General features: G+C 38.4%; 5 protein-coding genes across 8 annotated transcripts; 3 read left to right on the top strand and 2 right to left on the bottom strand.

The window, feature by feature from the left end:
* The first annotated feature begins 1,180 nt into the window (after positions 1–1,180).
* osbp2b (oxysterol binding protein 2b) lies at positions 1,181–116,435 on the top strand. 3 transcript variants are annotated; one of them, XM_055199040.2, is made up of 15 exons: positions 1,181–1,583; positions 15,826–16,034; positions 16,354–16,392; positions 53,150–53,400; positions 62,733–62,931; positions 63,045–63,165; positions 64,332–64,395; positions 103,458–103,610; positions 103,773–104,018; positions 107,369–107,489; positions 108,092–108,195; positions 109,722–109,817; positions 110,045–110,229; positions 112,513–112,733; positions 114,693–116,435. In XM_055199040.2, exons 1-15 carry the CDS (start codon positions 1,285–1,287, stop codon positions 114,833–114,835), a joined length of 2,451 nt encoding a protein of 816 aa, XP_055055015.1. In that variant the 5' UTR covers positions 1,181–1,284; the 3' UTR covers positions 114,836–116,435. The 3 variants fall into 3 exon arrangements, with proteins under 3 accessions (XP_055055015.1, XP_055055016.1, XP_055055017.1); XM_055199041.2 differs by lacking the exon at positions 16,354–16,392 and having other exon boundaries at positions 1,182–1,583; XM_055199042.2 differs by lacking the exons at positions 1,181–1,583; positions 15,826–16,034; positions 16,354–16,392 and adding an exon at positions 39,401–39,753.
* Positions 116,436–118,663: 2,228 nt separating this feature from the next.
* Positions 118,664–134,005, bottom strand: atp6v0a2b (ATPase H+ transporting V0 subunit a2b). Its single transcript, XM_073860224.1, has 20 exons — positions 133,340–134,005; positions 132,623–132,701; positions 131,900–131,997; positions 131,459–131,596; positions 130,547–130,644; positions 128,174–128,300; positions 127,921–128,003; positions 127,737–127,832; positions 127,447–127,657; positions 127,193–127,343; positions 126,871–127,010; positions 126,630–126,787; positions 124,119–124,209; positions 123,576–123,694; positions 123,270–123,480; positions 122,932–123,051; positions 122,729–122,848; positions 122,516–122,633; positions 122,125–122,296; positions 118,664–119,917 (listed from the first exon to the last, which is right to left on the bottom strand). Exons 1-20 carry the CDS (start codon positions 133,454–133,456, stop codon positions 119,815–119,817), a joined length of 2,550 nt encoding a protein of 849 aa, XP_073716325.1. The 5' UTR covers positions 133,457–134,005; the 3' UTR covers positions 118,664–119,814.
* A 325-nt stretch (positions 134,006–134,330) lies between these two features.
* trmt2a (tRNA methyltransferase 2 homolog A) lies at positions 134,331–141,789 on the top strand. 2 transcript variants are annotated; one of them, XM_055199044.2, is made up of 12 exons: positions 134,331–134,489; positions 134,647–135,281; positions 135,627–135,735; positions 135,953–136,134; positions 137,164–137,278; positions 137,630–137,745; positions 137,828–137,939; positions 139,747–139,869; positions 140,004–140,079; positions 140,160–140,276; positions 140,348–140,444; positions 140,568–141,789. In XM_055199044.2, the coding sequence occupies exons 2-12, from the start codon at positions 134,653–134,655 to the stop codon at positions 140,722–140,724; spliced, it is 1,833 nt and encodes a 610-aa protein (XP_055055019.2). In that variant the 5' UTR covers positions 134,331–134,489; positions 134,647–134,652; the 3' UTR covers positions 140,725–141,789. The 2 variants fall into 2 exon arrangements, with proteins under 2 accessions (XP_055055019.2, XP_055055020.2); XM_055199045.2 differs by lacking the exon at positions 140,348–140,444.
* Positions 141,790–141,791: 2 nt separating this feature from the next.
* Positions 141,792–150,566, bottom strand: dgcr8 (DGCR8 microprocessor complex subunit). Its single transcript, XM_073860225.1, has 14 exons — positions 150,410–150,566; positions 148,326–149,321; positions 147,872–148,034; positions 147,021–147,167; positions 146,216–146,527; positions 145,931–146,128; positions 145,747–145,848; positions 145,438–145,536; positions 145,092–145,174; positions 144,864–144,964; positions 144,657–144,763; positions 144,210–144,337; positions 143,987–144,100; positions 141,792–143,697 (listed from the first exon to the last, which is right to left on the bottom strand). The coding sequence occupies exons 2-14, from the start codon at positions 149,016–149,018 to the stop codon at positions 143,614–143,616; spliced, it is 2,331 nt and encodes a 776-aa protein (XP_073716326.1). The 5' UTR covers positions 149,019–149,321; positions 150,410–150,566; the 3' UTR covers positions 141,792–143,613.
* Positions 150,567–152,579: 2,013 nt separating this feature from the next.
* tia1l (cytotoxic granule-associated RNA binding protein 1, like) lies at positions 152,580–165,542 on the top strand. The gene is made up of 11 exons (XM_073861128.1): positions 152,580–152,802; positions 153,529–153,625; positions 153,958–154,056; positions 159,416–159,470; positions 159,589–159,676; positions 159,758–159,829; positions 159,960–160,072; positions 163,252–163,347; positions 163,484–163,568; positions 163,651–163,786; positions 163,887–165,542. The coding sequence occupies exons 1-11, from the start codon at positions 152,768–152,770 to the stop codon at positions 164,037–164,039; spliced, it is 1,029 nt and encodes a 342-aa protein (XP_073717229.1). The 5' UTR covers positions 152,580–152,767; the 3' UTR covers positions 164,040–165,542.
* The last annotated feature ends 122,816 nt before the right edge of the window (positions 165,543–288,358 follow it).

Raw genomic sequence — 288,358 nt, forward strand, 5'->3', positions numbered from 1 at the left:
CGTGTGTGCATTTTGAGACAAAACAAATGGCATTGATGTATTTTAAGATATTTCATTGAGAGTTGATTTCAGTTTGGACAGCAATACATTTATTTTAGTCTAGTACTAGTCTAATCCCTGTCTGGGAAACCGCCCCTTGGTGTGTACCAGGCATAAACCAGCTACACAATCAGAACTCGTTACGTATTTCTGAAGGAGGGACTTCATAGAAGACATCAGCTTTTTTTAGGACTGTAAAAACAGCGGTTTAGAGATAAGTAATTGTGTTTTTTTCACACGAAACATAACAACATGTTATATTGTGCACCGTAAACACAATTCAAGGTTCGAAAACGCAGGAAAAACTGAATATTTAAATGCTAATGAGCTACATCTCCTCACTTCGTTATACCACTGACAGTGAGTGCTTTTGGTTAAAAGTAAATCTGATTCCTGTAAATACTGTACAGTCCGGGACAAAAGTATTTTTAGCCGCATGAGCGCTAAAATGTGCCAACAAACACATTTAAAAAAGCTTTTGGGTAAAATTAACCAGTCAGCCAGTGGCCATGGGTGGAGCTTTATCAGTGTGATGTCACATTAACAAGAGAATCAGAACAGTATGTCTTATGCAACTGAGTTGAACCCTGTTAACATGTTAACATTTTGCATAATATTTTCCCTTTAAATACAGAAATAGCACAATTTATTAAATATTTACTCATGTTTTAATGAAGGATAATGCAAAAATATAATGTTAATGTATAATGTGATCCTTATAAAAATTATAAAAATATGACAGTAAAAAGACCAACCATTGTGATTTTACTAGAAAACTTTAATTATATGTTTTGCAATTGGTTATGTATTATAAAATGGTAACATATGCATAATAATTGTGCATAAGTATTCCTATTGGATCGATCCAATAGGCCTATATATATATATATATATAGTTTATCCATGTCTCTCTACTTTATCCATGTCTTTAGGCTAATAATTTACTGTAAAGCTGCTTCGCAATAATGCAAAATTGTAAAAAAAGACCTATAAATTGAATCTGTATTACCTGCCATTTACAGTAAATTACAGTGTAACAATAATAAACCAGTGTATAGTATGATGACCCCATGTAGTTAGAGTACAGTAGGTGCTCTCATCTCACGCCAGTGGTCGTCGCTCGCTGCTCTCCATCTCTCCGTTATCCAGGAGAGAAAGCGGGGGAGTGCGTTGTTTCTCTCTCCATCTACCACAGACTCTCCTCCTTCACCAGCCCGTTCATCTGAGTGCATCGGCGGTAAGTTTATGGGGAGAGTTGCCGCTCCCTGCAGCGGCCCCGGTAGGATCGTGTCCTTTCTCACCGCGGTTCCGTGCTTATCCTGTAAACAGCAGCGGCGTCGGCGGCGGCGACAGCAGCATCAGTCTGAACGGGAGAAGCGGAGGATGAGCGAGCAGGGCAAGAGTGTGGCGTCCACGCCAGCGAGCGGGACACCAGTCCCGGGCTCGGACACGTACAAAGGCTGGCTTTTTAAATGGACTAACTATATCAAAGGCTACCAGCGCAGATGGTTCGTGCTCAGCAATGGACTACTGTCCTATTACAGGTATTAGGCTTCGTCCCGAATAAATGCAGTCGTACATGTCAAGCAACTATTTTAAAATAATTTTAATTTCTGAATTGTATTTAACAGTTTTGCGCGAAAATTTGCTGTTTTCGTGTGTTTGTATGACCGAAGCGTGCAGAGATTTGGGATCTCGATACGGGCCATATAGCAAGTTGTCAAACGCACATACATGCGTACACTTTATCACTGCTTGTCTAGTGTTGACAGATGCTGTTACCTCTCAAAAACCTAACCTCATTTTACTTTACAAATTTTAGTGTTTTTTTTAAACCAGCTTCCTAAATGTAAGTTTGAACAGATTAACGCCAGTCTCACTCTGACATTATCAGTAAAATGACAGAAATGTGCTGTATTGGAATTAGCGCTTCAGCTAGCGGTTTTGCTAACGTCAACCGATGCTGTCATACGGCGATGCACTGTGACGCTCATGAGAGTCACTGCATTTTTATCATCTGACAACCGACTTTATGCGCGTGCACGTGGGCGTGTCTTTAAATTTTTGCTCAATTGATGATATTATATGTATCATGTTATTATAGTAATTATTTTGTGTGGTCTGTCTTGAGCTCCTGTCAGGTACAGATGTGTTAGCCAACGTTAGCTTAGCCACGAAACAATCCTGAACACAAACATTTACCATGGCAACCGTTGATAGAGTTAATACAGTAATCTGCAATTTGGTATCAAATACCATTAAACATATTTTTTAAATCGTGACAGAAAGTCTAAAAATCTCAAAAATGTTCAAAGGAGATCATATACATTTATAATAGTTTTTTACAGTAACAATAGTTGTCCTATTACACGAAGTTGCCAGAAACTGTGGTTACCATGGGAAATGGATACCAGTTAGTATTGTAACTACACAATGACAATACAAACAACCAATGAAATGTATATCTATATTCTGACTGACAAACAACACTTAAATCATTGTGTTGTTTATCTGTCAGGTGTTATATGACAGGGACCAAGATATCTAATGATATGTAGCCCATGTATGATGTAATACAGTAACTCTTTAAAAATTAAACCACCTTGACATGTGTCACCTGCGTGCTTGGCCACTAACACCTGTTGTTCAAGAGGCTCTTAAGCCAACAAAGGGAATCATGTTTCATCTTTCACTGTGCATCCAGAGGACAGGTGGATAACATGAGGTCCCTTAGAGAGACTTTTCTGTATTTGGTAAATTCTGTTTAATCGGTTTTGGTACTGATTGAAGCATTTAGGTGAACATTGGATACTTTATATATAAATATATATACAGTGGGGAAAATAAGTATTTCACACATCAGCATTTTTATCAGGAAGGGGATTTCTAAGTGGGCTATTGATACAAATTCTTTACCAGATGTAGCCATCAAGCCAAATATTGAATCCATACAAAGAAGTCAGAACATTTAAGTATACAAGTTGAGTCATAATAAATAAAGCGAAATGAAACAAGGAATAAGTATTGAACACATGAAGAGAACAAGGTGCTTCGTGATGGGTAAAAGCAAAGAATTCTCGCAAGACCTCTGTAATCTTATAATGCTTGGTTAAAGTTTGCGAAAGAGCATTTGGAGAAGCCTGTGGAATATTGGGAGACTATAGCATGGTCAGATGAAAGCAAAATTTAACTGTTTGGCAGTCATATTATTGAAGGCAGGATGAATGGAGAAATGTACCGGGACATTCTGTATAAAAATCTGCTGCCATCTACCAGTAAGCAATGAAGTGGCCAGGCAAATCACCTGACCTAAATCCTGTAAGGGGGTGAAAATGTGACCCCATCCATCCGTTGGCCCAATGGCGGAAACCAAAGGCATGGCGAAGGGTTATAGCGTGTTCTGTCTTTCCGGCGCTTTGCAGATGACGTTTTGGCGTTATTTAGTTATATTTATCTCTTATCTGACTCCAAAGACAAAGATTTAGTTTATATTATATTACAAATCGGATTGATTATTACTTTTAAAACTTACAGAATTTAGATGGATGTTTGTTTATTTATTCTGATAAAGCTCTGGTATTACACTCGTTCATTCGGTTCTCACAGTCGCACATGATCCTAGTACGGGCCTCATAATTAATATACTGGTCAACGGTCATAAGCGAATCAGTATTGGTCGCTGCCAGAGGTTGGACTATACGCTTAAGTGGCCGCTCTCTGCATGCTCAACTTTAAACATACTTTATTTAGTCCCCTTAGAGGTGACATTTAATTATTACAATAATTATTTCTAATCAAAATGAATGAGTAGAATAATATTGAAATAAACAGAATCAGATGTTGAGGCTGACCCTATTTAGAGTAATCAGAAATGTTACTCTTAACGGAAACACAGCTTCCACGCTTCTAAGTACACTTAAACTAACGCCAATTGCTATTCGTATCTCACAAATCCTCAGCTGATGTATTATTCACTATCTAACTGGGATTGGGCCGATCCTAGCCTGATTTCAGTCCTTACGGTAACTACGGATACAACGATATTACTTGCAGTGTCAACATTTACCGAGCAACACAGAATAAAATCAAACATAACAATTTATTAACCAGGTAGGAAAAACATAATTCAGAAGCCAATTTACATTCCAATTCAAATACGAAGAAACAAATATAATCAAATGAGAATAATGCATACCTGGCAAATGATGAATATCTGGTTACAGATTTCTCAAAGTAAAATAAAATACATGATGCTGTATCAAAGATACAGCATCATGGGGGTGAGTTTCCATGTACAGAAAAACCCCCATGAACTATTTTACATCATTCCCTTAAATATCCAGAGAGACAAAATAGGAATTTGGTACTGATTGGTTGTTGTAAAGCTCAGGGGTGTTGCCTAATATATATACAGTGGGTGATTGGTCAACATGTCTAAAGTAGGAGTTGTCTCCCAACATTAGGTTAAGTTTACAGATTAACATTGAATCCTGTTGTCATATTAATAAACCCAAATGTACCACTTGCATTAAAACACTTCATATAACACCAAACAAAACCAGTTTCACATTCTTTGTGCATGTAGCATTTCATATACAGTTTGCTTTGAGAGCCTGAGGAGAGGGGGACGAGAAAGTGTGGTAGGGTGGGACTCTTCTGTCGCACCCAATGGGGTAGATGTGAATTCTTTGAGAAAGGTTTCAAATGATAATTCAACAGGAATTAGGAAGCAGTTCCCTGTGGATTCAGCCATTTGCTGCTAGCTTTATAAATACCTTTTGTCAGGGTTTACAGGGCTTACAATCCCATAGAAAATCTATGGAGAGAACTGAAGATCAAAGTTTATAAAAGAGGCCCAAGGAACCTTCAAGATTGAATGACCATTTGTGTGGAAGAATGGACCAGAATCACTCCTGAGCAATGCAGACGACTGGTCTCTCCATACAAGAGGCATCTAAAAGCTGTAATCACCAAAAAAAGGCTTTTCTACAAAGTATTAAATAAGTGTGTTCAATACTTATTCCCTGTGTCATTTCACTTTATTTATTATGACTCAACTTGTATACTTGGATGTTCTGATTTCTTTGTATGGATTCAATGTTTGGCTTGATGGCTACATCTGGTGGGGGTTTTGTGTCGGTGGCCCACTTGGAAATCCCCTTACTGATAAAGTTGCTGATGTGTCAAATACTTATTTTCCGCGCTGTATATATATCATTTGTTTGGTATATGTTTATTGAGCAACAATGTTGTACAGTTCCCATTGGTGGTAATTTTGGGGGAATATCGCTTAACATAGGCCTTCAGATGCTCCTGAGTCCTGTCCAAAATACTTGCTCCATATCAAACTAAAAGTATTGCACATCTGCATTACAACAAGTTTGTGTTGGATCTTTTCACAGTCTGAAAGTAGGGTTTACTCAATACCAATTTTTAGTAACAGTCCAATCTAGTAACAGTCTAGTTTCTGTCAATCATCTAGCAATACATTTGTCTGCATGCCATTTTTTTTACCTACAGGTAGATATCTTGGACTTGTTCCAGAGAATTATGTCTACTAAAAAGGGATTAAAGGGTTGCAACCATTTAGTGTGCTTGCCTTTAGTGTTGTTAAATGCCACACTGTAAAAAAAATCTGTAGAAATTACAATGGTATTGCAGCTGGGTTGCCGGTAACTTACCGTAGATTTAAATTTATGTTTATTTACTGGCACGAGTTTGTTCAAAGTTGAATACATTTTAAATATCAACAAGTCTTTATCTTTACAGAACAAAACCATACAGTAACAGCCTCATGCAAAGCACTCTGGGAACCAGAAATCATCATCAAACTTTTTCAGTTTTTTGCTTCAGATTTTGTGCAGAATGTTTTGCTTGATGCCGCTTTTCTAGTTCCATTCTGTAAAGACAAAGACTTTTAAAGTTCATTTAACTTTAAACAAATTGTTGCCTGTAATAACATAAATTTAAATCTACGGTAAATTACCGGCAACCCAGCTACGGAATTTTTTTACAGTGCAGCATCTCTGGTTGTCCAAACTTTATTGTGAAACCAACAGTCTAGTCTTCATCAGATGGTCACGAGGGTCATCATGATAACATCCCAAAGTACACCAGGAGTCAAGCGTCTAATGAAATAAGAGCAAAGGCTCTTGTTAGAGCACTGAAGCAATGCAGGTCGCTCAGTATCTCTATGGGATAGCCCCTGTGGCAGTGCTGACTCCTCACGCAGTAGGCCAAAAGGTTTTCACCCGCTCTGGAGAGTCGGGGTGGAAAGCGACACTCTGCTCTTCTTTATTAATAGTCTATTATGGTGGAAGGTGATTGCAGTGGTGTAAGTCTATATCTGCTGTCATCTGAGAGCTCGGGCAGTGGTGTGCCCATAGCCAACACGAAGGAGTGTCTGGATAACATGTTGCGCTAATGTATGCATATACATATACATTGTCACACATTGTACATTGACAGTAGTAATTAGATTATGAATAATTTATTTATTATTCTTAGGAGTGACTTTGGAATGGTAACGGATTTTTAAATATAAATTGATAGATTTCTGGGCTATTATGTCTTTATATGCAGCACAGTTGAGAGTATAAGTTGGACTTGAGCCTGCATGCCCAGCATACTACCAACTGTGCCACACCCCCATACAGAAGATAGATTTATACTGTATTTTATGTCTTAAAATTGATTATTCCATTAGTGGTCAGTATATTGCAAGTCAACACTTGTACAAATCTATCAGCCAAATGTGCTTCATGCTGCTAAATGTGCACGATTACAACATCCTACGGCACTTAAATGCAGAGAACAGCAGCCTTTGAATCGCTGGGTGGCCCTGTATCAGCACTTTCGCTTTTTAGCTGATATCAGTCCAAACAGCAATTGGTCATTTTATGAGAAATTCTCACACTGGTCTTAAAACATGTAGGGCTATGCTGATAAATGAACATCAGTTTCAGAGTTTCTAAGTAATTGGTAAATTCCCATATTGCTTTAATGATAGCATGCCATGTACTCAAGCTGGCACAGACTTTACAAGTTTGTGCTAAACATGAGCGTGATTGTGAATGATTCCAGATATAATCAGATATATATCGGTATTTCTGAATGGCCTGAGGGCAGGATTAAGTGGATTTGAAGTGAAAGGGTTTGATGATCGTCCGATATGTGCCGAGAGCAATCCCAGTTTTGACGGAGGTGATGTTTAAGTGCTTTTGCATCTGGGCTCTTCACATATGCATCTCCACTTCATCCCAGCGACAGATGTTCCTCCTCCTCATCTTTTCCTTCACTGCTCTTTTTTTGCTCTGTGCAGTTGTATTACCAAGGGTTGATTTGGGGCTCGAGCCGAGCCTTGTGTTCGAGTTCCTTTCGAGGACTGCAAGCCAAGTTCATTTACCATTAATTATTAAGACTGAATGGGCAGGCGAACTTGTGAATTAGTACATTATTACAGGGAGAACCATCAATTGCAAAACTCACCCTTACGCAATATTGCTGTCACCTCACCATAACAGATGCCTGGAGTCTTTTTACAGGACGTGTTTTGCTGATATACTAGTTTTACAGAGAGCAATAGAGAGCACAACCCCCCTCCCCATACAGTTCTGCCATCATAACCCGTTAAAATGTAATGGGCTTAGTAAATGCAGTGTTTGCGGTCACGGTCACAGCCCCCATCACCCCCTCCCTGCTTCCTCGCTATGAGTCACACAGTACTGTCTTTTTGCCTACTCAAGCTGTAGTTGTCTAATGAAGATTAAACTTGCAAAATTGTCCAGATCTGATTGTAGGAATGCACAATGTAGCAATGACCACACTTAAACCAGTTTATTTAACATTTAAAATGTTCAGTATTAATGTATAATTTTGAGGTATGATGTTATAAACAGTTATTGATTTTTTTTTCATTGAAGCCATGTGATTTTGCATACAGTAGTTTATTTTTACTTGAAAAACTTGCGGTTCTTGTGTGTTTCATGACAGCAAAAATTACAGCTAGTTGCAAGACACAAAAGAACCGATGATATTTAACATTTATTAAAGTGAGACCATATTTTATTAAAGCAACACTTAAGAGTTTTTTTACCTTAAAATAACGTTTCCAAAAACGTTTCCACTCGAAACAGGGTAAACGTCACTTTCACAATCGCTTTGCAGCCCTCTATCGGCCAAAACCGCACTAATGAAGTTTCCAACCGTCGGGTCGCGGTCCTGTAGTTAGAGTGAAAACTACAAAAACTTGCTTTACTGCAGTAGGCTACATTATTTACGACAGTGGTAATAGACAATTCCGCTTCCAACCTGTAGGGGGAGCAAAGAGCAAAAACTCTTTAGTGTTGCTTTAATATTAATCCACTGGAGTCCTTTGGATTCTTTAAAGGGGAAATATCATGAAAATCTGACTTTTTCCATTTTAAAGTGCTATAATTGGGTCCCCAACCTAGAAAATGTCAAAAAGATTAACTTAGTAACTTAGTTTTGGTAAACCATTTTCTGCAAGTATGTGCAAAATTTGGCTCCCCTTGTGATGTCAGAAGAGGATAATACCGCCCCTTAATCTGCAATAACCAACCACGGCACTGCACTGCCATTTAGTGCAGAAATCAGCTCATTTGCATTTAAAGGGACACACCCAAAACAGCACATTTTTGCTCACACCTACAAAGTGGCAACCGTGTTATAATAAATGATCTATATGATATTTTGAACCGGAACTTCACATACGGGACACCAAAGATTTATTTGACATCTTAAAAAAGTCTTGGGGAAAAGTCCTCTTTAAGGGGCGTGTCCCAGACAGGGTTTAGATTAATTCAGGACTAGGCCTTGGTTATATTGGACATAGGGGCAGTTTCCCAGACAGGGATTAGACTAGTCCTAGACTAAAATAAATGTAAGAGCTGTTCAAACTGAAAACAACTTTCACTGACATATCTTAAAATACATCAGTGCCCTTTGTTTTGCCTTAAAATGCACACCAGTAATGTTTTTAGTCAGGCATGTTTGTTAAAACTAGTTATATTTCCTAATTAAACTAAGGCCTAATCCTGGCTTAACCTGATAAGGAACACTGTGCCATACACGGTACACCCCCTACATTGCACGTGAGGCTGCATTATGTCATTGTAACTTTGAAGCATTAAATCTTCAAAATATACGGTCATGCAGCACATCGTTGTAAAGCTTACACTCTAAAAAATTTGCTGTAATTTTGCAGCTGGTTGCCAGTAACTTACTGTAGAAGATAAAGTCAAAAAAATGTTTTATGTTCATTCAACTTTGAACAAAATGTTGCCAGTAAATAACATAAATGTAAAATCTACAGTAAGTTACTGGCAGCTAGTTGCCAGTAATACCCATTAATACTGTAATTTCTACAGACATTTTTTACAGTGTAGACTTTCGGGATTCCATTAAGCGCACACACAAAGCATAATATGATTTTTAGCAGTCATAAAACTGTAATCTAGTTGTTAGTTACCTGAACCGGGCGGCCCCGATTTAGGATATTTACTTACCTTCAAAATCTTCCCTTTATCCACTTCGGTGAAATTGTTCAAAACAAATTGTTCATAAATCCCCAAAAGTCTAAGGAAATGGAATACCCAAGCCTTTTAATCCAAAACGATTTGTTCATCTCACAATCTTGATGTTTCTGACCGAATTACAATATAAATAGTGTATACAATTAGTTCACTAACAGACATTCGTTCGAATCTCACTTTTCTTTCACGATTTATAATGAATATATTTGGATGTCACGTTTATTGTGCAACGTCTGAGGAACATATGCGCCCCCTTGTGGAATTTCAGCCGTTCCATAAGAGGCTACGCTAATCCCTGTCCGGGAAACCACCCCATAGTTTTACAAACATATCTTACAAAATTCAGTACTGGTGTACATCTTGAGACGAAACAATGACACTAATATAAGATATATTAGGGCAAGGTGTTATTAAGTTAAGGCAGCTCAAACATGCATTTTAGTTTGGGACTAGGATAAGCTTTGTCAGGGAAACCGCTCCTAAATGATGTATTTATGCGCCTTTTACAGCTTTGCCATGTTGGCTCTCATATGAAAAGATAACATTATGGCATTTTAATATATTTGATCAACTAAAGAAATGAAGTCATATATGACATGAGGATGAAAAATTCTGACAGAATTTTGATACTGAAAAATTATATTAAATATAATCAATAAATAATAATAAAAAACTCAAGCGGCTTATCAGCGTGTTTGGTGTGTAATGTCTTTGGTATCTATTTCTTTAACGTGTTCTATTCGAGGCTGTTTTTCATTCCCCTTGGTTGAAGTGACTCCAATAATGTGATATTTAGCCCCAGGAATGCACATTTTAGCAGATTAACTGTGCCAAAAATGCAAATTTTACCCCCCAGAATGTGTAATTCGTAGTAATTGGGCGGGTTTGCTGTGAAAATCTGGCAACCCTGGTCCTATTTCATGCCCTCTCAGATGACACTTGAGGTGCGATAACATTACATTAAGTCTCTCTCTCAGTTATATATCGGAGGTTAACCGAGGGCAGTAGGGCGTTTTGGAATGTCATATGAACCCTTGGGCCTGGTTTCACAGACAAGGCTTAGCTAAAGCCAAGACTAGGCCTTATTTAAATTAAGACGTTTAAGCATTTTTTATAAACGTATCTTTAGAATAACATGTTACTGGTGTGTATTTTAAGACAAATCAAGGGAACGGGCATATTTTAAGATCTGTACATGCAAGTTGTTTTTAGTGGAGATATCTCAAACATGTCTTTTAGTCTAGGACTAGCCTTAAGCCTTGTCTGAGAAACCAGACAAGGAGTTTAACTGGTAACTCACACTTGCATAATTTCTTAAGCTATTTTCTCCTTTGAATAGTCTCAGTTTGTGTGAACGCTAATATGTTGTGTGTGTTTGACTCTTGCAAATGAGAATATGTTTCTTGCATCAGTCAACATGTTTTCTCAAGAGAAGAATAAGTAAACCTATTCTAATTCTTAATGTGGTGCCATCTTTCTCTTTCTCAGCCCAGGGGCTGGATCTGTCCTGCTTTGAATGCGAGTGTGTCAGAACAATTTAAGAGTCGGGACTCGGGAGAATGAATGTGCTGTTACTTACAGTGACCATAAAGAGATTATCACACAGATTAATTGTTGATACACTTGGCATTGGAGGAATCACCCACATGTAAAACTATGTTGGCCATTCAGAATATGTGAATATTGCAATTATATGAAGGCCTTTTAATTAAAAGCTTTTTTAAATGATTTAGTTCATCACAACACCCTACTAAATCCGACCTCTTTATTTTAATCTTTTAATTTACTATCACACTTAAGTTTACTTTTTCTTCCCAGTCTGATGGTTTATGAACCTGTTTTCTTTTTAAATAAAATCTCTCGTATGATCTTCGTTTTTGTCCATGCCTCACTTTCCCATACCCTTATAGTACTGTCGCTCCACATCTTGGCTTCAGTTTCTCAGTTCTGACCCACTTGTAGTCATCCAGTGTGTTCCCTGTAGGTGGGTACAGTCTAATTTAAGATCCCTCCTGTTACCCCTTCATTCCTCCTTCATACCGCCCATGTTTTTCCTTTATCAGGCTGCTTGGCCGCTGAGAGATTTTGAGCATGAATTCTCAGCTCTAGAGAGCTTGTTTTATTGCAGGGATGGAGTGAATATGGTCATTGATGTTTGGTGTTTTTGTTGAATGTGTATCTGTCACTGTTCCTCCCCATCCAGGGCTCCAGATTGCCACCAAATGGTGGCATTTTGCCACCAAAATTTGAAAGTGGGTCACTGGACTTAAAGGCGGAGTCCACGATATTTGAAAAACGCGTTGGAAAAGGAGACGGGCCGACTACCAAAACACACTTATAGCCAATCAAATCAAATCAAATGCCGGGTTGGTATGTGTGGGGTGGGTCTATCAACAGAAGGTCCAGATTTTATTGGGGTAGGGGCGTGTTTGTTTAGGTGATTTCAAATATCAACATTGGCTATCAAACATCATGGACTCCGCCTTTAACATCCAGTCGCACATGTGCGACCAGTTAAATTGACCTTTTTGGTGATGTGACTGTGACACTGAATTTGAAACCGCACATTGTACTTTCTGCATTTATCATTAAAGTATTTATTAGTAATACAGTGGAAATTAGTAGAAATGTGAATATTTGGTTAGCATGTTAATTTACGGTGTGTGCCCCTAAATTTTCTGGTTGCGCCCCTAAAATTTTCAGTTGGGGGCCACTGTGCTCCTAATGAAAAAGTTTGTCTGGAGCCCTGCCATCCACATCAGCCTCCTGAAAGCCATGCAATTCACACTCACTGTAGAAGGATAGTGTCCTGTATCTGGGAAATAACTTAATTAATTCAACTCAAACTTGTTGTAATATTTTTAAGTTGAATAAACTCTAAATTGTAAGGCAGCACAAACACTTAATTTTTCAAGTTGAACCAACAAATCTTTTTTTACAGTGTATTCTACCTCCATATTTTTTACTTACAAAGCCGAATACTGTATTGGTTTTGGACAGTACATGCTACATAATGTATAAAATAAAATACAATAATAAATAAAAGAAATACATACGATAAGAAATATACACAAGGAATAATTGACGACGGGCAGTTGAATTATTATATGAAAATAATGCACAGCCAAGGTGCTAATGCATTTTAAAATTGGAATTGGCCTAATTGGAACATTTCTCAACCAATCAGAATAAAGCATTCATCAGCCCCCATGGTATAAATCAAAATAAACACCCAACAAGACAATAATCAATTTGTACTGCTCTGTATGTGTTTGTATGTACAGTATCTGTCTGCATGTACCAGTACAACTCTATATGGAAGATATACTATTTCTGTACGTCTGTGAGTGTCATAGAAGCCAATAGTTATGTAACACATTTAGATGTTAGGTTAGGGTGTGTGTAAAAATAAAATGTGGATTCCTTAGGAATCAACCCCATGACCTTGGTATGGTTACCCCCGGGCTCTGCTAGCTGATCTGCAGTATGTGGGAATTAATAAACATTAATGTCACACAAACACAGTCTGTATCTTTGTAAGAGATCTCTGTCTGGATGCGTCTCACAGTTTCTCTGAGAGGTCAGAGCTTGACATTCCATTACAGATACTGGAACAGATACTGGGTAACCAGAGCAGCAATACACATACAGTATATACAGCACACACACACACACACACACACACACACACACACACACACACACACACACACACACACACACACACACACACACAAACAGAGGGTTCTGATTCTCTGTCTTACACTCTAAAAAAACAAACAGTGCTATATAGCACCAAAATGGTTGATTTGAATCGTAACCATAGAAGAACCGTTTTTAGTGCCATATAGCACCGGTGAAGAACCGGTGAAGCACCTGTGTAGAACCATATAGGTGCCATATAGCACCACTATAGCACCACATTTGGTTCTACATAGCACTATATGGTTCTACACAGGTGCTTCACCGGTTCTTCACCGGTGCTATATGGCACTAAAAACGGTTCTTCTATGATTACGAGCAAAGAACCACTTTTGGTGCTATATAGCACCGTTTGTTTTTAGAGTGTACTTTCGACCCCACCTATTGGTTCTCCATCTATCTGTGCCTTAAAAGTTTCCTTTGAAAGGCAAATTCTGTTAATAAAATATATCACCTGGAAGTGATCTTTGAGCTTTATCATTTTACAGGCTAAGATTATATTTCTGTATTTCTCTGACTACTGTGCTGTGTTTTGTGAGGCTTTAGATCTTTTGTTAGCCTGTCTCAAAAGCTTACTGAAATTAGTGCTCCTTGGACCATTCAGGTCCTAAAATGTTTTACACTAAAAAGGACCATTCACTCATAACCAGACACTTTTACCTGTTATGACCAGCTGCTTTACACAGCTGCCAGCTTACATTAGAGTTAAGTGGGTTGACTTTATTCGCGATAATGATACCTTATTTGTAAGATATAATGAGGCAGGATAGACATTACAGTATAATTAACAAATGTAAAAGAGCTGTGATAAATAGTAATGCTGTGCAATGTCAATCATTCAGCTGATATAAAAAAAATGGAAAATACAAGTTTCCAAAACATTTCCTGTGGAATAAACCTTGATGAAAAAGTATATTACCTTTCACTTTAAAGTAACACTTTAAGGTGAAAAATCCACTTTTACAAGGTGTTTGGACATAAATTTGTGTTGGCAGTGTGTGAACACAACAACCCTACAATGAAAAAAGCCACCCTCTCCTTTATTTTAAAATCCCATTTAAACCGAAGCACTCTTATTAGACATACTGCTTTGATTCTTTTGTTAATGTGATGTCACACTGACAAGCCCCGCCCACAGCCACTGACTGACTGGTTAATTTTACCTAAATTAGCATGTTTAAGCACTAATGCGGCTAAAGATACTATTGTCTCAGATGCTATTCACATAAATCAAATATTTTTAACCGAAAGTGCTCACTATCTGTTGGTAAAGGAGTGAGGCCAGTAGCTCATTTGCATTTAAAGATACACACATGAAAACAGTGCTTTTGGCTCCCACTAGTGATGCGTGGTTTGATCCAAATTGAGCGGGTGCCTGGTCATCCGCGGTTACGAGTCATCCAAAAATATTTTTTATGATATTCGGGTCGCGGCCAGTCGGGTCGTTTGAAATATAGATGCCAAGTAGGTATTTTAAATAGTGCTGGGCAAAGATTAATCGCATATCTTTTTTTTTTTGCATAATATATGAGTGTGCGCTGTGTGTAATTATTATGTTTATATAAATACACACACATGTATGTATTTAAACATTTACATTTACATTACATTTATACTTTTATATATTCTATATTATATATTAACAATAAAAATGGATATATAAATAAATGTTTTAAAATGTATGTATGTGTGTGTGTGTGTGTGTGTGTGTGTGTGTGTGTGTGTGTGTGTGTGTGTGTGTGTGTGTGTGTGTTTAAATATACATAATGATTACACACAGTACAGACACATAATTAGTCAAAAATTCACTTTTATTTTGTATGCGATTAATCGCGATTAATCTTTGCCCAGCACTAAAAATAATTACTGTTTGTTGAAAACGTTGGTCAGGTGCGGGTTGTTTATATATTGACCCGCGCATTACTGGCTCCCACCCAAATAGGGTCATTTTGGACATGCTATAACAAATGATCCATGGGGTATTTTGAGCTGAAACGTCACCAACACATTCGGGGAACATCTGAGACTTATATTACATCTTGCAAAAATGGGCATAATATGTGTCCTTTAGGACAACAACCTATTGAAGAGACTGTATCTCTCTCTCTCTCTCTCTCTCTCTCTCTCTCTCTCTCTCTCTCTCTCTCTCTCTGTCTATCAGGGTTTACATCCCTCACTGTTCTATTTCTCTGGCTGTAACACTGGTTGGATTGTTTGATTGTTGTTGTTTGTGGTTGTTCTCAGCTGGCACACACAATGGTCATTTTAACCTCTATTCTCTGATCACACAGTATTGAGTTTTGTGTTATCATTAAACTCAAACACACTCACACATGCTCAGTCTTTCATCTATGTTGTGCCCCAGCATCAATCTGACCAGTCTATGTTAATATCTGTCTGTTAATCCGTTCGTTTCACATGTGACTGTCTATGTAAGATGGTTTTCTCCGTGTAATATGTCTGAGTTTTGATCATATGCTGCTGACATATCGTCTTATTTGTCCCCCATGTCCTTGTATGCTTACGGCAGGACGCAGGCAGAGATGGCGCACACGTGTCGCGGCACCATCAACCTCGCCACAGCGCACATCGACACAGAAGATGCCTGCAATATCGTGCTGAGCAGCGGGGGGCGCACTTACCATCTGAAAGCCAGCACTGAAGTGGAGAGGCAAAGATGGGTCACGGCACTGGAGCTGGCCAAAGCTAAAGCAATCCGAATGATGAACGATCAGTCCGGTAAGAGCAAAAAGATCTTCTAGTTTTAGTCTTTACCGGCCATTTACCTGGCATCGATTCAGCAGGTCACATCAAAGTCTCTTTTGAGCAAATCTACTCTTGGCAATGTCCCCAGCCAGCTATTTTCTATCCAGGCAATTGATATTAGTCAGGGTACATGTCATGTTTTATTTAACACAAGAAAATACATGGCAGGATTAAAGCAAGAGTAAGACCACCATGCATTTTGATTCGGCGTTCAAGAGCAACAAGATAAAGTGCTGCTTTTACAAAAATCAGCTGCAAATTTTTTTTCAATAGACCATTTCTGTGCTTTTAGAAAATGACCATGCAGCTCCTGCACACTGTTATCATTCTGGTAAGGTCATTGTATTTTTTCAGAGGCTTTGCATCAGGTATACTTGGTTGCCGTTTAGAGTAAATGGGGAATGATTGCATTTGCAATGGACTGATCTGGCAGAGAATACCTAAAAAGCGCTACAGAAATTAACTTAAATTGATTGTTGTTTAGTATCTGATGTGGGTCACTGCTTTGCTTCAAAAGATTAAATCTTTCCTTTTATTCTAAAGATGTCGGGGACTTTGATTTGTTAGCTGGTAGCTTTACTCTTTGGTTTGAATCAAAGCACAGACCTGTTCATGCTTTACATTAAATGAATGCTGGACAGCACCAGAAGAGATGGTATCATTGGGTATGTTGTCTGCATGAAGCATGATTTTATTGATTGATTAACTGATTTGCAGATTTGGGGATATACTCTGTGAAATGCTATGGCCTTCAGATGCATGTTTACATGGACTGCAAAGCTTAATATATAGAATCATCTTAATTCTGATGAAACATGAACTATCTGGACATGAACAATATGGATTGGGTATGGATTTTAAGTTGGCATGTGTGACAGTTAGCATTTTTAAGTCAAATCAGTTCCCTGAGTTTCAAATAGCTTTTTAGAGTAGAGGTTTTCAATTTATTAGTAAACTACTTAATGTTTTGTAGAACAAAGCAGGAAAGTCCATATACAAGTAACTTACCCACAAAGCGTTTTTTACTTATAAAATCGAAACTGCTATTTTTAAAACCCATTACAAATTCCAGAGGGAGCCAATGATGAATTAGCCTTTCCGGCTGTCCTTGGCATCATGACTGAACAGCAGTTCAGTATTAATTCATATAATTGCAGTCAATGTAAATGTAACCTATGCAGTTCTCTATTGCTGTTTGTGAAAGACAAATTCACACTAATGCTTGCATGTGTATATTTTACAAGTTACAACAAAAGACATATAAAATGAAAGAGTAACTACCCCTGGTCAGAGCCTGACTCCACCCACTGGCAATATTTAAAAAATGCAAGAAAAGTGGGCAGACCCCAACGGAGATAAAGGGAACGAACTGAGCTCGTACCAAGGGTGTGGTGAGATTGTAACAAGGGCGTGTAAGCTTGAACCTGCTTATGTCATGTCATACCGCTTACGTCGCGTAGTACCGCAACATCCAATAGGAAAATTCAACTGCAGTAGCCATCGTTCAACCTGAAGAGGGCAGCACTCACATGTTTTTACATCATATATTGTAGCATTGAAACACTTACCCAAATGTAAAAAGTTGCTCTTTAACTTTTTCACCGCCAGCATTTTTTAAAAAAGTTGCCAGCCAGCGCCAGCGTTTTTCATGATTTTCACAAAAGTTTAATGCCTTCCAGAAAATGTTCTTCTTCAAATATATAAACATACAATTTACCAAATGAAAGAACAGACCCTCTGCTTTCAAAAAAAAAAAAAAAAAAACGTTTCATCTACCTTCAGTAGTTCTTTTGTAATCAGCTATTGAATATGGGTAGGTTTCTGCAAAAACACCATATTTTGAGCAAAAAGCAGAGATAATTCCATTTTTGTGACAGACTTTTCATAGAGATCCCATTCAGAGCGATCTTTAAAACAAACACGGACATGCAGCAGCTTGCCATAGGGCAATACTTCCGGGTTTAAAAAGTTGCGGAATAATAGCGGTGGATAATAGCGGTATTGCGGAAAGACGGAAATACGCGTAATTGGCGGGGAAGCGTTTTCTCTTGATTGACGAGATATCTCGTCAATGGCGGGGAAAGAGTTAAGTGCAAATGAGCTATTGCTCTTTATTCCCTTACCAAATAGATTAAAATGGTTAAAATAGATCTGATTTAGCAAAGAAGCACAGAAAAAAATGGCAGACAACGTCCAACTCACTGAAGGCAGATACTATGGTAATACAAGACTGTCAGTCAGCTGCCATGGGCAGGGCTTTAGCAGTGTGACATCACATTGCTAAGAGAATGAAAACAGCATGTCTAATGAGACTGCTTTGATTAAATGGGGATTAAAAAGAAGGGGTGAGTAGATTTTTTTCATTGTAGGGTGGTTGTGTTCACACACACTGCCAACACACATTTTGTTCAAACCTTGTAAAAGTGGATTTTGTATAATTGGTGCCCTTTAAAGGCATAATATGCAGATTTTCACCACTCGAGGTCGCTATTACACAATAACAAAGGCAAAGCTTAATGTCGTTATAAAGTAGGGTTTAATGATGGGAGATGTTGTTTTTACCATCCAGAGACGTATGAGATCGATAATCATGTTGTTGGATGAGGTAATGAATTAATAATTTATTACCTGTATGTTTGATCACATTATTTTATGTCATCGTAATAATTTAACTGCGATGCAGCTGCATGTTTTATGATGTATATCGCCACTTCTGCATTTGTCCACTCGTGTTGCCTATAACTGGAAACTGAGGATAGTGTGGATATTTAGTCACTAAAAGGGCGACAATTACAAGGGAAACAAGGGACAAGCTATTATTTAAAACAATAATTTTTCTGGATTTACAAATCCTTGGGAACTTTTGGGCTAATGTAAGTACACAACTGCATTAAAGAGTCTGATTCACGTTTTTACATTTCCTTTAGTGTGTAAGTGTGTAATAGTACATGTTAACGATATGCAAAAGGTACAAACCCCAAAGTAAACGATGACGCGGGTTATCGTCTCCAACATAAATCTCTTTTCTTGGACTACAACAAACACACGGATTGTAGGCAACAGTTTACTTCCTGGAATTGGTGATGTTGACAAGACCGACATTATTCCTCCCGCTTTGGACTCACAGCCTGTAAGTTAACTCTTGTTAGCATTGCATTGTGGCGAATCTTTCAAACATGATAAGAAGCGTCACATTTCCTGCTGACGTCAGAGGTATTCAGGCCAATCACAGTGTACAGATTAGCTGGCCAATCAGGGACACAGAGCTTTTCAAGTCTGTGGGTTTCAGGAAGAGAGTGAAATCTGGAGGTACAAAAATGTACGGCATGTGGAAAATAATGTTTTTTTAACCATAAACCACGCAAACACATTGTATTATACCAAATACACAACATAACTTTGTTTTTAGCAATGAAATAGGTTCTCTTTAAATACACCACTCTTTGAAAGTGGTTTTGGATTTTATATTATAAAAATCCTACATATTTGTGAGTTGCTTTGGATAAAGTTTTCTGCCAAACACATGAATTTAAATTCTAAACAGAAGCATTTTCACTAGTGGACATTTGGACCTAACTGTATTTCTTTGCAACATGGAGAAAGCCTCTGCTTTTAATGGTTCACCACAAGGGGGCGAAAGAGATCATTTTGGCATGTGATTTGAGTTCTCATGAGAACCTAGCAAACACTCACATGACAACAGAGCTCTTTTTTATTTCTCTCTTTAATCTCTCTTGTATGTCAGAATCTTGTCTGTTGGCTGTGTTCCAGCCTCCTCTCTTCATTCCATTCCAGACACGGCCCACTCTCTCCTCACAACACCAAACAAACCACAGCTTTCTATTTCTGCACAGCTCTAGCTTTTTCCTATATTTGAGTATAATTGTGAATGACAATTTTACATCCGTGTGGAGAACACGGTGATGTTGATGCTGTTGTTTGGAAAATTCAACCCAGTCACATTTCTGTGTGCTTTCCCTTAAAGGCGGAGTCCATGATGTTTGAAAGCCAATGTTGATATTTGAAATCACCTAAACAAACACGCCCCTACCCCAATAGAATCTCGACCTTCTGTTGATAGACCCGCCCCACACATACGCAACCCGGCATTTTATTTGATTTGATTGGCTATAAGTGTGTTTTGGTAGACGGCCCGTCTAATTTTCCAAAGCGTTTTTCAAACATCGTGGACTCCGCCTTTAACATAAATCGACAGTAATGACCTATAACAAGTAACAAGTCCATTTAGGTACATTTACATTCTAGGACTATGCTAGGCAAAACTGACAAGGTGATGTCGACCTGAAATGTGATTTGAACCCTGCACCATGCACCTAACCTACCTAACCTTTACCCTAACTTCAATTAGAAGTGTACAAAATGTAAAAAAAAAATGAAGCATGAGGCTAAAACATCTTGGTTTTGCAAGTCAATTCAACCTACTTTTTAAAGTTTTGGCTAGTGAAAAGTTGACATAAAATAGTTTAATTTAAAAATATATGTTGATTTGACAAAAATTATGCATCTTTTTTACAGTGTATACTTTAAAGGGCCACTATTATGCAAAATCCACCTTCACAAGGTGTTTGGCCATAAATGTGTGTTGGCAATGTGCAATCACAACCACCCTAAAATGAATCCACACACTCTTTCTTTTATAATACCCATGAAAACAAAACATGCCGTTTTGATTCCGTTATCAATGTGAGGTCACACTGATAAAGCCACAGCCACTGACTGACAGACCTTCATTATCATAGTTTCTGCACTCAGCGAGTTGTATGCTGTCCGCCATATCTTAATAGTGAGATATTATTGTCTCAGACTGTATTCAGAAGAATCAGATTTATTTTAACTGAAAGCACTCACTTTTTTTGGTAAGGAAGTGAGGAGCAGTATAGTTCATTTGCATTTAACTCTTTAATTAACTCTTTCGCGTTTTTTAAGAGAAAACGCTTCCCCGCCAATGACGAGATTTTCCGTCTTTCCGCAATACGGCTATTATCCACCAGAGGGCGCACTTCCGCAACTTATACAACCCGGAAGTAGCGCCTCACGTGAAGGAGAAGGAACTCCGTGTATGTTTTAAAGATCGCTCTGCATCTGATCTCTATCAAAAGTCCTTCGCAAAAATGGAATTATCTCAGCTTTTTGCTCAAAATTAGGTGTTTTTGAAGAAACCTACCCATGTTTGAGAGGTGATTACAAGAGAACTAATGAAGGTAGGATGAAACGTTTTTTTTGTCTGAAAGCAGAGGGTCTGTTCTTTCAACTGATATATTGCTTGTTTAAATATTTAAAGAAGAACATTTTCTGGAAGGCATTAAACTTTTGTGAAAATCATGAAAAATGCTGGCGCTGGCTGGCAACTTTTTTTAAAAACGCTAAGAGAAAACATTTGCATAAAAAAGTGTTCCTGATGAATTTTTATGTTAATCTGCAATACCGCGATTAACCACACACTTAGCCAATTCATTAAAAAACTGAATCCAAAACGTTATTTACTAATTTTAAACTTTTTGTATGTTTTGATAATCGTTTTAAATCTGATCTCTAAAAAAATTCCTTCACAAAAATGCAATTATTTCAGCTTTTTGAAAAAAATTTTTTTTAAAGAAAAATACCAATATTTAGGAGTTTCTAAGCAGAGAAAAAATATAGATAGGATGAAACTTTTTTCCCATTTTGTTTGTTTATTGTTTGTTTGAAACCAGACGGTCTGTTCTTTCATTTGATATATTTGTAGGTTTATATATTTTTAGAAGAATTTTTTCCTGGAAGGCATTTTGTGAAAATTTCGTGAAAATCACAAAAAATGCTGCAGGGCAACTTTTCAAAAATGGCTGGCCGGGAATGAGTTAAATGTACCGACATGAAAACAACACGTTTTTGCTCCCACCAAAATAGGGGCATTTTGGACATGCTATAATAAATGATCTGTGGCGTATTTTGAGCTGACACTTAAAATGGGCATTATAGGGGCCCTTTAAAGTACCTACTTCTTGACCTTTAAAAATGTAAGCATGATAAGTGTATAATATATATGTGCATAGTATAAATACATTCGTAGACATACTACTACTGCCATGTTTGCGTTGACACGTATGTTAGTTCTAAAATGTACTTTTAACAACCACAATAATAATTTACTCATGCATTGCATTACAAATACAGTTTAACCACACGGAATATAATAGATACAAATGAGACATTTGTTGAAATACATTAATACTATGATACAATTAAGTAACAAAATATAGATTGTAGTGCTTAAATAATTGTTATATATAAATTTAGTGAGAAATATTCTTTAAAATCTTCATGGTCATTTATTGATTATTTTGGATTAGTTTATGCTCTATATTTTATCTCTGTTAACATAGTTTACCATGTTTAAATCCATTCCACAGAACACTGATCCCCTCACATGCATAGTGTGTCGCAGATGTCTGCAGAGTTGTTTGTTGATGCAGTTTAAACTGATAATACCGGGTGAGAAGTTACTACTTAACAGATAGTGACAGCCTTAGATGTTCAAAGAAATACTATTTTGTTCAAGAGTGCTTTGGTCTAGACAAGATTTGCCATGCAAAAATCAGGTTCTCTTCCACAGTCTTGGTTCTGTGTTAAGCTATGATGTAAGAGAGTGTTCTCTTAAAGGAAGTGAGAAAGAAGGAGAAGTGGGTCAGACTCTCAGCATTGATCTCAAGCTTTCATATCAGCACCTCCTTGAGCTTTAAAAGCCTCGCTCATAACTGCATCTATTTTTATACCAGCATTTTTATCTCCACCACCCACCTGTCTGTCTCATTCGTTCTTTCTCGTTCTCTTTTTCATTCTTTCTCTCTGTCTCTCTCTCTCTCCCCATCTCTCTTTTCCTCCACATCCCATTAGACACAGCTCGCTATCTTTGTTTGCACACAATCTGAGTCACTCCGACATCAGGTTGATCCCTGTGCTGTTTTGGCTGCTCGTCTGGATGTAGTAATGATCGAGCACCATCCTGCTGTTTCATTGAGATCCCGAAAAGCTGATGATTCTGATTATCCAGAGTCATGGCTTTGATTTACAGGAAACACATATTTATATTGTACGTTTATTACACTGTAAGTTGTTATAGACAAAGAATCTGTCAACTGGTGTATGGAGAATACACTCCCTGTTAATCCCACCATTTTATAGTGTCATTTCAGCACAAACCAGCAGGTGGCAGGCCATCCTTAATAGGTATAAAGTCCAGTATCCACAATACCAACAGTATGTCCAGATATTGTAGTTAATGGTTCTTGGTAAGTCAAGCATAATTCTTATTACTACTCATCACTAATACGTAACTCAAGTTATCCAGGTTTGACATGTTACTGAATTTACTATAAGTGACATCATCAAAATGTACAGCTTTGAGGCGAGTGCCCTGTTATTATGTTTCTAATAATACCTTGTTCTTGTGACACATAAAATTAAACTAAAATTGAAAGGGGGACCCAAGCCAAACATAAAGACAAGACTATTGACATGGGCTTGTGGATATAGAAACATGCATAAAATCACTTCATATCAAAATCAACTACTGCATATCATTGACCCAAAACTCCCTGTCATGGCCAGTTTTGCATGAGCAAGCAGCACTCACATTTTTCATAAAATGAAATAATCTTTTGGTATTGTGTAGTATTTCTAGAGCTGAGCTGGTTGAGCATTTCGTTAGCAATGCAAAGGTTGTACGTTATTCCCAGGGAACACAATACTGGTCAAAAAAGTGTGTCTTGTTGGATAAAAGCATTTGTCAGATGCATGCATTTACTTTGAATCAGATCTAAAATGAAACTGTCCATTTTCACTTCTATATCTCATTTGTTTCCTTCTGTTTTCATTATGAGCTTTTGTTACATTGTCGTTTAGAAAGTACCTTTTCACATTTATGAAGGTTTCCTACCCACACACGTGTTTCGGCTTCCTCTTTGGCATTTTGAGAAAGTGTAGCTAAATGATCAGTTCTGGCATTCACGCTCATTACCCAGCATTCCTCACTAACACAAATCACAAGGTGAGAATGAGGAGCCTTACGTTCCGGTCATCACTTCACACCCACGGCAGGGTGCCTGACGTGCACTTTCTCATTTAGCCTTTCATCTTGTGCTTGCTCTCTTTCTCAATATATATCTCTAGTCCTCTGTCCATGGTGCTGAAGTATGTTTGAGCGTAGTGTCATCAATTAAAGGTGCTATATGCAATTTTAATGGAATGCATTACTATTGCCTGGCAGGTATTGCTAAAATCTGCAAAATATTATGAAGTCAAACAAACACAATTCTGTTATTAGTAAATCAGAATGGTTTGCGGCCCTATCTGTCAGTTAATCTGAATTTTGCATGTTTTTAGGGCAGCCCATCTAAAAATAGCAAACAGCATTATAGGTTTGATCGGACGCACACGCATTGTCACGGTTATGTGCCTGGCTAGCCTGAAGTTAACTTCGGGTCTGTGTTTGTTTATCGGTCTGGCTACTGGCTAAACTGCCTTCTGATACAAATGCCTCATTGAAAATAAAAATGTTTCCTAAAGATGCAAGAAGGCGGTGAGCATGAATCACCACTGTGCGAAAAGAGGTTTGGCAGCCAGGCAAAAATAAACGTTAACATTGTTTTGATTGTCATTTTGCTAATTTCAAAGATCCTATGCAAGGTCAGTGTAATGCCAAATTCACCAGTCAGTGGTGCGTTTACCAAAAACATTGTTAGCCAACTACTGTCGTAAGTTTTGTCATTACTGACAAAGTTCAATGCAGTGTTTCCCACAGGATTTTGAGCGACTTGTTGCGGTGATGACCTCACACGCTAATTAGCATATATGTGACATCATCGAGTGTTGGCACCTGAAATATGTTTTACTTCTACTCTTTGATCTGTCACATTATATTGCATTTTACACAACTGAATGCTGTTTTTACATATTATCAGTTCTGTTGTCAGACATAAAATGAGTAGACTATAAAAAATTACTAAACACGACCCAGTAACACCTCGTGTTTAATACAACTGCTGCTAAAATCCTGATTTATAAACGCGACATCATCTGACAAAATTACCATACATTTACATTGAAGCCAGTGGTGTTCCTCTTCTCATCATTCATACACAAGTTTCCTAGGGATTCCCCAGGGTCTTAAAGCTTGTAGGACTGCGCACATGCGCAGTTTTCAAATGCAGCGCTTTTCTGTTTACAAACTTAAGACGTAAAATAAAATGTATATATATTTAGAATGACGGATATAGAATGTACTACATGAATGTAAAAGCATGATCAACGTAAGTCTACATATTATAATAACAAGGAACTATGCTTCAAATGACAGGTGAAGAGCTGTTGTTTTAACCGCACAAGTTTGCGATGCAGCTTGCGAATGTTCTTTTGAACTATGATTTTGTATGGGAAACACTGCAATGTTTGGCGTTTCCCATACATTGATTTACTCGTGATTCTACAAGTGATTTGATCACTTTATCCATGATTTATCATGATTTTATCACTTTATCCGTGACCATGTCACGGAATTCAGCTTTTTTCCGTGACGGGACCACATATGTCATTTCCTTGTCACTCCCACGGATTTCTCGTGTCATTTTATGTAAATGTGAGTTTTGTTGTCGCGTATAGCGCAGACAATTCGGTGCAAATTCCGAAATATGAAAGAATACACAGTAACTGTTACACAAAGTTACTACAAAACACATGCGCAGGCATACCGCATTATAGAGAGGGAGAAAATGTGTGTGTGTGGGAAACACTAATGCTAACCTTTCGTCAAGTCATGATAAACTCGATCAGCCACCTTCTCTGTCAGTAAAATCTGTGACTGTTGACATTTACGCAAAAAAGAAAGTATACAGAGGAACGGACATTGATAACACGCCACGTTTTTCACTGTTATGTGACAGAGAGAGGCGCGCGCTGCACGCAACATTAGAGAAAGGGAGGGGGAGAGGGGGCGCACTGGGCACTTGCAACAATGAATTAAGACGTTTTTAAACAGTAAAATGTAAATGGGAATCATGAAAAATCTATTCGTGGCGGCCAGTATTGATTCCGTGGCGGTGCGCCACGAGTAAATCAATGTATGGGAAACACTGCAATGATTTGGTGTTTCCCGAAACCAAAGTTCAAACGAACATTCGCAACCTGCATCGCAAACTTGTGCGGTTTGAATGACAGCTCTTCACCTGTTGTTAGAAGCGTAGTTCCTTGTTATTATAATATGTAGACTTACGTTGATCATGCTTTTGAACAAAATAAGCAAAAAACATGTAGTACATTCTATATCATTCTAAATATATAAAAATGTTATTTTACGTCTTTAAGTTTGTAAAGAGAATTAAAGCGCTGCATTTATAAACTGTGCATGTGCGCAGTTCTACGAGCTTAAAGACCCTGGGGAATCCCTGGGAGAGAGACCTTACGCATTAATTAAATATCTTGAAAATAAACAACAGATAACTAAATCACGAAAACAAAATCAATCTTCCGATGCAATTTATGTTATTTACAGCAAAAAAAAACAAAAAACGATTTGCACAGATTAATTAGTACTTTACCTCCCACGTGACATCCTCAACTATGTTGTTAAACCAACATGGTTCAAACGACGAATGTGCAACAAAGTTACTATGCTTTCGGGAAACATCGTGACAAGGTAGTTAGTTTCTCCAACTATGCATTGTACTATGTTGTTGGTTCAGCAGCGAGTTACGTCGTTGTTCGGGAAACGCACCCCTGGTTATTCAATCTGTACAGTACTGTTGCTCTACCTTCGTCTCTCATTAAAATGGTTTCCAAGCACTCTGTGTGCATATCCTTGGAGTTTTGGAGAGAGGGGCGTGTCTAATTCGCAGACGAAGTCTGGCAGAGATTCTAAAACTAGCATCGCTTACAGCACCTTTAAGAGGTGATGCTTTCAGACTAGTGTCCCTGATATACCTCTCTATCGCTCTATTTCTCTTATTTTCCAACCTGTCTGTCCTTTTCCACTGGGAAACACTCCTTCCCTCCCTCTCTTAATCCCTTTTTCCCTGTCACTCTTCCCTTTGTCTCTCTCTATCTCTCTCAGTAAAGCTCATTCATTTTATCTGAGTATAAACCAGAGCAGAGAACTGACAGAAGTGACCTCTTCTTTTATGAGGATGAGCTCATAGACGGGCTCTCTCTCTCTTTCTTTCTCTCTCTCTCTCTTTCTCTCTCTCTCTCTCTCTCTCTCTCTCTCTTTCTTTCGCTTGCTCTGGCTGAATGCTTTACTGAGGAGTGAATCTCTTCCCAGTGGATAAGAGGAGGAGAAGGTGGACTCTCTTTTGTATGTAAGTAATATCATAGCATTTGTCCAGAGGTTCAAGATTATCTGCTCTAATGTTTGGATTGATGTCTTGTGTTGTTGCGTGTATTCTGTTGTTAGAGGATTTATAAAAATACAGCTTGTGTTAGATGTATAAAGTATAAAGTGTGTATGCAGTTGTAGTTTTGTTATTAATATCAAATGTATTAGGTTATGAAATATAAGTTGTGTAAGTTTCTACGGTGCATCTGTGACCTTGTGCATGTTGTTTGTATATGGTTGTGTGTGTTATTTGTGGGGCGTGTGTTAGATGTCTCAGTGCTGTGACATGTCACAGTGTATGTTTTATATTCTCACACATACACTTCTGCTGACCTGATTTACTAACCCTTTCTCTCCCTCTTCTTCACACCTCCATCCATTTCTTCGCCTCATATCTTTTGCTCTTCCTTTTCTACCTTTGTTCATCGGGTATGGTGTGATTTGCATGTGGTTCGCGTGCGTGTGGTGGAGAGCGAGAGTAAACGTATGCAGGTCTTAATTTAAATTTTGTTTGTGTAGTTGGTTTCATCTACAGCGTAAATGGGTCGATTTATATTGTGGGTGCAATCAGGGGTCCTTATAAGATTTTTTTTAATAAACATACAAAATAATATCTCAGTTAAAACACAAAAAGGTTCTTACAAGGTCAGGTGTAGAGGTAGAGTTAAAAAAAATCCTCAGTATTAAAACAATAGAAATCAATGGAAAGTCACCATCATGTTGGAAAAACAAACATGTTTGTGTGTGTTTCAGCCCATAGGGAGACTTACAGTACAGTTGGGAGACTTGTATGCGTGGATACACACACCCTGGTTTCTACAACAGTCATGTTTGATTATCAGAATAATAGGAAAGGAAGAAAAAGAGGAGAGATGGAGGAATAGGTCAATGAAAGCATTCTGAATCCAGCTTTGCTGATGTTTACAATGTATGAATCTACTGGACATCTGCCCAGATGTCCAGTCATTCATGTGCAGACTAAAGTCTCCAAATTGGATTAGCATGCTTTCTTATGGGCATTGCATTTTGCTTGCTTTTTGTCAGCTTGCTTTTTATTTTTCCTCCTAAAAATAATTTTCTGCCACACACATTTTTCCTCTCTCTCTTCTTCATTCTCAGGGCATGTCTTTTATCCTCATTTATACATTCAGATTATTTCCTTCTTGTTGGACTTTTCACTTCTTAGTGTAGCAAGTCTTTTAAATGTTTTCACTTCCTGCCTGCTACAGCACGTTTTTTGCCATCTTATAGACGGTTACAGCAGTAACAATATAAACAACCAGCTTTCGTGGTCAACACGTAACTTCCGGTAAACTCTGTTAAGAAAAAATAACAACAAAGTACTATAAACGTAGTTTATTCATAAAACAAACAAACAAAAAAACCTATAGACTACCTAGGAAACAAAAACACTTGTTATTTTCGAGGAGGTATTTGTTGAAGAATTGAGTTTAGCAACTAGTCAGACCATTAAAAAAAACTAAAGTAAACCGGAAGTAAATTTTGGACCAGATGCGTATTGCGTCACCGCACGTGCGTCCGATGAAACGGTCTATAAGATCACAACAGATCACACTGTGCGACATGGATCTAATATATTTGTATGTAGCCTGTACGATAATGACACCTGTCTTTTCGTAGGCCAAGACGCAAGTTAGTAAACGTCATCAGGATGCATTAACAAACACAGCAAGGGGAATCGTGGATGCCACAGGAAGCTTGCATCTACATAAACGTATATGCCTTGCCTGTATAAACAGTAATTCTGAATATTTATTATGACTATTGCAATGTTAAGTTCAGCAGTGTCCTTACATTGAGTTTACGCAGTAAAACATATTTAACTTTTAGCTACACATCGTGTTGATCAATACGTCATTTCATGTTGCAGGATCATGCAAAATTTCACTGCCAGAAAGTAAATATTTGATCGCAAGACCATCGCAATCTATCTTTTATTCATGTCTGTTTTTCTTATTGTCTGTTTTTGTCCAGCGGTGTGCCACGTGCGTACACGTACCACACGTACTATTTCAACCTGATCTCGCGAAAATTCGTGTTATACAGTAGTCATGGAAAATTTCACTTTATCTGTAACCATGTCACGGAATTCAGCTTTTCCATATCACTCCCATGGATTTCTCGTGTAATTTTATATATTGTTTTCTCATTGTTTTTTTCCTATTTTCTTACCATTGTCGCTTGGGGTTAAGGTTGGAATCACTTTCTTTTACATTTTTAGAGATCCTAACACAAACCCCAACTCCAGGCGAGAATAGTTTTACAAGCAGAAGAAAGACATGTAGAAACCAATACATAAAAGTACATCCTAACATAAAAGTACATCCTAACCCAAACCCCAAATCTAATCCCAACCCCAAGCGACAATGATTTAAAAAAATAGAAAAAACAATGAGAAAACAATACATAAAATGACACAAGAAATCCGTGGGAGTGACACGGAAAAGACCTCCGTGGTCCCGTCACGGAAAAAAGCTGAATTCCGTGACATGGTCACGGATAAAGTGATCAAATTTTTTGTGACTAAAACATGGATTTCCATGAGATCATGTTGACTACACTGCAAAAAATGACTTTCTTACTTAGTATTTTTGTCTTGTTTTCACTACAAATATCAAAAAATTCTTAAATCAAGATGTATTTTTTTAATGAGCAAAATGACCTAGGAAAATAAGTCTAGTTTTTAGACAAAAACTATACAATTTCAGCAAAGTTGTGCTTAAACCAGCAAAATTATCTGCCAATGGAGTTTAAGAAAAAAGAAAACTTATTTTTAGATTTTTTCTCACCCCATTGGCAGATATTTTTGCTTGTTTTAAGTTAAAATTTACTTAAATTGTATAGTTTTTGTCTATAAACTAGACTTATTTTCTTAGGTCATTTTGCTCATCAAGAAAAAGCATCTTAATTTAAGAATTTTTAGATATTTCTACTGAAAAAAAGACAAAAATACTAAGAAAGTCATTTTTCTTGCAGTGTATTCTGATGACGACTCGAGCAATGTACAATTCAACATTTTGATTTGATGTTGTAATTACAAATTACTAGTCAGTAATTTGTAAATGGTGTATGGCTACCCCAAAATAGGTCTGAATGTCTTCCCATATGTCACCTGATGTCTTTTTTATATCTCCTGTATTTTGTCTTCGCTGTTTGTGTGATATACTTTCAATCCAGTGATGTTTATTTTCGCTTCACTTACTCGCTCCTCAGTTATTGCTTGTTTGGTTTAATTGGGCATATGCTCTCGCCACATGGTTGAGGAGTCAGAATAGCCATCCTCTTAAGGTCTCCGAACCCTTCACATCTTAAGGGCCGATCACACCACAGTTTTCGTTCCATTGACTTTTGTTCATGCAAAAGCATCAGACTGGAAACACAAGCTTGTGCGAAGATATTTTGCATTTCGCTGCATATCAAAGTTCAAGTCTGGTGAATTCGTATCATGTGGAGGAGATATGTGACCAGTAAAAAACCCATCACGGTGTGACCTTTCCTTCTCTACTGAAAAGCAAAGATGAACAAAGTGCTCCCCACCCATATTCACAGCAACGTCCATAAAATATTTGCAAGTCTAGTGTGACCACCCACTCGTTTCAAACTATGAAGATGAACTAGAAAACAGTCCAGAGCAGTATTCGAGTTTCACTAAAGCATCCATAAATACCCCCAAAATCTTTGCAGTTCTTTCTCACATTTTCTCTCACTTACACTCACACATAAATACTCACATAAACCAAGACGACTAGCACCAACTAGTATAGAAGCCATTTCTCTTTAAAACGCTCACTGGTGTGAAACATAGCAGGCTTGGAAAGAGAAAGTGAGAGACCAAGAGGGAGATAAGGGAGAGTCGAAAGTGCGTGTGTGCGTGTGAGAAAGACAAGCAGGCAGATGGACAGATCAGAGCGTTTTTACCCTCCCGGCCCTCGGGAACATATTCAGTGTCCACCATCTCAGCAAAACAACACTCAATCACGACCGCTGGCCTCATGTAAACCAGTAAACAATCTGTTTCGCTCATAAACAAGTGTAAACACCTTTTTCAGCCAACACAAAGACTGCTTTCTTAAATGATCAATGAAGATAGTGGAGGAAGAGAGAGATCAAGAGGAACAAGAGCATATGGCGTATTAATCGTTTATAGAAGGAAAGAGCTATGATATAAAACGGTGTCGCTGCGGTGGGTCACCTTGGACCGTATGGATATCCATTTGTGATAACAGCAGTGCACTAGAATATAATAGCCACAAAATCTCTAATATGTTGATTTAATGTCTCTATCTTGACTACTAATGTGTGTGCAAGTGACATTGGCATGTTTCTTTTTAGCTGAGGCAGATATAAATAATCAGCCTGATCCAAGCTACAGTAATTGGATTGCTGTCTCGTGCCTGCAATTGATGAACCATCATCTGCATTTGATTAACCGTCTCTGGACCCACTTAACATGCACAAGTACAACATATTTTTATACTCCCTGAATGTTATGATATTTCAGCACATAAAAGACGTCCAAGTGTTTTTGTTTTTTGATACATGTAGGCTTATTAAGTAGGGTGCTGTATGTACCAGTTGGGTCAATGGTGCTCTGTTCAAAGTATCCAGGAGCAGCCAACTGGATCACAGCCAGGCTCTTCAGGGGATAAGGGCAGGAGGAACTGACTGGTTGACATGCAGAATGAGACGACAGAAGATTTAAGTCGGTATCATTATCTTCTGGGACCCTCTGGTCAAATGAGTCTGCCGTAGCACCCTAATGCAGTTTCATTAGCTGAAATACTTTATAATAGGTACTCTATTCAGTGGTTTGATGATGTACATTTTTATGTAAACACGACCATAATGTATGTCGTCTTTATATAAAAGTACATAGCTAAGGGCAGCAGACTGTGTCTCTCATCTGATAATAAATCTTTGATGCCTTGTTTATCTCTCATTTGGTCTTACTAAGTAATGCTTGTTGAAGAATATTGACTCCTGAGACATTTAAGATATCTCTGTTTGTGTGTGTGATTCACTGTTTGTGTGTATATTGACATACAGCAGTAATTGCATGGGGGCGCTTGAGGATTTGCTCTGAAATGTTGTGGCAGGTTGTAATTGAGGAATGATAGTGTGTATGTGTGTGTTATTCGTCTGTAAGCAGAGGCCAATGGTTGTGTGCTGCAATCCTGCAGCTGATTGGCTGTCTGACTTGCTGATGAAGCTCATGTCACAAACTCAATGCGAAGAAATATAGAAAAAACTAGCGTTCCGATTTGCATACTTGCATAATTAAAATTAGTATGTCCCCAATAATAGTATGTTTAAAGCACGGTTAAGTAGGGAAATTGTGATGCAGCATGTGACCCCATAGAAATATTCTTTTTTCTGATCTTATGTTCTTATTCTGCACCTGGTGTTTCAGAATAGTCATCTCAGCGATAAAAAACCCAAACTGAATATGGGAAAAGTGATCAAAAGTATCTTCTTATATACACACATTAACATACACTCACCTAAAGGATTATTAGGAACACCATACTAATACTGTGTTTGACCCCCTTTCGCCTTCAGAACTCTAATTCTATGTGGCATTGATTCAACAAGGTGCTGAAAGCATTCTTTAGAAATGTTGGCCCATATTGATAGCATCTTGCAGCTCCCGTTCCACCACATCCCAAAGATGCTCTATTGGGTTGAGATATGGTGACTGTGGGGGCCTTTTTAGTTCATTGAACTCATTGTCATGTTCAAGAAACCAATTTGAAATGATTCGAGCTTTGTGACATGGTGCATTATCCTGTTGGAAGTAGCCATCAGAGAATGGGCACATGGTGGTCATAAAGGGATGGACATGGTCAGGAACAATGCTCAGGTAGGCCGTGGCATTTAAACGATGCCCAATTGGCCCTAAGGGGCCTAAAGTGTGCCAAGAAAACATCCCCCACACAATTACACCACCACCACCAGCCTGCACAGTGGTAACAAGGCATGATGGATTCATGTTTTCATTCTGTTTACACCAAATTCTGACTCTACCATCTGAATGTCTTAACAGAAATTGAGACTCATCAGACCAGGCAACATTTTTCCAGACTTCAACTGTCCAATTTTGGTGAGCTCGTGCAAATTGTAGCCTCTTTTTCCTATTTGTAGTGGAGATGAGTGGTACCCGGTGGGGTCTGCTGCTGTAGTAGGCCATTTGCCTAAAGGTTGTGCGTGTTGTGGCTTCACAAATGCTTTGACGCATACCTCGGTTGTAACGAGTGGTTATTTCAGTCAAAGTTGCTCTTCTATCAGCTTGAATCAGTCGGCCCATTCTCCTCTGACCTCTAGCATCAACAAAGCATTTTCGCCCACAGGACTGCCGCATACTGGATGTTTTACCCTTTTCACACCATTCTTTGTAAACCCTATAATGGTTGTGCGTGAAAATCCAAGAAACTGAGCAGATTGTGAAATACTCAGACCGGCTCGTCAAGCACCAACAACCATGGCACGCTCAAAATTGCCTAAATCATCTTTCTTTCCCATTCTGACATTCAGTTTGGAGTTCAGGAGATTGTCTTGACCAGGACCACAACCCTAAATGCATTGAAGCAACTGCCATGTGATTGGTTGTTTAGATAATTGCATTAATGAGAAATTGAACAGGTGTTCCTAATAATCCTTTAGGTGAGTGTATAAACCAACAAAACTAATTTAAAGCTTTCATAAGATTTTTTTCTATTTATTAGGGTTGAGAATTCCTATTTTATCTCAAATGATAAGCCCTATTATTAACACGCTCCTGCATTAGAAAGTTTTATTAAAAACACTTTCAGGTCAATGTGTGAGCCCTTTTTCGCAGAAAATAACACACTTACAGACAGTATTACATATAAGTTTCTTTCTGGAACACCTTTCACAGTGCACTTCTCTCCAGTTCTTTCAGTTAAATATAGAGTTGAATTTAAGATCTTTCTACTTACTTACAAGGCACTTTATAATCGTGCAAGTGTATCAAATTCTTCATGTTCAAAATCCTTCACATGCCCTCAGATCCTCGTCTTCAATTTTTCGACTACCATGGGTGCCAGATCTTTTAGTTACGCTGCCCCTCGCCTGTTGAACTACGCATGATATTCGAAAAAGCGATTGCCTGCCAACTTTTAAAACACATCTAAAACGTATATTTTTATTATGGCTATTTATAATATGTATTATTGTGTTTTTACTGCATTTGAACTGCACATGTGCATTGTTTGTTGTGTGCTTTGTTACGTGCATTGATTTTACTTGGCTTCTCTGTAATGTGACCTTGGGTGTTTTAAAAAGGCGACACCAAATAAAATGCATTATTATTATAACTAGCACTTTGACATTTTCTTTAACATAAAGTATTCATTATTATGTATTAATTATTATTATTAAGTATTTAGTTTTCTTTCAGTTTCTGTCAGTTAGTGTAATGGCAGGTAAACACGTGTACGTGTATGTGTACATTTTCATGCTCCTCACAATGTTTTCAGCTCTCCATTTGTGATTTTTTTAGGATACATCCACTCACCATTTCTTTTATTTATTATCAGTGTGCTACTCTTTGAGATATATGTGCTGTCCTCCAGTGGATTTAGCTGGGGTTTAAATATAGACTTCCTCTTTTAGCATGTTTCATATCTGTATTTCTTCAGGAGCTTGTTCAGATCACAATTTTCTACCAGTTTATGTCTTTCACGCTTTCTATATGACTTTGACTATTGCAGTAATATGTTAGGTCTGTTATCTATGGTTATAAAGGACATTTTTAGCTCAGTGAGAAGTAAGTTAAGTGGTGGCCATTAAACAAGTTTTTTTTTTTCATTTGCGTAGCTAAATGCATATGGGATAGAAGATATGGAGATCTAAAAAGATTTTTTGGCAAAATGTTTACATTTTGCTTAAGGGATAATTTCACTGAAATATTAAATTCTGCCATCATTTTCTTACCCTCAAGTTGTTCCAAACTTATACATTTCTTTTTTCTGCTGAATAAAAGAAAGATATTTTAATAACCAAACAGACCTGAGGCACTATTGACTTCCATAGTAGGAGAAAATAATACTGTGGAAGTGAATGGTGCCCCAGATTACTTTAAATTGCTGTATATCTGAATTGTGTTATGTTTGCAAGCTGATGTAATTTTTACGTTGATTTTTTTTACCTCAGTTCAACTGCTAAGGAACGCTGGCTGTTTTCCTAATTCAGCAAATCCCCTTATTTTGATGGAAACATCTGCATGTACGGTAGAGAGTGCAAAACTACTGCTGTCAGATCATGTAATAATTGTGTGAGGCCTGTCACTGGTGAGCCATCTGCCCTTTATTTTCTTCATCTGTTACACTCATTATTTCTGCCGCCAATTATCTGAGTAAATCACGGCCGCAATTGCTCTTCTGTATGGAGGAACTCAGTGCTGTTCCACAACTACAGTGTTAGGCAAAAGGTGATCAAGTCTCAGGATGTTGTAAGTAACTATTATTTGTTTCAAGATTTAAAATTGCTATAAAAGTGCAAGCAAAACAATTTCACACATCATGGATACAATCTGTAATTCAGATGTGAACTAAAGACAAGACGTTAGCCATCTTATGTTCGAAGTGTTGGTCAGGATTGCCTGCATTGTCCAAAGAACCACATTTTCCAGAGGGATAAAAACCCTGAAATCACCTACATTGTAGAGACCAGGAAAAACCTGACTAATATATGTAGTAAATAATTAAATAAGAGTCAAGCTGGTAATTTCTTTATTGCTCGGTAGCACAAAATGTAAATCCAGTCTGTTTGTTTCAGTGGCCTGACAAAGCTGTAAATAACAACGTTGGCTCAACCAATGAATTAGTGATGAATAAATTCTGTTTGTCTGACTCAGGCGTGCCACACACATCCTAATAGTGAAGCCAAAACATTTAGATCACCCCCTGTTGGCTGGCTGCAGTATATGTCATAAACCCCACCCTCCCCATGTAAACAAATGGGACGTGAGCCAAACCTAAAAATAAGATTACACTTAAAGGCGAGGTGCACTATTTTTGAGAAACGCTTGAAAGAGGGAGTCAGGCCAAGTACCAAAACACACTTATAGCCAATCAGCGGTAAGGGGCGTGTCTACTAACCGTCATCGTTGCCTGGGTTGCCTATGTGTCTGGGAGGGGGGGTCTATAAGGGGTGTATTTGTTTAGGTGATTTCAAATGTCAACATTGGCTTTCAGAGATCGTGCACCCCGCCTTTAAAAAAATATTTCCCATAGATGGTTTCTGTTATTTTAGATATTTCTTATAATACTGATGTACTAGTTATCATACTTTAGATGTACTTTAGTGTTTGTTTTAGTAATAAGTTTAGTGTTGTTAGTTAGTTATAAGATGCTATTAAAAAGGGCTGTGACAAACGAGACTTTGATACAGCGGCTCCACTACGTGGTCCCTACTGCGCAGACTCTGGCTCCCAAAAAGCTGAGCTTGGCTTTACTTTTCTACAATTAAAGTTTTTTGAGATACATTGTCAATCTTTCTTACAGTCTATGGTCTATTGGTGGATGGATGTCTTTAAAAAAGCCATCATTTATGCAATGATGTTGCACACATATAAAACACAAAAAGATTTCTACATTGGCTTGTGTTTGGATGAAACCCCACTATGATGGAAAATCAAACGTTTGTGTTAGCATGTATGTGGCATGTGCTGATATCCGTGTTCTTTGGTACATGTCAGTGTTGTTTAATACAACTGACACTGATGGATTCACACACGTACACATTAGTGAAAGTGACCTTGTGGAGCAGCAGCAGTAATATAGTAATACCAGCCCTGCTGTGGAGTGTGTGTGATTGTTACAGCACATCAGTGACCTTGTCCTGCTATAAATGTTCAGGGCACTGCAGCTAGCGGACACTGAGCTCTGCTGGTGCTTAACTGTATGAGGGCTCTCGACACTCATTAGTTGGACATTTTTAAATATAGGAGAATTTTTTTAGTAATGAACTGCCAAAATGTAGAGATGCTGTGCCAAAATTTGCTATTTGCATAAATACTTATACTTTTTGACAGTGTGTACTTAAAGCTTTGGGTAGAAACCAGTTTGGTGGTTTGATCCAATTACTTCCATACTGCCGAGTTTCAGAGGATTTTAATTGGATTTGCATTTACATTTAGACATTTAGCAGACAGTTTTATACAAAGTGACTTACAAGGATAGGAAACAATCAAGCAACTTGTCATACAAGAAGTGCTCATAGTGTTTGCAAGAAATGTTGTCTCAATATGGCTTATAGTACTGTGCAAAAGTCTTATGCTACGTTTACACCAACCGCGTTTGAGGCGTCAAAATCGCGTCTAACGTGCCTAGTTTGCCACTTGAACAGTTTGAATGCATTCACGCGTCTAGAGCGAAGTAGACGCGGGGAAAAACCAAACATTAGACGCGCGTCAGAGGCAAAATCTGCTTCTTGTGGGAGGGGCAAGTGCTATGCAGTTGTCTGTTTGCAAGATGGCTGTTGTTGATTGTGCATTTATTGAGAGAGTAACCAGTTTGTATTTGGTAACCTTACTATAGGGGGAAAATAAACGTCTTGGGTTGGTAAACATCACGTGACTCAAAAGTGAAATGTGTACAACTTACCAGGTTGCCCAATGTCCTCACTGACACTCTTCCAAGCAAGGTCCTTTTTATTCCTATTGCTATAGAAATAAGAACTTGTGTCATATACTCCTGGTGACTGCTCACGGACAATATCAAGCATTCCTTCAGGTTGAATGACTGACTCCGGGCGGGGCTGCCGCCACAGCAGCAAGCAGGCTCCTGATTGGTTAACGCGGCGTGAAATTCCGCCAAAGTTCAAATTTTTCAACTCAGATGTCAGCCGCAAATTTGCGTCAAACACAAAATCTACAAAAAGCACCATTCGCGCGAACTAGACGCGCGAGTGAGGCGGAATTGCGTCTTCCGCGCCAATAGCCTCATTCGCGCCGCGAGACCTACCTCCAGACACGCGTTAACGCGTCTTCACATTGACTTAACATTGAAATCACTTGCGCTTCACGCCTCTACCGCGGCTGGTGTAAACGCAGCATTAGGCCACCACCACCACCAGACTTTTTGTTTTAGAAGTTTTAATGTCCATTCATATTTATTTTTCAATTTCTTTTATTAAGATACAAACAGAAAATACAGGAAATATGTACAATTTTAAAAAAAAAATAATTTTTAAGACTAAATGTCTTCTTTAGGCATCGTCAGTGTTTAGTGTGACATCTCTTCTGCTCAGTGTTTTTGAGCAGTAAAGTAAAAGACTAATTTCTATAAAATTAGAAATTAGGATTTAATTTTATGTAGGTTTAAGAGATCCTGCAGTTTCCTGCTATTGCTCAAGTAGAAGGGAAGTTTACCCTAAAAACTTGATTTCACATTGCTAATCTTTGACATTATGCAAAACAAAACAATAAATCACAAATTGCTTATTTTCTTTGAAATAAATAACACCAGATTCTGTTCATGTTGACTTTAAACTTGGGTCACTCCAGATTTCCTGTAATAATTATAATGTAAGCCACTTTGGATAATATGAAAAGCTTTTGATATATGATTCTGATGATTCCTCCTGGTCTTCCCCTTTAATTCCCAGTATATCATTGTATGACGTGTTTGTAAAAGCAGAGCCAGAGGAGTGTATGTGTTCATCTGTCTATTCTAAGAAAGACAGCAATGTACTGCAGACTACAGTATCCCCCACCCTCCTTCACCACCACACTGCATTAAGCTGTGCACGAAGAGAGGAATGCCAATACGGTATTCTGCGGTCTCATAGTAAGCGTGTGCACTCTGAAGGTTAGGCAGGTTAGTGAAGATGTGAAATCAAGGCCGTTATACTTGTTCAGGCCCAGGAGAAGCATTTGCTCCTTTGAGGCATGCCAGGCAGCGTGTGTACGCGTGTACGCGCGGAACTCTGTGAGAACTCTCGACCGTTTCTCCCCACACTCATCCGGCTGATGTAGCAGTCCGGGCGTACTTCCTGCGCAGCGGCTGGTTGCGTCAGCGTGTGTGGAGGACAAGAGGAGCGGCGGGCCGTAGTGTTGTGGAATGAAGAGTGGAGCATGCTGGGAGCCGGTAAACGTGCGCTCCTTCTGCAGCGGGGGCTGTCTGAGCCGGTTCGGCCGCAGTCAGTGCTCTCAACCCGGAGGAAGAGAAGGAAGAGATGACACCTCCTCATCTATATCACACAATCCTGCCCCTCTTGCTCTGGTACGGGCCCCGACTCGCTCCTCTTCGTTCTGTCATCTCTTGAACCTCACCTGCCTCAGAGGTATTGTACTGGATGTCCATCTGACTCTCGCTGTGTGTTGCTTTGATTTCACTGCATGTCTGTTTCGCCTGGACTTCTCTACAGGAAGTGTGGGTCAGCACTTCCTGTCAGCTACATTTTCATTTGCAGAAGTTGATTGACGTGTATAGGCATGATGTGATGTACATGGTTTTCTTTTTTCTCTCTCTTTCTTCCCCTCTCTCTTTCTCTGAATTGTGTTTGTGCGCAAATTTATACTTTGTTGTTCCTAATAGTTATTTGCTCTTTAATAGTGGTGACATCATCAGTGGAAGTCATGTTTGGTGTTATTGTAGTGTTGTTCTTTGGGTTTTTATGTATTTGGTAATTTTGGCTATACTCAGTTGAGTTTGATCCATGTAGTGTATAAATTAGTTTTATATTATTTTGGTCATTACAAAACAAAGGGGAAGTAAAAAAAGTTAAATACTGTGAAATGTGTAATGTAAAAGTAAGTTTGATTAATGTCTTTGTTAGTGTTGTCGAAAATACCGGTATTTTGGTACCAAGTCAGTAGTGGTGCATGAAATTTTGGTACTAAGATAACACTTTAAAAAAGTATATGTATGAAAAAGTAATGCTGTACACCCTGCCTGAATGTTAAAGGGGCACTCCACATTTTTCGAAAATAGGCTCATTTTCCAGCTCCTCTAGAGTTGAACATTTAATTTTTACGGTTTTGGAATCAATTCAGTCGATCTCTGGGTCTGGCGTTACAACTTTTAGGATAGCTTAGCACAATCCATTGAATCTGATTGGAACATTAGCATCGCGCCTAAACAATTAACCAAAGAGTTTTGATATTTTACTATTTAAAACTTGACTCTTCTGCAGTTACATCGTGTACCAAGACCGATGGATAATTAAAAGTTGCGATTTTCTAGGCAGATATGGCTAGGAACTATACTCTCATTCTGGCGTAATAATCAAGTACTTTGCTGCTGTAACATGGCTGCAGGAGGTGCAATGATATTATGCAGTGCCCGAAAATTGTCCCGTGCTATTGGAGGATACTAAGGGGACTATTTTAAACTGCTGCGTAATATCATTGCGCCTCTTGCAGCTATGTTACGGCAGCAAAGTCCTTCATTATTGCGCCAGAATGAGAGTATAGTTCCTAGAAAATCGCAACTTTTAATTTTCCATTGGTCTTAGTAAACGATGTAACTACAGAAGAGTCAAGTTTTAAATAGGAAAAATATCGACACTGTTTGGTTATTTTTTTGAGCGATGCTAATGGTCTAATTAGATTCTATGGATTATGCTAAGCTATGCTAAAAGTGCTAGCCCATTTTCAAAAAAAGTGAAGTGTCCCTTTAACTGGAGGGCATAGTTTATTGGAGCCATATCCACTAACATTAACCTCAGAGTGTGTGTATGAAAGTGTGTGTTTATGAGCTCCTGTGTTCCAAAAGATGATGTATTTTAAATCAGTTGTGCAGGACATACTGTACTTTGGGTTAGACAACAGTGTTCTGCACAAGAACTTCTTTGTATTTGATTCAGTATATAGCGCTGCAGCATTTACAGGACTGCATAAACTAAACACAAACGCATACTTAGTTTGTAACAAGATTGTGGTTACTAAGAGCAATTTGCTCTGTATGGACAGCAAAGCTTTAATGTCAGATTTAGTTAGCTTAATGCTTTCTTTTTGAAGAGCCATGTTAACTGTGTTTTGAAGTTTTCAGTTGTATACATTGAGACACTTTGCTAGATGACGTAGGTGCACTTGATAATGAAGGAAGTGAGAGCAAGTCAGATGTAAGTTGTGGAACTAGTCACACTTTTATAAGTAGAAAACTCTTAAGTAGTTATTGCAGTTGTGATCAATGAAGGTCAGGTGGTTTTCAAGAATCCTGACCTGTTCATGCAGCCGCTGTGAAAGAGCTGGACTGAGATTGACAGATGAAGGTTTTGGCCAGGAGGAGCTCAGGGTTCATTGTAGAGAAAATAATATACATCATTAATGGCTCTGGTTGACGCATGAGTGGTTCAGTCACTCCACATACTGTTTGACTAAAGCTCACATAAGGGCCAGAGCAGCACTGTGGATCCCAGTGTCAAAATATACTATGATAATGTCAAATAGCAAAGAAAAAAACAACCCAAATACTGTAGATAGTATTGAATCTATTATATAAGTAGTTTGAGAAAAAAGACATTGATGTGATTTTGTCACTTTTAGCGAAGTGTTGGAAGTGTAAGTCATTTTCTGTACTGTAAAATGAGCAAATCATATAAGCGAATGATACAGAATAGAGGTCCATACTGTTGTGCACGCGTGCATTTGTGTGTGAGAGACACACAAACACACACAATATTCCTACTGCATATCATGACACTGTGCAGACATGCACGTTCACTTTTGCAAGAAGTAATTGTATGGTGAAGTTTATACAAGGTATCTTTGTGACTTAGGCTATATTCAGCTCTGTAATGTGTTTCTCAATGACATTGATGTTGGCAGAGTGAAAGTTGAGAGTTTTAAAGGGGACATATCATGAAAATCTGACTTTTTCCATGTTGAAGTGCTTTAATTGGGTCTCCTGTGCTTCTATCAACCCAGAAAACATGAAAAAGATCAACCCAGTAATTTAGTTTTGGTCATTCTCTGCAAGCATGTGAAAAATAGGTAATTGAAATTTGGCTCCCCTTGTGATGTCAGAAGGGGATAATACCGCTCCTTAATTTGCAGTATCCAACCACTGCACTGCCATTTAATGCACTGCCCTACAAAGGCAGAAGGCAGTAACTTCGTTTTTGGTTGAAAATTAGTTATTGAGTTTTTTGGGGACATTCAAGACCTCCTTTATCACGTGGGTAAGTATCTTGAATCAATTTTGTTGCTTTTTCGAGAAAATAAAAAACAAGAAGAAAATAACTGACAAAAGTCACTAAAAAGTCTCAAATTTAAAGTCATTTTTCTTAGTTCTACACTCTAGTGAGTTAAGGTCTTTTGCCTTTGTAGGGCAGTGCAGTGATCAGCTCATTTGCATTTTAAAGGACACACCCAAAATGGCACATTTTTGCTCACACCTACAAAGTAGCAATTTTAACATGCTATAATAAATTATCTATATGGTATTTTGAGCTAAAACTTCACATACACACTCTGGGGACACCAAATATTTATTTTACATAATAAAAGTCTTCTAAAATGTCCCCTTTAAGGTCGTTCACATTATGAATATTATATAACTATAAAAGAGAATAGGGGAGTTCACACCACAACTATAAAGATACATGGAACGATATCGTTGGAATCACTTCAGGAGCAATTTTTGTAATTGATGAACAATAAACTATTGACAGCCAATCAAATCTATTCAAATATGAAGTGCTTAAATGACAGACGACATTGTGGAGAAGCTCTTTGCTAAAGTGAAGTCCATAATATAAAGTTATATCTGAGGTATCCAGCGCTGTTTCAGTTGCAATAAAATTGACTGTATTGAATGTAGTTTTTTACAAACTTATCATCCAGTGGTGTAGACGCTATCTTATAGTTAACATTATGGTTATCATTAAAATGTGAACAACCCTTTAGTCAATATCTCTTAAATGTTTCAGAAAATAATAGAGGCCAGTTTTCTGGATTTATTTTAAGCTTTAATCATTTTTTATTAGTATTCATTACATTAGTGTCTTGTATGTTTATGGGGTGGTTTCCCAGGCAGGGATTAATTTAAAACAGAACTAGACCTTAGTTTCATTAGGAAATATAACTAGTTTTAACAAACATGCCTTAGTATAAACATTACTTGTCTGCATTTTGAGGCAAATCCAATGGCACTGATGTATTTTAAGATATGTCAGTGCAAGTTGTTTTCAGTTTGGAGAGCTCCTACATTTATTTTAGTCTAGGACTATAATCCCTGTTTAGGAACCACCCCTAAGTGTTATAGATCAATTAGCTATATAAAATGTTTTGCTGTATATACAACAATAAAGTAGTTTGATTAGATATAATATTAACATCCAGCTAGTAGTGCTAATTTAGAGTCATTCAGCGTTTGCAAACATTTTTAAATTGTACTTTTAAAAAGATTTCTTTGAGTCTTCCGCAACACTGTAAAAACACTAAATTTGAACATTATTAATAATAACTATTTAACATAATACTGCATTAGTCATCAGTTTGGGTTTTTGCTTGAGCACTTGAGCAGGAATTAGGTTTAATGGTTGATGAATGTAACACACTGAACAAAATGGGTCAGTTTCCCGGACAGGGTTTAGATTTATCCAGGACTAGCACTTGTTATATTAGGACATTTAAGTCATTTTTACAAACATACAAAAACTGTTATGCATCTTGAGACAAAACAATGGCACTTATAAAGATAGTGTATGTCAGTGCAAGATGTTTTTAAATTAAGGCAGCTCAAACATGCATAGTCTGGGACTAGGATGAAACCAATCCGGGAAACCACCCCAATATGTATTATAATAACATGATACATAACATTCTGTTTTACATTACATTTGCTTCTAGGGATTTAGCAGATGCTTTTATCCAAAGCAACTTACAAAGGTGAGGAAACAGCGAAGCGATTTTTCATATCTGAGGCAATAGGTGCCATATATCTTACAAAGTTTCAGCATTCCTTAAAGGTGCAGTGTGTAAAATTTAAAAGGATCTCTTGACAGAAATGCAATATGATATACATAACTATATTATCAGTGCTGTATAAAGACTTTAGATAATGAATTATGTGTTTTTTTTTACCTAAGAATAAGCTGTTTTATCTACATACACCACGGGTCCCTTTACATGAAAGTCGCCATTTTGTGCCGCCATGTTTCTACAGTAGCCCTAAACAGACAAACTGCTCTTTAGAGTGCGTTTAGTCACTACTGTACTTTGTCTTAAACAACAACATGTTTGTCCTGTGGCAGCTACGTAGCTTCTCTATACATTTCAGTGAACAGTGGACTGAGCCGTTGGTTGCAATTCACAATCTCACTGCTAGATGCCACTAAAATCTACACACTGCACCTTTAAGCACAGCTTGTTTAGGAAAAGTAAATAGATTAGTTTCTTATTATATATTATTAACCTCATATAAAAACATCTGCTCATTTGCTAAATGTTAAAATGTATTCAATTGTAATATATATAATTAGGAATATTTCCAGCATTTTTTTGTCTAATGAGTAAATGGAACCTGATTTACATTGATGTTTTACATTCAGAAGCGTATCTTATTAGTTTAAGTGAACATTCAAATTAATTCTGCAATACTGCAGTAAAAGTGATGGATTTTACAAGCTCAGTTCGTGTGTATAAAAATGTTTTAGAGCAGGCTTTTGACTATGTTTCAAGTGTCTCAAGTTGTCTGAGAACATCATTTAAGATCTGCCACTTGATTTGTGTCCATTTAGATATTGGTCTTTTAGAGAACTTGCTATCCGTCTGTACATAATTCAGTTTAATGACCAACGGTTCATGTTTTAGTGGTTTTCAGTCACTCTCTCTTTATCTATAATGGAGCTGGCACCATATTAAAGGGAGAGTTCACAAAAAAAATAACAATTCTGTCATTATTTACTCACCCTCATGTTTTTTACGAACCTGTATTTATTTCTTATTACATATTTAAATTTTCGGATGCATTATACCTAATAACAGATTTGCTTATTCTAGTTAGTCGCTTGTTTGGGTCTAGTCTTGCTGCTGGATACGTGTGTGTGTGTGTGTGTGTGTGTGTGTGTGTGTGTGTGTGTGTGTGTGTGTGTGTGTGTGTGTGTGTGTGTGTGTATGTATGTATGTATCCAGCAGCAATATATATATGTGTGTGTGTGTGTGACTTTTTTAGTGACACTCCAGCATCCAATTATGCAGGTCAGCATTCAAAACACAATATATGAGGAAAAGACTGAACTCTTCTTTCTGGCCATTGCAGTGCTATAATATAATCTAGCCCATAGCTGTATTATTATGTTTCATCTGCAGAATGTTCACCAGATATGGCAGTTTAGGTGTTGATGTTCTTCTGATAACTGAGCTTGCAAAGCTTTTTGAACAAAAATAGAAGACAGCTGGTGGAATTATGTTCATAGATATTTTAAATAATTGTAAATGTGTGCACAACCATAGGCACTTGGCGTGCTTTTTAAACTAGGAAATGCTTTTTTAGCCAATACAGTTTAATACACATTAATCAATCGGCTTAGAGAGACATTATTGTACTTTCTATGATAATGGAAATGCCTGTTTAGTGTTTAATATTCAGATATGCTTAAAGATTCTCTGCTCATTTTAAGAAATGTCTATTTTCAGCCACACAGTAGAAGCTGGCAGGGTTTAAATCCTCCTTCTTATATGGGATTCTTAGAAATCCTTTTTAATCTTTTGAGTTCTGTAATAGAAAACTTGAAAACCATTTCAAATCCTATGTGAATGTGCACAATTGCTGGGAATAACATCGGGACAATATATTTGAAATCATGTAACCAGATAATAAATGTATTAACTTCCTGTTTTAAAATGTAAATTTTATCGTTACATTTTTCTTTATGGTTTACTAGTATGCATATATCTGATCATTTAAAAGGGGTCATAAGGAAGGTTGTACCCAAAGATATTATGCAAAGTAAATGCATACTATAGCTGTATACTATAGATATAGGATATTACTCAATACCATTAAGTGGGTCTAAGGGGAAAACAGATTGGAGGTGCCAGATGCGTTTGTGTGTTTGATCTTAACATACACTGTCAGAAAAATGGTCAAAATAGGTACCACTGGGGCGGTACCCTTTCAAAAAGTACATCTTTGGACCTAAAGAGTTCCTCAGAGAGCTGTTTTTGTAGTAAAACTGTTTCTTGTGGCTATACATGTGTGCTCAGAGTTAAACCTTGCAGAGGGAAAGAAAGATGCTTGGAAAAAGAATAATAGTGTACGGTATACAGTGTAGTGAATACTGCCAACTATATTTTAAAAATAGCATGTGAAACAGCCTGCAATATGCTTCGCTGCACATTTTAACCCCTTCAGACCTGATTATTCAGGTGTTTAATCGGTGTGCCTTATTTTGATTTGTTGATCAGCATGTTTATTGGTTTGAACCTCAAAACATGTGATGTCCATTCCAGTGGACCAGTGTTGTTTTTGGCAGCACTTTTAGTTTTAGTCTTAGTCTTTTGGACGAAAATGCTTTTAGTTTTAGTCACTTTTTAGTCACTTATAAAATTGTTCGTTTTAGTCGTCGAAAACACAAAAAGGTTTTAGTCAAGTTTTAGTCGATGAAAACGCAAAAAGGTTTTAGTCAAGTTTAAGTCAATTTTAGTAAAAAAATAAAAAGTGTGGTGTATTTAATACTATTAAAATGTGCATTAAGGTTGGTAATGTCTGTGATCGTATTTTGTGTGTCGGGGTGAACTCGTTCCAAGAAAAATGGGTAGAGACAGCATTTGGTTGCAAGCGGCGACCAGTGAGCCCTAAAATGTAGTCGTCTTTAGTGAACTGTCTGCTGCATACATAAGTGCTCCCCTTTCTTATGGTGAAGGTAGGTCCTTCATCTTGCCGGATAGCCTGAATCCATTTCTGTCTAACGTCACCATCAACAGCGAATTAATGGAACAGATACGGCTTTTTACATTGCCTTGACTGTGGAGGAAGTAGATTTCCGCGACAATTGCGTATTTCCGGTCATAAATACGGAAGTTGTGAGAAAGGTCTATACCCTCATGTTGAGTTTGTGTGTTACGCTGAGACCTCACTTATAAAGTTGAGAAACGCGTGCCTTGCCTTACTTAAAACACCACAAAAAGTATTGGAAATGGGCTTAGGTTTGACAAGTAGATACATGTAAAACCTTAAGCCTACCATGAAATGTGTCACAAGCCGATTGTCGATTAAATTGAATGTATATGATATGTTAACCGCGTGACTTGTTAGTTACCTTTAAAAAATATTAGCGTGATGAGCCTTCAGGTGCCGCTTGAGGTTGGTGTTATTCTTCCCACCTAGTTTGTGGCCACATTTACCATCGTCTCCCAATATGCATTCTGTTTTTCTGTCTGATGGATTATACTGAAAGTATGTCCATAAATCACTTTGTCGTTTCCGTTTATTGGCGTCACCGCTACGGTCCTTCGAACTCGCCACAGCCGTAGGTGTGTGTTGTTGTTGTTGTTTGAAATCTGGTGCGCGTGCGCGGCATGGCAGCAGCCGGGTGGTGTGCGTGAGTGAGACTGTGTTGACCCAAAACAAGAATAGGAAGCGGCAGCATTGCTGATACTTTTTAGCTAAAAACAGACAGATTTCGCGCAAAATATGCAGAAATTACATGCATTGTGAACATCAGACTTATAATCATTTTCGTTCCGTCTCGTCAACGAAAACTTGAAAGCGTCTCGTCATGTTTTCCTCACCTTAGAGACATTTTTAGCTAGTCATCGTCGCGTTAGTGTCGAAAAAAATAGGTGCGTCAACGAAATCATTTCATTATCGTCATCGTTGACGAAAACAACAATGCAGTGGCCCAGGGTCTGAAGGGGTTAAATAGTAGTAGCTATGCTGTGTTGTCACATGACCTCATTTGCATGTTCAATTCAGTCAGCAATGTACATTAATTAAATGTTGCATTTATTTATTTCAAGCCATAATTATGTTAGGTTTTTTTTAGACTTTTTTAAATACAATTTTGGGTAAAAATACATTAAAGGTCCAGTGTTGGTTTTAGCAGCATCTAGTGGTAAGTTTACGAATTGCAACCAACAGCTTAGTCCACAGCTCACCCCTCAATTTCGAAACGCAGAGAGAAGCTACGGTAGGTCACACAGGACCAACCTGTCATCATCTGAAACAAAGTTGGTACGAAACGCGCTCTTTAATACAGCTTGTCCAATTAGGACTACTTTAGAAACATGGTCGCGACTTCCATGTAAGGGGACCCATAGATAAAAACGTCTCATTCTTAAGTAATAAAAGCAATACAGGTAAGGTCTTTATACACCACTGATAAAATAGTTATGTATAGTATATTGCATTTCTGGCAAGAGATCTTTCTAAAGTCCCACATTGCACCTTAACGTGCAGCAGTTGATTACTTGTGAGACAGGTTTTCCATGCATACTGAATAATTTGCATACTTTGCACAATATACATACCACATGTGGTGTAAACAATCCCACAGATTCCTCCGTCAGCAGTCACATGAGACACGGCAAACAGACGCATGATGTGTGAGATCAGCTAGTGTGCATGAGTCTGTGTACATACTGTAATAGTATGAGCGTTTGTGTTTGTGGCTGAGAACAGCTAACGTAAAGAGGGATGAGATGGTTCGATTGAGCGTTCAGTCCGTCTCAACCTTTCCAGGGTTTAGACCCCTGAGATTCATTCTGCAGTCAATAACTGTCTTCAGGTCAGTGGTTGATTAACACCCACCAGCAAACAAGTGAACGCTTGACAAAAAAAGCAAAAATATAAGCTGGTATTAACTTGGTGGTGTAAGAGTTAGGTTGATAATATTTGTCGTTTAATTTAGTAAAGATGGTATGTGTGAATTTTAGCGGCGTCTAGTGGTGAAATTACGAATTGCAACCAACACTCACCCCCTCAATTTCAAAATGCATATGGTAGCCACCACAATGGTAATACATTTAGGATTATCTCAACATGATCCTCTTATTGGAAAAATGCCCTTAGGTAACCCTATGCACACACACGCACGCTCGCATGCAGTGTGTTCTCCATCTGTGTGTGTTGTTGAGTCATGAGAAGGTTAATGTGTTCAGTCTCTGAACAGTTTGCTGACTGTGGCTCTGCTCTCTGCTGAGGAGGAACAAACACAGTCAAATCAATCTCACCCTTGCCATGCTCTGCTGATCTGAAGGAGGTTGCCATATCCTCTTCTCTCACACACACTGTGCCACATCTTTTTATTTGACTTTTCAGTAGAGGAGATCGCAAAAATGCATTTTATTCTGTCTAAAGCTGCATTCAGACTAGCAGCAACTAGCAGTAGCAGAGCGACGCAATCTTATTGACTTCAATGGAAGCTTGGTGACTTCCGGCGACATGAGCGACAGTGACCGCTGGTGACTGGCTGGGGCGCGTCCAATCGCATGACAAAGTTGAATAATTTTTAACTTTATGCAAATTATGAGCGACTTTCTGGAGCGAGTACCAATGAGAACAAAGCAGTGGAGTTCACGTCATCTGTCTCTCGTCAGTTACTGGAGTGGACATTACTCATTTGTTTATGACAACTAGATTTAGAAACACCTCTTTTGAAAGAAATGAGCGACACACAGCGACAAAGTCGCTATAATGTGAATGTACCTTCAGTAGGGGTACAGTGTATATTCATTACAGAAACGTGCCATTCTCAAATACATTATCTGTTATTTGTGCATAAAAGTCTTTGTGGATCTGTGAAGTCAATTACCATTTGTAATTTGTCCTGTCCACTGACAAAGGTGTTTGTACTGTAGGGTGGATGTGTAATTTTTGGTCAAATTGTTTTTCCTTGGCCAACAAGTTAAAGGGGGAGATAACCCTTGAGTTTAGATTTTTTTAATCTTAAGGACATTACGATGATAACTTAAATATTTACTGAGTAGGCCCATGTCAAAGATTGAAATGAAAGTGAAATGAAACTTGATGCTCCTAATCTCATAATGAGATTACAAGCAGGGTTTCACAGACATGTCCAATTTCCATTTATTTTGTTGGTGCAAAACATTTTCAAAAAAGAAATTACATTTTAAAGAAATTATTTTTAAAGCTCAGTAGTGTGTTTGTGTACACATCTGTCTCTGCTTGGAGTCTTCAAACTAACTGCTATCCTCGGATGAATTTAGTCAGACCAGACCATCTGCTTTCTCCCATTTGGCTTTATTAGAAAGTGCAGTTGTGTCTAAATGTCTTTGGTTTCTTCTCAGTAGATAATCTTGTACATCTCCCATAGCTGTGTGTGTGTGTGTGTGTGTGTGTGTGTTTTGCCACTGCGTGTGCATCAGTGTCTATGGTAACATTAACTGAGCGACTGCCTTTACAGCCTCAGTCACCTGTAAAATGAGCAGTAATTAAAGGCGCTCTAAGCGAATTGACGCGTTTTAGACCATAAAACATTTTTTGTTACATACAGCAAACATCTCCTCACTATCTGCTTGCTGCCTGTCCGCTGATCAAACTGTAAAAAAACGCGATCTCTGTAGACAGCTCAGGCTCGACAAACTGCAATATCAACATAGTGGCCAAACCTAGCACAACAAAAAATAACAAAGTGTTCCAGCCAATAAACGACAAGAAGGATTTGGGGGTGGGGGTTGGGCGCGTTCATGAAAGCATGGACGGGAGAGCGAGGGGGAGGCGTTAACTACGCTCCATTTGTTTGAAAACAGTTCAAACATCAACAGGAAGTGACGTCGCACATTATTCGCTTAGAGAGCCTTTAATGAAGGGAATTAGGAATAACTGCAGTCTCACACTCATTAAAAGCCAAAACCGATCATGTTTTTGGGATTTCTTTTACCTTTATTAAATGTAGTTTTGGGATGAAATTGTGTCATAAATATGTAAAAAACCCGGCACATCTGAGTTTAGTGTAGTTAGGACAGAAAGGAATTTTAAAGGTGAGGATTATAATTTCTGGTCTGCTAGTGTCACTAAACTAAAAATAAATAAAAATTCTGTCATCATTTTCTCATCCTCATGTTGTTCTGAACCTGTATGAATTTGTTTTATCTGATGAACACAAGATGATATTTTAAAGGGGACATATTATGAGATTTTTTTTTAAATGTAAACTAAATCTTTGATGTCCCCAGAGTGTGTAATTGAAGTTCTAGCTCAAAATACCACACAGATAATTAATTACAGCATGTTAAAATTGCCACTTTGTAGGCCTGAGCAAAAGTGTGCCGTTTTTGAGTGTGTCATTTAAAATGCAAATGAGCAGATGAAGTGCAAACACTGATCACAATGATGGTGGTTTGTTGCAATTGAAACTTAGTTGTGCTGTGAATTATTTTCTCTCCCGCTTTCTCTCTGTACTAAATGGCTGTGCCGTGATTGGATAGTGCAGATACTGTAAAGGGGGTGGTATTATCCTATTCTGACATCACAATAGGAGCCAAATTACAATGACCTATTTTTTCACATGCTTGCAGAAAATGGTTAACCAAAACTAAGTTACTGGGTTGATCTTTTTCACATTTTCTAGGTTGATAGAAATACTGGGGACCCAATTATAGCACTTAAACTTGGAAAAAGTCAGATTTTCATAATATGTCCCCTTTAATAAATGATGGTAAGCACACAGCTGACCCATTGACTTCCATAGTAGGAAAAACAAATACGATGGAATTTAATGGGTACCGTCAACTGTGTGCTTACCATCATTTATCAAAATATATTTTTCATCATTTATCACAAAACATACAAAATATTTGTTTTCCTACTATGGTTACAATCAGAGGTGTCCTTACCATCATTTATCAAAATATTTTCTTTTGTGGTCTCAGAAAAAAGAAATTTGTGAGACAATTATGTCAGAATTTTCATTTTTGGACGAACTATCCCTTCAAGTAACGAAAAATCCCATGCATGCATCTTATAGAAAAAAATGATCCTCCTTGCATTTATCAATTGGAGCAATCACTGTTGCCATGGAAATGAAAACTCCCACTTTTGTGAAGCATTGCAAATGACGTATTTAAATCAGTTTCTCTATACTCAAATTATCTGTTTTTATGGTACTGTGCAAAAGGCCACCATGCCAGAATTACATTTGTTGTTTTTGCAATCTTATAGTGATCATATATAATTATTTTTCAGTCTCTTTAATAGAATACATCCAGAAAATACAGAAAATGTATATATAGTATTAAAAACTGTATAAAAGTGTAAACTGATGTGTCGAGATTTTAGGGTAAACTCCCCTTCCACTTGAGCAATAGCAGGAAACTGCAGGATCTCTTAAACCTAAATAAAATTAAATCCTAATGTCTAATTTGAAAGAAATTAGTCTTTTTTACTTCATTCTGCTCAAAAACCCTCAAGATGTGTTTAGTGCCACAAGAGAAGTCACACTAAACACTGACGATGCCTAAAGAAGACATTTAGTCCTGTATTTTCTGTTTGTATCTTAATAAGAAAATAAATTTGGATGGACATTAAAACTTCTAAAACAACATGTCTGGTGGTGGTGGCCTAAGACTTTTGCACAGTACTGTATATTTCTGAATATTTTGCAATATCCTTTAAATAAACAGTTTTAGTAAACTGTGTATGTCCATAAGTGTGTTTGTGGTTATTTGTATTATGGGTAACTTTGTTGGTCTAAAATATTTTTTAAGGTTGTCTGCTCTGCTTCCATGTACCTCTCGTTTGATTTGATCTCTCTTTCTCTCTATGTGTAGATGACTCTGCAGACGAGGAGCCGACAACTCAGTCAGACAACAGTGAGATCCAGGGCACGCTGAAGACTCTGGCAAGTAAGTTGGATGACCTGAGCACTTGTAATGACCTGATAGCCAAGCACGGAGCGGCGCTGCAGCGGTCCCTGAGCGAACTTGAGGCCTTACGTGTGCCTCTGGAAGGGGGAGAGAAGATCAAGGCTGTTAATGAGAGAGCCACCCTCTTCCGGATTACCTCCAATGCTATGATCAATGTAAGTTCACGTGTGATTTTCTCTTTTCACATACACTTGTGTTCAAAAAAATAACAGTATACTAATAAAAGTGCAGAAATGTTATAAATAGGTTTTATTTCCTTATTTCAAATATATTGAAAACATTGCACAATCAATTCCAAATCAAAGCAATAATAGAAAAATTTACAAGTCTGTCTTGTTCTTTTAAGGGAAGCAAAGAAAATTAATATTAAGCTGTTCAAAAAAATAACAGTGTCAGCATTTTTTCTGTAGAGACTTTCTTAAGAGTTAACTTCACTTTTAAATTATTGAATTACTAGTATTTAATTGCATTATCATTGTTGTTGAAAACCGTTGCAAATCTGTGTCAAACAAGTCAACTAAATTCTTGCACCTAGAAAAATGTATTTCATCCCAGGATCCACAGTTCCTGTCAATTTTTAATTTTCGCTTCATTTTACTTAGAAATTCAGCAGCAGATATATTTTATAACAAACATTTGCTTCCATTCTTTCTTAATAACGAACAAAAAGGAGCTGTTTTTCACAGAATAAACTGATTTTCGAATTAAACTTCACACCGCTATTATTTTGATCACGTCACTTTCAATAAATGAGTCAATTATTTAAAACAAGTAGTGTGGATATCATTACTGGTAATGGGTATTTTGTTTTTCTATTACACTACTACATCTGTAAGTAAATAATGTCCAATGCAGAAATTTTACTACTACTAATAACAGTACAGTGGTTTATCATGTTACTGATGTTGCACTGCTATTTTTTGAACACAACTATACATGGATGTTAACTTAAAGGAAAACACCACCTGTTTCCATTGTTTTACTATGTTCTTATCTCAACTTAAACGAATTAATACATACCTATCTTTTTTCAATGTGTGTACTTAATCTTCTTTGTACAGCACATCGTGAATGTAGCCCCATTCATTCCTTATAGGATCCAAACAGGGATGAATTTAGAAGCCACCAAACACTTCCATGTTTTCCCTATTTAAAGACTGTTACATGAGTAGTTACACGAGTAAGTATGGTGGCACAAAATAAAACGTGTTTGGTGGCTTCTAAATTCATCCCTGTTTGGAGCCATAGGAATGAATGGGGCTAGGCTAAATGCTAACACACTCACGACGCACTGTACAAAGATTAAGTGCACACATTGAAAAAAATAGGTATGTATTAATTTGTCTAAGTTGAGGTAAGAACATAGTAAAATATTGAAAAATGGTGGTGGTTTCCTTTAAGTCACTATAGAGTAATTTGTCTGAACAAGTGAATTTAATGTCACTTCAATTCTGTATAGTGAATAGTTGCATTAAACCAATACACAAGTATATAACTGAGGTCTTTTATGTTTTTTATATCTCTCAACATCTCAAGTTACGAAATAGTTTGAACTTAATTAATATTTCACAAACTTTAAATTAAGAATATAACTTGTTGATTTGCTTGCGTGTTTGCAAACAGAGATGACGTTTTTTGTGGGCGGAGCCCAACTGGTGGCAGAAAAAGTGACAGGTCCGCAATAGCGGTGCAAAGTGTTTTAGCGTTAAACTGTGTTTATTATGGATCTGGTGTTCTGTAGAAGTCTGTTTCCCCTATATTTCTCTTAAGTGTAATGTTTCTTATAACGTTTTCACCAAGTTACATTTAATTTTTAAATAAATTAAAAGTTTAAATGGCTTGGCTACTGTATGTGTGCATGTATGTAATGTATATGTATTGTATTGTTCTTTATTGGTAAATCAATTATTTTTACAATATGAATCGCTGAAGTACTTTTAAGAGCAATACTATCATGTATTCTGTATAATATCATTTTTTAAATATTTCATCATTTTCCTGTTTTCAATTTCTTCCTTATATTTTTAGCCTACGTGTTTGTTCTAAAACGATTGTTTACATTTGTATAGGCCTGTTTATATAATTATTAACACTTTACATCGCGCGTGTGTGTGTTTGTGTGTTTGTGTGTGTGTGTTTGTGTGTGTGTGTGTGTTTGTGTGTGTGTGTGTGTGTGTGTGTGTGTGTGTGTGTGTGTGTGTGTGTGTGTGTGTGTGTGTGTGTGTGTGTGTGTGTGTGTGTGTGTGTGTGTGTGTGTGTGTGTGTGTGTGTGTGTGTGCGTGCAATGTTTATATATTTATTAGTAAACATCATAATTTAGAACAAACAGGAAGAAGACATAGGCCAAGATATAAGGTAAAAAGAAGTAATAGAAAATGAAAAAAAAAATGAAAACTTTAATAAATGTTAATATTATTGATATTATGAACACATTCAAATCTTTAATCCCTCTAGATAAATTATAAACGTAAAGTGATGAAAACGCTATAAGAGACACAAAGAGGGAACAGACTTAGACAAAACACCGGATATATTCTCAAAATATTTTCTATTCTAATTATTAAAAGATTTCCAAATGATTTCATCACTCCAGTCTGTCCGTTTAAGGGCTTATTGCAACCGTAAACACCTACGTTTATCTTCAAATGGTGTCTTCGACGATGGTATACTATAAAAATGAAGGTCATCTATTTTGGCATTCCTATTTTGACACTCAACAGCACAACAAGACATAGTGAGTTATATTGTTCGTTTAACTCGTGTCTAATTCATTTCCACTGTTTTTCTGCCACCACATTGCGCGTGTGACGTAACTGTGACGTCGACTCGCAAAAGGTCTATATATTTGTTTTTTCTTATAAGAGAAAGTATATGTTGAAGTTACTGAACTTGTGTATTGAATATCTGGATCAATATGAGTTTGTGTGTTTACCCATTTGGACAATGTTTTCATCCTTCCTTGATGTTATGATCAATATAAATAAGCAATAATCAGAAAGACTTGAGGGAAATAATTGTGTTTTATTGCTTGTGATTGAGATCACTAAGTACAAAGTGAAAACCGAACTTGTATCATCTCTCTTACCCAGTCATTCTTTATCATACATAGACATTTCCTCAACCTTTGCATGTTACCTTATCCTTGTCTGTGCCTGGGAGGATTTTAAATCTGATTGTTTCAGATCTCATGGTCATTGTGAGCCTAAAGTCAAAAAGTCGAAAGTTGTTGCTGTTTTTGGCTGGTAATCAATCAAGGTTAAACTACTGTAACATCCGCTTCCGTGATCGATAAAGCCCTATGTATAGCTCCTGGTTTTGTGGATGTCCTCTGTCTCTTATATTTGATTTCCTAAATCACATTTTGGACAGGTATCATTAGCCTCAGTGTCGAAAATCAATATTTGAAGCGATTTCGTTTTGTGTGTTCACATTTTAACTTTGGTAGACTTCACTGAGCTCATTAATCTGTCAAGCTCAGGTGAACTCTGCCATTTTCATGCTATTAATTGTTTGTGGCACTCAGAATTTTAACTAGGTGAAATGTACAGACTGTACCATCAATTCACTAATATTACCCTAAGTGTATTTCTTATGGCTCTTCTGAGGTTACAGGATCTGAAAAACATAAAACATAATTTAATATTCCCTTTCAAAACCATGAACCTTGTGAACTGTCAAATCCAGTGACTAGATCTGGATCTCTTGCCATTTTAATGTGTAACATTCATTTAAAACACGATCACGTTCTTCACTTCATCCTTTTTACTCGCTTAATCTATTTTAACTATAGGCTAATAGGTTGAATCTGAACTTTGTGAGATTAACATAAACCATTAGCCCTGGGACGGCAACCAGGATTTGTGTTTGAGTGATCTTACGCCCAGATCATCAGATTTGCATGCCGTGACGCTTATTCATTAGTCCGATCTCTGTTTAGCTGAATAAAAACACACAAAAAGTGCTGTATAGTCGTGTGGGGCCAGCTTATTAAAGTACCATTATACTGAGCCACTGCTCTAATGAGAGAAATACAAAGGAAGGCCATCCTGATCTGTTGCTGAAATATTTAATATTAAATGCATTGTCAAAAACTGTACATTTTCTTTCACTGGGGTGGTACCCTTAAAGGTTCATTTTTCACAATATCATACCCTAAGCACCTATTGTGTGCCTTTAAGAAACAAATTTGCACCAGTTAAATGTTACTGGTACAAAACATTTCACTGTTCCTTTAAAGGTACAAAATTGCTCCTTAAAGAAAAACACCACCGTTTTGTAAACTTTTACTATGTTCTTACCCCAACTTAGACTAATTAATACATACCTATCTTTTTTCAATCCGTGCACTTAATCTTTGTACAGCGCGTTGTGAATGTGTTAGCATTTAGCCTAGCCCCATTCATTCCTTAGGATCCAAACAGGGATGAATTTAGAAGCCACCAAACACTTTCATGTTTTCTCTATTTAAAGACTCTTACATGAGTAGTTACACGAGTAAGTATGGTGGCACAAAATAAAACGTGGTGATTTTTAAAGTGGATAAAAATGTAACTATATTGTATGGCTTCTAAATTTATCCCTGTTTGGATTCTAAGGAATGAATGGGGCTAGGCTAAATGGACACGCTGTACAACGATTAATTGCACGCATTGAGAAAAGAGAGGAATGTATTAATTAGTCTAAGTTGAGGTAAGAACATAGTAAAATATTGAAAAACTTTGGTGTTTTACTTTAAGGAACAGTTGTATTATGTTTAGTATAGCTTTAAAGGTACAAAACGGAACCTAATGACAGAAAAGGTAAAGTTTTGTACCTTTTTGTTTTGTACCTTTTTGTCTTAGGCAGTGTACACATACACATGCCTACTGTATATATAAAATACAGCGAGAGAATAGAGATGCTCTCTCTGTGATTAGGGTGGTTAGGGTAGTGATCTGTGATGTTTTCACTGAGGTCCTCTTTTTTTAAATTGATAGTTCACATGAAAATTAAAATTCTATTGTCATTTATTCACTTTCATGTGTTGAACAAAAAAGACAAAATTTTGATAAATTATGGTATAAGCACACAGTAACCATTAGTATTTGTTTTTCCCATTATGAAAGTCAGTGGGTAAGGTCAATTTTTATTTTAGGGTGAACTGCTTAATTTCTTTGATTTGCTGATGTCCTCCTAGGACTTTTTCCCTCTTGGCTAAAAAATTCAGGAGGTTTTTCTCCTAGGGGGTTTTGCAACCCTCTTCTATACTTTACATTATTAATACGCTCGCTTGTAAAGTTTATTCATAGCCGCTGTATTTTGCTACTTATATTGTTTGTCGATTTTTCTGTTTTCCCCTACTTCTATTAATGTAAAGCTGCTTTGAGACAATTACCAATTGTGAAAAGCGCTATATAAATAAAATTGAATTGAATTAAATGTAATAATGGCAACAGCCTAGTGTGGTGCACTAGATGTCATTATCCAAAAGCCAGTGCATTTATGAGAATTCTTGACTGATGTACAGCACTAAAGCTTTTAAGTGTGCATGTATGTTGTGTAGGTGTTTTGTGAATTTTGATTGTTTTACAAAATGCTACATAAAAAAGAGTTAATTAGTTAGAACTGATGCTAGTCATAAAAAAATGTAAACATTTCACTACAACAACCATAAATTAAATGAAGTGCATCTGTACCTGCCACATGTTGTTCTCAGCTTTGCATAAAGAATCACATGGCTCCCCTTCCCAACTATTTTAAATTTCCAGAGGTCACGAGCAGTCTGGGGCCCGTGGCCTCACTCAGCGAAAAAATGTGGAAGTGTTGCCAATGTTAAAAGAGCTATAGTTTCATGTACGTGTGAGGAAGCCGCAGTCACATGCCGAATGCAAGACTGAGGTCTCTCGTATCAAACCTTTCTTGTATCAAACCTCCAGGCTGTCAGTGCTGTGAAGAGTCCCGGTGAGTGCCGAGAATTTATTAACACAATGATAATCTATGAAAGCAGTATGTCAGGAGTGGATAGACTTTTGCAATTCCCTGCATATTTATGATCTGTGCATCTTCCAAAATAACCATTTACCATTAACAAATTGTAAAATTAATTTCAGCGAGTGAATAAAACGTTATTTTAACATTAATTCAAAGTTACAGTCTGATTGTATAAATGCAGTTCTGACCATTGCTGATGTGCAATGGGTCAATTTAAGTTCATTGGTGTGTAAGTTTATCGTTAAATCTGTTTTTTTCTTCAGAACTCCACGACAATGCATACAGTATGTGTAGTATCTTTGCATTAACCCTCAGAAACAAAATATCTATACATTGAGGGCCGGTTTCCCGGACAGGGTTTAGGTTAAGCCATGACTAGTCCTTAGATATATGATGACACATTTTTTACAAACATACCTTACAAGAAAACAATACCGGTGTGCATCTTAAGACAAAACAATGCCACTGATATATATCAGGGCAAGATGTTTTTAAAATATGGCAGCTTAAACATGCATTTTAGTCTGGGATATGCCCCATCCTGGAAACCACCTGAAATTACAATAAATTAGGTCTACAAGTCAATTAAAAGTGCAGTTTTACTGAAAAAAAAGTATTTTATAAAAATAATACTAGTAGATATTCATCTCAATTCTCCAAATCTCCAGCGAAATGTGGACACTCATTTTGTACCTATTGTGCAGCTTAGTTTTAAATCCAGCAGACAGTGGTCAGCATCTTTTCGACAGTAGGGAGATGGACAAAAACTGTATGGGAGATGAGAGAAAGAAAGCACAGTGTAAAGATTTGACTGACAGCCGGAGGCAGTGGCTTTGTAAAAGATGAAATTGGTTGTGACTTAATGATTCTGTGGCTGTAGTTTAGTCTCAGTCATTATCATGATCGATGAGCTCTGAGAAGAGGGATGCTATCAGACACTGAAGTACATTACAATGCATATTTTAAAGAAAGATACAATATGTTGTGCCGTAGGTTATTATGTGTGTCAAACATTGCTCTATATGTGGAGCAAAACTTGACATTTCTACGTTTTCAGGTTTTAAACCACTGGAAAAAGTTGTTTCTTCTTGACTGCAATGAGAATAAATGAAGACTAAATAGAGTTCAACTGTTCTGTTTTGCAAATCGTTAACTTGAGAAAGACTAGCAATCTCACATGTATAACGTTGACTCATTTAAGTCCCAAAAGAGCAACCTTTGTGTCCATCGGGTGCAATCACATGCTTAATCTTCTGTGTTGTGTTGTGTTTGTGATCTATAGTAACCTCTCCTCGTCTCTGTTGCTCAATATTATAAATCAAAGACTCAACCAAAAAAACATGACTCAGCCCATAGACAGACTGCAGGCTGATACATCCGTGTTGTCGTGTTTCTCAGCATGCAAAGGTCATCAATTCTCACTTCTGCTTTCAGTTTAAATGAGATGAAGCTACATGCTATCATGTATAGCAATGTGTGGCTTCCGTGGCTCAATATGTGTCACAATAAGCTAAAGACAGAAGACAAAAGACAGACAGAGTGAAACAGTAAGGAAGATGGAGGAAGGCATTTCCCTGACCTCTTCCTGTGTGGACGGTTTTCATCATGAGAGCAAGGAGAACAATAATGAGGAAACGGTTGAATGTGTGTGGGGTGCCTGCGGCAAGAGGAATGATAGGATCCCTGGAGAATTGGGAAGCGGGATTATTATGATGGAGGAGACAGTGAGGAGAAAGCATAAAGAGGATGATGTTAAGACAGAATCTACGGTTGTTATAAATTTATAATGATGAACGGATGATGCAAATCTTTAAATAAAAGTATAAATGCAGATACTTAAAGAAATGCAATCAGTTTGTCCATTTAAAGGGATAGTTCACCCAAAAATGAAAAATTATGTCATTAATGACTCATCCCCATGTTGTTCCAAACCTGTAAGCCCTCTGTTCATCTTTGGAAAGTTTTAAGATGTTTTAGATTTAGTGCGATAGCTTTCTGACCATCTATTGAATATATATATGTTTGGTATACTGTCCATGTCCAGAAAGGTAATAAAAACATCATCAAAGTAGTCCATGTGACGTCAGTGGGTCAGTTAGAATGCGTTGAAGCATCGAAAATACATTTTAGTCCAAAAATAACAAAAATTACGACTTTATTCAGCATTGTGTTCTCTTCCGCATCTGTTGCGAATGCGCATGCACAGTGACGCTGCTGATGTACGACACTGCTGACGTGTTATCCTCATGCTGCGTTCAGACCAGCCGCGGTAGAGGCGTCAAGCGTGAGTGATATCAATGTTAAGTCAATGTAAAGATGTGTTGATGCACATCTGAAGGTCTTGCGGTGCGAATATGGCGTTAAGCGCGGCGCGGTAGATGCAATTCCGCCTCATTCACACGTCTAGTTCACGCAAATTGAGCGTTGTCTCGGGAAACGTGCAAGTTGAAAATTTTGAACTTTGGCGGGAAAACGCGCCGAGTTAACCAATCAGGAGCTTGCTCTAATAGTGACTTGATTACAGGAAGTGAGCGGAGTCACAGAAGCCCCTGAAATGACGCGAATTTCCGTATGAATGTCTCAATGACTAGAATTTCACTCGCGGCTTTCATTAGCAAAATTCAAACGGCAAACTAGATGCAGTTGACACGAATTTGACGCCTTAAACGCGGCTGGTGTGAACCCACAGTCCGACATGTTTGCAAAGTTTATTTTCAAGCTTACAGCGTGCGTCTCCCTCAGACTGTAAACGAAGCTCAGACGCAAAAAAAAAAGCTTGGGCGCACCAGATAACACGTCAGCAGTGTCGTACATCAGCAGCAGCTTTCTGGACATGGACAGTATACCGTACATAGATTTTCAATGGAGGGTCAGAAAGCTCTCGGACTAAATATAAAACATCTTAAACTGTGTTTCCAAAGATGAACGGAGGTCTTATGAGTTTGGAACGACATGAGGGTGAGTCATTAATGACATTATTTTCATTTTTGGGTGAACTAACCCTTTAAGGCTACTATAGAAATATGGCAGAGCGAAATGGCGACTTCCATGTGAGGGGACCCGCAGTGTATGTAGATAAAAACCTCTAAGTTCTAAGATAATAAAAAATACAGTTCATTTTGTAAGGTCTTTATACACCACTGATAATATAGTTATGTATATTATATTGCATTTCTGTCAAGAAGATCCTTCTAAAAGTTACACAATGCACCTTTAAGGATTACTTGTCACAACAAAAATGGTTTCCTGCTGGTTCTGCAGTCATTCATCTATTAAGATGTGTAATTCCCAGCAGAATTCCATATAAATGATTCATTACCTGTAATGAATGGATTCGTTTTCCCCCCACACTAAGCCATTCCCCCAGACTATGATACAATGTTTAGATTAACCTCATGTGCCAGTTGATAAAATTACAGTCCTGGAGCCTCTAAGCAACCCCCCCCCCCACACACACACACACACATCTTTATGTTTGTTTTGTTGTTTACCTTGTGGCTTGTCTATCCCTGCGCAGGCGTGCCGAGATTTCCTGGACCTGGCAGAGAGCCACAGTCGCAGATGGCAGCGTGTACTTCAACATGAGCGAGAACAGCGCACCCACCTGGAGGAGACCATTGAGCAGCTAGCCAAGCAGCACAACAGCCTGGAACGAGCGTGGAGAGAGGCTCCCGCACACGCCGTTAACACGCCCGACACACCCACCACCGACACAGGTGAGATAATGAAGCTGGGCCACCCTTAATGACATCATCATTATTGATGATTTGACAGTACTGGCATCACTTGTGCATTTTAAACCATCATGACTGTTGTTATGTATGAGCAGGAGTGAGTGAAAGGCAGCGGAAAGAGGAGGCGAGTGATGATGAGGATACAGAGTATTTTGACGCCATGGAGGACTCACCTGCCTTTATCACAGTGACTGCCACAGACCCCTCCCAACACAGGTCAGCTCACATGGAGCATATTTTCAAAAAAAGTGGAGTGTCCCTTTAAAATAAAAATTGAAAGATTTTTTTCATTAAACATAATTTTATTTCGTATAATTTTCACTTACATAAAGCTACCCTATGCATTTTTTATGATAAATTTATTAGAAAATATTTTACTTTTTAATGATATTTTACGTTTTTCTTGATACAGTGTTGTTACGAATAGATTGAGGAATACTAAAACGGAGGTTTATTTTCAAAAAAATTTATAAAGGTTGGTGGATGATCCCGGGTCACTGTATGTGTTTAAGTGTTAAAACTGTATACTGGTATGTTTCCTAACTCATAAACTTGTATGTTTATGACAATGTGTAGTTAAAAATATACATTCACAAAATAATTTTGTATATACATTTTTATGTAAGCAACAGCATTAAATCCTTTTACAGATGATGTTATGGTTATTGTTACACTCTAAAAATGGCTGGGTTATTTTTAACCCATAATGGGTAAATATTGGATAGAAGTTATACATGCTGGTTAAAAATGACCCAATGTTGGGTTGTTGACTATAAAAAAAATCCTGAAGAAATTACAGTATTACTGGCAGCTGGTTGCCAGTCATTTACTGTAGATTTAAATTTATGTTATTTACTGGCAACAGTTTTTTCAATGCAAAGCATTCTGGAGAACAAAATCTAAAGAAAAAAACAGAAAATGGTTCATGAGGATTTGTAATGTTTCATTTAACTTTGAACAAACTGTTGCCAGTAAATAACAATTAAATCTACAGTAAGTTACTGGCAACCAGCTGCATAATGCAACCATGGGATATAATAACCCAGCAGTTGAGTTAAAACAACCCAGCATTGGGTCGATTTAAACCCAGCATTGTGTTCTGTTCAATATTTACCCAACATGTCTTAAACATAATCCAGCCATTTTAAGATTATAGTATGTAGTTTCAGGATGATCAGAATCCAAAGGAAATTGTACATTATTGCAATATCTCACAGTAGCTGTGCGGTGATCAAAATGAATTAGGGCAAAATTTCATTGTCGTTGTTAAACTGCTCTTGTTTATTGGTTAAGAGCACGCTTCACTAGCATCTGCAGGTACCGTTTTGTTTATTTTTCTGCATCATGCTTCATGCATCCTTCTCTTTTTCTTGTTGGTGCAGACGTTCTCAGAGTAATCTCAGTGGTGCTAGTGGAGGACCCAGTGAATGGAACCAGGAGGACAATGTGAGTTCTTATACATAAAACAAAAGCTTAAAACGAGGTCACATACAACATTCTGAGAACCACATTGACAGTCTAGGACAAGAGTAGGCAACGTCGGTCCTGGAGTGCCGATGTCCTGCAGAATTTAGCTCCAGCTCTCATCAAGCACACCTGAACAACCAATCAAAGTCTAAATAGTCACCTGAAAACCAAAGGTAGGCGAGATTTCATTAGGGTTGGAGCTAAAATCTGCAGGACATCGGCACTCCAGGACCCACGTTGCCTACTCTTGGTCTAGGATATGGGTCATTCTACAAAAAAGGTGGAAATGCTTGTCCCTTGCTTTTGCAGACCCCTTAATCATTTAATTTGACCCAATAATCCCATAATGATATATATTTAATAAATATAGACTGTCCTTAAAATGATGAGAGATTTCTTTTTTTCCCTTTTTTAAACTTTTTTTAAAATGTCTGGTCCTGAAAATTGCCCTGTCCCTTTGATCATACATGGAAGTTGAACTGTGTACTTATTATTTAAAACCATGTTTTTAATAAAACAAATCTAATTTACATGTACATTTAACCCTGTATGAATTTACTACAACACTGAAATGGTAAAAATACACTATTAATATGAATAATATCAAATAAATATTTGTCCCGCAAATTTATGTCATTGGTGTTATCCTACCCAAAGCACTTTTATTTTGAAACAATGCATTAGCTCTTTGAAGTTTTTCATGGGTCAAGAGGTCAGTGAAAGAAGCGCAGTGGAGGAAGGCAAAAGGTTTTTGAGATGTCTTACCTTATTTGTCTAAAATATCATAATATATCTAAGAATTTTGAGATAAGATTTTTTGGATGTCATCATTAGTGTTACTCTTTTTTTATAGACCCCTTCACGGTTCACGTCACAGGCTGTTCCCACTGCGCATGTCGGGGTCAGAAAAGTCATTACAGCTGATTGAGTTGCGTATTATTCGGTATCGTCAAAAATGCCTACTTACGTCGTGGGCTGTGAAAATCGCACGAGGTCTTCCGTTAAGTTTTCGCGATTCATGCAGAATCTCAAAAACAAAAAAATACAACATCTGCGTCTGCAAGCAATTAACGTGCAGACTGGAACAATGCAAAGATCAAAGAGGCTTGTGTTTGTAGTGCTCACTTCATTTGAGGTAAGTCATCATTTTTCAGCACTGTTAGATTAAATTATAAAGCCTAAATGGTATGAACAGTTCGACCCCGTGCTGCGCGCGCACCCGATAATCATTCAATGTTTACAAACCTTGAAGGGGTCTATAGCTGGGAGTGTTAAGATCTTTACATAAAAATACATTATACTGAATAACTATGTGATTGTTACATCTCTGATGAAATAGCACATGGCTAATGGCAGCCATTTTGTTAAAATGTTAATTTTTTCTGTAAATTGTCATTGGTGTTACCATCATTGGTGTTACCGTCATTAGTGTTACTTCTCTAATGAGTACTTCACTATTCCTTTAACTGACCAACATAAAAGCATAAAAACAAAACAAGATGGAATTTTTTTTGAAAGTTTATAAGTTTTATCATATTCACTATCTATTATTATATTCTAATTTTGTCATTGGTATTACATTGTGTCATTGGTCTTACATTGTGTCATTGGTGTTAAACCAAGTTTTGGTGTTATGAATGTATTTTCTTGTACTTTCTAGAAATATTTTGTTGTTGATATGGGATGTAAGACATTGTTGATATTTCAGTCTTTGCATCAAAGCCTTTTTGCTTGAATATTTTTTTTGTTGGTTTTAAAGAAAAAGGTCAAAGTGAGAATCAAATAATTTCATACAGTGCTGGGTAAAGATGAAGAATTTAATTAAACAAATATTAATAACTAGATGAGGTTAAAGTTTGTGAACAAACTTTATGTTGGCTTGAGAAAGCCTAGTCTGAGAGTAATAGATGGAGCTGCAGTTGGGGCAGTTAAGTTAGTTGGGGGAGATGGGTTAGTTGGGGCAGAATTGGGCAGTTGGGGCAGAATGGGGCAGAATGGGGCAGATGAGGCAGTTGGGGCATTTGAGGCATTTAGGGCAGTTTGGGCAGAATGGGGCATTTAGGGCAGATGGGGCATTTAGGGCAGAATGGGGCAGATGAGGCAGTTGGGGCCTTTGAGGCATTTAGGGCAGGTTGGGCAGAATAGGGCAGATGGGCCATTTAGGGCAGATGGGGCATTTAGGGCAGTTGGGGTATTTAGGGCAGTTGGGGCAGTTAGGGCATTTGGGCCAGAATGGGGCAGATGAGGCCTTTGGGGCATTTGCGGCATTTAGGGCAGTTGGGGCATTTAGGGCAGTTAGGGCATTTAGGGCAGAATGGGGCATTTAGGGAAGATGGGGCATTTAGGGCAGATGGGGCAGAATGGGGCAGTTGAGGCAGAATTGGGTAGTTGGGGCAGATGGGGCAGATGGGGCATTTAGGGCAGTTGGGGCAGAATTGGGTGTTTGGGGCAGATGGGGCAGATGGGGCATTTAGGGCAGATGAGGCATTTGGAGCAGAATTGGCCAGTGGGGGCAAATGGGGCAAAATGGGGCGGTTGGGGCATTTGAGGCATTTGGGGCAGAATGGGGCATTTAGGGCAGTTGGGACATATTTGTGTGTTTTTGTGTGAGTATGATTGGGTGTGTAATATTGTGTTTGTGGGTGTAATTTTGTGGTTGTGTGTCTGTGTGTGTGTAGTTGTGTGTGTGTGTGTGTGTGTGTGTGTGTGTGTGTGTGTGTCTGTGTGTGTGTGTGTCTGTGTTTTTGTGACAGTATGTTATAAATAATTTTGTGTTTGTGTGTGTAGTTGTGTGTCTGTGTGTAGTTGTGTGTCTGTGTGTAGTTGTATGTGGTTGTGTGTCTGTGTGGTTGTGTGTCTGTGTGTGTGTGTGTGTGTATGTGTGTAGTTGTGTTTGTCTGTGCTATTGAGTGAGTTTTGTGAGACAGAGATAGACTGAGAGAGGTTGAGAGATGATGTAATGTATTTGTATGAATGAGAGTTGACAGTTAGAATTTGAAAATAAACACTCAGCCTAAACATTCTATGAATGTAAGTCTATGGGACTTTTTTGGGATGTTTGATCGGACGGTTTAGGAGAACCGTAAGTCCGATCCCTTAGAAAAGATATAGCAACTCAAGTCAGATCAGACTGAAGGTCTGTGCAAAGTTTGGTGGCTGTAGCTTGAAAGCTCTAGGAGGAGTTAGAGTTAGAAATTTTAGTCTCAGAAGAAAAAGAAGAACTAGATATTTATGTTGGCTTGAGAAAGCCAACATACTGTTGTTGCACTTAAACTTATTATTATTCTTTTTCTTCTGAGACTAAAATTTCTAACTCCTACTCCTCCTAGAGCTTTTAAGCTACACACACCAAACTTTGTACAGACCTTCAGTCTGATCTGACTTGAGTTGCTATATCTTTTCTAAGCGATCGGACTTACGGTTCTCCTAAACCGTCCGATCAAACATCCCAAAAAAGTCCCATAGACTTTCATTCATAGAATGTTTAGGCTGAGTGTTTATTTTCAAATTCTAACTGTCGACTCACATTCATACAAATACATTACATCATCTCTCAACCTCTCTCAGTCTATCTCTGTCTCACAAAACTCACTCAATAGCACAGACAAACACAACTACACACATACATACACACAGACACACAACCACACAGACACGCAACTACACACAACTACACACAGACACACAACTACACACAGACACACAATTACACCACACAAACACAAAATTATATATAACATACTGTCACAAAAACAGACATGCACACACACACACACACACACACACACACACACACACACACACAGACACACACACACACACACACACACACACACACACACACACACACACACACACACACACACACACACAGACACAATCACACACAGACACACAACTACACACAGAGACACAACTACACACAGACACAAAACTACACACACAAACATCTATCTGCCCTAAATGCCCCAACTGCCCTAAATGCCCCATCTGCCCTAAATGCCCCATCTGCCCTAAATGCCCCAACTGCCCCATTCTGCCCAAACTGCCCTAAATGCCCCAACTGCCCTAAATGCCTCAAATGCCCCAACTGCCCCATTCTGCCCCAACTGCCCTAAATGCCCCATCTGACCTAAATGCCCCAACTGCCCCATTCTGCCCTAAATGCCCCAACTGCCCTAAATGCCTCAAATGCCCCAACTGCCTCATCTGCCCCATTCTGCCCCAACTGCCCTAAATGCCCCATCTGACCTAAATGCCCCAACTGCCCCATTCTGCCCTAAATGCCCCAACTGCCCTAAATGCCTCAAATGCCCCAACTGCCTCATCTGCCCCATTCTGCCCCAACTGCCCTAAATGCCCCAACTGCTCTAAATGCCCCAACTGCCCTAAATGCCCCATCTGCCCCAAGTGCCCCGTCTGCCCCAATTATCCAATTCTGCCCCAAATGCCCCAACTACCCTAAATGCCCCATCTGCCCCATTCTGCCCCAACTGCCCAATTCTGCCCCAACTAACCCATCTGCCCCAACTAACTTAACTGCCCCAACTGCAGCTCCAGCTATTACTCTCAGACTAGGCTTTCTCAAGCCAACATAAAGTTTGTTCACAAACTTTAACCTCATCTAGTAAAGTTTGAGGACAAACTTTATGTTGGCTTGAAAAAGCGTAGCTTGAACGTTTAAAACAGTTTGACAGAAGTTAATTTAGTAGGCTATCTTGTTGCAGTATGAAGGTAGCATGATTTAGCATGATTTAGCATGATGCTAACATGAGAAGCATGAAGCTAGCATGAAGCTAACATGATTAGCATGAAGCTAGCATGATTAGCATGAAGCTAGCATGATGTTAGCATGATTAGCATGAAGCTAGAATGATGCTAGCATGATTAGCATTAAGTTAGCATGATGCTAACACGATTAGCATGATGTTAACATGATTAGCATGAAGCTAGCATGATGTTAGCATGATTAGCATGAAGCTAGCATGATGTTAGCATGATTAGCATGAAGCTAGAATGATGCTAGCATGATTAGCATGAATTAGCATGATGCTAGCATGAATTAGCATGATGTTAACATGATTTTAGCATGAAGCTAGCATGATTTTAGCATGAAGCTAGCATGATGCTAGCATGATTAGCATGAAGCTAGCATGATGTTAGCATGATTAGCATGAAGCTAGCATGATGTTAGCATGATTAGCATGAAGCTAGCATGATGTTAGCATGATTAGCATGAAGCTAGCATGATGCTAACAAGATTATCATGAAGCTAGCATGAAGCTAACATGATTAGCATGAAGCTAACATGAAGTTAACATGATTTTAACATGATTAGCATGAAGTTAGCATGATGCTAGCATGATTAGCATGAAGATAGCATGATTTTAGCATGAAGCTAGCATGATTAACATGATGCTAGCATGATTAGCATTAAGCTAGCATGAGGCTAGCATGATTAGCATGAAGTTAGCATGAAGCTCGCATGATTAGCATGAAGCTAGCATGATTTAACGTGAAGCTAACATGATTAGCATAAAGCTAGCACTATTTAGCGTGCAGCTAACAAGATTTAACATGAAGTTAACATGATTTAGTATGAAGTTAGCAAGATTTATTATGAAATTAGCATAAAGCTAGCAGGAAACTAGCATGCAGCTAGTATGACTTAGCATGGAGCTAGCATGAAGCTAACATGACCCAAAGACCCAACCCCCATGTCTCTATGATGTTCAGATCCAGAGATATAAGGCTTTGTTTATTATGTTGCTAGGGTGTTCATATTTGGTTTCTAGGGGCGTGGCTTAATACCTCAATAAGAATCCTAAGAGACTGATTGGATGCCTGAGTAAAATGAGCCCACCCCCATGTCTCTATGACACTGTGGTGCAAAGATATCCATCTGGGCTTTTTATAATGGTAGTCTATGGGAGATGTTGCTAGGGTACCCAAAATTGTTGCTAGGGGCGTGGCTTAATAGCTCTGGGGCGATCCTAAGAGACTGATTGGATGCTTGAGTAAAATGAGCCCACCCCCATGTCTCTACGACACTCTAAAGTGAAGATATTCCATCTGGGGTGCTTTATTCCCTTTTATGGGCATGTTTCCTGCCCCATTATAAGTCAATGGGAAATTTTGGGGGCCTCTTACACCCCAGGGGTACAGCTGACACCCCATTGTGATGTATGTTCTTACAGAGCCTGTCAGCCTCCTTAAATGTGGTAAGCCACAAGTTTCTACAAGTTTCTCACTCGCAGCTATGACCCGTCAAAGTTTGTCTCAATGTTAAGTCAATGGAAATTTTGGGGTGTTCGAGCCCCCCGTTTAGGAATTTGGAAGGTCCCATCAGTTAGAAAAGATATAGCAACTCGAGTCAGATCAGACCGAAGGTCTGTCCAAAGTTTGATGGCTGTAGCTTGAAAGCTCTAGGACGAGTTAGAGTTAGAAATTTTAGTCTCAGAAGAAAAAGAATAATAATAACTAGATGAGGTTAAAGTTTGTGAACAAACTTTATGTTGGCTTGAGAAAGCCTAGTCTGAGAGTAATAGATGGAGCTGCAGTTGGGGCAGTTAAGTTAGTTGGGGCAGATGGGTTAGTTGGGGCAGAATTGGGCAGTTGGGGCAAAATGGGGCAGATGGGGCATTAGTGGCAGATGGGGCATTTAGGGTAGTTGGGGCATTTGGGGCAGAATTGGATAATTGGGGCATTTAGGGCAGTTGGGGCATTTAGAGCAGTTGGGGCATTTAGGGCAGTTGGGGCAGAATGGGGCAGATGAGGCAGTTGGGGCATTTGAGGCATTTAGGGCAGTTGGGGCATTTAGGGCAGTTTGGGCAGAATGGGGCAGATGAGGCATTTAGGGCATTTGGGGCAGATGAGGCATTTGGGGCAGAATTGGGTAGTTGGGGCAGACGGGGCATTTGGGGCAGATGGGGCATTTAGGGCAGTTGGGGCAGAATTGGGTGTTTGGGGCAAATGGGGCATTTAGGGTAGTTGGGGCATTTGGGGCAGAATTGAGTAGTTGGGGCATTTGGGGTAGATCGGGCATTTAGGGCAGTTTGGGCAGAATGGGGCAGATGAGGCATTTGGGGCAGAATGGGGCAGATGAGGCATTTGGGGCAGAATGGGGCAGTTGGGGCAGATGAGGCATTTGGGGCAGATGAGGCATTTGGAGCAGAATTGGCCAGTTGGGGCAAATGGGGCAAAATGGGGTGGTTGGGGCAGATGAGGCATTTGGGGCAGAATGGGGCATTTAGGGCAGTTGGGATATTTATGTTTGTGTTTGTGTGAGTATGATTGGGTGTGTAATATTGTGTTTGTGTGTAATATTGTGTTTGTGTGTGTAATTTTGTGGTTGTGTGTGTAATTTTGTGGTTGTGTGTGGTTGTGTGTCTGTGCGTGTCTGTCTGTCTGTGTGTGTGTGTGTGTCTGTGTTTTTGTGACAGTATGTTATATATAACTTTGTGTTGTGTGTCTGTGTGTGTGTGTGTGTGTGTGTGTGTGTGTGTGTGTGTGTGTGTGTGTGTGTGTGAGTCTCTGTTTTTGTGACAGTATGTTATATATAATTTTGTGTTTGTGTCTGTAATTGTGTGTCTGTGTGTAGTTGTGTGTCTATGTCTATTTGTGTGTGGTTGTGTGTCTGTGTGTGGTTGTGTGTGTGTGTGTGTGTGTGTGTGTGTGTGTGTGTGTGTGTGCATGTCTGTGTTTTTGTGACAGTATGTTATATATAATTTTGTGTTTGTGTGTGTATTTGTGTGTGTGTCTGTGTGTAGTTGTGTGTCTGTGTGTAGTTGTGTGTGTCTGTGTGTGTGTGTGTAGTTGAGTTTGTCTGTGCTATTGAGTGAGTTTTGTGAGACAGAGATAGACTGAGAGAGGTTGAGAGATGATGTAATGTATTTGTATGAGTGAGAGTTGACAGTTAGAATTTGAAAATAAACACTCAGCCTAAACATTCTATGAATGTAAGTCTATGGGACTTTTTTGGGACGTTTGATCGGACGGTTTAGGAGAACCGTAAGTCCGATCGCTTAGAAAAGATATAGCAACTCAAGTCAGATCAGACTGAAGGTCTGTACAAAGTTTGGTGTGTGTAGCTTAAAAGCTCTAGGAGGAGTAGGAGTTAGAAATTTTAGTCTCAGAAGAAAAAGAATAATAATAAGTTTAAGTGCAACAACAGTATGTTGGCTTTCTCAAGCCAACATAACTAGATGAGGTTAAAGTTTGTGAACAAACTTTATGTTGGCTTGAGAAAGCCTAGTCTGAGAGTAATAGATGGAGCTGCAGTTGGGGCAGATGGGTTAGTTGGGGCAGTTAGGGCATTGTGGGACAGATTTGGGCAGTTGAGGCAGATGGGGCATTTAGGGTAGTTGGGGCATTTGGGGCAGAATTGGGCAGTTGGGGCAGATGGGGCATTTAGGGCAGTTGGGGCATTGAGAGCAGATGGGGCATTTTGGGGCAGATGGGGCATTTTGGGGCAGTTGGGGCACTTAGGGCAGTTGGGGCATTTAGGGCAGTTGGGGCAGAATTGGGTGTTTGGGGCAGACGGGGCATTTTTGGGCAGATGGGGCATTTGGGACAAAATTGGGCATTTGGGGCAGAATGGGGCAGATTTGGGCAGTTGGGGCAGAATGGGGCAGATGGGGCATTTAGGCGAGTTACGGCATTTGGGGCAGTTGGGGCAGATGGGGCATTTAGGGCAGATGGGGCATTTAGAGCAGTTGGGGCATTTAGGGCAGTTGGGGCATTTAGGGCAGTTGGGGCATTTAGGGCAGTTGGGGCAGAATTGGGTGTTTGGGGCAGACGGGGCATTTTGGGGCAGATGGGGCATTTGGGGCAGATTTGGGCAGTTAGGGCAGATTTGGGCAGTTGTGGCAGATGGGGCATTTAGGCGAGTTAGGGCATTTGGGGCAGAATTGGGCAGTTGGGGCATTTAGGGCAGTTGGGGCATTTCAGTCAGATGGGGCATTTAGGGCAGTGTGGGCATTTAGTTTAATTGGGGCATTTCGGGCAGAATTGGGTTGTTTGGGGCAGACGGGGCATTTTGGGGCAGAATTGGGCAGTTGGGGCAGAATGGGGCATTTAGGGTAGTTAGGGCATTTGGAGCAGAATTGGGCAGTTGGGGAATAATGGGGCATATGGGGCATTTAGGGCAGATGGGGTATTTTGGGCAGTTGGGGCATTTTGGGCATGTGGGGCATTTTGGGCCTTTTGGGGATATTTGGGCAGTTGGGGCAGAATTGGGTGTTTGGGGCAGACGGGGCATTTTAGACCCAACCCCCATGTCTCTATGATGTTCAGATTCAGAGATATAAGGCTTTGTTTATTATGTTGCTAGGGTGTTCATATTTGGTTGCTAGGGGCGTGGCTTAATACCTCAATAAGAATCCTAAGAGACTGATTGGATGCCAGAGTAAAATGAGCCCACCCCCATGTCTCTACAACACTCTAAAGTGAAGATATTCCATCTGGGACGCTTTTATTCCCTTTTATGGGCATGTTTCCTGCCCCATTATAAGTCAATGGGAAAATTTGGGGGCCTCTTACACCCCAGGGGTACAGGTTACACCCCATTGTGAGGTATGTTCTTACAGAGCCTGTCAGCCTCCTTAAATGTGTTAAGCCACAAGTTTCTACACGTTTCTCACTCGCAGCTATGACCCGTCAAAGTTTGTCTCAATGTTAAGTCAATGGAAATTTTGGGGTGTTTGAGCGCCCCGTTTAGGAATTCGGAAGGTCCCATCAGTTAGAAAAGATATAGCAACTCAAGTCAGATCAGACTGAAGGTCTGTGCAAAGTTTGGTGGCTGTAGCTCAAAAGCTCTAGGAGGAGTTAGAGTTAGAAATTTTAGTCTCAGAAGAAAAAGAATAATAATAAGTTTAAGTGCAACAACAGTATGTTGGCTTTCTCAAGCCAACATAACTAGATATTAAAGTTTGAAGACAAACTTTATGTTGGCTTGAAAAAGCGTAGCTTGAACGTTTAAAACGGTTTGACAGAAGTTTAGTTTAGTATGCTATCTGGCTGGTAGAATGTTTAAGTATGAAGGTAGCATGATTTAGCATGATGCTAACATGATAAGCATGAAGCTAGCATGATGCTAGCATGATTAGCATGATGCTAGCATGACTAGCATGATTAGCATGAAGCTAGCATGAAGCTAGCATGATTAGCATGAAGCTAGCATGAAGCTAGCATGATTAGCATGAAGCTAGCATGATGTTTGCATGATTATCATGAAGCTAGCATGATGTTAGCATGATTAGCATGAAGCTACCATGATGCTAGCATGATTAGCATGAAGCTAGCATGATGCTAGCATGATTAGCATGATGTTAGCATGATTAGCATGAAGCTAGCATGATGATTAGCATGAAGCTAACATGATGCTAGCATGATTAGCATGAAGCTAGCATGATTAGCATGAAGCTAGCATGATGCTAGCATGATTAGCATGAAGCTAGCATGATGCTAGCATGATTAGCATGAAGCTAGCATGATTAGCATGAAGCTAGCATGATGCTAGCATAATTAACATGAAGCTAGCATGATGCTAGCATGATTAGCATGAAGCTAGCATGATGTTAGCATAATTAGCATGAAGCTAGCATGATGCTAGCATGATTAGCATGCAGCTAACATGATTCTAGCATGATTAGCATGAAGCTAACATGATTCTAGCATGATTAGCATGAAGCTAGGATGATTCTAACATGATTAGCATGAAGCTATCATGATTCTAGCATGATTAGCATGAAGCTACCATGATGTTAGCATGATTAGCATGAAGCTAGCATGATGCTAGCATGATTATCATGAAGCTAGCATGAGGCTAGCATGATTAGCATGAAGTAAACATGAGGTTAGCATGATTAGCGTGAAGCTTACATGATTTAACGTGAAGTTAGCATGATTAGCATGAAGCTAACACCATTTAGCGTGAAGCTAACAAGATTTAACATGAAGCTAACATGATTTAGCATGAAGTTAGCAAGATATATTATGAAATTAGCATAAAGCTAGCATGAAACTAGCATGAAGCTAGTATGACTTAGCATGAAGCTAGCATGAAGCTAACATGACCCAAAGACCCAACCCCCATGTCTCTATGATGTTCAGATCCAGAGATATAAGGCTTTGTTTGTTATGTTGCTAGGGTGCTCATATTTGGTTGCTAGGGGCGTGGCTTAATACCTCAATAAGAATTCGATTAAGACTGATTGGATGCCTGAGTAAAATGAGCCCACCCTTATGTCTCAATGACACTCTTGTGTAAAGATATCCATTTGGGCTTTTTATAATGGTAGTCTATGGGAGATGTTGCTAGGGTACCCAAAATTGTTGCTAGGGGCGTGGCTTAATAGCTCTGGGGTGATCCTAAGAGACTGATTGGATGACTGAGTAAAATGAGCCCACCCCCATGTCTCTACGACACTCTAAAGTGTAGATATTCCATCTGGGAAGTTTTTATTCCCTTATATGGGCATGTTTCCTGCCCCATTATAAGTCAATGGGAAATTTTGGGGGCCTCTTACACCCCAGGGGTACAGCTTACACCCCATTGTGATGTATGTTCTTACAGAGCCTGTCAGCCTCCTTAAATGTGGTAAGCCACAAGTTTCTTCAAGTTTCTCACTCACAGCTATGACCCGTCAAAGTTTGTTTCCATGTTAAGTCAATGGGAATTTTGGGGTGTTCGAGCCCCCCGTTTAGGAATTCGGAAGGTCCCATCAGTTAGAAAAGATATAGCACACTAAGTCAGACCAGTCTGAAGGTCTGTGGAAAATTTGGTGCATGTAGCTTGAAAGCTCTAGGACGAGTTAGTGTCAGAAATTTTGGAACAGAAAAAGAATAATAATAACTAGATATTAAAGTTTGAAGACAAACTTTATGTTGGCTTGAAAAAGCGTAGCTTGAACGTTTAAAATGGTTTGACAGAAGTTTAGTTTAGCAGGCTATCTTGCTGTTAGAATGTTTAAGTATGAAGGTAGCATGATTAGCATGAAGCTAGCCTGATGTTAGCATGATTAGCATGAAGCTAACATGATGCTAGCATGATTAGCATGAAGCTAGCATGATGCTAGCATGATTAGCATGAAGCTAGCATGATGCTAGCATGATTAGCATGAAGCTAGCATGATGCTAGCATGATTAGCATGATGCTAGCATGATTAGCATGATGCTAGCATGATGCTAGCATGATTAGCATGAAGCTAGCATGAAGCTAGCATGATTAGCATGAAGCTAACATGATGCTAGCATGATTAGCATGAAGCTAGCATGATGCTAGCATGATTAGCATGAAGCTAGCATGATGCTAGCATGATTAGCATGAAGCTAGCATGATGCTAACATGATTAGCATGAAGCTAGCATGATGCTAGCATGATTAGCATGAAGCTAGCATGATGCTAGCATGATTAGCATGAAGCTAGCATGATGCTAGCATGATTAGCATGAAGCTAGCATGATGCTAACATGATTAGCATGAAACTAGCATGATGCTAGCATGATTAGCATGAAGCTAGCATGATGCTAGCATGATTAGCATGAAGATACCATGATGCTAGCATGATTAGCATGAAGCTAGCATGATGCTAGCATGATTAGCATGAAGCTAGCATGAAGCTAGCATGATGCTAGCATGATAAGCATGAAGCTAGCATGATGCTAGCATGATTAGCATGAAGCTAACATGATGCTAGCATGATTAGCATGAAGCTAGCATGATGCTAGCATGATTAGCATGAAGCTAGCATGATGCTAGCATGATTAGCATGAAGCTAGCATGATGCTAGCATGATTAGCATGAAGCTAGCATGATGTTAATATGATTAGCATGAAGCTAGCATGATGTTAGCATGAAACTAGCATGATTCTAGCATGATTAGCATGAAGCTAGCATGATTCTAGCATGATTAGCATGAAGCTAGCATGATTCTAGCATGATTAGCATGAAGCTAGCAGGATGTTAGCATGATTAGCCTGAAGCTAGCATGAGGCTACCATGATTAGCATGAAGTAAGCATAAGGTTAGCATGATTAGCATGAAGCTAGCATGATTTAACGTGAAGCTAGCATGATTAGCATGATGCTAACATGATTAGCATGACGCTACCACTATTTGGCGTGCAGCTAACAAGATTTAACATGAAGCTAACATGATGCTAGCATGAAGTTAGCAAGATTTATTATGAAATTAGCATAAAGCTAGCATGATGCTAGCATGATTAGCATGAAGCTAGCATGATGCTAGCATGATTAGCATGAAGCTAGCATGATGCTAGCATGATTAGCATGAAGCTAGCATGATGTTAATATGATTAGCATGAAGCTAGCATGATGTTAGCATGAAACTAGCAGGATGCTAGCATGATTAGCATGAAGCTAGCATGATGTTAGCATGATTAGCATGAAGCTAACATGGTGTAAATATGATTAGCATGAAGCTAACATGATGTTAGCATGATTAGCATGATGTTAGCATGATTAGCATGAAGCTAGCATGGTGTAAATATGATTATCATGAAGCTAGCATGATGCTAGCATGAAGCTAGCATGATGCTAGCATGAAGCTAGCATGATGCTAGCATGATTAGCATGAAGCTAGCATGATGCTAGCATGATTAGCATGAAGCTAGCATGATGCTAGCATGATTAGCATGAAGCTAGCATGATGCTAGCATGATTAGCATGAAGCTAGCATGATGCTAGCATGATTAGCATGAAGCTAGCATGATGCTAGCATGATTAGCATGAAGCTAGCATGATGCTAGCATGATTAGCATGATGCTAGCATGATTAGCATGAAGCTAGCATGATGTTAGCATGATTAGCATGAAGCTAGCATGATGTTAGCATGAAGCTAGCATGATGCTAGCATGATTAGCATGAAGCTAGCATGATGCTAGCATGATTAGCATGAAGCTAGCATGGTGCTAGCATGATTAGCATGAAGCTAGCATGATGTTAGCATGATTAGCATGATGTTAGCATGATTAGCATGAAGCTAGCATGGTGTTAATATGATTAGCATGAAGCTAGCATGATGGTAGCATGATTAGCATGAAGCTAGCATGATGTTAGCATGATTAGCATGATGCTAGCATGATGCTAGCATGATTAGCATGAAGCTAGCATGATGTTAATATGATTAGCATGAAGCTAGCATGATGTTAGCATGAAACTAGCATGATTCTAGGATGATTAGCATGAAGCTAGCATGATTCTAGCATGATTAGCATGAAGCTAGCATGATTCTAGCATGATTAGCATGAAGCTAGCATGATGCTAGCATGATTAGCATGAAGCTAGCATGATGCTAGCATGATTAACATGAAGTAAACATAAGGTTAGCATGATTAGCATGAAGCTAGCATGATTTAACGTGAAGCTAGCATGATTAGCATGATGCTAACATGATTAGCATGACGCTAGCACTATTTGGCGTGCAGCTAACAAGATTTAACATGAAGCTAACATGATTTAGCATGAAGTTAGCAAGATTTTTTATGAAATTAGCATAAAGCTAGCATGAAACTAGCATGAAGCTAGTATGACTTAGAATGGAGCTAGCATGAAGCTAACATGACCCAAAGACCCAACCCCCATGTCTCTATGATGTTCAGACCAAGAGATATAAGGCTTTGTTTATTATGTTGCTAGGGTGCTCATATTTGGTTGCTAGGGGCGTGGCTTAATTCCTCAATAAGAATCCTATTAAGACTGATTGGATGCCTGAGTAAAATGAGCCCACCCCTATGTCTCTATGACACTCTGGTGTAAAGATATCCATCTGGGCTTTTTATAATGGTAGTCTATGGGAGATGTTGCTAGGGTACCCAAAATTGTTGCTAGGGGCGTGGCTAAATAGCTTTGGGGCAATCCTAAGAGACTGATTGGATGACTGAGTAAAATGAGCCCACCCCCATGTCTCTACGACACTCCAAAGTAAAGATATTCCATCTGGGACGCTTTTATTCCCTTATATGGGCATGTTTCCTGCCCCATTATAAGTCAATGGGAAATTTTGGGGGTCTCTTACACCCCAGGGGTACAGCTTACACCCCATTGTAATGTATGTTCTTACAGAGCCTGTCAGCCACCTTAAATGTGGTAAGCCACAAGTTTCTACAAGTTTCTCACTCACAGCTATGACCCGTCAAAGTTTGTCTCAATGTTAAGTCAATGGAAATTTTGGGGTGTTCAAGCCCCCCGTTTAGGAATTCGGAAGGTCCCATCAGTTAGAAAAGATATAGCACACTAAGTCAGACCAGTCTGAAGGTCTGTGGAAAATTTGGTGCATGTAGCTTGAAAGCTCTAGGACGAGTTAGTGTCAGAAATTTTGGGGGATAAGAAAGAATAATAATAATAATAATAAGTTTAAAAGCAATAACAATATGTTGGCTTTTTCAAAGCCAACATAATAAGTTTAATAGCAATAACAATATATTGGCTTTTTCAAAGCCAACATAATAAAATATAAGTTTAATAGCAATAACAATATATTGGCTTTTTCAAAGCCAACATAATAACTAGATATTAAAGTTTGAGGACAAACTTTATGTTGGCTTGAGAAAGCCTAGTCTGAGAGTAGAGTTTGACAACTTAGCATGAAGCTATCATGATTTAAGTTAAAGCTAGCATGATTTAACATGAAGCGAACATGATTTAGCATGAAGCTAGCATGATTTAGCATGAAGCTAGCATGATGCTAACATGATTAGCATGACATTAGCATGATGATAACATGATTAACATGAGGCTAGCATGATTAGCATAAAGCTTACATGATGCTAACATAATTAGCATGAAGCCAGCATGATGCTAGCATGATTAGCATGATGCTAGCATGATTAACATGAAGCTAGCATGATTAGCAGGAAGCTAGCATGATGTTAGCATGATTAGCATGAAGTTAGCATGATTAGCATGAAGCTAGCATGATGCTAGCATGATTAGCATGAAGTTAGCATGATTAGCATGAAGCTAGCATGATTGGCATGAAGCCAGCATGATGTTAGCATGATTAGCATGAAGCTAGCACGATACTAGCATGATTAACATGAAGCTAGCATGATGCTAGCATGATTAGCATGAAGCTAGCATGATGCTAGCATGATTAGCATGAAGCTAGCATGATTAGCATGAAGCTAGCATGATGCTAGCATGATTAGCATGAAGCTAGCATGATGCTAGCATGATTAGCATGAAGCTAGCATGATGCTAGCATGATTAGCATGAAGCTAGCATGATGCTAGCATGATTAGCATGAAGCTAGAATTATTAGCATGAAGCTAGCATAAAGCTAGCATGATGTTAGCATGATTAGCATGAAGCTAGCATGAAGCTAGCATGATTAGCAGGAAGCTAGAATGATTAGCATGAAGCTAGCACGATACTAGCATGATTAACATGAAGCTAGCATGATGCTAGCATGATTAGCATGAAGCTAACATGATGTTAGCATGATTAGCATGAAGCTAGCATGATTAGCATGAAGCTAGCATGATATTAGCATGAAGCTAGCATGATGCTAGCATGATTAGCATGAAGCTAGCATGATGCTAGCATGATTAGCATGAAGCTAGCATGAAGCTAGCATGAAGTTAGCATGAAGCTAGCATGAAGTTAGCATGATGCTAGCATGATTAACATGAAGCTAGAATGATTAGCATGAAGCTAGCATAAAGCTAGCATGATGTTAGCATGATTAGCATGAAGCTAGCATGATTAGCAGGAAGCTAGCATAAAGCTAACATTTATTGCGTTGCTAGGGTACTAAGTTTGGTTGCTAGGGAGAAAATTGGCATCCCATAATGATCACCCTTCAAGCCACAAGTAAACGGTTCAACCCCTGTGTCTCTACAATGTTCTGAAGCGGAGATATAAGGCTTTGTTTATTCCGTTGCTAGGGTACTAAGTTTGGTTGCTAGGGAGAATTGGCATCCCATAATGATCACACTTCAAGCCACAAGTAAAACGGTCCAACCCCCGTGTCTCTATGATGTTCTGATGCGGAGATATAAGGCTTTGTTTATTCCGTTGCTAGGGTACTAAGTTTGGTTGCTAGGGAGAAAATTGGCATCCCATAATGATTACACTTCAAGCCACAAGTAAAACGGTCCAACCCCCGTGTCTCTACGATGTTCAGATCCAGAGATATAAGGCTTTGTTTATTATGTTGCTAGGGTCTTCATATTTTGTTGCTAGGGGCGTGGCTTAATACCTCAATAAGAATCCTAAGAGACTGATTGGATGCCTGACTAAAATGAGCCCACCCCTATGTCTCTATGACACTCTGGTGCAAAGATATCCATCTGGGCTTTTTATAATGGTAGTCTATGGGAGATGTTGCTAGGGTACCCAAAATTGTTGCTAGGGGCGTGGCTTAATAGCTCTGGGGTGATCCTAAGAGACTGATTGGATGCTTGAGTAAAATGAGCCCACCCCCATGTCTCTAAGACACTCTAAAGTGAAGATATTCCATCTGGGACGCTTTTATTCCCTTTTATGGGCATGTTTCCTGCCCCATTATAAGTCAATGGGAAATTTTGGGGGCCTCTTACACCCCAGGGGTACAGCTTACACCCCATTGTGAGGTATGTTCTTAAACAGCCTGTCAGCCTCCTTAAATGTGATAAGCCACAAGTTTCTACAAGTTTCTCACTCGCAGCTATGACCCGTCAAAGTTTGTCTCAATGTTAAGTCAATGGAAATTTTGGGATGTTTGAGCGCCCCGTTTAGGAATTCGGAAGGTCCCATCAGTTAGAAAAGATATAGCAACTCGAGTCAGATCAGACCGAAGGTATGTCCAAAGTTTGATGGCTGTAGCTTGAAAGCTCTAGGACGAGTTAGAGTTAGAAATTTTAGTCTCAGAAGAAAAAGAATAATAATAATAACTAGATAGGTACATTTCCTGAAGAAAATGTGAAGTGGTGCTTGCCGTGGCAAAATTCTGGGGACAAAGTATGATTATACTCCAAGTCACGAGTCAAACGGTCCAACCCCCGTGTCTCTACGATGTTCTGATGTGGAGATATAAGGCTTTGTTTATTGAAGGTAGTATGATTACCATGAAGCTAGCATGATGTTAGCATAAATAATGTGAAGGTAGTATGATGTTAACATGATTAGCATGAAGCTAGCATAAAGCGAACATCATTAGCATGAAGCTAATATGATGTTAATATGATTAGCATGAAGTTAGCATGATGTTAGCATGATTATCAAGAAGTTGGCATGATGTTAGCATGATTAGCATGAAGTTAGCATGAGGTTAACATGAAGCTAACATGATGTTAACATGATTAGCATGAAGCTAGCATGAAGCTAACATGATTAGCATGAAGTTAGAATGAAGCTAGCATTAAGCTAGCATGATTAGCATGAAGCTAGCATGAAGCTAACATGATTAGCATGAAGCTAGCATGATTAGCATGAAGCTAGCATGATTAGCATGATGTTAGCATGATTAGCATGATGTTAGCATGATTAGCATGAAGTTAGCATGAAGCTAGCATGAAGCTAGCATGATTAGCATGAAGCTAGCATGATTAGCATGAAGCTAGCATGAAGCTAACATGATTAGCATGAGGCTAGCATGATTATCATGAGGCTAGCATGATTAGCATCAAGCTAACATGATGTTAGCATGATGTTAACATGATTAGCATGAAGCTAACATGATTAGCATGAAGTTAGCATGAAGCTAACATGATTAGCATGAAGCTAGCATGATTAGCATGAAGCTAGCATGATGTTAGCATGAAGCTAACATGATTAGCATGAAGCTAACATGATGTTAGCATGATTAGCATGATGTTAGCATGATTAGCATGATGATAACATGAAGCTAGCATGATGTTAGCATGAATTTAGCATGATGTTAACATGATGTTAGCATGATTAACATTATGTTAGCATGATTAGCATGAAGTTAGCATGATTAGCATGAAGTTAGCCTGATGTTAGCATGATTAGCATGATGTTAGCATGATTAGCATGAAGTTAGCATGATGTTAGAATGATTAGCATAAAGATAGCATGATGTTAGCATGATTGGCATGAAGCTAGCATGATGTTAGCATGATTAGCAAGAAGTTAACATGAAGTTAGCATGAAGCTAGCATGATTTAACGTGAAGTTAGCAAGATTTATTATGAAATTAGCATTAAGCTAGCATGAAACTAGCATGAAGCTAGTATGACTTAGCATTAAGCTAGCATGAAGCTAACATGACCCAAAGACCCAACCCCCATGTCTCTATGATGTTCGGATCCAGAGATATAAGCCTTTGTTTATTATGTTGCTAGGGTGCTCATATTTGGTTGTTAGGGGCGTGGCTTGGGAGTGGCCAACAATGTGGCCAGTTATTACACTCTGAGTCACAAGTAAAATGGTCCAACCCCCGTGTCTCTACGATGTTCTGATGCTGAGATATAAGGCTTTGTTTATTCGGTTGCTAGGGTGTTCATATTTGGTTGCTAGGGGCGTGGCTTGGGAGTGGCCAATGATGTGGCCAGTTATTACACTCCGAGTCACAAGTAAAACGGTCCAACCCCCGTGTCTCTACGATATTCTGATGTCGAGATATAACTGTTTAAATGTTATGTTGCTAGGGTGCTCAAAAGTGGTTGCTAGGGGCGTGGCATACTAACTCTTTACGGATGCTGAGAGACTGATTGGATACCTGAGTAAAATGAGCCCACCCCCATGTCTCTATGACACTGTGCTGCAAAGATATCCACCTGGGCATTTTATAATGGCAGTCTATGGGAGATGTTGCTAGGGTGCCCAAAACTGTTGCTAGGGTAACCTTACACCCCATCGTGGGGGACGTCCTGACAGAGTCTAGCACCCTCTTCAATTTTAGTAACCCACATGTTTCTACGAAATCCTCACTCGGACCTATGACCCGTCAAATTTTTTTCGCAATGTTAGTCTATGGGATTTTCACCCCATTGACTTTCCATTAGGGCACTTTTGGGGACCTCTTACACCCCAGGGGTACAACTTACACCCCAACGTGATGTATGTTCTTACAGAGCCTACCACCCTCTTCAAATGCTGTAACCCACATGTTTCTACAAAATCCTCGAGTGGAGCTATGACCTGCCAAAGTTCGACGCAATGTAAAGTCAATGGGACGTTTTCGGGAGGTTTTTCGCGCCCCTTTCGGAAATCCTGCACCCGATCGCTTATAAAAGTCATAGCACACCTCACCTCAATAATCCGGTCGATTTGAGCCCTCTTTCATGGCACTACGGCAAACCGTGCGAGACGAGTTACGCGCCAAAAAAGTGTCCAGAAAAAGAAGAATAATAATAACTAGATAGGTACATTTCCTGAAGAAAATGTGAGTGGTGCTTGCCGTGGCAAAATTCTGGGGACCATATATGATTATACTCCAAGCCAAAAGTAAAACGATCCAACTCCCGTGTCTCTACGATGTTCTGATGCAGAGATATAAGGCTTTGTTTACACTGTTGCTAGGGTACTGTATTTGGTTGCTAGGGGGAAAATTGGCATACACTGGTGATTACCCTCTGAGTCACGAGTCAAACGGTCCAATCCCCGTGTCTCTACGATGTTCTGATGCGGAGATATAAGGCTTTGTTTACTCTGTTGCTAGGGTACTGTATTTGGTTGCTAGGGAAAAAATTGGCATCCCATAATGATTACCCGCCGAGTCACGAGTCAAACGGTCCAACCCCTGTGTCTCTACGATGTTCTGATGCGGAGATATAAGGCTTTGTTTACTCTGTTGCTAGGGTACTGTATTTGGTTGCTAGGGAAAAAATGGCATCCCATAATGATTACACTCTGAGTCACGAGTCAAACGGTCCAACCCCCATGTCTCTACGATGTTCTGATGCGGAGATATAAGGCTTTGTTTACTCTGTTGCTAGGGTACTGTATTTGGTTGCTAGGGAAAAAAATTGGCATCCCATAATGATTACACTCTGTCACGAGTCAAACGGTCCAACCACCGTGTCTCTACGATGTTCTGATGCGGAGATATAAGGCTTTGTTTACTCTGTTGCTAGGGTACCGTATTTGGTTGCTAGGGGAAAAAATGGCATCCCATAATGATTACACTCTGAGTCACGAGTCAAACGGTCCAACCCCCGTGTCTCTACGATGTTCTGATGCGGAGGTAAAAGGCTTTGTTTACTCTGTTGCTAGGGTACTGTATTTGGTTGCTAGGGAAAAAATTGGCATACACTGGTGATTACCCTCTGAGTCACGAGTCAAACGGTCCAATCCCCGTGTCTCTACGATATTCTGATGCGGAGATATAAGGCTTTGTTTACTCTGTTGCTAGGGTACTGTATTTGGTTGCTAGGGAAAAAATTGGCATCCCATAATGATTACCCGCCGAGTCACGAGTCAAACGGTCCAACCCCTGTGTCTCTACGATGTTCTGATGCGGAGATATAAGGCTTTGTTTACTCTGTTGCTAGGGTACTGTATTTGGTTGCTAGGGAAAAATGGCATCCCATAATGATTACACTCTGAGTCACGAGTCAAACGGTCCAACCCCCATGTCTCTACGATGTTCTGATGCGGAGATATAAGGCTTTGTTTACTCTGTTGCTAGGGTACTGTATTTGGTTGCTAGGGAAAAAAATGGCATCCCATAATGATTACACTCTGAGTCACGAGTCAAACGGTCCAACCACCGTGTCTCTACGATGTTCTGATGCGGAGATATAAGGCTTTGTTTACTCTGTTGCTAGGGTACTGTATTTGGTTGCTAGGGAAAAAAATGGCATCCCATAATGATTACACTCTGAGTCACGAGTCAAACGGTCCAACCCCCGTGTCTCTACGATGTTCTGATGCGGAGATATAAGGCTTTGTTTACTCTGTTGCTAGGGTACTGTATTTGGTTGCTAGGGAAAAAATTGGCATCCCATAATGATTACACTCTGAGTCACGAGTCAAACGGTCCAACCCCCGTGTCTCTACGATGTTCGGATGCCGAGATATAACTGTTTGAATTTTATGTTGCTAGGGTGCTCAAAAGTGGTTGCTAGGGGCGTGGCTTAATATCTATGTAAGGATCCTGAGAGACTGATTGGATGCCTGAGTAAAATGAGCCCACCCCCATGTCTCTATGACACTGTGGTGCAAAGATATCCATCTGGGCATTTTATAATGGCAGTCTATGGAAGATGTTGCTAGGGTGCCCAAAATTGTTGCTAGGGGCGTGGCTTAATAGCTCTAGGATGATCCTGAGAGACTGATTGGATGCCCGAGTAAAATGAGCCCACCCACTTATCTCTACGACACTGTAAAGCAAAGATATCCCATCTGGAACTGTTTTATTCCCTTATATGGGCATGTTTCCTGCCCCATTATAAGTCAATGGGAATTTTTGGGTGCCTCTTACACCCCAGGGGTACAACTTACACCCCAATGTCATGTATGTTCTTACAGAGCCTACCACCCTCTTCAAACAATGTAACCCACATGTTTCTACAAAATCCTCGAGCAGAGCTATGACCCGTCAAAGTTCGGCGCAATGTTAAGTCAATGGGATTTTTTGGGTGGTTTTTCGCCCCCCTTTCGGAAACCCTGCACCTGATCGCTTATAAAAGTCATAGCACACCTCTCCTCAATAATCCGGTCGATTTGAGCCCTCTTTCATGGGACTACGGCAAACCGTGCGGGACGAGTTACGCGCCGAAAAAGTGTCCAGACATAAGAATAATAATTATAATAAGTATGGGGAATAGTAATAGTGATGCCTTGCATAAATGCAAGCACCACTAATAATATCTTTGAGCAATAGTAATAGTGATGCTTTGCATAAATGCAAGCACCACTAACTAGATAGAAAAGTTTGAAGACAAACTTTATGTTGGCTTGACAAAACCTGGCCTGAACGTTTAAAAAAGTTTTGGAGAAACTTAAAACAAGTTTAGTTTAGTAGTCTAACTTACGTAAACATGATTTAACAAAAACTTAGCATGTTAACATGATTTAGCACTAAGTTAGCATGATGTTAACATGAATAAACATGAGTAAACATGATGCTAACATGAATTAGCATGAAGCTAGCATGATGCTAACATGAATTAGCATAAAGCTAGCATGATGCTAACATGAATTAGCATGAAGCTAGCGTGATGCTAACATGAATTAGCATGAAGCTAGCGTGATGCTAACATGAATTAGCATGAAGCTAGCATGATGCTAACATGAATTAGCATGATGCTAACATGAATTAGCATGAAGCTAGCATGATGCTAACATGAATTAGCATAAAGCTAGCATGATGCTAACATGAATTAGCATGAAGCTAGCATGATGCTAACATGAATTAGCATGAAGCTAGCATGATGCTAACATGAATTAGCATGAAGCTAGCATGATGCTAACATGAATTAGCATGATGCTAACATGAATTAGCATGAAGCTAGCATGATGCTAACATGAATTAGCATGAAGCTAGCATGATGCTAACATGAATTAGCATGAAGCTAGCATGATGCTAACATGAATTAGCATGAAGCTAGCATGATGCTAACATGAATTAGCATGAAGCTAGCACAATGCCAACAAGAATTAGCATTAAGCTAGCACGACGCTAACATGAATTAGCATGAAGCTAGCATGAATTAGCATGAAGCTAGCATGATGCTAACATGAATTAGCATGAAGCTAGCATGATGTTAACATGAATTAGCATGAAGCTAGAATGATGCTAACATGAATTAGCATGAAGCTAGAATGGTGATAACATGAATTAGCACGAAGCTAGCATGATGATAACATGAATTAGCACGAAGCCAGCATGATGCTAACATGAATTAGCATGAAGCTAGCATGAAGCTAGCATGATTAAAACATGAAAAAGCATGAAGCCAGCATGATGCCAACATGAATTAGCATGAAGCTAGCATGATGCTAACATGAATTAGCATGAAGCTAGCATGATGCTAACATGAATTAGCATGAAGCTAGCATGATTATAACATGAATTAGCATGAAGCCAGCATGATGCCAACATGAATTAGCATGAAGATAGCATGATGCTAACATGAATTAGCATGAAGCCAGCATGATGTTAACATGAATAAGCATGAAGCTAGCATGATTTATTATGAAATTAGCATAAAGCTAGCATGAAACTAGCATGAAGCTAGTATGACTTAGCATGAAGCTAGCATAAGGCTAACATGACCAAAAGACCCAACCCCCATGCCTCTATGATGTTCGGATCCAGAGATATAAGGCTTTGTTTATTATGTTGCTAGGGTGCTCATATTTGGTTGCTAGGGGCGTGGCTTAATACCTCGATAAGAATCCTCAGAGACTGATTGGATGCCTGAGTAAAATGAGCCCACCCCCATGTCTCTGTGACACTGTGCTGCAAAGATATCCATCTGCGCAATTTATAATGGCAGTCTATGGAATAAGTTGCTAGGGTGCCCAAAAATGGTTGCTAGGGGCATGGCTTAATAGCTATGGGACGATCTTGAGAGACTGATTGGATGCCTGAGTAAAATGAGCCCACCCCCATGTCTCTGCGACACTCTAAAATGAAGATATTCCATCTGGGACGCTTTTATTCCCTTATATGGGCATGTTTCCTGCCCCATTATAAGTCAATGGGGAAATTTGGGTGCCTCTTACACCCCAGGGGTACAGCTTACACCCCAATGTGATGTATGTTCTTACACAGCCTACCAGCCTCTTCAACTGTGATAACCCACAAGTTTCTACAAATTTCTCGTTCGCAGCTATGACCCGTCAAAGTTGGTCGTAATGTTAAGTCAATGGAAAATTTGGGGTGTTTGAGCGCCCCGTTTAGGAATTCGGTAGGTCCCATCAGTTATAAAAGTCATAGCATAAATCTACGTACCAGTCTTAAAAGTTTTGTAAAGTTTTGTGGGTGTAGCTTGAAAGCTCTAGGAGGAGTTACTGTTAGAAAAAGTGTGGACCAGAAGAATAATAATAATAATAATAAGCTTAGATCGAAGAACAGTAAGTTGGCTTTCACAAGCCAACTTAATAATAAGTTTAAGTGCAACAACAGGATGTTGGCTTTCTCAAGCTAACATAACTAGATAGGTACATTTCCTGAAGAAAATGTGAAGTGGTGCTTGCCGTGGCAAATTTCGGGGAACAATATATAATTATACTCCTAGTCACGAGTCAAACGGTCGAACCCCCGTGTCTCTACCATGTTCTGATGCGGAGATATAAGGCTTTGTTTACTCTGTTGCTAGGGTACTGTATTTGGTTGCTAGGGAAAAAAATGCCATCCCATAATGATTACACTCTGAGTCACGAGTCAAACGGTCCAACCCCCGTGTCTCTACGATGTTCTGATGCGGAGATATAATGCTTTGTTTACTCTGTTGCTAGGGTACTGTATTTGGTTGCTAGGGAAAAAATGGCATCCCATAATGATTACACTCTGAGTCACGAGTCAAACGGTCCAACCCCCGTGTCTCTACGGTGTTCTGATGCGGAGATATAAGGCTTTGTTTACTCTGTTGCTAGGGTACTGTATTTGGTTGCTAGGGAAAAATTGGCATCCCATAATGATTACACGCCAAGTCATGAGTCAAACGGTCCAACCCCCGTGTCTCTACGATGTTCTGATGCCGAGATATAAGGCTTTGTTTACTCTGTTGCTAGGGTACTGTATTTGGTTGCTAGGGAAAAAATTGGCATCCCATAATGATTACACTCTGAGTCATGAGTCAAACGGTCCAACATCCGTGTCTCTACGATGTTCAGATGCCGAGATATAACTGTTTGAATTTTGTGTTGCTAGGTTGCTCAAAAGTGGTTGCTAGGGGCGTGGCTTATACCTATGTAAGTATCCTGAGAGACTGATTGGATGCCTGAGTAAAATGAGTCCACCCCCATGTCTCTATGACACTGTGGTGCAAAGATATCCATCTGGGCATTTTATAATGGCAGTCTATGGGAGATGTTGCTAGGGTGCCCAAAATTGTTGCTAGGGGCGTGGCTTAATAGCTCTGGGATGATCCTGAGAGACTGATTGGATGCCCGAGTAAAATGAGCCCACCCACTTATCTCTACGACTGTAAAGCAAAGATATCCATCTGGAACTGTTTTGTTCCCTTATATGGGCATGTTTCCTGCCCCATTATAAGTCAATGGGAATTTTCGGGTGCCTCTTACACCCCAGGGGTACAACTTACACCCCATTGTGATCTATGTTCTTACAGAGTCCACCCCCCTCTTCAAATGTTATAACCCACATGTTTCTACAAAATCCTCGAGCGGAGCTATGACCCGTCAAAGTTGGGCGCAATGTTAAGTCAATGGGATTTTTCGGGTGGTTTTTCGCCCCCCTTTCGGAAATCCTGCACCCGATCGCTTAAAAAAGTCATAGCAGACGTGTCCTCAACAAGCCGGTCGTTTTGAGCCCTGTTTCATTGGTCTACGACAAACCGTGCGGGACGAGTTACGCGCCGAAAAAGTGTCCAGATATAAGAATAAATAAATAAACTAGATATTAAAGTTTGAGGACAAACTTTATGTTGGCTTGAAAAAGTGTAGCCGGAACGTTTAAAACGGTTTGACAGAAGTTTAGTTTAGTAGGCTATCCGGCTGTTAGTATGTTTAAGTATGATGTTAGCATGATTAGCATGAAGCTAGCATGATTAGCATGAAGCTAGCATGATGCTAGCATGATTAGCACAAAGCTAGCATGAAGCTAACATGATTAGCATGAAGCTAACATTTATTCTGTTGCTAGGGTACTAAGTTTGGTTGCTAAGGAGAAAATTGGTATCCCATAATGATCACCCTTCAAGCCACAAGTAAAACGGTCCCACCCCTTGTCTCTATGATGTTCTAAAGCAGAGATAATAGGCTTTGTTTATTCCGTTGCTAGGGTACTAAGTTTGGTTGCTAAGGAGAAAATTGGCATCCCATAATGATCACCCTTCAAGCCACAAGTAAAACGGTCCAACCCCCGTGTCTCTATGATGTTCTGAAGCAGAGATATAAGGCTTTGTTTATTCCGTTGCTAGGGTACTAAGTTTGGTTGCTAAGGAGAAAATTGGCATCCCATAATGATCACCCTTCAAGCCACAAGTAAAACGGTCCAACCCCCGTGTCTCTAAGATGTTCTGAAGCGGAGATATAAGGCTTTGTTTATTCCGTTGCTAGGGTACTAAGTTTGGTTGCTAGGCAGAAAATTGGTATCCCATAATGATTAACCTTCAAGCCACAAGTAAAACGGTCCAACCCCCGTGTCTCTATGATGTTCTGAAGCAGAGATATAAGGCTTTGTTTATTCCGTTGCTAGGGTACTAAGTTTGGTTGCTAGGGAGAAAATTGGCATCCCATAATGATTAACCTTCAAGCCACAAGTAAAACGGTCCAACCCCCGTGTCTCTAAGATGTTCTGAAGCAGCGATATAAGGCTTTGTTTATTCCGTTGCTAGGGTACTAAGTTTGGTTGCTAAGGAGAAAATTGGCATCCCATAATGATCACCCTTCAAGCCACAAGTAAAATGGTCCAACCCCCGTGTCTCTATGATGTTCTGAAGCGGAGATATAAGGCTTTGTTTATTCTGTTGCTAGGGTACTAAGTTTGGTTGCTAGGCAGAAAATTGGCATCCCATAATGATCAACCTTCAAGCCACAAGTAAAACGGTCCAACCCCTGTGTCTCTATGATGTTCTGAAGCAGAGATATAAGGCTTTGTTTATTCCGTTGCTAGGGTACTAAGTTTGGTTGCTAGGGAAAAAATTGGCATCCCATAATGTTCAACGTTCAAGCCACAAGTAAAACGGTCCAACCCCTGTGTCTCTATGATGTTTTGAAGCAGAGATATAAGGCTTTGTTTATTCCGTTGCTAGGGTACTAAGTTTGGTTGCTAAGGAGAAAATTGGCATCCCATAATGATCACCCTTCAAGCCACAAGTAAAATGGTCCAGCCCCCGTGTCTCTATGATGTTCTGAAGCGGAGATATAAGGCTTTGTTTATTCTGTTGCTAGGGTACTAAGTTTGGTTGCTAGGCAGAAAATTGGCATCCCATAATGATCAACCTTCAAGCCACAAGTAAAACGGTCCAACCCCTGTGTCTCTAAGATGTTCTGAAGCAGAGATATAAGGCTTTGTTTATTCCGTTGCTAGGGTACTAAGTTTGGTTGCTAAGGAGAAAATTGGCATCCCATAATGATCACCCTTCAAGCCACAAGTAAAATGGTCCAGCCCCCGTGTCTCTATGATGTTCTGAAGCGGAGATATAAGGCTTTGTTTATTCTGTTGCTAGGGTACTAAGTTTGGTTGCTAGGCAGAAAATTGGCATCCCATAATGATCACCCTTCAAGCCACAAGTAAAACGGTCCAACCCCCGTGTCTCTATGATGTTCTGAAGCAGAGATATAAGGATTTGTTTGTTCTGTTGCTAGGGTGCTCATATTTGGTTGCTAGGGGCGTGGCTTAATAACTCTATAAGAATCCTAAGGGACTGATTGGATGCCTGAGTAAAATGAGCCCACCCCCATGTCTCTATGACAGTGTGATGCAAAGATATCCATCTGGGCATTTTATAATGGCAGTCTATGGGAGATGTTGCTAGGGTACCCAAAATTGTTGCTAGGGGCGTGGCTTAATAGCTTTGTAGAGATACTGGAAGACTGATTGGATGCCTGAGTAAAATGAGCCCACCCCCATGTCTCTACGACACTCCAGAATGAAGATATTCCATCTGGGACGTTTTTATTCCCTTATATGGGCGTGTTTCCTGCCCCATTATAAGTCAATGGGGAAATTTGGGTGCCTCTTACACCCCAGGGGTACAGCTTACACCCCATTGTGATGTATCTTCCTACACAGCCTGCCAGCCTCTTCAACTGTGATAAGCCACAAGTTTCTACAAATTTCTCGTTCGCAGCTATGACCCGTCAAAGTTGGTCGTAATGTTAAGTCAATGGAAATTTTGGGGTGTTTGAGCGCCCCGTTTAGGAATTCGGTAGGTCCCATCAGTTAGAAAAGTCATAGCATAAATCTACGTACCAGTCTTAAAAGTTTTGTAAAGTTTTGTGGGTGTAGCTTGAAAGCTCTAGGAGGAGTTACAGTCAGAAAAAGTGGGGATCAGAAGAAGAATAATAACTAGATAGGTACATTTCCTGAAGAAAATGTGAGTGGTGCTTGCCGTGGCAAATTTCTGGGTAACATATATGATTATACTCCAAGCCAAAAGTAAAACGATCCAACTCCCGTGCCTCTACGATGTTCTGATGCTGAGATATAAGGCTATGTTTATCTGGTTGCTAGGGTACTGTATTTGGTTGCTAGGGAAAAAATTGACATCCACTAGTGATTACCCTCCGAGTCACGAGTCAAACGGTCCAACCCCCGTGTCTGTACAATGTTCTGATGCGGAGATATAAGGCTTTGTTTACTCTGTTGCTAGGGTACTGTATTTGGTTGCTAGGGAAAAAATTGGCATCCACTAGTGATTACCCGCCGAGTCACAAGTCAAACTGGCCAACCCCCGTGTCTCTACGATGTTCTGATGTGGAGATATAAGGCTTTGTTTACTCTGTTGCTAGGGTAATGTATTTGGTTGCTAGGGAAAAAATTGGCATCCCATACTGAGTCCACTCCGAGTCACAAGTAAAACGGTCCTACCCCCCTGTCTGTACGATGTTCTGATGCGGAGATATAAGGCTTTGTTTACTCTGTTGCTAGGGTACTGTATTTGGTTGCTAGGGAAAAAATTGGCATCCACTAGTGATTAACCTCCGAGTCACGAGTCAAACGGTCCAACCCCCGTGTCTCTACGATGTTCTGATGCGGAGATATAAGGCTTTGTTTACTCTGTTGCTAGGGTACTGTATTTGGTTGCTAGGGAAAAAATCGGCATCCCATAATGATTACACTCCGAGTCACAAGTCAAACGGTCCAACCCCCGTGTCTCTACGATGTTCTGATGCGGAGATATAAGGCTTTGTTTACTCTGTTGCTAGGGTAATGTATTTGGTTGCTAGGGAAAAAATTGGCATCCCATAATGATTACACTCCGAGTCACAAGTCAAACGGTCCAACCCCCGTGTCTCTACGATGTTCTGGTGCGGAGATATAAGGCTTTGTTTATTCTGTTGCTAGGGTGCTCATTTTGGTTTCTAGGGGCGTGGCTTGGAAGTGACCAATGATGTGGCCACTGATTACACTCCGAGTAACAAGTAAAACGGTCCAACCCCCGTGTCTCTACGATGTTCTGATGCGGAGATATAAGGGTTTGTTTATTATGTTGCTAGGGTGCCCATTTTGGTTGCTAGGGGCGTGGCTTGGGAGTGACCAATGATGTGGCCACTGATTACACTCTGAGTCACAAGTAAAACGGTCCAACCCCCGTGTCTCTACGATATTCTGATGCCGAGATATAACTGTTTGAATTTTATGTTGCTAGGGTGCTCAAAAGTGGTTGCTAGGGGCGTGGCTTAATAGCTCTGATACTATCCTGATAGACTGATTGGATGTCTGAATAAAATGAGCCCACCCCCATGTCTCTACGACATTGTAAAGCGAAGATATCCCATCTGGAATGTTTTTATTTCCTTATATGGGCATGTTTCCTGCCCCATTATAAGTCAATGGGGCACATTTGGGTGCCTCCTACACCCCAGGGGTACAACTTACACCCCAATGTGATGTATGTTCTTACAGAGCCTACCAGCCTCTTCAAATAATGTAACCCACATGTTTCTACAAAATCCAAGAGCGGAGCTATGACCCGTCAAAGTTTGGCGCAATGTTAAGTCAATGGGATTTTTCGGGTGGTTTTTCGGCCCCCTTTCGAAAATCCTGCACCCGATCGCTTATAAAAGTCATAGCCACCATCTCCTCAATAATGCGGTTGATTTGAGCCCTCTTTCATGGGACTAAGCCAAACCGTGCGGGACGAGTTACGCGCCGAAAAAGTGTGCAGACATAAGAATAATAACTAGATAGAAAAGTTTGTTGACAAACTTTATGTTGGCTTGACAAAGCGTAGCCTGTACGTTTAAAAAGGTTTGACAGATGTATAGTTTAGTAGGCTATCTGGCTGTTAGTATGTTTAAGTATGAAGCTAGCCTGATTTAGCATGAAGCTAGCATGATTAGCCTGAAGCTAGCATGAAGCTAACATGGTTAACATGAAGCTAGCATCAAGTTAGCATGATTAGCATGAAGATAGCATGATGCTAACATGAAATAGCATGAAGCTAGCATGATGCTAACATGAATTAGCATGAAGCTAGCATGATGCTAACATGAATGAACATGAAGCTAGCATGGTGCTAACATGAATTAGCATGAAGCTAGCATGATGCTAACATGAATTAGCATGAAGCTAGCATGATGCTAACATGAATTAGCATGAAGCTAGCATGATGCTAACATGAATGAACATGAAGCTAGCATGGTGCTAACATGAATTAGCATGAAGCTAGCATGATGCTAACATGAATTAACATGAAGCTAGCATGATGCTAATATGAATTAGCATGATGCTAACATGAATTAGCTAGCATGATGCTAACATGAATTAGCATGAAGCTAGCATGATGCTAACATGAATTAGCATGAAGCTAGCATGATGCTAATATGAATTAGCATGATGCTAACATGAATTAGCATGAAGTTAGCATGAAGCTAGCATGATGCTAACATGAATTAGCATGAAGCTAGCATGATGCTAACATGAATTAGCATGAAGCTAGCATGATGCTAATATGAATTAACATGAATTAGCATGAAGCTAGCATGATGCTAACATGAATGAACATGAAGCTAGCATGGTGCTAACATGAATTAGCATGAAGCTAGCATGATGCTAACATGAATTAGCATGAAGCTAGCATGATGCTAACATGAATTAGCATGAAGCTAGCATGATGCTAACATGAATTAGCATGAAGCTAGCATGATGCTAACATGAATTAGCATGAAGCTAGCATGAAGCTAGCATGATGCTAACATGAATTAGCATGAAGCTAGCATGATGCTAAAATGAATTAGCATGAAGCTAGCATGATGCTAACATGAATTAGCATGAAGCTAGCATGATGCTAACATGAATTAGCATGAAGCTAGCATGATGCTAATATGAATTAGCATGATGCTAACATGAATTAGCATGAAGTTAGCATGAAGCTAGCATGATGCTAACATGAATTAGCATGAAGCTAGCATGATGCTAACATGAATTAGCATGAAGCTAGCATGATGCTAATATGAATTAACATGCAGTTAGCATGATGCTAATATGAATTAGCATGAAGCTAGCATGATGCTAACATGAATTAGCATGAAGCTAGCATGATGTAAACATTAATTAGCATGAAGCTAGCATGATGCTAACATGAATTAGCATGAAGCTAGCATGATGTTAACATGAATTAGCATGAAGCTAGCATGATGCTAACATGAAATAGCATGAAGCTAACATGATGCTAACATGAATTATCATGAAGCTAGCATGATGCTAACATGAATTAGCATGAAGCTAGCATGATGCTAACATGAATTAACATGAAGCTAGCGTGATGCTAACATGAATTAGCATGATGCTAACGTGAATTAGCATGAAGCTAGCATGATGCTAACATGAATTAGCATGATGCTAACGTGAATTAGCATGAAGCTAGCATGATGCTAACATGAATTAGCATGAAGTTAGCATGATGCTAACATGAATTAACATGAAGGTAGCGTGATGGTAACATGAATTAGCATGATGCTAACGTGAATTAGCATGAAGCTAGCATGATGCTAACATGAATTAGCATGATGCTAACGTGAATTAGCATGAAGCTAGCATGATGCTAACATGAATTAGCATGAAGTTAGCATGTTGCTAACATTAATTAGCATGAAGCTAACATGATGCTAACATGAATTAGCATGAAGCTAGCATGATGCTAACATAAATTAGCATGAAGCTAGCATGATGCTAACATGAATTAGCATGAAGTTAGCATGATGCTAACATGAATTTGCATGAAGCTAACATGATGCTAACATGAATAAGCATGAAGTTAGCATGATGCTAACATGAATTTGCATGAAGCTAACATGATGCTAACATGAATAAGCATGAAGTTAGCAAGATTTATTATGAAATTAGCATGAAGCTAGCATGAAACTAGCATGAAGCTAGTATGACTTAGCATGAAACTAGCATAAGGCTAACATGACCAAAAGACCCAACCCCCATGTCTCTATGATGTTCGGATCCAGAGATATAAGGCTTTGTTTATTATGTTGCTAGGGTGCTCATATTTGGTTGCTAGGGGCGTGGCTTAATACCTCAATAAGAATCCTTAGAGACTGATTGGATGCCTGAGTAAAATGAGCCCACCCCCATGTCTCTGTGACACTGTGCTGCAAAGATATCCATCTGGGCATTTTATAATGGCAGTCTATGGGAGATGTTGCTAGGGTACCCAAAAATGGTTGCTAGGGGCGTGGCTTAACAGCTATGAGACGATCCAGAGAGACTGATTGGATGCCTGAGTAAAATGAGCCCACCCCCATGTCTCTACGACACTCTAAAGTGAAGATATTCCATCTGGGACGCTTTTATTCCCTTATATGGGCACGTTCCTTGCCCCATTATAAGTCAATGGGGAAATTTGGGTGCCTCTTACACCCCAGGGGTGAGACTTACACCCCAATGTGATGTATGTTCTTACAGAGCCTGCCAGCCTCTTCAAATGTGGTAACCCACAAGTTTCTACAAATTTCTCGTTCGCAGCTATGACCCGTCAAAGTTGGTCGTAATGTTAAGTCAATGGAAATTTTGGGGTGTTTGAGCGCCCCGTTTAGGAATTCGGTAGGTCCCATCAGTTAGAAAAGTCATAGCATAAATCTACGTACCAGTCTTAAAAGTTTTGTAAAGTTTTGTGGGTGTAGCTTGAAAGCTCTAGGAGGAGTTACAGTTCGAAAAAGTGTGGACCAGAAGAATAATAATAACTAGATAGGTACATTTCCTGAAGAAAATGTGAAGTGGTGCTTGCCGTGGCAAATTTCTGGGGACAGTATATGATTATACTTCCAGTTACGAGTAAAACGATCCAACCCCCATGTCTCTACGATGTACTGATGCGGAGATATAAGGCTTTGTTTACTCTGTTGCTAGGGTACAGTATTTGGTTGCTAGGGAAAAAATTGGCATCCCATAATGATCACACTCTGAGTCACGAGTCAAACGGTCCAACCCCCGTGTCTCTACGATGTTCTGATGTGGAGATATAAGGCTTTGTTTACTCTGTTGCTAGGGTACTGTATTTGGTTGCTAGGGAAAAAATTGGCATCCCATAATGATTACACTCCGAGTCACGAGTCAAACGGTCCAACCCCCGTGTCTCTACGATGTTCTGATGCGGAGATATAAGGCTTTGTTTACTCTGTTGCTAGGGTACTGTATTTGGTTGCTAGGGAAAAAATTGGCATCCCATAATGATTACACGCCGAGTCACGAGTCAAACGGTCCAACCCCCGTGTCTCTACAATGTTCTGATGCCGAGATATAAGGCTTTGTTTACTCTGTTGCTAGGGTACTGTATTTGGTTGCTAGGGAAAAAATTGGCATCCCATAATGATTACACGCCGAGTCATTAGTCATACAGTCCAACCCCCGTGTCTCTACGACGTTCTGATGCGGAGATATAAGGCTTTGTTTACTCTGTTGCTAGGGTACTGTATTTGGTTGCTAGGGAAAAAATTGGCATCCCATAATGATTACACTCCGAGTCATTAGTCATACGGTCCAACCCCCGTGTCTCTACGACGTTCTGATGTGGAGATATAAGGCTTTGTTTACTCTGTTGCTAGGGTACTGTATTTGGTTGCTAGGGAAAAAATTGGCATCCCATAATGATTACACTCCGAGTCATTAGTCATACGGCCCAACCCCTGTGTCTCTACGACGTTCTGAAGCGGAGATATAAGGCTTTGTTTACTCTGTTGCTAGGGTACTGTATTTGGTTGCTAGGGAAAAAATTGGCATCCCATAATGATTACACTCTGAGTCACGAGTCAAACGGTCCAACCCCCGTGTCTCTACGATGTTCTGATGCGGAGATATAAGGCTTTGTTTACTCTGTTGCTAGGGTACTGTATTTGGTTGCTAGGGAAAAAATTGGCATCCCATAATGATTACACTCTGAGTCACGAGTCAAACGGTCCAACCCCCGTGTCTATACGATGTTCTGGTCCGGAGATATAAGCCTTTGTTTACTCTGTTGCTAGGGTACTGTATTTGGTTGCTAGGGAAAAAATTGGCATCCCATAATGATTACACTCCGAGTCACGAGTCAAACGGTCCAACCCCCGTGTCTCTACGATGTTCTGATGCGGATATATAACTGTTTGAATTTTATGTTGCTAGGGTGCTCAAAAATGGTTGCTAGGGGCGTGGCTTAATACCTATGTAAGGATCATGAGAGACTGATTGGATGCCTGAGTAAAATGAGCCCACCCCCATGTCTCTATGACACTGTGGTGCAAAGATATCCATCTGGGCATTTTATAATGGCAGTCTATGGGAGATGTTGCTAGGGTGCCCAAAATTGTTGCTAGGGGCGTGGCTTAATAGCTCTGGGATGATCCTGAGGGACTGATTGGATGCCCGAGTGAAATGAGCCCACCCACTTATCTCTACGACACTGTAAAGCAAAGATATCCCATCTGGAACTGTTTTATTCCCTTATATGGGCATGTTTCCTGCCCCATTATAAGTCAATGGGAATTTTCGGGTGCCTCTTACACCCCAGGGGTACAACTTACACCCCAATGTCATGTATGTTCTTACAGAGCCTACCACCCTCTTAAAATTTAGTAACCCACATGTTTCTACAAAATTCTCGAGCGGAGCTATGACCCGTCAAAGTTGGGCGCAATGTTAAGTCAATGGGATTTTTCGGGTGGTTTTTCGCCCCCCTTTCGGAAATCCTGCACCCGATCGCTTATAAAAGTCATAGCACACCTCTCCTCAATAAACCGGTCGATTTGAGCCCACTTTCATGGGACTACGGCAAACCGTGCGGGACGAGTTACGCGCCGAAAAAACGTGCAGACATAAGAATAAAATATAATAATAATAATATCCCTGAGGAATAGTAATAGTGATGCTTTGCATAAATGCAAGCACCACTAATAAGCTTAGATCGAAGAACAGTATGTTGGCTTTGTCAAGCCAACATAATAATAATATCCCTGAGCAATAATAATAGTGATGCCTTGCATAAATGCAAGCACCACTAATAAGATTAAGATGAATAACAGTATGTTGGCTTTTTCAAGCCAACATAATAATAATAAGTATGAGCAATAGTAATAGTGATGCCTTGCATAAATGCAAGCACCACTAACTAGATAGGTACATTTCCTGAAGAAAATGTGAAGTGGTGCTTGCCGTGGCAAAATTCTGGGTAACATATATGATTATACTCCAAGCCAAAAGTAAAACGATCCAACTCCCGTGTCTCTACGATGTTCTGATGCGGGGATATAAGGCTTTGTTTACTCTGTTGCTAGGGTACCGTATTTGGTTGCTAGGGGGAAAATTGCCATCCACTAGTGATAACCCTCCGAGTCACGAGTCAAACGGTCCAACCCCCGTGTCTCTACGATGTTCTGGTGCGGAGATATAAGGCTTTGTTTACTCTGTTGCTAGGGTACTGTATTTGGTTGCTAGGGAAAAAATGGCATCCACTAGTGATTACCCTCAGAGTCACGAGTCAAACGGTCCAATCCCCGTGTCTCTACGATGTTCTGATGCGGAGATATAAGGCTTTGTTTACTCTGTTGCTAGGGTACTGTATTTGGTTGCTAGGGAAAAAAATGGCATCCCATAATGATTACCCGCCGAGTCACGAGTCAAACGGTCCAACCCCCGTGTCTCTACGATGTTCTGATGCGGAGATATAAGGCTTTGTTTACTCTGTTGCTAGGGTACTGTATTTGGTTGCTAGGGAAAAAATTGGCATCCTATAATGATTACACTCCGAGTCACGAGTCAAACGGTCCAACCCCCATGTCTCTACGATGTTCTGATGCGGAGATATAAGGCTTTGTTTACTCTGTTGCTAGGGTACTGTATTTGGTTGCTAGGGAAAAAATGGGCATCCACTTGTGATTACACTTCGAGTCAGAAGTAAAATGGTCCAACCCCTGTGTCTCTATGATGTGCTGATGCGGAGATATAAGGCTTTGTTTACTCTGTTGCTAGGGTACTGTATTTGGTTGCTAGGGAAAAAATTGGCATCCCATAGTGATTACCCGCTGAGTCACGAGTCAAACGGTCCAACCCCCGTGTCTCTACGATGTTCTGATGCCGAGATATAACTGTTTGAATTTTATGTTGCTAGGGTGCTCAAAAGTGGTTGCTAGGGGCGTGGCTTAATACCTATGTAAGGATCCTGAGAGACTGATTGGATGCCTGAGTAAAATGAGCCCACCCCCATGTCTCTATGTCACTGTGCTGCAAAGATATCCATCTGGGTATTTTATAATGGCAGTCTATGGGAGATGTTGCTAGGGTGCCCAAAATTGTTGCTAGGGGCGTGGCTTAATAGCTCTGGGATGATCCTGAGAGACTGATTGGATGCCCAAGTAAAATGAGCCCACCCACTTATCTCTACGACACTGTAAAGCAAAGATATCCCATCTGGAACGGTTTTATTCCCTTATATGGGCGTGTTCCCTGCCCCATTATAAGTCAATGGGAAATTTCGGGGGCCTCTTACACCCCAGGGGTACAACTTACACCCCAATGTCATGTATGTTCTTACAGAGCCTACCACCCTCTTCAAATGTTATAACCCACAAGTTTCTACAAAATCCTCGAGCGGAGCTATGAGTTGTCAAAGTTGGGCCCAATGTTAAGTCAATGGGATTTTTCGGGTGGTTTTTCGCCCCCCTTTCGGAAACCCTGCACCCGATCGCTTATAAAAGATATAGCCACCATCTCCTCAATAAGCCGGTTGATTTGAGCTCTCTTTCATGGGTCTACGACAAACCGTGCGGGACGAGTTACGCGCCGAAATTTTGTCCAGAAATAAGAATAAAAATAATATCCCTGAGCAATAATAATAGTGATGCCTTGCATAAATGCAAGCACCACTAATAATAATAATAAGTTTAAGTGCAACAACAGTATGTTGGCTTTCTCAAGCCAACATAATAATCAATTATTTTTCTTGCTGTTATCATTCCTCTACTCAACCTTTAACTAAATACACAAGCTGTAATAAGAAATAATATTTAGTATCAACATTAATGTTGTTTAAATCACATGTAACATCAATGACAAATAAATGACTCATGGATTCTTTATTAAAATGTATTAAAAAGTTAAAAATAGATTAAGCTCCCTGCTTTGCAGATTCATAGATTTGACAAGTTAATTAATGCTATTAAGGAATTTTTTGGGTATGTTGAAAGAAGTTCATTTAACCAAATTTCCATCACCCAAATTCCCCCTTTTCTGTAGAATGACCCATATGGTAACAATGGTAAGCAAAATTGTCTTGCTTCCATTAAAGGACCCAAACCTGTGAAGTTCCTTCCAGCTTCAGTGCATACTTTCATTAAGGTGGAAGAACATGTCAAATTTCTCAAAATGTATCAAAGTCACCCAATTTGTTATTCTGATTTGATTTGTAGTTAAAAGATTAATTAAATAAAAAAAGAAATGAATCCTGCACATACATTTTCAGAGCCCACTGTATTTCATATGGTTCAGGGCCAGATATCTCAGCATGACTGTGAATGTTTCCTCTGGCTGTGTCTGTTCTTCTTCAGCGCACAGCTGTTGTGTTTGTTTCAGTTAACTGACTCTTAATTAACTGATATCTGCTCATCTCTTTTCATCTGTCGCTCTCTCTCCTTCTGAGACATACGGAGCATCAGTCATCTGTTTATGTGTTGCATTCCTCAAGGACGGTCGGCCTTTCGCAGGTCTTCTCTCAGCACAAACACATGACTAATTTTAGATGCCTCTCTCTCTCTCTTTCTCTCTCTCTCTCTCTCTTTCTCTCTCTCTCCCAGTGTTCTGTGAGCAGTAATGATTATTCTGGGAAACAGCTGCAACCTCACAGGAAGAGGCGGAGCTGCATCCCAGAGAAGCCCAACTATTCGCTCAATCTGTGGAGCATCATGAAGAATTGTATCGGCAAAGAGCTTTCAAAGATCCCAATGCCTGTGAGTCACACACACCTCTCTGAATCAGATCTTATGCAGTGTGCATTTATCACATACGCATTAATATATGCCGTTAATCCTATTATTCTTTAGTGCATACTTCTACTGTGTAGAAGAATGTGAATTGGGATGCATTTCTCTCTTTTCTGTGTGTGTGTGTAGGTGAACTTTAATGAGCCGCTGTCCATGCTACAACGTTTGACTGAGGATCTGGAGTACCACGAGCTGCTGGATAAAGCAGCACGCTGTGAGAACTCCCTGGAGCAGATGTGCCTTGTCGCAGCCTTCTCAGTCTCCTCCTACTCCACCACAGTACATCGAACAGCAAAGCCCTTCAACCCGCTGTTAGGAGAGACCTACGAACTGGACCGTCTGGAAGAATTCGGCTACCGTTCCCTGTGCGAACAGGTCAGAGTCAAAATACAATAATGCTAGCATTGCTATTAATAAAACACTGTACATCCGTTTTTAATAAATGGTGACTTTACAGTTTTTTCTGAATTGCTAAAACACATTTCTTCAAACCAGCTCTCATTTTCTCAAAACTTTAAACACAAATCCAAACTCCAATTTCCTTCCAAAGTTCACAGAAGCCCCGACTCTTTTAGCAAAATTGAACAATCCCTTCAAAACCACTTCAGCTGTACTCAAAATCAAACCAGCTTTCAGATCAAAGACACATTAGTCAATAATATAAACATTACATTTATTTTCACCAAAGTTTCACAAAATGCTTTCCAGGAAAAGTCTTTTCTATAAATTTATAAACATACAAATATATCAAATGAAAGAACAGACCCCCTGCTTTCAAACAAACAAAACAGGAAAAAGTTTCATTCTATCTTCATTTGTTCTCTTTTTATAACCTCTCAAATATAGGTGGGTGTCAGTGATGCGCGGGTTGATTCAAAATGAGCGGATGCCTGCAGTCACGACTTACGAATCATCCAAAATATTTTTTATGATAATCGGGTCGCGGTCGGTCAGGTCGTTCGAAATAAAGATGCCAATTAACTATTCTAAACAATTACTACTTTTAAAAATGCAGGCCAGGAAGCAGGTCGGGTACTATATATATACATATACATATACATATACATATGACGTCGTCTCTTAACATTTTTCACAGCGATCAGCTGTAAAATGTTTTATTCCTGCTCGATTTTCGTTGACTTTGAGTAAAATAATGGAAAGTTTTTCATAAGATCCCCTGGGGTCAATGTGTTAGCATGACAGAAACTTGATGCTGTAGGGAGAACAAGCAACCGGCTTGATGGCTTACGTTTCTTTTCCATCACAGAAAAACATCACAGGTTTATCAATGCTATTAAAGTATTATTTTGCTTTTGTTTGTTTGTTGATTACGAAGTACAAAGTAGATGAGGAAAACTAGGATTCCGTGTACTCAAACGCGCCGCCATTGTTTGTTTACATTGCGTGGAATGATGCGCTGTTATTTGTGGAGCGGATTTATTCCATTTTGTAGAAAAGAAGGAGTGGCGTTTATCGCATTTTGGGAAAAAAGGGAGAAAAGATGACAGAATAACACGGCGGATATTGGATTTTGCATAAAAATTAAGAATTTACTTTTAAATACTGTTGCAGGTTGTTTATACATTGACCTGCGCATCACTGGTGGGTGTCTTCAAAAATACAAAATTTTGATCAAAAAGCTGAAATAATTGCATTTTTGTGAAAGGAATTTTGTTACAGGTCAGATTCAGAACGAAGATCAAAACATGCACAGACTTTAAACTGTTGTTGAATTCATTTAAATTACAAATTAGATTACCGTAAAAACTCTTCAGGGAAGCTCTATTTTCTTACAGTTTTTCTGAATTGCTAAAACGCATTTTTCGAAAACCAGCACTTATTTTCTCAAAACCTTAAACACAAATCCAAATTGTCAAACTAAATTCACAGAACTCCTTACTCTTCTAGCAAAATCGAACAATTCCATTTCACCTGTACTCAAAACCAAACTAAGCTTTCAAGTCATACACACGTAAGTCTATAAACACCACAGAGCATCCATTAGACACTACCTTAAAAAATGGAAAACCCAACATCCAGGACATCTGCTTACAGAAAAATATATGTTTATTGTATTGTAACAATACACTGTTAAGGTATTGACAAATACTGTTAAAAATCTGTATTACTGTAATCAGAAGTTTAGTTCAGTAAATAGTGAACACTTTACTGTAAGTACTGCAAGTAATAGTTTTCAATGTGTAAGCAACATTTGTCCAACGGCAAAATATGCCAGTTGCATCATCTCTGGTGTCCTGCTCTTCCTCATACTTTTCCTCTGCCTCTCAGACTGTTTATAATCCATACAATTGGTAAAAAATACCATTAAATAAATGTGTGAACAATTTTGAGTTGTTGTTTTTACTGGATGACAACTGTGTTGTAGCTGTGTTCAACTTTTGCCTGCCTGTGTTAAAGGACAAGTTCGGTATTTTACACTTAAAGCCCTGTTTTCAGATTGTTTATGATGAAATAGAACGGTTTGTAGACTGAAATTTGGACATATGATGCTGGCCCGAGAATTTTCGGGTGTTTCTTGTATCACCTCCCACCTCTAGAATGGGTGTATAGGTGCACAGGAACAATCCTTCCTAAAATGCATTAAACTTTCATTTACAAAGACGTGAAACTCACCGAGTGGTCAGGGGTGTTCACTGATATGCTCACACAAAAATCACTGCAAAAGATGCTTTCCAACAGGTTTTATGGTAATTTTGTCCAACTCCATTGACTTGTATTAGATGTACTGTGAGGTACGGTATTACTCCGCGCCGGGACTTTTTTTGTATTCTTGCAATTGGCAAAGGTGGATTATCGCTACCACCTGGGCTGGAGTGTCTATAATTGAAGCTCTCAACGGAAGAATATACGGGTGTGAGGCGTTTGGAAAAATAGGTCCACAAGTTTACAACGAATGTTAAAACACCTGTTGGAAAGCATCTTTTGCACCGATCTTTGTGTGAGCATATCAGTGAACACCCCTGACCACTCGGTGAGTTTCACGTCTTTGTAAACGAAAGTTTAATGCATTTTAGGAAGGATTGTTCCTGTGCACCTATACACACATTGTAGAGGTGGGAGGTGAAACAACGATCAGCCGAAAATTCTCGGGGCAGCCGCATATGTCGAAATTTCAGTCAAAACCGTTCTTTTTCATCATAAACAATCTGAAAACAGCACTTTAAGTGTAAAATACCGAACTTGTCCTTTAAGCATTTTGCAAAACAGGTGCAATGTGGTGTGAAATGTGCAAAAAGAGTGCATGATTTAGTGCAAACAGTGTCTAACTACCTAAAGTTGTTTAAGGTTTTCCAAAAGAGGGAATGATTTGACAAATGGGAATTTGGTTTAAAGAATTGGATTTAGTGTTTTAGCAATTCAGAAAAACTGTATTAGAAATTATTTATGACTCTGCCTGTGAAAACCAGGCTAAAGTCCAAAAATGTAATTTTGAGATAACGAGCATCACAGTTTGATTTCACCTATTAATTTATTATGATTTCAATCGTTGACATAACTTACTCAGTTAATATTAAACATATTTAGTATTGCAAACATGTCACTTTCACTCATCATTACACATGCCTGTCACACAAGAGTACACCATTGTTTGTTTGGAGGGTAATGAATGGTTGAAGGTGACTGTGAGAATGAATTCAATTAAATTCCTGTGCAATGAAGAGACAGCACCCCCTAGTGTATTTTATACGGATTGTCTTTCTCAGGTCAGTCATCATCCGCCAGCAGCCGCTCATCATGTGATGTCACAGCGAGGCTGGACCCTGTGGCAGGAAATCACCATCGCTAGCAAGTTCCGTGGCAAATACCTCTCCATCATGCCTCTGGGTGAGTGTTCAGTAGCGGCCGGTGACTTCTTTTTTCGAGGGCGCTCGATGCGAAGTTCATCACAACATGTATGTAGCCCGTCATGTGTGTGGTTCCTCAAAATATGTGTTCTGCACCTCGAGAGATTTTGTGTGCATCACGTGTCTTGTTAAGATAGGTGCCTGCTGCAGATGCGTCTAAAGGGTTTATGATAAAAGAGACGCTCGGGTTAGCCAGATACTCGCATAATCTCATGCGTAATCTCTTAAGGGAGTGTCTTGCACGTATTTTGTGAACGTGAGCGTCTCTTTTATCATAAACAGTTTTGACGCGTGTGCAGCTTATTTTGACAAAACACGTGATGCACACAGGATTTCTCGATGCACAGAACACATATTTTGAAAAAAGGAACCACACACATGACACTCCGAACACTTATTTTGAATTAGCGCCCCTCGGATGAGCAGTCACGAGCTCAATAACTCAATAACTGTGAGTGCTATTGGCATGACAGATATGTGACCCTGTCTGTGAAAACCAAGCTAAAGTCATTATCAGTGATTCCACCATCCTCTTATTCAGAACATCAGACACACATAATAATGTTCTCTATGTCTAACCAGGTGCAATTCACTTGGAGTTTCACGCAAGTGGAAACCACTACGTGTGGCGAAAAGTCACCTCCACCGTACACAACATCATCGTGGGCAAACTGTGGATTGATCAGGTAGAATTTTAAGATATTATAAAACCACTTATTTATTAGAAAGATGTATGAATTATATTTTTTTGGTCCTTAAGTTTTTTAATTGACATTTTGTGTACAGGAAGCATCTGTTAATTTCAAATGACAGAGATCTGATGTACAGATTTTTATATTCTGTCATCATTTACTCACCCTCATGTTGTTCTAAACCTGCTTGAGTTTCTTTATTCTGTTGAACACAAAAGAAGATATTTTGATCATAGATGGTAAGCACACAGTAGACAGTAATAATAATAATAATAATATGTTTAATTTATATATATCCAAAGCTCATGGACGCTTCACAATAACAGTTAGGAGCAAACAATAAATACATACAGAAACAGACAATGGATAATTGCCCAGTCCAAGCGCACATTGACTTCCATAGTATTTGTTTTCCTACTATGAAAGTCAATAGGTACCGTCAGCTGTGTGCTTTACATAATTTATCAAAATATCTTCTTTTGTGTTCAACTGAATAAAGAAATTTAGAACAGCATGAACATTTTTGGGTGAACTATCCCTTTAAATGACTTTATTCTTTCAGGGTTCCCACGGGTCCTTGAAATCCTTGAAAGTTTGTGAATCTGGGGGGAAAATGTATGGCCCTGGGGAGTTTTTGAAAATATACATACAGTACATAGATACAGGTCATTGAAAGTGCTTGAATCTATTTTATGCAAAAAGTTTCCTGGAAAAACCCATATTATTCCCTGTGTAGTGTAGGATAATATTATAAAAATTCTAGACTTTTTAAGCACACGAGCTAAAATGTTCACTTTAAATGTTTATATCTTCTGTATGCGAATGTTGATTCATACCAAAATGCTTTTTTGCATAGTTGTGTTTGACAAATGAAAACGTCCCGTGTTACGTATGTAACTGTAGTTCCATTAGAAGGGAACGAGACGCTGCGTCTCCCTTGCCATACTTCCTGCGTCCCTGTAATGCCGTCTTTGGCAATATTTTAGATAGCGATATACTTCCTGGCTCCCGCGTCACCCTGTCTTTGTCGTTAAGCCTCACCATTGGTTGAATTGATATACACAATCAGACGCACTTACCCCTGGAGGCGTCCCCAAAGTGTCACCGCAGTGATGCAGCGCTAGTTCCCTCAAAAGGGAACTGTAACAATGTATCTTAAAAGGTAACACGATGTAAACTTGTCTCACTTGAAATGTGTCCCCAAATTTAGTCCTTGAATTTGACGGTATTGGACCTGGAAAGTCCTTGAAAGGTCCTTGAATTTGAAGTTAACTGGTGTGGGATCTCTGTTCTTTGTTTGTTGCAGAATAAACTACAGTATGCACAAGTATTACACATAGTCAAAAGTCTGGCTTACAAAAATAGATTTGATGTATAGAACGGAACTGCATCACATTATTAGCCCCCCCCCAAAAAAACAGCAAACATGACAAAAATGAACAGCGTTATAATCAGAGCTTTACTAAAAGCATAAAGGTTAAGACGTCCATGTTCTCACTTGTATCTCGCTGTTTTTTCAGTCAGGAGATATTGATATAGTCAACCACAGGACCAAAGCAACCTGTCAGCTGAAGTTTTCCCCCTATAGCTACTTCTCAAGGGAAGTCCCACGAAAGGTATGTTGAATACAGTCTCTCTTTCTGTCTCTCCATTGTGCCATTAAACCGACACAGCTAGTCTTCATGATTTCTGACTTGTGTGAGTTATTCTGAGAGGAAGGGTATTTTATGATGGATGAATCATCTTTTTGCCCTGTTCTGTCCTCTCTCTCTATGTCTTCATGCTTTTTGTAGTTCAACCCCAGAGCTTGTTATCCTTGTTCTCCTTGTTGTCAAACTGTAAGGTCACAGGCGTGGTGATGGACAGCGATGGCCAGGCCCACTACATCCTGTCAGGTACATGGGACGATAAGATGGAGAGTGCCAAGATTGTACAGAGCAGTAGAGGAAGTAGCAGCTCAGAGGGCAAGCAGAAGACTGTCTATCAAACACTTCCACCCAAACTACTGTGGAAGAAATACCCTCTACCGTAAGAGAAACCTTCAAATCCTCAAATATAACACACCTACTCACTCTCCAATACAACACACTCAACAGTGCTAAGATCTGTATTCTGCAACCTACATACATTTCCAAAATAATGGTACCAAAGCTGTCACTATGGCTGTACCCTTTGTATCTAAAGGGTGCATATTAGTACATCAGAGGTAAATATTTGTACAAATATATATCTGTCTATATTGTACATATTTGGACTTTTTTAAAAGATACCATACCAGTGACTGATGTACCATTTTCTTCTGAAAGTGTACATACCAAACAAATTAAACTTCTTACTGAATAAACTAACGAAAAAGCCACTGAATGACCAACCTACCTATCGACTTATGATTCCCTAATTAACTGAACTAATTACTTAACTACCTAAATCTATAAACTTAATTACCAATCTACTAAACTGAAGTAACCTACCTACCTATCAGACAAACAACCAGCCTAAAGATGAACTATTGAACTGCAGACCTACCTACACATCAGATAAAGTACCAGCCTATCCAGCGAACTACCGGCTGAAATAACTGCTGAACTGTTTGCCTACCTCCCATCTAGAAAAACAACTACCACCCAAACTACTATCTGAACTAACTATTCAACTGTGGATCTACTTACCTATTAGATAAAAAACTAGCCTACCAAACAAACTACCAGCTGAATTAACTGCAGAACTGCTTGCCTACCTATCATCTAGAAAACCAACAGATAAAACAAACTACTTACTGCCTGATCCTGCTGACTAAACTAACCAACCAACCTATCTGCTAACAATTCCCACTGCCAGCCTACCACCCAAACTACCATCTGAACTAACTATTCAACTGTGGGATTACTTACCTGTTAGATAAAATACTAGTCTACAAAACTAACTACTCGTTGAACCAACTGCTGAACTGCTAGGCTACTTACCATCTGGAAAAAACTAATAAACCAACCCTAAACTAATCAACCAACCCTAACTGACCAACCAACCTATCTACTAAAAGTTCCCACTAACAGCCTACCATACAAACTAGCATCTGAACTAACTATTGAACTGTGGACATACTTAACTTTTCGACAAAATACTAGCCTACCAAATTAGCTACCCGTTGAACTAACTGCTGACTGCTAGGCTACCAACCATCTAGAAACAACCAAACAAATAAAACAAACGACTTACTGCCTGATCCTGCTTACTGATTAAACTTACCAACCAACCAACTTTTACTGACCAACCAACCCATCTACCAACAGTTCCCACTACCAGCCTATAATAAAAACTACCACCTGAACTAACTATTGAACTAAGGACCTGCTTACTCATTAGACAAAATACTAGCCTACCAATCGAACTACCAGCTGAACTAACTGCTGAACTGCTTACCTACATACCATCTAGAAAAACCAACAGATGAAACAAACTACTTACTGCCTGATCTTGCTAACTCACTAAACTAACCAACCAACCAACCATAGGGTGGCCATTCGTGCCGGTTCCGCCGGGCGCGTCCGGGGCGTGTTTTCGGGTTCGTTCTCCGGAATTCGCGTTGTTCGCCCGCATACATCATTGAGGTTCTCACATTTCAGTTAAAATACATTAGAAAATTTAGATTTATTTCTTTTAAGACATACAATCATTGTAGTTTCATTCTTACCTTGAAATGTAACGGTTGCTTTTCTGAAATTAAACCCGAAATATTAAACCTTGATGACGTATGTGGTCGACCAACGTGACTTCCGGAGAACGAACCTGAAAACATGTTTGCGACGTGCCCGGCGCAACTGGCACGAATGGCCACCCTAACCAACCAACCTATCTGCTGACAATTCCCACTGCCAGCCTACCACCCAAACTACCATCTGAACTAACTATTTAACTGTTGACCTATTATACAAAATACTAGCCTACCAAACTGACTACCAGCCGAACAAACTGCTGAACTGCTTGCTTGCCTACCCTACCATCTTAAAAAAGAGATGAAATTAACTACTTACTAACTGACACAACCAACTGGCTAAACTAACCAACCAACCCTGACTGACTGACCAACCAACCTATCTATCTACTGACAATTCCCACTACCAGCCTACAACACAAACTACCAACTGAACAAACTACTGAATTGCTCCGCGACTATCAGATGAACTAACCATCTAGCAAACTACCTATCAATCAAATTAATTGTGACCACTAAGAGAAACAAACAATCAACCTACAGAACTATCAAACTATGATTGGTTTGTTCTTAAATATCTCTCTCTTTTATTTTCTAAGAGAGAACGCTGAGAACATGTACTATTTCTCCTCTCTGGCATTGACGCTGAATGAGGAAGAGGAGGATGTGTGCGTGACAGACAGCAGGCTAAGGCCGGACCAGCGACTGATGGAAGAAGGACGATGGGATGAGGCTAACGCGGAAAAACAGAGACTGGAAGAGAAGCAGAGAGCCACACGGAGGAGGAGAGAGGCAGAGGCTTCAGAGGCAATAGATGAAGGTAAGCAGAAAGCAAAGATTTAAAGGGTACCCTGATCATGAAAACTTGTGTAGCTTATCAGATTAACCCTGGCATCGCCTATACTGAAAAGCAGGGGTTTTATAACCTTTTTGTCAGCCGAACCCCCTTGACCTAATTTTTTTACCTAAGATTTGTGGTAAATATTGAAATAATTTAATAGCACATTTAAAATTTACTTCAAACACTTTATTTTTCATCTCTTTTTAAGTTTTTATCAATATTATTTTAGATTAGTAATAATTGTTATTACTTGTTAGGCCTTCATCTTGTCATTTTATTGATACAAAAAAAACCAACCCAATCGCAAGGCAAGTCTGTTATAGTCACAAAATATTTGATTAATTTATTCGTGTTCATGGACACGATTTTCCTTTTTTTTCCATGCCATTGAGCAGGAATGTCTTTTTCGTGCCACTCAGCATAGATTTCTATAAATAGTTTTTCGTGTGCGTGGCACAGCTTTCTTTTTCGTAGTCATTTTATATTTTGTTTTCTCATTGTTTTTTCCTATTTTTTCTTACCATTGTCACTTGGGGTTGGGGTTAGAACGACTTTCTGTTACATTTTAGACATCCTACCCCTAACCCCAAGCGAAAATAGTTTTAAAATCAAAAGAAAAACATGCAGAAACCAATACATAAAAGTACATCCTAACCCAAACCCCAAATCTAACCCCAACACCAAGCGACAATGATTTAAAAAATATGAAAAAACAATGAGAAAACAATACATAAAATGACATGAAAAAGAAAGTCGTGCCACGCACACGAAAAACCATTTATAGAAATTTGTGCTGAGTGGCACGAAAATAAGCGGAAAATCGTGTCCATGAACACAAATAAATTAATCAAATATTTTGTGACTATAATATAACTTGCCTTGAGATTGTGTTGCATAAAACGTATCTGCCCATTTTGCATACACTGCAAAAACTACTTTCTTACTTAGTATTTTTGTGTTGTTTTCAGTAAAATTTTTTAAATCAAGATGTATTTTCTTGATGAGTAAAATGACCTACGCAAATAAGTCTGGTTATTAAACAAAAAATATTAAATTTAAGCAAATTCATGCTTAAAACAACCAAAAAATCTGCCAATGGAATAAGAAAAATTTTCTTGAATTAAGTGTTTATGAAAAAAGGAAACTTATTTCAAGAAAATTGTTCTTATTCCATTGGCAGATTTTTTGCTTGTTTTAAGCATTAATTCGCTTAAATTTAATATTTTTTTGTCTAAAAACTAGACTTAATTTCCTAAGTCATTTTGTTCATCAAGAAAATACATCTTGATTTAAGTTAAATTTTTAGATAGTATTTTTGTCTTGTTTTCAGTAAAAATAAGTAAGAAAGTCATTTTTTGCAGTATAAGTTCTCGGTTTTTTGATACAGTGTTGTGTAATGGTCACCAGATTTTTTTGTTAATGTTTTATTTAAATCTTTTATTTTTAAAATATTTTTTTACATTTTATGATTTAGTTGAAATTAATTTTATTTTTATTAAAACACGAACCCCCCTGCAAATCTTTCACAAACCATCAGGGGTTCGCAAACCCCAGTTTAAAAACCACCGCTGTAAATGATCAACTAAAAAGTATAGATGTCATACATTGGATAAACTTTGAAGAAATCCTTTCACCTGTATGCCATCATCATTGCTGTGTGAAGTGTAATGGTTGCTCTCAAAAGGAAAATGAACCATGCTTTAAATACAGTAAAAGTGTACTAACCATGTTTTTTCACTATTTGTATAACAATAGTTTTACTACCAACATCCTTGTTAAACTTTGGTATTGTAGTTAGACAACATTTTTTGGTTATTGTAAGAAAACTCATAGTTCATTTTTAGGGTGTCTTTTATTTAGCATTTTCAACCCGATTGTCACATAAACAATAAGATAATGTACATGAAAATGACTCATTTAGTTTTGTTATGTTTTCAGGACAGGAATATGAAGGCTACAAGCCTCTGTGGTTCCAGCAGAGGACGGACGAAAGGACAGGAGAAACCATCTATGTTTATAAGGGAGGTTACTGGGAGGCCAAAGAAAGACAGGACTGGAGTCAGTGTCCTGAGATCTTTTGAATAAATGAATTCATGTACATGGACTCCTCTCAAAGCTCCTTGTATGGCCACAGAGGTCATAAAAACCTGCACTGTTTGAAACTCTCCGAGCGTGTGTTTTTGTGTGAGTGTGTTTGTGTGCAGCCCAGTGACATACTGTATATCTTCACCTGACTCTTAAACAGACTTGCACAGGAGAAGGGGAGAACGGGACAAGCGACTTGTCGTGTTCTCCCTGAAGTTCACCTCAAAGATGAGTAGCCAAGTGCCGCCCACTTTATCTTCCAAAGCAAAATCAGGTTCTTTTTATTCTGTACAGCCCCTTCACAAAATGCACTTTCCCTCCTTCCAGCATTACATGAGACTGTTTATAATGAGGTCATATCAAAGACGCTCGCCTCTTACCCCATCCTCTGCTGGCCTAGAAAACATAAAGAAACTCACGTACAAAAGACGAGGAGCCTGCTGCAACATTTGGATGATATAAACATGAATTTTCTGATTGTCCAGCTTCCATTACTTTAGTACATTAATACCATATTGGGCAAAGGAATTGTTGACGTTCACATATCCCAGGAGCATGATTGGACTTTTATTGGACACATATCTGAAGGCTCCTCACACCTTGCATCGGCAATGATGGCCGAAATTCATCTCATTTTAGACAAGCATCTACCTTTTTTGAAAAAAGCAATTTCTGTTGGATGATGCAGGCATGGTGTTATCACCTGACACAAACCTTCAAAAAAAGAGCCTTTAAATCCATGAAGGTTCAATTGTTACATCCGTGAATTAGCTGCTTCCTGCATTGGCTCAGTGGAGCCTCTCAGTGGTCATTTTTCATGTTACTGTGACTGCCGCAGTACAATTCATATCAATGCAATTAAAAATCCATTTTTGTACAATCGGGATACTGAATGATGATTGATCAACCAATAAAATGAAACATCTGCTTGACTCTCAGAGAGACCAAGTGTGATATAGAAAATACTGCTTTAGTAAGTAATGTGCTAGTGGGTAACGTTTGTATTTATTAGCAGTAGAGTGAATTAAAACATGCCCCACTAGTGTTCCTAATTAAAAGCAATGTGGTGCTGCTATAGAGAAGCACATTGTATATTCTCATTTGAATTGTTCCCTATAACACCAAAATGTTTTATAGCAGTCCTAAAAACATATTTTTCAGTTGTTGCTGTGCACTTTGAAACTCTGTAGATGCAATTCAAACATATTTCTTTAAATACGTTCAGAAACAAATTCTCATGAAGATGAAGTTTAAAAGTTGAAATGCCCCTGATATTCATCGACTCAGACCTCTTTGAATCACTGATTGTGCTATTTGCTTTTAAGAATGTAATTAGATTTGAGGTTTTATTTTGCTCTCTTGCCACTAGATGTATTTTGTGATGATAAATATCATATATTATTATAAAAACAAAGTAATGATTACATGTCATCCTAATACTTACTGTATTTTGGTCAAAATCTGGATTTTAACCAAAATGTTTATTGTAAATGCATCTTTTAATCAAAATAAGCCAGCAGGTCAAAAGTTATTTTTGACGAGCTGTCACTGTTTGCTTAAATGTAAATATTTTGTATTAAAACACACTGACTCGCATACTGGCATGTACTTTTTTATATACATATTGTCAGTAAACTTTGTTGATTTAATATTCTTAATTCAATTTTGTACTATGGATATATGTTTCAGTTAGGGTTTTTTAAGCTATCTGTTTCAGACAACCCAGTTTTTTTCAGTCTCATCCAGTTTGCAATTGCTACATATTTTTGGTAATACATGACTTAAAGATATATCTAAATATCTAAATAAGGTTTGATCAAATGCTTAAGACTCTTGCAGCTTGCCAATAATAAAAAGTTCGGTCTTGCTATTCAGTCATTCAAGTAGATAAGCTAACTTGACTTCTGATAGGCTGGATTATGAATTACTGTTAAAGAAAAACACCACCGTTTTTCAGTATTTTACTATGTTCTTACCTCAACTTAGACTAATTCATACACACCTATCTTTTATTAATTTGTGCACTTTTATTCTTTGTAAATGTGTTAGCATTTAGCCTAGCCCCATTCATTCCTTAGGATCCAAACAGGGATGAATTTAGAAATCACCAAACACTTCCATGTTTTCGTTATTTAAAGACTGTTACATGAGTAGTTACACGAGTAAGTATGGTGGCACAAAATAAAACTTTTGTTTGGATTCTAAGTAATGAATGGGGCTAGGCTAAACGCTAACACTTTCACAATGCGCACAAAGATTAAAAGTGCACGCGTTGAATAAAGATAGGTATGTATTAATTCATCTAAGTTGAGGTAAGAACATAGTAAAATATTGAAAATGGTGGTGTTTTCCTTTAACTTAATACAAACAACATAAATATTATATACTAAGTAAGGGATAATGTCTAGCTAGCAGGTTTTTATCGCAGAAGTGGGCCCTGACAGTGTGACAACTCTGAAGGGGCTTATTTTTCGTGAAAACAACTGTCTGCCTGTACATTATCCCACTTATTACACGGCTATTTACCTCATAAGTAATGTGAGGAACATAAAATATGGATTCGAAATATTTTATTAGCAATTTTTTAACGAATGCCAACCAATACCCCAAAAAAATATTTCTCTGGACAAAAGTATGTTTAAAATATATACTAAATACATGTAGAAAGTGAAGTTTCATTAAATATATTTTTGCATTTTAGAATATATTTAGTTTTTACCTTCATTTATCAACATATATTTCAAGATTTATTTCAAGGGCAACTTTTATTTTCCATATGGCAAAAATATATTTTCCTGGACAAAATATAAAAATTCATAAAGTAATTTTTTGCAGTTGCAAATACATTTAATTTTAACGTTTTTAAATCTATTATGTTTTTACAGGTTTGCAACATAAAGGTTTTTCTTACAATGCGACATGTATATAAATGCTTTAAAGCAACACTATGTAGTTTCCATGTAAAATGACTTACAGCTCCCCCATGTGGTTAAAAAGTGCAATAGTGCCTGGTATCGTACACTCTTCTGCAGGCAGGCGGAGGGGAGGGGCTGTGTGCTCTACCCTCCACCGCCACTTTCAGAGTGTGCTTGTAGCAGCTAGGAGGCTGCTCAGGTTGCAGCAACAGTACAATTTGTCCAGTTAAAAGTTGTTCTATCACTGAAATAATTTTAGAGACATTATTTAAAGGTAAAAAAAACTACATAGTGTTGCTTTAAATATACATTAAAAAATACAAAAAATGGCCAAAAATATATTTCAACAACTATATTTTTGGGCATTTTTTTTATAAATTTTGAAATACATTTAAAATTGTATTTAAAAATATATTTTTTTGTTATATGGGCGTTTATTTTCGGTTTTAAGACTTTTTAAATGTCACAAACACACAATTTAGTTTAATCACTTGTAAATATAGTGTCATATGTTATTAAAAGACATATTTATTTTTTGTGCAATATTAAACTGTACCTGTCAAAATGATTTGTAGCATCAAGTTACTGTGTTTTTAGTTATGAGCGGTTGTTATCTGGCAAGTGGGAATAACAAACCTGCAAATGCAGTGACTGGCCAATGAAAATTAAGCATTCCAACGAGCCGTGCAATAACTACTTATAAATTATCATCTTATAATAATTTGTTCACATTTATGCATTTGGCAGGTGTTTTTAATCCAAAGGGACTTACAAGCTACATGCTTTATCAGTATGAGGGACTTAAACCCATGACCTCTTGCACTGCTAACATTCGCTCTAGTGAGCTACAGGATTTCAAAATCATTTCAGAACTCCTCTAGAAACAAAAAATGATGCAAAGGCACTGAATACATGACAAAAATATTTATCTCGCAAAACGGACTGAAACCAAACATTACAAGGAGTTATTTAATCAAACAACTTTATAACTTCCTCCAGTTTGATCTGATATGTACTGTTAACTAAAAAGACCGTATCCAAAATTTGGAATGTATGATAACCCAAACAATGCAGACACTTTTGAAACAATACCAACCAACATGAGTACTGTTAATAAAAAACTGGAATAAATTCAGTGCCTCAAAATCCATACACCAAAACCTCACATTAAAGACAAGGATTAAATAAAAACAAGAGAGTAATTAACCAAATTTGTAACATATTAAATTTGATAAAACTATGGAGTTAAATGGTTTACAATTCTGCCCTCAGAATTTCCCCTAAAAGCAACGTTTCATTTGATCATTACATTAATCGTGTCTATCATTATTGACTGCAAATTTGAATACATTCAGCATCTTAGGCACTTGTTGGCTTTTCAGAAATATAACAAAGAGCTTTTTGTATGTCAAAAACAAATTTAAACTAGATCACCAGCCTTTAAAAAGCTCAATGATTAAATTAAATGATCAACATTAAGAACTGGCAGATTTAGGCTTACAACAGCAACATTATCTTTCTGAGCCTCACCTTGTTGCCATGTCTAAAAAAATACTATCAACAATAATTCAAATCTTTTGAGTACTAATAGGCTATGAACATAATTCAGGATCATGGTGAAAAACCTGGGATTTACATGACCGTTAATACTTTCAACAAAATATATATCTACATACATGTCTTGGGTTTAAGGCGTATTAAACTTTCTAATGGAATGTGTTGAGCTATGAAGAGACTTCTCATCTCTGCATAGCAAAACAGGTAATGGTAGAAAAATATATATGACCAAGAAGCACTTTTGTAGAACTTACATAACATTCAATAGACCCACCATTTATGGGTAACAATTTCAAAGTCTCTTTGTCTCGGTTGAGTTCCCAAATAATAACATTAAGAATCTGAAGTGGCTCAGTATGTAAATAAGTTCAGTCACCGTCCTTTAGTCGGATGTCACGAGTGTTTGGTTGTATCAATCTGGCCATAGTGCAACATCACTGTCTATGTTTAAATAAGCCGCATGATGAGTCTCACACCACTGCTGTTTTCTGTAATGTCACAGTTTATAAGAGTCCATCGTTTTCAAAGCTGCTGTGCAAGAGAGAGAAGGCAAACGGTGCAAACTTGACACCAGCACCACTGTAGAACTTATTCTGAAATTCCACCCTAAAAAAATACAGACAATGTTGGGTTAAAGGGGACATTTCACAAGACTTTTTTAATATTTCAAATAAATCTTTGGTGTCTCCAATGCGTGTATGTAAAGTTTTAGCTCAAAATATCATATAGATAATTTATTATAGCATGTTAAAATTGCCACTTTAAAGGTGTGAGCAAAAATGTGCTGTTTTGGGTGTGTCCTTTTAAATGCAAATGAGCTCATTTTTGCACTAAATGGCAGTGCCGTGGTTGGATAGTGCAGATTAAGGGGTGGGATTATCCCCTTGTGACATTACAGGGGAGCCACATTTCAATGATCTATTTTTACTTGCTTGCAGAGAATGGTTTACCAAAACTAAGTTACTTGGGTTAATCTTTTTCACATTTTCTAGGTTGATAGAAGCACTGCGGACCCAATTATAGCACTTAAACATGGAAAAGATCAGATTTTCATGATATGTCCCTTTTAAATCGTTTAAAGGGATACTCTAGCCGAATATCAAAATGACCCCATGTTAAATCACCTTCGAGCAATCCGAGATACACACGTCCATCATCCCCCAGACGAGCACATCTGGAGTTATTCTGGCAAACGTGCCTGCTCCTCCAAGCTTTATAATAGTAGAAAACAGGGTTCAGGAAATAACTACTGACTAGGTAAGCCACACGGCTCCAATGGGTTAATAAAGGTCTTCTGGGGTAATCGATGCAATTTTTAAGAAAAATATCCAGATTTAACATTTTGGAGTTCAAGATGGCGTCGTTATCGGAAGCTGGTTATTATAGTTTGTAAAGTTTAAAATATGGATATTTTCTTACAATAGACCTTTTTTAACCCCTTGGAGCCGTGTGGATTACTTCTGTAAAGGGTGGGTGCACTTTTTGGGCTTCAAAGTTATAAGTTGTTACCTGTTTTCTCCCCTTATAAGCTTGGAAAAGCAAGGACGTCTACCAAAATAACCTCAAATGTTTCTTCTGAAAGATGATGGACATATGCATCATCTCGAATTGCCTGAGGGCGAGTACATCATGCTGTAATTTTGATATTTGGCTGGAGTATCGCTTTAAGATATGAGAAACCATGTGACTAAAATAAGTTTCTAAAGCCACAAACTTCTGTTCCAACTTGAGTATTTTAGTTACATTTTCCAAGCATCTGTGCTTTATCAGTGTGTTTGTCTTGGGAAAAAAGGTACTTTACTTTATTAAAAAATGTTCACTGCATTCTAAAGAATAGAATTATACTTTGTATTCCTTTTATATGGCATATTAAAATTGATTTAATACCCAATTACATAAAAATTTAGTACTTTTAAATTTCTTGAGTAGAAGTACAAAAGTACTTTATAAAACGGCCCGTTCTGGTTCTTCATTGTGTCTTTGCTGCGTCTGTGTTGGTTGGGAACTGTTGCAGTAACACTTGATTTTGAGGAACTACTTTGTTTGACGGAAGAGTAATATTTGTACTAATATAATTACAACTTATTTGTGTTTTATTTCATGAAATCCTGTTATGCATATGAAGTAACCGTTTTATAAAAGCAATAAGCCCTGCGAAGCAGTGGTGTTACAGTGCATTTTATAACAGCTAAGGGGGTTTTAGGCACTCCCCTTAGCGTGGTGCCTAACAACACCCCTTAGCTGTTACAAAATGCACTGGTAACCCACTGCTTCTTGGGGCCTACTGCTTTATTTTACTTAAGTAAAAGTAAAAATGTACTAGATGTTTAATGTACTTAATAATAAATAATAAATGAAGAGTTTCGTTGCAAAACAAGATAACCACCGTTTTTTTAATTGTTCAGAAATCTTGTTTTTTGGTTGTGCATTCCAATTAATTTCAATTCAACTGCAGTTGGTTTGTTTTGATTTAAACCTTCATAACTTAAAAAATACAGCTAAGTAGCACCATAAAACAAAATAATAACATGATAACATAATAATAAACATGTTTTGACAAAAATGTTAAAAAAAGGATTTATCTCGTTTTGCAACGAAACTCTTCAAATATAAACCAAAAACTTGAAATTATGAAATGTAGTAGAGTAAAAATGATGATAATATGCTTTGGAATATCTGTTTTCCAAAGAAAAACACTGATAAAATAGAAATACTTGAAAATGTACTTTTATGTAGAAAGTAAAAATACTTAAGTAGTGTCCGCCTCTGCTGAATATTGATGTCTAAAATAAATTAAAAAGTGAGGTACTGACCAGTGGAGTCTGAGAGCATGAAGGAAGGCAGAAAGCCCCTCCATTATCAGCAGGATGGCTACAGTGAGGACAGCAAACACACCAAAAACAGGCACCAGAAACACGATGCCCACATCAGTATCCACACGCAGACCGACCCGCATCACCATCTCCCACAGCACTTCAGACAACTCTGAATCACAACACATAATCAACATTTCTGTTTCATTTTTAACCTCTAAATGTAGTTTTCTGAGGATTTCTAATTTGCTATGTTATGGTTTGGCATGTTAAATTATTAAAAAAAGCATTTTTTACAACTTTGTGTCTTTTCGAATGAACTGTCTGGTTAATATTTTTCAAGATTTATGAACCGTACGTAACAATAACTGAAGTGAGGGGTGTTACTCACGAGCATGTGCCAGGCTGAGAGCCCAGAGTCGCAGGTAGGATGCAGTGTTAGAGATGCAGCTCAAGCAGTACTCTATTGTGTGAATGGCCTGATGCATGAACACGTCACTAAAGTCTAACTGTGGAGTAAAGGACAACTTTGTAAGACTCGAAACCAACAGGTTTATGCAGCCGAAAGTGACATCCAATCAAATGCTTTTCTAGGTAGCCTCACCTCATCTGATTGGCCGTCAGAGCTGGTGGAATGGCTGTCCAGGCTACTGCCCTCCTCCATATCGTGAGTATGCAAGAGAGAGAGCTCTTCTTCACTACCCCTTCGTACTCGCTGATAACCCTACAGAGACAGAGAGTGACTATGAGCTTCAGCTACAGTGGAAAAAAAGGAGAACATAAATCCCTTAAAAAGCAGATCCTCACCCTGTACATGCCCAGACGTCCTTTGCCTTTGTGTAGCCAGTAGAGGTAGAGAGGTTTGCCCAGCAATAACACAGGCACGGATAACAGAGCTATGATCAATAGAAACACCTGAAGGCCACGCTGTGGCAGAGAAGAAAAGAGTTAAATGATGAATGCACATTGGCCACTATCAAAAGCTAGTTATTCTAGTTTATAAAGTTAGTACCACCTCTGGAAAACTTTTCTCTTTGCCTTGAAAATGTTGACACTTGTTATATCAGACACATTTTTTCTCATTCTAAGGTAAGAATTGATTTTTTTTTTTTTTAGAAAACTAATCCTAAAAGTCTGAGTCTCACCTGTCCTGTGTAGAGTGGCTGGCTGGAGTCGGCCTGCATGATGAACATGTTGATAAATTGGATGAGGATGCTGGGAGCTGTATGACTGTCCTCAACTGTAAAAACCAGCCACTTATAAACAATCATGAAGACCAGATACCCGAAGAGACAGAGAAGGAATAGAAGCTCGGGCAGAAACATCAAATAGATGTTAAACCTCCGCCTGAAGTGCCTGATAAAAATCAACATATCAAACATTACAAAAATCATCTAGTTTTAAAAAAACAACACGTTTTCTGTGAAAACACTCATTATAAAATATCTCACAAGTGATTGAAAACACCAAGGACGACTCCGAAAGTCATGTGAATTACTCCTAAAATCACAGACATCTTCATCTTATAGGAGTTCAGGAAGGTGAGCTTGTTCGACGCCAGGTTCCAGATCTACAGAAAGCACAAATATGAGCATTAAACCCCTTTTTCTCTTTTATGGTCATTGTGAAGAACATCTATACCAGTGGTTCTTAAACTTTTGGCGTGCCACCGTCCTTGTGTATGGTGCATACCTTCTTAACCCCCCCCCAGGGAAAATTTACAATAAAACTTAACATTTAAATTAAACAAAACATATTACATGATACAATGTGCTGTTATTAAGTAGCCTTTTTTCTGAGGTTTAATGATAAATAAAAAACATCATAAAAACTGACACATTCTTGCACCCTCCAGTTTGAGAACCACTGCTCTATACCATTACATTCTTATGGTGCACATACTCATGACTTGTGTTTATGGTGATGTAATTATACAGCAGTTAGATTTAATAACATAATAATAATAATAATAATAATATCTTTTAAAGACCTACCGGGTCAATTCCCAGAGGATAGGGCCCTTTAAACACTCCTGTGACCTTTGGATCCAGTGCAAGATACAAATTTCCACGGAGATCCTTCATACTAAAGATCAAGAGAATATAAAGATCACCTTACAAACAGCGCAAACACCACATTTCACTGTCAGAGACTAAAGGTGCGGTCCTACAGAATTTTCAATAGCATTATGACATGACATCGTCAGTTGTCTGATCTCATAAACTAGGAATGCACCGAATGTTCGGTGCATTCCTACAAAGTAACATGCTTAAATTTATGGACTTAATTGATTTTTACATTGTTCAATTAGGATATAAAGCAAATCGGGTTATTTTACCGGCAAATATTCAAAAATGATTCATAGAAAGGGATAGCTGTTACAATTTGAGAGGTTATGCCCATTTTGAAATACCTGCTTTTAGAACGACAAGGAAAAGTATGTGTGTGGTGCCAGACTCTGGAATACCCTGAGTGCCCAACTTAAGCAGTGCCCATCCATTCATCAATTCAAAGCGAAGTATAAACAAGTAATATTGTCTAAGTATAGGACGGAAGAATGGCCTTAGGGTGGAAGTGGAATACGCTATAGAGCTATTTATTTATGTTGTATTTCTGAGACTGGTAAACTAAAAAAGAGAATGTAAGTTAGTAAAGATAATATAATTAATCGATTATAGTTCAGAATAATTGTGGTTAAAAACACCTTGAATCTTTAACAATAAGGAACAAAAGATCAAATTAAAAGATTGGTGACTAATTGTTACAGGCAATGTGTTTTTTTTTTCTCTCTCTTTCTTGTACTTATTGAAGAGGTTTTTTTATATTTTCTTTCATGTCTTAATAGAAGGGTTGTGAGTAAATATTGTTGATTGTACAGTCACTGGAGCAGGATAGCATAAACATGTGACGACTGTCTTATTGGTTTAATAAATGTAATTGCGGCTCAATGGTATAAAAGGGGGTAGGTGTTAATAAGCTTAAGCTTCTACCTACCCCTTTTGAGCATCATTTCTATTTTTTTCTCTCCTTTTTCTTTCTTTCTTTTTTCCACTTACTTGTATTATAATGAAATTTGTTATTATGTTGATTTTTATGTAATTAGATGCTCAAATAAACTAAAAATGATGATGATGACGATATATATATTTAGTGTTCGGCCAAACAAGTGAAAAGGTCAAATAATTTTTTCCGAACAATGAGGTTTTTGATGACGCAATCGAATAGTAACCAGCGCAGAGTGAGTGACGCGCAAATGCAGCAAACATGTGGATAAAAGCATTTAAAAGTGTCAGAGAAAGACACGACCATGCAACGTATAAGGAAGACACGGCATCGGCGATCCTGGGTATTTGTCTGCTGAATGCACAGCGAACGAAAGACTTTAGCTCTTCATCTCATGTCATAGAACGAAGAGCGTTAGCAGTAAGTAATAAAAACTTCCTAAAACCAGTAAAGTCCTATCATGACAAACACGCTTATATTAAATAAAAATAAAAGAAATAAAACTATATTAACAAAGTTAACAATGTGTAACACCCTATAATGACTGCTGGAATGGCAAAATAAATTAATTGTTAAATAATAATATATAAAATGTAACTTGGTGAGATAGTGAGAAAATTGGCAAAATAACTTGAAACAATTTTAAAAGGAAAATTAAATTTTTTTTCAGTTGTTTGGTATTTTTCATTTTATTAGGCTTCGACCAAGAATTTTCCTTTCGGTGCATCCCTATAAGGGATGTATAACAATTAATCGGAATTAATATATAGCAGAATAAAAGTTTTTGTTTACATCATATATGTGTGTGAACTGTGTATAATAATTATGTATATATACACATATGCACAAATGCATGTATCATTTTAAGAAAACATATATATTAATATATTAAGTATTTATATTTATATATAATATAAATTATACATAAATATATACACATGTAAACATTTTTAAATATATACATGAATGTGTGTGCATTTATCTATACAAAGTTATATATGGAGCAAGGCTTTGAACCGGTTCACGGAATGGAAACAAAAACCAGAAACTTTTGATGTTTTGAAAGGAACAGAAACGAAACCAGAAACTTTCAAAAAACATATGTTCCGGAACAGAAACGTTTATTTAAAATAATGGTAACCGGTTAAAGGCGGAGTCCACGATGTTTGAAAAACGCTTTGGAAAAGGAGACGGGGCCGACTACCAAAACACACTTATAGCCAATCAAATCAAATGCCGGGTTGCGTATGTGTGGGGCGGGTCTATCAACAGAAGGTCCAGATTCTATTGGGGTAGGGGCGTGTTTGTTTAGGTGATTTCAAATATCAACATTGGCCTTCAAACATCATGGACTCCGCCTTTAATACATTTATTTTTTCATTATTTGACAAGATTTCTGGCCAATATGACTCACAGTATGACACACAATATATATATATTGTGTATAAGATTATTTTAAAGATTAGAATGCACACAGTACTGTCTATGCTGTAAACACTTACGTCCAATTTTTTTGATCAAACATGGGATTGACGCTCCATCCTGAGCCAAACAGGTTGAGCGATTTGGAGAAACAATCGTTGTATATTATTCCAGTGTAGATTGAAAATATGCCCATCATCAGGATGATATAACGACCCTCGAAAAACGTGTTCCAGATCTAAATAAATGATCAAACATAGTGGTTACTCAGATAGAATTAGACCAACTGACAGACATGTGTTAATAGCATTCTGCCTGTACCTCATTCCTGGTCTTCTTTAGTTTGCGGTCATTCTCATAGAGAACCATCCACAGCGCAAACAGTGCCATGATGACACCATGCCCGAGGTCTCCAAACATCACAGCAAACAGGAAGGGAAATGTGACAATTGTATATGGAGCTATGAAATGGCATGAAACAGAAAAATGCATCTTTTATTTCTATAAAGTTTGTCAACTTTGAAATAATGTGCACTGGAAAATCACTAAATATAAAAAGCATTTATGATATATGTTGAAAACATCTCACACAATGTTCCCTGGAAGTCATATTTTTTTCATAAATAAACCAGAGCTATCTCACCTGGGTTAACCTCTCTGTAGCTGCCTACGCCATAGGCGTCCACTATATTCTGGAAGCCTGAGGTGAACTTGTTGGTACGCATGAGGGTTGGTGGAGTGTCACTGCTCGGGATTCGATTGACAAAGGAGGGAACTGTGGTTCCACTATTCCTCTGAAGCATTCAAACAACAACCATCACAGTAAAATCAGAGCTCTGACATCAGCAAGCAATTTTAACCGTTTGGCCCACCAATCAGGTAAACAAGCAATCTTACCGATCCGACCTCTAGCGCCCTCCGGAGTGCAGGGAGATCATTGACAGGACACCACACCTCCGCTATGAGGCACTTGTTTGTGACATCAAAACTACAGAGATTGAGGATGTGGTATATGGCCTTCATTTTCTTAACCTGTATCACCCAAGTGTACACAGTCTCTGAGGCTTTGATCAACACCTGCCTCAGGTAATCCTCCGTCCGGTAAAGAACTGTGAAGACCACCGAAAACATTTCAACAACAATATCTGCAACTAAGTTAAACCTGCAAAACTTTGCTGTGTGGACTTACTGTGTGCAGGTCCTGAATGCGTGTACGCAGCCCCTCAACCACATCTGCCCTCTCCTCATTACTGTTAGGGTACGGGTACAGGTGACAGTGGTAGCTACAGAGACAGAAAACATATGACACTCAAAATAACACCACATTAGTACCTCCCAAACAGAAGTCTTTATATAGGAAATACAAGTTACCAGTCACATATCTTCTTAACCTTCTGTCCAATCTGATCTCCCCAATAGGAAATGAGAAACACCACACTTCTTGTTGGCTCGCCCTGACATAGCAAACACAGAATAGCAGTCAAATAACCATTACATACTTATGTAAAATTGCTATAACACAATATCTGATCTATTATTTTATAATATTTCTAAAGATTCATCATTCATTCACATACATAGAATATGTACGTTTTAAACAATATGAAAAGCAAATGTTTCTCACCGAATCTGGGTCTTCCAGGATCTCATCTACCTCAGAGTAGGTGAGTATGGTGTAGCCCTTACACACCCTCCAGAGCATTCGCTCAAACGCCTCGATTTTCACTCTCTGGATGAGCCCAGAAATGAACCTGTGGCGCAAAAAGGAGAGAAATGTGAGCACAACTTCTAATTCAGTGCTACATATGCAGTATGCAGAGGTTCATGCTAAGGTCACTTATTTATTAACACCTATATTCATGGCCTATCTTCAAGACAATTCATGAAAATGCTTTTTTTTCATTTATTAATGAAATCCCTATACAACCATGTAAATTATATTATCAGCATAACCATTAGGGTGGTCCTTTTTTCCACTTTTAAAAGTTCATGTTCTCACCCCACCAATATGTTTGTATATAATAATATTATTTTTTAAAGTTTAACACATTCGCGTATTATGTAATACTTTGTGCTAGCATGTATAATTGTTTAATAATACTTATGGCAGCAATGGATTTATTTGACCATGCCCCATGCAATTAAAACTTTGTTTTAGTTGTGATATGTCTTTGAAAGCAAGAAAGCTTCAGTGTGAATGAAGCACAATAGACAATATACACCGAGACAATGGCTTAAGCAACACGAAGCAAGTCCGCTTTATGGTTACTCGGATCAGAAGAGACTGAAATAACTGGAACAAACTTACACTCCAAGAAGCAAGTTTTATGTGTGTTGTGCGTTAAATGGTACAGTTTTGCACAAATATGAGATTTCGGAAATATTAAAAGGCTTTGAGCAACCTCTAGATTTTTTTACAGTGTGTTTTATTGATATCCTAACACATTAAGTTGAACATTAAAAAAATTGACCCATTATAAAGACCACCCTAATAAACAACCTGCTGCAGACTCCACAAATAATGTAACAAATAATGTTATTAACTTGTGTGATCTTTTTATGTAAATACTTGAATGATAGACCATGTTGGAGCAGTATTCTTATGTAATTACCTTGATTGTTAGTGGAAACTTCTTTAAAGACATACTATGCAGTTATTTTACCTTAATATAACAGCTTCAAAGTTATTTCGGTGGTAAACAAAGTCATAGTAAGGCAAATCATCCTCCTGTCGAAGCTCGGGGAGGACGCCGCTAGCAAAACCACCAATGCAAGCTTGAGAGAACCGCCCCTGACAAATCTCGCGAGAATCACGACTTGCTTTACGGCAACGACAGCACACACGTTAGGCTTGTTTGACTTCGTGCGGCGCTGCAAGAACCGACCGCCGGATGACGTCAAAGTACCGCGAGAATGATCCGAGACGGCACTTTGACGTCATCCGGCTGTCGGTTCTTGCAGCGCTGCATGAAGTCGATCAAGCCTATAACAACAACTGCACACGCGAATTTGAGACGTGAGGCTAAACGATTTAAAAGTTAAGAAAGCGCGTTCGGAAGAGAGTAGGACAAGAGAATCTGACCGCGTTAGGAACCGGACAAGAGTCCCACTCGGTCAGGTTTTTACTCGTTGGCGTGAGCTAAAAGACAGCACTGGATGCAACAGAGATGCTGATCTGGCAATCTTGTTGATGGACTAGTAAGAAACCTCTTATTTGTAAACTTGTTTGCGATCTATGCTGTATGTTGTTGCGCTTGCTTGTAGTATGTCATGCGATTATCATGACAACAATCAATATCTCACATAATTATCTGGACATAAATAAGCCTAGAGGTTGTAAATAGTGTAAACATGCACAATTTGCAAACTATTATGATAAATAGCAATAATCATGTATAGTGACATTATAACAACCAATGTTATGAAATAATGCAACGTACACAATTAACTTTGTCATGGCATTTTGTAATGTTTACTTGTGATTTAGCTGCAATCATGTAAAAACGTTATAAGCCAGCAAACGCGGTAGGCTACTTTATTATTATATGCACTCTACACTTGGAATAAACTTCCCTATTAACATCATCTGTAGTTTAGTAGACTATGCAGTAGCCTAATATTTGTATGAAATTGTGAAACATTACCTGGTGAAATATTCGGAGGTGTAATAGAGTGGGAAATTACGACAGTTGCAAGTATTCTCCAGTGAATCTAGGGGTTGCTGTTTGACAAAAACGCCGAAAATGCATAGAGCGGATTTAAATTCAAAAACAGCTTTGGCTTGTAAAGCCAGAAAAACAAATTGTGAAAGCATCTTTTCAGACATACAGGATGTCACATAGAACGTAAGGCTGACACTTTCGGTTTCTAATCTGACATCAGTTTAACTTTCTCAAGCAGTAGTTAAGGTGTAAATTAAAATTGTGTAAAGTGGGCCTTGATTTGTGCAATCAACAATTATAATAATGCCAGCATTCGGTTTCTAAACACAGCTCACCCCAGCTTGGCCCCAAGCCTCTGCATGCTTGTGTAGTCCATCATGGGCTCTTTCTCCAGAAAGGGGAACTCTTCATACTGGGCCTGCATTGGCTCTCTCTGCTCACAGACACAGACAGGATATTAGATAGATACATACTCACACGCACACAGTTCTGCATACATGTAAAGACCTGAAATATCAAGCAGTCAGTGAACATCAGGTGACTCACAATGCCCTACATTATCTTAGGCAAAAACATGGGCTATAATCACATGCAAACATTGGCAGCCACAGAGACAAACCCCAAAGTCCAGACAAGGAAAGCCTAGGATATATTTAGTATTGTTTGCTTAAAAAAATTGGTCACATAATAAATTATTGAAACATTGTAAATCCTTTTACCAATCAGATCTTAATACTTTCTATTTTTAATGATCAATTCAGGTGCTTATGGGAATGTTTTCAATCGATTTTTCAAAGCTTTTGTTTAGGTTTGTCTGACTAGTTGACTGATGATGACACTTTCAACTTTAAATTGACAATTTTTAATGATAAAAATGTAAAAAAAAGAGCAAATTTGCTTCAAAAAGGTGAATTTGGTAGTTGTTTGTATAACTGAACTATAGACAATTTCATCGGACGCACATGCGATGACGCGATTATGCGTCTGATCAGAATTTTACTTCCGGTTTATGTTTATTTAATGGTCTAACTAGTTGCTAAACTGAACTCTTGAACAAATACCTCGTGGAAAATAACAAATGTTTTGGTTTCCTATGTAATCTACATGTTGTTCATTTTGCTTGTTATATAAATAAACGTATATAACAATGCAATGCAAGTCACTTTGGACAAAAGCATCTGCTAGATGAATATACGTAAACATGGGCAGCAGCCAGACATGTGATAGAGAGTCAACCAGAGCCCCACCTTTGCACTACGGTGCACAAAGTTGTGTGTGACGCGCAGCATGTGCGTGTACTCCGTAAGCTCTAGAAGGTTCTTCTGGAGTTTCTCTTTGTTCTTGGTGACCTCACTGAGCTCCTGCTCCAGCCTCTGAAGTTTCTCCTAAACAAAGCAAAGAAGAATCTGTCATAAGTACATAATAAATGTTAAAGTATGTAATGATGATAGTGAGCGAGCGTAATGAGACTAAGGAAAGATCAAGCAAGGAATTTTGATGAAAAATGATTTGCAGCTCCTGAAGAAAATACTCATAATTGCAAAGAACTTCAATTTTGTAAATGAGATTGTTTAGGAGAAAATGTTAATATTTATCCTTTAAAAGCTAACTTTGTTAACGTTTAGAAGCACACCAGCATAAAAGACTTCGAAGGGCTAAACAAATGAACAGTGTTTAACTGAACTCACCATTATTGACATCACATGTTTGGGTAAAGGGGCAGCTGGGTTCACATCACCATCTGGTAGTGGAATGTCTTCTTTTTTAATTTCCCTTAAAAGATATCCTATTATGGGACAAAACAATTTAGTTTATTCATCCCATTAACTTTTTTATTTCTTATTTAAGTTTTATCAATGCTTTTTCTCCCTACTGATATAGATCCAAAGCTTTGCAAGATACGACATTGCAAGGTATCATTTTTCACACCTGACCTGAATATAAATAAAGGCTTTTGGGGAGTAGCCTACTTTAGCTTACACTGCCCAGCACATGTTCACAAATACCTGGAAGTGAAAGGATTGTCTTATTTTTGCATAACAAATTTCTTGGTAAAGATTCAATAGACAAGCATGGGCTTCGTATTAACCAAGTTAACTGGACAAAGATACTATTTGCTCTTCTCTTTTAGTAGTCTAAGAAGCTGATTATGGCATTAAAGTCCCCATTCATGCAGAGTAAACAAACACAGCCTTGTAAGGATTCAAATAAGTTTCACTTTCTGCCTCTTACAAGAGCCTTCCTATTATGCAAAACTGGCAATTGGAGTCTTATTTGAAAATACAGTGCCTTGTATTCAGATCTAAAGGTATTCAAATGTCACATACTTTACCATATCACACCACACATTGTACTGAAAATAATATGAATCAAAATATGATCCCAGAATAAACACAAAAAGGGCATTTTACCCAGAATTCTCTCCATCTCCTCGCATCTCTTGATCTCATTGACAAACTTGCGCTGGAACGAAGTTACACTTGGATTGAGCTGGGATAAAAAGAAAAACAGTTTGTTTTGTATGAACCGATGTATATTTATTTACACTATTTTGTAGATAAGGGACAAAATGATACATTTCAGTCATTCGTTTTATTTAAAAAAAAATTATAGATCTATTAGTAAACACTGACTTTAGATATTTTTGTTATATTATGTGCAAATGTTGACAGTTCAAAAATGGAAAAAATGACTTTTCCTGTTCTTTTTCCAAAGTTTTCATATCCCCTTGAATACCATGGATAAGAGCAAATACGGCTCGATGAGAGAAACATTTTTGACTTGTACAAAAAACATTTTTAGTTAGAGATCTGATGTTTAGTCCACACAAAATGACCATAAAGTTACAGCAAAGTGCTATGAACTATTAATCTTTTTTTTAACAAGGTCAACAGTGAAGTAGTATATATGGGAGCATATTATGAAACATAAAATAAAAAATTAAAAGATTGCATTAAAATAATTAACATTCATAATAAACAAAATGCTGCCTAGTAGCTCCCGAACTTAGATATTAAATGAGTGTGTCACATATGTCGAAACAACTTCATTATTTCCATATAGACAGTATATTTACTTAAACAAATACATCACTGAGACATTATTGATAACTATATACACCAACTTACGTCTCTAAACTCCACCAGTCCGAGTTCACCTAGTTCACGGATGCAGTCGTAAGCGGAACCGGACTGCAAGAACAGCTGGGCCAGACACATCTCTTCACCTCGAAACAACGAACCCATCTCGACAGGAACACGTCCTTTTCACACTAAAAGTATTGTTTACATTAGACACTGAAGGTAAAGAAGATAAAAAGCCAACAGGTGCGTTTTGTCTGGACGCTTGGACACCGATCCGGACCGGTGAATGATGGCACCAACCGCCTTATCAGTGACACGTATTCCTCTCCTCAGTCCCCATACAAAACACTGTCTATACGGTTAGTTATTCAAATCTCCAGTGATTTTGGCACGTCCATCTCAGGTAAAAGTTCCGACAGCTGAAGTCTGAAGTAAGACTTTTTCTTACGTTACAACTGGTGTTCACTTTAGCCCTGAGCTAAGTTACACACAGACACTGTCGACGGAGTATGGCCTCTCGATCATTGATCTGGACCCTGTGAAATATTTCCTTTCTGGTGTCTTTAAAAGACACTCGCGTAATGTTTAACAGTGGTTGTTAGTCATTCTTGCTTGTTTTTGTTTCCGTGTCTTCCGAACACCATCGGTATCCCAAACTTCAGTTCCGTCAGAGTAAAGACTCGCCGCTTACTTTCAACAGTTGAGCGACTCTTCAAAATAAAAGTCGCCACTTCAGCGCAATATATTAAATTGAAACCTGCGCTGACGTTTAATTAAATCTATAATTATAAATAGTAATTTTAGAGTGTACGTATATGTTTAAATTTGAAATATATTTAAAATATTTAGTTTTCGTAAACTAGCTCACAATCAAATTTTATTAAAATAGGATATGGCGCCGCAAGAACCGACAGGCAGATGACATCACAGTACCGCGAGAGCGATTCGACACCAGGCTTCTCCTTACGATTCCTTGAACTTTCTCGCGGTATTTTGACGTAATCCACCTTGCGGCGCCACATGAAGTCGAAAGAGCCTACTGACCGTATGTTGCGTTCCCATGTGATACGCTGCTTTTGACACGTGGTTATGTTTTAAAGATGGCAGATTGCATGTCTACATAAGTGCGGTATCCATACGATTCATAGTGATTGAAGAAGAACTCTGAATAGCACGTGAGCGATTCAACAAACAGGTTTGTTGATCAGACGGTCTGAACAAAATATCAACAGCTTTGCTTGCAATGTGCTTTGCATTTCACTGTCAGATTTATTCATTCACCCTGAGTGTTACATTAGTGTAAATATACTGAACAAAATAACTGTGAACAAACGTTCATTGGTGTATTGCAGTGCACCATGGCAGAAGTTGCTGTTGACAGTTCACCAGCTGATTCATTACCCAGCACAGAGAAGGAAACTGACCTGAAAGAAGGAGATCTAATGGAGGAGAAAAACCAAGAGGATCAACCAGAAGGAGCAGCAGGTGGTGACTCCAGCATGTATCGTTACATCAAAGGAGATCTCTTCACCTCTGAGATCTTTAAAGTTGAGATCCAAAACCTGCCCAAGTACATCGGCTTCAACGACCTGAAAAAGTTCCTCAACAAACACGGCATCAATCCTCACAAAATCAAGTTGCTTAACAAACAGATGTTCGCCTTTGTCACTTTTAAGAATCAGGAGGAAAGGGACAAAGCCATGAAGTTAGTGCATGGCATGCAGTGGAAGAATAAGGTGCTGAGCGTACGCTTGGCAAAGCCCAAAGCTGACCCCATCCTCAAGAAGAGAAAACAAGAAGAGGAGAGCGAGGCTGGGCAGCCGGGTGCCAAACGGGCTGCAGGTAGCCAGGAGGCAGAGGAGGGTGAGGAAGAGCCCCTTAGTGTTCAGATAGCCAATGCAGTGACACCGCTGTGGAACGTCCCATATGAGGAGCAGCTGAAGAGGAAAGATCAAGAAGTGGAGGCTATTCTGCAGAAACTGACCAGGTATCTAAAGCTAGCTGGCTAGGCTAGCAAGAAATAAGTCATCATGACAGATTTACAACACAATACAATACAATCTTTATTGTCAACAAAGGTTGGACATTTTTCTCTAACCAACAATACAAATTATACTTAGTATATACAACACAAATTGTTAATCACCAACAAACACCAAACAAATGACATCCGGATACTTTTGTAACTTTTACACTATTGATTATATATTACATAACCTTGCCCTAACCCTAACAATGCATCACAGTGTCCAGAGGTCTAACAACCATTATTTTAATCACTGAAAGTTTTCTTGCATATAATGTGTTTTATCCATTTTGCTTTTGTGCTTAGAGAAATTGGCAACAACAACAAGGCCATGCTGCCGTGGCTGTTTGTTCAAAAAGAGAAAAACAACAAAATGTGCTGCCCACTGGAGCCCATACGTCCATCACCTGTGCAGGTAACACCACTGTGTGCTAACGTGAAATACTTTACAGAATTTGGAGCACTCGCATTCATTTCTTAGATGTCATGGTGGTGATACCTTAGTACATTAGACTCCCATCATCTATATAACATAGTACATAAATATGGTAATCGTTGACTCTCATCACTGTGTAAAAGCAATGGTATGATTCAATGTCATTGTCCTGTGCTGGTGTCCCTCTGACTTACAGACTGAGTACAGGAATAAATGTGAGTTTGTGATCGGAGTTGGAGCTGATGGAGAAGATAAGACCGTGGGCTTTCGTTTGGGAAAGTACAAAGGAGGATCCTGTGCAGTAGTGAGTCCCTCAGAAACCACCCATGTATCTTCTGAAGCCAAGAGGATTGTCCAAGCCTTTCAGCAGTTTATAAGGTAAACTTGTTTTTATTTCAATTCCAAAAGTAACTACAGTTACATTTTAAAGGGGACATATCATGACTTTTTCAATGTTTAAGTGCTATAATTAGGTCCCCAGTGCTTCTATTAACCTAGAAAACAACCCAGTAACTTGGGGTGTTTTCACATCTGTAAAATTGGTCCGGACCAAAAGCAAAAAATGAAACATTGTAACTTTTTTAGCAGTTTTGGTTCCATTTCACACCACACTGATTGCTCTGATCCGCACCAGTTGAAACGAACCAAAATTCTGTCATGTGATAAGATCCACATCACTCATTGGCCACAAGTATTTGAACGTATTTCCTAAACTGCTTCTCGATTGGTCAAAATCAACGTGCGCGAAATTCCAACGGAACCCCCGGAAGTAAACAAAAAGAAGGATAATACAGCAGACACTATGGACAGACAGCTGCGCGCTGTAATTATATCTCCGTGGTTGTTATACATAGTTTGTATACAGTACTCTAGACAAACCGTTCATTTTCCGAATGAATCACAGATGCGGCTTGAAAACAACGGTTTAATGCAATTTCTCTCCCCGCACCTCCTCGCAACTCCAGGTATGTCCACGATTTGTCATTGTGCTAATATTGCTAATAGAAACTGTCAACAAACACTTCCTCTTCCGATAATTCACTGCGCAGCTGACTGGCAGCTGGTTTAGTCCAAAATGCGCAGTACTTTTGCAGTTAGGTCGGTTAGATCTCGGATCGTGTTCTCACCACAAACGAACCGCTCTAGAGGTTGTTTGAAAGCGTACCGAGACCAACTCTTCGAGGGACCAACTCATTTGCATTTAAAAGGAAACACCCAAAAATTGAAAATTTTTGCTCACACCAACAAAGTGGCAATTTTAACATGCTATAATAAATTATCTATATGGTATTTTGAGCTTAAACTTCACAATATGTACTCTGGGGACACTAAAGATTTATTTGACATCTTAAAAAAGTCTTGTGAAATGTCCCCTTTAAGAGCTTTTAGGGTTTTTGTTTTGAACAGGACTACCCCATATGCAGTATACAGTCCAGAGACTTACGAAGGCCACTGGAGGCAGTTGACTGTACGGACCTGCAGGACAAAGCAAACCATGGCCATGGTTTTCTTCAATCCACAGGTAATGTGAGGTTTATATTTGTGTGGGGGAACTTTTGATTGTTTTTATATTTTACATTTTTGTTTATATATAAAGAACAATTCCCGCACACTATCTGCTTGCTGAAAATTTTTTTTTAATGAAAGTTGCGTTGCAACGTTTCGATCAACTGATCTTCATCAGGCAACTGATGCCTGATGAAGATCAGGTGATTGAAACGTTGCAACGAAACTTTCATAAAAAAAATTTTTTCAGCAAGCAGATAGTGTGCAGGGATTGTTCTTTGTATATTTTGAGACTTTTTGTCGTCTTATCCTACGCACCTATCTATTGACTTCAGGTGTGCGACGCTAATTTTTGCTTATAACCTAGAAACTCCAAGAAGAGGAACTTACAGAGCTGAAAGCAAACCTGCGTCACTATTTCACAGAAGGGGAAGGGAAAGAAAGTGGCATCACATCCTTGTATTTTGTGAGAATGGGACAAAGGTTAGCCAATTAGGGAAAAAAACACTAGAATGAGTTAAGTGGGAATGATTTTAACACATCTAATGCAATCACATCAACCCAGGAAATCTGCGGGCACAGAGGACCTTCCTTGTGAGCATGTGACCGGCACCGAGTGGATTCATGAAGAGCTCCTTGGACTGAAGTTTCGCATATCACCTCATTCATTCTTTCAGGTGAGTCTTCTGATATGGTATAGACCAATTTAGAGTAGACGTCACAGTTACGTCACTGCAAGCTGCGCGCGCAATGCGGTTGCAGAAAAACAGTGGAAATGAATTAGACACGAGTGAAAAGAGCAAGATAACTCACTAGAAAATGTCCTGTTGTGCTCTTAATTGTCAGAATAAGAATGCCAAAAAAGATGGCTTTCATTTTTATAGAATACCATCGTCGAAGACATCATTTGAAGATAAACGTAGGTGTTTATGATTACAATAAGCCCTTAAACGGACAGAATGGAGCGAGGAAATCATCTGGAAATCTTTTAATAATTAGAATAGAAAATAAGTGGAGAAGATGTCCGGTGTTCTGTCGAAGTCTGTTCCCTCCATGTGTTTCTTATAGCGTTTTTATCACGTTACAATTATAATTTATTCAGAATAAATGTTTTTATACTGAAAAAGCAATAATATCACAATATTTTGTTAAATATTTCATATTTTTTCGTTTTCTATTATTTCTTTTTATTTCCTTATATCTTAGCTTATGTCTTCTTCCTGTTTGTTCTAAAATTATTATGTTTACATATTTAATAAATATATAAATATAGCACACACACCCACACATGATGTAAAGTGTTATTAATATATAAACAGGCCTTTTTAATGTATGTTTAAACATAATACATTTATAATAGTTTTAGAACAAACACGTAAGATAAATATAAAGAAGGAATAATAGAAAACAGGAAAATTATGAAATATTTAATAAACGCTATTATATATAATACATTATAGTATTGCTTTTATATGTACTTTAGCGATTCAGACTGTAAAAATTATTGATTTAGCAAAAAAGAAGAATACATATACATTACATACATGCATATCAGTAGCCAAGCCATTTAAACTTTTTATCTATGTAAAAAAATAAACGTAACGTGATTAAAACGCTATAAGAAACATGTATTAAAGGGAAACATATAGGAATCAGACTTCGACAGAACACCGGATCCATAAAAATCACGGTTTAATGCTAAAACACTTCACAACCCTACTGCGGAGCAGTCACTTTCTGCAACCAGTTTGGCTCCGCCCACAAAAAACGTCATCTCTGTTTGCAAACACGAAATTGGTCTATATGGCAGTAAACCGCTGATCTCCAAGTGTACACACAGGTCTGTTATATTAAAAGATGAAGTGTGTAGTTTATGCAGAACCAAACCGTGTTACAAAGCAATTGAAGAGCTCAGATACAAAAGGCTAAACGCAACCTCCACCAAAAATGAGATAATGATATTAACTGAATGCTCTCGGCATGTATTATACATTCATCAAATACTTTTGCTTTAAATACACTTAATATATGTTGAAATAAAAACAAGTTTACCTTATAAACTGCTGAAAGGCTTGGACAATCCTCTTGTTAATGGCCTCAGGCCATTCAGAATTTCCAGTTTGTTGACAAAATCCATTGAGTCTGATAAAAATGCTAATTTACAAGAAACATGTCAGATGCACTTAGAGGGTTTTGCATCTGAGCTCTTATTTCTTTCTTCTTCACGTCATTTCAGCATCTATGGGTAAATTCATGGCAAAAACCAGTTAATCCATATACAAGTCAATACATACACGTGGGGGAGGGGCAGTTTGTTATCTCCAATTAACTTAACTTGCATGTTTTTGGCCTGTGGGAAGAAACCTGAGTACCCTGAGTAAACCCATGCTGACACAGGGACATCTGATCTCTCCAGTTGTTTAAACATCCCACGATAGTGTTTTCCAAGTGTTCATAAATCTTTTCTTGTATTGATACTGGCAGACGAACACTCCTGCCGCTGAGGTTCTGTATTCTGCTGTGGGTGAATGGGCTCAGTTAGACCAGGACAGCATTGTTCTGGATGTGTGCTGTGGAACAGGAACCATCGGGATCTCTTTGGCAAAGGTGTGAGCCAAAAATAATTAACTGAATGTAAACAAACTCTGTGTACCTTGCATCCTTAGTATTAGTTTTTTCTATTACTACATTCTTGCGTCTTGAACTTTGTAAACTTCGGCACTTTTGTTTGTTATTAACAGAGAGTGAAGAAGGTGATTGGGATAGAGTTGTGTCAGGAGGCAGTGGAAGATGCTAAGGCTAACGCTGAAGCTAATGGTAAGTGTACCTAAATCGGTCTTATTACAATCTCAGCATGTACATAATCTCATACTGAAACATCAAATGTACGTTTACAGGCTTGACCAATGTGGAATTTCACTGTGGGAAAGCTGAGGATGTGTTCCCTACTATTCTTAATGCAGTTGTATCCCCCAATGTCACTGCAATCGTTGACCCTCCAAGAGCAGGCCTACGTAAGATTTTTTTCTAGTAATGATTTTGCAACTTTTATCGTTCCTTGGCCAAATTTTATTGCTTTTACCAGATTCCAAAGTTATTCTGGCGATCAGAAAAGCTGAGCATTTAAAGAGGCTCGTCTATGTTGCCTGCAACGCCAAAGCAGCTATGAACAATTTTATTGAGTAAGTGCATACTTTTCTGTTTAAAGTCGATATCAAGCAGCATTGATTTATAATACCGAACAACTTATCAATAGCTGCATGGATGTTTTAAAACCTTAATCTGAAAGTGTTTATTGCATTAAGTCTCTGCAGAGCGACTTCGAATCGTGTGCGAGGAAGTCCCTTTCGTCCAATGAGAGCTATGGCTGTGGACCTTTTTCCCCAAACCATGCACTGTGAGACCATCTTGTTGTTTGAAAGAGTGGACTACACCTCCAACACTGAAGACCCGAAGCTTTGATGTCTTTAATATCCACAATGCCAAGACGGCTACCCTCACACTATAAACATGAGTAACTAGACAGCAGACAACTCAAGGCCGAATCCGCACCAGAGCTGCTGGCTTTCTCCCGGAGTCGTCTGCTGTCTGGGTAGTAATTACTTTCGAACGTTAAATGGACAACACACTTTTTTTTGAAAATGTTCATTTCCAGCTCCCCTAGAGTTAAACATTGGATTTTTGCTGATTTGGAGTCCATTTAGCCGATCTCCGGGTATGGGGCTGGCACTTTTGGCATGGCTTGGCATGGTCCATTGAGTCTGATTGGACCATTGGCATCGCGCTGGGAAATGGCCAAGGAGTTTCGGTGTTTTTCCCATTTGGGACTTGGCTCTTCTGTGGTTGCATCGTGTGCCGGGACCGACAGGAAATTTGAAGTTGCGGTTTTCTGGGCAGATGTGGCTGGGACTGTGCTCTCGTTCTGGTGTGGCAATCGGGGACTTTGCTGCTGTGGCATGGCTGCAGGATGCACAATGATATTGCGCAGTGACTGAAAATAGTCCTCTGCTATTGAAAGTAAAGGAGACTATTTTTGGGCAGTGCATGGTATCACGGTGCCTGCTGCAGCCATGTTGCGGCGGCGGGGTCCTTGGTTGTTGCGCCAGAGTGGGAGTGTAGTTCCTGGTCATGTCTGCCTTGAAAATTGCGGCTAGATTTTATGTCGGTCTTGGTACGCGATGCAACTACAGAGGAGTCAAGTGTTGAATGGGAAAGGTGTTGAAACTCTTTGGTTGTTTTTTGGCGCGATGCTGGTGGTCTGGTCAGATTCAGTGGATTGTGCTGAGCTATGCTGGGGGTGCTGGCGCCGGGCCTGGAGGTCGGCTGAATGGATTCCAAAAAGATAAAGGCCAGATGTTTAACTCTAGGGGAGCTGAAAAATGAGCATATTTAAAAAAAAAGTGGAATGTCCCTTTAACTGTTAAATTTACTTTCATCCAATTTTAAGTCACACAATCAATATTTGTTTTTGTATATGTTTTTCCTCTTCTGCTTGCAATAAAACAATCCAGTAAAAACATCACACGATATCAGTTTCTGGTCATGAATTTATTTGCATAAACAAATCACTGTGTCTCAGCGATCATGTGTTACAGCATTACTTGAAGCTAAATCATCCAACATTATCCGGTCAACAATGACTACAAGCACACGTTTCTTCATAAAACTAATACACACTTGGCAATATTGACAGTACACGAGTCGTACACTCCAAACGTTTATAGGGAAAGCACGTTTTGTCAGAAAAGTAGTCTTGTGCTAATGGAAAACATTGCCTTCAGACATTCAGAAGCACAACAGCTAATATAACACAAATAAACACCATGACAGTGCACTGCAGTTTTGTTTAATCTCTGTCCCAAGAAAACCTCTTTTCCATATTGTTTGGGTGTTGGGAGTAAAAACAGAATTCAGATCGTATCTTAAGGCCAGACTACTTTCCCTCCCTCCACTTTAAGAGATACAGCGGTTTTCTTTTAACAGGGACCTTAGTGTAATCCAGCAGTTATTGCATCTTTATCCTTAATATTTTGTTCCATATATATATGCGCATTTATATATTTTTAATGAAAAGCTATGCAGCAGTATTCTATAAAATGCATAAGACTGTTAAAGCTTTGGTTCACACTGTTCTTCAAGCTATTGAATATTACGACACTGTTTTGTTCGAGGTATAAAGTTGCCATGGTTGCCTTCTGAAATAAACGTTGCCGAAATGATTTTATACACCAAAGTGATGAGCTGTGTATAAAAGGAGCTCACAATCACTTACCACCATGGCAAATACACAAACTATACAGAATCATTTAAGACAAACGCAAAAAGCACATGCTTAAAAGGCAAATATTCATGTACGAAAGCAAGCGTCACTCCACAATTACGCAACGTACTGAATCACAAAAATGTAGACTTGAAGGAAAGGCTTTTCCCTTTAAAACACGGTACCATTAATGAAAGCAGAGAAACTAAGGCAACACACCATTCTGTCCCTACTTAAGTTTAACAGCCGGTTTCTAATGCAAGAATTAAGATTATATCAAATCATAAATGTAACATAAAACAATACTAACACACTAGTAACGTCTTACCCTCAACTACAGTACCTCAAACACTTGTGCGTTTCTTCAACAAGCAGAACAACTAGTCAAGTTGACCATTGGTATGATTCACCCCTTAATATTTCATATAAGCAAATAGTGCATTACCTAAACAGCAGTTGGGAGAAAAGTCGGCACACTTAATGCTTCAGAAATACATTTCTGTCACGGTTAACCGAAGAAAAACACGCACCTAAAAACCTAATTTTCCAGATAAAAGATTGCATGCTCTTATAGCTAAGGAAAAACAGATTGACCATTTCTGCATGCCACAGAATCGGACAGAGTTACGATTTAAAACCGATGATTATCTTGTATTTTTGAAATATGTAGTAAATAAAAATTGCTGTTTTGTTTAAAAAGAGAGTAACAATTTTCTTTTTATTGACAACATCTAAAAGCCACAAACTTAAAAGCAACTGTAATACTTTAACATACATAATTACCGTTTACTTCGATTCACAGAGACATTTTTGCCATCAGCGAGTCGATTTATATTTGCACTTGCGGGTGCAGAAGTGCATTAGGAGGTATTTTCTAAAATGCTCATTCTGTCTTTTCATAGTCCACGTATGTCTGTTATGACACCCATAAGTTACGGACCGTAATTTGAATGGGAGCTCGAGAAATCTGATAAAATGTAAATAGTATTGCCAAAGAAATGCATAATTCGGTAATGGTACGTTGACCTTTTGTTAAAACCATTACCATTGGTCAGTGCTATCTATATCACGACATGTTGGGCGAGGGTTTGTTAGACGTCAACAGTGCACAGAGGTTCGCTGCCGGGTTGAGCAGACTCCATTATAGTCATCTTCGGCTTCTTTCTCGCTTCCTCCTGAAATTAAAAAAATACAGTATGTATAATGGGCCAAACACAAATGATTATGCCCTGGAAAATATTTTATATGCTTTTTAGCTTAAATCCATGTAGACATTGCAATGGTTTGTGAGCAACAATTAAATGAGGGAGCAAACCACTTAAATTAAATTATCACTGCATCCATGTACACAATGCATTAAAAACTGTGTGTATACAACAGCATGGAGCACTCATGAAAAGTAATAAACAAATTTAGATGCACATGGCCTTAACTATCTTGGAGGAAATAAGTTTGCATCTGTACCCTATCCCGAGCTAGTTTCATCATCTCCTCTCGTAGTTTGTTGAGGATGTGAAGGTTTGGCTTGTTCTTTTTGGCAAACTGCTGAAGCTCAATCACGCTCTTATCAGAGTTCTCCTAAAAATGAAAAAACATCCCAGTTGAAACAAGTTCAAGTTTGTCAACCACACAAGGAGAGAAAACTTTCAAACAGATCAATTAAAAAGACTTCTGATAGTGGGCTTACCTTTTTGACCATCTTATTGCTTTCTCTGCCATACATGCGCAGCAGCGAGCCCCAGTTCTTCACATGTGGATGAAGCATTTGAAGAATCTTCTGTGACGCCAACTGCTTCCCCACCCTCTTATTTTTACCTGCAGTCAACAACAGTAACATCATTGGCTATTTGGATGATCATATGCAAGAATTAATTTTATGAAGGATGGAAAAATCAGATGGCATGCCATTGGATGTACTACAGTAAGTTCCAATCAGACTGCCTGACTGCAAAACAGACTTGTGGAGTCAGGGAACATCGATTTTGGCAGAACAATTGGTTAAACTGGAAAGTAGATTACCAATTACCATTTAGATGAACAATTTCTGTACTATTATTTTGTCAAACCTGAAACACTAGTACTGATTTGGATAGTCAAAAGTCTGGCTCTGTAAAACAAGTTATTTGGTACTTACACCAGCCGCGAACAGTGTGTTTCCCACAAGTCATGACGTATTCACTCTTCTGGTTCTTTCCTGGGATCACTTCAAACTTGATGCTGGTGTCACCCATCCCATGGTTTCTATGGACCAGACAGGCAAAAGCTTTTAATTCGGACCCAATTAAAGAAGCCATAGATTGTGGTGCATTACATCAGAGGACAGACTCCGTTTTTAATGTACCTCTTAAGGCACTCATGAAGAATCTGATATGGTGAGAGTAAACCTGCTTTGTTGGTCAGCTCATACACCCTTGAATCTTCAATACTGATATGATTAAAATACTGGGGGACAAGAAAGATGATTAAGTAGTACCACCAAAAAAGTAGCTTGTAATCCAAACCAAGAGAAGATTTTTCTTTTTTTTCACGATCTAGTTGAACCAGATAATGCAAACAGGAAGAGACATACCTCTAGTTCATCCCCATCTACGGGCTTCTCTTCAGACGTCTGTTTCACAAAATCAGGAATAAGGATTTCCAGTGTTGCTCGAGCTGCATGGGAGAGTAAGTCAGTGTCAGTCAACCCATATTTTTACCACTCTTCGGTAAAACATCAAACAAGTCATGTAACATGAATGAAAAGGTTTTTATAAACATACACTGAAAGGAAACAGGGACCTCTGCTGGTCCCCTTATAGAGAAAAACTACTTCTACAGAACGTATTTAATCATATGAATTTGAAATAACATGAAGGTTACGGGGATGATGTAAATGATCTCTTAAAGACTAGAATGAAGCCTGAAGGAGATGGTACCAGCTTTATTCTTGGCAAGTTTTTTACTGCTTGCTGTTCCTGTGCCATATGTAACACCATCTATAATGACTGAAGCTCCGAAGGGTTCACTAGGGTTTTCTGGGTAAAAGAAAATATGGTTAATTTTAAAAATAACGTCAATGCTAAAAATACCAGATATTTTACATTGCAGATATTTAGATTTGCCATATTAACAAATAATACAATGGTGTCTAGTCAACAACTTCAAACATGGCTTATCCAGTCAGATTTATAAACATTTAAGATCTACTCCCAGTCTTATAATATACATAAAACTAAACAACTTACCACATTCAAAAAAGTTGTAAACTGGTCGCACCTTGAGCACTCTTTGCATATACTCATGTAAAATGCAAACCTCTGATTTCCCATTGGGGTTGATGACAAACTCTGAAAGTTGAACACAGCACAAAATACGTTACACCAAGGTTGACAATTTGATTCGTAAAGTGTATAATTTTCAAACAGGTACCTTTCTTTGTGGGCGCATCCTGCACAGACAGCGTGATGAGCTTCTGATTGGCCGGCAGGATGGGCCTCTCAGATTCGGCTTGCTTTCTCTTCATGTCCCTGTTGAACTGCCTGCGCTCGGCCCATGTGCGAAACTTCTTTACTGTCACTTGCTCAAAATCGAAGCACTTCTCTAGGTAGTTTCTGAACTCCTCAATTTCTGGGTTACACACAAAAAAAAACAACAGGATTCACTCATCATGCATTTAATGGAGTTTAGCAGCCGAACGTCATTCCCTCCTCTTACCAACAGACTCATCTTTGCAGACCTCCACCTTAGCTTTGACCTGGCCCAGAGCTCCCTGTGTAGTATCACTGGCTTGGCAGTCCTTCCCCGTTGAAGGCCCCTCATCTGGTTCTTCTGACGTTGCTATGCCTGTCGGCTCTTCGGTGGCAGTAGAGTCAGGCTCGTCGGCTCTTTCCAGCGAGGTGCTCTCTTCTCCCGATTTCACTGGAGACACCTCAGCGTTTGGAGTCACCTCTCCGTTGCGTTCCCTCTCCTCTTGTTCCTTCATTTTCTTGTAGTGCAAGCAGGGAATGCTACTGGTTGGTGGGTCATGTTTCCTAAAAAGTAGATAAGCAAAAAGGATGAAGTGCTTTTATTAACAAGCCAGAAAGATTATTTAAAGGTGCAGTGTGTAATTTTTAGAAGGATCTTTTGACAGAAATACAAAATAATATACAAAACTATATTATCAGGGGTGTATCAAGACCTTTCATAACGAACCATTATGTGTTTATTACCTTAGAACAAGACCTTTTTATCTACATACACGAGGGTCCCCTTACATGGAAGTCGCCATTTTGTGCTGCAATTTTTCTACAGAAACCCTTAAAGGACAATTTTTTACTAAGTTGTCTCCGACGATGACATGTTTGTCTGGTGGCGGCTACCATAGCTTCTCTATGCGTTTCAAAAGCGAGGGGTGAGCAGTGGACCAAGTCGTTGGTTGCAATTCGCAACCTCACAACTAGATGCCGCTAAAATTTACACACTGCACCTTTAAACTATCAAGTAGTAAAGTATCCAATGATAACTCCCATGGTTGAAAGTTTCCTAATGCTTCCTGTTCCGAGGAAGTAGGGTCTAGACCAGCTCACAACTCTGGTTTCCCTGTGAAGATATACTGGAATGCCGGAGTTATGGAATGTCATGATCCATCCATCAGGTAATGGCTCAGTGGGCGGGCGTCCACGACCTATGAAAAAGAAATCAGAGACAGAAAAGATTCATCATCAAGGGTCTTCATGTAGCCGAGTTAAAGATGCAATGTGGGACTTTTAGGAGGATCTCTCAACAGAAATGCAATATAATACACATAACTATATTATCAGGGGTGTATAAAGACTTTACATAATGACCTGTATTGTTTTCATTACCTTAGAACGAGCCATTTTTATGTACATACATCATGGGTCCCCTTACATGGAAGTCGCTGTCATGTTTCTACAGTAATCCTAAATGAACAAACTATTCTACAGAGCACGTTTCGTCCATACGTTGTCTTGTTTGACGTCATGTTTGTCCTGTGGCAGCTACCGTAGTTTCTTTGTGCGTTTTGAAATTGAAGTTGGTCACAATCTAGATGGCACTAAAAATACTACAGTGGACCTTTAAGGCAGTGGTTCTCAAACTGGGGGCCAGCGAGATGGTGCCAGGGTGCCCCAGTTTTATGACATTTTATAAAATGCATGAATTTTTCATAAATTCTGTGTAATTAAACCTAAAAAAAAATAAGGCTACTAACCAACAGAACTACTTTGTATACTTTATATGTTTTGTCTAATTAAAATGTTATGTTTTAGAACAAAATTGTCAAATTTTCTTTGGGGGAAAAAATATTTATTTTGAATAAATAGGCCCTTATGTTCTCTAATAAAAACAAATGCTTCTGTAACGTACTCTTAAGAACCGTCTTGATTTTGGTCATCATGGGCTGAACTCCTGCCTCGCCATCTGAATTGTGATCACTGTCTCCAGTGTACTTGTCTTCAGCCAGACGTCTTTTCTTGGGCATGGGCATGCCTTCCTCCAGAAGAGCATCTACATCATTGTCAAAGTCCTCCTGGAAAAGTATGTGGGTTAGTAATTGGTAGCAACTGGCACTTCAGATGAAGGTACACGGAGATGATGATTTGAATCAAGCTCACTTTGTGAGCCGTAATTCAAAGGTTCTTTAAATGGACCACCTCATTTCACTCCAGGTTTCCTCTTCGTGACAGAATGACCTGTGCTTTATTTGTAGTGAGTGATGTTATTGAATGGTGGACATGTATCTTTAAATAGCCTACAATGTCAATAGAAAGAGAACATGAGCTAAATAAAAGACCAGCAAGGTGATGCGTCACACTTTTACCTCATAGGAGTAATTCAGGTCCTCCTCACGCACTTGCTCGTGCTGAACAATCATCTCAGACATGAAACCACTCGGCTCTCCATCTTCAGCTTCCAAAAAGTTCTCGCTGAAGTCTTCCAAGTCGTCCAGCACAGCAAACTCGACCTTGTTCTCCTGCTCAGCCTCAATCTCTTCACTGTTTCTAGGTACAGTTAGAGCATTGTAGCTTGTGCCCGAGCTGCTCGGCACACCTCCCTGCTCTAAACAATAATCAAATTCACCATTCAGGTTCTCTAGGGTCTGATCTTCATCGCTAACCTGCCCCAACCCAGTGTACAACACCTTCCTGTCTTTGCTCTTACTGCTGTCAGTAAAACTGACACTGATTTTTACATCTTTAAGAAGTTTGAGATCAGGCAAGAACTTGGTGACTGGTGGAGCGTGTCGAGCGGTTCTAGGGCACGTGCCCATGGGGCCAGGATTATCTAATGAGCTACTAAAAGACAATGTACGCTTGTTGAGGAAGAGCTGTTCGTCCCTGTCCTCTGCTGGGGTGTGTTGGTGTCCATCACCACCAGAGCTAACGTCCATTTCCTCTGCGTCACTGGACGTTTGCAGGGGAGGTGGTGGAGGTGCGTTAAAGAAATCATTTTCTGCCAATACAGAGTCTGGTGGCTCCAATGGGAGGGGAGGTAAAATCTCATTCACATCCATAACTAATTTTTTATAAAAACTGTATTAAACACTATGAGAGAATGGGGCGAGTAAGGTAACTCTTAGGTTAAATAATCAGCAGCCCTAACACATGCATGAGTTCATTGCACAGCTCAAGACATCTATTTAATCGTATTCATGTACATGGTTGAATATGCTAAGCTGACTACATTGTTCTTTTCATTAATGTAGACAGCTTTTTAAATATCACTGTCTCAATTATTGGAAATCACAATGCATTCAGCTTAAACGTTGCCGACTCTAAGCACTGTCCATCCCGGGAAGCGAGATCTTCAGCCAGACCTGAAATAAAAAAAAGAAAGATTTAGACACTCATTTAAATACCAGGAGATCCTCATGTAATGAATCAAGGCCTGGTTTACAGACAAGGCTTAGCAAAGGAAAAGACTAGTTGAATTAAGATGTAAAGCATGAAAAAGACTTAACTGGTGTGTATCTGAAGACTTCAATGGCACTGGCATATTTTAAGATCTGTCAGCACAAGTTATTTTTAATTGAGACAGCTCAAATGTGTGTTTTAGTCTAGTACTAGCCTTAAGCCTTGTCTGTAAAACCACGAGTCCTAACCTTTCTAATTTAGTGGTGTGTTTCAGTAACTTTAAATCAATGTTAAAACCAGCCTGAGCTGGTTGGCTGCTCTTAGATGGTCTTCCAGCCTGGTTTCAGAGGGGTTTACCCATTTTTCGGCTGGTCAAGCTGGCCAGACAGGAAGACCAGCAGGGGGACCATCTTAAACCAGCTGACCAGTCTACCAGCTTAAGCAGGGGCAGCCAATATAATGGAGGACTTAACACTGACTAGTAATACATTTGCATGATTAATAACATTTAGTTCCTGCTAAACAAAAAAAATATTTCTTGAGATATTACAGTCAACCTAAATCCCTGCTAAATACAACTAAAACCACCTTAAACTGGTTGCCCAGCCAGGTCAACTGGTTTTGCAGTCTGGTTTAACAGGAGGTTTGGACACTTCTGGCACTGCCAGGCTGGAAAAACTCTCAAACCAGCCCAGGCCACCAAACCAGCTTAGGTTGGTTTTAGCGGTTTTCAGTAGGGATGAGCCTAACAGGCCGTTGCTAATTTTGCGGTTAGCATAACTTCGTAAAAATATGGTCACGTTCAAAGTGTTAAAAACGATTTTGTGTTTTACATAAATGTATGATCCTATTAAATTTGCAGTTTATGTTTTGTTGTTTGTGCAAAACTCAAACAATCAAACCCTAGATTATAGCCAGTCGGTGTTAGCCGTTAGAAGCTGTATTGTAACCAAACCTTTAAATTTGCCGTTTGTTAATCAGCTTAACGGCGCGTAATTTAACGTTAACGTTAGTAGTAAAAAAGCTGTGTGCACTGTTTCTTTTTACTCACCTAACTACACAACGCTTTCCTGAAGACCTCAATAATCACAAGACTTTTTATTTATTGGGTTCTGATGGCCGTCTGCTCTCTCCGCCGCCATCTTCAATGCACCAGCATCTCTGAACACGCCTCTTCAACCGGTGCCTACACACACGTGATTGGATCAAAACCCAAGGCTTGATCGACTTCATAGCGCTGCGCAGATCAATCAGCCTATGACATCAAATATCGCGAGAGCAAATAGAAAGCCCAGCTTTTGAATTACTCTCGCGGTACATATGCCAAACGGTCTGCGCAGCGCCTAATAAAGTGGAACACGCTTTAATATATGCATAATCGATTTTAACTCAAATTGTATGTTTAGTCAGTTCGATTTTACAAAAATATATTCGAAGACCTTTGTGATAATGAAGCCAATGGTGACATTTTATGTTGTCTATCATACTAGACGTTTCTTTCGTTTGTGTCTTTTATCACGGACAGTGTTACTGTTTTCCAGATTCACTTGAGGTCACTGTTGTAAATAGGATTAAAACTAATTATGTCTTATAAAGGTCATACAATTCATGTTTTTACTGAAAAATTCATATAATGAGATTGGTGATGCCTCAGAAAGAAGGTAAGGCATTTTATGTGTGCAGTAGTTTTTTTTTTATTATTGTCATTAACAATCATTGTATTGTATTGTATTTGTATTGTTTGTGATAGATGGAAAATGAGTTTACTCTCAGGTGTTCTAACTACTACTCAACTTTTCTGTCTAATATTCTAACTACCGGGTCATTCTACAGAAAAGGTGGAATTCGGGTGATGGAAATTTGCTTAAATGAACTTCTTTAATAGCATTATTAGCTTAATCTATTTTTAACTTTTTAATACATTCTAATAAAGAATCCATGAGTCATGTATTTGTCATTGGTGTTACCTGTGATTTAAACAACATTAATGTTGATACTAAATATTATTTCTTATTACAGCTTGTGTATTTAGTTAAAGGTTGAGTAGAGGAATGATAACAGCAAGAAAAATAATTGATTATTAATATTTGTTTAATTAAATTCTTCATCTTTACCCAGCACTGTATGAAATTATTTGATTCTCAGTTTGACTATTTCTTTAAAACCAACAAAAACAAAAATATTCAACAAAAAAGGCTTTGATGCAAAGACTGAAATATCAACAATGTCTTACATCCCATATCAACAACAAAATATGACTAGAAAGTACAAGAAAATACATTCATAACACCAAAACTTGGTTTAACACCAATGACACAATGTAACACCAATGACAACATTAGAATATAATAACAGATAATGAATATGATAAACTTAAAAAATGTTCAATCCTGTTTTGTTTTTATGCTTTTATGTTGATCAGTTAAAGGAATAGTACTTAGGAGGTACCCATTAGAGAAGTAACACTAATGACAGTAATATCAATGATGGTAACACCCATGACAATTTCCAGAAAAAAATAATATTTTAACAAAACGGCTGCCATTAGCCATGTGCTATTTCATCGGAGATGTAACAATCACATACTTATTCAGTATAATGTATTTTTATGTAAAGATCTTAACACTCCCAGCTATAAAAAAGAGTAACATTAATGACATCCAAAACATCTTATCTCAAAATTCTTAGATATATCATGATATTTTAGACAAATAAGGTAAGACATCTCAAAAACCTTTTGCCTTCCTCCACTGCACTTCTTTCAATGACCTCTTGACCCATGAAAAACTTCAAAGAGCTGATGCATTGTTTCAAAATAAAAGTGCTTTGGGTAGGGTAACACCAATGACATAAATTTGCGGGACAAATATTTATTTGATATTATTCATATTAAAAGTGTATTTTTACCATTTCAGTGTTGTGGTAAATTCATACAGGGTTAAAGGTAAATGTAAATTAGATTTGTTTTATAAAAACATGGTTTTAAATAATAAGTACACAGTTCAACTTCCATGTATGATCAACTCTCTCATCATTTTAAGGACAGTCTATATTTATTAAATATATATCATTATGGGATTATTGGGTCAAATTTGTGGGTGCTTAAATCGCAGTGCTAAAGGGCTACAGTACAGAAAGCATTTTTAAGCACCAAAAAACGTTCAACTAACAACAGAAGTGTTTATAATCTGACCCGAAAGAGGGCAGTCGCTTGTCTTTGTCTGAGCGGATCAGCAGCTGAAGAAGAACGCTTGCAACGCCATGCGATGACGTTTCATGAGTAACGTCAGAGGAAGTTATTCCAGTAAATTCGCGTTAACTAACAAGTTAAAATCTTACAGGCTTTATCAGTTCGAGCCTTAAAACAGACACATTTTTTTTATCGAAGTTTTGACATTATCTCACCAGCATGATGATGATGGACGAGGACCAGCCCAAGACATTGTAAGTGCAGCTGTAGTTTAGTCGGCCGCTTACCGAAACCAAACTCGTGTTTAAACACGCTTATTAAAGCGGCGCTGAGATCGCGTGCCCCACACTTCACATAATAAGATCAAGACCATAAGCCTGTTTATTATTGCTATTGTGAATTGAATATTGTGTGAAAGCTAAATGGACTTTCATCCTTACAGTCCTTGTAGCACAAGCCGGCTATACAAACGCCAAATGTCCGGACAAACATATGAGGCGAGCCCAGCAGACATAACACTGAAGAATGGCGCGTTTTTTTCTGAGCCTGATATAAATCTATCGAGATTAACCCGCGTCGATAGCTTATCTGTGTCTATTTGTAGTAATAACAGCGTGTAAGAGGCTCTAGTTTCTTAGCCATTTCCGTTTGTAACATTGGGTTGCCGTTACCCAAGAGGGCTAATGACTAGAAGGAAAGGCTAAATGTTTTTAAATTCTCAATGGGGCCTTTATTAAATTACCAACGGGGCCTTTATTAGTCTTTACTCTGGTTTTAGAGGTTAAATCAGAAAGATGTGTTCGCAGTGTGTGGTTATGCTCACAGATGAGCTGTTGGATCACGTTAGCTACTCGCTACCGTGCGCTGAAAACGTGGCAGAAACGAAACCCCGCGGAATGCGCTGTTGGCTTGAGAGATTGAGGGAAAACCCGACGCAATGCCAGTCGTTCACAGTTTCCCGTGTTCTTCCTTGATTTTAGGTATGTCGGGAACCTCTCCAGGGACGTAACGGAGGCCCTCATCCTGCAAGTGTTCTCCCAGATCGGTCCTTGCAAAAGCTGTAAAATGATCATTGATGTGAGTTTTGAAACTAATGAACACTTAACACACTTTTCATGTAGTGAAGGGAATTGCCATATTATCTTCCCATATTATCTTACATTTACGCATCAGGCAGATGCTTTAATCCAAAAAAGTTTAATCAATAGTTTTTATTTTATTAGTATCTGTGTTCTCTTGGATCTGGGATTGACTTTTGCACTGCAAACAAATTGCTCAACCAATTAAATACACTTTAAATGGCATTCATTTGGTACAAGTGCATACTTGTAGTGCATTTAAGCTATACATTTTTTTTTTATCAGTATGTCTTCCCTAAAATCGAACCCATGTCCCCTTGTGTTTTTCAGACGGCTGGCAATGACCCATACTGCTTTGTGGAGTTCTATGAGAACAGACACGCTGCTGCAGCTCTGGCTGCTATGAATGGCAGGAAGATTTTAGGAAAGGTAAGATGTACCTACACGCATGCTAAAAGCACATTTACACCTGGTATTAAGATGCGTTTTGGTCTATCAAATCACAAGTGGAAGAGCTCAAAACGTCTCACACCCAGTTTACACCTGTGTTTAGCATCGACAACTTCTGATTCGATCAACCAAAAAACATCCTAATACCAGGTGTAAACGGGGCTTAAAGGGATAGTTCAGTAAAAAATGAAATTTGCTTCATGATTTACTCAACCTCGAGACATCTGAGATAAATTGTGTACATCTGAAAGAGAAAGCAATACTGTTTACTGGCCCACACGGCTCTCATGGTGGCCCCGTGCCACCGGGCTGTCCTTTATGTTGAGCCCTGTTTATTATGGCAGAAAACCCAAAATAGTGCATCCATCCTTCACAGAAGTTATTCACACGGCTTTATAAACTATAATAACTACTTCCAGTAGTGACTAATGCGTATTTACCAGAGAGTAGCGTAGCCTATGATAAGTAAGAATGGACTCTCGCGAGAACCATGCGTCTTGGGTGGTTTTAGCTACAGATTGTGATAGCTTAGGGATGGGCGATATGGCCTAAAATCCATATTGCGTTATACATTGCAGCCTCTTGCGATAGCGATATGTATTGCGATATAATCATTTTAATAGACTCATTTCAGAACAGGTTATATAGACCCTTAGAAAAGCCATTCGTTATGGCCAGATTAGTCTTGTTACCTCTCTTAGCTGGAACTTTTGCCTGACACACTCTACAGCAAGGGTGTCCAGACTTTTTTGTGTGGTGATCTACTTTTAAAATGATAAAGCGACAAGATCTATCTGCTAAAAAACACAGTTAATTATTTTTATAACACTAAACACTTTAAATGCTTGTGAGGACTATACTGCATATATATACTGCATGTTTCACAATTACTAGACCATAATGCCAATTTCGCGCGTGGAGCAGCAGTTAACTTAAGTGCGATCTACCAGCATTGCCGTATTGGACACCCCTGCTCTACAGAGTATATTTTCCTGCTGGTTGTTGGACGGCTTAAATCCAAATAATAGATGTTGCATCAGTCTTTTTCACAAGTTCCTCTGTTTCGCTGACGCTTTCATCCATGTTGAGTCGGCTGCAGCTCGTGGCTCTAAAGTTCGCGGGTAGATTGCGTCATCAACACGCATTATCACGAGAGTGCAATAGATTTAAAATCTCTATCGTATGTCAATTTTGTATCGTTTATATTGCATATCTTTTATATTGCCCATCCCTATGATAACTTAATATTTTCTTGTCTTATATTGATATCTTCTTCCTTTTTAAAATCCTTGATTAAGACATCTTATTAGTGACTGGTGTTTTGTTTTGGTGTCGTCTCTGTGCCTCCCTCCACATTTGTCACTTTGCATCGTACGCTATGTCCTATGCTAACTGTAGCTTAAAACTCAAATTGTGTTAATCTAAAAGATAATGGACATATGTATCTCGGATGGTTGGGTTGAGGGTGAGTAATTCATGAGGTATTTTTTTATTATTTACCGGAATATCACTTTAAAGGAGTGGTCTACTGATTTTCAATGTTGAAGTATGTTATTGTCTTGACTAGGAATTGTTGGTACATCCCTCTGTCGTCTGTGTGCGTGCACGTAAGCGCTGGAGCGCGCTGCGACGCTTCGATAGCATTTAGCTTAGCCCCATTCATTCAATGGTATCAAACAGAGATAAAGTTAGAAGTGACCAAACACATCAACATTTTTCCTATTTAAGACGAGTAGTTATACGAGCAAGTTTGGTGGTACAAAATAAAACGTAGCGCTTTTCTGGGCGGATTTGGGAGAGGAACTATATTTTATGGCGTAATAGCACTTCGACTCGCCTGAAAAGTCCGCTTCTCTTCTCACTCTCATAATGGGAGCGAGAGGGTGTTACTGCGCCGAGTCGAAGTACTCCCAAAATTGCTATTACGCCATAAAATATAGTTCCTCTTTTAAATCCGCTTAGAAAAGTGCTACGTTTTATTTTGTACCACCAAACTTGCTCGTATAACTACTCGTCTTAAATAGGAATAACGTTGATGTGTTTGGTCACTTCTAATTTTATCTCTTAATGGTAGCATTGAATGAATGGGGCTAAGCTAAATGCTATCGAAGCATCGCAGCGCGCTCCAGCGCTTACGTGCACGCACACAGATGATAGAGGGATGTATCAACAGTTCTTAGTTAAGGTAATAACATATTTTAATATTGAAAATGAGTAGACTATTCCTTTAAGAGTTGAGTGGGTATGGTTTGAAGACTATAGGCCCTAAACATGCACATCTATTAAGGATTAGTCCATTTTCTTTAAAAAATCCAGATAATTTGCTTACCACCATGTGGTCTAGGATGTTGATGTCTTTCTTTGTTCAAGAAGAACTTAAGTTTTTTGATGAAAACATTCCAGGATTATTCTTATTTTGGTGGACCCCAACACTTAGCAGTTTTTATGCAGTTTAGGTTTGCCATTTCAAAGGACTCTAAATGATCCCAGGCGAGGCGTAGGGGTCTTGTCTAGCGAAATTATTGTCCTTTTTTTTGCAAGAAAAATAAAAAATATGCACTTTTAAACCACAACATCTCGTCTTCCTCTGGTTGTGTGACGCGCCAGTGTGACCTCACGTAATATTTCAAGAGGTCACGGATGACGTATGCGAAACCGTTCTGACGTTGTTGTATGTGGAATGATACTAATTAATGTCTTTGTGTCAGTTTATTGTTTGAAATGGTCCGCAAATGTGCGTTTCATATATGTAACACGTGACCTTTCTACGTCATTACGTGAGGTCGCCCTGGCATATCACACAGCTGGCAGAAGAAGAGAAGTACATATTTCTTTTTTTTTTCCCAAAAATGACAATCGTTTCGCTAGATAAGACCCTTATGCCTCGTTTGGGATCATCATCAAAACTGCAATTTTAAACTGCTTTAAAACTGTTAAGTATTGGGGTCCATTAAAATGAGAAAAATCCTGAAATGTGCTCCTCAAAAAACATAATTTCTTCTGGACTGAACAAAGAAAGACATCAACATTTTGGATGGCATGGTGGTGAGTAAATTATTTTTAAGAAAATGGACTAATCCTTTAAGATGTGACACTGAATAGGTTTTGGAATGGTAGTGTTGTTGTGCTTACAGGTAAGTTGCTCTTTAGCTGTACTTTTTTTTAAAGACATTCATCTCCTCAACCATTTGAAAAACCGTTTATTTATGGCATTAAATATTTTTGATCTTTTGGATCTTGCTATACAACTTGATGGTGGTAAACGCCAGAGTTTAATCCTAATCCCAAAACGGCTGCCTGTAATTGTAGTAATCCTGTACAGTAGTGTTTTGTTAATAAAGGTTTCTGTTTAATGTAGGTGAATTCCTCATTGTTTTGTTGTTGTGTTTCTCATTAAGAATAATAATGAACCCACCATTCAAGCAGCACTTGAAATGGAGAAAAGTCCCAAAATTGTCCTGATGCTTCGTCCAAAACGCGCTCCTAAAGCTTGGTACAGGTGTGCTTCCATTCGGACAACATGTCACAAGTACAAGCGCGCACCAGCTCACTTTAAGCACTTTATTTATTTAAGTGCATTGCTGCTTATTTCAAAGTGAAAGTTAAAGGCTCACGGCTGCACATGGATTTATAAGCGGTTCAACTCAAGTACCTCATAAAAAACTGCAGCTAACGCAAAAATGAAAGTAAAATGCGCATGGGCATTTATCTATTTACCCGCACCCAGTGATACCGGTATCACCAGCTTTGTCACGCGTCGATTAAATGGTGGATAAGTTTCATCACTGTTACAGCCCTATTGTACACCTTGATTAGCTGGTTAAGGTGTGTTTGATGATTGTCCCTGGAGGCACACCAACACTACACATTTTTCAACTCTTCCTATTTAAACACACTTGAATCCACTCATTAGCTCAGTAGAGATTTCAAGTTGGGAAATGATGGGGTCAGATGTGGGAGACATTCAAAACGTGCACAGTTTGTGTGCCTCCAGGGACAGGGTTGGAAAGGTGACATGAGGTCTTTTACAACAAACTGAATCAATGCTGACTTTTTATTCACTTTTGTGCAAAGGAATGCACTGTACACAAAGGGGGCTGCATGCTGAAAAAATTGAGAACCACTGAATTACGGTATATAATTAATATCTTGTCATTTTCTACAAAGTTAAATAAATGTTTATATGCAAGTCAAAGCCTCGTGTGATAAAAATTGTATAATGAAAAAGATGGGGTTTCCCTCCCTGTTTTAAAGTTTACAGCTGCACAACATGTGAGCTGGTTGGAAATCTTACATCTGAACTCTGTGAACATTTTTGTTGCAAAGTTGAGTCATATAAGACCGTACCAATATAAACAATATTGTCTAATCCTTTATCCCACTGGTAAAAAACACAGCTATAGACGGTTTTAGCAGTAACAACATAAACAAACGGCTTTCGTGGAACACACGCAACTTCCGGTAAACTTTGCTAAGAATCGATAACAACCCAAGTCCAACAAAAAGTAGTTTATTTCTGATAACAAGCTAAATAAACAACAAGTAGATTACCTTAGTTCATATTCATAGCTAAAGTGTTTAAAAACGACACTGAGCTAACGTTGCAGTGTAAAATGTGCACTATAATACACATAATATAATGTACAATGTTAATTGGCTGCCAAACCTCCCTTCACATAGTGGTGATTCATGATCGCCGTCTCCCCTCGTCTTTAGGAAACCAAAACATTGTTGAGGTATTTGTTCCAGAGTATATTTTAGCCACTAGTCAGACCATTAAACAAACAGAGACCGGAAGTAAAGTTTCGACCACTACCATACATGTGCGTCTGATGAAACTGTCTATTACCAAAACTCTATGTACCCCCCAGACCTAGTCACAAAGCATGTTAAAATGTGTTTGTGTAAAGGTAGATCTTTCTTATTGCCAGTCCTTCATCACGTACCTCTTTTCAATATCTAGCCTTGCTTTATCTTTGCCTAATGATTTGCCTGGCCAGGCCTTCAAGTTTAGAAAAGCCTTGCCGAAAACATATTTAGTGCAAATATTTTATCCTCAACAGGTATTGAAGGAGCATTTGTGGAGTAATACAAGTTGATATTGTCACTCTGTTGTAAGTCTTTTGCTATTTAGACTTTTTTTACTATGTAGAAAATAATTCCAGAATCTCATTTGTTTTCATATTCCCCTTTATCTCTTTGAACTGAAGGGTCACCATATTTGTTGTCAGATTATTGCTTCAGTGTTGGAGACTCATCATGTAATGCGGCTCAGGTCACTCTTTTGTATGATTATTTTTCTCACTCTGCCATGTCTCTGTATTGCTGTTTCTTACAGGACATGAAAGTTAACTGGGCTTCGACGCCAAGCAGTCAGAAGAAAGACACAAGCAGTAAGTGTCGTAAGAGGATGCAAACTAAAGTGTGTGCACTGGGTTTAACATGAACATTAACATTATTTCTGTGTGGTTTGGGATGCCTTTAATGTTTCCTCTTAAATTATTATTGTAGATCACTTCCACGTCTTTGTTGGTGACTTGAGTCCAGAAATCTCGACGGATGATGTCAGAGCGGCCTTTGCTCCATTTGGAAAGATATCGTAAGTGGCTTAATGTGCATTTTGAGTAGTATTAAAAACTCACTGCTGCTGTATTTTTATGGTATAATGTGTTTTGTACAGTGATGCTCGTGTGGTGAAGGATCTGGCCACCGGAAAATCTAAAGGATACGGCTTTATCTCCTTCATTAATAAATGGGTAAGATTTTGCATGTTGATTGTTTAAAAATGTATTTGGATACACAACGACATAAGCTGTGTAGCATAATAATCTGAATGTGCTTTGTTGTTATTAGTCACAGTGTAATGTGTTTTGTTGCCGCTGATGGGATGCTGAGGGTGCCATTCAGCAAATGGCTGGCCAGTGGCTGGGAGGCAGACAGATCAGAACAAACTGGGCCACAAGAAAGCCATCCGCTCCCAAACCAACCAATGAAGGTAAGTCAGTTTAACTGTGACTAGTGTTGTGTTTCTTTTATTAAGTAGGACAGCCTAAATGTTCTTCGGAAAATATTTGAAGAGTTTGTTTCCAAAACGCAATCAATCCATTTTGATTAATTTCGGTAAAAACGTGTTTTCTATAGAAAGTGACAAAATGAAAAACACTCTTTTCTGTTAAAAACGTTCACATAGCATCTTTAGGTTACAAAAACATAAAAAATTCAAATCCATAATTTCATTTTCAAAGATTTATTATAAAAACTGATTATTTTTTCCCCAAAATGCAATAAATCATGACAATTTTTTTCCCAAAATGTTGAATCTATTGAATCAATATATAAATGTGCATTCATCTTTGCCATGTTATATTCATTTAGTTGACTAGTGGTATACACTGATTAAAAAAACATTAATGGCATTAATCAAAACACTTACTTTGCATATTAATAACACTGTCATTGCTGCGGTTATATTTGGGGCATTGTCCCAATTTTTCTGTCTCCCCTCCCGAGTGCCTTTCGCGTAAATTATTCAATTTTGATGGCTTACATTTCTTCCCCGTCACAGAAAACCACCACAGGTTTATCAGTGCCATCAAAAGTCATATTTTTTTTTGTTTGTTTGTTGATCACGAAGTACAAGATGAGGAGAACTAGGCAGTGTTTCCCACAGGATTTTGAGATACTTGTGGCGGCGATGACGTCACACGCTAATTAGCATATACGTGACGTCATCACGTGTTTGCGTTTGACCGAGTGTTGGCACCTGAAATACGTTTCACTTCTACTCTTTGATCTTTCACGTTATATTGCATTTTAACACAACTGATTGCTATTTTTTTTTACATATCAGTTCTGTTGTCAGACATAAAATAAGTAGACTATTGCCCTATTCGGATGGGATTAGTTTTACTGTTGTAGATGGCGTAATGTAATTTTACCACAGGACGTCTGTAATATTGATGGTCAATTCGGACGGGATTAGAAATCTCAGTAAAACATTCAGAAGTGGGAGGGGTAACTCGATTGCCCAGCAGGTCACCTCTCTCGTCGTCATGTGCACGTTACCTTGCTTCCTAATATCAACATGACACAGACGAGAAAAACTCGAAACACTGTTTAATTTCAGTTTGGGGAGAATGTCAGTTTCAGGAACAGTTCTGTGGCTCTGAGAAGTGAATTTGACTTTTTAAAGTTTGTGTCGTGTTATTCAGGAACTGACTTGCCACTGACTTGTTTTTTCGCCTAGAACGCAAGTAAATGCTTAAGCGTGCCGCTTTTATATTTGAAAGAAACCCGCAAAATAACAGGAAATTACGAAATGTGTGTGTATATTTACAGCTGGTCTATAAATCACCATACATTTGAAGTCTTACTGCTGTTGCTCTTCTCATCAATGTCTTGTTATGAGCCCTTTTTCATTTTAATGTGAGTTTTATTGTCGCGTATAGTGCAGACAATTGGGTGCAAATTCAGAAATATGAGAGAATACGCGGGTGATTCTCACGAAAACTTGGTTTTAAAAATGTCAAGCATGAAAATGTAAAAATTGCTTAAATTTACTTTTTTTTCCCCACCAAACATTGAAAAACAAAGTCTGGAGTAAATGGGAACATTAATTAAAAAACTTTTACTTATCATTTAACACTTTTTCTAACATAATTTAAAAAATTAGTCCTAAAAAATCTCATTACCGCAACAGTCAGAAAACATCAACACTGACATATTTTCAAAATGACATGACAAACCTGAAAGAACATAATTTGGAGATTCTGCACATGCATTTAAAATCAAAGTATTATGCTTCTATTAATTAAATTAACATTTAATAAGCATCTGTTGCGGCAATGATAATCAAAATGTCGTGTAAGCATTCTGACAAGACAATATTTCAAATTAACTCTAAAAAATGAACTTACCTGGTAGCCATCTTGAAGTAACTGGTCCATGTGCTTGGTCACTCAAAATCAAACTTTATTAAAATTCTGTATGTGTGCTTAAACTGTTCTCAAAAAGTGTTGCGGAGGATGAGAACATCAGGCATGGACACATAATTTTCCTAATTTTTCTTCATTATTATTATACATGAATATTCAGTAAATATTTTTTCTGTCATCTAAAGTAGTCTAGCAAAACATCCATTTTTTTTTTCTTAATATTTTTGTGTTAATTTGATTAAATTACAAAATAACGCATGTTCAAACACAGCCGGACACATTGCGGTAATGAGAATTTCAGCAGAAAATTAGATAAAATTTACAATTATAAATTCTTATGTTGAAATCACACATTGTGCAAGGTAGAACACAGTATTGTGTTAATTCTGATGCTTTTTAATGTTACTATATTACACATTTTAAAGCTAAAATCATTAGTGCCGTGGTGTTTCAATGGTTTCGTGAGAATCACCCACACAGTAACTGTTACACAAAGTTACTACAAATCACGTGCGCATTCATACCGCGTCATAGAGAGGGAGAGAACGGGGGTGTGTGTGGGAAACACTAATGCTAACCTTTCGTCAAGTCATGATGAACTCGGCCGTCTTCTCTGTCAGTAAATCTGTGACTGTTGACGTTTACGCGAAAAGGAAAGTATACAGAGGAACGGATATTGAAATAACCGCCACCTTTTCACTGTTATGTGAGAGAGAGGGGCGCGCGCTGCATGCAACATTAGAGAAAGGGAGGGGGCGCGCTGGGTGCTTGCAACAATGAATTAAGACGTTTTTAAACCGTAAACTATAAATGTAAATGGGGATCTTGAAAAATCTATTTGTGGCGGCCAGTGTTGATTCCGTGGCGGTGCGCCACAAGTAAATCAATGTATGGGAAACACTGCTAGGATTCCGTGTATCAACGTGCCGCCATTGTTGTTTACAATGCGTGGAATGGTGCGCTATGATTTGTTGAGCGGATTTATTGCATTCTGCAGAAAAGGAGGAGTGGCGTTTATCGCGTTTTGGAACCAAACTCTTAATTTATTCATGTATTGCTTTGAAATTGCTTGTTTTTCCTTGTATCAGAGAAACAAACATTTTAAACAAACAGACTATGTAGAAAAATCCAAGCGGACATGTTTTCTGTGCCATCTATTGCTTATAAGGACAAAAAGCATGTTGTGATTATATTGCCAAGTCATAATTTCTACAAAAATTGTTACTTTGCTTTTGTACAGGTAGCAGCAAACACCTGTCCTATGAGGAGGTTCTGAACCAGTCGAGTCCTAGTAACTGCACTGTGTATTGTGGTGGGATTGCTTCTGGTCTTTCAGGTTTGTACAAATGTCCCATTTCATCCACAGTGACAAGAAATGCAATCTGAAAAGTCAATATTGTAATAACATTAGTAATGATGAATCTTATATGCAAGGTGTGACATTTTAAATGTGTTTTTCTTCTATGCTGTAGATCAGCTGATGAGACAGACTTTCTCCCCATTCGGGCAGATAATGGAGATCAGGGTTTTCCCAGAGAAAGGCTACTCATTTGTGAGGTGTGCTATTTTATTTGTCTGCACCCAGAACCATTCATCTATGTTTGGCCTTATTAAAAAAATGTCATGTTGCTTTTTCCAGGTTTGACACTCACGAGGGTGCTGCCCATGCCATCGTGTCTGTAAATGGCACCTGCATCGAGGGTCACATTGTGAAATGCTACTGGGGGAAAGAAACGGCTGACATGAGATCAATGCAACAGATGCAGATGGCCCAGGTACCCGTTTATTTAGGCACTGCTTATGTATCTCCTATGCCCTTTTGCATTTAACATGATGCCTCTAAACATACTAATTGTTTGTTTCTACCATCCACAGCAGAGTAAACCTACATATGCACCCCAGGCTTACGGACAGTGGGGCCAGTCATACGGCAACGGTCAGCAGATGGGTCAATATGTGCCCAACGGGTGGCAGATGCCCACTTATGGTGTCTACGGGCAGGCCTGGAATCAGCAGGGATATAAATAAGTACAAATGTGGCTGATTAATCCTTCAGTCCAATCATTAAACCCCGTTTCAGTGTGGCATCTGCCCAGTGGGACTCACTATTATAAACCAGTTTCAGGGGTTGTTGAAAGGGCTGCATTCAGCCCACTGTACATTATACTCAGACCATTAATCTGAAAGAAATCCTCTCGTCTTTTTTTTTGTTTGTTATTTTTAGGCCCCAGGACATTTCTTGCTGTTTTCTTTTATAAAGTACTGCATTTAGGGGACTTTAATTGTCTAGTTCTGAAACCGATTAAATGTATTTTTCGATGTGTTCAGCAGTCTCAGTTTAGCCGACACCTCAAAGTGTGTAGAAAGTAACATGCTGCACTCTTTGTATGGCGTTTTCTTCTGAAGCTGTTTTCTATTATTTTTCTTCTGTCAGTACGGCTATGCTTTACGTTTATTTTTACAAGAAAGGTTTCAGGAATTGAGACTTCGTGTTAATCGAATATAAAAGATATTTTATCTCATAACACCTAGTGATAAAAGGTATTCTTCATATATAGATAAGATTCTCCTGTGGCCTTGAAATATACCTGAGGTTTCAGGAACGTCTTTGTTCTTTTTGGACACGATTAATAAAGCTTTTAGCTAATTGTATTAACGCAAAGGTGCAGGAGAAACATACTTCCTTTTTGTTCAATTTAAATGTTCGCGTATTCATTTTGTAACATGGAATACTTGTTTATCTAAATTTTTAAGACTTCATTTCATGTTTTTACAAAATCATGTTTGCTCGAATCCGTTTAGGGTGTGCCTGCACAGACGGCCATGGGAGTGCTGTAGCATCTCTGTAAAGATTTTTGTAATTCTGTGTAAAATGAGGTTGTGAATTATTTCTTTAAATCTTGTAAATTCAGGGTTTGTTGAACATCTGTTGTGTAATGATGCATGGACATTCTGAGCTCTGTTCTTGTTACAATCTCTTGTAAACATAAAATGTAAGATTGTCATTAGTTACTGAGATGCGATTTTAATGTACCCCCATACTGCTTTCAATACACAAGAGTCACTGTTGATTTGACAAGCCAAAGACAAAAATGAAGCGAGATCTTGCATGCTTGCACCTTTCTGTATTGAGATGGTGATTGTAATGTCAATGTTTAGATTCATACTAGAAGTAATATGAAAAGGTGAAGTAATGTAAGATACTCCTGGATTACAGCCACATGCTCTCGATTTGCTCACATGCCCAAACTACTTCCCTGGATGTTTTTGTTCTCCACTTTCTTTTATTGTACACTTAAATCGAAAGTCATAAGCAACCATCTTTTTCATATCGTGTAAATTTATCAAAATAATTATTTAATGTCTTTGCTTCTGTTCTTTAGCTGGGATTTTCTTTATTTTTTAATTTGTAAAAAGTTGGAGAGATGTTTTTTTGACACCCCTGATTATATGCTTCCATCTAATGTTGTTTCACTTACTCTATTCCATGTGTAAAAACACTTAACCTATAAAAATGATTTGTTGTCTTGAGTGTTCGATAACATTTGTTTTGTAGTGTAGGTCTTTTACATTATGATTTAGGTTGTGATGAGACCTGTAGTTGCTAACATCTTAAATTATTTTACTAATACTGCTTGAATTGGTTATAAAATGGTAGGATGAAAAGTTTTAGCAAAATTTCTAAATTAAAGGGGCAACACATATTACCCATCTGTACACACATCAGGAAAAAGGATTTATTGTACGTGTGCGGGTTCTAACATATAATAATGTTGATTTGAGTTGTGTGTTGTAAGTTCACCAGCAATACTGGGCACTCAATCTATAATGTATTCAAAACTGTAGCTGTCAGGCAGTAATTTGTCTCTATTCTCTACGAGGGTGCAATTCAAGGGAAACTCGTAAATGTATTAATATTTGTAAATGAGCCACACAATTTTATATCAGAGTAATAAGGTCTATAGGGAGGGATAACATTTTAACGGCTTATTTAAAAAACGGATTGACAAAAAAAGACTGAAGAATCGACTTCGCCTTGAATGTTTTGGTTTACCATTTGACCCTAATAAATATCACATAACATAGATTTGTGCTTTCTGTCCCATTGCATATTCACAATATAGGAATATTTTGTGTATTACAATAAAAAAAAACTTTGTTCTTTTCTGTTATGTGGAAAAACAACTAAGTACACAATGTCCAAGCAGTTTGTTTGAAGATTGAGGGGGTGAAATGCACGTTTTTTTTTCATTAATCATTGTACAAATATTGTCTCAGTTCTTCTGGAATCACTCTATGTTGTAAGGATATATACAATCTAGAAATTCTAAAACTTCTAAGGGCGGTTTCCCGGACCAGGATTAGCTTAATCCAGGACTAGGCCTTAGTTTAATTAGGAAATATAACTAGTTTTAACAAACATGCCTTACTAAAAACATTACCTGTGTGCATTTTGAGGAAAAACAAAGGGCACTGATGTATTTTAAGATATGTAAGGGCAAGTTGTTTTCAGTTTGGAGAGCTCTTAAAAGTGTTTAAGTCTAGGACTAGTCTAATCCCTGTCCGGGAAACCGCCCCATAGTCTCTCAAATCCGCCAATACAGATCAACAGTTTTATGACATTATGCCCGTCAGATGATGTGAAGAAACCTAAAAAGGGCCGCTAGTTCGAAAACTGGTGACCTGTAAGCCTTCTAAATAATGATTACAAAATATTAGCAATGATTTTTTTATTAAAACATTTTTTATTTGTTCTGGACGATATTATGGATTACTGTCAGGTTTTATGAGAGGCAGACTTATCTTAATAAAATACATCTTATAATTTCAGACTTGTTCTTAAAATTCTAGGTAATTTTAGATTATCCTCCAAAATAGTATGCTGTAGTTTTGAGGGCAATTTCTGATAGTCAAACTTTTAGAAAAGTTTGGGCCTAAAGTTACTTTATGTGCATTTTTTAAAAAAAATCAGCTTTCTTTACCTGTAAGTTTAGTAATATAATATGGGGAGATTTCTGACTTCAAAAAGTCTCTCTTAGAAGTCTCTCTTTTCATAATTGCTACCCAGTAAATTTCAAACTTGCTAAGTTTAATAATAGTATTTCTCCTAAGTTCTCTTTCTGTCATCAGGCTGAAAAAACATGTTGTTGTTGTTTTGGGATTTGTGTTTATTGTAAAGTATTTTGGGTTGACTTATCAAATTGAATTAAAACAAAATCACCAAAATTCTATAAGAAAATCTACAAATGTACATGCATGTAAGACTCTTATATTGTACTTATAGTACATGTATGATTTCTCCCATTTCCAGCCCTGTATATCAGTACATAAAAGATTGTAGTAGGCTTTATTTCTATATGTAAGCCTCTCTGAGTTTGTCTTTTATTGTAAATGTTGTATTTGAAATGCATTAAAAGATTCCAAACTGTGAAGCAAAATATAGTGGGCTTTGTGCCCGGCTGCGCTGCTTCCTGGGCTTCAGCCGGCTCCTTGTTTCCTGTCTTCCATTGTTGGACGGGCTGATTAATCCAGGTGTGTCTGATTATTGTTGTTGTGACTACTGAGGTCGGGCACACCTGGATTGATCAGTTTGTCTAGTGGTGGCGGACGGGAAGCGGGGAGCTGGCTGGGGTTCAGGAGGTGGTGCAGCTGGGCATAAGGCCCATTGGCTGTTTTAAAAGAGGAGGAGACAAATGCTCTGCCAGTGAATAATATTGCATTGATGACAGTCACCTTAGAATTATACTGACACTTATGCCGAGTTCAGACTGTATGATTTTCAAATTAGTCGGGTCACCTGTGGTTTCACACTGCGTGATTATCAGGGGAAGCGTTCAGTCGCTGCTGTTTCACACTGCATGATCGATTGGCGACAGGGGTCTTCATACTGCATGACTTTACCGTAAGAAGAATCGCCGATAACTTTTTCCCGGTCCGCAAACTACGTCTCACAACCAAACGCACGCGAGAAGTGACGCAAAGGAAACAGCGCGAGGTCACGCGTGCAAGACCGGAGTTCTCACGTGAGACTGGGATTATTATTAAAAATAGTCACCCGCAAGAAGTTTACCATACAAATTGCATGTGCGCTCATTTGCAGCAGAAAGAAGAAGAAATAAAAATTATGAATGAGGAAATGTTTGGAGAGGCTCCTCCCCGAACTTCCAGCTGTCCTGTATGTTGCTCTCTCATTGGATGTAGGTCATCGCCGATGTTATTGTCAGTCAAAACACATTTCACACGGAATGATTTTGAATCGCCGACCGGTCCAGATATTTAGCATGCCAAATATCTCACGGGTGTCGGCGACTCGTCGGCGATCCTCTCAGAACGCGTCTTTTATAATTCACACTGTGTGATTGTCACTCGCGTGCACGAGCATCGATTTGCCTGCGATTTCGGCCATTTGTCTGCGATTTCGCAAAACCTGTCGGCGAGTCAAAATCAGGGCTAAAGTCGTGCAGTCTGAACTCGGCATTAGCGCCATATAAACATGTTGGCAATTGTTTATTCCGTGAACAAATGTACTAAGCTTGCTCTAATGTAACTAAAAATAAAGAGCAAACATTAAATATCACTGTATTTTATCACTTTAATTATACACAAAAAACATTGTATACCGTTCAGTTTGCTTCCGAGATGATTCCTTAATCGACACACTACTATTAAGTCGGGACCTTCCGTGTTTCCCACCTGTTTGCTTGTAAAACCAAGGCAAATACAATCATTCCGACATTACTTGAACGCATCACCAATAATTTTAATATGGCAACCCCCATGAGGACGACCTGTAACATGACTGACAGACTGGATTACTCATGTGAGTAATTTGGTTTCAAATATGCTTTTTCAAAGTATAACATTCTTTATCTGTAAATGATTTGATGAGAAAAACACTATGTGAGTCTTTCAATTAGCAAAATTAAGTTTAATAATGTTATGTATAACAAAAAAAAAATTGAGGACTGTTTGTAACCAAACTGTTCATGAGCCCCATTGATTTCCATAGTACGAAAAAATAATACTATGGAAGTTAATGGGGCTCATGAACGGTTTGATTATGAACAAAATATCTTTGCTTGTGTTCATCAGAACAAAGACATTTATACAGGTTTGTAACAACATGAGAGTGAGTAAATTATGATTTTTTTTGTTTTTGGGTGAACTATTCCTTTAACCTCAAACTATGGGTGCTAACCATATTGCCTAACTTATTATTAGGGAATACAGCAATTTAGTTTCTTTAAAGATCTTGAAAATTGTCAGTCATCTGAACATATAACAGTGATTTAGATCAGTTATACTTTGTTATGATGCTTTTTGGTTTCACAGTTTATCTTTGTGGTTCAGCATTTACTGGGTTCTGGCTAGAAGGGAAACAGCTACGGACAAATCTCACAAGATGTTGGGTTAGGGGTTTGGATTCAGATGAAAAACAGCGGTTCAGGCTAGACCCTAAATCTCATCAAACGGGTTAAGGGTTAGGTTTGTGGTTCGTATTAGGATGAAAACAGCCTCATCCGGCAAGATTCTTGCTGTAACTGTATACCTTCTAGCCACAAACCATTTACTGTCTCTCTTTGTCTTGTCACATATAGTTTCTCACATCGCACAGTGTCTCTTTAATGTTGCTGGTTGATTTTTGTTTACCAGAGAAGTTACTAATGTAAGACAGTGGCTGGCTTTTTACCTTCTTCGATTTCTCTTAAACGGAACCCCATTAAACTCCAAGATGCTTGTGCAAGCTGTTACTACCAAATGGTGCCACTAGATGGAGAACTTCTCCAACACTTCAAGAGTGTCCCAAACATGAACTTTTTTAGAATGCAAACACACAGAGAAGTGCATCATGGGAGAAAACCATCACAATCAGCATTTCCTCAGTTATGTTTAAGAGTACAGAACATATTGTGCAATAATAAACAATCTTCAGGATTTGAGCTATTAGTCTCTAATCTCAGTTTACAAATCGCTCTGAGCTACAAATGCCTCTCCTCTGTCAATCATATTTGAAAACGCCAAAGAAGACGCAATAACATTTCTGCTTTACAATGTAGTTAGTGAGATGATGAGAGACTGAGGTTTGTGCGTAGGAGAGAGAAATCAAGGTGTCTTTGCTTTGAAACTTCATTTGTCAGCGTGATAGTATTGTGTGTGTGTTGCTGAGAACAAGGTGTCTTTAGTGCAAGCCATCATTAGTCAGTGTGTCAGAGCAGTGGTGTGGAATAGAGGGCTGGACTGACAGGCTGATAAATGAGGGCAGCCTTTCTCTCAACAGCACTGCTGAAAACTGAGAGAGACGGAGAGAGAAATGTCAGCAGATGAGTTACTGAGCAGATCAAAACTGACATAAATCAAATCTGTTCATGACTTGCTTCGTCTTCTCTCTCTCCTTGTCTCTCTCTCTAACATCAGCTCTCATAACTCTCAATCAGTCATATCAGTCAAAATTGAGAAAACGGTTAGATAGCGCTTGCATGATATCTTGTACTATTCAAGTAAATAAGTTGTTTATGCAAAGCAGTCTGTGTAGTGCATATCTGTGATTGCTGAATGCTCAAAATATGTGTAATGTGCTTTCATTATTTACTTGTTTGTATAGGATTTTGTACCCACAATGCATGTCGATACCGATACAAATCATTATCATTATTATGCATAACACAAAGTGCTTTACAATCACACACCCCTTCATGGAAGCTCTCATATCGTATTAAAGGAAAACACCACCTTTTTTCAATATTTTACTATGTTCTTACCTCAACTTAAACAAATTATTACATACCCATCTTTTATCAATGCGTGCACTTAATCTTTGTACAGCGCGTCGTAAATGTGTTAGCATTTAACCAAGCCCCATTCATTCCTTAGGATCCAAACAGGGATGAATTTAGAAGCCACCAAACACTTCCATGTTTTCCCTATTTGAAGACTGTTACATGAGTAGTTACAGGAGTAAGTATGGTGGCACCAATTAAAATGTGACAATTTTTAAAGAGGATGAAAAATGAGAACTATATTGTATGGCGGAAGAGCACTTAGTTTGCAGCACTTCGAACTTGGCGCGCAGTAAGTGTAAGTGGCTGTATCATTTCTATTGTAAAGAATTGGACAAATATTAAAGATTTAAATGGATTTAAATGTTGTTTGGCTTAAGTAAGCAATTAAAGTGAAAGTAACAAAAGTGGGTCCGCTAGTGCCCCCTGCAGGCATTTGTTAGAATATATAATGCTGTTTTTATTACAAACCAGCTACATATTACTAATAATGTGTTTACTTGTTTTGAAACTTTATTTGAAGCAATTATTATTGCATCGTCATTATTATGTAATTTTAAAGATTATTGCTCACTTGCGTCTATTTTTTTACCAAAAAATATCTAAATAGGCCTACTTTATTTTCAATTAGCAAAATAATTGGGACAGTCCTAGATTAGTTAAAACATTTCAAAATAATGTGATTTCAGTTTCCCATTCATTTATTTTATCATTGAGGATTTCTTAAAAAATTTAAAAATCTCATATCATTCTCGTGAACCCAGTCTCGTGTCTCATCTCGTGGATTAAGTGTCTCGTCACACCCCTAGTATATTATATTGGATTTTTGTCAAGAAATGCTCCGAAAAGTTACACAGTGCACCTTTAAAAGATGTGACTTTGAACACAGGTAATGATTTAGCAGATCCAATAGGGTGATTCTCACGAAATCCAGTGTCCATTCTCACGAAATCCGTGTCCAGCATCAGAATTTTTGAAAAGCCCTTGAAGCCAATTTTTTTGCACATATAAGATTAAGGGCTGAAGTTACTATAACCAGTAATTTTTGTATGTAAAACATATTTCCTATAAAATTATTTACATTTTTTTAGATTATCATTATAAAAAATGATCATTACCGCAACATGATATTACATTAAATATATGCATTTACAAACTCATGTTTCGGTAATGAGAACTAAAAAGTTGTCTAGGTACTATGACAAACAAAATTTCAACTTTTATCTGTAGAGGAAAAATAAGAACTGCTTACCTGGTAGCCATCTTGAGTGTCACAGTCAATTATGTCCCTTCCAACAATTTTTTTTTTGAAAATGTTAGTTCCTTCAATGATTCAATGATTGAAAATTGTTGCGGAGGATGAGAAACATTTTCTTGGACACATTTATATTCCTTATTATTGTCTCTACATTTACCAATGATCACCAAATACCACATGTTTCTTTACTGTAAATGATTATGTAGTATTACATGCACTGAAGCTTTTTATTTTTTAATTATAAATATTTCCATGTCATGGACACGTTGTGGTAATGAAAATTTCCCCCTTAAATGTGGAAAAAAAACGAAATTGTTTTGTAGGATGTCATTTGAAATCATGTGGAAAATAGTACATGAAGAGATGTTTGTAACTGTTTCTTATTTTGATACTCTTACTTTGCATTTACTTTTTTTATCAAAATGTTTCATGAGACCTCATAAGTCTAATTTTGCGAGAATCACCCAAAAGCGAAAGGCAGCTCTTTCCACAATTTAGAACTGGTTTGAAAGAAGGCTCTGTCATCATTATGTGTGTAAGAATAAATGAAATATGATAGGGTGACCATACGTGCCATTTTCCCCAAACACGTCCGACCAGGATTTTGGGTGTGTCCTCTGGAAATCACATTTGTCGACCGCATACATCAGTGAAGTACTCACATTTTAGTTAAAAACCATATAAAATTAAGATTTATTGCTCTTAAGGCATACAATCATTGTAGTTTTATTCTTACTTTGAAATGTAACAGTTGCTTTTTTGAAATAGAACCTGAAATATTAAACCTCGATGACGTATGCGGTCGACCAATGCGATTTCCGGAGGACAGAGCCGAAATCCTGGCCAGCACGTGTCTGGGGAAAATGGCACGTATGGTCACCCTAACATATGAGTAAAATTAAAGAATAAAGAGAGAGGTAAATGAAGAGTCCACTCTGTCCATGTGGTTCCTCTCCATGTAGCTGTGTGTTTGAGGACTGTATCTGCACATGTGTGACAGCTCACAGCAGCGGCTGACACAAAATAAACACGTTACAGTAATTAACCTTGACAGGCTCAATGCGGCCGCCAGCAGCAACTTACTCCTAATGATACAATTAATTTATAATTAAGGCAAACTGTCTAACCAGAAACACAGAGAGAGAGAGAGAGAGAGAGAGAGAGAGAGAGAGAGAGAGAGAGAGAGAGAGAGAGAGAGAGGCTGAGATCTTTTTTGCTGGTAATTTGCCTGTTAAATCCATATGGTGACATCTACACATCAGTCAAGTTTTGGGATTTAATAACAAGTGTGATTGTCCTCTACAACAACAGACAGAAGTAAATCAAATAATTTCTGTATGGATGTAATTGAAGTGAAGCCTCTTCACTTTTCTTTTCCTGTATCCTGATTGGTAGAGCATTAGCAGCGCCAAAGTCATGGGTTTGCTCCAGGGAAACAGACATACTTGTAAAATATATACCTTGAATGCACTGTAAGCTGCTTTAGATGAAAGCGTCTGCTAAATGCATAATGCAAAAGTTGTTTGACGTTTTGTATCACTTTTTTTGTATCAGTTTTGTATCACTCTTCAAAAACAGAATAAAGTAATTGTAAAAGTAAAAGCCTCTCATGAGTCATGACACATTTAATGCTCGAACAAGTTAATGACTTAAAGGCAACAACCTGTCACCTGCAGTGCTGTCCATATGGCATATATCAATTTCAGAATTTTAGTGTTTTGTTTGTTTGTTTAACCTCTTGAGCTCTGGCCACGCCCTAGGACCCACCGGTGGGTCCGCGGGGAGGTCATAAAATTATTTTGTAAAAATCTATAAACTGTAAAGCACAAAACTAGTCATATATGGTATTTTTTGAAAGAGTAATTGCAAGTCCCATGATATTTGCTTTAATTTTACATAAAAGAAAATAATAAGGTCTAAATTCGTTCTTTCGCAACCACCACCCTTGCAAAAATCATATAAATAATGTTCATATTTCATATTTATAGCACACAAACTCACCAAACATATACAAATCACACATCAAATGAAAGCTCTCACTCTCAGGAATGTCACTGTGTACTTTATTTCACCGATCTTATACATTACAGTGACGTAACCAATAATAATTTTCAAAAGAATCACGAAAACTGAAATGACTTATGTAAACAAGCAAACGTATGCATCATATTTTTGCGAGTCTAACGCCTCCTTTCGATTAAAGCTAAATAACTTTTGCTTAGAAGATTCTATCAACAAAATTCTTTTTTCTCCTGTTTATTGCCACCTAGTGGAATCAAAAGAGATTGTCTAAAGCGACATAGACCAAACATGTCCTAAATTACAGATTCTTAAATAAAAACTTCATTAAAAAAATAATAAAAATCTGAGTTTTTGTCAGCGTTTATCACAGTATTACAATTCAGAGAGTTTTATGTCAAATGAAACCATTTGTATCAATTTATTCCAAAGTATGCGAGTAGGGCTCTCTTTTAAATTCTGGTATGCCTAATTCTGTAAAACATTCAAAATATGATGCAGAGCTGAAGAGGTTAATTATTTATTTCTTACTTAACGCAATTCCAGCATTAATGGCTAGATACTGTACATAAAAAGAAGACTGTATGTCTTCTTTAGGCATCAGTCAGTATTTTGTGTGACCTCTCTTGGCACTAAACACATCTTGAGCATTTTGGAGAGAAAGTCCTGAAGTCATTCGATTAGAATTAGGATTTAACTTAATTTAGGTTTAAGAGATCCTGCAGCTGCCTGCTATTGCTCAGGTGGAAGGAGAGTTTACCCTAAAAACTTGACACTTCAGCTTATACTTTTATACTGTTTTTAATACTACATATACATTTCCTGTATTTTCTGGTTGTATTGTAATAAAGAGTATGAGAAATAATTATATATGATCACTATACCATTGCAAAAACAACAAATCTAATGGTAGCATGGTGGCCTAAGACTTTTGCACAGTACTGTATATATGGCAAGAAGTGGTTAATCTAAGATTGGGAATGACAATTTAGCATCTCCAATTCACCTAACCTGCATGTTTTTTAAAAAGTGGGAGGAAACCAGAGTACCCGGACTAAACCCACACTGAGGCCTATTCTCAATCTTAAGGCTGCAGCCTCCGGAGGTCGCATATGCAAGCTGCATACGTCATCAAGCCTGATTTACTTATATACCTGATCATTACATTCGCAAGTCATAAGCATATTACAACAAATTACGATTAACTAAGAATAAGCGTCAACTTTATAATAGTCTTGATGACGTATGCAGCCTACATGCGATTTGAGAAACAGCCTGAGAACATGCAAACTCTTTTACACAAAAAGGCCACAGATGACACTCAAACCGATGATCTTGCTGTGAGGAAAAAGTGCGACCCATTGAAAACTTGGGCCAGTTATAGAATTAGTAACTGAATGTTCAAACCAAACTGTATTCAGCACTGTAATATTGTGAATATAGTCCTAACATTTACTATATTATTTACTAACACTAGATAACAGCAACAACCACATGAATCTGATCTATTTGTTTGTTTCATCCATGGACTTAAAGGGATAGTTCACCCAAAAATGAGAATTCTGTCATCATTAAAGGATTAGTCCATTTTCTTAAAAGAAAAATTCAGATAATTTACTCACCACCATGTCATCCAAAATGTTGATGTCTTTCTTTTTTCAGTTGAGAAGAAATTATGTTTTTTGAAGAAAACATTGCAGGATTTTTCTCATTTTAATGGACTTTAATAGAGCCCAACATTTAATACTTAACTCAACACTTAACAGTTTTTTTCAACAGAGTTTCATAGGTCTATAAACAATCCCAAACGAGGCATTAGGGTCTTATCTAGCGAAACAATTGTCATTTTTGACAAGAAAAATAAAAAATATGCTCTTTTAAACCACAACTTTTCGTCTAGGTCCGGTCCAGCGCGACGTAAATGCGTAGTGACGTAGGGAGGTCACGTGTTACAAATATAAAACGCACAATTGCGGACCATTGTAAACAATAAACTGACACAAAGACATTAATTAGTTGACATACAACAACGTCGGAACGGTCCTCTATCTCAACACTTGTAAACACTGGGGCCTCTGTGACCTCTTGACGTCATGACGTATTGCGTGGGTTCACGCTGACGTATCACGACCGGATCTTGACGAAGTTGTGGTTTAAAAGTGGATATTTTTTATTTTTCTTGTCAAAAATGACAATCGTTTCGCTAGATAAGACCCTTATGCCTCGTTTATTGTCCTTTGAAACTCCGTTGAAAAAAAAACGGTTAAGTGTTGAGTTAAGTATTAAGTGTTGGGCTCTATTAAAGTCCATTAAAATGAGAAAAATCCTGCAATGTTTTCCTCAACTGAACAAAGAAAGACATCAACATTTTGGATGACATGGTGGTGAGTAAATTATCTGGATTTTTCTTTTAAGAAAATGGAATATTCCTTTAACACATCCTCAACCTGTATGAATTATTTTTTTCTGATGAACACAAAAGAAGATATTTTAATAAATGATGGTAAACACACAGTAGATAGTGTCCATTGACCATAGTAGGAAAAATATATTTTGGAAGTATTGTGATAAATGATGAAGAAAATATTGTGATAAATGATGGAAAGCACAAAGTTGACAGTATAGCCATTAAATTCCATCATATTTTTTATTCCTACTATGGAAGTCAATGGACACTATCTACTGTGTGTTTACCATCATTTCTCAAAATATCTTCTTTTGTGTTCATCAGAAAAAAGAAATTCAAGCAGGTTTGGAGCACCGTGGGGATGGGTAAATGATGACAGAATTTTCATTTTAAAGTTAACTATCCCTTTAAGATCAAAAGTCATAGATATTTCACTAAATACAAAGACAGAGCTTATCTAGTTTTTTGTTTCTATATAATATAAGCCTACTTTCTGATAGCCAAGTTCTTCTCAATGCTCCAAAAATAGAGATCCCTCTGCTGGTGAAACATAACATTACATATTACTCGTGCATGGAGGTGCACTGTGGGGTATTTTTGTTTTTTGGACATGATTTTAAAAGCACTTTCCTTCACAAAAGTCCAGCTAGATATTTTCACCTCCCTATGTCCAGTACACATGAATTATGTATAAGCCAATTCAATCATATTGATCTTCACATGTTTTTTGTACATATAATATTTATTGTGTTTGTGTAGCACAACGGTTCATTAGTAGTCTTAAGAGAAGACGGTTGTTTTATCAGACCATATGGCCCTGTCTGTATAACACACACAATCCATCTGTAGGATGCAAGCTCAGTGCCTGTAAATCACACACACACATTCTGTCTGACAGACGCACGGTCAGCATCAGGTTAACACAAGGCTTCATTATCAGAGCACATGTGTTGTTTGTATAGCACTGGGTTTTCTGGATGTTAATGAATATGGAATGTGTGATATGACATGTGCGCGCATTCAAATTAGTGTATTATCATTTACAAAGACAATTGATTTCACTTCAAAAGCGCACCACATTTTGGCATACTTCGGAAATGTTTGCAGTCAACAGGATTTTAAATTAAATCAATGTATTTAACTTAAATATATAATTTTAATAGGCTTAAGTGATGTTGCATGGTCTTAGGTTTTTTATGGATTAATGCGTTACATAATCTAAGATAATAACCATTTTTACCTTTTTATTTATTTATTTATGTCCACCTCCTTTAAAAAGGAGTGAAGGTTTAACACAAAATGGTCTCGATAAGAAAGATAGAGTTTCGCCTGAAGTACCGCAGAGACAGATGTAGTCTAGCTTCTGGTTTTCTTTACCTTTTTAATACATTGAAGTTCACTTAGTCCCATTGCTCAAGAGCACTAGACAACAGGGATCATGAAGAGAGAGATAGATAGAGAGAGAGATGTCTGTATCTGTCAGCACGAGGGAAGCTAAGCTCCGACAGGTGTGTCAAGCAGTCAGTCACCTGTCATCACTACAGAGAAATGAAAGCGAGAAAGAGGACAGAGTCTGTCTGCCTATGAGCCTGACCCATTTACCCTTCTCTCTCCTACTGTCTATCTCTTTCTCTCTCACACACACACCTGTCTGCATACACTACCAATGGACTCAGGGTCCGCCTATTTAGGTCAAGGGCTGCCCGAGGCTATCCCAGAATTCCCACAGATGATGACACGGAATAACGTGTTGTGGTTAATCTTTCTTCCCCCTGTTCCGTCTTTTTCAACGCACTGATCAAAACATCGTTCTGTCGTCGTCACCTTGTCAGATAAAGCAAGACAAAATTAGAGGCTCTGGATGTCTTGTCAGACCTCGGCTCAGCTCTCTGACGCATGTGTTTATGTACTTTTTTTTGCTGTGGAAAATGAGATGTGCAAATGGAGCCAAATAAAAGCATCTTCTCTGACAGGCCTTTGTGGCTGAGCTCTCCCTCCAACACCACATCAGAGGATCTGCTGACAGTTTTATGGCTTCATAGAATGAGAGAGAGGGAGAAGGGGAATGATAGAGGGGTGGAAGTGAAAAGATGTGCCAAAAATTGATATAGGCAAGCTGGAGGAGACTTATGGCTGCGTCCACAACCGGAGAAAGCTGCCTTGCTACTTAGGAGTTGATGACTTAACAGAACATAAATAAATAAACTGGTTTTTAGACTGGATTTCAAAAGTACAAAAGTACCATAATGTCATAATGTTGAGGCTTGGAGATAATCAAGCAAACCTTGAAAGACCCTGGAGAATTGTAGATGTGTTTTCTACTTTTTTGGATTTAGTCCTAAACTTTGGGGCCAATCTGTATGTGATCTCCAAAAAGTAATTAAAAAACCTTTAAAACAGATATACATAAAAAATAAAAAGGACAAATTATTTGTGATTGTATTTAATATGACTACAAGGCTAATTTCTCCAGAGAAATAAAATCTTTACATTTATGCTTTTAGCAGACACTTTTATTCAAAGCGATCTTTATCGCTGTGTCCAAAATGACCTATTTCTGTACTATATAGGAGGAGATGCGAGTATGTCCGAATTTATAGAAAAATGGGAAAAGTGCCAGGATGACTAATTCCGGCAAGATTTTGAAGTATTCATTTGATGGACACTTTACTATCTCGTGAGCCCCAGGAAGATGGGTCACCCAAAAAAGAAAAAGGAGAAGCGTCACCAAACTCTCCGAAAAAAAGGTACAAAAGTTGTCATTGGGGCGGCCGCGGTACCTTTTCAAAAAGTATGGGCACAACCTAACGCTTTTTGGCTCAAATTAATAAAAAAAATGTTTTTGAGTTTGATTAATTATATTTTTACACAAGCAACACACACATCTCTGCTACAAATGACCATTTGAAGTTTGTTTCTACTTACAATTCTTGGACAATTACACCAAACGTGACAGAAGTGCAAACGTTACAACTTATCCCATATGTGGGATTATTATAACAGGCAGGAGGTTAGTTGTAACACTTGCTGAAAATTAAGTTTGCAGGCAAATATTTCAATACTATGTTGTCTATATACTTGAAGTGGATATTGTTTATATATCTGTCTATAATAGAAAGGTATCCACACTGTATTCATTCATCCAACCCTTTTCTAACAATAGTTCATTTATAAATGGATACAAATGTCTAAATATGTAAGAAAAATGGCACAATTATAACAAAACAAAAAAAAAACATTTTTATATGTAACCCAGTCTGTAAAAAGTTAGCTAGATAAGACCCTTATGCCTTGTTTGGGATCGTTTATAGTCCTTTGAAACTCCGTTGAAAAAAACTGTTACGTTTTGAGTTAAGTGTTAAGTGTTGGTGTCCATTAAAGTCTATTAAAATGAGAAAAATCCTGCAATGTTTTCATCAAAAAACATAATTTCTTCTGGACTGAACAAAGAAAGACATCAACATTTTGGATGACATGGTGGTGAGTAAATTATCTGGATTTTTCTTTTAAGAAAATGGAATATTCCTTTAAGTCTCAAAATCAAATTCTGAGATAATGAAAATCAAAGTCTGATTTTAGCCATTAATTTCATTATGATTTTAATCTTTGACATGACCTTATTCAATCAATATTAAAGATATGAACAAAAATAAATTTTGATACACAATTTTTAATAAGACAGGCACATTTATTTTGTTGGCAGCCAGCAATCATTCGTGTGTAGCATATTTAAAACAACAGCAAGAATTATGCTAACGTTAGCTGTTTTCATATCATTAGTGATGAGGGGTTAATTGTAACACAGCGTTACAACTAACCCAGTGGATGAAAGTATTTTGAGGCCTACCAAAAAAGTTGCTAAAAGCTGCAGACATATTTCAAAATTATCCAATGTTTTAGTCAACAAGACACTTATTAAAGGACAAGTTTGGTATTTAACACTTAAAGCCCTGTTTTAGATTGTTTATGATGAAATAGAACGGTTTTGACTGAAATTTGGACATATGATGCTGGCCCGAAAATTTTCGGGTGTTTGTTGAATCATCCCCACCTCTACAATGGCTGCATAGGTGCACAGGAACAATCCTTCCTAAAATGCATTAAACTTTCATTTACAAAGACGTGAGACTCACCGAGTGGTCAGGGGTGTTCACTGATATGCTCACACAAAAATCGCTGCAAAAGATGCTTTCCAACAGGTTTTAGCATTCGTTGTAAACTTGTGGACCTATTTTTCCAAACGCCTTACACTCGTACATTTTTCCGTTGAGAACTTGAATAATAGACACTCCAGCCCAGTTGGTGGCGATATTCCACCTTTTTGCAGAAAAATTCTCGGGCCAGCATCATATGTCGAAATTTCAGTCAAAACCCGTTCTATTTCATCATAAACAATCTGAAAACAGGGCTTTAAATGTAAAATACCGAACTTGTCCTTTAAGAAGACATAACATTGGTTTTGGTATGTAACACACCCAACTCAGAAACCCAAAAAAACATATGATGAAAAAATTTAATTACATGCCACCAAAACACTCGTTCATCAATAACTCTGGAAAAAACATTATACCTTTCCATGAATTCTATATTATATTACTATTTTTTTTACTAAATATACACTAAATTTATGTGCTACAAAAGATACGTTTTTATACATTTGAATCTATTTAAATAGTTTATTTAATATAAATAAAAAATTAAAAAGTCATGTTTTTTCCCTACAATTAAATTTGAAGTGATTTAGCATATATTAAACTACTTGCACTGAAAAAAATGATTAATTGAATTAAATAAATTTTTTTAAGGTAAGTGGTTGCAATCAATTTATTTAAGCTACATTTAAACAAAAGTTTTATATTTTATTTTACTTTACTAATCTTTTTTTTGTTTAAATGTAACTTAAATAAATTGATTGCAACCACTTACCTTAAAAAAATTTAGTAAATTCAATTAATCATTTTTTTCAGTGTGGAATCATTTTGACTTGCACTTTGGTCAATTTATTTGCACTACCCATATTCATACTATATAAAATGTACGATGAATAGGCACTTTATCTAATTTATTCCATACTATCATCTGTGATTTCTGATACAGGGCATATGTATTTCCTGGGATCAAACTGAGCTACAGGAACACTCAACACAAAGGTAAAAAAGGCCAAAATGTTGCTCTAACATACAACATTGCTTCTATCATTAGCCAACGGGGATAGAAAGAAAAGGATGAATCTGCCTTAAAAAAGCAACCAGATAAAGACATCATCAGTAGTAGATAGGATACAAACAGCGAATGCTCAGACACCATCTTTGTGAGAAGAAAGTCTTCTTCAGCCTTTGGACACAAGAGTCCCAGTGTCCGGCTTAACATAGTTTACAGTTAAAACAAGTTTGTAATCTTCTAACAACGTCTTGTGGGTTGTGTGGGAGTGTTTTTTTGTTGCGGCCGTGCGGTTGTCCCTGTTCCTCAGAGAGACTGCCACTCAGACTGATGTTCCTGGGTCTGACAGCACCCGCTTACACATGTCACTTGACATTACACACACACACATGCAGACACACACTTACACACACTGACTGCCAGCAGGATTGGGAGGGGTGCCCACATCCTGCTGGGAACCCATACATAGACTCGCACACATACTGCTCTCGCTGTCTCATGGAGCTTGTGTTTTCTTGAAAAAATGTCTTTAGAAAGCCTCGTGATGTGACGAAAATCACAACCTCTATTTAAGTTGTCTGACCATTGAATTTAAAGAGACAAAGAAACAAGCATGTGCTGAATTAGTGTTAAAACTCAGGTTTATATGCTGTCACCTGATGTAGATCACATGACCAACTGGATACCAGCAGTCAATCAAACTGGTATCAGTGACATCAGTGTTGTTGTTATGTGTATGCTGCATGTGTGCTTGATGGCGTGCTCAAATGTGCCAGTGGGTGGCAGGATGGCAGATGGAGATGATGGTGTGACTGTGAAAGTGTTTGTTTGAGGTGAGGAAGGCTAGCTTGTTAATTTGTGTTTGAAAATCCATGTGCGTGCGGGTGAGAGAGAGATGATGGGATTTATACCCGTGGGAAAGAAATCACCAATGGGATTTTTATGTCAGTTGGTTCTTCTACACAGTAAAAGTATAAATGGAGAGCAAATTAAGTGAGTTCCTCTTTCATTGTAGATCTTAAAAAAATAGGTGCTACAAAAGGTTCTTCGCAGAAATACCATAATACCATTTTGTTAGGTGTTATTAACTCTTTCCCTGCCAGTATTTTTTTTTTTAAAGTTGCCTGTGAGTGGCAGATTTTTGATGATTTTCACAAAAGTTTAAAGGGGACATATCGTGAAAATCTTAAAAGTGCTATAATTGGGTCACCAGTGCTTCTATCCACCTAGAAAATGTGAAAAAGATCAACCCAGTAACTTATTTTTGGTAAACATTCTCAGTGTTTGAGATCAGCTCATGTGCATTTAAAAGGACACATGGCACATTTTTGCTCACACTTACAAAGTGACAATTTTAACATGCTATAATAAATTATCTATATGATATTTTGAGCTAGAACCTCACATATGTACTCTGGGGACACCAAAGATTTATTTGACATCTTAAAAAAGTCTTGTGAAATGTCCCCTTTAATGCCTTCTTCAAATATAGGTTTCTGCAAAAATAAAACATTTTGAGATAATTGTGTTTTTGTGAAGGACTTTTGATAGAGATCAGATTCAGAGCGATCCTCAAAATACACACAGAGTTTAAAATGTTTGCGTTAAAGGTATAGTGGAAGATTTTCCAGAATTTTAGAAAAGAATTGCCCTCTCCACTTTTTGAAAAAATGCACATGCGCAATTGTCATACAATTCGTAGACACTTTTTCTCTTGCGACCCTCAGACATTTTGAAAAAATGGTTAGAACGGCGAGCTTCAATAAATGGCTGAAACCGTAGCTCACCAAACAAATACACCTGAAAGTGCACATGTGCAGAAAGCGAAAACTACTTAGGGACGACAAAGAGTATAGAAGCACAAGAGGAAAAACTCTCATTCGTTTTTGGCAACAGTCACTAGCGCTTCAGCAACGCGGCCGCCATTTTGGAATGAAAATTCTCACAGCCAATTCATTCTCAGCGAATCTCACAGGCAAATCAGAAGCGCAATAGTAAGTTTCTGAAATTAAAATGTTGTTCATTTGCTACACCTACACGAAATGCTGTATTGTCTTGTATGTATGTGTTGTGTTGTTGTTGTTATCAGTTGTATAATAGATACACATTTGAGGTAGTTTTTTCTTGCTTTATTATGTAATTCTATTTTATGCTACTTTACACATTTACTATTATTATTACTTACCAACTCCACTAGGTATGAAATATATTTTGTACATATTAATCCCTTATATTCCGCTACAAACATGATAATCTTATGCATGATGTATTGCTCTGTCTGTTAGCCTAAAACTGTGTTTTTTTTTACTTAATCCATTTCGAGCAATTCAGATGTAATGTGTGTATATGTGTATGTATATGGAGCCAAAATATTATGTGTGGATGAGTTTATGTCGGTATGTTTGTATGTAAAATTATCCTATATAAAAGTGTAAGACTTGTCTAAATATCTGAAAATAAGCTGTAAAAAGGGATTAATGATCACTGGTCTGATTGTATGTTATTCTGTGTTATCATCATTCAGTTTGAATTTGATCTTTTAATGTACAAAGTAGCTGATATTGCCATCCCTTCTAGTTGACTCCCGAGTCGCTTTCATTCCAAAATGGCGGATTTGTAGGGCTGCTGCTGGGCGCTGGTGTTGCAATGGAACGTTCTATTGAGTTTCTCCTCTTGTGCTTCTATACTCTTTCGGGACGAGCACGTATGAAGGCCTTATTTAAACATATCACCAGAATGATTGACAACTAGGAGGACCAATAGTCTTGATGATCCACCTGGAAAAAGAAAATCCACTATATATATCCTCCACTATACTTTTAAGGGAATACTTCCGGGTTTTATGAGTTGGGTAAGAGCATCACCTGGTGGATAATAGCGGAATACGGATTGGCGGAAAAACTTGGCATGGAATTGTTTTCTCTTAATTGAGGAGTTAACTCGTCAATGGCGGGGAAAGAGTTAAGTGTTAGAAAAATTCAGTCATGATTTACTCTCCCTCATGGTATTCTAAACTTTTATGAGTTTTTCTTATTCTGTTGAACTTAAAAGAAGATATTTTGATAAATTAAGTTAATCACACAGACCGCACCCATTGACTTGCATAGTATTTTTTCCTACTATGGAACTCAGTGGGTACTGTCAACTGTAGGGTTACATTAATTTATCAAAATATATTTTTTGATATTAAACAGAAGAAAGTTAAAACTTCCATGTAAGAGGATCCATAGTGTATGTTGATAAAAACGGCTTATTCTAAAGATATAAAAACAATACAGTTAATTATTTAAGGTCTTTATACACCACTGATAATATAGTTATGTATATTATATTTCATTTCTGTCAAGAGATTCTTCGAAAAGTTACACATTGCACCTTTGAAGGTCACGTTCTTTCTGATCCCATTTTTTAACCCTAGTTAGTATGTAATGTTGCTATAATAATCCTTGAAAAAAGATAAAGCTCAAAGATCACTGCCAGGCAATATATTTTCTTTAACAGAAATTGCCTTTTCAAAGCTTACAGCGAACGGTCGGTTTGGACTACAGGCCTCTACTTCCTACTTTAATGATGTCAGTAAAACAGTTTTTTTACTAAACTCCGCCCACAGGAATACGTCAGTCGCCAGCTAAGCTAAAGCCAGGCTAAGGTGCCATCGAATCACAACACACTAAACAAACTACACAATCAGAACTTGTTACATATTTCTGAAGGAGGGACTTCATAGAACAAGGAAGACACCAGCACGTTTTGAGAACAAGGAAAACAGCAGTATACAGATAAGTCAATTGTGTAAAAAATACAGCATATTTTTACATGTGAAACATGAACACGTTATATTGCGCACTGTAAAAACAATCAAAGCTTCAAAAACACAGAAAGAACAGACTTTTAAGAATGTGCAAAAGTCATTTATTTCAATATAAACTTGGATCACCTGTAAAAATAAAAAAATTAAAGACTAAGACAGCTTTATACTTGTATTGCATGACATCAAATTAAAAATACCTTATTTATTTCTATTTCTCCTACGCAAATTTTAATAAAAACATCAGAAACACAGTCAATACATAAATAACTACTGAGATCTCTAATACGTCTGCTGAGCCTTGAAAGAGCAATTACATTATCTTCTCATCTGTGCTATAAGTATGAGTGACATGGCTAGACATAAGTTGTCAGTGTGTTTGTTTAAGTGTGCACGGTCGGGTTAGGAAGGGCCGTCCGGTCTGAGATCAGTTAAGGAGTGTCAGAGAGTATCTTAAATGTGTGTTTACGTCTGGGCCTGTGGTCTGCGAACAGAATTCGGTCAATCATCAGCTCTGTCTGCCACAGGCCATGGCTCACACACATATCTGACTGAACAAAAGACCAAAACGGGAACAATTCAAGAAGGCAAAAGTGCAGTAAGGTTTAAGTAGAATGAGGGAACTGTTTGTGTTCAGGGTCCAAATTAACTTTGTCATAATGGTGAATGGAGAGTCACTATAACTATAATATACTGTGGGGCGGTTTCCCAGACAGGCTTTAGATTAATTCAGGACTGGGCCTTAGTTATATTGGGATATTTAAGTAGTTTTTACAATAAAGTCCTACACACGACAATATACGTGTGCATCTTAAGACAAAAATTGGCACTAATATATGTTAAGATATGTCAGTATAAGGTGTTTTTAAATTAAGGCATGCAGCTCAAAAATGCATTTTGGTCTGGGACTAGGATAAACCCTGTCTGGAAACCGCCCCGGTTAATTTAGATTACTTTGCTATTTTACATTTCATTTACATTTATATTTTGTAAGCTTTCTCTGACTTATGAACAAATATTTTACTGGCCTTAAAGGGACACTCCACTTTTTTGAAAATATGCAAATTTTCCAGTTCCCCTAGAGCTAAACATTTGATTTTTACCGTTTTGGAATCCATTATGCTGATCTCCGGGTCTGGCGGTACCACTTTTAGCATAGCTTAGCATAATCCATTGAATCTGATTAGACCATTAGCATCGTGCTAAAAAATAAACAAAGAGTTTCGATATTTTTCCTATTTAAAACTTGACTCTTCGGTAGTTTCATTGTGTACTAAGACCGACAGAAAATTAAAAGTTGCGATTTTCTAGGCAGATAGCTAGGAACTATAATCACATTCTGGCGTAATAATCAAGGACTTTGCTGCTGTAACATGGCTGCAGCAGGCGTAGTGATATTACGCACTGCCCGAAAATAGTCCCCTTGATTACTTTCAATAGCAGGGGACTATTTTCAGGCGCTGCGTAAAATTTTAGCGTTTGCTGCAGCCATGTTACGGCAGCAAAGTCCTTGGTTATAGTTCCTAGCCATAGAAAATAGTTCCTCTTCCTAGAAAATCGCAACTTTTGATTTTCCATCAGTCTTAGTACACAATGTAACTACAGAAGAGTCTATTTTAAAATAGGAAAAATATCAAAATTCTTTGGTTATTTTTAGCGCGATGCTAATGGTCTAATCAGATTCAATGGATTATGCTAAGCTATGCTAAAAGTGGTACCGCCAGACCCGGAAATCAGCTGAATGGATTACAAAACGGTAAAAATCTAATGTTTAACTCTAGGGGAGCTGGAAAATGAGCCTATTTTCAAAAAAAGTTCCCTTTAATATGTGTGTCCCTCTTATTTTATGGTGTATAATGCTTTTGAAAATGTTTAACAAAGTAAATCCAAATTCATTGCATAGTTATAGAAGCTGGCATGGCATGAAAGAAAGAAAGAAAGAAAGAAAGAAAGAAAGAAAGAAAGAAAGAAAGAAAGAAAGAAAGAAAGTAAAAAAGAAAGAAAGAAGAAAGATGCATGAGACATAGCTGATGTTTTTTTTGACAGTTTGTATGTCTTTGTTTCAAATCACACAAATCACTGACACGAGTAAAGGTTACAATTTCATACAATTTGACTAAAACCTTGTATTACGTTTCAGTCTGTAATAAAGTCCCTGTTCACTGGTGAGTAACTTTTATTCTTCTGCCAAAGCCAATTTTGGCCTCTGTGTGTATGTAATGAGAGAGAGAGACCAAGAACTGTGTGTATTTTATCCAAACACACATCTTCCCAAATCTCTGCAAATACTGTGAGGACGAGATGATATCAGAATAAAGGGGTTTGCTGAAAGCAGAAACATGTGATTGCAAAAAGAGAGAGAGAGAGAGAGCAGTCAACACAGACATCACCCATCACAAACACTCCCTCACCCCACAGCGGCCTGACAGACACAAAGAGAGGGAGGCAAAGACGAGAGCGAAGTGATAGACGTAGAGAGAGAATGAGTGAAAGAGACATCACCAGGGATCACTCCGTTGCATAGCGTGAAAAATGTGTGTCTTTTTGTCGGCGAAGGGCTGAGATTAGGCTGTAGCCCGTGGCCATAACAGTGCCGAGTGAGACGCAGGAGTATTCTCTTTAACTAATGAAGAGCTGTAGAGCGTGTGATTGTCTGTCTGACACTCTCAGATGAGTCTTCACTTGTTGGCATGGCTTTTAAACCATGTCTGAATGTCTTTGGAGAGCGTGTCAGTGTTTCAGCTATTAACGTCTTGGATAAAGCCTGTATGATTTCCCGCTTTGAACTTTTGAGTGGGGAGATGGGTTTTTGGGTGCTGAAGACACTTTTTGATTGACAGTTTTAGTTTGAAGGCCTTGAAAGGGGGAGAGGCGCGGAGGAGACAGTCTTTTACTGGCAACCTATCAAACTTATCTTTACCTTTGTGACAGGCGGAGTCTGGTTAGGGATTATGACTGTAGCATATGGCTGAGGACGTGAAAGTGGGCTGATCAGAGTGATTGACAGCTGTCACAGAAAGTACGACTCGTGCAGTACAATCAACCAATCAAATCCCTTTAAGGCAGTTTTTCTTAATTTTTTAAAATGCATTACTTTTTATAAATTCTGTTTGATCAAACCTCAGAAAAAATATAGCTACCAACTAACAGCACTACATTGTATAAGTTAAAGGGGACATATCACGAAAATCTGACTTTTTCCATGTTTAAGTGTTATAATTGGGTCCCCAGTGCTTCTATCAACCTAGAAAATGTGAATAGACGGTTTAATCGGACGCACGTGATTCACGTCTGGATCAGAACTTTACTTCCGGTTTCGTTTTTTTAATGGTCTGACTAGTTGCTAAACTGATCTCTTAAACAAATGCCTCGTCGAAAATAACAAATGTTTTGGTTTCCTAGGTAATCTATGTGTTGTTGTTTTTTTTTTGCTTGTTATATAAATAAACTATGTTTAAAGTACTTTGTTGTTATTTATTCTTAGCGGAGATTACCGGAAGTTACGTGCGGACCGCGACAGCCGCTTGTTTATGTTGTTACTGCTGAAACCGTCTATAAGAACAACCCAGTAACTAAGTTTTGGTAAACCATTTTCTGCAAGCATGTGATTTTGAGCTCATTGAAATTTGTCTCACCTTGTGATGCCAGAAGGGGATAATACCGCCCCTTAATCTGCACTATCCAACCACAGCACTGCTATTTACGGCAGAGATCCACTTATTTGTATTAAAAACGACTCGCCCAAAAATGGCACATTTTTGCTCACACCTACAAAGTGGCAATTTTATCATGCTATAATAAATTATCTGTGGGGTATTTTGAGCTAAACCAATATTTATTTGTCATCTTTAAAAATGTCCCCTTTAAGTTTTGCTTTATTTAAATTCTAAGTCTGAGATTATTTTAGGGTCACGAATTGATGCACCCTACACAAGGGGGGCGGCCATCTTAATAATGCCTCCATGCATTGTCCATTATTTTGTTAGTTAACCAGGGTATACAAGTACAGCTACTACCTACCTGTATTTGTAACATCTAATATAATCAATATAATATGCAATATAAGTGATATTTTGAAGTTGCTGTCACTGCGCCGGCACCCTTTCAAAAAGTACAACTTTGCACATAAGGTGTTCATATTAGCACCAAAGAGGTACATATTGGTACCAAAGAGTGCATAATAGTACCTCAGAGGTACAAATTGGTGCCAGATGTATATTTATCTGTACCTTAATGGTACATATTAAGCCTTTTTTAAGGGTACTGCTGTCCCAGTCACAGCTTGGGTCCATGTTTGACCATTTTTTCTGACAGCGTAAAAAAGAAAAATCACAGATGAGATCCCCTTAAACCCTACTGAAAAATCCAGCATAAGCTGGTGAGCTGGTTTTAGCTGGTCTCCAGCTTGGTTTTAGCTGGTTTTTCTGGTGTAGGAAGCTGGTTTTGCTGGTGTAGTAAGCTGGTCTAGCTGTGTTTTGGTCACTTTTTAAGCTGGTCTAGCTGGACTTAGCTGGACAGGCTGGAAGACCAGCTGGCCAACCGGCATGACCAGCTTTGTTAGGCTGGGAGGACCAGCGTAAACCACCTTAAACCAGCTAAAACCAGCTACCAGCTTATGCTGGTCTTAGCTGGATTTTTCAGTAGGAAAGGTCTACTGTTTACCGGCATTATGAATTGCAACCAACAGCTCAGTCCACAGCTCACCCCTCCCTTTCGAAACACATGGTGAAGCTACGATAGCCGCCACAGGACAAACATGTCATCATCTGAGACACCGTAGTGACAAAACGCGTTCTGTAGAACAGTATGTCTGTTTAGGGCAGGGTCCTTGAGAACCACTGTCCTGCAAAGTTTAGGCTGTTTCTCAATTCCAAGAACACAAAGAACGGACGTGCATTCTTGTGGAGATCAGTCTTGCCGGGCGACCTTGGAAGAATGAACTCAGAAGGTCGCGAGTACACAGAACGCACTTGTAAGAATTGATATGTGTCCGATCATCCTGTTGGTCACCTAACATCCCCAGATTCAACATTGCAACATTCATAAAGTGCCAAACATACCATTATCTGCATTATTATATACATTATTTTTTTATTATGACATTTTGTAATGGCAAATACGTAAATATTTCAGATAGCTTGTGAAGAAATAGGAAAATGTAATCTAAAATAAGAAACTCAATTTAGATTAGTTGTTCTATGCCACATAAAACATATATCTAAATATCAAATTAGCGTTTTTTTTTAAATGTATTTAATACTTAAAATGTTTACAAACAAACGTTTACTTTAACCAGCATTTCAATTTATATACATATACGGGCGGTTTCCCGGACAGGTATTAGACTAGTCCTAGACTAAAACATTTTTAAGAGCTGTCCAAACTGAAAACGACTTGAACTGACATATCTTAAAATACATCGGTGCCCTTTGTTTTGCCTTAAAATGCACACAGGTAATGTTTTTAGTAAAGCATGTTTGTTAAAACTAGTTATTTTTCCTAATTAAACCAAGGCCTAGTCCTGGATTAAGCTAATCCCTGTCCGGGAAACCGCCCCATATATATACAAGCATATCTGTGTTATTGAATTTAAGACAGCGTTAAAAACTTGTTGTGCATAGCACTTTCTTTCTCCGCCATTGTTTTGCCGCAATGACTTCTGGGGCGTAAAGTTATTTCAGCGAGCAAGTCTGCACTCAATGCATCCTCGATATCAAGAACACATCTGGATATTTTCATGCGTCCTCTGTACTTGGGTTCTTGAGAATTGGAATTGAACTTTGACAGTTAATGCTGACGTATAGCGAAAACACAAGGGCGTAAGATCGCCGAAAAATGCATATTGAGAAACAGCCTTAGTTCCAAAAACACACTTGAATGCCATTTCCAAGTAATCCTGCAGTCTTTGATAAGATTTTCAGGTGTGTTTGATGAGGGTTGCCGCTAAACTTTGCAGGACAGTGGCCCTCCAGGACCAGGAATGCTCACCCTTGGTTTAGGGCTACTGTAGAGCCATGGCAGTGCAAAATGGCGACTTCAACGTAAGGTGTACGTACGTTAAACAGTTCATTCTAAGGTAATAAAAACAATACAGTTCATTATGTAAGGTCTTTATGCACCACTGATAATATAGTTATGTTCATTATATTGCATTTCTGTCAAGAGATCCTTCTAAAAGTTACACAGTGCACCTTTAATATCTCAGTTATATTAAATGAAGGGTAAACCGAGACTTTTGCATGAAAAAGTTGATACATAAAACATAACTAGACCTCCATCAAATCTACTGAGCTATGCAAGTAAAACCATTAAACAATAACAGGCAGTTGACCTCTGGATATGCAGTACATTGATCATTTGTAAGATAATACTCTTTGTGTGGAAATAATGGTTATAATGCAGCACAGACATGTGGTATGTTGTGATGAGTGAATGTGTGTGTGATCTAATGTACAAGACATAATGCGTCCTCAGTGTCTCACTTTCAGTGTGTGTATGTGTGCAGCTTGTGTACATCTACCACCAGAAGAGATCAAACATACAGCTCAGCACCCAGCAGCTGCCAGATTCTGCCTTTTATCTCTTTCTCTGTCTGTCTGTCTCTCTCTCTCTTTCTCTTCCACACTTTCTGAATTAGCTGTCTTTGCTTCACTTACCATGAGCTCATGTCTCCACCCGAATCTGTCTTTCTCTGCTTTTTTTCTTCTCTGCTATCAATCTTTCTTTCCTTTCCACCACAGTCTCTCATCTGTTTCTCTGCCTCCATCCCTCATAACCCCCCCTTCATCCTACATCACAATTTATCTCTCCCCACTGTCTCTCCACTCACTCCCTCTCTTAATCTGCCTCTTTCTCTTCTCTCGCTCTTAATCTCTCTGCGTCCCATCCCTCTTCTCTCTCTCTCTCTCTCTCTCTCTGGTGTTAATGTGGGGGTGATTGAGGAGTGCTGGATGTGTGCTGTGACAGGGCTCATCTCTTGCAGTGATGCATGGTCCGCCCGCTCCTCCCCGTAGCCCCATTACACTCTGATTAATCGCCCCTGTTTAACTCAATAATTCATCCCTTAAAAAACAAAACCTCCAGTGGGAGCGAAGCCGAGAAGAGGGGGTTGAGCAGAAAACAGGGGGGAAAAAATCCGCCGCAGCACGAGAGACAGGAACGAGGGAGGTAGATGAATGTGTCCTTGTTCTTTTTTGTGATGAACTAGAACAAAATGATGGGTATTATGATGTCATAGAGGCATATTTCATTTGATAAGCTGACAATGGGAGGCAGATGTGATTTGTCATGCTCCGTATGCCGTAGAAAAGACCTTTCCAGTAAGTACGCGACTCAAGGTGAAGCGGTTTCTCAGTTAGGACGTTACTTTGTCCTTTCTTGCGGCTGGTGTTTCTTTTTCTTTTGTTCTCGGTGAAATCGCAACATGGCTTGTTGTTCATGTTTACCATGTTTCTCACCAACAATTTTTGCCTTCCACTGCTTAGTGCTGATAACCTTTTTCCCCAAAAGTGCTCAAAGGTAAAGCCAGAGTGATCAGATGAGGTCATGAGTTAAAGGCGGAAAGGGGCCCGGTGCCTTTCGCAGAATCCAGGCGAGGAAAGGTAAACACAGACAGGTTAGACATAAAAGACCCCATGAAGTTTTGTTTTGGCTTAGACGACTGATGTGTTTGACAGTTGCACTTGCTTGCAGCAACGTTATGACATGTCCAGCTCAGTCTACGATAAGAGATTTTATTTGCAAGGTGTTCAGAAATGTTAGTGTTGTTTCGCTAGAAAGACCGAATTTCAAGAATGTTTGTTTAATCACTTGCCTTCCAGTAAAAAGAGCTAATCGTCAAAAGACGATTTGGGGAGTTTGCACATGTGCAGTTTCTGACAGGTCTTCCTGCAGTAAGATCTGAAGGCGTTGCAAACAATGGTGCAGTAACTCCACTTCATAAAATAAACTTTAACCTAACTAACCTACGCTCATCCGGTTTAAATTAACAAAAAAAAATTTGCATATTTGACCCAGCCATGGGTTGAAACAACCCAGCAACATGTTAATTCAAACCCAACAGTTGGGTTTGTCTGTATTTTACCCAGCAATGGATTGAAACAATCTAGGATTTAAAAAAAAGCTGCGTGCACACCTACTAGCAACGGCAGAGCAACGTTATCTTATTAATTTCAACGAAAGTGACCTTTATGGAGCCCGAGTGATCTCAATAATAATTCACGTAAAAAACATGATGCACACACACACATAACCAAATTCACACGCATGAAACTTAATTAACGTGCACAAAAAAATAGTTTTTTAGACTTTCCTGGCAGCACGCTTCTCCAACGTGTGTCACTCGTATTCTTTAGCCAATCAGATGCAAGCTCACTAGTGATGGGTCGTTCGCGAACGAACCGCACTAAGAGGTGATTCTTTGTAGCGAACGAGCAGAACGAATCTTCAGACACAGGCAGGGGTGGGACCGTAAGAGCCGGCTCTTCTAAGGGAGCCGAGCCAGAAGAGCCGAATCTATGAAAAGAGCCGGACTGCCATCACTAAAATGTAGAGCCGGAGCTTGAGCCGAAAGAGCCGAATCTTTGGAAAGAGCCGAACTGCCCATCACTAAAGCTCATCATTCAACCAATCATAACCCGCCAAGAACGCAGCACTCAAGGAGCTCAGCTTTGCACACCTTTCGCACAATCTGGCTTAATTACAATGGAAATGTGTGTTATTTTAGCAATAATTTATGAAACAATATGAAATAAAGTAATAACTTAAAGCTCCCGTTATTTCTGTGTTTTTTAAGCTTTGATTGTGTTTATAGTGGGCAATATAACATGTGTTCATGTTTCACGTGTAAAAAAACGCGGTATTTTTCACACAATTTACTTATGTGTATAGCGTTGTTTTCACTGTCCTCAAACGGGATGATGTCTTCCTTGTCCTATGAAGTCCCTCCTTCAGAAATACGTAACGAGTTCTGATTGTGTAGTTTGTTTAGTGGGTTGTAATTCGATAGCAGCTTAACTTAGCAGAGCCGTTTGAACCAAAGCTGGTGACTGAAGTATTCCTGTGGGCGGAGTTTTGTCAACAAAATGTTTTACTGACGTCATTAAAGCAGGAAATAGAGGACTGTAGTCCAAACTGGCTGTCCGCTGTAGGCTTTGAAAGGCGAATTCTGTTAAAGGGGCCATGGCACAAGACTTTTTTAAGATGTCAAATAAATATTTGGTTTCCCCAGAGCATATTTGTGAAGTTTTAGCTCAAAATACACCACAGATAATTTATTATAGCATGTTAAAAAATGTGCCGTTTTGGGTGTGTCCTTTTAAATGCAAATGAGCTGATGAAATGCAGACACTGATCACAATGATGGTGGTTTGTTGCAATTGAAACTCAATTGTGCTGTGAATTATTTTCTCTCTCTCATTTTCTCTGCACTAAATGTCAGTGCTGTGATTGGATAGTGCAGATTAAGGGGCAGTATTATTATAATAAGAGCTCCTTATGACATCATAAGGAGAGCCAAATTTCAACGACCTATTTTCTCATGTGCTTGTAAAGAATGGTTTAACAAAACTAAGTTACTTGGTTGATCTTTTTCACATTTTCTAGGTTGATAGAAGCACTGGGGACTCAATCATAGCACTTAAACATGGAAATAGTCAGATTTTCGTGCCATGGCCCCTTTAAAGACAATATATCGCCTGGCAGTGAACTTTGAGCTTTATCATTTTACAGGTATTATTTATGCTATTATAGCAACATTACACACTAACTAGGGTTTAAAAATGGGATCAGGAAGAACGTGACCTTTAAGTTACTTAGAGTAAACTCATGAATTTTAAACATTTAAAACTTTTCATACACAGTTGTACATTTGTGAATTGTGTTTTTTGTTTGTGAAATGTATTTTATTATGTATTTTTATTTTGTGCATGTGAATCAGTTTTTGTGAATATTAGGTTTTATGCATGTGAATTGGCTATGCATGTGTGCATTGTTTTTTAATGTGAATTATTATTGAGATCGTTCTGGCTCCATAGACCTTTGGCAACAGGAAGTGTCCAGCGACACAACAAAGTTGAGAAAAGTTCAAAGTTATGCAAATGATGCAACTTTCGAGACAACTACCAATAGGAGTGAAGGAGTAGAGTTCACGTCATCTGTCTTTCGTCAGTTACTGAAAGAACAGTTACTCATTTGTTTATAACCCCACAGTGCAAGAAGGTCCCTGGTTTGAGCCTTGGCTAGGTCAGGTGGCCTTTCTATTCTCTCTGTGTCAGCGTGGGCTACTCCAGGTACACCGGTTCCCTCCCACTGGCCATAACATGCAAATTAGGTGAATTGGAGATACCAAATCGCCCCTCCCCCAACCTGTGTATGGATTAACTTGTGTATGGATTAACCAGTTTTCGCCATGAATATTGCCATAGATGCTGGAATGGTGTGAAAAATAAAGAAAGAATGCCTCCAAACACCGTTATTGAAAGAGACTTATTCAAAGTTTCTGGCGGTGTGCGTTTTCACCTGCTGCTGGCATATGTGTTCAATTGCTTCCAATGGAAGTGGTTTTCAAAAACGGCAGCAGCTGGCGGGATTTGTCCAGCGTTCAGCATTTTATCAGCACTTTTCAGTGTTGAAAAATGTTCAATGTCACTTTTCACTCAACTGTCCAATCACACGGAGGAGGGCGGGAAAAATATCGCAACAACCAACCGGTGCATCGACTGATAAACAAAACAGAAGTGTCATAGAAACAAAATCGCTTAGCGGAAACTGCCCTCAAATGTCATCCGCCTGGCATTTTCAGCTACGTTTAAACGCTTTGGTGTACATGCCCCCTAAGAGTGCATGAAACTGGAAATGATCGGCATCCTACCAGTTCGTTCATACAGCAATACATTTTGTTGCTCCCCAGTTGTGCCAGTTCTAGATTAATTCAAAACAAACAAATTTGTTTATTGATGTGCGTACAACATGGTGCCTAAAGCACAGCTGATTTATACCCACAGCGTTCCTAGGGTTTAAAATAAGCTTCTCTGATTCATTGGCACAGGTTTAATTTTCAAGTGAAACCTACGCCAGGAAGTCTAAGTTTGACAGTAAACAATGAGAGTAATGTGTATTCTGTCTGTCTGTGATGGTATCAGTCACACTTGTGCTGTTCGTCAGCTGATAACACTCAGACTCTGGCTCCTTCCTTTCACAGATAAACACGACCTCCGTATCAAATCAGGAGTGCATCTGAGTGACGTGCCGTATGTGTTTTTTGTGTATGTGTGAAGTTTAATGTGCGTTGAATTATTTTCTTTTGTATAGAGTACATGCAAAGCATTGTGGTCTAGCTGTGTTTATTTGGGCAGCATGGTTTTTAATTCAGCCTTTGCCATGTTGTGATCTCATTCCCTATTCGCTTCCTTGTCATTTCTATTACATCTGCTATAAATACAATGGAAAGAGGCCAAACATTAAACTAGGTATATATTCAAGTATAATACTAGCTTTTGAAAATGGTTAGTTATTATTCAGCAATGTATTTATTAAACTATATGCCACATATGTGAAATCCAGGCTTAAGTCTCATAATCTAATTATGAGATTAGGAGAATCAACGTTTGATTTCACTCTTTGATTTCAATCCTTGACATGACCTAACTCGGTCAATATAAAAGACATCAAGGTTATCATGTTCTTTACATTATGTATGATATAATGTGGAAGAAAAAAGACTTTCATACATGTCACATGACCTCATCATGTAGCATGTTAAATTCAGTGAGGAGTGTCTAGTTATTATCCCGGATTTATTTTGCATATTTATTTCAACTTTTGTGTTTCTTTGTAATTTCTTAACATTTGGCAGTCTGAATAATGAGTCAAGAAAGAGAAAGAAACTATTCATGGCAGCTATTTTGTTCCATTCATCCATTACACTAGAAATTTTAGATCAAGTTAAGCATACTACATTGTAACCGCAATACTTTTGACATCCAAGTATTCCACTTGTTAAAAACGCCGCATACCACCATACTTCAAAACCAGTACAAAAAGCACAGTAGTATTCTGTTCTGTAAGAGTTGTACGAAACACATCCTGATATTGTTCAGGGTTGGAGATTTTTCTCTCCTTTCTCGTTTTTTTTCTATCTGTACTTGTCACACTGAGTGGAGCTGTCATGGCATATATCAGGACTGCTACATGGCCTGGGGAAACACAGGGCAATTATGCTAATAAATAATAATAGGATTGGCTACATGACATCATGAGTGATGGGGCCTCTCAGAACTCATTTACATGACTTTGTGCAGCAATCATCGGCCCCACTAATGTAACGCTAAGCAAATGAGCCCTTTCTGAATATTGTGCAATTTATGGCAAGTCGACTGGCACGGATAGAGAGTCTATAAATCATGTTGAAACACATGCCCCCAATGACAGCTAAATCAACATAGAGTAATTGCTTTGAAATGTGCTGGAACAGTGCTGGCTGGACAGAGAGAGAGAGAGAGAGAAAGAGAGAGAGAGAGAGAGAGAGAGAGAGAGAGAGAGAGAGAGAGAAAGAAAGAAAGAAAGAAAGAAAGAAAGAAAGAAAGAGAAAGAGAAGCATGCTTTGAGTGAGCATGACCTCCCTGTGACACCTTAGATATACACTACAGATCTATTTTATGAAATTTTATTTTTGGGCATTTTGGGGGAACTTTATTACTTTATTGGTAGTACAAATAACAAATAGCTGTGACAGGAAAATAAAAAAAGAAGTGTCGATAACAGGAAATGACCTGAGCCGGACTCAAATCCTACTTGTCCAAACATTCACCCAAACAATACCAAGTTTTTAACCGAGGGGCAACCTTCCGATCTCTCTGATGAAGCCAATACAGAAGTGACTTAAACAGCAATTTATCGACTGGCCGCTAGAGGCTAGCTCCAAAAGAGAGTCAATTCCCATAGACCCCCATGTTCAGGGACGAATTGGCAATCTGTGCATTCTGGAAAAGTCTAGAACGGCAACCGAGGGCCGTCGCCCGGCTGTCTGCAAAAAAAGTCTAATAGCACAATATGAACAGCAAACACTAGGGCCACTAATACAATCACTTATATGCCGCTACGTGTAAAAAAAAACAAGGAAGAAGAGTCGGCCTACTAGGCCCTATCCCAAATGGCGCACTTCATGTGGACTTTCGGTCTCGTGGCCTTAAATTGCGCATGCTCGTGTCACGGCCGGGGCGGACCCAAGATAGCTAAAAGGGTCACGCCCCTCTCTAGTTTCCACCTCGAGAAGGTTCCCAAGACCACCCCAATGACCAGACAGACACGTGGATTACCATAAAACTGCAATTTTATTAAATAATTAAAACATAAGGGGAAAGGGGAAGGGCAGTTTAAAACAATCTTCTTCTTCTCGCCTCCAGGGCATACGTTGGGGCAGGGGTAGGAGGTTCTCACTACTGACACTGTTCGTTCCTCTTCGGGGCGTTACTGTAAGCACAGGTAGGTCACACACTACACAGGTAAGTTACTCACAAGACTTGGGCTTTTGGTTCCCTCCAGAGCATACGTTGAGGCAGAGGGAAGAGGTTCTCACTACTGACACTGTTCAGTCCCCTTCGGGGTGTTGCTGTAAGCTCACGTAGGTTACTCACAAGACTTGGGCCTTTGGTTCACTCCAAGGCATACGTGGAGACAGAGGTAAGGGGTTCTCAATACTGACACTGTTCGGTCCTCTTCGAGGCGTTGCTGTAAACACAGGTAGGTTACACACTACACAGGTAGGTTACTCACAAGACTTGGGCCTTTAGTTCACTCCTCCAGACAGCAGAACTTCACCACAACGGCCGCACACTGTATACCTTCACCCGTCTGCCAAAGCTTCGTAGGTGTCGTGGGGACTGCGGGGTCGGGCGACGCAAAGCCGAACGCTTCCCAAGCTCCCCCTCCTTGTCGATGACAGGGGATCTTCAGCTGGGGCGAACTCTCGACAAGGCTCCGCGCACACACAGGGTTCTTCTAGACAGACACAACTACGACCTCCCAATCCGTACGGTGTACTTTGGCCGTTACTCACTTCGATGTACAGTTGGATTGCACCGCTGCCTGCTTTCCGGGTTGACGTGCGCTCTAGCCACGCACAGGGGGGAATGGTTTTAGTTGTCTCCTCTCATATGGCTCGGGCCTCAACGTGCTATTACTTCTCACAATCTGCACGGGGCCAGGGCAGCTTCAGTTACTGCAAACACAGCACACACACAGCAAGCTTTAGTGAAAACACACTAAACACACTCGATGAAAGTCACAACTCACCACAGCACTCTGCACACACACTCCGCGTGAATTTAGGACTTGGCCGGCTAGGCCTCGGCTCCTCGTGAGGCAGGTTGGGCGTTGTACTTGCCAGAGAGAGAAAGGTTTGACACGTGATTGCAACACCCCTATATGTCTCCTGGTTACCTCTTCGGCTCACCTACGTTTCCTCTATCCGCAGGGCCAGAGCTATGAATGATGGAGAGTTTCGTCGACGGATCTCCCCGCTTGTGTTCCGCGATATCCACACGGCACGCCCACGTTTCCCTTCGTAGTGGGGCCGGTAACCTTCAACACACTCACAAAATACACCAGGTAACTCTTCTTCTGAATAGCTTATGAACTCACTTTGATTTCTACTCACACTTCGTTTGTCAACATCTCTTCCTCAATGCATCCGATGTCTTCGTATTCAGCCTTCTTAACAATCAAGTCACACAACATCCTCCTCACCCAATCGTCTCCAACCTCTTGTCTTCCCTCAGGGATCGATGTGAACCAACCCAGCCGATCTACACAGTAGAAATGAAGCGCAACCAACGTACTCACAAAGTACACCAACAGCACGCCCCGGTGTAGTGCTCCTTTAATTTCCACCGCTCCGTCCTTCTCGCTTTTCTGGGCTGCCGCACTCTATCGTTGCGCTATAAGCGCTTCCGTGGATCAACGGCGCCCTCCGGCTCCTCTAAGGACGGAGCGTGTGAACAGGTCTGCCCTAGGCAATAAAAGGAGCTCGTGCCCGAAACAACTCTTTTCGTTTGTGCTTCCTTGGACCTTTTTATTTGTCTTGTCTCTATTCCCTCCTCCAATCCCGAGTTGTCAGCTTAATCTGTCCCACCTGTTGCTCATTTGCCCGTAATCTGTGTTGCTAAGGAGACCAGGAAGTAACATGGTGTCTTTAGAAATCGGGCCCGGGCGGAAACCATCTTTTGGTTCCGCCCTATCATAGTCACCCTGTGACACTCGCTTAGTCTATGAGTCAGTAGGATGTCCCATCTGTCATTTTTATGCTTTAAGTGTGCTCATCAGCACCCCCTTTGCCCCCTTGATCCGGTCTCCGGCGAAGCCTGCATTGCAGCAGGCTTCGCGCACTTTACCAACCCAGAAGTCCTTGCGAAAGAGCAAACAGACCAATCAGACGATGGAAGGGTGGAGTTCACACTGACGGGCAACTTCTCTTCCTATTTCCGGCGTGACACTCGAGTCTGTCCCAAAATACGACTCTGGTGCACCCACGTGGACTCGCATCAAGGGTCCTCTTGTGATGTCATCAAAGTGTGGACTCTGAGGAGGACCATAAGTCCAGAGTGTGCCATTTGGGACAGGGCCCTAGCCATGATTGGTCCCATGATTATGGGCCTATTTGAGAAAAATTCCAGGGCTGTTTTTTAGCCCCAGTCCACCCCTGCCCATGTTAAAATGCCAAACTTTGGAGCAGAAAAAAATGTTTACAGCCTGGTACAATTTATTTTTTTTGGTCTGTATAGATAATTTTGCCCTTCATGACAACAGTGAGGGGAGTGAATTTTTTTGTAACTCATCCGTTTAAATTATATTAAGCCTTAAAGTTTTGCATAATTAAGGGCGTGGCCACTTGAGTGACGTTTGAACAGCCACTGCTGTCACTAGAATCGAGCTAGGCGGGCGTGGTTTCAGCAACGAGCCACCTTAGCTTCAACCATGTCCCGCCTCTTTACCCATTTTCTGATATCCGCAAGTAGGCACCGCCTACTCTTGGCTTCAAAGGCCCTGTCCCAAATGGCGCACTTCATGTGGACTTTCGGTCCCGTGGCCTCAAATTGCGCATGCTTGCTTAGTCTACTAGTCCGTAGGGTGTCCCATCTGTCATTTTTACGCTCTGAAGCATGCTCATCAGCGCCCCCTTTGCACCCTTGATGCGGTCTTATGCGAAGCCCACACTGCAGCAGCCTTCATCCACTTTACCAACCCAGAAGTCCTTGCGAAATCAGACCAGACCAATCAGACGACAGAAGGGGGAGTTCACACTGATGGGCAACATCTCTTCCTATTTCTGTCCCAACATACGACTCCGGTATGCCCTCTTAGACTAGCATCAAGAGTCCCTAACTGTACGTTCACACCGCCTCAGACTTGAGCTTCCCAAGAAGCTCAGGCGGCCCGGTCAAGGACTCTTTTTCAAAAAGTACGGGAAAGCTTGTTGACATTTTGGCCTCTCTGAAGTTTGTTTTCTTGGAACTAATGTTTTGGTAGGAACGAAAGTTTACATCGTATGTTTTTTCGGAATCAGCCAGCGAAGAATGTCTATGCTATATTTTGATTGGTTGCTGGCGTTATGCAGCTGCTTGCCACTAAACCGCGTCATAGCTCATTACCATAAAGTTGAGCTTCTTTTAACTTTTTGATTGACGCCCCTTGCAGCTGAGAGAAGCCAGCTTTCATTGTAAATGAATGACTTCCGGTAACTTTGGAAGCTCAAGTTTATGGCGGTGTGAACGTACAGTAAGGTCTGCACTACATGATGTCATCAAAGCCTGGACTCTGAGGAGGTCCACAAGTCCGGAGTGTGCCATTTGGGACAGGACCAAAAACGATCTTCAGAAACCTATGGGTGATGTCACAAACAGTGCGTCCATCTTATTTCACAGTCTATGCTTATAACTTTAATATCATACTTGTTTAGTGTACTCTCAAAACGGATGTGTTAAAAACAATACATTAGTGTTGATTCTGGGACAACACACTAAATGCGTTGTCCCATAATCACCCATCTCTGTTATTACTGAAACAACACATTTTGTGTTACTTCTAACATAACTTGTGTTTTATTTTAACACAAAATCAACACAAAATGACACACAATATGTTAAAAATACACATAATGTGTTAAAAGCAGAACGCACAAAGATATGTAAAAAATTAACACATCCTTTCTTAGAGTGTACACAAACATATTACACATACTCATTTAGCAGCAGGGCTGGCCCGTAACCACAATAGACATTATTAGGACAAGTCTGAAGCCCCCCAATGTTCATTTTGGTCCCCCAATGTTCAAGGTGTGGTTATGGGCTTGTTTAGAAGACACTTTTAAACAAAGCAACTTACAAATGAGACATCATAACAAGAGTTTCGTTGCAAAACGAGATAAATCCTTTTTTTAACATTTTTGTCAAAACATCTTTATTATTATGTTATCATGTTATTATTTTGTTTTATGGTGCTACTTAGCTGTATTTTTTAAGTTATGAAGGTTTAAATCAAAACAAACCAACTGCAGTTGAATTGAAATCAATTGGAATGCACAACCAAAAAACAAGATTTCTGAACAATTAAAAAAACGGTGGTTATCTCCTTTTGCCACGAAATTCTTCATATATAAATGCAAAATTAAACTGGGCCTCTGTTACATTAGGAAGGGGATCAAGGAAAAATTATCACCCATTTATGATAGCAACTGCAAAAGTATGTCCATTTAGAACAAACATCAAATTTAGGCGTCCTTTGTCTATATTACCAACACATCACAAATCACTTTGTCTTTCTTTTCTCATTTGACAGTGATGTTAGAGAAGTTGTGAATCTGCAAAATTATTACTATGACAGTTCTTCACAAATTAAAGTAAATAAAGTTCTGTCTGTGATATTGGTTATTATATATATGATATATTTAATAAAGGAATCATATCAAGACAAAATGTTAGCAGTCACTGGATGAAGTTCCCCACTCTTACACCAGAGGGGGTGGCTGATGCATGGGCATTAGTGTTTGCCTATGTGCCACACTGAGTTAGCTGAGCAACATACAATGGCCATGCTGTATCACAGAATGAGCTTACTGCTAACACTTCACCTCAACACCACATTTCCACAAACACACACACACACACACACACAGAGGGCAGATTTAGCAGCAACCCACTGACTGATTGCTTTAGACACTGTCAACCACTGAATGACTGAGTGTGTGTGTGTGTGTGTGTGTGTGTGTGTGTGTGTGTGTGTGTGTGTGTGTGTGTGTGTGTGTGTGTGTGTGTGTGTGTGTGTGTGTGTGTGTGTGTAGCTGTCAGTGGGGCACCAAGAGTGTTTTTTAGAGTATGTGTGCAGTGATACGTAGCAAACACTGGCTTGTCCATCATCATCCATTACCCTGACAAGGAGAGAGATTAATGACCACGGGGTCAGCGCGGGGCGTCTACACCCCCCCACACACTATCTTTGAGGCAAACTAGAGTGTACTACACACACTAAACCTTTAGTATATACAGTACATAAAAGGCCAGAGTTTTAGTGTGAAAGACAGGAGAGAAAGATTTGGACGAATCGTTTTTTTCCCTGGGAAGTATTGCGGTTACTTTCTTGCATTTTCACGTCCTTTCCATTTACTCATGCAGCATATTGAGTTACGCAGTTCTGTCAGGTCTTTCAGCGATATTAAGTCGCTTTTGAGCTTGAGGGCAAGTTTTTGTTCCAGCTCTGGACTTTCTCTGGCTTTCAGATTGTTTCCTCCTGCTCTTTTCTCAGCTGGATCAGGACTTCACCAACTTCAAACCACACGGAAATTACTTGAAATGGACTATTGTATGTTTAGAGATTGGTGGTATAGGACAGAAATGGTAGGCTTTTTGATTGTGGGAGGTTTTTAATCAAGCATTGTTATGTTTAAACTAATAGTAGCTCCTTAAGTGCATTTTCTGACATTTCCTGTAGCTCAACTGTAGAGCAGTGCCAAGGTCATGGGTTCAAATCTCAGAGTAACCCACATTACTGATTTTTTCTCTCTCGCTTGAATACACTTAAGCATAGGTTATTAACCTTTTTCACTTCAAAGCCCCCCTATTGCCCACAACAGTATTTAAAGGCCCCCTTCTCACAATTCTTGCCAAAATAATATACTAGTAATAAATAAATAAAATAAACATGACTAGACAGATGTATATTTATTACAAAAATAACCAAGCATTTAGAAATATCTTAAAGTTTTAGCATATTGTAATACTGGTTTTGTCTTATAAATAAGTCATCTTAAAGGAAAACACCACCGTTTTTCAATATTTTACCTCAACTTAGACGAATTAATACATATCTATCTTTTATCAATGCGTGCACTTCGTCTTTGTGCGGCGCGTTGTGAATGTGTTGGCATTTGGCCTGGCCCCATTAATTCCTTAGGATCCAAACAGAGATGAATTTAAAGGACCCCAAACACTTCCATGTTTTCCCTATTTAAAGACACACTATGCAGTTATTTTACCTTAATATAACAGCTTCAAAGTTATTTCGGTGATAAACAAAGTCATAGTAGGGCAAATCATCCTCCTATTGAAGCTCGGTGAGGACGCCGCTAGCAAAACCAGCAATGCAAGCTTGAGAGAACCGGCCCTGACAAATCTTGCGAGAATCACAACTTGATTTACGGCAACGACGTCACACACGTTAGGCTTGTTCGACTTGTTCGCTGCAAGAACCGACCGCCGGATGACGTCAAAGTACCGCGAGAATGATCCGAGACGGCACTTTGACGTCATCCGGCTGTCGGTTCTTGCAGCGCCGCATGAAGTCAATCAAGCCTATAACAACAACTGCACGCGCAAATTTGAGACGTGAGGCTAAACGATTTAAAAGTTAAGAAAGCGCGTTCGGAAGAGAGTAGGAAAAGGAAAGAATCTGACCGCATTAGGAACCGGTCAAGAGTCCCACTCGGTCAGGCTTTTACTCGTTGAGCTAAAAGACCGCACTGAATGCAACAGAGATGCTGATCTGGCGATCTTGTTGATGGACTAGTAAGTAAATCTCTTATTTGTAAACTTGTTTGCGGTCTATGTTGTATGTTGTTGCGCTTGCTTGTAGTATGTCATGCGATTATCATGACAACAGTTGTCAATATCTCACATAATTATCAGGACATAAATATGCCTAGAGGTTGTAAATAGTGTAAACATGCACAATTTGCAAACTATTATGATAAATAGCAATAATCATGTATAGTGACATTATAACGACCAATGTTATGAAATAATGCAACGTACACAATTAAGTTTGTCATGGCATTTTGTAACGTTTACATTACAGTAAAAGAACACAAATGAAATTATACAGTAGACATAGACTATAGACTGTTTACTTGTGATTTAGCTGCAATCATGTAAAAACGTTATAAGCCAGCAAACGCGGTAGGCTACTTTATTATTATATGCACTCTACACTTGGAATAAACTTTTTATTATCCTATTACCATCATCTGTAGTTTAGTAGACTATGCAGTAGCCTAATATTTGTATGAAATTGTGAAACATTACCTGGTCATTATCTTCGAAGGTGTACTAGAGTGAGAGTAGGAAATTACGACAGTTGCAAGTATTCCCTTGTTTGACAAAAACGCCGAAAATGCATAGAGCGCCTTTAAAGACTGTTACATGAGGAGTTACACAAGTATGGTGGCCCAAAATAAAACATGGCAATTTTTAAAGCAGATAACTCCTGACTACTCCCCCTCTTGCTCAAAGTTCCATCAATATTACTGTGCCCAAGGTTGTGCTGCAAACTAAGTGCTCTTCCGCCATACAAAATAGTTCTCATTTTTTATCCGCATAAAAAATCGCCACGTTTTGTTTTGTGCCACCATATTACTCGTGTAACTACTCATGTAACAGTCTTTAAATAGGGAAAACATGGAAGTGTTTGGTGGCTTCTAAATTCATCCCTATTTGGATCCTAAGGACTGAATGGGGCTAGGCTAAATGCCAACACATTCATAATGCGCTGCACAAAGACTAAGTGCACGCATCGAAAAATATAGGTATGCATTAATTTGTCTAAATTGTGGTAAGAACATAGTAAAATATTGAAAAACGGTGGTGTTTTCCTTTAAGCCCCCCTTTTAACAGGAAATGACAGAAAAGTATGAAGAGAGGAATTTACTATTTGAACCGTTATTTATCTACTGTTATGTGTACGCCATTTCAGCATCTGTTGCTATATTGGTTAACCTATACACATATTAACAAATAACAATTTAGCATCTCCAATTCACATAACCTGCATGTTTTGGACTGTGGGAGGAAACCCGCCGAGGCTTGAACCAGGGACTTGCTGCAGGCAACAGTGCCATCACTGAGCCATTGTGCCACCCCTTTACCACTTGTATGAGCACCAACCATCAATCTTTACTGTTAAAACAACAGTTGGTTCATTCTGGTTTGGTGCTTGTGCAACTGGTGGACCGGCAAAGCCATGCCGCTCACCTGCCAAATCTTGCAGTTGAAGCTGGATGACCAAGGTGATCTTTCTAAATGTGTGAGCTAGTAGGAGCCTGGCGGTGATTAGCAAGTACACCAAGCCGCTTTGGATAAAGCATCTGCTAAATGAATATATGTATGTCATCCTTTATCCCAAAAATCTGACCTTTAACATAAACCACAGAACTGACACAAGCATGGCACAGCAATACACAAGCCCTGCAAGATCCATTAAGCAAAACTTGGCCGCCAAAGTCTGTTATTAATTTCTATGCTTCTTGATGATCTTTATTATATTTGCATAATGACGGAGACCGCTGATAAGCAACATATCACGGCTAATGCAACGGGCCTTAATTAAAAACAGCTCGTCGAGATGAGTGTGTTCATTACTGGGACAGATGGCTTCTATTAAGTCTCTTGCCATCATTCATTCCCGTGTAATCACACACAACGGCCATTTTGAAATGTCCTCCTTAAAGCCTCAAGGTCTCATGAAGTTTGAAGGAATTGATTTTTTACATGCAATGTTTATTGTTTATCCAGCCTGATCTCACTGGAAATCATGGCTGTTTTATGAGGTAGCTAATTCGTATGAATTCATACAGTGTGAGTCATACAATAACGCACTATAGTTAGCATAAAATAATAATGAAGCCCCAACCCCACCCCTAAACCCAACATCACTGTGGGGGGATTTGCGAATTAGCCACCTTGTAAATTAGTTTCACACAGCCGTGAGATTGTGCTGGTTTGTCTTGGTATTACCACTTGTAGTGAATGTTTGACAGTGTAAGTAACACGGTTGAAATCGACGCCTGTAATAGAGTGCCACAAGTATGACATATTTTTATATGCCAACCCAGAAGTTAGCAAGACACTGTTTCCCTCGCCGAAAAGCCCATACATTTTTCCCATAGACTTTTGGATTATCGCAAAAAAATAAGCTCTGTGTTTACCAAAGTCTAAATGTATTTACTAGAAATAAAAAACGAACAATACACCACGGTCTCTCAACGTCATTATCACCAAGCTTCTGTAAATTCTTTCAAACTTTATTAAACACATTTTTAAAACCTCACTGATATGGAAAACTCTGTGGATGAATGTTTATTGGGAATTGTGCCCATGTTGTTTTTGAGATCTTCATGCGTGATAACGTTTAAAGTCCTCGACAACGTATGTAGTCCCATGTAGCAACTTGTTAGCAACCGCCCTTTAAAGACAATTTAAAGCTTTAAAAAGTCATGAGTGGTGGTATTACTATTGTGTTTTATGTCGTAAAATAAAACTTATGTTAACTCAAGATCTTATTTAAGGAGTTTTACCAATACCTCATTCAAGAAACCCATTGACTTCAGGCAATGAAACTGAAAGGGCTAAAATGCTAACTAGCTTCTGGGTTTTACCTACAAAAATATGTCATATATATTAAGGCTGTCAATCGATTAAAATATTTAATCTAGATTAATCGCATGATTGTCATGAGTTAACTCGTGATTAACCGCAACTTAATCGCACATTTTTATCTGTTCTATATTTACCTTAATTTAACACTTTTCAAGGTTTTAGTACCCTAATCAAGACAGGTGTGGACGAACATGGATGCTTTATGCAAATGCATGTTTATTATAGGGGTGGGCCAATCCGATATTCTGTAGCAATATTCGTCCAATATTGGCGAAATGGCCGGATCGAATATTGTCCGATACCAACACGGACCTTAACTGTCATGGCAACTTGGCGTAAAGGCGACTTACTGAGCAACATGCCGTCAAAGCGTGTAAAGTGCGGCAAGTAGAAACTGTAGCTAAGTGTAAGCAATAGATGAGACCTGTCCGGAGGTACTTTTTATGTTTATTATCCTTAAGTTATGGTTTACTTCACACATACATTTTTATGGCTAACAAATGTGTTATTGGCAGCTTTACTGATTAAAAGGGCGATAGAGATGGTATTGGATCGGGATCGACAGATACTCAAGGTTGTGGTAGCGACATCGGTATCAGACATGAAAAAGTGGTATTGCCCCAGCTCTAGTTTATTATTAGTAATAGACTCAGCTAATTTTAATTTAATTTTGAGAAATTTTCGAATAAAACTTGGCACGCACAATATATGGTAAACTTTTTTTCTTTCTTTTATTGTTTGATTGCCATTGAGACACAGACAGTTTTAAGATCTACTGTAATGCAAGAATCTTATGTTACACATCAGATATTTTTTGACAGCAATTAATTAAACATTTACTTAAAACATAACAGATTATATCTACGTGAATTCTTGTCAAAACTGTTATTTTTAAAAACTGTAATTCTGTCTATGTATGCATATACCAGGGTCACGGGCATGTGTGCATGCTTCAGATGTGTCAGTCAGTGCAAGAAAGATCGTTTCAAGACTTGTTGCTCTTAATAACTCTTTAAACATCAATCAGGTCCCGAACTTTATCTTTCTTAATAACCTTTTAACATTAAGCAAGTCCTGCACTTTATTTTCTAATTCCAGCATTTTGTAAAACCGAAACCAAAATCTCAGACGCACAAGCAGTGTTGGGGTAACACATTACAAGTAACGTGCGTTACGTAATAATATTACTTTTCTGAAGTAATGAGTGAAGTAACACATTACTTTTTAAATATACACATTAATACTTGAGTTACTTTTTCAAAAAAGTAATGCAAGTTACTTTTTTAGTTTAATTAATTTGAATAAAAAAAAATGATGTACTGTATTAAACTAAACGTAGTCACATTATGCACTCAATGCGTACACGCCTGTGTGAGAACAGTTTGAGTCAGAAACTGAGATGGCAGGCCAGAGCTCCACATTTTTGGGATGAAATATGCAATTTCTGAATGCAGAACTTTTTAGTCATAAAAACACCTGCAAGGCCTGAAAGAGATCAAGCCTCAACCAAGAAAAAGTAATGCAAAAGTAACTTAAAAGTAACGTAAGCATTACTTTCCATGAAAAGTAACTAGGTAACACAATTAGTTGCTTTTTTGGGAAGTAACGTAATATTGTAATGCATTACTTTTAAAAGTAACTTTCCCCAATGCGCGCAAGTGCATGGACACACAGGGACGGTACACCCTCAGAAAACGTACAAATTAAGATAATTTTTGATGTTTAATAAGGGCTAGACGAGAGCTAATGTTCTTATTTTTATGAAAACCTCAATTTCTACCAAAATCGACAATTTTCCTTCAAAAGTAGCTCAAAATTAGACTGTGCGCATTCCATCTCATTTAGACTGCACAGGTCACATTTACTGTCTAGGCTGCGTCTCAATTAATCCAATAACGGGCTAGACCAAGGGTTAAACTGAAATTGTGCAATGCATTAATCACATGTTAATAAAATTAGTGTCGTTAAAATGAATTTACGTTAATGCATTTTTAACGCGTTAATTTTGACAACCCTAATAATATATATATATATTATTAGGGTTGTCAAAATTAACGCGCACAGGCGCGCGACCCCGATATATGCATACATATATATTTATAAAATATTGAGAATGTTTGTTTCTACAGTAAAACCATTATTTAAGGGCTTTTTAGAACCATCCAATCATTTTATTTCTATATTGTAGTAACATAAAGCAAGTATGGAATTGTGGACAAAGGCATTGTCTTTTATAAAGCAAGCATGCTAATACAGCACATCAAGCTAGCAGCAGAGCCACAAGCAGAGGTTAATGGGAACCCAGCGGTGACATCACCATAAAGGTCTGCTCCACAAGCCACGAACGGTGGCTGTAGGACAAATCGTGTTCGTCGGCCCCGAGAGAGATATTACATCAGGTTAACTGGAAGGCGGAGCGCGTGTGCGCGCGCGATACCGCTGAACATTATTATCCTCTGAGTGTTGCGCAGTAATTGTGCCTCGTGCTGTTCAATCGAACTGTCGCGTTAGCTTAGCCCTCTGCTCTCTGGCCTGACAGGTTCATACACACACACACACATTCGCTCAAGTTCTCGAAAGCTGAGCGGACTTGACATGGCAGTCCTTGGAGCTTGGCAGTACCGACTAGCCGATGCTGACTATGAGCTCTAATTATCCACTCTTCGTCCTCATCTTCCTCGTCATAGTTAGTGCCCGCTCGCCCTGTCAGAAGTAATCGGGCAGCCGTCACCTCTCCCAGCTGCCCGCGGGGTTGTCAAGGCGACCGTGGAAAGGTCAACGCCATGCAATTAAATCTCCCTGTGGTGGGCTGGAAAAGGGGGGAATAAGACAGGGACTGTGACACCAGACCCCTAATGCTTCACACTGTAGCCCTACTTATGCTGCTCATCATAAGAACACACACACACACATACACGCACACACCGGTATCTTTTTCCCCATCTCTTTTCTGCCCGGTCATTTATCTTCAACCTGTCCTCTGCATTTCTTTTTGCTTTTTTTCATTCTTCTCTTTTGTGCGAATTGCTCGTGAAAGGAATGGATGTGTTTGTTTGGCTTTGTCCTAGTTTAAAACTGAATGTCTTAGATTACTTGAAGATTACAGACCGTGTTCAAACTGTTTGCTTTTCTTTGTTTAGATCTGTTTCTTCCAGAACAGTTCTGTGTCTTTGCTCTCTCGTTCTCTCTCTTTCTTTTCAGTTACTCTTACCCTCATTCTTTAGTCTTTCATTTGTCTTTGGTTTTGTTACAAGTGATCGCTACCCCAAAAATTGAAATGAAGTGATCATTTACTCACTGTCTCTCATGTTGAGCGGGGCACAATCTAACCTAACGCTCAGCCATTCAAAAATATTTGAGTTTGATTAATGATATTTTTCCACAAGCAACACACACATCTCTGCTAAAAATCACCATTTGAAGTTTGTTTCTAGTACTTACCATTCTTGGACAATTACACCAAACGTGACAGAAGTGCAAACGTTACAACTTACCCCATAGGTGGGGTTAATTGTAACAGGCAGGGGGTTAGTTGTAACACTTGCTAAAAATTAAGTTTGCAGGCAAATATTTCAATACTATTTTGTCTATATATACTTGAAGTGGATATTGTTTATATATCTGTCTATAATAGACAGGAATCCACACTGTATTTAATCATCCAGCCCTTTTCTAACAATAGTTCAATTATAAATGGATACAAATGTCAAATTTTTTTATATGCGACCCAGTCTGTAAAAATCATACTACAGTTTCAAAATCAAATTATGAGATAATGAGCATCAAAGTCTGATTTTAGCTATTTATTTCATTATGATTTCAATATTTGACGTGACCTTATTCAATCAATATTCAAGATATGAACAAAAATAAATTTGACATCCGATTTTTGATAAGACGGGCACATTTATTTTGTTGGCAGCCAGCAATCATTTGTGTGTACTGTAGCCTATTTAAAACAACGGCAAGAATTACACTAACGTTAGCTGTTTTCATATCGTAAGTACTGAGGGGTTAGTTGTAACACAGCGTTACAATTAACCCCGCTGGGTCAAAATATTTTCAAGCCCACCAAAAAAGTTGCTAAGACCTGCAGACATATTTCAAAACATTGCTGTTTTAGTCAACAAGACTAATTAATATGACATAGCATCGGATTTGGTATCTTACACACCAAACTTAGAAACCAAAAAAAACATATGATGAAAAAATGTACTTACATACCTCCAAAACACTTGTTCATCAATAACTCTCTGGAAAAACATGATACATTTCCAATAATTTGTGGGATATCATCTTTTGGCAGCGTGAAAAAAATACCGGAAAAACAAAACGCTCAACCCTGTGCGACAATGTAAACAGTCCGTGTTACAACTAACCCCGCGTTAGTTTTTGCCCTGCGCACCCCTACCAAAAAAGTTATCCACACGACGTGTGCTATATTCCAGTAAGTACACATTTGTGATGTCACCCTATATCAAACATCCGATTCAAATTCAACTCAGACTTTTGGTGGAGTACTTTTATTTGAAAGGGGTGTGTCTGATAAAACATGCATCTAAAATGTGTACTGGTATCCCTCCAGGATCAAGGTTGAGAAATGCATATTGACACACCATATTTGATAATGACAAACTTATGAACCATTAGCAATGCACCGATGAGCCATGAATGCAACCCGATCACTCATGATAACACAAAAACTTCATAACAGCAACAAATTGATCTTTATTTCGTGTATCTGAACACACACGTGCACTTATACACACCTCTTTGATCAAAATCTCCCCTCTGACCTTCTGCTTCTTCTACACACAGACACACACTTTCGTGTGACCTTGTTGTCTCTCTCTCTCTCTCTCCTCCCCTTTCCTGTGTGTGTATGATTGTGTGTGTGTGCACCACTGACTAGCCTGACTAATGTGTGCGCAGGCCCCCACCGTCCGTGTGTGTGTGTGCGTGTCAGTGGCCAGCCTGACTAATGTGTGTCCTGGCCCCCACCCTTCCCATCCATCAGGCCCTGCACATTGTTTTGACGTCTAGTTAATTCTCGCCTGATGATTTATCAAACTCTTATTACGGCCCGCTGAAAGCCTCATTTATTGTCTTGATGTATGGTAATGATAGGCCTACTGCAGCCCTCCTGAATCTTAACTAACTCCTCTACTCTCTCTCTCTCTCTCTTATCCACCCTTCCTCTCGTTCTCTCCCCATCTCTTCTGTTCACATTAGGTCATTGCCAAGTGCTTTATCACCTTCTAACTCATTGTTTCTACAGTAATCTCTCTCTAGTTTTAATATCCTGCGCTCTCTCTTTCTCTCTGTGTTTTAGTCGAATGTCTCACCACAGGAAATTATGTGTGAGATTATTCTCTTCCACCTGTGACTGAACCAGCTCCTCCGTCTTTAGCCCATTACGTCCAGTAAATGCCATAGATTTCCTCGCAGTTTCGCCACATCGCATTAGCTTTATGTTTGTCCTGAAAGTCTTTAGGCTATCGGTTTTCGTTCCACCTGATTGACACTGACAGCGGATCAGAGAAGTGCTGGTGCGCGCGACTCCTCCGGTCGACTCCGCGGGAGCATCGGATATCAGCTACAATAAATCTACAATGACTTTGTTACTGACACATAACAAAACACCCTGTTTAATAATTCACCGTAGAGCAGGAACGGGGCCTATTAGCTATTTGCTGCAATGCAATAAAAGGCTTGTGAAAAATCAATACAGCCAGACTATTTCCTGCCCGGTCTCTCGACCACATTCCTAATGCATCTGATCATTATCGTTCAGCATGCATCATTTAAACGGGCTGCATCTAGGATTTTTCCAAGTTCAAATGTAATGTGGTCAATAACAGGAATTTGCCTTGTGAAGTTTGTCATGGCCTTATAATATTACAAAGGTGTACAACTTTGGGTTTTTCAGAGGAACACAAAATCAGAAAACAAAAGTGGATGCAAAAAGTGCATCTAAAGGGTTTGTATTAGTAGGAGAGAGCGGGGGCGAAAGTACAAACTTTCAGAAAAACATAATTTTAAAAGATAATATTATAGACAGTGATATATTTTTGCTGTGGTCAATAACTCACAAGTGTCGTCTATCAAGACCAGGTGAAATTTTGAACAAATGTAAAACGACTTCAGTATAATTTCACTTTAAAGGTGCAGTGTGTAAATTTTAGCGGCATCTAGTGGTGAGGTTGCGAATTGCAACCAATGGCTTAGTAGCCACCACCAAAAAAAGTCATTGACGGAGACAACTTAGTAAAAAAGTTTGTCCGTTAAGGGCTTCTGTAGAAACAAGGCGGCACAAAATGGCGACTTCCACGTAAGGGGACCCTCTGGTGTGTAGATAAAAACGTCTCATTCTAAGGTTATAAAAACATAACGGTTCATTATAAAAAGATCTTTATACACCCCTGATAATATAGTTTTGTATATTATTTTGCATTTCTGTCAAGAGATCCTTTTAAAAATTACACACTGCACCTTTAAACAAAAGTAGTGAATTGTTACTTTCGACCGCAACTACAGAGACGAAAGTAACACATAGGTGGGTCAAAAGTAACACAACAAAACAGAAATAGATTTTTGTGTTACACATGTTTTTATTAAATATACATGACTATGACTTTGTTAATATGTAACTGCAAACATATTTTGTAATTATCTTTGTAAAAAATAATGAAATTACATTTTTATTTTAAGTTTCAGTTTTATCAAATGTTTCATAAGCAACCAACAGTACAAACCTAAATTGTTGAGAATAAATAATTTTTTTAACAGTTTGAAAACTATAAAAATGAAATTAAATCAAATTAGAATAATATACATTTTCAACACATACAACAGTATAAGCAGCGTGTAACGGGTTGCTTTAAAGAAAGCGATGAAGAGGAGAATCTAGTGATGTTACATTTGAAGCGAGGCTTCGGAGCTTGTGTCGAGCAAAAGTGGGCGTGCCAGATGAAGCTTTGATTCGAAGCTTGTGTTGTTAACGTTGAAATCACGTGACCAATGACAAACGAAGCTTCAATTTCTGCTTAGTCACGTGCGCGCTTCGCTTTGCGTGTCAGAAGGTTCAAACCCTAGAGGTTTTTTATGAGTTATTTGCCTTATTCACATTTTGGTCCCACATAATACTGTATATATAGTATTGTATTTACTTATACAGTGTGCGCGTCTGTTATTATATGCATGTGAACATTATTCTGTACAATACAGTATTGAATCATATGAATATTAACTCATACTGGAATGTATTGCCACCCTTTAATGAGTAAATACATTTATTATATTGACCATTCACACACATGTTGTCTAAGCTTTATTTGTACACATAATATTAATATTCATCTGAATTTCATCAGCTTGTTGTTTCATTGACGGAGCTTTTTCCAGAAGCAACTGCTATATGTTTTATTAACCAAAAGATGGCGCTGTTTTCGACACCCTCGTTGAGGCTTCGAATCATGGTTCGAAACAGTAAGAGAAGTATCAGTGCTTCATTCGAAGCTTCATTTCCCCATCACTAGGAGAATCCATGTGCAAAAGGTGTTTATTGTAAAATCCCAAAAAGGGCCAGCAAACAAATGCAGGGGGTAATCCACAATCGTAAATCCAAAGACAGGCAAAATATATCAGGGCAGGCGGCAATACAGGCAAAATCCAAATAAACAGGCACAGGTCAAAAAACAGGCAGATACAGATTAACAGAAACAGATACAGGTAACAGATAAACAGGATGCAGGTAAACAGGTACAGACAGGTAACAGGCTGGCTTACTATTGTATAATATTCAGCCCGGAACAGGTGAACAGGAAGTGACTTATATACAAAACAGACAGGAAGTGTGAACTGAAACATGGCATGATGATTTCAAAATAAAAGTCCGAACAAAGCAGAGTATCAAAATAAAAGTCCAAAATACAAAAATACACAGAACAAAACCATTACACAGCGGGACATAAGTCTTACTTTCGTCCCGACAGGATCTCCTCACATTAAAACCCGATTTACTTTTATTTTGAAAAACTCAGAGAAGTGAAACTTCAGGATGTGTTAGAGCACTACATAACCTGTAGATTGATCAGTACTTTAACACATGAAACAAAAAACAAAACTCATTACAAGAAAAAAAAGACCAAATTTACTTCTGATGGTTGAAAACACCTTTCTGGATCTAGACACGGAAAACGGTGAGTAAATAATGCGAATGTAAGAACCATCCGCTTTCCAACAACAACAAAAAAAAAAAACCGTTTCATCATACCTTCATTTGTTTTCTTATCAGTTATCACCTCTCAAATTTTCAGCTAAAAGATAATTCCTTTTTTGTGAAGAACTTTTGTAAGAGATCAGATTCAGAGCCATCAAAATTTACACGTCATGCTAAATCTACCACAACGCTGTTGTGTCGAGTGAATGCGTCAGTGTTTAAGTTGGGTAAGATTGCCATCTAGTGGATAATAGCGGAAATATCAATTTAAGACAAAAACAACCAAGAGAACATTTTCTCTTTATTGACGCAATGACTCAACAATATTTATTGACATTTATCTGGATATCGCCATAATTGTGCAAATGTAGAAAAATTAAAAAATGATTAAAGACTGTGGTGTTTATTTTCATAAATCAGTACGCAGCAACAGTGGCGCAGTGATACTTGTGATGCGGTCTGAACCGTGGGTTTACCGGGGTATTTAATCACGGCTTAAAACGCGTTTCAACCAATCAGAATGAAGAACCAGAACGAGCCGTTTTATAATAAATTATTTATATGGCTAAAACTTCACATATATACTCTGGGGACACCAAAGATTTATTTGACATCTTAAAAAAGTATTTTGAAATGTCCCCTTTAAATGTCACACAACAAATTTAGTTGTTTTTATGTTAGTATTGTTTTAGATCACAAATGCAAGGCAGAAATGGATATATGCCATCCTTGAATACTCTTTCACCCTTTCTTTCTTTTTCTATTCATTTTTCATTCCCCAAGAGAGCGAGAGCGACAGCCCCTGGGGGTCTTTAAATACTTTATTGGGCTGTAACATTACCTTAATGTCTCTCAGCATTTCATCTGCCTGAAGACTAATGAGAAGTGATGGCAGCCATGTTTCTCTGCTACAATGACCTAAACCACATGTGGGTTATTTTATGTGCAGGTGTGTTTTCTTTAAAGTAATGGGAACATGATGATGTCACTTTGGATTTGAAGGCAGTACTGCAAGCTTAGAGACGCATCACTTTTTATGCTGTATGTTTTGTTGGGGGTCTATTGTATATGTATATCTGAATGTACATCAGATCTGAACATCTTTTCCTCTCACTATCATCATATCTTTCTCTTATCTTTCACCTTCTGTCTTTTTTCTTACGTACTCTTTCTACAAATGAACGATGAGAAGAGCAGTGAAAGAGGTCAGACATTAGCAGGGCTATCTAATGACTGTTGCAGCTCGGCATTATGGGATAGGTGATCTGTCAGCGCCTGTCAGAGACGGCCTTCCATTAGAGCTGCACCTGAGTGATGGGACACACATACGCACACGCGCGCATACGCAGCGTTTCAGACACCTCGCAACATAACGGTTCCACCACTGCTATGCATCATGTGTCATTCTAGAGCCCTCTATTTAATGACCCTGTCCATCCACGCTCGCACATCGCTCGATGTAAATTACACCTGACCCAAGGGGACAGGCAGGAGGAGAACAGGAGGACAAGAGAGAAAGAGAACGTCTTTATTAAACTGAACATGAGACCAGGGGTATCAGACATCTATCTATCTATCTACCTATCTACCTATCTATCTATCTATCTATCTATCTATCTATCTATCTATCTATCTATCTATCTATCTATCTATCTATCTATCTATCTATCTATCTATCTATCTAGACAAGATCATCACCCTTCTTTCTCATAGGCCCATTACCAGAAAAATGAATCATCTGTTTCTTCATCCCTCCTTTCAGTCTTTTCTGCCCCTCTCTTTCACTGTCACCCCATCAGTCATCTTGTCCCCGGTTATAATACAGCCCATATGAGTTGATTGGCCAGAGATGGTCTCCACACACTTTCATTTAGCCTCTCTCCCCCTCACACATATACTCTGTCTCTGTCGCTCTCCTTTATCCTTATTCCATCTCTCTCCCTCTCCATCTCTCCTTCCTCGCCTCAGCTCCTTATTGCTCTATCAATCTCTCCCAGCAGAAGATCAATACATGCTTGCTTGCTTTCCTACGCTGTCTCTCTTTTCTCGCTCACTCTTTGTCTATCTCTTCACCCTGCGGGAACTCTATTGGTAAAAAGAGAAAATATTGATCTTGGGCAGCCATTATCATTAAGAACAACAGTGTTTTGCACTACCGAAATCTCTTAATTAAATTTTAAATTGTGTATGATGTTTAATCTGTTTGCACTGATTGAAATATCCAAGCTGTTTGCAGTTTTTCCTAAATCTGTCCTAAAATATATTGACTATATATAGTGGCCGTAAACATGTGGACAATGCATCATTATGTATCAAAATATCAAAACTTTTTGATTTACTGTAAAGCAAGATACCACAAGCACATCTTGCAAGCAAGCCATGTACCAAAGGAAATTTATGATGGCTCAAATTATAATTTGTGACCCTGTCTATAAAAACAGGCTAAAGTCTCATAATCTAATTATGATTAGGAGCATTGTTTGATTTCAACATAGATTTCACATTAATTTCAATCTTTTACATGATCTTACTCAGTCAATATTAAAGATATCAAGGTTATATTTTCACAAAAGTTCTTTATATTATGCAGAATGATTTTAGACTGTAAAAAGTTGGGTCATCTTAAAAAAATTACTTTAATAACATCTAAAATAAAATACACTTTAAGTGAAGATTTTAAGTTGAAAATGCATAAATATTTCAGGTGTTACCAACTGAAGTAATTTTATTAGTCAATTTTCGTAAAAAAAAAAAAAAAATCCAGATTATTTACTCACCACCATGTCATCTAAAATGTTGATGTCTTTTTTCATTTTAGACAAGAAAAAAAAGCACTTTTAAACCACAACTTCTCGTCTATCCCCGGTCCCGTGACGCGCCGGCGCGACCCCACGCAATACGTCATTACGTCAAGAGATCACGGATGACGTATTCGAAACTACGCCCCAGTGTTTACAAGTGTGGAGAAAGAGGACCGTTTCGACATTGTTGTATGTGAAATGATACTAAATAATGTCTTTGTGTCAGTTTATTGTTTAAAATGGTCCGCAAATGTGCATTTCATATATGTAACACGTGACCTTTCCACGGCATTACGCAATTACGTGAGGTTGCGCTGGCGCGTCATAGGACCTGAGATAGATGAGAAGTGAATATTTTTTATTTTTCTTGTCAAAAATGACAATTGTTTCACTAGATAAGACCCTTATGCCTCGTTTGAGATCTTTAGAGTCCTTTGAAACTGCATTAAAACTGTTACATGTTGGGGTCCATTAAAGTCTATTAAAATGAGAAAAATCCTGTAATGTTTTCCTTAAAAATCATAATTTCTTTTCAACTGAACAAAGAAAGACATCAACATTTTGGATGACATGGTGGTGAGTAAATTATCTGGATTTTTTTTAAGAAAATGGACTAATCCTTTAAGTAGAGCAGCTTCCACTTTTTACATTTTAGAAAACAGTAAATCACAAAAAAATTACTTTAGCTTGGTTTTCACAGGCAGGGTCAAATTTAAGACTAGTGATGCACCGATGTATCGGCCACCGATATTTATCGGCCGATTTTTGATGAATTTGAAACCATCGGCATATCGGCAATAGCACGAGAAAGGCCGATACCGATTGTTTATTAATTAACTGCATAAAGAAATCCATTATATGTAAAAAATGAGTTGATGTTGTTAATAAAATAAATGCTAAATAGCAAAAACCACCTTTGAAGGTTGTCATGCTGTCTTATTATATTTGTTTTAGCTTAATTTGTGCCTCTCTTGTTATGTTGGTCAGTTGAATGTTAATTAGATCCAATCCATGTTCAGTAAAAATAATTTGATGCAGAAATAAACTAGCTAATAGACCAACTGTATAGTATTGTATACAAGTGTTTAATATCGGTATCGGCATCGGTATCGGCCAGAAGTTGTCTGTTTAAATCGGAATCGGTATCGGCTCAAAAAATCCTATCGGTGCATCCCAATTTAAGACCAAAGAGATTTCGACAATTAATGGTTTTCCATAGTTAATGTGATGGATTGTATATGTAGATTAGGTGACCATAACGTATTGGGACAACTGTGTAGAAGATGTGTAGAACATAAAACAGCATTTGCGATTTTGACATTTTTCAGAGCGATACAGTAACATGAAAAACAAATGTAGCACAAGATGTTTTATGCACAACTTAGAGAATCAGTTGTTACATGGTGCTTACGACACCAAGGTCACAGGTTTGATTCTCAGTGAAAAATGTGTACCTTGAAAGCATGTATTTAGATTTGGATAAAAAGTCTGACAAATGCCTAAAGGCTAATGCTAAGAAAGATTTGCGACCCTGGACCACAAAATCAGTCATATGTGTCAATTTTTTATACATCATCTGAAAGCTATACACAATAAATAAGCTTTCCATTGATGTATGATTTGTTAGGATAGAACAATATTTGGCCGAGATACAACTATTTGAAATCTGGGATCTAAAAAATCTAAATATTGAGAAAATTGCTTTTAAAGTTGTACAATTTAAGTCCTTAGCAACACATATATTACTAATTATGGGTTAGGGTTAGGGCTAACTTGGATATAAACGTCATTGACTAGCGACTGCTCTGCCCCGTGTCACTGTTTAAAATGCCAATTTTCTCACAATTTTCAGTAGTTGAAAACATTAGAGATATTGTTAGTAATCCTACCCAGTCTCGTGTAGATTCGTATAAATAGCACAAAGTGGGAAAATCGTGCAATACATACGCCACATTCCAATTTGGCGTGCATATAGTATGCCAGTCCTTCCCATTCACTTAAGAAGCGCATCTTTTTTTGTCATTTTATTTATTGGTTTCTTAAATTTTTAGGTTTAGGGTTAGATTTAAGATTTGCTTAAGGAGGTTATTTAATATACAAGTTTCTCCATGTTTTTGTCTATATTTAAGCCATTGTCACTTGGAGTTGGGGTTAGAATTGGGGTTTGGGTTAGGATGTCATTTGTATATAACAAAAAGTCGTTTTAACCCTAAACCCAAGCGAAAAAGGTAAAAAAATAACAAAAAAATTGAGAAACCAATAAATAAAATTACACAAAAAGATGCGCCGTTTAAGTGAATGGTAAGGACTGGCGTGCATGCCCAGTTGGAATGTGCGGTATGTATTGCACGATTTTCACACTTCGTGGTATTTATACGCATCTACACGAGACTGGGTTCTAGTAATCAGCTGGACAAAATATATAACACTGGCCTAGTGATTTTTGGATATTTTACTGCAAATATCTTACAATGTGTACCTTGTACATCCTAATGATTTTTGGCATAAAAAATATATAATTTTGGCTATTGCTACAAATATACCTGTGCTACTTATGACTGGTTTTGTGGTCCAGGGTCACAGGGTTTAGCTTTTTTAAAGCTTGCCATTACGCCATAACTGATCACAAAACAACAAACCTCTTGCTAACAAGACCGCAATATAAAAGCACTGTTAAATTTAGCTTTTGTTGACATCCCTGTAAAGATAGGACGGATTTGACAGACAGGCCTGCCAGCTCTCCGATTACAAAACGCCCACACACACACACACACACACACACACACACACACACACACACACACACACACACACAGACCAAAAGGTAACGAACAGAGGCTAATTTGACAAGCTGAAATGATGCCCATTCATTTCCTTTTACTCCAGCAGCCAAAGGTAAATATTTCCACTACCCCTAGTATAAATAGCACACCAATATTTGAACAGCTGAGAGAGAGATCTTTATCCTTTATACATGTTTATACATATTCATAAACTGTCACTCTTAACACGACACTGAGGCTGGAATATTGACTCACTGCCCTCTTAGTATGTGTGTGTCTCCAGCTTTGAACGAGAACGAGATAATGAAAAAGTATCAGAAGATTTTGAGCCGCTTGTCTAAAGAACCGAATGCTTGTATGACAGCTTTTGTTGTAAGGTACAGAGGATCTGAAAGTAATTCATCAAACCCCGATTGGTAATGAATGCACACTAATCCCTATAGCGGTGTTAGAAGGCCTGAGGGACAATGGGGATTTCTGTCCAGAAATGACAATGGCCTGTCAATCAAACCCGCCCGTTAGGTGCCACTCGCTCTCCCTGTGTAAAACTTCATAAAGGCAAAACGGTCCTGACATTTCGCCACGAGAGAGTGTGGGAAAGAATTTTAAGTGGGCGAGTTATTTCATTTGCCTTCTACGAGCTGATGTGGGATGGCACCAAAGGGTTTCAATCACAAGAAGGAATAAAATGGCAAGATCTTGTGCATCTGGAACAAAGCATCTCAATTCCGCTCTTGCAGTCCACTTTTTTCTGAGCAAGCGTCCCACAGGGAGAAAAATTCCAGTTCTCCTCTCAATGGCTGAAGTGGAATTCGGAGGCGCGGTTCGAGCTTATTGTTGTGGAGAGGCTGCGATTGATCCTGTCAGTCAGGTGACTGCCTTACTGGCTCACTGAACCACAAGACTATTGATTGAGAATGATGGATACGTGGCTAAATGGCAAAACGTTCAGAGAGAAAGAGGCGTTTGTCAAACTGTTTTCGATACAGGGCATGTGTGCATGCACAGACGCGCACACACAAATCATGAGATTTTAAAAAAGGAAGGATTTGTTTGAGTTTAAATGAGCACTCTAGAAAAAGTCCAAATGGAAAGACCTCAACTTCACAAATTTATCTCACAAAGGACATGACATGATTTTTTAATACATCCTGACAGTATGACAAAGGAACAAATAAGAAAATGCCTTAAAGGACAAGAAAGATACTAACTGTCCTGAGATTATGGTTGGCTTTTCCAGTGGAGAAATTGCCAAAAGGAAGATTTTATTGCTTTGTTGCTTCTTCGTAGCTCATTACACTTGATGGAGGTTTCAGTCACTGTATGTTTCCTTTAAATTTCGTTTAAGGTCTCTGAAAATAGAAACGTTTTACAATTGCTGACATACAGAATAAAGCTATGTGAGGAGCACAGTTTGGAAAATGTGTTCTTGGATTAATGTGTTTAGAAATGAAGATTGCTTCTGACATGTTTTTTTTTTGTAAATGCAAATTTTTTATCAGGCTCTTATGTTTAGGTTTGGTAATTTAACTTTAATGGCAATGAAAAGGTTATTAGTCAGTAATTGAAATGCATTACTTTCATCATGTCACTTTAGTCATTTCATTGGTATTCAACAAATTTGTTGCTGCAAAACCCTGTAAGTACATGCAAAAATCTCCACTTTCAAAAAGGTTTCTAAAATATCTAATTTCTAAATAAAGGTAAAACACCCAAAATATGCTAATATATTTGGCAAACCTCCTTCAACCATGTAAAAAACCATCTTGCACCATGACGTATCTGTGCAGTCGTTGATTCAATTACTTTTTGTGCACTTAGAGGACTTTGCTAAAAAATCGTTGTGTCGTTTAAAGGTGCCATAGAATGTAAAACTGTATTTAGGCATAGATGAATATAAGAGTTCTGTACATGGTAATAACATAAATTTCCTCCTTATGTAAACCTTGTGCATGCAAAACACCACTGAAAAACAGGCCAATCTCAACATAACACCATATGTGACATTACAGTTGAGATGTACACCCTCAACATCAAACTACACATTAAATTAAGTACAATGTTGTTACAATTTTTGTACAAAGTTGTGACTGTTGCGTTAGCGCTATATGCTTATTAATGCTATATGCTAGCTTTAAGTCTAAAGTTCTACTATTGACGTTACAGTTACATTCTGCAGGTCCTTAAAAAAACTATGACTCAGAAACATCTATTAATAATCTCCAAATAATTATTCCACAAATTCCATATCTTCGTCTGATACAGGCTTAACAAAAGGTCTGTTTACACACACACAGAGCTACTGAAGGAGCTACTCTGTGAAACAGCCAATCAGAGCAGAGCTCAACATTATTATTCATGACCCTTTCAGATAAGGTAATAATAGACCTTTTTTAATTCTAAAGGCAAATCCTACGGTTGTAAATGGACATGTAAAACTGTCTCTGGATTGTTTTTGAACTTTTTGAACTTTTCAACATTTTTGGCACCTTTAACAGATTCTGTAAAAAAATATTTCTGAATGGCCAGAGGCTGGGATTAAGCAAATTTTAAGATAAAGTATTTGATGAACATATATTACGTACCGAGCGCATTCTGTCAAAAGTATGACATTTTTGAGGTGCACTGAAAAAAGATTTGCTGGTTCATCTTAAAAAAGTAAATTAGCTGGTTGTCTTAAAGTTTGGGTTAATTCAACTTAAAAAATTGGAGTTAACTCCAAACCAAATTGAATTAACTCAAAATTTTAAGGCAACCAAGTAATTTACTTTTTAAATTTGAACCACCATTTTTTTTTACATGCGTTTAGCGGCTTTTGTTTGCATCTGAGCTCTTCAAATGTTTACACTGTATAAAGTGATCAACTTAAAAAATGTATTCAATTGGTAACACTAAAAATATAAGTGATTTTTTTTAGGAACTATCAAATAAAATAATCTTAAAGGGGATAGTTCACTTTCAAAATGCTGTCATTATTTACTTATCCTCATGTTGTTCTAAACCTGTATGAATTTCTTTTTTCTGATGAACACAAAAGAAGATATTTTGAGAAATGATGGTAAACACACAGCAGATAGTGACCATTGGCTTCCATAGTAGGAAAAAAATATTTTGGAAGTATTGTGATAGATGATGAAGAAAAATTTTTGATAAATGATGGTAAGCACACAGTTGACGGTACCCATTAAATTCCATCATATTTTTTTATTCCTACTATGGAAGTCAATGGTCAATATCTGCTGTGTGTTTTCCATCTTTTCTCAAAATATCTAAAACAACATGAAGATGAGTAAATGTTGACACAATTTTATTTTAAAGTGAACTATCCCTTTAAGTTGAATGAAGTTGAATATGATTATAATGAATTCTGCATTTTTATTGTTGAGTTTGGTATCTTGGCAAAATTCAGCACAGTTTGATTCTATCTTGTCCATTAAAGAAGATATTTTTTCATAAAATTTGGAAAGCAGAAGACTAAAATCTCTTTTTGCTCTTAATTGATCTCATGACTGTTTAGTCGAAAGAAACAAGATATTAATTAAGGTAATCTATAACAAATTGCAAAAAAAAAAAATCACACCGACTACTTTAGAATATTATTAGAAAACCTGCTAAAATGCTAACCTATCACAGCAAAGTTAAACTTTGGCATCTACATGAGCTTACAACAGATTGAGAATGAGAGAGACAAAAGAAATAAGAGAAGTGTGGATGAATAGAGTGATGGGGGATGAGGGGAGGGATAATAGAGACATAGCAGGCTGTCAGATGCTGTTAGACAGCCATGAGGATGGAAATGATGGATGATCTCCCTCTGGACCATCGACCTCCCACTCCAATTCTGATGGCTACAATATGTCAGCATTTGTCAGGTTATAGCGAAACGCACACAAGCACATTAACACTCCTTTTGTAGCTCAGCTGGAATCTTAATGTAAAATGTATTCCCAAGTAAATAAGCTGATGTCAGATAAACACAAGTGGTCGGTATTTATGCGATGAATAATTATACACCAATGTGCCAATGAAATGATGCTTCTGTGTTTGTTTGCAAACACTGAAATCTGAAAAAATTGGTTTTGGCGCAGATGCCAAAACACCGTTCTGTCAAAACAGAGCTGTTTGTGTGTGCACATGTGTGCCGTAGGCGAGTGTTTACGCGTGACTTAGACAACTGATGTTGATTGGCAGGTCACGCCCACCTGTAACTCACCTGCTGAGACACACGCCACAGCTGTCGTCCTTGTCTCACCTGTCTCGTCACCTGTCATCTCGGCCTGTCTGTTTGCACACACGGTGATAATACTACACACCTTTTTAACAGTGTGTGTGTGTGTGTTACAGTATGAAAATGAAGGAAGTCTGTTTTGTATCTTCGTACGAGTTGACAGTAAGGGTCTGGGATAAAATAGTGGGTGTGTATGACATTGCGCATATGAGCGAGGAAAAATCAGTTCCTGGTGTCAGGCAAATCTTTACTTCTGTGAAATAAACAGTCCTTGTGAAAAATACCATGCACTAGTTCAGATGTACTCACACTCTCAAACACATGTAGTCACTTGAAAGTAGCCAGCTTATATAAAAACATTTATACATGGCAGATAAAAGGTCAGCGTGACAGAACAATAAATGGCAGTAATGAACAATTTGAGTTTGTGATCTAGTAAGAAGAGAAGAAAATGCTGTGCTGCTTAAAGGCATTGTATGTTTATCACAACAAAATGTAGTGTCTGGTTGCAATACACTGTTACTGGGTTTCCATCCAAACATGAAGTGAATCTATTCAAAATTCACAAAAAATGATAAACAAACAAATGTGAATTTGGTGCGTTTCCATGAAGTTGTTCAAGCGAATGATGGTGGTATTGGTAACCATTTGTAAATAAAACAAGGCACCCTTAGAAAATGGAGATAGGACTACGATTTACGAGTTACGATTGGGCAAGTTATAAATTTACTAGCAGTGCAGCTTGTAATTGCCGAACTAAATGCTGTGCACAGAAGAAGAAATGCAGAATTTTTGATGCAGGCACTAGCAGCAAAGGCATTACGACGACATCAAACCCCATATAACATCAGCTGATACAGCTAGACGATCAGTCACATGCGTTTAATGTTCGCTACGTCAGAATTGCGTTTAATGGCAATAATGGCAAATGTGTTTTCATCTCCCATTATTCGCATTCACTCTTTTTCGCCAAAAACCACCTTAAGAAAATGTGAAAACCTTTTTGCGTATTAGGGGAGATTTTTATTCGAAATCTGCTGTTTACATCACTCATTACTTTAAAATGTACATAAAATCATGGGAAACCCAGCTACTGTAAAAAGTGAAAGTTGGATTCACCTAAAAAGTTACTTTAACACCTAAAAGAATTGACTTTTAGTGAAACATTTAGTTGATAAAGTGTAAAACATGTAGGGCCCTATTTTAACGATCTAAGATCATTGTCTAAAGTGCACAGCGCAACGTCTAAATGGGCGTGTCCGAATCCACTTTTGCTAATTTAATGACGGGAAAAATGGTTTGTGAAAAGGGTTGGTACAATTTTTTTTAATGAGAAATGGGAGTATTTCGGGTGTAAAGTGCGATAAACAAATGAGAGTCTCAGCTCTCATCCCCTTTAAAAGCCTGTTGCGCTGTGTCTAATCCCTATTTAGATGACGGACTTTGTAAACTGAAAAACTAAGCGGAGGAAGAAGATCCCCAGTTTAAGATTAATGTTAAATAATTGTGTTGTTTTTCACTTGTATTGAAATTGTTATTTTTTTTCATTAAAACCTTTAAAACCCGTTTTCTTTTAAGCAGGCTATTAATTGCTTTAAATGTATGGCCAATATCCAATATCATCAAAAAATAATTTACAAGTATGTAAGAAAAGGTTTGTACTCTAAAAATACTTTATTTGTAACAAACAGGAGATAAAGAATTTACAAACGGCTCTCCTTTCAGCACTTGGACAGCGTCGCAAGTTTTTTTTAAGCATTACTTAAAAATGTTTCTCATCTCACCATATCAACAGGTACAGAGTCATCATATACAATAAATCCGTGAGATAGCATTTTAAAAAACATTTAAAAACAGATGCATTTGTTTAAAGCAAAGCATTTATTTACTTACCAGGCCACAGGTGAAAGCAGCTCTTTGCGCCTTCTAACGTCTCATAATCAGTCCTCATTTATGTCCAAGAGACTCAATAATAATCTTTTACATTCAATCCTTTAATCTTTCATATTTAAAAGTGTTTTTGTGCTGCTGCGAATTCATGTATGTGTTAAGCAAACCCGCGTTGTCGTCCCGTTTAGGCGCATATTACTAATGCGCTCTTTAAATAACAAAAAAAAATATTGCGCCATTGACTTTAGACCAGGTTTTTGTTGGTCAATGGCGTAGTCTATTTTAGTTGCCTCAAAATAGCAACGCACCAACAATGCGCCTGAACACACCTCGTTTTCAGACCAGAACGCCTATGGGCGCAAAAGGGGGCGCAAATGCATTTGCTATTTAAACAACGCGGTGCTAAACGTGAAAATTATAATTGCGCAGGGTGGAAACTAGCAAATGACACTTGCGTCGCGCATTGCACCGGGTGTAAGATAGAGCCGTTAAGGTGTTACTAATAAAGCTTTTTCATCTTAAATGTTTACTTAAAGTGAGAAAACTGAAGTTGATAAAACTTACATTTGTTAAGTGTTACCAATTTAAGTAATTTTTAAAGCAGATCCAACTTTCACTTTTATTTGTTGGATAAAGAATTTAACTACTGTAAAAGCTACACTGTTTTAAAAGTAACTGAACTAGCGTCAAGCTACAGAGAAATGCAGTTAAAGGATTAGTCCATTTTCTTAAAAAAAAACCCCATCCAGATAATGTACTCACCACCATGCCATCCAAAATGTTGATGTCTTTCTTTGTTCAGTCGAGAAGAACATTTTTTTTTGTGGAAAACATTCCAGGATTTTCCTTATTTTAATGGACTTTAATGGACTTCAATACTTAACAGTTTTAATGCAGTTTAAAATTGCAGTTTTAATGCAGCTTTAAAGGACTCTAAACAATCCCAAAGAGACATAAGGGTCTTATCTAGCGAAACGATTGTCATTTTTGACAAGAAAAATAAAACCACAACTTCTCTTCTTCCTCCGGCTGTTTGAAGAGCCAGCGCGACCTCACGTAGTTGCGTAATGACGTCAAAAGGTCACGTGTTACATATATGAAACGCACATTTGTTGACCATTTTAAACAATAAACTGACACAAAGACTTTAATTAGCATCATTTGACATACAACAACATCGGAACGGTCCTCTTTCTCCACACTTGTAAACACTGGGGCGGAGTTTCGATACGTCATCCGTGAACTCTTGACGTGATGATGTACATTAATATCATGTACGTTCACTATTCAGGTAACATTCGTTTACATTTTTTACTAATTTGGCATTCTACAGTTTATGGACGATATCCAAATAAATTCAATATGTAATTGCCCTTTCTTACATCTTGCCATGTTACTTCTTTTAATAATTACTTTAAAATGTGACCCTGTCTGTAAAATCCAGATGAAAGTCTCATAATCTTATTAGGAGATTAGGAGCATCAAAGCTTGATTTTACTCATTGATTTTACATTGATTCCAATAGTTGAAACAGCCTTGCTCAGTCAATATTAAAGGAAAACAAACAGGGATGAATTTAGAAGCCATGTTTTCCCACAGCGCATAGTAACATCATCACTCATGACTACTCCCCCTCTTGATCTTCTGCCAATATTACTGCACCCGAGGTCGAAGTGCTGCAAACGAAGTGCTCTTCTGCCATACAATATAGTTCTCATTTTTATCCGCCTAAAAATTGCCACGTTTCATTTGTGCCACCATACTTACTCGTGCAACTACTCATGAAACAGTCCTCAAATAGGGAAAACATGGAAGTGTCTGGTGGCTTCCAATTTCATCCCTATCTGGATCCCAAGGAACCAATGGAGCCAGGCCAAATGCCAACACATTCACAACATGCTGTACAAAGATTAAAAGTGTACGCATTGAAAAAAGATAAGTATGTATTAATTAGTCTAAGTTGAGGTAAGAACATAGTAAAATATTGAAAATGGTGGTGTTTTACTTTAAAGATATCAAGGTTATATTTTTACAGCATTGTCTTTTATTATGTTGGATGATTTATATAGAAAACAGTAAATCACCAAGCTGGGTTTTCACAGACTGGGTCACAATTTTCTTAACATCTACAGTACGTTAATCTGCCATGTATTCATGTTTCTTGGCTCACACACACACACAGTATAACACACAAAAGCCGCAGTAAACTGCTGCGTATCCAACTTTTTAATATGAAATATGACATAATCTTCATTAATTAGAAGGAATCCAGGGGAAATTAAAGTTTGGGTCTCTTGCTCATAACTTCAGAAATGCCAAAAATGTTCTCACTTATCTCACTCAAAGACTATAAAAGAATGTGAACTTTCAAATTCATCTCCTTTTATGTATCATTTTTAGGTAAACCATCCCTTTAATAACACTACTTAGTGTCATCTCCGAGTTATCTACATGTCTCAGACAAATGTGAAAGATGAAAAGGTGGGAACAGCTGTGAGGAAAAGAACGATAAACAACAGACAAACGTGTTTACACATTTGTGACGGTTGTGTTGTGTGGCCTAAAAAAATAAATCTTTCTATCTTTCTTCGCTCTCTCTCTCTCTTTCCCTTCTCTTCTCTGTAGCGGCTGACCTCCTCACCTCCCCTGCATTAATCCGTTGTTGGTAATAAATCAAATCTGTCAGAAAGGCTTGCGCTGCCACGATTAAAATCGTTTGTTTAAATTCACATACTTTCCACTCTTGCCATAATTCTGTGACAGCCCTGCACAGAGAGCTGGGAGGAGCCTCATGGGTAATTACTCTGCAGTTTGGAGCTCTCTATCCTTCGTACTTCTCCCCTTTTTCGCTTTTTGTTCCACAGAGAATCTCTCGTTTGTATTCTACTCTGGAGAGCAGAGCGCTTAAAGGAGTTTTTGTGATGCTAGCACACTTCTGAAAGGTTTATGATAGTTCTAGCCCTCCGAAGACAAACCGGCTTCTTTGTCATCCGAGAAAAAAGTGCATCGAATAAATCAAAGACTTGGCTGACTGCGGTGCTTAAAAGCAAAGTTATTTCGTTTAAAGAACGCTTGGTTCTTCTTGGATAAGATTCGCAAACCGCAGTGCCTCGTCAGCCGTTTGCTCCTTTTGTCAGCTCGGCCGGCTTGTTCTCACTGCAACGCCTCCTTCCTGAACCCGAAAAAGCAGATTGAAATTGTCGTTGCTTGACGGACCTGATCTATGATCAGGTTCCTTTGGTTTCTAGTCTATGGCAACAGACGATGTCAGGGCTTGGAAAAATTTCTGCGCCTGATGGTCGGAGATGGAAAGCAGATGCCTGCTCGTTGACGACTGCACGAACCAGGAGAGGAAACTTTTCATTCTCCTCCATCCATCATCATCCAGGGAGCAAAGAGGAAGAACGAGTAACGCCTGAAGTCAGGCGTCTTGGTTTCCTCAAACTGACAGAGGCTCGAGAAGACATCCCACAAACAAAAACACTCGCACACATTGATGCATATGTGAAAATATTTGTTCTCTTGCCCCCTTATTAGTGGTTTTGTCCGTTTTAGTGCTCTGCACACTATCCAGAGGGAGCCACCCTCCATTGAGTCTCTCTCTTTTCTTCATGCCACAGTCTCTCTGTTTGGACCCCATGGAGTTGTGGTGTGTCAGCTATAGAGCAAATGTGTGTCGGTGAAAGGAACAGGTCATGTAATGTACTTGACAGCTGAGAATCATTAATCACTGTCAGACTTGAAAGGGAGGAAGGGGACACACACACACATACACAGACACAAGACCCTTCAGATCGGGATGCCTTCCTGTTCCCCGAGTGGGCCTGCTTGCCCTTTTCACACTCATAATCCCTCTTATATGATGGCTGTGTGTTTTTGTAGGTGTGTGTGACACTAATGGCCTGCTCTTGCTGTTCAACTTCACACACACTGAGCCCTCACGCAGCAGGAACCGAATTCATGACACGTCAACATGCCTTCACGGAGCGAGGATAGAGAACAAAAAAGGGGGGTAATGATGCACCCACTTTCTCTCCTTCCCACAATCCCCCTCTCTCCCACTCGCTTTTACTCACAAATCCAGTTTCTGTTTGCTGTTTTGATCTGAATTCTCTCTCTGTTATTATATCTGCCTCCTCAGAGGACAGACAACCAGCTGCCTGCGTGTGTATGTGTGTGGGAGAAGCTATTCAGTGTGTCATGACAGCCCTGGCAGGTCCCAGTGTAGTTGAACCATCCCACCTCCACCCTCCTGTCAGCTGATGAATATGTCACACACCAGACTCAAGCGCTGATCGCGGTTCAGGAGAGCAAGAACTGCTGTTGATCTGATGTTCAGGATCAGGATCCGGATAGGGATGGATGTTCTCGCGGCTGCGCATAGGAATTGAGATCTTAAGGCCCAAGTATACTTAATTTGACTCGTACACGTACACAGGCATTTGATATATGCGCACTGCAACAAATTTCAGTACCTCTCTTGGGCTACATACTACTCCTGTACATGCACGCGCGACCTGTGCGTACAATGCATGTGCGGTAACAATTCCATGCATGTACTATTCTAATGTAAAAATTTGCAGCACACGTAGTGTACCCTGACCCTCACGTACGCTTAAAAAGTAGGAGTTAAATCGCCACACACTAATATACCTGTCTGATATCGATTCTGAATAGCAAAGGTGATATTATGCACACAACTTTATGTACTACAGCTCTTTGATCAGTAGGAAGTCCTTATCAATCTAAACTGTGAGTTTGAGTCGTTTATAACATGCATTTGAAAATGCATCACTTGTCAAACATAATCATTATAAATTTTCTTTATTATCATGAAAATACCTGAAAAGGTTTGAAGAACAGCGATATAAATAAGCTTACAGTCATTTCCTGGAGATGCGTGTGTCCTTCTGCGGCACATATTGAGTTTATGAGCGCCGTCTGGCTTTTGGATGTAGCGGCATTTCACCACAGTTCATTAAGAAGCATAGCAAGCTAATCGCACAATTTATAGTTACACCCAGTATAAAAAGTGATGTATAGTAAGAAAGAAGGGAATGAGGAGAACTGAAATAGATAAGAATGGCATACCTTTTCAGTATTTTTTTTTACCTGAGAGGTCGTTAAAGATCTTATAAAGAGATTTTTGCCATGTATTGTGCATTGGGTTTTTGAGCCTGCCACATGGGTCTTTGGAGATTTTAAAAGTTATTGATATTATATTATGGTTTCTGGGAAATTTAAAGCACCAGAACTTAGTAATACCCAATGATGCTTGGGTACATATACTCCGGTCAAAAGTTTAATATCTTTACAAAAAATTGGTGGCCTTTCCTTTGTATTAAAAAGTAACTATTTACCTAATAGATTGCCAGTGGCACTGTCTAAATTTCACCAGCAGGCTCTTCTTGCTTGGAAGTTACAGTATGCTACACCCACAAGACCTCTCTATGGCCCAATTCTAATATAATGATTTGGAATAAATGTGTTTTTATCTATGCATATTACAAAAATATATATTTTTTAAATTTTTGATAAATCTGACAATTTTTTGTCTCTAATAAAGTTTGTCTGTTTATAATTTCCCCTTACCATTTAATGAATATAATGCAATGCTTAAGTCTAAATCAACTTGTTAAATGTCTTCTAAGTTTTAGTAATAGTGACACAAAAGAACCTGATTTGATTTAAGATGGGATAAGCATAACAAAAAATGACAATAAACATATTCAACAAATTCTTTAGAAAAAACCATAACCCTCCTAGAGGTCAATTTTATAGGGTATCTTTTATTGAATTCATAGACTGGAAGAAAGCCTGGCTGTTTCCTCATAAGTACTGCATCCCCAATAAGTCCACAGAAATTCATTTTAAGATCTTACATAAAATATATCAGAAATATATGGATGTTGACAACTCTTGCTCATTTTGTGGAAATGAAGAAGAAACACTGACCCATTTATTTTTTCATGGTGAAAAATGCTAAGCGCATAGGTTTTTATTCACATGACCTGCGTTGCGTTTGTGGCATTCTGAAAAGTAAAAAAAAGTTTTTAACTCAATGCGGTGCAGACGCCCTTGGATAAAACGAGCGCGTCCCGACCGTGTCGCTTCCGTTATAAGCTTGCATACCGCGCGCCTACATTTGAAATAACGGATTTAAGCGCGCAAAAGACGTGATATGGGAATCACCCCTAACTTTCCACATTTCGTATTTGAAATATTTCTAAAATCTCTAAAATTGGTTAAAAACAAGAAAAATTTAAGATTTTTTAGATATTATTATGAGTTTTTCCGTAATTCAACGGATGGATGCATAACGTTTTCCTATGTCAACTTGTTTCATTTTTTTATATTTTTATTTATTTATTTTCTTATCGTATTTATTTACTCTTTCTGTTGTCTTATTTTATTTGTGAAACTTTACATGGATAATCTATGTGTTTTTATTCCTGTAGAGGTTTTTATTTCTGTTTTATATGTTATATTTGAAGCATTAATAAAAACACTTTTGAAACACTTGACTGAAATGTTAATTATGATCTTAAAAATCTGAAGGTTTATGGTTAAATGCAAGGTCACATTCTTCCTGATCCCATTTTTCAAACTTTAGTTAGTGTGTAATGATGCTGTTAGAGCATATTACCTGCAAAATAATAAAGCTCAAAATTCACTGCCAGGCGCTAAATTTTCTTTAACAGAAATCCCCTAGAGCGAACAGCCGGTTTGGACTACAGCCCTCTACTTCCTGGTTGAATGTCGTCAATAAAACCCACAGGAATACGTCAGTCGCCAGCTTTGTCTCAAACAATACTGCTAAGCTAAGCTGCTATTAAATCACAACACACTAAAACAAACTACACAATCAGAACTCGTTACCTATTTCTGAAGGAGGGACTTCATAGAACAAGGAAGACATCAGCCAGTTTTTAAGACAGTGAAAACAGCGGTATACAAATAAGAAAATTGTGTGAAAAATACCACGTTTTTTACACGTGAAACATAAACACATGTTATATTGCGCACTGTAAACACAATCAAAGCTTCAAAAACAGAAAAACAGGACCTTTAAAATGACTTTTGTCAACATAATTCCCATGATTACATTTGGACGAGTTTATTATTATTCTGTAATGTGGGAAAAATATATAAATAAAAAATTGGTGAGTGTTCCAAAACTTTTGACTGGTAGTTTAAATATATACATAAATAAATTTCTTTTTAACCCATCTGTCTCCAAGTCATTCTAATGGATGCATAAAGTTAATTTCCTTCAGGTCCACACACATTTAAAAAAAAATAATTACTATAGGTGGTTCATTGGGTGGCCATGTTCAACTACTTACATACTCCAACAGAAGATAAAGGCTATCTGATTCTAATTGAGACCTTTTTAGTATATGTACACGGGCAAGACCAAAAAGAGTCGTATTTAAAAAGCTTATTTGTTTTGGTTTGAGCAGCGGTCTGATTCAGAGACTCTTAATGAGAAATAATAACCGAGAAAGAGAGCTAAATACAGAATAAATGTTTATGTTTGGGTCGCACTCTCTGCGGTGGGCTTGACTGGACATGAAACAGGCTCGCAGAATAAGCACACTCATCTATCCTGAATCAGCTGTGTTTTTTGGTCTTATAGCCACAGTGTGATTTTCCATGTTAGGTTTGGAACGGTACCTCTGAAACCGGTGCAGGGCGTGTGGCGGAAAGGGTACGTTTACTGTGTGTGAGTCTGAAAGCTCCGTGACCTCAAGGTTTGCACGTGTGTGGCGGTGGGGTAGACGGATTGATGGGTGGTCCTAGGGACAGATAACACACACACACAATATATTTAGTTACGGTGGTCTCCAAGACATTACAGTTATTCTCTCATTTCAGTGGTTTTCAGCTCAATGAACAGTTTGACAAATTGTAGCGAGGGAGAAACGTGGGATTCAGATTAATATTTTCTTGTGGTCAAGTACGCAACTTTAGTATAGTGTATACTTTAAACTTCTAAGAATATAGTCCATACAGTGAACATAGTTACAGTAAACTATATGGACAGTTTTCTGTCCCAGAAATGTTTTTTCTATGAATATTGCACATCAGAAAACGGTGGGTAAATAAGAATATATGAGGCCTCAGGTGCAAAAGTTGCTAAACATAAAAAATGAGATAATGTTACTGACAGAATGCTCTCGGCAAGTATTATATGTTCATCAAATACCTTAGCTCCAAATGTACCTAATCCCCGCCTCAGGCAATTCAGTATAGCTTTGTGTTGTTTGTGAATTGGATGATCAACGGTGCGCGAAGCGATCATGGATAACATTCAAACTTGGGTCCCTTGTGAGTGCTTGGACCTGAATACAACACAAATCTGGCAGTGACATGGATCACTTATAATGCTTTTCCATTGCATAGTAACCCACGGTTTAGGTCGGGTCAGCTCACCTCACTTTAGCTAGGTTAGCTTTTCCATCGAGTTTAGTAACACTTCGGAGTGGGAGGGATTATAGGCGTGTCATTATATTTGCGCTGCCTACTGCTGTGACATCATACAAGTAAGAGCGTTGTTTAAATGCTACACATCCCCATACATTTGTTTATTTCTCAGTCCACCACAAAATTAAAATTGACCACCACAAATAGATGTTTGCACATCGCGTTTATCACTACTTCTTTCTCACATGACAGTTTCTGTACTAAACACCCGTGGTGTCAGTCGACGAGGTCCGCTGAGCCTCATTTAAGTTGCATTTAAGCATATTATGCGGACGTGCCGGGTGTGCCTCATAAGTCTTGAAAAGTGAAACCGTTGGCTCTTTGATCGCCCCCTGGTGGCTGGCTGCAGTACAAGTCCTAAACCCCGCCCTCTCCATTCAAACGAATGGGACTGTGCTCTAAATAAAAAAAATTATTTACACTTTCAAAAAAAGTTTCCGAAAGATGGTTTTGGTCCTTTCAAGTGGTTGTTATCACACTGATAAACGTTCAAGTGTTCATTTTTGTGATACGTTTTATTTTAGGTAATAATTTGATGCTATAGAAATAGGGCGTGTCATTATGATTGGTGTGGTTGAATTGGTCGCGCAAGGGTTTGGGCGGAAGTTGCACCTCTGGCTCCACGGATGATTTCTACTTTCGCATCACATTTTGGTATCAGCTCAGTCGCTTGGAACCCCATCCAAGGTGGTACTAAAAAAAGTATTGGGTACTACGTACTGCACCCAGTGGAAAAGCCCCCAAAAGTAAGCTGACCCGACCTAAACCGTGGGGTACAATGCAATGCAAAAGTGCCATTATTTTGTGGTTCACTTTCTTGTTTGTTTCTAGTTGAATCTTTAGTGATTTTGCAACTGTTTGCTGTGTCTTGTCCAAAGATTTTATTTTATAAGTGGATTATTATGCCAAAAATGCTTGCATGCACTTAGAGGGTTTTGCAGTGAAAGACAGTCAAATTTGTTAAATACCAATGAAATAACTAAATTGACATTTTCATTGCCATCAAAGTCAAAATATTGAACCTAAACATTAGAGCATGATAAAGATGCACTTAAGAGGGTTTTGCATCTGAACTTCTTGTATTTTAATTAAAGAATTAGTCCATTTTCTTAAAAAAAAATTCAGATAATTTACTCACCACCATGTCACCCAAAATGTTGATGTCTGTCTTTGTTCAGTCGAGAAAAAATTATGTTTTTTGAGCAAAACATTCCAGGATTTTTCTAATTTTAATGGACTTTAATGGACCCCAACATAACAGTTTAAAATTGCAGTTTCAACAGATTTTGTCATTTTTGACAAGAAAAATAAAAAAGGTGCACTTTTAAACCATAACTTCTGCACCAGCGCGACCTCACGTAATTGTGTAATGCCGTGGAAAGGTCACGTGTTACATATATGAAACGCACATTTCCGGACCATTTTAAACAATAAACTGACACAAAGACATTAATTAGTATCATTTGACATACAACAACATCGGAACAATCGTCTTTCTCCACACTTGTAAACACTGGGGAGTAGTTTCGCATACGTCCTCCGTGACCTTTTGACATGTTGATGTATTGCGTGAGGTCACGCTGGCGCGTCACATGACCAGAGATAGACAAGAAGTTGTGGTTTAAAAGTGCATATTTTTAATCGTTTCGCTAGATAAGACCCTTATGCCTTGTTTGGGATCGTTCAGAGTCCTTTGAAACTCCGTTGAAACTGCAATTTTAAACTGTTATGGGGTCCATTAAAGTCCATTAAAATGAGAAAAATCCTGGAATGTTTTCCTTAAAAAACATAATTTCTTCTCGACTGAACAAAGTAAGACATCGACATTTTGGATGACATGGTGGTGAGTGGATTGTCTGGATTTTTTTTGAAGAAAATTGGCTAATCCTTTAAGTATATAATTATTTTATTATTATGTCAGAGTAGTTGGAAGGCTACTATTATGTTTCTTAGACACAACTAGGACCATCAAGGTGTTTCTCCCTTATCAAAACAGGCACAATTTCCCCGATTTTCAGCCTTTTCCCATCCGGCGTCCCTCCAGAAATCACCTTGAAAGTAAACATATATCGCAATATCAGGCAGTTTTCACAACGATTCCTCAAATCAGCAGTGATTTTTGGCACGGACAGAGGAACTGACAGGTAATACAAACAAACGGTAACAGTGTTTGCCCCCCGGGGCTTCACCCACACTCTCTGTACACAGTCAAATACAGTACACAGGTCTGACCACTGTTTAAATCCACATGATGCAATGAAACTCACTTCCACAGCAATGCTCCTCGCACGCGCTTCTGTACACCCACGTGTGCATCCTGCAACGTCAATCACTTGAGCGTATCTTGTGGCGTAGTCCTGGCCAGATGCGCGCACACACCTGCCTTGCCAGTCCCTCTTTCTCCTCCATTCTGTAGATCTGGCCAATTACAGGCCTTATCTGTGAGTGAGAATAATGAGGTTACACACTGAGCAAATTCTATCATGTCTCTGTAATGAGATTTGGGTTGAGCTGCGTTGCGGCTGCGGACGGGGTGGAGGACAGACACACTCACGCTCATGGCACGTTATCTGCTCCCCATCTCTCCGCCTGACATTCCAGGAAATTGCATTCCAGTGAAGGAGGGAGCAGAGGAGTCAGTCACAGCGTCACACATACACACACACTCCCAAAGACACACATACTACCTTTGCCTTTCTCTCTTTCTGTTCTCTGACAGCCTTTTTGATTTATGACTCCAATTCCCTGGTGCAGATGCAGCCCGCACTCATAACCGTGTATATGTATTTTATTTTGCTGCCCTCTCCTTGCCTCAACTCCTGTGCTTTCACGTTCTCCCGCACTGCCTGATTGATTATCCCATCCGCACTGTCTACTGTGTTTCTCATCTTTCAGAAGTATAATCTCTCCCAACAGCACAGAAAGAAAGAGACGGACAGAAAGAAAGAGAGACTCTGGGCCCAGAATGTAAAGCATCCATATTAGTTTAAGTTCTGCTTCAATCTGGAAATATTCCAAGCTGGCTGAATGAATGAATTGTGCAGGACTCTATGAAAAGGTTTTTCAAAGTGAGCGTCTGTCTTGAGTTCATAGAGTTGACATGTTCGATTGTGGCTGCCGTGTACAGAGAGACTTGATGACTGTGGCAATAACTCTTTGTCTGTATACAGCAGTTAGCTTACTGCACTTCATTTAATGACACAGCAAATTACACCGTAGGCTACTGGGTTTTATGTTTTTTACAATAAGTTGTGACTGTAATTTATGAGAAGCTCCCAAACCAGTCTAGTGTCATATTAAGAAGGTTTTTTGGCCCTTGATGTAAAACTTCTGTTGTATATTCAGTGTAGTCTCTCAAATAATACGAGGCTGCAAAAGATGTATGCATAATAAGTTGTTCCTATAGCTCAATTATAAGTATTGTGTTATCATGATGAGTTTGATCCCATGGGCACACATACTGATAAATGTATACATTATAATGCAGTACACTGTACACTCACCTAAAGGATTATTAGGAACACCTGTTCAATTTCTCATTAATGCAATTATCTTATCAACCAATCACATGGCAGTTGCTTCAATGCATTTAGGGGTGTGGTCCTGGTCAAGACAATCTTCTGAACTCCAAACTGAATGGTAGAATGGGAAAGAAAGGTGATTCAAGCAATTTTAAGCGTGGCATGGTTGTTGGTACCAGACGGGCCGGTCTGACTATTTCACAACCTGCTCAGATACTGGGATTTTCACGCACAACCATTTCTAGGGTTTACAAAGAATGGTGTGAAAAGGGAAAACCATCCAGTATGCGGCAGTCCTCTGGGCGAAAATGCCTTGTTGATGCTAGAGGTCAGAGGAGAATGGGCCGACTGATTCAAGCTGATAGAAGAGCAACTCTGACTGAAATAACCACTCGTTACAACCGAGGTATGCAGCAAAGCATTTGTGAAGCCACAACATGCACAACCTTGAGGCGGATGGGCTACAACAGCAGAAGACCCCACCGGGTACCACATCTCCACTACAAATAGGAAAAAGAGGCTACAATGAGCTCACCAAAATTGGACGGTTGAAGGCTGGAAAAATGTTGCCTGGTCTGATGAGTCCCCATTTCTGTTGAGACATTCAGATGGTAGAGTCAGAATTTGGCATAAACAGAATAAGAACAAGGATCCATCATGTCTTGTTACCATTGTGCAGGCTGATGGTGGTGGTGTAATGGTGTGGGGGATGTTTTCTTGGCACACGTTAGGCCCCTTAGTGCCAATTGGGCATCATTTAAATGCCACGGCCTACCTGAGTATTGTTTCTGACCATGTCCATCCCTTTATGACCACCATGTACCCATCCTCTGATGGCTACTTCCAGCAGGATAATGCACCATGTCACAAAGCTTGAATCATTTCAAATTGGTTTCTTGAACATGACAATGAGTTCACTGTACTAAAATGGCCCCCACAGTCACCAGATCTCAACCCAATAGAGCTTCTTTGGGATGTGGTTGAACGGGAGCTTCGTGCCCTGGATGTGCATCCCACAAATCTCCATCAACTGCAAGATGCTATCCTATCAATATGGGCCGACATTTCTAAAGAATGCTTTCAGCACCTTGTTGAATCAATGCCACATAGAATTAAGGCAGTTCTGAAGGTGAAAGGGGGTCAAACACAGTATTAGAATGGTGTTCCTAATAATCCTTTAGGTGAGTGTATATCACTTTGAATAAAAGCTTCTTCCAAATGCATATTTAAAAACGTAAACATAAATTGTATTTTGCGTGCATTTTGGTGGCATCGAAATGAGTTTTGTTTGAAGTTTTATTCTTGGTGTGTGTTCTGTAGCCTATTGTAATTTAATTGATAGCATGTTCAATTTAACCAGCAGTTAAAAGGTCATCCAAGATGACTGCTGCTGTTCTTAAAGGGGTAGTTCACCCAAAAATTAATATTCTGTAATCATTAACTCATCCTTATGTTCCTACAAACCTGTAAAAATGTCTTTGATTTGTTAAACACAAAGGAAGATATTTGTAATGAAACCGGAAACAGATGCACCATTGACTTTCATAGTAAAAAATGGTGGTCAGTGGCGGTCAAAAACGGTTAGGTTACAAACATTGCTTAAAATATCTTCCTTTGTGTTCAGTAGAGCAAAGAAATTAATACAGGTTTGTAACAACATGAGGATGAGTAAATGATGACAGAATTTTCATTTTTGGATGAACTATCCCTTTAACCTTTGTTGAACTGTATGGGAAAATGCATAGCATTTCAGCGCTTGACCGCCTCTGTCTATTTGAACTGAAAATGGCTGTAATAACTCTTTGTCAATTTTAATCACAGAGTTCAGAAGTGTCATTTGCTTAGACTGTTAAGTGGCCTTTTCAATTAGGTTACCGTCAGATGTCTAGGATGAGCTAGGATCCACCCATGCTAAAAGCCACAGAAATGTCTGTGGCGCTACAGCTTTTACTCAAATCGGTTAGCTGTTGTGGCTCAAATGCAGGGTTTCCCATGGTTTGGTGTATAGTTAGCATCGCATTAGCCCTAACCCTAAGACAGGAAATGTTGACATCCCTCAAAACAGATGAGCAGGTGACAGCAGAAGACTTTAGGGGACAATATAAGCTAGCACTCACAATAGAGGTCACGGAGAATATAATTAAGCCGACAAAACGTGTAGTAAATTAAATGTTTTTCTGAGTGGTTAACCCAGTGATGTCACAAAAATGCCTAATGATGTTACTGTTAGCACGACCAGAATTTAGCATGATGATAAACACATCCCATTGTGTGTTTGTGTGCCATTTTAACAATATCTCCTTTACATAACTTTTTTCGCCCACTATTAGTCTAAGCCATGCTGATTACCAAAGCATTCCTTCTTAATGTGCAACTTCCTAAAAATCTTTGGCATCCATACTGAGCATTTACTAACCTTCTCACCCTATATACTGACAGATTTATAGGAGGCGAAATCAATAATGTATCGTCTAAGTGCTAAATTATATGCTATAAAGCAAGCTAAACAAATTATGGGCCCACTTTACTGTCGGTCTATGGCTTTTATGTAGTGACTTTGCTGTTGTTGAACGTTTTCAGACATTTGTGCATTTAACCATTTGGCAGACGCTTTTATCCAAAGCGACTTACAAGTGCATTTAATCTATAAATGGGTTTTTCCCAGGGAATTGAATCCAGAGTTTTGGAGCTGGTAACAAATGATCTTCCATCTGAGCTACAGGAGCAGACCAACAGGTTCAATTAAATATTATGTTAAATATAGCAAACATTTAAATGGAGGGTCTAATGGTATTTCAATCTGACTTATTGAAACCGTTAAAGATAAGAATACCTCATGCTAAACATGGGCAAAAACCATTTGAACATACACTATATTGCCAAAGGTTTTGGGACACCCCTCCAAATTATTGAATTCAGGTGTTCCAATCACTTCCAGTAAAAGTAACTATTAATGCTTCATCAGACCAAGACATTTTGGACAATTTCATGCTCCCAACTTAGTCCCAACTTTGTGTAAACAGTTTGGGGATGGCCCCTTCCTATTCCAACATGACCAAGCAAGGTCCATAAAGACATGGATGAGGTGTGGAGGAACTTGACTAGCCTGCACAGAGTCCTGACCTCAACCCAATAGAACATCTTGGGATGAATTAAAGCGGAGACTACGAGCGAGGCCTTCATCCAACATCAGTGTCTGTCCTTACAAATCTGCTTTTAAAAGAATGGTCAAAATTCCCATGAACACACTCCTAAACCTTGTAGAAAGTTATTCTAGAAGAGTTGAAGCTTTTATAGAATGGGATGTCATTTAGGTTCATGTGCATATAAAGGCAGGTGTCCCCAAACATTTGGCAATACAGTGTATTTCTGTGCCGAATGCACTTTGTCTGGGTTTGAACAAGTTTCAGAATTTTTTTTTACTACTGATTATGTTGCGTAAGTAGTGCTGGAAGTACAGTGGAAGTCCTTATATGGGCACTTCACCCAGAATAGCGCACGTGCACACCAACCAAGAGCTGATATGAAATCAATGTCACCAAAGTTGTTTGTGGGAAATTTAAGCTTGTGGTACACCTTCCGGAGCTTGGCTTTTTCCGTAAAATAGTGGTACAGCTGTGTCTTTTATAAATCTGATAAAACTAAAGACTCTTTGAAGATTAAAAGGATGCAATACTACTCTATAGGTACGCAAGATTAATATGAGATTAGCAGAAACGATGTGTGTGCAGTGTTGGGGGTAACGCATTACAAGTAACGTGCATTATGTAATAATATTACTTTTCTGAAGTTTAGGGTGCATCTCATTTCTCTGTCTTACTCCTTCCCCTTACCCCTTCACCTCGGTTTTGCGCGTTCATGCGAGGCGAAGTGGTGTCTCAATTCTCAGTTTGATCAAGGGCTAGGGCCAAGGCGTAGGGATACATAGCCCTTGAAACGAAGTGTGATAAGGAGCACACTTGAAAGAGAGGGGTAAACGTTAACGTAGGAATATCTCAGGAGAGCCGGCATCAAGACGTTTTATTGATGAACGTCGAACTGTCAAGGAGTCGCACAAAAGAAAGTAACGTTATTTTCTGCATTTTAATTGAGATTATATTATGACACTCATGTTTTATGATACTTTTAATAAAATGTTCAAGCGGTTTTAATTGTAATGTTTTTGTTTTGAATCGCTAGTTAAGGCCCTAGCTAGCAGCTAAGTTATGCGCTATTTGTTGAGCTCCGCTCAGGCAATCGATACCACAACCTGAGACAACGGCATTTTCTTTGTTTGTCAACACTTGTCTGTTTACATAGCAGCCAGCCAGTTAGCGGCAAGGGAAGGTGGCGCAAACGGTAATCGAGTGGTGTCTCATTTTTTAGACGAACGATCTGTCTTACCCCTTTCCCCTTTTGGGAAGACGAAGACAAAGGGGAAGGTGTAAGACAGAGAAATGAGATTGGCCCTTAGTAACGAGTAAAGTAACACATTACTTTTTAAATGTACACATTAATATTTGAATTACTTTTTTTAAAAAAGTAATGCAAGTTACTTTTTTAGTTTAATTAATTTGATAAAAAAATATGTACTGAATTAAACTAAACGTAGTCACATTATGCACTCTATGTGTACACGCCTGTTTAGAAACAGTTTGAGTCAGAAACTGAGATGGCAGGCCAGAGCTCAACAATTTTGTGATGAAATATGCCATTTTTGAATGCCGAACTTTTCAGTCATAAAAACACCTGCAAGGCCTTAAAGAGATCAAGCCTCAGCCAAGAAAAAGTAATGCAAAAGTAACTAAAAAGGTAACGTAAGCATTACTTTCCATGAAACGTAACTAAGTAACATAATTAGTTACTTTTTTTGGGAGTAACTTAATATTGTAATGCATTACTTTTAAAAGTAACTTCCCCCAACACTGTATGTGTGTATATGTGACCTTTAATATAAATATATCTGAAATAACATATTTGTTTCAGTCTTGGTGAAATTTTGTAATACTGTAGGTCTTCAGATATTTGCTATTTAATGCTTAAATTAAGTCATGTACTATATACAGCCAGACCAACTCAGCCTTTCTGGCATCCTTGTTTCAGTTCTGCTCAAATTCAGCCGAGCCAGTTACAGGAAAACCTTGTTAGTTGAGTTTATTTGGATGGTTTATGACCATTTAAGAGAACTCAACAGATTAGTTTCCCACTCTAATAACGTTGTGGGGTTTTAAGATATTAAAGAACTGCTGAGGGGAGCAGTTGTTTACGGTGTGTAGGATAAGATGGGAGGAAGTATTTAAATGTTTTTCGACTCCTCTTTCCTTATGCATCCCCTCACTCCTTTCCGCCCTCGTAACAAATCTCTCCCTCTTTCCGCAGTCTCTCGTGGTCTGTGCAGGCAGCAGTATTGATAGGGTAATTCAGGCATGATGAACGACCCGATAATCACGGGACGTCTGAAATAAATCACACTTTGATCAATACACACACACGCACAGATCATTACCCTGCTGTAACGCATCCTCTATTAGAACAGCTCACACATGCACACACATGACGAATGGAGAGGGAAATGAAAATATTGTGTTTCTGTAATGTAGAGGCAGTGATTGATGAAGGGTTCGGGGCTTCGACTGTTGTACCACAAGCGTGATGGAGATCAAGGTCTTTGCCCCGTATCTTACAAAACCTCATGCTTTTGGTAAAGACCATGATGCATCAAGTGCAAAATAGCTCTGGTATAGTGTGCGTTATTTGTGCGAACCCTGAGGATACATTTTGCAATTGCATGTTAATGTTGTCTCCATTGTCCTCTACTTATCTGACTCATAGCCTAATGCAGAGAAAAGGCGAACAGCCACACACCCTTTTTACTGAATTAAAATAAAACAGCAATAGTAAATATGAATGTACTTAGTAAACATGATGACAATCCACCTGTGCATATTTAAAGGACTAGTTCACCCAAAAATCAAATGTCATATCCTCATGTCAGCCAAAATTAGGGAAGTCAATTTATGCAATTTCCCATATTCGATGATCGTTTAAATTAACGATCAATCTATGGAATAATCGCTAACTGTAATAGTGCAATAAGCCTTTACTGCAGTAGCATATAGCCAATGACATACAAGTGCGTAAAAACGCCAGCTTTCTCACGCGAATAAAAAGATTTTATTTTGTCTAAATAACATTATAGTGCAATTGTAAAATGAGTCAATGTAGCAGGGGCGTAGCCACAAGGGGGCCTGGGTGGGCCTTGGCCCCCTCATTTACATGTCCGCCCCCTCAGATTTCCAATTGCTTAAAATAAAATAAATAAAATAAGAAAATGTTGATTTCTTAGTCTGATTGACAGCTGTTTTCAAACTTGATTGGATCAGCTCATGTCACGTGTTGTTGAGCGTAACTTATGCTGTCATCTTTGCATGAGAGTTCATTAATATTTGGTGACAATGGCAGCTGGCGCGCAAGGTACAATATTACTATATATATATAGAATTGCCCCCTCATTTTAAGATGGGACCCCCAAAAATAAAATTCTAGCTACGCCCCTGCAATGTAGTAAGTGACATGTTTTCATCAATTTAAACTTATCTCACAATCCTTCCTAAAATGCATTAAACTTTCGTTTACAAAGACGTGAAATTCACCGTGTGGTCAGGGGTGTTCACTGGTATGCTCACACAAAAATCGCTGCAAAAGATGCTTTCCAACAGGAGTTTTAGCATTCGTTGTTAACTTGTGGACCTATTTTTCCAAACGCCTCACACCCGTATATTCTTCCGCTAAGAGCTTGAATAATAGACACTCCAGCCCAGGTGGTGGCGCTAATCCGCCATTGCCAATTGCAAGAATAGAAACAAAGTTCCCGGCGCGGAGTAATACCGTACCTCACAGCACATCTAATACAAGTCAATGGATTTGGCAAAAACTACGATAAAACCTGTTGGAATGCGTATTTTGCAGCGATTTTTGTGTGAGCACATCAGTGAACACCCCTGACCACTCGCTGAGTTTCACATCTTTGTAAATGAAAGTTTAATGCATTTTAGGAAGGATTGTTCCAGTGCACCTATCAACCAATTGTAGAGGTGGGAGGTGAAACACAAACACCCGAAAATTCTCGGGGCAGCCGCATATGTCGAAATGTCAGTCAAAACCGTTCTATTTCATCATAAACAATCTGAAAACAGGGCTTTCAGTGTAAAATACCAAACTTGTCCTTTAATGGTGCTTTTCTTGTCATTTAAGAGCCGCCGCAGCCACGGGCACCATTCACTTTCGTCTCACGAAAAGAGGCGCCAGCACATTTTTCAGCGTGATTTGTGTTCCACAGAGAAAATGCCACACAGTTTTGAAAATGACGAGTGAGTAAATGATGACAGAATTTTCATTTCTCACTGAACCGTTCCTTTAGCATTCTGTCAGCTTCATATGATTAAGGAAAGCGAGACGGGAAAGACAAGAAGACGGGTAAAGGCAAACAAGTACGGAGAAAGGGAAAGGTAAGGCAACATGCATAGAGAGTGGAGAGGAGAAAACAGAAAAAGCGAGAGGGGCTTTGTCATGCTGAATGTAATAAGCAGTAGGTAGTGTGTCTTATGGAAGGTGATTTATGGGGCCTGTCCTGAGCCAGCCAGCACTTTGTCTCCTCTAGCATGGAGGATGAATGGGCTGCTGTCAACCCAGCCAGAACACCCCTCCTCCTTCCCTCTCTCGCTCTCTCTCTCTCTCTTTGTCACTGCCTCTCTCGCTTTCTATCTCTTTCCCACTCTCTGGTTTTCTCCTCTAGTTTCTTGCTTTTAAAGGTTTGTGATCAACCCCGTTTCCTTCGGCTGTCTCTCACGTGCACAAACCCTCAGTCATCTGAAAAATCTACAAACCTGAAACAGATCGACCCGTATCGCATAATGACTGATGTCACTGTTGAAATACTGATAGGCGTACTAAATGCATTAGTCATTAGTGTAATCCCCTCTATCATCAGAGCCCCTGTTGTATGGTAGGAATGCTAATCCATGGCAGCTGATCAGCTGTTCTCATTAAAACAAAGTTTCCTCGGTGAGCCTGCAGTTATCTTCTGACCTGTCATTGACCTACACTCGAATCCAACCGAGACTCCTCACTGACCTGAGAATAAATAGCAAAGGCTCAGTTAAATTGCTTTGTGTTTTTTTTCTTAATGCTTGCATCTAATTCTTTTTTCCTGCAGAAAGTAAAGAACCTACTAGCAGAGTTTGTGGGAAGGATATAGTGAAGGCCCGGTTTTATTTTTTTAAAGTGCACCTATTGTCCAATTCATGTTTTTACATTTCCTTTGGTGTGCAATTGTGTTTTAGTACATGTTAACGATATGCATAAGGTACAAACCTCAAAGTAAACAATGACACGAGTTATCGTCTCCAACGTAAATCTCTTTTCTTGGACTACAACAAACACACAGATTGTAGGCAACAGTTTACTTCCTGTGATTGGTGATGTAGACAAGACCGACATTATCATGATTCCTCCCGCTTGGACTCACAGCCTGTAAGTTAACTCCTGTTAGCATTGCATCGTGACCGAATCTTTCAAACATGGTAAGGAGCATCACATTTCCGGCTGACATCAGAGGTATTCAGGCCAATTACAACGTACAGATTAGCTGGCCAATCAGGGACACAGAGCTTTTCAAATCCGTGCGTTTCAGGAAGAGAGTGAAATCCGGAGCTACAAAAATGTACGGTATGTATAAGATAATGTGTTTTTTAACCATAAACCATGCAAACACATTGTATTATACCAAATACACAAAATAACATTGTATTTAGCAATGAAATAGGTGCTCTTTAATAGGCAATAGGTTTTGGTAACATCATAGCCATGAAACCACGATTTGCAGGAGGAGGGTCATTCCCAAGAAACCATTCGAGTTTTTGCCCGGTTTATATTTTTATACGTTGTCCAGGAAAAAAAGAAAGACTGTAAATTTCAAATGTAAATCAAATCTGCTAAACGTGAAGGTTTTTTTAGTCAACTTTTAGGCGGCCTTTGGCTGCCATTCTACCACAGGCAGCTCGCTCACTCGTAGCATTGAGTTTTAATGGTGCAGGTACTTTTAAATGACCATAACTTGCTTCATTTTCTACCGATTTTCAACCGGTTTGGTTTGTTATAAATGTCAAAAAAGTACCTATGTCACTGCATACTTAAACAAAAACAAAAAAACATGAAAGATGTTAAAGCATCCAGAATTATAACCACGTTAATAACGTTTGTAAGAAACCAAACCGTTTGAAAATTGGTAGAAAATTGACCCCACCTTTAAAGGGGGGGTTTAATGGTATTTCAAGCATTCTGACTTATTAATACAGTTATAGAGTTGATTCCTCATGCTAAACGTAGGCAAAGTGTCAAAAAAGTAGTTGGACGTGTTACGGAGTATTTCTGTGCCGAATGCACTTTGTCAGGGTTCGTACAAGTTTCGAAAAGTTTTTTTCGATTACTGACGTTTCAGGGGTTTTCTATATGTATCACTGCTTTATATGGGCACTTTCCCCGGAAAACCCCGGCCACCCGTCAATCAGCGGGAGACGCTAGAACTTACAAACATTCACATCACGCGACAGCTTTGTTTAATTTCAAAACTCAACAATGGCACGAAGTGTGTTTTTGGATGTAAGGAAACAATTATGAAAACAATGGATATAGTTTATTATCCGGGGTAGCAGCGGAGTTTTGTGTGTGTGTTTGATGCGCTGGATTTTCCCAACCGGGTCACGAGTTGCATGCGGTAAGTAAGACTTCTGTCTTATGTTGGAAATATGCGCGTGCATATTATATAAATGACACGAACATGTAGTGAATCATAAGTTATAAGTGTTGTAGTGTTGCATGACTCGTACCTGCTCCACCCGCGGTAGTAACTCCTCCTTCATTTTTTCATACGTTATCGGAAAGATTCGGTAAAGCTAATCTTTCTTTTATAAATCTGATTAAACTAAAGACTCTTCAGAGATATAAAGGATGTCATGCTACTCTATAGGTACTCCAGATTAACATCAGAAATGCAGAAACAGCGTGTGTTACGTGAGCTTTAAATATAATATTTTGACGTGTCTGTTGCATTTTGTATTTAAAATTATTTAACAGAGTATTAATACTTAATAACACTTTAATGTAATGTTAACCCATAAAGCTAGGTAGTTTCTTAAGTTTGATAATTATTCTGCTATGTCATGATTATGACAGATTTATGACAAGTTATGATGTATTGGTTTATGCTGAGTTGTCATAACAAAGAAATTCAAACAATGCCATCTTTGCATTAAAAATGACATGATTGAACAAATGACACTTAATGACAGCTGTCATAAATGTGCATAAAATCTCATTCATGCTCATGACACGTGTCAAGTCATGATTATGAAGGTGTCGTGTCAGTCTGATGAACAACCCTTTAAGTTTCTTGTCACTACTTTAGTGTTATAAGTTATGTTTTGTATGTGTGTGTTGCATAAATTTCTAAAGTTAAAATACGGGAAAAAAAAATTAATGTTTTTCTGGTTCCATATTTATTTTAATAAGTCAGAAACATCTCCGCTGTGTCCTGTTGACATATGGATAGTATGAATGAATTCGGATATACTATTCACCATGTTAATAGATTTAGTGACATACATCGTCATAACAACAAGTTAGTTATTAACTGGAATGACGTTAAATATTTGTATTTGCATTTGAATAGAGCCGCGTTATCGCTTTTGGACATTTTGGAATTAAACAAGCCTCTCCTTCTTCATCTTCCTTGGATAACTCCTCTACCGGGGGCTCACAGGATAGTAGGCCATCTTGTAACTTTTCGCCTACTGTTTTGAAATACCATGAATTCGCTTTTCACCTACTACATAGTATGGAAGTAGGCGGTTTTGACGCAGCCCTAAGCTTTGATATATGCCCCCTTAGAAGTACATTAGCATACACATAGCTTCAACACTAAAAGCATGTGCTTTTGTTCTGTTTTTTACATTTACACGAACTTACGCGCATGGTCAAGCGTACAGCCTTGCAAAGTAACGTTTATTTGACTCTTACGTTTACAAACATGTGCGCATTGTGACATAATTCAATGCATCTCCTGGGCTACATACTACATTCTCCTGTACGAGCATTGGCGTGACATACCCGTACAATGCACCGGTGGTGTGCGTACATTACACGCGCACTCTCCTGATGAAGAAAATTATGTCACGCGCACTGTACGAGTAAAAAGTAGACCACACGTTGGCCTTTAGTGGGCATGTTTTGGTGTTTGTATATCTATGTGTGCATTTTGTCTCCGTATGATCATTTGTATTTCACAGTACGCATTCTCAGCTCTTTTGCTGACTACGAGTATGTCAGTATGTGTGTGTGGGGAGGGGGGTGTTCGCAGAAGCAGATGGCGTATTAATAGTGTAAAATATCATCTACATGAACCCAATATGCTTGCATGGTTGTGTTTATGGAAATCACAGTGCACCATGGGAATAAATAATTACCTTTCTGCTAGTCCAACCCGCAAGCAAAGAGGGAGATAACCTAAAACAATAATTATAACAATCGACTACATACTGTACTGTATATTTCTCTAACTCAATCAAGTAGGTACCATGAAAGACCAGCTCGTTCTCCTTGTCAGATAGAGGGCAGCGTTGTTAAAACTTAGCATCAATTCCCACGGTCTCCCTGTCGCTCCCGTTCCATCTCTCCCATCTGCTGAGGATCTAATGCCTGATTAGACCTGACAGCAGAGAAACAAAAGGAAAGGGGAAGCTAACAGAAGGAGGCACAACAATTAGCACACAAGCAAGGTGAGTGTTTATCTGCTCTTTCTGTCACTCGTACAACCCCCCTCACCTCCCTCGTGTCTGGCTGCCTTGCCTGATCACTGATGAATAATCCAAGAGCTATTGAGTCAATCCAATAAACATGATCCATCATAACAGCTACATTAAGACATGGAGATTTAATTGCTTGGCTTTTGCAGATAATGTAGTTTCTGAAAGACTAATGAGAATAGACTGTTCTCACGCACTGAGAGTGAATATTTATGGAGGATCAGTGTTAGGAGAAATAAAGAGGAAGAGTTGGAAGAAAATTATGAGGTGCAATATGCAACAGTGTTCCTGGTAAAACATTGTGGGTACACACATAATGATAAAATGTATACATTGAAGGTACTTGTAGGTCGCTTTGGATAAAAGCTTCTGCCAAATGCATAAATGTAAAATAAAACCTCTAAGGAATTGGGGAAGAAGTGTTCTCATTCTCAAAGTACTTACATTTACGAATACAGATACTTTTCTTCAAAGCGACTTACAGTACATTACAAGGTAACCTATACATTTTCATCAGCATGTGTGTTCTCTGGGTTTGAACCTATGACCTTATGTGCTGCTAACGCAATGCTTTGAGCTATAGGAGCAAGTTTGTATGTGCTAATATAAAATTTTCAACCCTGTATCACGAAATTATGTACATATAGTCACGTACATTTGTGAGTCTTATGTATGACACTGACACAGTTTTCTTTTTGCGTGATGATATATGATGTCATGCATTTCTGTTTACGTGTCACTGTCACGTATTGGTTACTCAACTGTTCTGGGCCGGGTTTCCCGATAACGATTGAACTTAGCACTTAAGAGCACTTTCTACGAGCTACTTATCGAACATTCGTTGTTCATTTACGTACCTTTCCCAAAGATGCACGTTAAATGATCGCTTGCAGCTGGGTTTTAAGTGCTACTTACGAGTCGCTATCCCTTTGTCAAGTGCTGAAATGTCACCTTTAGAATGACTCGAATTTGTAGCAGAAGCTTGTTTAGGCTAATGATCTTCAGGTGATGTGTACTAACTTTTTTTATAATATTTTTCATTATTGTTTAATGACTAAATATTATACAATTTAGTCATTAAACAATTATTTGTTTAAAATTATTAAAATGTTTTAATAATTTGTGCATAATGAAATATTCTTTTCCGTATTTAGTTAGGACTCGTCCCACTGCGAAACGCCTTCTGCATTTTATGTAATAGTTTAGATTATTATTATTTGTTTTTATTATCTATGTTTATTTATTATTAGGGATTATTGCATTGTACCGTACATATTTATTTGCTTTCCGTAATCAGATGCCATTACTTTTGAAAACAATTATTTTTACTGTAGATTAATTATAGAAGCAACTGGTAGGAACCATTTATCAATTTGCTAGTACCAACTTTTACCAAAATTTACCAAATATGTTTTCCTTCTTTATTAATTTATGTTAAGTCATTTAAAATTGATTTCTCATTTTAATTTTAGATATATTATATTAAAGTAATAAAAAAAATAAACAAAGAAGAACCCAATAAATAAATATGCATTTAAAACATTACATTATCGTCATTGCTGGGGTGCAATTTGCTGGTTGTCCTGCAGGTGACCTTTTAACTCTGTTGTCTTACGATGCACTTATGAATGAACGATTATTCCAGAGCACTTGTAGATCTACGATGATTTTCAAGTGCTACTTAAGTTACGAAGCTTTTGGGAAATGGCCCATAATTTTAAGATGATTCGTACGATTGTTTTTACGATCAACTTAGCCTTACGATGCTTTTGGGAAACCCGGCCCTGTCCTATTTTCAAACCATTGATACATCAATTTAGGGTTAGAATTGGTGTTTGTGTTTTTAAACCATTGTCGTCTGGCATTAGGGTAAGAGTTGGGTTTGGGTAAGGATGTCATTTTATGTAAATCTAACCCTAAACCAAAGCGACAGTGGTAAGAAAATTGGACAAAACAGTTGAGTAACAAATACGTGACAGTGACACGCAAAAAGAAAAACCGTGTTAGTGTCACGCATAAGACTCACAAATTTACGTGACTATAGGTACATAATTTCGTGATACTGGGTTGTAAATTTTTGTATACTAGCTCTACCTTATAAATGCAACACACACACACCGACCCCCTGAGATCTGGAGTGGATACCCCGTGCACTGTTTTACTGAGCAATCATCAAAGGCCATTAAATCAAGTGAGTGTCCATAGATACAGGAAATTGAGGAGGGGATTACGATCTTTGCATGATGAGGAGGGGTAAGATTTATGTGTCATTTACTGAGAGGAAGATTGTAAAACTTAATTACAGAAAGTTCCCTCGCACACACACGCACACGCAGAGCTCGAGCTGCTCATCATGCACAGTTCATCTCTCCACACCCTCTCTCACATTCCCATCTTTTCATCCATTCCCATCAGAACACTGCACAAATGAATCAGTTAAAGTAAAAATGAAAGAAATTCTAACAAGCAGAACACCAAGTTTGGGCCTGTTTAAAGGAATAGTTTACCAATTCGGATTTTGTAATTATTTACTCACCCTCATGTTGTTCCAAACCTGTATGACTTTCTCTGGAGGTTTTCCATGCAAATGAAATTAACCAGAACGAACCCTTTCAGGCTCAATGATGCAAAAGCTCTGGTCCATTTCGTCACAACATTGCTAAAAAATGCATTGTTCCTTCTGTATCTGTATGAATGCAAGCTGAAATAGTGATAAAGGCAATGTAATGAAGTTTACACACTAAAGAATGCTGGGTTATTTTCAACCCACCATTGGGTCAAAAAGGGACAACCGTTAGGTTAAACCTAAACTGTAAAACCTGATAAGGGTACTCAAACCAAACTACAGTATTTGAGGAAACTGACTGCCTTAAACCACCTAGGTTTTAAAACACATACATATGAGTACTGTGAACTTAAAATATATTAAGTCATATGCACTTATTTTAGTTCATAGTATAAAGTACTGTGCAAAAGTTACGCCACCATCACCAGCTTTGTTATTTTAGCAAAGTTTTAATGTCCATCCATATTTATCTTTCAGTCACAAACAGAAAATATAGGAAATATGTACACAAAATTAAAAACAAAATAATTTTCAGAACTAAATGTCTTCTTCAGGCTTCAGTCAGTATTTAGTGTGACCTCTCTTGGCACAAAACACATTTTTGAGGAGACTAGATTAGAATTAGAAATTAGGATTTAATTTTATTTAGGTTTAAGAGATCCTGCAGCTGCCTGCTATTGCTCAAGTGGAAGGGGAGTTATTCTAAATACTTGACACTTCAGCTTATACTTTTATATACTGTTTTTAATACCACATACACATTTACTGTATTTTCTGGTTGTATTCTAATAGAGAGACTGAGAAATAATTATATATGATCACTATAACATTGTAAAAACAACAAATCTAATGGTAGCATGGTGGCCTAAGACTTTTGCACAGTACTGTATGTATGTGTTTTAAAACTTAAAATGTTTGAGGCAGTCAGTTTCCTCCAATAGTATGAGTTGAATAATTTTTCAGGCTTTACAGTGTGGCCGTTGGGTTAAATGAACCCAGAAAAATTTATATTTTACCTAACAATGGGTTAATACAACCCAGCATAGGGTAAATTACAACCCATTGGGTTTGGTTTGTCCCTTTTTGACCCAACCATTGATTAAAAATTATGTACACATTAATAGGACAGTAAAAAAATTATATATATATCCATTTATATTTTTTTTTTCAAAAGCAATGAAAGAAATAAAGTATCTCTTATTGTAATAAAGATAAGCTTCTTTTCAAAGCCCTGTTATTGCATGTAAAAGAACGACCTGTCAGTTTCTTAAAAATGCTTTCTTTTGTGTTTCAAGCAGAGGCGGACACTACTTAAGTATTTTTACTTTCTACAAAAAAGTAAATTTTCAAGTAAGAAAAGTTTTTGGTTTATATTTAATATTTAAAGGATTAGTCCGTTTTCTTTAAAAAAAAATTTACTCACCACCATGTCATCCAAAATGTTGATGTCTTTCTTTGACATAAAAAATAATTTTTCATTTTTCTTGCCAAAATGACAATCGTTTCGCTAGATAAGACCCTTATGCCTCGTATGGGATCGTTAGAGTCATTTTAAGCTGCGTTGAAACTGCAATTTTAAACTGCATTGTTAAGTATTGGGGTCCATTAAAATGAGAAAAATCCTGGAATGTTTTCCTCAAAAAACATAATTTCTTCTTGATTGAACAAAGAAAGACATCAACATTTTGGATGACATGGTGGTGAGTAAATTATCTGGATTTGTTTTTAAGAAAATGGTCTAATCCTTTAAGTACATTAAACATCTAGTAATTTTTTACTTAAGTAAAAAGTACTTTCGTAGTTTTACTCAAGAAAAGTACACAATTTTTATGTAATTACGTATTAAATAAATTTTAATATGCAATATAAAAGGAATACATGGTATGATTCTATTCTTTAGAATGTAATGAACATTTTTAGTAAAGTAAAGTAAAATTTTTCCCAAGACAAACACTCTGATATAGCACAGATGCTTGGAAAATGAAACTAAAATACTCAAGTACTGTCCACCTCTGGTTTCAAGTTTGATACAGGTTGACAACAAAGCGTGTTGAGTAAATGATGACAACACTTTCACCTAATCCTCTAATGTTTTAAAACTTCCACAAAAGTTCCGAGCAAAGTAGCAATCTCACGAGAGCTTTCAAATGAAGAGAAATAGTTCCCAAAAACTGTCAGCTTGACAAATGTAAAGAGCTTACTCAAGGTGTATATAAAAACTCGAGTAAGCTCTTTAGATGAACAGCGTGCCCAGAACCTTTGCACCAGGCCTAATTACTCTAGTAGCTCTGAGGAAAAGGGCGGCCCGTTCTATTCATCCTGCCCGGCCTGAAAGAACTTACACCAGATGTTTCTGAAAGGGGGATCTCTTTTCTTCTCTTGCCCCCTCTTTTCATGAGTCGCTGACTAACTTTTTGACCTCCTCTGCTTTCTCCTACAGGTCTTGTTTGTGAGGGTCAGGGAGAGGTGGTGAGGTTGTAGTGAGGTCAGCACATTCAATGCAGCACCAACTGCACCTCCCCTCCCTCCTATGTGACACATCCATCTCTCCTCTCGTCTCTCTCCTCCCCCTGTTCCTTCAGACAGCTCTGAAGAGCCACAGATGCTGGCCCCCTCTGTGCTCTGCAATTCGTCTTCAGGAGGGGCGACACACAGAGGCTTGTCGGACGGAGAGGAAGAAATACGGCTCTCTCTACCTTCCCTCACAATACGGCCAAACAATAAACAGCGCTTGTGTACACATATCATGACAGACTAATGTGGCCATAAATACAGATACAGACACTCCTTCTCGTAATGTCTCTCTTTTCTAAATGCACAGATACAAACATCACAGTAATCATGGTATGTAGTTGTTAAACTGGCTGTTATGTGCCATTCATGTGCCAATTTAGATTTATTTCGCCAATAAATTGGTCACACACTCAAAAAACAATTCTTTGACTCAACTTAATTGAATTAACCAACCACTGGGTTGGTTTACACAAGAATTAATATTCGCTCTTCATTTCCTCATCCTTATGTGGTTACAAACCTGCATGACTTTGTATTTTCTATGGGGTGAAGAAATTTTAAAGAATGTTGACACTTTTCTTTTTCACAGAAAGTGAAAGTAAATGCATCTGTCAGTCACTAACAATTTGACTAACGTATAAAACAGTCATGCTGGTTTGGAACAGCATGAAGGCAAGTTAAAGATAAAAGATTTTTGACTTTTACATAAACTTTTTCTTTAATAAAAAAATTAACATATACACTCTTAAAAATAAAGGTGCTTAATGTTCCTCACAGTAATGCTATGGAAGAACCATTTTTGGTTCCTCAAAAATCAATCAGTCAAAGGATCTCAGTTTGAATAACTATTTATAATCTAAAGAACCTTTTATTCACTTTAAAGAACTTGTTTTAAAAAATTATTAATCTATAGCAGTGGTCTCCCGCTTCTGTGAGTTGCCAGCCAAAGCACATTTTACTATAGCCTCAATTTTAATTTAATTTTTAATTTTCATTTATTTATTAAATATTTTTTATATTAGCTTGTCTTCTTTTAGGTATGTTAACATTTTAAACAATAATAAAACATACCAACAAGTAAAATAAAATAAAATCAACAACCTATTCTGCAAATACGATTGCTTTGGTCGTTTGTCCATTTGACCAAATACGACCAATAGTTGCATTTGCTAAATTAGCGCCTCTACCAGCAGCAGGTGAAACTTAAAGGACAAGTTCGGTATTTTACACTTAAAGCCCTGTTTTCAGATTGTTTATGATGAAATAGAACGGTTTTGACAAAAATTTAGACATATGCGGCTGCCCGAGAATTTTCGGATGTTTGTGTTTCATCTCCCACCTCTACAATGGGTTTATACGTGCACTGGAACAATCCTTCCTAAAACGCAATAAACTTTCATTTACAAAGTTTACAAAGACGTGAAACTCACCGAGTGGTCAGGGGTGTTCACTGATATGCTCACTAGAGGTCGACCGATATGCTTTTTCTCTGGCCGATGCCGATGCCGATTTTTTAGAAATCAGGGCAGCCGATGGCCGATATGTTTGGCCGATTTTCTATTTGTACATAATAATCAAAATGTTCTCATCATTATTAGCAGATATTTTAAATGCAAAAATGTCACTATTTAAGTCAAAGTATTTAAAAATATATGACTGGTCTTTCTGAAGAGTTTTACAACCTCCTCTGCACCATGCATTTATCAGACACAGATATTACCTGACACTCTGCTGTCATCATCTTTGATCAGTTTTTTTTACCATGGCTTTTATTGCTTTGTAGGATAAAATCCTTATTTGGTAGACCTGATAATTTATTTATTCATCATAAAGTTAACATAGTAAATGTCTATGTTTTTTAGTTGAGACTGTTATTTAGGGCAAATCTTTCTAAACACATTTACATTCTCATTTCTGAGACGCTATAAGTGACTGATTGTGCTGACAGTGACGTCTTGTGAGTTTAGTGTTGGGACAGATCTGTTGTTTCAACCGTTCATTCAAACGAATCCGTTCAAAGGAGTCAGTTCGCGAATCGGACGCGCTGTGTTCTAATCCAGGCTGAGCAGCGCAAAACTGTAAACAAAGTCTTACTGTAACAACACGAAAAACATTTCCTTTGTGGATATGATTTGGTCTTCCGACCTTTCGCCATCAAGTCCGTTTTGTTTTGAGTAATAAAAGCAGGGAGACAGAAAGCGTGCACGCGCGGCTCTTCTCTCTCTGTCACGCAAACAAAACTCATCATCACTCATTAATCACATGAAATGAGCCTTATCTTTGCACGGACAGTGCACCGCGAGACATAAGCCCGTCGCGCTGTTGTACTGGCTGCTTAATTCGCGCAATCCGCCATCATTTAGTAAAGCTGTTTGGGAACAAGGCATGCCTGCACACACACGAGACGGGAGCGATCTGCTTGCAGCAAGAGGCAGCGTCACGAGTTCTACAACAGTGCTTAGGTGCCCGCAGATGCGCCTGCCTATTAATCGGCCTAATTTTGCAGCAAAATCGGCCAAAGCCGATTTTTAAAAATATGCCAAAAATCGGCCAATTAATCGGCCGGCCGATAAATCGGTCGACCTCTAATGCTCACACAAAAATCGCTGCAAAAGATGCTTTCCAACAGCTGTTTTAGCATTTGTTGTAAACTTGTGGACCTATTTTTCCAAACGCCTCACACCCGTATATTTTTCCGTTGAGAGCTTGAATAATAGACACTCCAGCCCAGGTGGTGGCGCTAATCCACCATTGCCAATTGCAAGAATAGAAAAAAAGTTCCCGGAGTAATACCGTACCTCACAGCACATCTAATACAAGTCAATGGAGTTGGAAAAAAACTACGATAAAACCTGTTGGAATGTGTATTTTGCCGCGATCTTGGTTTGTAATATTTTTATTCTGTTTTATGCAATAAATACCTGTGACTGTACTTTTACTTGCGTGTTGTGTTTTATATGGTTGAGAAGTGGTTGGGTTTAGGGTAAGGGTGGGATTAGATGCTCCAAAATATCTTTAAAAACATAAATGTTTATGAAACCATTTCTACATTTACAAATTCATAAAATTAAATGTGTCTAATCTGATGTATAAGGCAAAAACCTTAAAACGTAACAACAGGTTGTATAAGCTACTGTCGGTAGAGGACACTAATCCCTTAATACGTCACTTTACGTCGTAATAAGGTGCTTGCACAAACAACCTATGAGGTCGTTATTTTTGGAGGACAGTCTCAAAATCAACAAATAAAAGAAAAACATTTGAGGAAACTATATCAAAAAAGTAGCCCTCCCGACTGTATATCCATTGTGGTAGCCCTTGCTCACAAAAAGGTTGGAGACCCCTTGTCTTTAGCATCCTGAAGCACCTTCATTTTTTAAGAGTGTTTTCCCAAGAGAGAAATCACAGATCAGGTCTTTGTAAAATCTCAATTGTTTCTCCTGGACACTAATGAGATGAAATGGAAAGCAAATGGAGTCTCCTGGGTCTTCTCATCAGAACCATCCACCCCAAAATCTCGCATAAGTAAGAGTTTCATAAGAGATCACAACAGTGTCACTAAACTGAGCTCAGATTTGCAAAGTCAATATTAAAGATTTCAATATGAAATCATTTTGTTCCGAAACTAGATTAGCCATAAAGTCTATATTATTTTACACCTCCATACTCGTATTTCAACAGTTGTCTCATTTCTCTATCTACTGTATTTCTACTAAGCAATTTTCTAAAAAAAAAAATCTGACACAAAGTTGATATTTAAATGAAACGAAACTGAGAACTTCATCAAATCTCCAGAGCTATGAAAGCGTATCAAATTTTCCTCTGGGTTTTGCATTAGCTCGTCCTACAGTAAGTAAATTCATCAAGCAGAGAAAATCGTTTTTTTTTTTATTGTAGGATGCTTATCTTCTTAGTACTTGTGATGCACAACGCAAGCTAATTTCATTGGAAAAGTTACCGACATCGTATGAAAGAAAAGCCGGGCTCAATATTGAATGATGCTGTTTGCTTCTGTGTACATTTAACGCAGCTGATTTACATAACCCAAATATAATACAGCACAAACTCTGAATGATGTTTAGACAAACCTTAAGGGCTTTAATACAATGGGTAAATGTGTGTATGCAGTGCCTGCTGATGTTATAAAAGCAAATGGTATTAAGTCTGTTTTGTTCAATTTCACGACCTGTTATCAACACACGGTGACTAATAGCGTTTTAAGTGTCTCTCCATCAGTTTTAGCTTTACTACACCATTGGCCTGTGTAAATAATTCCACAAATGCATAAACAATGACCTCATCTCTGATTGGTCAGTGTGTTTGCTCTGATGGAGTGAGCGGTTTGGCTTCTCCAAGCGCAGGCTGAAAATAGCCTGGCCCCTGGCGAGGGTTTGAATCACTCATGCAGTTTATAGCGCACTGAACAGGTTTAATGAGCCACAGATAAATCTGATATTTCAGTCGTTTCCCACAACATGCAGCCACGATGTCTAGAAGTGACTTATTTCCCGATAGCAGTTTATTTAAAGTGACTCCGTTTAGCAACTAGCACAAACGCAGCATTCTCATAAATACGCCGATTCTGATTGGTTCTCTACTGCACTGATTCAGAGTAACCCAGCTAGCTTCTCCAAACTATAATTAATGTGGCGTTACTGTGTAATTACTGCATTTCGTATCTTAAAATAAACGGGGGTCTGTGGGCCTACAGAGGTCCCGTTGAAGCCCGTTCTCCACCCATGTGAGTTTGGATGAGGTTAAACTCACATCTTTTAACAACGGTCAGCGAGTGTGCGTGCGTGTGCATATTAGCAATGGAAGTTTGTTCTTGGGATCATCAGTAACTGTCTCCATGATGCCAGAAGCTTAATTAACCCTCTCTCTCATTAACACTCTTTCTATATGACTCTCGCTCTCTCGCTCACTTTCTACCTAACTTGCTTTCTCTCTCCGTGCTCCAGTCTCGGCCAATTACTGAGCCCAAATGGAACGGCATTAATCAAATCTTTAGTGCAGCAGCATGCTTTGAAATATCAGATTACGCAGGGCTGCAAAACTAATATGTCACTGTCACAAAGCTCGCGCAGGCATTTAGAGGCTAGCATTAACAAGACGGCTAACGTCACGAGCGTCTGCGCGCTATGTGGAACGCTGCTCTAGGGGCCATTAGTAAGACAAGGAAGAGGTTTCTGCTTTCACTCTGCACTCATTTTTTATTCTCCCTTTTTCCTTTCCTTCCACTTCTTCCTCTTTGTCTTCTTCTCCTCTTATTGTTCTGTCAAAGCCCAGCGCCGTGGATGAGGAAGAATGGGCCCGACAAACGGCCCGGTGAAAAAGGGTAGAGAGAGATTAAGCAAGTGGAGGAAATGGGGGGTCAGTGAAGGAGAGGGAGAAGGAAGTGTGGGGGGTGCTGAAATGAGGACAATGACGCAGAAAGGACGAGGAAGGAAAGAGGAAGATGAGTGAAATCTCGAGCAGATAGACGGATGGTTCTTGCTGATCAGAATGTTTGCTTGAAATGTGCTGACTTAACCCTGTAAGCATGTGTTTCTCAAGACACCGGATGGACCTCAAACAGATAAACTAATGAAATAAAATGTTTAAACTTGCCATCATTTGAACAATCACCCAATTTAAGGCTTGTAAAGACTTTACAAAATAAATTACTTTTTTTATTACCTCAGAATGAGCCTTTTTTATTTACGTACACAGCGTATCTCAAGCTACATTCAGACTAGCAGCAACTAGCAGTAGCAGAACGACGCAATCTTATTCATTTCAATAGAAGGTTGGCAATTTCCGGCGACAGTAAGCATTGGGTGGGGCGTGTCCAGTCGTGTGACAAAGTTGAGAAATGTTTACATTTTTGCAATTTATGAGCGACTTTTGGGAACAAATACCAATGAGAACAAAGCAGTGGAGTTCACGTCAACCATCTTGTCAGATACTGGAGTGGACGGTACACATTTGTTTATGACGAGTGACACACAGCGACAAATTCGCTTATAATGTGAATGTACCTTTACATAAAAGTTGCCGTCATGTTTCTGTAGTAGCTCTAAGCGGACAAACCTGTTTAGGGTACGTTTACACGGAAACAATCTGAATAGAAAACGCAAAAGTGGCGTTGCGTTATCACTTTTATTTCGTGTTTATACGAGCGTTTTGAAGAGGAAATCTGCGTGCATGTGGTGACGCAAAAGTGTTTGAAATTCGATGTAGTATGCACTCCAGGCAGCTAGGTGGCAATGTGAAGCACCGACACACAACACCACCAAGTCCGCACACCTGCGTACAACCCTCTTCCTTGTTCTTCCAGGTCTCGTCCTAGCCGTCTGGTTTGCCTCCGACGAATTGGCTCATCAACTATTTGATGGAGGTAATTTATGTGCCTTCTCTGATAAGAAATACTAGCTGTGAATATTTCGTACAACTGCTGACTCTTGTATATTTATCATACCTGCTATGGCAAATTGAAGGTCCGACATATGGAAATAATTCGACACGTTTGTTGTTATTTTCCTGAACTGGTGTATGCCTGTGACGTAAACCTGTACGCGACGAGAGCCACCATGAGCAGAATTTTGCGTTTTGACCCTTTATACGGGAACGTGAGGGTAGATTGTTTTTAAGATTTCCACTCTGGAGGGTGGTTTCACTTTTGTGCGTTTTTAAGCCCCAAAAACACTGTCACCGTTTAAACAAAAGGCGCATCCTGTCAAATATTTTTACGTTTTCACCATTGGGGGTTCTCGTTGTATTCAAGCCCTGAGTCTGTATGTTTTCTCAGACAACATGTTTTTCGTGTGGCAGCTACCGTAGCTTCACATTGCGTTTCGAAATTGAGGTTGGATGCATTTTGCAATCTCACCACTAGATGCTGCTAAAAAACTCTATTACAAGGTTTATGCAAAAAATCTTTTTCTTTACAAGGAACAAACTCATCTCAAGACAACAAATGAATAAACAGAATAATTGAATACAGAATCAATAATAAACATACATTTCGGAAATGATTAATAAAATACAGTTATATTAATTGTCCATGCCCCAGTGCATGCTGGGAAGGACATAAATGGGAATGAACCACAAGCATTTTTTTCCAGTGTAAGCATTTTCTACAAGAATGCACCGCTGATTACCTTAACAAAAATGATGGTGTACTTAAATCAAAGAGCTGCATAAAGCTGTCTTACTTGTGTATCTTAAAATTGTAAGTTGTTTGAACTTCCGACGCTTGTGTATTTTTTCATCACTTTTATTTGCTCGAATAATCGTTTAATTATAACAGTGCTTCCTGGTGTATAAACCGCAGTGCAACTCAAAACAGTTCCTTCTACATCACGTCAACACACTTTTCTCAGGGTGAAAAAAGGATGGATGAAAGAAATGGTGAAGAAAAAAAGATGCCTCGGAGAAAAAGTGGTGTTGCACAGGGAGTTTGGGCGTGCTCTGTGGCAGGAGGCAAAATAGATGACAGTGTAATGATATTAAAAGCGCAAAGTTGTTAAGATGCCAAGTCAAGGCCCCATAAATCCAGCCAGGGCTCCCACTGCCTGTCCCCACACCGCGTAATTAAATCTGATTTATGAGGCGTATTACAGCAGTGAGAGATAGTTCATATTCCAGCTCTGCTTTATTAGACAGCCTGACAGGCGCCAAAAAATATTGTCGAAGTTGCCTCGGCCCTAGCCGCCAAAAAGCCTTGCTCCGCACTTTGTCTTTTGTTGTGTCAGTCCTCCCTTTCCATGATGGATTAGGCACTCTCTCTCATTCTCTCTCTCTCCATCTCCTCCCTCAGTCAGAATGTGGTGAAACAGCCCCCTGTGACACAACCAGACAGTTTCATCTTCATCAGTAGCCCCCATCGCCTTCACGCAGCTCCACCCCCACCCCACGGCACGAAGCAAAGAGGGAGGGCACAGGTGTATATGGCAGAGGAAGAAGGAGTGTTGAGAAAAAATGAGAATGCGGAAAAAAAGTTTAAGCAGTTTCATGTTGAGCAAAACACAAGAGCCTCATAAATATCAAACGGCATAAAAACAGGCACCACCGGTTAATTACAACAGTCTGGTGTGACTGAAACTGAGGACAAGACTTTTGTCTTTATGCTGACAAAAATACTATTATCTTCCTCAACAGGTAGAAAACATTTCGACATCTTGTCTTTTGCTCAAACTAAATATTTGAGCTTGCTTAATGGAAAACATTTGATACAGTGTGCTGCTCAGCTTTGCAATTTAACGATAATAATGAAATAAGTAGAAATAAAAATAGGAATCCTTAATGTGCTCCTGTATTGACGGTTTCAGCAGTAACAACATAAACAAGCGGCTTTCGTGGTCAACATGTAACTTCCGGTAAACTCTGCTAAGAATAAATAACAACAAAATACTTTCATCATCATCATTAATCGGCTGCGAACAAAACGGGTTTGCAGTCGGTTCCATTCTCTGGAATCAACCATAGGACTTCTATTGGTTTCCACCTTCCGATTGGTCAAACCGCGTCATAGCTACCATAAAGTTGACTTGATTTCAACTCTCCACGATGCTTACACCGTCCAAGATGCGCCACCTCTTGCAGGAGCTCGCTGCCAGCTCACATCAAAAATTTAATTTAATTTAATTTAATTTAATTTAATTTAATTTAATTTAATTTAATTTAATTTAATTTAATTTAATTTAATTTAATTTAATTTAATTTAATTTAATTTAATTTAATTTAATTTAATTTAATTTAATTTAAATATAGCTACTAACCAACAGCACTACATTGTTTATTTAATTTAATAAGTTTTGTTTAATTAAAATTTTGAGAAGTTTGAGATGAATTTTGAATTCATGAATTTTCTTTGGGGGGCCGACAAGAATGCACTTTACACAAGGGAGGTGCACGCCGAAAAAGTTGAGAACCACTGGTCTGCTGTAATGCAATGACTATTGGTAAGAATGTAAAGTTCAAGTATATAATGAATGTGTACAAATAGAAGTAGAGTTGAAGCTAAGAAAAGTTAGCAGCTGGTCAAGACAATGTACATTCTCAGAGAGGTACAAAAACTAGGGAAGAAGTACCTTTTGTACCTCGCGTGTCTATAGACCCTCTTACAGTTGGTAAACATTGTGATGCATTTGTGTGGCCGGGGCTTAGCTGGAGGCAGAAAGAGCCGCGGAGACAATGTTGACAAGCGTAAGCTGGCACGTTTTAGGAGGGCTTTATTAAACATGGATGCAGAGGAAGGTGTAAGATATGTACGATTTTAACCAGGTTTTAGATATTTCCTAGACAAACATATGAATTACTTTCGAGTGGTTTGGGGAAATTTGTCCAGGCTTAAGCTCAATTTATAGTCCTGCGTAAGTTCTACGGCGTAGCTACGGTGTAGGCTATCCGTAGCCTCTGCGTAGCCTGCACCTCGTAACATTTTTAACAGCACGTCAGTTCTACCCGGACCGCAAGCGCTGTGATTGGTCCACCAGAACCCCTCCCGCCAGGTAGAAAAAACTGCGTCATAGGTATTTCCGTTTGCAACGGTGAAAACAAAGAATGCCTGTTTCTTCTTCGTTTGTGGGTTAACTTGCCAAGCTTCTTCTTCTTTGACGGTCGCGCTGCTACTGTGGTTACACGCGTGGATACTGTCTACCAGCGGTCTGCAAGCGTGTTTGCACGTCGACACGGACGACGACGCAGAAGTATAAATGAAAACCGACACGGAACCTACGCCGTCGCGGCTACGCCGTAGGACCTACGCCCAACTATAACGAGCCCTTTACTGTCTGATGTAACCTATCGCTGAGCTAACTATGATTAGCTATGTGGATTATTTTAAGATACCATTCAAAGGATGGCACACACCTCTATCGCTGTGTATGTTTAACATTTAAGCTAAACAATAGCGCGGTTGGCGACTTTTCCCCTTTAAAACAGAAACTTGCTGATTTGTACTAGATAAAACCAACACAACAGTACATATGCATAGATTATTTTACCTGATATGAAGTGCGCACTGCAAACACAAGCATTATTTATGATCGTCTCCATCCAGTCTGTACGCCATATTGCCAACCACAATTGTCTTCTTGATTTCTGTGAAGGAATGTCTGCCGGGATCCGGTAAAACTTTATTTTTGAACCAAAAGTGCTGTTCCTTCTACTCTGACAGCCAAAAACACAACAAGATGACATTATAAATTCAAAACCTCAAACTTGTAGCGCGCCGGCTATGAGTTCCTACTTATTTTTTGCCTCCAGTTAGAGCGGTGACGTCACAGTGACGTGAGCGATTTAGGGGTCTATATTGGTACCTAAATAGTTCATATAATGGTTTTTAAGGTACCAGTGACAGTGTAGAACAGGTGTCTCTTGGTCGTTTCTCAAAGATTTCGGTGGTCTCAGCATAACGAGGTTAGCAAGTTAGTTTTCGATTCTTTCCGAACCTTGCCATTACCACTCACGTATTTTCAAAGAACCGATGGCCTCCCACACAGCTCTCCATTGATTAAAGCCGAGAGACAGCAACAAAAGCGAAAACATCTTACCAGCAACTCTTGAAGATTGGAGAGCACATGAGCAGATAAAAGAAAGAACAATGAAAGCGGGGGTAAAAACACCGGCTGATGTTAACGAGCTGGGACACTTTTATTATCATTATTAATTAGAGCTTTTCAAGCAACAGAATTAAATCAATACGCTGGAGTGAAACAAATTTCAGACGGGCGCTCAGATCAATCAGGAAGGGTTTTTATCTGCGTAACTGCCACTGAGCCGAGCTCGTTAGCGAAACAGTCGTTAACAAGGCACTTGCGGCAAGAGGAGAGATCTGAGCTATTTCTAATTAGCAGGACATAAACCCAGTAACCATTTCTCCTCTCTGATTAACTGTTAAGTTCATTTGTGATTCTACCCCCTCTTCTTACTAACCTCTTTCTCTGCCTGTCACAAACACACAGACACAAAACCAATTTCTCATGTAGATCTATTTTCTCGTGCTGTCGTTTTCTCGGCGTAACCATTAAACAGGATTAAATGCTAGCAGAGATTCTTGCCTTGTGTTAAATGATTGCGTCCTTAAAAGGGTAAATGAGACCATTTATCATGGGCCCGTCCTCTGGGCGCGCTGCAGGTCGTTAGCCATCTACCGTCATGAAATAATTAGTTTTACTATTAATGTAGCAAAGCTCAATGATCATGAGTGGCCACATGTCCCCTTACACTGGGATTAATTGTATTAATGTGCTCAGATGCTCGCTAAAGGCCTGTAAAACGGGACGAAATGTTCGCGGGGCTCTGAAACATAGTACGGTCTTGAGTGGATAATAGCACAGAATGATTCAGTATTATATTGCCTTTAAAACCAATACATTATAATAATGCTTTATAAGAATGATCGAAACTGCTATGTAGTAAAGACCAATTTTAAATAGTACACAGAACACGTCTTAGTGTTATAAAATGAATAGTGGATGAGTCGAATTCAAAGCCAATATATGAAGAGTTTGGTTTCAAAACGCGATAAATGCCATTTAAAAAACAAAAAATTAGTTACCACTAAAATCAGCATTGTATCAGGTCAGTATTAAAAAGTAAATTCTTAATTTTACGCAAAATAAAAATTTCTCCCTTTTTTCCCAAAACGCGATAACCATCAGTCCTCCTTCTCTGCAGAATGCAATAAATCCGCTCAACAAATCACAGCGCACCATTCCACGCATTGGAAACAACAATGGCAGCGGGTTGAATACTCACACAATACTAGTTTTCCTCATCTACTTTGTACTTAATGATCAACAAACAAACAAAAACAAAATAATACTTTTGATGGCATTGATAAACCTGTGGTGGTTTTCTGTGGCGGGGAAGACACGTAAGCCACACGGGCGAAAATGCCGGCTGCTGCTTGTTCTGCCGACAGCATGAAGCTTCTGTCATGCTAACACATTGACCCCAGGGGATCTTATGAAAAACTTTACATTATTTTACTTGAAGTCAACGAAAATTGAGCAGGACCAACATTTAAAAGCTGATCGCTGTGAAAAAAGTTCAGCGACGACGTCCCAAGGATGACAGCAGCAATGACAGTGTTCTTAATATGACAAAGTAAGTGTTTTCATTAATGCCATTAATGTTTGTTTTTTTAAATCAGTGTATACCACTAGTCAACTAAATGAATATAACATGGCAAAGATTAATCCACATTTATATATTGATTCAATAGATTAATTTTGAAAAGAAACCTTGTCATGGATTTTGCAGAAAAACAATCAGTTTTTATAATAAATCTTTGAAAATCAATGTTATTATAACCTAAAGATGATATGTAAAAGTTTGTAACAGATAATAGTGGTTTTCATCCTGTCACTTTCTTGGTATAGAAAACACATTTTTACCGAAGTCAGTCCAAATGGATTTATTGCGTTTTGGAACCAAACTCTTCATATGCAGTCAATAGTCTATATGCACCAATATCGTCTGTATTGGTGGAAGAAAAATTTATTTGAACTATTATTTATTTTAAAAATTGCTGTAATATATAACCTCTATGTTATTTTTACTACATTTTTGGTTATATGCAAGTTCGATATAAAGTGTTTATCACTAACGCAGTTGTACAAGTAATGACTACCCCTTTCACACAGAGCGTTGTTACCAGAAAATTGCCATAGAATTGCTAGAGTGCCTTCTGTGTGAACCCTTACACGTCCAGGAAACTATCCCGGGATCGATTCAGGGATGGGGGACCGTTCTGGAATGTGTCCTGGACTATCAGACAAAATGGTCTTAAACTGTCACTGGAGCAGTACCCTTTCAAAAAAGCTCTGTATGTGCCTTTGAGATACTAATATGGACTCTTTGATATCAATATGTTCCTCTGAGGTACTTATATGAACTCTTTATGAAATTAAAGGTGGACTTTTTGAAAGGGTACCTCCCCAGTGACAGCTAGCGACAATTTTAAGCCCGGGATACACTGAACAATTTTTGTTGTCCCAGACGAAAGACTACAATCTCTTGGCAATTTCTGTGATTGTGGCTCTTAAAGGGACACTCCACTTTTTTTGAAAATATGCTCATTTTCCAGCTTCCCTAGAGTTAAACATTTGATTCTTACCGTTTTGGAATCTATTCAGCCGATCTCCGGGTCTGGTGCTACCACTTTTAGCATAGCTTAGCATAATCCATATAATCTTATTAGTCCATTAGCATCATGCCTAAAAAAATAACCAAAGAGTTTCGATATTTTTCCTATTTATAACTTGACTCTTCTGTAGTTGCATCGTGTACTAAGACTGACGGAAAATTAAAACTGGCGATTTTCTAGGCAGATATGGCTAGGAACTATACTCCCATTCTGGTGTAATAATCAAGGACTTTGCTGCCGTAACATGGCTGCAGGTGGTGATATTACGTATTCCTCGAAAATAGTCCCCTGCTATTGAAAGATACTAAGGGCACTATTTTCGGCTGCTGCGTAATTGTACATGGGGGATGTAACTACAGAAGAGTAAAGTTTTAAATAGGAAAAATATGGAAACTCTTTGGTTATTTTTTTTAGACGCCATGCTAATGGACTAATCAGATTCTATGGATTGTGCTAAGCTATGCTAAAAGTGCTAGCGCAAGACCCAGAGATCAGCTGAATGGATCCCAAACAGTAAGAATCAAATGTTTAACTCTAGGGGAGCTGGAAAATTAGCATATTTTTTTAAAAAAGTGGAGTGTCCCTTTAATGTTTACAACAAGCGCATGCTGATGACTTTGTGCTAACGTCTGTCGCAGCCTCAATAGGTGTCATCTACATGCTTGTCTTACCCAAGTTTAAACGTTCATGTCACACAGTGTGATAAGGTCCTATAGGATTGAAAAATACTGCAGTGTATCTCAGGCTTTGGTGTGTAAAGAAAAGGCAGGAAGGGGCGTGTCATAGTGATGACACATCTGTCAACGCAATGACATGTATCGTGCACCAGCTTAATGCAACGGTATGCGATGCGCTAGAAAGAAACAGAGCCAGAGTGTTTTGATAGCACCATATTGTGGTAAATGGCTTACTTATAATTGTTTGCACATTAAGCTGGGAGAGGAGGGAGTGATTAGACATATAACCATTATACAAATTATTCAAAAACAACGTCAAACCGTATACCAGAATCGATTACCCAGCAGTTATCATTTATAGATATTTTAATTAGAGAGAACAGATCGAGTATGATTGACATCATTACTGATTATACTTGATCATCCAGCTGTTGAGGCGGTATTATTTACTTAATGAACAACAGCCCTTGACTTAAAGTTCACAGTAATTGAAGGTTTAGAAACAGCAGGAGGACGGATTAGAGTTGTGAAATAATTTCTCACAATGTCAGAGGTGACACTGTGCAGATGAGCAATCAGAGATGCAATGTCAGCAGAGACAGAAAGGCTAAATGCTGTGGGGGACTTTTGCTACGAGCATTATGATTAGCCTATTGCTACAGGTCTGGCCTTTGCATCTCTCTACATACAGTACTGACCTGTATATTGTGTGTTCGTGACCGTAGATTAGGAGTATTAGGGCATTTACTGTGGCCTGTAGTCATCTCTCTGTCTTTCTCTCTCTCTCTCTCTCTCTCTCTCTCTCTCTCTCTCTCTCTCTCAGGCAGCCACATTCTTTTAGTGTCTCTCACTGCGGGCTATAGTCACAGTAGGCCACATCTGGGTCCTGTATCACTGTCACTAGATATTAAACACAGAGACTTTATGGAGTCTTACTGTGGGTCAACAACAGAGCCATTCTGCCCTTAGCATAGCATGTCTGTTTTTGTCCTTCATTTATCCACTTTTTGTATTGTGATCTAGTTTCAAGCTGTAGTTGTTTGTAGAAATGTCTATTTACACCCAAATTTGTGGCATGCAAAACTGTAAAAACATTTGAAAAGATTGCAATCTGGTATATAAAGAATTGCAATACAGCTGCTAGGATGTTCTGGATGGTTGCTAAAGCCGAGCTCAAACTACAGGATTTTTAAAATCCTGTCTGTTTATGCAATTTGGTTGCAGCACACACATACACAGAGAATCTTGACAGATATTATTCTCTTAAATCTGAAACATGTTCACACTACAAGATTTGAAAATCATGGAGCATCACATACTAAAAGATATTAAAGGGGACATATCATAAAAATCTGACTTTTTCCATGTTTAAGTGTTACAGTTCCCTTTCATGGGAACTCACTTTGAGTCACTGTGGTGACACTTTGGGGACGCTTCCAGGGTAAGTGCGTCTGAATGTGTATATCAAATTCAACCAATGGTGAGGCTTAACGACAAATACAGTATATCGTTATCTGGAATATTGCCAAAGACGGCGTTACAGGGACGCAGGAAGTATGGCAAGGGAGACACAGCGTCTCGTTCCCTTCTAAGGGAACAATAGTTACATACGTAACCCGAGACGTGTTTATTTTTCAAAAACAACTATGCAAAAAAGCATTTTGCTATGAATCTACATTTGCATAGATATAAGCATTTAAAGCGAACAGTTTAGCATGTGTGCTTAAAAAGTCTAGAATTTTTATGATATTATTCTACACTACACAGGGAATAATATGGACTTTTTCCATGTTTAAGTGCTATAATTAAGTCCCCATCAACCTAGAAAATGTGAAAAAGATCAACCCAGTAACTTAGTTTTGGTAAACCATTCTCTGCTAGCATGTGAACAAATAGCTTATTGAAATTTGGCCCCCCTTGTGATGTCAGAAGGGGATAATACGCCTCTAAATCTGCACTAAACTGAAAAAATGATTCATTCAATTTACTCGATTTGTTTAAGGTAAGTGGTCGCAATCAATTTATTTAAGCTACATTTAAACAAAACAAAAAAATAGAAAAACTTTTAAATGTAGCTTAAATAAATTAATTGCAACCATTTACCTTAAAAAAATGAGTAAATTGAATGAATCATTTTTTTCAGTGTATCCAACCACAGCACTGCCATTTAGTGCAGAGATCAACTCATTTGCATTTAAAAGGACACACCCCAAACGGCCTAAAATGGCACATTTTGCTCACACTTACAAAATGCCAATTTTAACAAGCTATAATAAATTATCAATATGAAATTTTAAGCTAACACTTCACATACATACTCTGGGGATACCAAAGATTTATTTTACATCTTTAAAAAGTCGTGTGAAATGTCCCCTTTAAGATTATTACACTTTTTGGACGCCTCCAGGGGTAAGTGCGTCTGAATGTGTATATCAAATTCAACCAATGATGAGGCTTAACGACAAAGACAGGGTGACGCGGGAGCCAGGAAGTATATCGCTATCTGAAATATTGCCAAAGACGGCGTTACAGGGACGCAGGAAGTATGGCAAGGGAGACACAGCGCCTCGTTCCCTTCTCAGGAAACAACAGTTACATACGTAACCCGAGACATTTAATGTGTCAAACACAACTATGCAAAAAAGCATTTTGGTATGAATCAACATTTGCATACAGAAGATATAAGCATTTAAAGCGAACGGTTTAGCATGCGTGATTAAAAAGTCTAGAATTTTTATTATATTATCCTACACTACACAGTATAATATGTTTTTTTGTCCAGAAAACTTCTTGCATAAAATAGATTCAAGCACTTTCAATGACCTGTATCTATGTATGTATATTTTCAAAAACTTCCCAGGGCCTTGAATTTTTCTCGTCAGATTCACAAACATTCAAGGATTTCAAGGACCTGTGGGAACCCTGAATCAAGGGCCTGGACCAGATTTTCCTTTGGATTCTCTGGAGGGAAAATTTGTGCCGAAAATCCTGCAGTGTGAGCCTAGCTTAAGTTATCAATGACTTGCCAAAACAAAAGAGCTTTGTAATATTAAAATATTCAGTGTCCATCTATTTACTAGTTGTACCATCTGTTACTATTGAATCATTTAGTTGCATCCGACTTGGTCCTTGACCAATGAACCGTAAAGTGTTTTGTAAATCAGACAACTTTGGATTGATTCTTATCCGGTCCCTAGATTCTATCTGGTTCTAACTTTTCCAGATGCACTACGGATCCTGCTGTGTTCTCTGATTGCTGTCTAATGAACAGGCCGTGTCTTAGTGCAGAGATTCGGCTGTACTTAAAGACAGATCGAACATCTGGACCCGAAAGAAAGATAACATCAGTGTCATCGCAGAGCCTGTGATTGTATAACCAGTCCATCTGCATTACACACATCCCATGTGCGAGGGAGCAGACGTGCCGTTTTTAAGCTCTGGTTTATGTGAATAGAACGCACTCGCGTTTTAGTTGATGTGCGTGTCTGTACGTGCACATGTGCGAGCCGCTACGCGCAGCAGAGTGCAACAAAGCCACTACATCATTGTAATTACTTTTGTCATTCTTTCTGCCCCACTCACTCACTCACTGGATCTAATGTAATACAGAACTCAGGCCAGGCCAGCAAGGCCATTAATGAGTCACACTGACACAGCCTGCAGGACCCCAGTGCTTTTTACTATCTGTCCACAGCCATGACATCAATTAATCACTCGTTAATCTTACCCCCTTACACTGGCCTTACAGGGGGGAGAGGGGGGTGTATATAATCAAAATTTTATCCGTGGAAAAAATGGGATGGCTGACGGAGTCAGCTGAGGGAAACTGACAGATAATGGAAAGTATGCCGTAGAATATACCTTTTATATTCAATATAAAATCATAACTGATCCTATTAAGTTGGTTCTGGTGTTACTATAGGTGATTGATTGTTCCGCGCTATTCCCAAAGTAAAAAATTTATTCGCAATCTTTAATTAAAACACACTTTTCCGCTGAGGTCATTTAGGTTCCATGGGCTATTGGTTATTGTTAACCAAGAGCGGAATAGTTTTTTCAGTCATTGTTTAAGTAAACTCACATTCATGCCCACTTTTCACGATCCAATCAATTCTGAATAAATAAAATCAATTCCCGAATGTCCTGCACAACCTCTGCACAAATATCCTGTTTTACTTGGAAATCGCAGTGCAGAAATAAAACGTGTTGTGAACCAGGATTCACATTCAGCTTAAACTCAAACCCAACGTGACCTATTCTGGATTTTATCATTAATTATGCACTTTAGGAAAAACACAGATAAGCATAGAACATTTCCTTAAAAAGCGGTTTTATGGTGTTTATTTTTCAGCGTGTATACCAGAGCGCCTACTCCTCCACAGGGAGTGACTGAGGAGATGCAGGTGCTGGACGGACTAATGTTGCATTAACAGGTGTTTCAGAGATCCTGGCCTTGTATGGGAAGAGTTGTCTCCAATGAATGTTGTGTTTATTCTCTCTGACTCTCTCTCACTCACTCTCTCTCTCATGATAAATGACACACTTTCATTGGGCTGACTTTCACAGTGCTGGAATCTCTCACAGCCGTTAGTCTCTGACATTTTGTTTCCTCTACAAACAAAAAGGAGAAGGGTAAAAAAAACGTTCTCATTTCCAGACGTCCCCTCACCCTTTAACGTGTAGCTTTTGGGATATCAGTATACACGTGTTTGTAAAGGAGATTTGTGTATCTTACAAGATGGGATATCAGCCACTAGGATAAATGGAAATGTTACTGCAGTTTGTTCTTATGTACTAAACACATGAAACTGTTTCAATGTATAAAGTCACGCACAAAAACATCTTAGTTTAGTAAGTGTTAAGCCCTTTTTACACTAGATAATTTTTATTAAAAAAGTGTTTTAAATTGAAAACAATACTCATCTGTACTGTCTGCAATACCAGTTTGAGTTTACAAACTAACAGGAGCTGCAGCGTTTAAAATGTCTAAAAGAGTTAAAAGAGTAGTGAAAAGAGTCGTAAACTGTAATAGTGTGTATGACAAGAGTAAAACTTATGTGTTTTAAAACTAAAACGCACTAATAGTCAAGTAAAAAGTGAAAGTACTTAAACGTTTAAAAAAGTAGTCAAAAAAAGATAAACTTTAGTTGAAGTTACCAAGCGAAGTAATTTTTTAAAGTTTTTTTCACCTTAAATTTTTCACTCAAAAAAGACTTCAATTGGTAACCCCTAAAAAATGTAACCTAAGAGAAAATTTTAAGTTAATTTTTTTAAGTTTACCAACTGAAGTAAGTAGATCCAACTTTCACTTTATACAGAGTGTACACACATCCAGTGTGCGTGAATGGTCAGGTTTAATGTTTATGGTCGTAAATGTTGTGGACGGAGATCTTTTCTGAAATGGCAATATAGACGAGGATCGTTTTGTTTTAAAGTGCCATTTTAAAACTAACATGAATGAATGCTTTATTTCCAGACTCCAGATCCATAATAAATACAACAGTAACCAGTGTTGGGGATAACGCATTACAAGTAACGTGCATTACGTAATAATATTACTTTTCTGAAGTAACAAGTAAGGTAACGCATTACTTTATAAATGTTCACATTAATATTTGAGTGACTAAAATGTGACTAAAACTAAAAAGCATTTTCTTCCAAAAGACTAAGGGCCCTATCTTGCACCCAGCGCAATTGACTTTGTCAGTGACGCATGTATCATTTCGTATTTTGCACCGGCGCACAGCGGGTTTTTCCCTCCAAAGACGCACGTCGCAAACTAGGGAATGAACTTGCGCTCCCTGGTCTAAAGTCAGTGGCGCGTTGCGCGTAGTTCATTATGCTATTTTAAGGGCGCATGCTTGACCATAATGTATAGCGTGCACAACGCGCATTGCTTATCTAATCTACACAGATGCAACAGTTATTTTTGCAAATCATAAATTGTTACAATAAAAATATTAACACATGAGATAAGGGAAATCATTGTGGTGACCATTGTGGTGATAGTTTTTATGTATTGTGTGGCTGCGTTAAAAAATTCTCATGCAAATAACGATTAAAATATTTTCATAAGTTTGTTGTGTGGCTGTATTACGTTTATTTTATGAAAAATAATTAAAATGTTCATAAGAAACCTTAATGTATATGAACTTGATTTGTAAGTTTACTTTGGGGTTGGACCTTGCTTGCGTTTCCGATTTCAAAGCCCCCAAACCCTTTCAGCGGTGAGGGTGGACGCAGCGATGTCCTCTGCTGGCGTCAGGTCATGTGTAGAGACAGATCCACCTCCCATTACACGCCGTGCCCGATTAATGATGGCAAGCTTGGGATTCCCCGTCTCCTGATATCATTGTAGCGGATGCCAGCTGATGAGACAATTATGGCTATTTCCTCTCACGTCTGTTTAACCGACGCTAATTTGTGCGGGTTTCTCCAAAGTCCCATCCCCATACAAAACAACTTCTCTGTCTTTGAATGCTCTTACAAGAACGTCGGTCTCCTCGGCTGTGAACCGCCCCTGGTGTGTGCCTGGTAAATCCGTCATTATAATAGCAACCCGCCATGGAACTTGCGCCCTTGCATTTAAAGGGAATGTTGGATAGCGTTCTGATTGGTTTAGTTGACGTTACGCCCAAACCACACCTATGAATAATGAACCTCCTTCAGACCAACCCCTTATTGATTTGCGCCTCGCGCAAGAGTCATTTCTCCCGCCGGGAAAATAGCAACAGCGCCCAAGATCCGCCCACAAAGTCACTTGCGCTTTGCGCTTCGCACTTGCGTTTCAGATCGTTAAAATAGGGCCCTATGACTAAAACTAAAAGGGCTGCCAAAAACAACACTGGGCAACATGAGAAAAAGTAATACAAAAGTAACGGAAGCATTACATTCCATGATAAGTAACTAAGTAATGCAATTAGTTACTTTTTGGGGGAGTAACTTAATATTGTAATGCATTACTTTTAAAAGTAACTTTCCCCAACACTGACAGTAACAAATAAGAACACATAAATATATACACCGCAAATAGACACATTTAAAGAAAAATGTACATATTAAAAAGCCAAATTAAACCAATGCAAAGACCCCAGAAAACCTTAGGTCACACAGCACCTTAATGATAATATTCTTTGATGTATCCAGCCTACAAGTGAATTTCTATACAAAATTCCTCATTAGAGCTGGAAGGGATCACTTACACTACTCCACCAAGGTTTTTTTTTCAATAGGATCCTTATGCAGTCTTGGAATCTACCTGCTGCTTATAAAAGCTCTTTTTCTTAAAAATGCTTTAAAAAATGCTCTAGTGTTAACAGGAACTTAGTGTTTAAAGTAAAAATAACTTTACCGCATAATGTTGCATCTGCATTGTAAACTACAACACATAACATTTTCTAAAAGCATTTGCTCACATGTAATATCTTGCCAGTATGTTTACACACAGATGTAAGAAGAAGTGTTGGGGAAGCTACTGTACATTGTGGCTCTGTTTGAGCATGCAGTCTGGCCCAACACCGCAAAACTGGTTCATCCAGTATCATGAATTTGAAACAGTAATTATTTTGCAAATACATTAGGTGACGGTAGTGGAAATTATTCACTTCATTATTAGATTTATGCAATGAATTCAATTTATTAGCCTTAGCAATACTGACAAAGGTCATTTCTGAGGTACAGAATAACAAGCAGTGTGAGTAAGGGGTGGGGGAAAATCGATTCTTTGATGCATCGCAATGCAGACGATTCTAAGTCGATTTGATTCACAAATGTCAAAAATCAATTCTTAAAATTTAAGTTGTCAGAACCAAAAGGCGGAACTCAACTGCGGGAAGGGTGCTGCACTTGGACACTGCACGACCACCAACAATGGATGGAGCTTACACGAGCAGTTGAAAAAGACAAATAAATACATAGCGACAGCCCTGTTTGATTAATTCTAAACTGCAAGAAAACAAAATACACTTTGGGGGTCTTCCTCTGCCTTTTCTCCGTTCAGTGAGCGGCAAGGAGAAGCAGCGCCTTTAAATAACTGACTCATCTGACTGTGCGAATAGCATTTCCCAAAACCTGCCACTGACTGTTTAGACATAAGAACATGAATATACTTCTGTAAAAATATTCATAGTTTGTTATCCCGACAGAGGCGCTGGGTCCGCTGCATTAGATAAATACAGTAATACTGCCAAAATCACTGTGTATAACACAACTACTTCAACTACTCTTCTTCGAGGGACAGATTTAAAAATTTTAAATATGATGCGGGCCAAACTTTTAACCCTTTTTTTACCTTTTATATATTTTTTACTTTTATCTATTATATATATTATAACTATATATAACTTTCATAAATTGTTACATTTCAAGTATTCACAACATATAGCTAGTCTTTTCCTAATGACTAAAATTGCACTTCATGTTTTCTTTTTTTAATATTTTAAAGATATTTAGGTTAAACCGCCTTTCCATTGTACAATACATCCACTACATACAGTAAATAGGAGAGAAGCTCATTCCAGCGCAAGAGCTTTTAAAGGTGCAGTGTGCAACTTTTAGAATGATCTTTTGACAGAAATTCAATATAATATACATAACTATATTGAAGTGTTATGTTAGAATGAGCTGTTTTTTTCTACATACACATCCCTTACATGGAAGTCACCATTTTTTGCTGCAATGTTTCTACAGTAGCCCTAAACAGACAAACTGCTCTACAGAGCATATTTGTATTTTGTCATAGACAACATGTTTGTTCTGTGGCGGCTACCATAGCTTCTCTATGCATTTTGGTGAACGGTGGACTGAGCCATTGGTTGCAATTCACAATCTCACTCCTAGACGCCGCTAAAATCTACATACTGCACATTTAATCTACGAATATATTTAGAGTTAATAATTTACTTTAATTAATCAGTAATTAATAGTTTTAAAATGATTCAAGTGTTACTGATAAAGTTAAAGGAATAGTCTACTCATTTTCAATATTAAAATATGTTATTACCTTAACTAAGAAGAGTTGATACATCCCTCTATCATCTTAGTGCGTGCACGTAAGCGCTGGAGCGTGCTGCTACACTTCGATAGCATTTAGCTTAGCCCCATTCATTCAATGGTACCATTTAGAGATAAAGTTAAAAGTGACCAAACACATCAACGATTTTCCTATTTAAGACGAGTAGTTATACGAAAAAGTTTGGTGGTACAAAATAAAACGTAGCGCTTTTCTAAGAGGATTTAAAAGAGGAACTATATTGTATGGGAATGGGAGAGGGAGAGTGTTACTGCGCCGAGTTGAAGTACTCCCAAAAGTGCTGTTCCGCCATACAATATAGTTCCTCTTTTAAATCCACTTAGAAAAGCGCTACGTTTTATTTTGTACCACCAAACTTTTTCGTATAACTACTCGTCTTAAATAGGAAAAACGTTGATGTGTTTGGTCACTTCTAACTTTATCTCTAAATGGTACCATTGAATGAATGGGGCTAAGCTAAATGCTATCGAAGTGGCGCAGCGCGCTCCAGCGCTTACGTGCACGCACACAAATGATAGAGGGATGTATCAACATATTTTAATATTGAAAATGAGTAGACTATTCCTTTAAACAAAAAAATAATTAATAATCTTCACCTTGCACACAGTGCTTTGACTGGAACACACTGAAATACATCACTTCCGGTCGGCGTGTCACATGCAGTGTAGTCGCACAAGTTTATTTTTTTATGCATCCAAAGCTCAGATTGGATCCAATAGTTACGCACCCGCAGATGGATGGCACTATGGATGCACCGAAATTTCGGTCGCCGAAAATTTCGGCCGAAAATGGCATTATCGGTTTCGGGCCGAAATAAAAAATCCAGCCGAAAATGTAAACCGAAAATGAATGTCAACCGCGCCCCTCCCATCTGTGCGCTAGCGCTTGGGTTTCACTCACGGAGATCGGTCGTCTCCCACCCCTCCCCTTCGTGCTCAATAGTGCTGCAACGACGCGTCGACGTCATCGATTACGTCGACTATGCGACGGGTCACGCTGTTTACATTAATCTCGCGTAATGGCGGCTTCTGCTCCTGGCAGTGTTATCCATACATTTATTTGTTTGTGTGCGCCACAAAATCAACAATGGTCGCAACATTTACATTTTTATTTTCATTTAAAACGGCTTCATTTATTGTTGTGAGCGCTCAGTGGTGACTCTCTTGTGCACGCTCTCTCTCTCTGTGCGTGTGCGTGAAGCCCCTAGACAGCGCCTCTCATACATGACACTGAGTGAAATAATTAAAAGTTGGATGTGTTTTCCATGCGGATTCCTCTGTGTACTTGCATTTTCACGTAAACGTCAGATGTTACTGACAGAGAAGATGACTGATTGGAGTTTATCATGAAAGGTTAGCAATGTTTTCCCACACACACTACGGGTTATGTGCTTGTGCGCGAGCTCTCTCTCTCCTATGCCCGCGCATGCCTTCTGTAGTAACTCTGTGTAATGGCAATTTTGTAATTTGCGCCGAATTGTCTGCGATGTCTCGTTTATAAATCAAGATTTTAGTAACTTAGTAGTTAAAGTAACAGCTGGTTGGATTAAACACAAGGTTATTTGGTCATGTTAAGTCACTATTTTAATAGTTTTTGGGGTGGTTTCCTGGACAGAGATTAGTTTAAGCCAGAACTAGACCTTAGTTTAATTAGGAAATATAATTAGTTTAAACAAACATGCCTTAAAAACATTACTTGTGTGCATTTTGAGGACAAACTAAAGGCACTGATGTATTTTAAGATATGTCAGTGCAAGATGTTTTCAGTTTGGACAGCTCTTATATTTATTTTAGTCTAGGACTAGTCTATTCTCTGTCCGGGAAAACGCCACTATATGTCTGACAACAGAACAGATAATATGTGAAAATAGCATTCAGTTGTGTTAAAATGCTAATTTCAGACCTTATAAATGTACAACTTTGTTCTTTTTTATAAATGTTTGCAATTTCTTTATTGTTTATTAGATTTTTCCCACCTTTTTGCTGATCCAAAAAATAATCTGATCTGTGCCTCAAAAACTGCAATGTGAACTGTGAGTTTTTTTTATTCGTCACACACCCCTAGTAAAGTTAGTACACAGTGATAGCCATAAATGCAATTGTACTAATAACTGGCATAATAATTTATTTCGGTGTTTCGGTTTCGGTTTTTCGGCCTTGGTTTCCTTTTTTCGGTTTTCGGTTTCGGCCAAGAATTTTCATTTCGGTGCATCCCTAGTTGGCACCCCACGCAGCCACTTTCTGACCCTCTTTGCGTTTTTTGGCCATCATATTTCATGTACAGTGGAAAGGTAAACGTAACCATGCTGAGTTTATATGAGACAAAAATGACCATCGGGCCAGATAAAGATGATTGGAGGGCCGCATTTGGCCTGCGGGCCACCAGTTAACTAGCCCTGGTGTATAATGATGATTAGATGATGTGTCAGTTCATGGAAGTTACTGCCGATTAACATACAGAATTAATATGGCCCGTTAAATTACTTTTTTTTAACGTTTTTTAAGTTTTAATGTCTGACAACAGAAACAACATATATGTATATAAGAATGGCTTTATTGAGCACTTAGTTGCTTTAAAGGCGGAGTGCACAATGTTTGAAAAACGCTTCGGAAAAGGAGTCGGGCCGACTACCAAAACACACTTATAGCCAATCAGCAGTAAGGAGCGTGTCTACTAACCGACATCCTTGCCGGGTTGCGTATGTGTGGGGCGGGTCTATGAACAGAAGGTCCAGATTCTATTGGGGTAGGGGCCTGTTTGTTTAGGTGATTTGTCAACATTGGCTTTCAAACACTGTGCACTCCGCCTTTAAAATACAGTATATGACAGTTCAGAAACTAGTAGCAAAAGTGCAAACACTAGGCTGGCTTTGAGCGCAAATGTGATGATGTCACAAATATGCTAATTAGTACGCTATAAAGACAGAGCGCAGTTATGCAAATTTGAAAACCACGCCCACCGGGGGGGAATTCAATCCAACCGTCTCCATTGACTTTGTATTGCGAGAAGCCGCCTCCTTGTCATTTCTGGCTTATAACAAAAAACTGAATAATGCCTAAAAGCTGCTGTGTGACAATATGTACAGCTAACAAGCCAAAGAACCCAGAAATAAGTTTTTATAAGGTATCGAGCCGTAAAACCCAGCCTTTAAGGAGAATAAAGTGGATCGCCGACTACGTTTCCCCCTAGTGGACGCAGTTCTACTAATAGAAGTACTATGAAAAGTTGCCTGTATCCATTTTTGTGTCTTTAAACGCTTGTTTTTTGGGGTCGACAGCTTATAAAAACGTATTTACAGATTAAACTTAAAAACAGAATAATACCTAAAAGCTGCTGTGTGACAAGGTGTACATCTAACACGCCAAAAAAATAAATAAATACGTTTTTATAAGCTGTCGACTTCAAAAAACTAGCGTTTAGACACAGAAATGGAAACAGGCAACTTTTCATAGTACTCCTATTAGTAAAACTGCGTCCAATAGGGGTAAACGAAGTCGGCGATCCACTTTATTCTTCTTAAAGACTGGGTTTTACGGCTCGACAGCTTATAAAAACTTATTTCTGGGTTCTTTGCTTTGGCTTGTTAGCTGTACATATTGTCACACAGCAGCTTTTAGGCATTATTCAGTTTTTTGTTATAAGCCAGAAATGACAAGGAGGCGGCCTTTTGCAATACAAAGTCAATGGAGACTGTTGGATTGCTTTCCCCCCCGGTGGGCGTGGTTTTCAGGTTGTGACGCGCTGCGCTCTGTCTCTATGAATCGATTCTGAATCAAATCGTAAGGGTCCAAACGATTCCCACCCCTAGTGTAGGTGGAGGTGGCCATTTTGGATAGAAAATGGCTAACAGGCCTGTAGAACTGCTGCAACACACGTCCAAGTGCACAAACTCACCAACTTGTTTTTTGAGTTATGTGAAAACTGCAAATCATTTGAGGACTAGTTCAAAATTCAAAAGGCAAAAATTCTAAATATCTCATTATCTATCATCAAGTCATTCTAGATCCATAACCATATGTTATGTGTAACACAAAACTAAACATTTAAAAGACTGTTGACACTGTCAAACTGATCAGAGGCCCCACTGACTTCCATAGTAATCCTTTTTAGACTATGGAAGTCAATGGGACCTCTGATCGTATTGATTACCAACATTCCAGACTCACATTCCTTAAAATATCTTCCTTTGTTTTTATCAGAACAAAGAAATGTATACAGGTTTGAAACAACATAAGGGTGAGTAAATGATGATGGAAATTTTGGATGAACTATCCCTTTAAGGCTTAAATCTCTCAAAGGGAAGTCTGGAATGTTGAGCAGAAATAAACTCTATGGCAAGTGTTCACTTTTTGGGTGTATATTATGCATAATCGTTGTAGTGTAAAGGTCACATGAATTTAGCCGTGCATTCAGAAAACAAAATCAGCCATTCAATCTTAAATACCCACAAAGTCCCATCCATCTCTAAAACACACATGCACACATAGACTTTTTTGGCCAGAGACACAGTGCCCCAATCTTCCGTCAAACAGCTCTCCCTGCTGTGGTCAGAAAAGTGTTTCCCGCTGCTGACAGGCAGGATAGATGACCTCCATTATACGCAACTACAAACACATTCCAACAGCTGAAGGTGCAGTAAATTATCCCTGAACACCGACAGGAGGAGAAAAGAGGAGACAAAGAGAAAAATCAGGAGTGAAGGTCTGATATTTTAAGCTGAATTCCCTCAGAAAGATGAATGGCGTTTTAAGTTTGTCTATACTAAAGGTTGTCCAACAGTGAGTTTTTGAAAGTTCTCTTATAACTGAAAATCAGGCAACTAATAGGACAAGCAGAGCTGGCCTATTGTTTATGAGGTTGAGAGTGAAACTGGCATGCCTTAGCATTAGCTCTGAAATGTAACTGCTTTATAATGGCAAACACTAACACTTTTGTTCCATTATATTTTTCCTCTGGAGTCTGACTGGCTAACCTTACAGCTGTAGCCCTGTTCATCATCAAGAACTGAATACTGAATGGGTGTTAATGTGTTCATGGTTCTGACACCATAACCGTGAAGATTTCTGAATGATCTGGTTTTGCAATTTAGTTTCCAAACATGGTCTGGGCTGAACTAAGAAAGTTTTGCTTTGTAAACGTTAAAGTATATCTACAAGGTACATCAGACGTTGGAAAACTCATTACTAGCACACTGAACAGTGTCTCAACTTTTTAAAACTACATTTAAAGGGATAGTTCACCCCAAAATGACAATTCTGTCATCATTTACTCACCCTCATGTTGTTACAGACCTGTATTCATTTGTTTGTTCTGCTGAACACAAAGGAAGATATTTTGAGCAATGTTTGTAGCCAAATCGTTTTTGAGCACCACTGACTTCCATATTAGTTTTTGTTCATACTATGGAAGTCAATAGTGCTTCTGTTTTCTACTTCATTATCTTCAAATATCTTCCTTTGTGTTCAGCAGAACAAAGAAACTTATGGAGGTTTGTAACAACATGAGGGTAAATGATAACAGAATTTTCATTTTGGGGTGAACTACCCCTTTAAGGTGTCCAAACAGCAGCGATCAAAATACTTGATTCAGTCAGCCATGCCAAAGTGGCCTAAGACTCCACAGACACATATGTGTGCATGTGTCTACAGGTGGGTGATTCTCGCAAAATTAGACTTATGAGGTGTCTTGAAACATTTTGATAAAAAAAGTAAATGCTACCAAAATAAGAAGCATACAGTTACAAACATCTCTTCATATTTTGCACATGATTTCAAATGACATCATACAAACCAATTTTGTTGTTTTTTCTACATTTAAGGGGAAATTTATCATTACCGCAATCTGTCCATGACTGGATTTGGGTTCTTTGACATGGAAATATTTATAATGAAAAAAATCTATAAAAATAAGCTTCAGTGCATGTTATACTAGACAATAATAATTAATATAAATGTGTCCAAGAAAAAATTTATCATCCTCCGCAACAATTTTCAGTCATTGTTTAAGCCCTCAATGAACTAACATTTTTAAAAAAATTGTTGGAAGGGACATAATTGACTGTGACACTCAAGATGGCTACCAGGTTAGTCATAGTACCCAGACAACTTTTTAGTTCTCATTACCGAAACATGAGTTTGTAAATGCATATATTTAATGTAATATCATGTTGCGGTAATAATAATAATTTTTGATAATGATATTCTAAAAAATGTAAATAATTCTATAGGAAATATTTTTTAAATCCTCTAAAAATAATGATTCAGACCTAATCTTATATGTGCAAAAATTTGGTTTCAAGGGATTTTTAAAAAATCTGATGCTGGATACCTTCTAAGAATCACCCAGGTTTGGACCACATCTTTCAAAATGTCCTTACAAATACACTCTAAAAAGCACTTAAAGCTCGTAATCATAGGGGAACCATTTTTAGTGCTATATAGCACCTATTTAGCACCTATGAAAAACCATAAGTGGTGATATAGTACCATGTATGCTTCTATATAGCACCATATAGTTCTACACAGGTGCTTTATGTAAGCAATAAGGTACGAGAGGCTGTGCTGTATCGTGAATAAGTAACGGCTGAAGGGCGTTGTTAGGCACGACGCAAAGCGGAGTGCCTGCAACCCCTTCAGCCGTTACTTATTCACGATACAGCACTTGCCTCAAGTACCTTATTGCTTTTATAAAACGGTTACCACACAATATTAAAGTAAAACAAATATTAGTGCAACTTTCATGAAGTTAAATAAATAAAAGCATTCCTTCCGCTAGAAAAAATAGTCCCTGACTGCGAACAACAACATGAAAGCTCAAATAAAAACATCAAACTGTTCTCAGACTTTGTCTCATTATATGTTTATGTGTTGCTAAGGGTGTTGCTAAGGGCGCAGTGATATTAAATAGAACCGTTGGGTGAAGCGGTCATAGCAGTGTTTTATCGTGAATAAAGCACACCTATTGACCAATCAGAATCAAGGATTGGAACTAACCGTTTTATAAATGTGCTATATAGCACTAAAATGGTTACCCTATGATCAGTAAACTACTTTTAGTGCTATTTAGCACCTTTTTTAAAGTGTAGTGTAACTTGTCAAAAATGATAGTTAAAATGGTTCTGAAAAACACATAAATCTGCGATACCAAGGTTTAGGGCTTTTATTATAGTATCTAGCTTCTAATGCATTTGTGTGTATACGGGGACACATTTTACATTCATTGTGGAGACAATTTCTGTACATTTCTAACAAAACATGATTAAAGCATTCTTTAAACCTGTGTGTGTGTTTGTGCAAAAAATATAATATGTTTTTGACCTCAGAAAGCTGGGATCTCAGTGAAAGAATAGAAAGCTCTCTTTGTCACACACCCTCTCACTGTAACACTACAAATTAACTGGAACCTCTGCAGCATCAATCTAATATAATTGCTCTGACGCCAGTCGAGACAACAGTTTTGTTTACGAGACAATTTTCTCTTATCTGTTCTTATTATCCTATTATTAATGGTCTGCTACATAAAAACACTTACATTCATTCTGAATCCTCAAGCAGTCTCAGAGAAATTTAGGCAGTAAACGTACATGCTCAAGTCTCAAAGAAGAGCTAAAGTGTCTGGCTTTGTCAAACTAATGTGCGGCGTGTCACACTGCTATGTCAAACATGATCATATCAAACACACTCTTTACCCATGGGGCATTTCAGTGTGGCAGCCTGACAACACAGCTACAGTAACTTGAAACACTTGCTTAACAAGAACATTGCTGCAAATTTATGAGAAACGTGATAAAAAAAGAATTATCTTAGGATGGCCCTTACCGCTATAACCTTTCTTGGCACTCGATAATATTTTACTTAGAAAATCAGAGCTGCATATCAAAGGCAATCTCCGAAAAAGTGTTTAATTAAATTTAAAAACTACCCAATGATTCTCAAAGGCAAAGCTAATAATGAAGCTCATAAATGCAAGGCGTATAATATTTATGTACTTTCCCTGAGGTTTTAGAAAGAATTAAAAAGTTATTATTTCCATTATAAAAAACAAATTCAGAATTAACTTAAGTCTACACAATTGTTAATGTCTCAAGGCAAGTTATCGTAAGGAAAAGTAGATAACGTGAGCAAAAGTAGATTTACACCCTAGAAAAGCTTGTTCATATTATTGGTTTTGTATTTTGGTATTTCAGTTCAAAACTGACTTAAAGAGCATCTATCGTCCGATTCACAATTTTACATTTCCTTTGGTGTTTAAATGTGTATTAAATGCTAACAATATGCAAAAGGTAAATACCCCAAATAAAGAT

Source organism: Misgurnus anguillicaudatus, chromosome 22, assembly GCF_027580225.2.
Source record: "Misgurnus anguillicaudatus chromosome 22, ASM2758022v2, whole genome shotgun sequence".
Taxonomy (NCBI): domain Eukaryota; kingdom Metazoa; phylum Chordata; class Actinopteri; order Cypriniformes; family Cobitidae; genus Misgurnus; species Misgurnus anguillicaudatus.

Coding starts and splice junctions, on each gene's coding strand:
- osbp2b (XM_055199040.2), top strand. CDS start 1,285: ATGGGGAGAGTTGCCGCTCCCTGCAGCGGCCCCGGTAGGATCGTGTCC. Junction 62,932..63,044: donor CACACCCACCACCGACACAG/GTGAGATAATGA, acceptor ATGTATGAGCAG/GAGTGAGTGAAAGGCAGCGG. Junction 103,611..103,772: donor TTTCAAAGATCCCAATGCCT/GTGAGTCACACA, acceptor GTGTGTGTGTAG/GTGAACTTTAATGAGCCGCT.
- dgcr8 (XM_073860225.1), bottom strand. CDS start 149,018: ATGGATGTGAATGAGATTTTACCTCCCCTCCCATTGGAGCCACCAGAC. Junction 148,035..148,325: donor ACCTGAATTACTCCTATGAG/GTAAAAGTGTGA, acceptor ATACTTTTCCAG/GAGGACTTTGACAATGATGT. Junction 146,129..146,215: donor CTGCAAAGATGAGTCTGTTG/GTAAGAGGAGGG, acceptor TGTGTAACCCAG/AAATTGAGGAGTTCAGAAAC.
- trmt2a (XM_055199044.2), top strand. CDS start 134,653: ATGGCAGAAGTTGCTGTTGACAGTTCACCAGCTGATTCATTACCCAGC. Junction 135,736..135,952: donor TACGTCCATCACCTGTGCAG/GTAACACCACTG, acceptor TCTGACTTACAG/ACTGAGTACAGGAATAAATG. Junction 136,135..137,163: donor GCCTTTCAGCAGTTTATAAG/GTAAACTTGTTT, acceptor TGTTTTGAACAG/GACTACCCCATATGCAGTAT.
- tia1l (XM_073861128.1), top strand. CDS start 152,768: ATGATGATGATGGACGAGGACCAGCCCAAGACATT. Junction 160,073..163,251: donor TCCCAAACCAACCAATGAAG/GTAAGTCAGTTT, acceptor GCTTTTGTACAG/GTAGCAGCAAACACCTGTCC. Junction 163,348..163,483: donor GATTGCTTCTGGTCTTTCAG/GTTTGTACAAAT, acceptor TCTATGCTGTAG/ATCAGCTGATGAGACAGACT.
- atp6v0a2b (XM_073860224.1), bottom strand. CDS start 133,456: ATGGGTTCGTTGTTTCGAGGTGAAGAGATGTGTCTGGCCCAGCTGTTC. Junction 126,788..126,870: donor TAAAGAAGACCAGGAATGAG/GTACAGGCAGAA, acceptor TCATTTATTTAG/ATCTGGAACACGTTTTTCGA. Junction 123,695..124,118: donor ATCCTCTGGGAATTGACCCG/GTAGGTCTTTAA, acceptor TGCTTTCTGTAG/ATCTGGAACCTGGCGTCGAA.